The sequence below is a fragment of the Mastigoproctus giganteus genome, chromosome 1, assembly GCF_048544385.1.
Source record: "Mastigoproctus giganteus isolate SK-2022 chromosome 1, ASM4854438v1, whole genome shotgun sequence".
In the NCBI taxonomy this organism is placed as follows: domain Eukaryota; kingdom Metazoa; phylum Arthropoda; class Arachnida; order Uropygi; family Thelyphonidae; genus Mastigoproctus; species Mastigoproctus giganteus.
In genome coordinates, this window is record NC_143575.1 from 266,956,353 (window position 1) to 267,213,497 (window position 257,145).

At 37.4% G+C, this 257,145-nt stretch overlaps 1 protein-coding gene across 3 annotated transcripts; it reads right to left on the reverse strand.

Annotated features, from left to right (window-relative positions):
- Window positions 1-93,907: 93,907 nt before the first annotated feature.
- On the reverse strand, window positions 93,908-236,529 carry LOC150091951 (uncharacterized). 3 transcript variants are annotated; one of them, XR_016547693.1, is made up of 10 exons: window positions 236,431-236,529; window positions 212,528-212,658; window positions 200,478-200,692; window positions 192,897-193,035; window positions 174,080-174,420; window positions 122,310-122,343; window positions 117,315-117,405; window positions 116,847-116,938; window positions 109,825-109,971; window positions 93,908-93,999 (listed from the first exon to the last, which is right to left on the reverse strand). XR_016547693.1 is itself a non-coding variant. In XM_090386261.1 (6 exons), the coding sequence occupies exons 2-6, from the start codon at window positions 212,644-212,646 to the stop codon at window positions 161,238-161,240; spliced, it is 966 nt and encodes a 321-aa protein (XP_090242387.1). In that variant the 5' UTR covers window positions 212,647-212,658; window positions 236,431-236,529; the 3' UTR covers window positions 160,854-161,237. The 3 variants fall into 3 exon arrangements, 1 of the variants encoding a protein (XP_090242387.1); XR_016547692.1 differs by lacking the exon at window positions 116,847-116,938; XM_090386261.1 differs by lacking the exons at window positions 93,908-93,999; window positions 109,825-109,971; window positions 116,847-116,938; window positions 117,315-117,405; window positions 122,310-122,343 and adding an exon at window positions 160,854-161,389.
- Window positions 236,530-257,145: the final 20,616 nt, after the last annotated feature.

The following is a 257,145-nucleotide window of genomic DNA, read 5'->3' on the forward strand; positions in this document are numbered from 1 at the left end:
TCTTACATCTATATCAAGTGTACGTCTTACCATTCGGTGATCACTTCCAACATTTACCTTGTCCAGGACGGTAACATCATTCACAATATATCTTCTGTTAGTGAGGATGAAGTCGATTTCATTAGTTGCTAATCCATTTGGACTCTTCCATGTCCACTTCCATGTTCACCCTTTTCTTGAAAAAAATGTTCATTACCGACAATCCTGGAGATTACACGTCTTTCACCTTTTATTTCTTTCACCATTATACGAATATGTCATTATATACTGTTATCCAAAAAAAAAAATAAATAAATAACAATAATTATTATATTAGGCCATCCGAAAATTCAAATTCATCTCCCGTGCTGTGTGTCTTAATTGCGTTAATTTCGTGTGTTCTATGGTTGATTTGTCTGTTTTGCTGGAAGAAAAACTCCAGTTTCTGGGGTAAAAACCGTGCTATCTACGGCTGAGACCGACTAACTCAGCCACGGAGTGAATAAAGCCCATTAAAGTTCCTCGCGTCAGCGACGGGATTCGAACACGAGCCTTTTCTATCCGCTGTGGGAAGGACGACGACGATACCTCTGTGCTACCCGCGCAGACACTGAACACTGTTATCAAAGGTATTGGGACACAAACAGATTGATTACATCTTAGGTTAAATGCGTGTGGGTGTATGTGTATGTGCACATTTGACTATATTTCGTGTGTTAAGCGCCAAAGAAACTAAGGCTATGAGTCGTCAGTATATTGTGTTTGTAAATTCCCTTTATTCTTCGATCGGTTTGCAGTTTGCTGAACGAAAAACAAGTGATTCCCTGGGTTGCAAGTGTTTCCCAACACTCGTCGAGACCGACTAACTCAGCCTCTTGGAAAAAGCCAATAAAAATCCTCTCGTCGATGATGGAATTCCTTCGCGAGTAGCAAAGTGGATAATAATCACAAAGTGGATAATAATCACTTTGCTACCCTAGAGGATACCATTTGTGTTTTTGGGCGGTTATTTTATAACTGCCTAAAAACACAATTTTTAATATGATGTCGGTTCACTTTTGGATTTAAATACACAGAACTATCTACTAATTCTTGGCTGGCATGTTTCGATGAAATATTTCGCCAGTTCTTAACAGGAAATCTTTAAATGAAGCATGTAAAGTGCGCCTCCATATTCGATTTCAGATATTTACACACTTACACTGTATTTATCATATCTTACGTGTATACACTGAGTGATCACTGAATTATGACCACCGATATGAAAACTGAATGCGATCCGTTGACTACGTGAGGTACAATAGTGAGCAGTTAGTCGACTTACATAGCATGTCAGTGGTTCAGTAGGTAGTAAAATTCCTAGCGTGATGGGTAAAAGGAAGGATTTATCGAACTTTGAAAAAGGACAGATTGTGGGTGCTCGACGAACTGCTCCTCGATTTCCCAAACGGCTGAACTGGTGGGGTGTTCGAGAGCCGCCGTAGTTAAAGTGCACCAGGACTGGCATCAAAATGGTCAAACAACGACCCGACAGCAAAACTGCAAAGGTCAGCGAACGGTTGATGTTAGAGGTGAGCGCCGGGTCCGACGACTCGTACAGGCGCAGCACTGTTGAAGAGTTCACTAAACAATACAACATGACGACTCCTACAGCATTCTCTCCTGACCAAGGTTCATCGGCGTAAAAGACTCGCCTAGTGCAAAGAGCATGCAAGTTGGACGTTAGAAGACTGGAAGAAGGTGTGCTGGTCGAATGAGTCACGTTATTTACTCCACACCGTGGATGGTCGTGTATGGATCTGTCGTCAACAACATGAGGCTCTTCATCCATCATGCATGGTATCAAAAGTGCAGGCCGGTGGAGGAGGTTATATGGTATGGGGCATGTTTCATTGGCAGGACCTTGGACCCCTGGTGCATGTGGAACAACAGGAAAGGCATAACAGGCGTCTGAATACCTGCATTGCTAGCTGCATTACACACAGCTTCGTTGGCCATACCTCCCGAACGCTTCCTACATCTTCTTGAATCAATGCCATGTCGGATAGCTGCTGTACTGAGGGCAAAAGGAGGACCTACGAAGTAGGTGGTCATAATTCAGTAATCACTCAGTATATATTACTTATATGAACTTTATTACTTATTATTATTATCGCATTACATATCTACACTTCAGGCTTTTAAAAATCAGTATATATTTGGACTTGAACATTCATCAATCACAATTTTATTTCAGATGACTCTTTTTTTTAACAATCAGCTCCTCTTTATTGGTTACAACACAATAAACAGCAAAAGCGCCAAATAACTGGAACAAAATGGTCTGTTCAAAAACGAAAATACCTTAATCAGTTCATACTTGAGTCAATTGGATCCGGATTATTATTCTTAATCCTCTAGTAGATCCAGATACCTGTGGAGTTCCACGGGAATTTGAAGTGTTTGGATTACATCAGGAAGTGCCCAATTCTCGTAGAGACACCGTCGGATAAGAAGCCTACAAAGATGTTTTAACTCGCACGGAGCATCCAGTCGCTGTTTCAACAGTGGCAGCCACCCATATGTCATTTCAATGAACTGTCGAGCATTGAGTTGCCATACAATCTGTCCCTGTTGGATCTGCATTGTTAAGTTATAACTGATGACTGTTTCCAAAGATTTGATGGACAGTTGAGGAGCAACGCGAAGAGTAAACTGAGCACATCTGACTATATTTCGTGTGTATTCATACCCTTGGTCGCTATGGTTGTTGAGGGCATGTAAAACCAGCTCTCTCGTGCACTTCAAGAGAAAATTCCAGATGTGAGCCACTTCATCTTCTGCCCACTGTAATGAATTGTTGGTTCTTATTTTTACACCGCAGCGCTGTAGTCTTAATTGCATTTCTGATGGTTGGACAACATGGAAGAGACCACTGGCATTTCTAACGACATCAACAAACCGTTGATCACCCACCATTATCTTGTTGAAGTTAGCCACACGAAGGAAATAAAAAAGAGGAGAGTTCAGATCCGTCGTTTTATCGGGACGATCGTGTCCAGGCCAAGCCCACAGCTCTGTTATCCTTAGTGGATACACTCGCTCTTGGAATATTAGTGACATGCACCTATCGTATTCATTCATTAAAACAAGAACTTCGCCAACCAATTTGAAATCACGAATATTCTTCCAGAAACACACTTTACCTAGGCTATACATGATAGTCCTCATATGTATCTCTCTCTCACCAAAATTATTATTAAAGTCAGAGAGAAGGTTACAGTTATATTCCTCCCTCCACCTGTAATATAAATCCAAAATAGTTCTAATGCTGTGTTTGGCATCCCCACTTTCAGATTCTTGAAGTACTTTAACAGCTGAGAGAATTTCTTCAAATAAATTCAGGGGCTCTAGGATGGAAATAGCAACAGATGACAGGGCATCCATCCTTGCATCCGCAAATAGATACTTTGTTCATCGTTATTTGTTTTTTTTTTTTTTCAAGTTATTCCTTCCATCAGTCCATTATTACGAAAAAAACCAAACCAGCAACAATAATTTTCAGTTAAAGTAAACCCTACAATACTTCGCATAATTGTTAACTGAATTATTTTGCGAAATATTTGTATAATACGTACTGTTGCTCGAAAGATATGGACCAAACAAAAATGCGAGAATTCATTTTTAAACACAAATTAAAATAGAACGAAATATTCATCATGTTGTTGTAGTTGGGTTTCAGGAGTATCACCGACCAAGGCCAAATTTCTCCGTGTAATATTGTCTGAAACTTGCATGTTTTGAGGTCGATTTTCTGTCTTGCTGGAAGAAAAACCCGAGTTTCCGGGAGGAAAAATCATGTTACCCTCTCCAGAAACCGACTAACTCGGCCACGTTGCGAAAAAGGTCCATAAAAATTCCTCACGGAATCAACGTCACTCGAATTCAGGTCATCGGATAATATGCACCAAAAATATGTAATAAAATATAGGAAGACATGCAACAAAACGCCGTTATATGCAAGAACACTTATTTTTACATCTATTACCAGTTCATCATAATTAAGGGAATTGCAATTCCCTTAATTTAGAACTTAGAGTTTAAACGTAACGAAACTGTTTAATGAAAAGTTTTAAAGTAAGGATCATTTTATAACTCGACCATGGAATAAATTTTGTTATAATAAACAACAATATATGTTTCATCCATTGTCATTCATCCATTATAAATCTCTGCATTTTGTTATCCATAATTTTAAAAAGGAGAAAATGAACTTTCACATTGGAAAAAGTGACCGGATTAAATTTAAAAAGGTGAGAACCTTCTCGAAGCCTCTACATGAAATGGAAGTTCATGTTCATTTTCAAGTTAGGGTAATTCCCAAAAGAGATATATCATCTTGTCTAGAAATCGGAGTGTCACAAAAGAGAAGCATAGGAGCAGAAGAACCCTTTTTGCGAGATATAGTAGTAGTAGTGGCATGTGATGCAAGAAAGCAAGTGTATGAGCTTATGCAGCATCAGTTTTGTATATTTATCATTGATAAATATACAAAACAACAGTGGACCCTGTGGGACTCCACTAATAACATTAGTCCACGAAGAGCAGCACCGATTGATTACCACCCTCTGTCTTCTCCCACTTAACCATCCTTTTATCCATTGTAGCAACTTACCTTTAATACCATTCTGCTCCAATTTGTACAATAGTCTTTCATGCGCAACAGTGTCAAAAGCTTTCCTGAAATCCAAATACTGTATATAATATCAAAATTATTTTTTGCATCCAGTTCCTTTGTAACCACATCATAATATCCTATCAAATTTGTCAGGCAAGACTTTCCCTTAAAAAACCCATGCTGTGACTGAATTATTGCTGCAGTCTTGTCTAGATGATCCTGCAATGCATCTTTAACCAGGGACTCCATTATTTTACCCGGAACAGAAGTTAAACTAACTGGTCTGTAATTACTCGTGTCACCCTTCGATCCCCCTTTGTGAATTGGGGATACATTTGCACATCTCCAGTCCGTGGGAACCTCCCCTGAGTCCAAGGATGCTCTCATAATTATGGCTAAGGGTTTGCTTAGTTGCTTTGCCGCCTCCTTTAATATAATTGGATAGATCCCATCCACCCCAGGTGCTTTTCTTATGTTTAACTTCACAATTTCTCCTCCACTTTGCTCTCAGTTATTACAAAATCATTAAGTATCCTGCTACAATTTGATAACCTTCTGCCATTTTCAAACCTTAATATTCCGTACGTGTGAATGTAGATCCAAAATACTCATTCAGTTTGTTTGCTATCTGAGCAGGATCATCAACAGTCGAAACATCGATGTCAGGTGAACCAATCAGATTCATTCCCTTCCTTTTAGAGTTTATATAAATAAAGAAATCCTTGCTGTTTTTCTTAGCATCTTTTGCCAAGGATTTCTGGTAATCTGCCTTCGCCTGCCTAACCTCCTTTGTGACCTAATTACAGACTAGCTTATATCTGCCATAGCCTGCTGAGTCGCTTGATAATTTATATGCAACCCATGCATTTTTCTTCTCTGTTACGAATCTCATTAGTTCATTTGATAACCATTTAGGCCTAAACCTTGAACAATATTTCTTAATAGGTATGAAACTTTTAGTAGCATCCACGATTAATTCCTTGAATGCTTCCCACTTAGAATTTTCTGTTGGTAACATCGTCAGTTGATCCCACTGTACAGAATTTACAAACTGTCCGAGACCACTATAGTTACCTTTACGGAAGCAAAAACCCCTTCCTTTACCCCTGATGGTAATTATATCTTTAAGTAAATCCCACATCAGTACACTGTGATCACTGCCACCTAATGGTTCCTTTATCTGCAAATTCTTAATACAAGAATGATCACTGCTGATAACCAGATCAAGAGTATTACTCTCTCTCTCTCTGGTTGCCTCTCGAACATGCTGCTGCAGAAAACAATCATCCAATAAATCCACAATATCTGACTAGTGTATGAGTGACCAAGCCACAAGTTCCAGTCAATATCTGGGAAGTTAAAATCCCCCATTATAAGACATTCTGACTTACTTGCCCACTCTATTTCTCTGTACAATTGTTCATTGTACTCATTCGAGTCATTAGGTCTATAACACACTCCTACTCTTATTTTTGCTTTCGCAGTGCTTATGTCACACCAAACTGACTCAACAGTGCACTGTTCATCTATATCAAGCGGGTGCACTTCTTTTGATTTTATGTTTTTCTTAATTAACAGCATAACACCTCCTCCCTTACTATCCTATCTATCCTTTCTATACACACTGTACTCCCCAAATTCCAGTTCTGCATTCCTTATATCTGTGTGACACCACGTCTCTGCTATCCCAACAATATCCGCCTTTGATGTCTTGACCAACATTTAAAATTCATCAAATTTATTTACTATACTTCTAGCATTGGTATTTATGCAAGCATACATGCACCTATTCCTAGTTCCGGTAACATATCCCACATACCCACCTATTTCACGATGACTGCCATCCGTCCCTGAAAACCCCAACACCCCTCACTCCAGGTCGCTAATTATTCTAATAGAATTTGTGCAAGAATCACCTTCACCTGTGCCTGCGGCTACTGTTAAACTATTAGTAATTGTATCCCCCAAGCTATCAGTTTTTCCTCCCACGTAACACTGCCTCGATATCATTAGCAAATATTCTTGCACCCTTTCTATTTAAGTGCATCCCATCCCTGTAGAAGCAGTCTCTCCTTAAGACAAGACTGAGTTTTAGAAGGGTTGAAATCAACTAAGTTGTCTTTGCCCCACTGGAGATCGGTATTCAAGGAATTGGTAGCTGATAGTCGAGAAGTTGAAGCTGATTGAGCAGGACAAGGTTTCTCAAAATGGAAAGTGGAATACAATGTGCTATCATCGGCAAAACTATGGATAGGATTTCCAGTCAATGGAAGGTCATTAATATACAAGTGGAAAAGAGTGGGGGGAAAGAACTGAACCTTGGTGGGACACCAGTATTAGTGGAGAAGTTAGAAGACAGAGAGCCATCTACCATCACCCTCAGTGAGCGATCAGAGAGAAAACTGGATAACCAATTACTAAAAACAGCTGGCAGACCAAAAGATGGATGCTAGTTTAGAAGACCTTTATGCCAAACACGATCGAAAGCCTTTGAGATGTCAAGAGCAACTACTTGTGTTTCACCGAACCTTTCCATTGAATTAGTCCATAAATGGGTAACATAAGCCAGAATATCACCAGTAGATCGACACTGACGGAATCCATAACGGCAATCGGTGATCAGACGGAAGGTTTCTAGGTAGTTTTAGAGTTGGTGGTTAATTAATTTCCCCACTACTTTAGAATGAATAGAAGTAATTGCAATGGGACGATAATTGGATGGAAGAATTTGTCACCCTTTCTAGGAACTGGCTGGATATGGGCAAATTTTCAAGCAGAAGGAAAAACACCTTTGGAATAAGAAAGTGAAAAAAAGGCGGCAAAGAATAGGAGTAAGTTCAGGAGCACAGGTTTTGAGAACAAGTGGAGAAATACTATCGGGAGCTAGAGCTTTCTTAGCATCAAGATTCGTCAAAATCCTTCTGACAGCCTTTTGACGGAACACGACAGGAGGCATTGAATGGATTGTGTTGGGAATGCTGGGAGGTGTTTTATTAAGATCATTAATACATGAGTTGGAAGAAAAATGGGATGCTAACAGGTCAGCTTTATCCTTGGCTGAAGTGACAACAGAACCATCTGGTTTGGACAGAGGTGGGAGCAAAGATGGGCAAACGATGCGGCCAATAGCTTTGGCAAGAGATCAGAATGCTCGGCTACCATTAGGGCAAGAAGCAAGTTTTCTACTGTTAGCCTTTTCAAACTCTAGTTTGGACTGATTAATAACTGCTTTACAACTGTTGCGAGCTTTGGTGTAGGCAGAAAATGAAACTGAAGAATTAGAAACAAGCCAATTACGATATGCAACATTCTTCTCTTGAACAGCCTTAGCACATTTATTGGAAAATCAAGGTTTAGATAAAGGACGAGATTTTAAAGTGGAGTGTGCGATAAAGGGTTCCATTCCTGCAAAAATAATTTCACTGACACGATCTGAGCAAACGTTGACATCAGAAGTTTTGAAGCAGTAATCCGACCAAGAACAAGAAGAAAAGAAATTTCGCAGGTCATCCAATTTTGCATTCTTGTAATGCCAAAAAACACGAGGTTGGGAATGGCCATGAGATAAAAGCTCCATTCGAGAAGAGACAATCACCAAGTTATGATCCGAAGTGCCTAAAGGACCTCTCACTTCGACCGTGTACATAGAAGGGTTGTTTGTGAGAAAAAGATCAAGCGAGTTGGCTGTGTGATTAGGATTGTACGGTATTCTTGTAGGTAAATGAACAATCTGTGCAAGGTCATTAGTAATTGCAAAAGCCTCAGCCTCTCGACCAGCTGGGTCGGTGTGACTAGAAAACGGAAGCCAGCTGGAGTTGTGAACATTAAAATTACCAAGGAAAATTACCTCACTGTTAGGAAAGTTGGACTGGAGAAAGTCAAGTTGCAAAGAGGAAGTCAAAGAGCTCCAAGTGATTAGTGGAGTTGGGAGAACGGTAGAGACAACAGATGAATTTGACACAATGAGGTAGAGAGATTTTAAGCCAGAGAAGATCAAAGAGAGGAGATTCCAAATTGCCAAGTCTCTGACAGGGAATATCAGAACGGAAATATGCACAAGTACCACCTTTGAGGCGAAAGGAATCATACAACGAATAATTTGGGCATCTGAGATCGGTTGAATCAACCGATAATTGAGATTTTGTCAGAAAACGTACATGGGGTTTGGCAGATTGCAAGTGGAAATGGACATCGTTGAAATTAGAATTGAGACCACGTGTATTTTTGAAATGAATTAGGAAGTCCTTGGGAGGTTTAGATCTTTTCGCAGATAAGCTTGCTCTATTACTTTGACAGTTCATGGTGCATTCAATAGTAAGAAAAAGTGGGGGAGGGGCATGCTGTATGAAGTAATGAAATTTTTGGATATGGCGGTCACATGGTAAGAATATACCGAGATCCTTGACATAACGTGGCCTCGACAATGCTCCCCGCATACACACTACTCGGACTCCCTCCAGTCACTATCTGGCAGAGTAGAGGTAACAAGATTATACAGTAGCTGATCCGGAAGCCTCCTAGAGAGTTACCAATAGGTTCGGTCCGATGTACTAACTAGCGGCCGGCCTGCGAACACCGTTTTAGAGCTGTACCCTCGAAATGTAAGGGATATTGGATCTCGCCACGGTGTTCATCATAACCTCAAAAGCGTCAGTCATACTGCATGATGGAGGAGATAGGGAAGGGTTGACTGGAACTTAGCTCTAGAGACTAAACATGGGTTCCACCACTTCAAGCCTCCAAAAAGCAAAGTGGTGGTATTGCACCCATTGATGAGAGTCATCTACCACCTAGTACTGCCTGGTAACATAGAGGAGCGGCATTCCTCCATATGGTGTGGGCGCCACACCTCGACCCCTGCTTACGTTGGTTCACACCTGGGTAGTCACCCAGCATGTACTTGTGCATGGAGGTTATACCCAGGATTACTAATAGTCCCGCCATCCTGAAGGTGCAAGCAGAGGATTTGGCTGTCATAGACCGTCCGGACTTTGCCGAATTTGGGTCCACTTGACTTGAGTGTCACCTGAATATCAGTTCTATTAGTGTTTTAGAATGTAGGTGAGAAGGTTCGTCTAATTTCCCACAAACTAATTGCGCAATTTACCATCATAAATAGCATTATGATAATTCTTCTCCAAGATAAATTCATCTGAGATAATTTGATTTATGGAAGATTTTTTCAAAAATTATATGAAAAATGGATTAATTGACTTATTAAAAGGAATATGGCTTCCAAGACGAGACTGAGCAGCAGATTTGATTATTTAGAAGTGTGAACGAATGCTACAACTGCCTATTCTGAAATATAATACAGGGCATTCGGAAAGTTATTATACACCTATTTCAAAAGAAAGCGAGTTTTTATTGTCTGTTATTATTGCCCGTTTGTTATTGCCCAGTTTTACTTACGTAAGTAATCCATTACAATATATGTTGAAATTGTCCTCCACGGACATCCAAACAGCCCTGAACACGTTTAATTTTATTTTCAAAAACCTTTTTTAGTTCTTCTTGTGCCATACCTCTGATGGTTACAGCAATTTGGACCTCGTGAAGAGATCATGGATTTTCTTCGTAAACTTTATTTTTTGTTGCTCCCGATAGATAAAAATCAGATGGATTGAAGTCTGGTGAACGGGGGAACCACAGGTTTTTTCATATTATTCAATCAGCAAAAATTTCTAGTAGGAGTGTTATCGATTGTGCAGCAGTATGGGTAGTGGCAGAATCCTGCTGAAACCATCCATTATTGATTTGATCCTCATTCAATTCGCAGATGAATTGGTAGAGAATATTGGAATAGTTAGAGGTTATTGTTTCATTGAAGAAGATAAGCCCAATGATTCTTCTTCTGGAGATAGCAACCCAAACACCAACCCCCACGTAGAATTGCAAAGTTATGTTGCTTAATATTATTCCTTTATCAATGATTATCATTAATTAGAAATAATGTCAATTATTAAGAATTTAATGTCAGCCATTAATAATTTGATGCTTCTTTGTCAGTTATAATTTCCAAGTGATTAAATAGGGTGTTTATATATTTTCTGCAGTGACCCTGAAAAGGGAAAGAACGATATTGAAACTCGTCTCAGGAACAGCTTAAAGGCCGTTGTCTTTTGCGATGTATTTGACAATAAAATAGTGCCCACAGAATACACGAGTGAGTACGACCTTATCATTTCTTCTCTTTGTCTTGAAGCAGCATGTCCGGATTGGGCAGCTTTCGGAAGAGCTACAGAACATATGGGTTCTTTAGTTCGTCAAGGAGGTGGATTTCTTTTGATGGGAGCTTTGGGAACTACCTGGTGGAAGGTACGTGACTCTAGTTTTCCTTGTCTGAACATGGATAAAGATAACATCGAAAAGTATTTATCAGAAGCTGGATTTGGCAACTTCAACTGGAAGGTTCAACCTGAAAGCGAGAAGAGAAAACATATTTCCGATACGAAATCGATGTTTTTTGTTGCTGCCGAAAAATTATAGAATTGTATTCATATTATAGAAAATCTTTGCTAAATGAATTGCAATCATTATACGATTGTATCACTTAAATCTTAATAATAATAATTTTAAAATAACAATAAAATTGTAATAATAATATATTTATTTCCAAATAAAATTTTACAAAATGCGAACAAAGTCTTGCTGTCGAATTAAAATAATATGATATGCAAGTTTATCAAAGCATTGATAAGAATTGATAATTAATTAGCTGTTTAAAATTAAAAATAGCACTATGTGCAAATTTAACACATCCGTGTTAAATTTATACCTTTCAGATAAGAGAATAAAACCCTCTGGATATGTCTGTAAATACAATAGGTTTATAGAGCAGTAGATCCATGTTTTATAGACCAGAAAAATAAAAAATATAAAAAATTAAAATAAAATAAATATCCTATATATTTCGTTCCTGCAGTAACTATCTTTCACTGGATAAAAGTCAACTGCTTATGGTCCAATCTAAATCTCTTTCCCCATAATTAATTTATGGTCTCTGGTTCTGGAATCAATTATAATTAATAAATCATCCTATAAGAGTTGCATTATGCAGCACTACTATCAATCAAATCTCCGTTTCGGTGCTTGTTGGTACCTCATCGGTAGGAGGTTAGGCATGTTAAGGACATCATCTGACAAACCAGTGATAGTAGTAACTTCTAAGATCAGAGATGTCAAAGGTGTCGGTATTTACTTTTAAAATATGACCTAAAAGGCGCTATATTCCTCTTTTTAGAGAAGAGTTATTCATTATTAGCGCAGTATAAGGCAACTCGTCGATATCGTATTTTAAGGACACAAAACGTATGGTTGTACACGTTAACACTAATGATATTAAGAGTAGATCTGCGCACTTACTTAACAAGTAATGGTGAAGGTTGGAAAAAAGTCGCGAGTTAGGGTTAAATTAGAAAGTGTCTGCACTTCTGCCCAGACACGACAGGAGGGAGTATATGATGACATATATATCAATCAATCAATTCAGTCCTGGAGAGATTGGGCAAAGCTCATGGGGTACAATTTTTCTCAGGGTGGTCTGTGCTTGTTAACAGGACATTTTTGCATATCAGAGACGTGGTGTCCCACAAATATAAGGAATGGAGAATTTTGAATATGGGGAGTACAATGTGTACAGCAAGGACAGACAGGGTAGGAAGGGAGGAGGTGTTATGCTGTTATTAAGAAACACGTAAAATCTAAGGCAGTGCGTCCAGTTGACATGGGTGGCAGTGCAACGTTGAGTCAGTTTGGTATGACATAAGAACTGGGAAAGCAAAAATGAGAGTAGGGGTCTGTTATAGGCCTAAAGACTCTGATGAGTACAAAGAACAAGTAGTACCAGTAAATCAGAATGTCTTATAATGGGAGATTTTAACTTTCCAGATATTGACTGGAGCTTGTGGATTGGTCGCTTGCACATTAGCAAGACTTTTATGGTTTTACTGTATGGCTGTTTTCTACAACAGTATGTTCGAGAGGCAACCAGAGGGAGTAATACTGTTGATCTCATTATCAGCAGTGATTATTCATGCATTAAGAATCTGCAGATAGAGGAACCACTCGGTGGCAATAATAGCAGTGTTTTGATGTGGGATTTACTTAAAGATGTAACTACCACCAGGGTTAAAGGGAAGGAATTTGGCTTTTGTGAAGGTGTCTCAGATAGTTTTTAAATGCTATACAGTGGGACCAACTGATGATGTTACCAAGAGAAAATTCTAAATGGGATGCATTTGAGGAATTAACCATTGAAGCTTTTCATGCCAACTAACAAATACCGTTCAAGGTTTTGGTCTAAGTAGACGTCATATACACTAATGAGACTCGTGGCAGAGAAGCAAAATGAATGGCATACATATAAATTATCAGGTGACACAGAAGCCTATGGCAGATATAAGGTAGTCTGTAATCAAGTCACAAAGAAGGTTAGGCATGCGAAGGCAGATTACGAGAAATCTTTGGCAAAGGATGCAAAGAAAAACAGCAAAGATTTCTTTATATGTAAACTCTAGAAGAAGGGGATGAATCAGATTAGTCCATTTGATCTCGGTGGTTCGACTGTTGATAATGCTGCTCAGGTAACTGACAAACTGCGTGAGTATTTTGCATCTACATTCACACATAAGGAATTCTCTAGGGAAGTTGAAGCCAGAAATTAATCAAACTCTAATAGGAAGCTAAATGATTTTGTAATAACTCAGAGGAAAGTGGAGGAGAATTGTTGAAGATAAACATAAAAAATACACCTGGGGTGGCTGGAATCTATGTAATTATTTTGAGAGGCAGCCAAGAAACTAAGAAAACCATTAGCCATAATTATGAGCGCATCCTTAGATTTAGGTGAGGTCCCAACTTACTGGAGAAGTGCAAAAGTATCCCCAATTCATAAAGTGGGGATCGAAGAGTGACATGAATAATTACAGACCTGTTAGTTTAACTTCTGTTCCAGGGAAAATAATGGAATCACTGGTTAAAGATGCATTGCAGGATCATCTAGACAAGACTGCAGTTATAGTTCAGACAGCGTGGAATTGTTAAGGGGAAACATTGTATGACAATTTGATTGGATACTACGATGTGGTCACAAAGGAACTGGATGCAAAAGTAGGCCTCCTTTTGCATCCAGAAAATGTTCTAAAGGCAGCGCCAGCTTACGAATAAAGTTCTAAAGGTGGCGTTGGGTCAGCACGATCAGCAGACTTAAATCATTTCGAACAGGTTGGGAGGTCCTTGTGCGTCGCATTGCATGCTGATAGCCAACTCCTCAGTCACTTCGTGAGCTAAGGTCTGCGCTGGTGGAAGAGTGGTATTTGTTGCCACAGAATCTTATAGACACCCATCTATCGAAGATAGTCACCGCTGTCAGGCCTGTCTAGTCGTTGGAAGGGATAATATGCCAGACTTATGTCATGTGATCATATTTTTGAGCATCTCGTATTGACTTCTGTAATGTGACTTTTTTGGTAATTCTTATACTGTACAACCCTTATAAATGTCCCTTTATACCTGTCCGAAGTCTCTCTCTCCGTCTCCTCATTTTATCGTTATTCTATGATACACCATCATACTAAATTTTCTCCCGTTTCGTTGCAAGCTGCACGAGTTACACCACGTTTTTACGTATACGCTTAATTTTGTTGAGCAGTGTACATTTCTGAATAATATCGTACGTTACTTTTGAGGTAACTTTCTCAGAGTGAGTAAATAAATTTTAAATACTGAAACATTATGAATGTTTAACTGCAGTTTCTGCTAATGTTTCTAAACCTAGTGTTTTAGAAAATTGGGAAGAAAATTATTACAAAGTGCAATCTTTAATGGTCAGCACCTCCATCCAGAACTGAATGTTATCTCAGGGTCCCGCTAGTTTCGTAATATGTTCGTAAAGTTACTCATAACGTGTCAAGGCTACACATAAAGAGAATTTCAAACCTAAAATGATATTATATATCATTTTAGGACTGAAATTCGTGTTCTTCTAAAAGGACAGTGTTCTTCACTTTGTTCTAAATAAGATGAGATCACCTTTCTTTAACAATTCTAATATTCTTATTTTTCTCTGTCTTTTATTAGTTTTTACCTTCTTCAGATGAACTGAATGTACTTTAAAAGGTTTGTTGTCAGAACATCTATGACATAAATCTTTGTTGTTGAAAGTAAGAGTGGACTTCACATTTGCTAGGCCTTTTTTCATTGGAAATTTATTATACATTATCCCCCCAAGGGTAGAAAAGACCTGCATTTGAGTACAGTCGATGAGGAGAGGAATTTTTATGGGGCTTTTTCACAAAATGGCTGAGTTAGTCGGTCTCAGGTGGGGGTAGCATGTTTTTTCCTCCCAGAGACTCGGGTTTTTCGTCTAGCAAACAGAAAATCGACCACAGAACACACGCAATTCACGGACAGTATACATGAAACAACATGGCCTTAGTCGCTGATGCTCCTAAAATCCTACTACAACAAAATGTAACCAGTATTCACTATCTTGTTAATATTCGTTTGTTGTTCCATTGCAAAATCATGACACAGAAAGTTGACGCTGCTAACGAAACTGGTTATTAATTGTAACCTGTCAGTTTGCTGGGAAATTTCTGTAGCATCATCTGTTGGAAGAAGTTTAAACTACAACATACCACTTTCGTTTATTTTCAAACTCGTCGAACAATTTGCAGAACTTACTTAAGCCTTTCTTGGTAAGAGCATCCCTTGGTTTCTCTCACCAATCTCGTTGCCCTTCTCTGTACTCGTTCCAGCAGCTCTACGAGTACAGAGAAGGGCAACGAGATTGGTGAGGGGAACCAAAGGGCACTCTTACCAAGAAAGGCTTAAGTTCTGCAAATTACTGCATCTAGAGACTAGGCACCTGCGAGGTGATGTGATTGGGCTATTTAAGGCTTTGAATGGTTTGAGCAAATTCAATGTTGATGGGATTCTTCCTGTTGCTCAGATTACGCGCCTTGAGGGGGTATAAATTGAAATAGAGAAAAGACAGTTGCAGAATATATGTGTGGAAATTTGCCTTTAGCCGGTGAATGATTTGATTGGTTCCATCTACGACAGATGGAAGTTTGCTGGAACAAACTTTCATCTGTCTGTGGAAGTTGATAGCTTAAATAAATTCAAGGAATAACTGGATAAAATTTTGGAGTGAATGGGAAGTGTTTTTTTTTTTTTTTTTTTTTTTTTGGCTGAAGCTGTATAAGCTTGCTTTCTTGCATCATATACTACTACTAATGCTCATGCAACTGCGCCAAAAAAATGATGATATTCAGCTCAGGACCCTGGGTGTGCCAAGCCCATACTCACCAGATGTTATCCATGTTTTCCATCTAGTATCCCTCTTCCATTTTCCATTCTGTAACAAGTTCATCCGGCTGTTCTTCTGAATGGATCACTGAATAGTTTTGATTTTAATAGTTTTGATTTTACATCTAAGAGGTGGAATACTTGCACTTCTTCATAGATGGGTACTTCTTTTAGTCTTATCATTCATCTGGAACCTGCCCGGTATGGGTGGCCCTGTTGGCACTACGCTGCCCCCAGTATAGATCTCAGAATCATTAGGATACTCAAACCCGACCAACACGATAAGGTAGAGGAACCAGAGGTGGGGAAGTAATTTTATTTGTTTAATAAAATTGACGAAATACTAAATTAACAATAAAATTTTAAAATGTTGTGTTCTTTAATCACAAAAACACTCATTATTTTCGAAATAGTTTATTAATAGTGCCGAAAAATATAAAAAAGAGAAATATTACAATATAAACACATTAAATTATTATTGTACAAGTAGGGCATAATAAATTAGATGTAACAATGAGCAAACTAGATTTGGTACTTAGGATATTGATCTCACCTTGTGGACGCACTTTGCAACGGGTTACCTTGGTACTGCACTTTGTGAAATATACTGCTATTTATTTAAAGTGTATGTCAATAGAATGTACAGTGATACTCAAAAAATTGCATCACTTGCAAAATTCACCGAATTTGTGAGAAATTTGGCAATATATCATATATGTTTTGTAATAGCACTACCCTATTGCATCATCCATCTCTAGCAAGCTCTCTTAAATGATGTCACGAGCCATGCATGATTGCATCACCCTAGCAGCAATATAAATACAGTGCATATCACGAGCCCAGTATTCTGTGTTATTGCAATGGCTAAGTTTTCACAAAAACACCACGTGAGACAAGTGTTGCTACTGTGTTGAATGCAGAGGGATATTTTATATGAAATAGCAAAAAGGATTCCTGTAACCAGTCAACATTTCGTACATTTATTACTTGAAATTGTGCCCCCTCATGTGCGTAGTCTCAGCAAGTGGAAGAATACATTAACATTCAGCTTACTCAATCCATTCAAGACTTTAAACACCTTAATCGAGGTGTTTAAAGGGGCTCGAGATGCTGCGATTTGCAGAACTGAAGTCTTTCTAGGTAAGAAAGATAAGAAAACCTTTTTGTTCCTTTCGCCAATCTGGTTACCCTTCTTTTCACCCGTTCCCGCAGATCTACATCCTTCCTAAAGTAAGACCTCCAGACCTGTACAGTACTCAAAATGCAGCCTAACCATGGCCTTATACAAGGGGATAATCACCTCCTTATCCCCTCTAGCAAAGTTTCTGTATATATCATTGACAAAACCCCATGAGCTGTCTTAGAAGGTCTGCACTGTTCAGAGAATTTCATGTCTGACTGCACAATTACGCCCAGGTCCTTTTCATTCTCCCTACCCTGAGTGTAATACTACACAGTCGATAAATTACTCTGGGGATACTGCTGCCCATGTGCAGTACCTTGTATTTGTCAATGTTAAACTTCAACTGCCATTTCTCAACCCATCGACCAAATTTTCCTAGATCTGTTGCAGTAGCTCACTCTGATGACTGTCTTAACCCTCTTCCAATCTTTGTATCATCTTCAAATTTAGACATTAAGCCTGATATACCTTCATCAATATCATTGATAAATATTGAAAACAACAACTGATCCAGCACTCAAACCTGGGGAACTCCACTAAGATCATCAGTCCATGAAGAGCTGTGCCTATTGCTAACCATTCTCTGTCTTCTTCCATTTAACCATCTCTTTATCCATAGCAGTAACTGTCCTTAATGCCACATTGCTCCAGTTTGTACACCAGTAGTTTATGTGCAACAGTATCAAAAGCCTTTCTCAAATCCAAGTATATAACGTCAAATTAATTTTTTGCATCCGGTTCCTTGGTCAGTGCATCATAGTAACTTATAGATTGGTTGAATCAAATCCTATCAAATGATTTAGGGATGAATCGATTCGCACACTAACACGGCCTGGGAATAGTCCACACCTCAATCTATTTGAAAATTGCTGAAATAAAATGTTTATTTCGATAATGCAAAAGAAACCAAAAACACTTAGAGAGCTGTTGTTGTTGTAGGGGCATCGGTAACTGAGGACATATTGCTCCTTGTATATTTGCTGTAAAGTGTTCTAGGGTCGATTTTTTGTTTGTTGGATAAAAAACCCGAGGTTCAGGGAGAAAAAACCATGCTACCCTCGCCTGGGACAGACTAACTCAATCATGTTGTGAAAAGGCACATAAAAATTCCTCCCATCATCCACGTGACTCGAACTTAGGTCTTTTCGACCCCATGTGGGGAAGATGGCGATCCTATCAACTGTGCTACCTGCGAGGGTACTTAGAGAGTTCTAGGAGACATTAATCCGTGTTTGGTACCATGAGATTCCCTAGGAATACATTTTTCAGAACCTTATCCAGTCGATGCCACGACGATGTGTAGGTCATCAAAGCAAGGGGTGGGCCAACGAAATATTAGTGTCCATTTTGTTGTGTTTTTTTGGTTATATAGCCCCCTGTCGTCCTAGTATGAGCAAAGTAATGAAAAAAATAAAGTACTTTATTTTTTATTTTGGAAAAAAGTACTTATATCATTGTATATTTACCAATAAGGCATAAAAGTAATTTTTTTCTGGAATTAATGCTTTCATATGATTCAAACTACAAGAATTTACAAATTTACATGAAACGTATGCAATAAATGAACACGAAAGTATTATTTGTCTCCTTGATGTATCTCAAAGCATTCGGAGCATGAGATTTTTACATGACTCAAACATAAAAATTTATAACAAGATCTACAATAAAATCGAGTGCTTTTCCTTTTTTCACAAAAATGACACCTCCTTCTCCTGCCCGGTATGGGCTCTTTTGACACCACTTCGCTACTTGTTCCCGCCGCTTCCTGTCTCTTTTCACGAACTTCGCGAGGAACGTTTAACATCAAGGATCGCATTTTTGCCTCTTCATCCACAAGATCCAGAGCTAATGCCCTCAAGAAATGTCTTCTTAGCATGTTAGTGTTTTCGTTATTGGATAAAAATACAATTTGTGCATTTTTCCCCGCAATATTTAGTAACGAATAAAAAACTGCCACTGGCCACCGTCTGGTGTTCCGACTAACGTTGTATCTGGAGCACAATTCGTTTGCTACTTGAATCCCTCCTTTGGTAGCATCATATAATGACATTATTTCGGGCATTTGTTTTTCACCTGTTGATGCATCGATGTTGTCTTCCTGATGCATACTGGACGCTAAAATTATATTTTTTCCTTTTCCGGATACATAAGACACGATGGTAATTTCTTCTTGAAAAGCAAAAACACTTGAATTTGAGGCTCTACCCTTTGTGGTCACAAACTCCGGTGGAAGTTCTCTTTGGTTTTCGCTGATTGTCCCCACATAAGTAAGGTTGTGGACTTTCCAAAGCTTTCTTATTAGAGGGAAATTCGAGAACCTATTGTCTCCAGTTATGTTCCTGCCTGTGCCAGATATAGGCATAATAAGTCTTTCTACAATGCTGCTCGGATCATTTCTTACAGTATATGGTCCCGTAGGTTGCTGTCCCACATAGATTTCCAAATTTGTCGTGTAGTGGGTTTTCGAGTCAACAAGAGAAAATATTTTTATCCCATATTTATTTCGCTTGCTTAGAATATGCTGTCTAAAAGGGCATTTTCCATGGAATGCCTCCAGCTTTTCACCCACAGTGACATAATCTGATACTGAATAACACATTCTGCAGTTCTGAACAAAATTTTCAAAAACATCTCGTATCGGTGCTAGCATGTCAGCGGTTCTTCTTTCCCTTCTAGTCTCCAAGTCATCAAAACGTATAGTTCTAAGTAAGAAGAGAAAACGACTTTTTGCCATGGTCAACCAGAACTGCTCCACTCCAGTTCTTCTGTCCCATAGTTCATCCGTATTAAGACGACTGCCCTGCAAGCAACCAGCTAAATAAAGAAGTCCAATGAGCGCTTTTATTTCTGTTCTATCAGTGGGGTTGGGTGCTTTGCTTGGTTTATAATGTGCAGAAATTGCTTCTATATATTTGTTTGTATTGTCAACGATAAGGTCCAATATCTGGTCATCAAAGAATAAATTCCAGCAACTTATTGGTGTTTGTGCTTCCTTGGCAAATTCTCTGGTCCCCGGGAAGTGTATTATTATATTTGGCTGCCTTATTTTCCCTGTTTTCTGTGGACGTTCTTTTTCCCAGTAACTGGTACCATCTCTCCCCATAAAACAAAGAACTCTGGGAATTTTTGCTGGACTACAGCCATCGCTTGTATAACTTTCTTGTTGGGCATCCTCATCTTCCACTGGACCAGATATCCGTTTAGGAACGTCTACTTCATCATTTTCGGATGAATCATCAAACTGTTCTTCATTTTCCAGTTCTTCCAACAGATTTACTAATCTGGCTTGTTCATAATTCATTTTTTTTCTAAAAACAAAATAATAATAAGATCAATAATACAATAATAAAAATATATTTATTTATACACTGCCCAACCATTAATGTCCAGACAGCAATCTGTTAATAGCTAGTCACAGCCTACCTAAGCACCATGTGTAAGCAGTCGATTCAGACGTGACATTTCAACGCCACTGAAGATCCCTAGGTCGATGATTGACGATGTGATCTGCATATAATCGAACCAGCCGGACTGTACCGTCCCGACAATGAAATTTGGTGGAGGCAGCATGACAGTCTGATGCTATTTTTCATGGTTTGGCCAGGGACTATTGGTTGTTTTGGACAAAACCGTGAATTCTGAAAAATCCTGGACAATAATTCGTTACGTACATTGTAACAGCACGTCGGGGAAGGTCCATACCTGTATCAGCAGGACAAAGGTCCATGTCATACTGCTTGAGTTGTGACGAACTGGTTTGGGGATATAAGTGTGGCAAAGTTGGATTGGCCAGCCCAGACACCTGACCTCAATCCTATAGTACAGACCCTCTGAGATCGATTGGATTGATGTGTGTGTGTGTGTGTGTGTGTGTGTGTGTGTGTGTGTGTGTGTGTGTGTGTGTGTGTGTGTGTGTGTGTGTGTGTGTGTGTGTGTGTGTGGTAGTGGTAGTAAAGGCATGTGATGCAAGAAAGCAAGCTTATGTAGCATTAACCAAAAAAAAAAAAAAAAAAAATTTCACACATCCATTTCATCTAAACGTTTGTCCAGTTCCTCGTTGAATTTATTTAAGCTATCAACTTCCACAACGATAGATGGAAGTTTGTTCCAGATATAACTACCAGCTGGCTAAAGGCAAATTTTCGCACATATCTATTCTACAACTGTCTTTTGTCAATTTGAATGTAGCTCCCTCAGTTTCGTAACCTGAGCAAGAGGAAGAATCCCATCAGCATTGAGCCTGCTCAAACCATTCAAGGCCTTATGCATCACAATCAGATCAAGCTGCAATTTTCAGAATTTAAGCCTTTCTTGGTAAGAGGACTCCCTTCGTTCCCCTCACCAATCTTGTTGCCCTTCTCTGTACTCGCTCAAGCAACTCTACATCCTTCCTAAATAAGGACTCCAGACCTGTACACAGTCCTCAAGGCGTGACCTGATCATTGCTTGCTTTATACAAAGGGATAACCACCTCCTTTTCCCTACTAGCAAAATTCTTGTATATCATTTACAATAACCTGGTCTGGCAGCCTGTCTGGACTGCTCAGAAACATTCATATCTGACTGCACAATTACTCCCAGGTATTTTTCTTCTACCATCTAAGTGTAGTACCATACGGTTGGTACGTTTCTCTGGGGTTACTTCTGCCTATATGCAGTGTGTATGTGATGGTAAAATAGTGAAGAGAGCAATTTCCAGAGACTAGAGGCTGTCTTATTTCATTGTAAACGCTAAAGTTTTCAGCACGTGTCATTAGTTTTCCTGCAAATAAAGGTCATTTTAGGCAAATGCAGATTTTAATGGTAGGGCTGTGTATATATATACATATATCACTTAAGAGCAATAAAAATTCATATCATTATGATGAAATATAATCATTATAAAAAAATAAAAAAAAAAAAAGAATCCATTTAAACAATAGAACGTACAGTTTTCGAACTTTGATCTCTAAACCTGGAAAAATTGCAATGATTTACTACCTGCGCAATTTAAATGCCTGTTCGAGATTAGTTCCGTTTGTTCTGTCTACCTTCGTAAAATAAAGTCCTCTTTGAGTAATTTTATAAGTGACACAGGTTGTTTATTTAGAGTTACAATTTAGAAACATGCTGGTAGGTGAGGCGCCAGTGTTTAAATTGTTTATTATTATTAGCTATATGGTGCAAGGAAGCCTGAGGCTTATGCTGTACCAGCCAAAAAAAAATTTCCGAGTTACCCTGAGAGAGAGAGAGAGAGAGAGAGAGAGAGAGAGAGAGAGAGAGAGAGAGAGAGAGAGAGAGTGTGTGTCAAAAGTAGAAGGGAATCACCAAGAAAGAGAAGAATGATGATGATATCCAGCTCAGGAGCCTGGGTGTGCCAGACCACTGTAGCCTAGTGGTCAGGCGCGCGGGTGCATAAGTACACGTGCCTTGAGTGACCGGGGTTCAAGCCCTTGTTAACTCCTCTGACTGTTTGGTCGTCCGGGAGTATAAACAGAAAATTTATTTATACTCACTAGATGCGAGTATGCTCTTCCTTGCATCATTTGGCCTAATTAATATTATATCAATGATTTATACAACAGTTATAAAAACAATTGCTTCGAAAGTTAGTCACATGTTTTTATATTCAAATATGTTTAGTTTAGTTTAATTTAATTAAATATTTTTAAAATTTCATGCTTTTTAAATTGTGGACTTCCTTCCTGGAATTCAAAGAGTATCCAGTGATTTGCAAGATTGTCAAGAAAGTAAACAATTATGTAATCAACTGGCAATAGGATAGAGCAGTAACGTACCTAGTGGGTGGGGGTGCAGGGGAAGAATTTGCACCTTAAATGGCGCCTATGGTAGGGTGCGCAATTTCTTGACATGAAAATAGACCATATTACAAACAGACAGTAAAAGCGCCTATTTTGTTACCTTTACTACCCCCTCAATGAAAAACCTGGGTACTACACTGGGGTAAAGTGGCTGTTTTTCCAATGATCCCTATTTAGCATCAGTCTTCTAATATGGCCATCGTAAAAAAAAGTGCTTTATTAACCAACTGGCTCAATTCATTTTAAAATTAGAAATTAAACAATTTTCTGTTCAAAATCTTGGACTGGCGAGTCAGTATTGACAGCATAGCCAAGCTGGAAAATTGATGCGTTATTTTCTTGTTCGTCTTTTATTATCTCTAATTGAAGTTGGAGAATGTGTCGTCATTGATTTCTGGGAAATTCAGCCTCAAGGTGACGCCATAAACGAAAATGCTTGATTATTTAGTCGAAAATTATATAACAGAAATGGTAACTTTTCTTCTTAGTCCATGAGAGGGAATCTTCGACACAACAGGCAAGAAATGCATGTGGAAGTTTTCATATCCAATTTAATACCAACTTATCCTGAAAGAGGCCTCTGAGGTCGGGAAAACTCATGTCTAAAAATATATATAAATTCATACACCGACCATTGAATAAAATTTAAAATGATTACAATCTTATGTGGGGGAAACAAAACGACGGCTCAGGGATCGTCTGGGGGAACATTTAAATGCCATAAGAACCGCTGAATACAACAAGTCTGCTGTGGCCGAACATTTTTGGGAGAAGCAGCATCAAATCTCCCCGGAGGACGCTATTATTTTGGATCGTGCACATGGATACTGGGAGCGTAAATGGCTCGAGGGTTTACGGATTAGTTCATCCAGTAGGAATACCATCAATAGAGATAGAGGTATATGTATTAATCCTATCTTTGAAACAATTATATTAAGGTCGGATGAACGATTTTCTTTGCCACGTTCCCGAGACATTTCCGCTTCCAGTTCTGACCATGTGCCGATTGAACCACGTGGAGAAATACCACGTGTGGAGGTACCGTGAGCCTGCTACTTAAGGAGATGTTGCAGGAAGTCATATCACTGTTGAAGAAGGGAGCTGACGCTCCCGAAAGCTTCAGGTTTTTAGCGCTTTTAATGTTTTATATTTTAGCAAATTTTATTGTAAATGATCTTTTATTACAGTTTTTAGCATTCCGCAATAGTTTATTGTAAATATTTTTGTGTAAAGATTGTAGTCATATTAAATTTTAAATTTTATTCAATGGTCGGTGTATGAATTTATATATATTTTTAGACTTAATACCAACTTCTATAAATCGTATCCATCTTGAAATTGTTAGAAATTTCCAAGCTGATATTTATATACGGAATCAAAAAGTATCAGAGAGGTCTTAAAAGATAAAGTTATTCGATGTTGTCATAGCATTTTACATGATAAACTAAGTGATTATTCCAAAAAATTAAATTGGCAAAAAAAATAATAATAATAAATAAATAAATAAAATAAAATATTGTCACCTTACTGCCAATGTGTAGCAGTGGGAGTCACAAAATAGAATGAGATTTAACTGTTCGTTGAAGATAAAAATCTATCATTTTCTGTACCCTCCTAAATATAGACAAATTTTTACTTGCTATGTTTTTGAATTTTTATCTAGCTTTTTACCAGAGTTACAGTGCGGGTGTACCCAGCAGGTCCAGCCCACCACTTGTGTCTTATTTTCAAATCGTAAAAAATGATGTCAGGAATCTTAGAATTAGGTGTTTATTTGTATTTCAGGTCATTTATAAAACTATCCCACGCGATCTAAGGTGGGAAAGATTTTTAACGGTTTCTAGCGGTCATAGGAACTACTTTTTGAAAGATCAATTTAAAATATTCATTATTTTTCAATAAGCCGACCGGGCTAGCCGAGTAGGTAAAGTACCTGCCCGGCAACCCAAAGGTCGCGGGTTCGATTCCCGCCTCGGGCTTGGATCAAAGTACTGCAAAAACCTTGGGAGGTGCAATATGGCCACAGAAGCCGCTGCGCCAACAACTACCAAAAAAAAAAAAAAATTTTTCAATAATAAACATGGAAAGCAATAATCGATCGAAATAGTAAGTTAGCGACATGCCTGATATTTCAATTTTTAGTTGGTACATATATTATTATTATTAGCCATATGGTGCGAGGAAGCCTGAGGCTTATGCTACACCAGCCAAAAAAAAAAATTTCCGAATTACCCTGAGAGAGAGAGGAATCACCAAGAAAGAGAAGAATGATGATATCCAGCTCAGGACCCTGGGTGTGCCCATACTCACTAGATATGAGCTCCTGGGGAGGGCATGTTTCACCAAACAAATAACTGAGTTCAAGAATCGAATTAGCCGCTATGCAAATACTGCCCCTACAAGTTTCTGATAACAGCAATCACCTGCTTAATAATATGGATGAAATATTTTTTTACAATGCACTGCTGTTACTGCTTGCTTTATATTTTAAAGTTGAGAATGCCACGAAAATATGGGTATCACGTTTCTATGGCTGTAACACAGTGTTGCTGGAATTAACTAAGCTTTAATCAGCATGTAGTAGTAAAATAATCTATATTATTTTGATCATAAGTGGGTATATAGCCAAGTTAACCCGAGTTACACTGAGAGAGAGAGAGAGAGAGAGAGAGAGAGAGAGAGAGAGAGAGAGAGTGTGTGTGTGTCAAAAGTAGAAGGGAATCACCAAGAAAGAGAAGAATGATGATAAAGAACTAAGAGTACATATTCACAAGTCACCCGAAATGCAACCCGCTGTTCAATAAATAAATATATACATTTTATGTTTATATTCCTGGTCCTTGAGGTTGTCACAGACATTCTCTCAGATATGCCAGACAAGCTGTACTTGCTACCTCGGAGTCTAAAACGCTGATGGAACTGATATTCGGGTGACACTCAAGTCAAATGGACCCAATATCGGCGAAGTCAGGAAGGTCTGTGTCAACCAAATCCTCTGCTTGCACCTTCAGGATGGTGGGACTGATAGTAATCCTGGGTATAACCCCCATGCACAGGCATACTGTGGGTGACCACCCAGGTTTGAATCAACGTAAGCAGGGGTCGAGGTGTGGTGCCCACACCACATGGAGAAATGCCGCCCCTCTATGTTACCAGGCAGTACTAGATGACTCTCATCAACCGGTGCAATACCACAACTTTGCTTACTGGGGGCTTGAAGTGGTGGAACCCATGTTTAGTCTCTAGAGCTAAGTTCCGGTCAACCCTAACCTATCTCTCCCATCAATGCAGTATGATTGATGACTTTTGAGGTTATGATGAACACCGTGGCGAGATCCAATATCCCTTACATTTCGAGGGTACAGCTCTAAAACGGTGTCCGCAGACCGGCCGCTAGTTAGTACACTCGACCGAAGCTATTGGTAACTCTTTAGAAGGCTTCCGGATCAGCTAGTGTATAATCTTGCTACCTCTACTCTGCGAGGTAGTCACTGGAGGGAGTCCGAGTAGTGTGTAGCGGGGGGCATTGTCGAGGCCATGTTATGTCAAGGATCTCGGTATATTCTTTCCATGTGTATGCCATATCCAAAAATTTCATTACTTCATACAGCACGTCCCCTCCCCCACTTTTTCTTACTATTGAATACACCATGAATTGTCAAACTAATAGAGTAACCATATCTGCGAAAAGATCTAAACATCCCAAACACTTCCTAGTTCATTTCACAAATATGTGGTCTCAATTCTAATCTCAACGATGTCGATTTCCACTCGCAGTCTGCCAAACCCCATGTACTTTTTCTGACAGAATCTCAGTTATCGGTTGATTCAACTACTGCTCCTCATCTCACTTGCCGAAATTATTCAGAGACTTGGCAATTTGGAATCTCCTCTTTTCGATCTTCACTGGATTAAAATCTCTCTACCTCATTCTGTCAAATTCATCTGTTGTCTCTACCGTTCTTCCAACTCCACTAATCACTTGGAGCTCTCTGACTTCCTCTCTTTGCAACATGGCTTTCTCCGGTCCAACTTTCCTAACAGTGATTTTAATGTTCACAAATCCAGCTGGCTTCCGTTTTCTGTTCACACCGACACAGCTGGTAGAGATGCTGATGCTTTTGCACAGATTGTTCATTTACCTACAAGAATACCGGACAATCCTAAACATACAGCCAACACGCTTGACCCTTTTCCCACAAACAGCCCTTCTAAGTACACAGTCGAAGTGAGTGGTCCTTTAGGCACTTCGGATCATAACTTGGTGATTGTCTCTTCTCCAATGGGGCCTTTATCTCATGGCTGTTCCCAACCTCGTATTGTTTGGCATTACAAGAATGCAAAATGGGATGACCTGCGAGATTTCTTGTTTTCCTTGATCGATTACTGTTTCAAAATTTCTGATGTCAACGTTTGCTCAGATCGGTCAGTGAAATTCTTCTTCTGTTCCCTGGTGGTCTGATGGTCTTTCCTCTCTTAGAAGAGATCTTAGGACTACCAGGAGAAACCTTAATAGAGCTAGAAGGAATAACAGGCCACCAATTGAAGTAAATAGGCTTGCTGACTTGTATAAGGCAGCTCGCAACAGATATTTTAACAGTATTAGAGAGGAGAAGGCCCAGGCTTGGGCTCGTCTCGTGGAAAGAACTATTAAATCAGATCCTTGGGGTTTACCCTATAAAGTCATTGCCTCTAAACTCCACCCACATATTCCTCAGACCTCGATCCATGTTCCAAATTCCACTGAAACTTTAACTTGGTCGGCATCTGTTGATGCCATCTTGGATGAATTGCTTCTCAGGGACATCTCTGTTCCTGAGAGCAATGAACAAACTCTTTTTAGATTACAGCATCTTGTGTTTGAAGGCTCTTCTTCTGAGGATCCCTTCACTAATATAGAAATTGATTCTGCCATTAATACCCTTACTATTGGCAAAAGTCCAGGTCTGGACCTCATGGAGGTTTCTGTGATTAAAAGAATCTGGAAAATCAAACCTATCCTTATTTCTATCCTAATGAATTCTTGCCTTCGGTTTGGTGTTTTCCCTGATCGCTGGAAAATTGCCAACTTAAAAATCCTTCCCAAGAGTCCTGGCAATCCAGTTGCCTCTCCTTCTTCTTATCGTCCAATTTCCCTTCTTCCTTTTCTTGGAAAGTTGTTGGAAAAACTTCTGGTTTCACGTTTCAAGGGTTACTATAACTCAAAAAATCTTTGTTCTTCTTCCCAGTTTGGTTTCACGCAAGGTAAATCAACTACAGATGCAATTAATCTTCTCCTGAGCACTGTTCGAGCATCTCCTTCTAAATACGTTCTCGGTCTCTTTGTAGACTTCAAAGGGGCCTTTGACACCTTATGGTGGCAGAGTGTCCTGGCGAGGTTTCGGGAGGCCGAGGTCTCCTGTCCTATCTACAAACTAATTTCTAGTTATTTCGATAATAGAAGCCTTGTGGTCTCCTCCGGTTTTTGCTCGGTTACGAGGGGTTGTCCTCAGGGATCCGTTCTTGGCCCTGTTTGCTGTAACGTGGTCCTTGATGGATGGCTAAATGCCCCTCATGATGATATTGTCAACATTGCCTACGCCGACGATCTTGCCTTGCTTGTACCTGGGAATTCTCGTCTAGAATTGGAAATTAAAGCAAACCACATCTTGGATGATCTTCACATGTGGTGTTCCCTCCATAAACTCTCCATTTCAGTCCCTAAAACTAAACAGGTTCTTCTGAAAGGCCTACTGAATCGTAATCGTCCCACTGTGGTTAAAATTCTTGACCAGGCTGTTAAATTGGTAAGTGAATATAAATACCTTGGGGTGGTGATTGATGATCGTTTATCTTTCATTCCCCATTGTAAGTACCTTCGGCAGAAAATCCATTCTCTTACCGGCTGGCTGTTGCGTCTTGCCCGTTCCCTCTGGAATCTTAAGTCGTCTTCTCTTGGTCTTTACTACAAGTGTATCTTCATCCCCATCGTCTGCTATGGTGCTGGCGCTTGGGGCTTCAGAATTCTTAATTCACTGGTCCAAAAATACCTTCTGCAGGCGCAGCGGTCCTTCCTTCTCTATACTTGCAGGGCATGTAGAACTGTTTCTACTGATGCCCTGCTTGTTATTAATGGTCGTCTCCCTATCTACCTGGAAATTATATTGCATTTCTTGTCTTACCATAGGAAATCTCTCTCTCCTGCCTCGGTGGGAGATTTTGCTAATAATTATGAGAACTCTACAAATGTTGATCTGGCCAGACTTTCCAATCTTGCTTTGGAAGAGTGGCAACACTCTTGGGATGATTCCTCTCTCGGCAGAATCACATACGCTTTCTTTCCTCGTGTTTTTATTAAAGATAAAAACTTTAACTGGCTTCAACTTGGGTTATTTCCCACTTTCTTAATCACGGGACATGGAATTAATTCTCGTTTATATAGATTTGGACTCGTCCCCTCTCCTCTCTGCTCTTGTGGCTCTGAGGAGACGGTTGAACATATTGTCCTACATTGTAATTTATATGTGGATTTAAGACAACAATTGTCTATCTGTACAAATGTATATAATTTAGATGATTTTTGGCGCCTGGTTGGGTCGGCGGACTCTCTTTCTGCCTTCTCTTCTTTTGCTAATTGTGTCTTCCGGAGAAGAGCGGCTTTATCAAGGAATAACCCTTGATTTCGTTATTTGTTCTTAATATTTATATATATTACTGTATTGATTTTTTTTTTTTTTCGAGAGGAGTTTCTTCCTTGCCTAAATTGTCTTGTGTTTTGGACGCAGAGTTTTTGCGTCTTTTTCTGGAGACTTGTTTCAGGTTTTTGCCTGGCCGAGTGGGAGAGATGGACCTCCCCTCTCCCACTTCGAACTCTGTCCGGGTTGCCTGAAATGATTTTCTGTGTTAAATTGTATGTATTTTGTAAATACTGTAATTATCTTGTTAATATCATGGTGCTTTTGTTTGATTTGTTGTTTGCTCTCAGAATTGAGAGTAACTGATTTTATTGTGTTTTAAATCAGCAGTTAATCTTAAATGTTTATATTGTACATTACTTGTGTAGTTAGCTCATTATTATGTTGAAGAGACAGTTTTTCTCTTCTTGCGTTGTCTGTTTGGCTCTGAGGAGTGGGATGGACCTCTCCCTGCTCCCTCAGATCCAACCTTCAGTTGGCTGTTCTGGTTGAGTGAGATGATTTTCCTCTCTAGCCTGTCTTACTGCTGGCTGCTTTTCTTGCTGCTTGTGTTTTGATTTTATTTTGTTTTCCTGCGGGGCTGATTATTTGTTGTATTTTTCTTTCCTGCCTGATTGCAGCAGCAATCAGTTGGGTTTTTGCTAGTACCATATAGTTCTTAGTCTAGCATTTTTAGTTGTAAATGGGTTTTGGTTCTGAGGGGTGGGATGGACCTCTCCCCGCCCTCTCAGATCCAATTGCTTTGTTGGCAATTGACATCCATTTTTTTTTTTTTTTTTAATGCTTACCTATGCATTATTGTTAATTCTACGTGTCTTGTTATTTGAAACAAGTTTTGTTTTTCGCAGCTTGTGGTAGCAGCTTTGCACTTGCTGGTTATGTACATATGTTTATAGATTAGATTACTTGTGCAGAGACATCTTCTCTGCATATTAATTAATTATTGTTTAATACTTAACTTATTATTTTGATCTGTTATACTTAGATTTAAATTTAGAATTGCTTTTGATTCGGTTAACTAATTTATTTGTACAGTATTTATTGGTTTTGCCTTTGGCATATATTTGCCTTGGGTGAGTTCTGTTTGTCTCTTTGTGTTTTGTATATATGTTTCTACATTTCTTCTGGATGACTATTTCTGTTAATTTCTTGGTTGACTAATTTTCAGCCAAGATTTTAATTACTTTGTAAATATTGTATATTTTACTCTCTGCTTATGCAGTGTAATTTGTTAATATGTTTACTGCTATGTTTCATATCGGTGACATAAGTATTTATTATTTATCTTAATTTATTCTTTTTTTTAAGTGGCTATCTAATAGCCACTTGTACATTACCTATGTTCTTTCCTTGAGACTTTTCTTTTTCCCCTTGTCGGTGCAAGTTGGGCTTCCTTCCCGGCTTGGGGAATCTTTCTTTCAAATGTACAAGCCTTCAGGCTTCAAAATTTTACCTCTTCAAGCTCTCTCGCTTGTTAGATTTTCCAACTAGTGTTTTCCTCTTTCCTGTTTCTTCTTTTCCTGAGAGAGTGTTTTGCTCTCATTTCTTCTTCTACTTTCTTTTCTCCTACTTTATCCTCCCTATTCATTATTTACTATAACCGGGATTCCACTTGTTGGAATCCCACTAAGTGTAATTTAGATAGTTCCTGGAGCGCCTCCACGTGGCTAGGGACGGGAGTCGGGACGTAGGTAGCTTGCTCCCTGCCTCCCGGCTGCTAAGACTCCAGGGCCGGCAAACAACAACCATCACAACACACATATATACTTACACACACACACACACTTGCCGGCTATAAATAACCTACAGATGCTACAATCAATACAAGAATACCTTGTCCCTTGGCCCTTGTAGGAATGGAATCCTATATTCCACACTCCACTTTAAAATCTCGTCCTTTATCTAAACCTTGGTTTTCCAATAAGTGCTAAGGCTGTTCAAGAGAAGAATGTTGCATATCATAATTGGCTTGTTTCTAATTCTTCAGTTTCATTTTCTGCCTACACCAAAGCTCGCAACAGTTGTAAAGCAGTTATTAATCAGTCCAAACTAGAGTTTGAAAAGGCTAACAGTAGAAAACTTGCTTCTTGCCCTAACGGTAGCCGAGCATTCTGATCTCTTGCCAAAGCTATTGGCCGCATCGTTTGCCCATCTCTGCTCCCACCTCAGTCCAAACCAGATGGTTCTGTTGTCACTTCAGCCAAGGATAAAGCTGACCTGCTAGCATCCCATTTTTCTTCCAACTCATGTATTAATGATCTTGGTAAAACACCTCCCACCATTCCCAACACGCTCCATTCAATGCCTCCTGTATTCTTCCTTCAAAAGGATTTTGAGGAATCTTGATGCTAGGAAAGCTCCGGGTCCGGATGGTATTTCTCCACTTGTTTTCAAAACCTGTGCTCCTGAATTTACTCTTGTTTTTGCCCCCTTTTTTCACTTTCTTATTCCAAAAGGTGTTTTTCCTTCTGCTTGGAAATTTGCTCATATCCAGCCAGTTCCTAAAAAGGGTGACAAATCCCTCCCATCCAATTATCTTAAACTACCTAGAAACCTTCCATCTAATCAACGATCACCAGTGTGGATTCCGTCAGTGTCGATCCACTGGTGATATTTTGGGTTTTGTTACCCATTTATGGACAAATTCAATGGAAAAGTTCGGTGAAACCCAAGCAGTTGCTCTTGACATCTCAAAGGCTTTCGATCGTGTCTGGCATAAAGGTCTTCTAAACAAGCTTCCATCTTATGGTTTACCAACTGCTTTTTGTAATTGGTTATCCAGTTTTTTCTCTGATTGCTCACTGAGGATAATGGTAGATGGCTCTCTGTATTCTAACTTCTCCACTAATGCTGGTCCCCCCCCCCAAAGTTCAGTTCTTTCCCTACTCATTTCCTCTTGTATATTAATGACCTTCTTCCATTGACTGGAAATCCTATCCATTGTTTTTGCCAATGATAGCACATTGAATACCACTTTCCATTTTGAGAAACCTTGCCCTGCTCAATCAGCTTCAACTTCTCGAATACAATTTAGTTGATTTCAATCCTTCTAAAACTCAGTCTTGTCTTATATCTCGCAAAAAGGATTCTTCTGCTCCTATACTTAATTTTTGGTGACACTCCGATTTCTAGGCAAGATGATATATCTGTTTTGAGGATTACCCTGGCTTGTACTCTCTCTTGGCACAAGTACATTACAAATATTGCTTCCTCTGCATCTAAAAAACTTGGTTTTCTCTTTCGCTCTCGGCGTTACTTTTCTTCCAAACAGCTGGTCACTCTGTACAAATCGCAAATCCGCCCTACCATGGAATATTGTTCCCACATTTGGGGCGATGCCCCCAAAACCTCTCTCAGGCTTCTAGATTCCATTCAGAAGAGGGCAGTTAGGTTAATTAATGATTCATTTCTAACAGTCTCTCCACTCTCTGTCTCATTGACGTACTGTTTCTGCTGCATGCCTTTTCTACAGATATTTCCATTGGCACTGTTCTTCTGAATTGGCTTCTATAATTCCCGCTCTCTCTTTCAAAACAGTCCGAACACGTGCCGCCGCCAGCCAACATCCATTTACTGTCCAACTTCCAACTCACAGAACCAACTTTTCATCTTCCTCGTTTATTCATTTAACTGTCGTTTTCTGGAACAACCTTCCTTCACACGTATTTCCTGAAATGACAGTCTACAGAAGTTCAAGTCTAAAGTCAACAAATATCTTCTTTCATCTTCTCAACCTCCAACCCAATCACGGTACTAAATACTATAGGTTGTAATACCTCTCGTGTTTGGGGTTTTCATTAAAAAAACCAAAAAAAAAAAAAAAAAACCCACATAAGGTCAAAGGAGTTCACAAAATAGAAAGAATACAAGAACATTCTACGTATTTAATAGTCATGCGGCTTGAATCCTGATAGCTTCTGACAGAGAATAATAGTGAAGCTAACCCACACCTAAAATATCCCCCCCCTTATCTTTTTGTAATGAAATAGCCCACGCAGGTTAATAACAGCTGGATCATGGCCATGTGACATCGCTCTGTATTCTACGTGGAATTTCCAAATCTTATTAGTACCGTATTACGTTTTAATTTTTAATTGGTTTTAACTTCAGTTATATTATAATTAATACGGTTACTCCCCTCCTCCCCTGAAAGAGTGTTTTAATAAATTCGTATATTTTATATCTACTTTCTTGCCTTACTATTTCTTTTATTCTTAGTTTTTTTAATATGTATTCATATTGTGACTAAAGCTATCACCATAAATGTTTTTGTCAAATGCATAAATAATAAATAAAACAAACAGTATTTAACTTACCGTATAAAAAATATTCAGTCGTTTGAATGAAAATCACTGTGGAACATGTTACGAAACATCTAACACACTCAGAAACAATCAGTTAAAAAACAACTGCTTCGAGAGTATATCACGTGTTTTTATATTACTCTACACAAACAACAATATATGCTTTCAAAATAAAGTGAAAAAAAAAAAAAGACTCACTATTTCTAAAGCTAGGCGGAAAGTAAGAAAGAGGTAGAGATAAACACGCGGGAAACATCTCGAAGCAGAACCAGTGAGATCCCACGCGTCTACGAGATAAAAATAACAACAGCTGCAGTGGCGTGGCACCGAAGTGGTTCTCGCACACAGTTATTTATCGCGAACCATAAAAATTCACTTGAGAAAGAAAAAATTAAAGATTTACCTCCTCAACCAACAGTTCAAATCAATAATTCATCCGATCACTAATCTTCAGCATAACATTTCAGGTCCCACATCACCACTGCATTTAAAAAAAAAAGAGGTTTTGGTAATACATTTACACTACTTTTGAAGATGTGTCTGATACTGATACAGGTTCAGTCATATGTCGACTCCGACCTGTGACTGAACCTATGATTCCTCAAGTCGATTCACTCTTACGAAATATATTATCGTATCTAAAATGAAATTTTTAGGTTAAATGAATTTGTGATTACTCCAGTCTATTCCTACCTGTGATTTCTCTGGTCGGTTCATTCTTATTGAAAACTTATTTTATTTAAAGTAAATTTTTTAGCTTTATAATGAACCTGTGATTGCGCTGGTCGACTCAGACCAGTGACTGAATTGTGATCTCTAGTCAATTCCGACCTGTGACTGAACCTGTGATCGCTCTGGTTGAGACGCTGTTGCGAAAACCTGTTATCAGAAGGGAAATTATTATTATTATTATTAGTCATATTCACCCATACTCACCAGATGTAAGCCTCTGGGGTGAATATTTAGATTAAATGTTTGTGTGTAAGTAAATCTCAGTTTCAGATTTCTATACAAGTGAATATAGGTTCCCTAGTCTGAAAGACTTATAAAAGCATTAATAGATATGAATATTTAATAGATATTTAATGAAAGCAAATATAACAACCTCGGTGAATCGCTGTTTCTTATTTTTATACAAAGGCATATCAGGGATGCTTCTTTCCCCATTATGCTCGTATTAAAATCGCAAAGGTGAAAAAATTATTAGATTTAAAAAAATTCGTTTTCTAATTAAAAAAGAAAGACGAAAGGGGGCGTACTATGGCGCAATGATTCACTTATAGTTTTGTTTCGTTATCGCTTATGCTCACATGAATTCTTGCACACTTAAGAAACAGAAACCTTTATCATTTTGGACTGATATAGGTAGTACCAGTGAGTTCGTCTATAGCTTTAATCACAGTTAACAGTCGACCAAAGCAATCACAGGTTAGTTGCTAATATAATTGATTACTCGATCTTCTCGAACAAGGAGCTATTTTTTTTTTCTGTCTTTGATATGCTCTGAGGGCAGAAATAGCACTATATATAGCAATATTTTAAAGACAATTCAATATTTCTATTGATTTTTCAAAATCGAAATATTTTGTAGCGTATATGTAACAACAATAATAGTTGGAATTTTTTAAAGATTTGTTTGGATATATTTGAATGCCTCGTCACATTAATTCTGCACATTTTTTTATAACTTTGCTTGAGACGCAAGGCAACGAAATACATGTATTTTGAAGTTTTATTTAAAGTAAAACGTAAAGAGAAGCAACAAGAGAAAAGAAATCAAAAACATACCAAAGCTGGCCGCACGACATCATATTCAGACAAACTAAACTGCTATCTGTTTATCTGAGTCCTGTCTGTAAATTATTAGAATTTTGCAGGTAGAGAGGAGGTCATTATACCTCTGTATGAGACGACGGCGTGGCCATAATTGGTATATTTTATCCAGGTCTAGAGTCGGAATGTACAGAAAGACATAGAACTTCTAGAGAAGGTGCAAAGAAAGGTAATTGGATTGGTGAAGAGCACTAAGCATTATCCCTAGAAGAAATGGTTTAGAAGTTATGGTCTGGGAGAACTTAGCAATTAGACACGTGGATGGAAGGATTTGACCGAAGTGTATAAACGCCTCTGTCTATGCCTGAGACAGAGGCGTAGCGACCACAGATCACGAATTATCAAAACTTATTAGGCCCTGAAGACCGGGACACCAAAGATGTGTCCCGATAATTTTTTTATAAATATTAAAAAAAAAAAAAAAAAAAAAAAAAAAAACTACGTAAAATAATACTTTTTATAATAATATGAGATAAATTCCACTCCACGAGCCTTGTACAATCTCTCCAGAGTCAAATTGATTGACAAGGCTCTCATGTACTCCCTACTATTGTGCCTTGGCAGAATTGCAGACAGTTTCGAATTTAATCCTAACTCGCTGCTTTTTCTCAGCGTTGCCCTATACTTGTAAAGTAAATCCTCAGATCGCTACTATTAATACCAACATGTACGATATTACTGTTTGTACCCTTAAAAGGTGATAGCTGCTCTACATCTACTTATTTTCCACCTCTTTACAAAATATATCTCCCATTTCCCTGATGATAGTGCCATCCACAATAGCTACTTCCCGTATCAAACAGCTGCTATTCTCAAACAGCTGTTATCAAACAAGTTATCAACAGCTGTCAATCCCAATGGAAAACGCTACTTTACAAAACCAGAAACGCTTCGAGGGCTAAATATCACGGTATGAGTATGTTGAAATAGAATGGAATTTCATGTTTTTAATTTAATTTTAGCAAGCTTTCCAGAATTAGTACTTTGTAAAGTGAGTTTCTAAAGATAGATACTCCATATACATGTGTTAATAATGCTTTAATATTAAAATTAAAGCTCTTCAGTCCAACTAACTAAACAAGATATTATAATTTTTAATCACTGTATATTACGAAAACAAGAAGTACCATATTTCCCAGGTCATAAGATGCATTTTTTTTACTGTAAAATCTTACTTGAAATTCGTCTTCTTATTTTCTTGCATTACCCTTATATCCTTTATTCTTACAGTTTTCCAATGTGTACTAATACACTGTGATTGAAGAGATCGTCCATAAATAATATCTTTTTTCAAATGCATAAATAGTAATCATAAAGGAGAGAAGAAAACACGTAGAATCTAACTTACCGTAGAAAAATATTCAGACGTCTGAATGGAAGTCAATAGAAGGAACACACACGCGGACGCTATGAAACACATCCAACACACCCTGATGCCGGAATAGTTGTGAAAACAATCCCTTCCAGAGTGTATCACGTGTTTTCATATTATTTTACACAAACAGTAAGATATCACTTCAAAAATAACCAAAGATTAAATATTTCTAAAACCAGACAGAGGCTAGAAAGATCTGGCAACGAACACGTCTGAAATATTTCGAAGCAGAACCAGTGAGATCCAGCATATCTACTAGATAAAAATAGCAACAGTAATAAGGGTGGCGTAACACCGAACTGGTTCTCTCTCAGTTACTCTGCGCAAACTGCAAAAATTGCTTGAAGAAAAGCTTGTCGATATTTCGGAAGGTAAAGAGGATTACCGATTTTTATTTTCTACCAACAGTCAACGATCGATCTATATTTTTTCAGTGGTACCTTACAGGTCTTACATCACCACCGAAATATTTTAATACAGTTCTTCTCGAAATGGAGGTCTTGAGATATTTTTTTGTCTTCTATATTCTCTGAGGGCTGATATAATCGTAATTCTTATAATGAAGTATTTGTATGGGTCTTTTTCACAACGTGGCTGAGTTAGTCGGTGTCAGGTGCCTGTAGCATGTTTTTTTTTTTCTCCCGGAAACTCAAGTTTTTCATCCAGCAAACAGAAATTTATGTTTCTGTTATTCCCAAAACACTGCACCGCTGAGTGTGGTATTGGTAAACTCTAAACTCATTGCCCTTGTTGTGCTATGAGTGGTCTGTCGTGCCGTGAGTGGTATTTATAAGTAGCATGCAAGATTTAAATAAATTTAACTCGATCTTCATGTAATATCATATAGGTTTTATCCGCGTACAAGAACGATGTCAACCAGAAAAGGTCCAAAAAAAGATATTTGTTTTAATTGTATAACTCCCGTGTGAATCTATTTAAATACATCATATGGAAATGCCTTGCTTGGTTATTGTAGGGTTTAGGCCATCAGCAACTAAGGCTATATTGCGCTATATATAATATGTTTTGTAAATTGCGTGTGTTCTGTGGTGCATTTTCTGTTTGCTGGACGAAAAAAAAAAAACAACCCCGAGTTCCGAGAGAAAAAAATCATACCACGTTTGAGACTGACTAACTCAGCCACGTTGTGAAAAAAAAACCCATAAAGGTCTTTTGTACATGTATGTTGAAGACCACCAATGCTGTATCACGGACCGTGAGTAATATTTTTTTAATTTCTAAGTGAAATTTCTTAAAAAATTAAAGAAAATGTGAAAAACCTGACCTAAATAGAGTAGCATAGTGACATTTTACGTGATAAGCGTTACTCTGGCAACGGACTGGTTCGTTCCATTAATAGGTAGTGAAAGTTTAGATGTATTAGTTTATTATGGGAGAGAGAGAGAGCTTTTCTATTCAAAAAGCTCTCTCTCTCTCTCTCTCTCTCTCTCTCTCTCTCTCTCTCTCTCTCTCTCTCTCTCTCTGCCTTTGTTTTCGTTTAGCATCAACATCATTTCCTCCTCGCTTTCGTAAGTGTTGTTTAATAAAGATTTACCAAAGATGGTCGTGGAAGATTAACACATTTTCAAAACTTCACTACCTATTAGCGTAATGAACCGGTCTGTTGCCAGAGCAACGCTACTTACGTGAGAATGCTTCTCCTGAGAGAGAAAGACTTACCTTCGAACATTCTTTTAAGTGTTGTTATTCTGCGGGCTAGCAAAACCTTAATGAATTGTTAAAGTTTAAATAAAAACATTCGAATAAATAAAAATAATACAGCAACGTCTAACATTTCTTCATATACTTGGTATCACGTTCGCGATAACAGCTTGTTTAACACCTTGTTTGAATTCCCTTTTATTATTGATATAAAAAAATTAAATATTTAATTAAACAGTATTTTCACTTATATCATGAGGTACACGTTCATGGTAAAAATTACTTTTGTTGATTAAATATAATACAGTCAATTGAAATTATGTTTTTATTTAATTATAAAATTTAATTAACTTCCCGCTTAAAATAATATATCTTCAAAACAACCGCTTTAGTTGCTTTGGCGCTTTAAGGAGCATGAACTGAACTGCGTATACGTAACAAAAAAATAATAAAAAAAAATAAATATATATATATAATAATAATAAATAAATAAATAAACACGTTGATTGTAAAATTTTGGTATAAAAATCCGCGGTTGGAACAGGACCAGGTGGCAGTGATCACAGCGTACTGACGTGGGATTTACTTAAAGATTTAATTACCATCAGGGGTAAAGGAAAGGGTTTTTGCTTCCGTAAAGGCGAGTACAGTGGTCTCCGACAGTTTTTAAATTCTGTACAGTGGAATCAACTGATGATGTTACCAACAGTAAATTCTAAGTGGGAAGCATTCAAGGAATTAATCGTGGATGCTACTAAAAGTTTCATACCTATTAAGAAATATTGTTCAAGGTTTAGGCCTAAATGGTTGTCAAATGAACTAATGAGACTCGTAACAGAGAAGAAAAATGCATGGGATGCATACAAATTAACACGTGACACAGAAGCCTATGATAGCTACAAGTTGATCTGTAGCCAAGTTACAAAGGAGGTTAGGCAGGCGAAGGCAGATTACGAGAAATCCTTGGCAAAAGATGCTAAGAAAAACAGCAAGGATTTCTTTACTTATATAAACTCTAAAAGGAAGGGGTGAATCTGATTGGTCCACTTGACATCGATGGTTCGACTGTTCATGATCCTGCTCAGATAGCAAACAAACTGAATGAGTATTTTGCATCAACATTCACACATGAGGAATTATTAAGGTTTGAAAATGGCAGAAGGTTATCAAATTGTAGCAGGATACTTAATGATTTTGTAATAACTGAGAGCAAAGTGGAAGAGAAACTGTTGAAGTTAAACGTAAGAAAAGCACCTGGGGTGGATGGGATCTATTCAGTTATATTAAAGGAGGCTGCAAAGCAACTAAGCAAACCCTTAGCCATAATTATGAGAGCATCTTTGGACTCAGGGGAGGTTCCCACGGACTGGAAATGTGCAAATGTATCCCCAATTCACAAAGGGGGATCGAAGGGTGACACGAGTAATTACAGACCAGTTAGTTTAACTTCTGTTCCGGGTAAAATAATGGAGTCGCTGGTTAAAGATACATTGCAAGATCATCTAGAAAAGACTGCAGCAATAATTCAGACACAGCATGGGTTTGTTAAGGGAAAGTCTTGTCTGACAAATTTGATAGGATATTATGATGAGGTTACAAAGGAACTGGATGCAAAAAATAATTTTGATATTATATATTTGGATTTCAGGAAAGCTTTTGACACTGTTGCGCGTGGAAGACTATTGTACAAATTGGAGCAGAATGGTATTAAGGGTAAGTTGCTACAATGGATAAAAGGACGGTTAAGTGGGAGAAGACAGAGGGTGGTAATCACTGGGTGCTGCTCTTCTTGGACTAATGTTATTAGTGGAGTCCCACAGGGCTCGGTGTTGGGTCCAGTGTTGTTTTGTATATTTATCAATGATATTAATGAAGGTATATCAGGCTTAGTGTCGAAGTTTGCAGATGATACAAAGGTTGGCAGGGTTGTTAATGACAGTAATGGCAGTGTGCTACTGCAACAGGATCTAGATAATTTGGGCAGATGGGCTAAGAAGTGGCAACTGAAGTTTAACCTTGACAAATGCAAAGTACTGCATATGGGTAGAAGTAACCCCAGAGAAACGTACCAACTGTGTGGTACTACACTTAAGGTGGTAGAAAATGGAAAAGACCTGGGAGTAATTGTGCAGGCAGATATGAAGTTTTCTGAGCAATGCAGATAGGCTACCAAGGCAGGTCATGGGGTTTTGTCAATGATATATAGGAATTTTGCTAGCAGGGTAAAGGAGTGATTATCCCTCTGTATAAGGCAATGGTCAGGCCACGCCTTGAGTACTGCGTACAGGTCTGGAGGCCTCATTTTAGGAAGGATGTAGATTTACTTGAGCGTGTACGGAGAAGGGTAACAAGATTGGTGAGAGGAATGAAGGGATCCTCTTACCAAGAGAGGCTTAAGTTCTGCAAATTGCAGGGGCTGGAGACTAGGCACCTGCGCGGTGATCTGATTGAGGTGTATAAGGCCTTGAATGGGTTGAGCACGCTGAATTCTGATGGGATCCTTCCACTTGTTCAGATTACGAACCTAAGGGGGCATAAATTCAAATTAAGAAAAGACAGATGTAGATTAGATGTGCGGAAATTTGCCTTTAGCCAGCGGGTGGTTAATTGCTGGAACAAACTTCCATCTGTCGTTGTGGAAGTTGATAGGTTGAATAAATTTAAGGAGGAACTGGACAGGTTTTTGGAGGTAATGGTGTTTTTTTTGGCTGATGCTGCATAAGCTCATACATTTGCTTTCTTACATCACATGCTACTACTGCTGCTACACATAAGTTTTAAGCGGTGTGCCTGCAAATCCCATAGCGCCTAAGGAATCCTGATCTAAACACGCCACTATCGGTAAGCTACATTTTGTACTGAATTTCAAACTGTTTTCAGCAACTTATCCCAGGGGCTCACATCTGGTATGTATGGTTTGTTTGTTATTTGGTTTTCAGGAGCATTAGCAACTAAGGCCATATTGCTCCGGGGGATATGCGGTGGTTATTCCCTGACCTTTCCGCATCCTCTGTATTTGGTGGTGACAGGCTTGAACCCCGGTCTAATCAAGAAGCGTGTGCTACGCACTGCTGCTCCTTCCCACCTGGCTACGGAGGCGCCGGTATGTATGGGCTTGGCACACCAGTGTCCTGAGCTGGATATCATCGTCAAAATCTTCTCTTTTTTAGTGATTCCCTTCTACTTCTCTCTCTCAGGGTAACTCAGAATTTTTTTTGGCTGGTGCAGCAAAAGCCTGAGGCTTCCTTGCACCATATGGCTAATAATAATAATAATTTCTTTCCAGTACAACAAAACCGGATAGAAAGTGTTGGTTAGCTTAAACTACTCGTATTTAAATTATGGTGCTGTTTCTAGGAACGGAAATAAATTCCACATGCTTCCCCCCCCCTTTTTTAATATAGATCGGGAGTCCTGCCAACGATGGCACGCTAATCGGCGATTCGCCAATCTACATTAAGTGAAGGTCATTTAGTTCTGAGATGTCCTCCTCAGGGATAATTGATAAACAGCAATGAAAAGGTGGTGTTAATATCTAAATATTGATAAATTATCTTAGCATTGTTATTCCATGCTCATTTTCAGATCTGATATGGTTATGGAACGTCACGTTTATGCGCACAGTGATCCTTCTAAAGCAATGCAGTTATCCAAACTGATATTTCCCATCAAGAAAAACCATGGTGGGTACAAAGTGTCATTTACCCTTTAGTTGGTGTTTAGACGCGTAATTGTCGTGGTTTTTTTGTGCCTAATATAGCGAATTTTCATGAAAAATTATATTTTGGTCCTTTTAAAATGTTCAAATTCATTCCTCCCAACCAGCGAAAAGCAACCAACAGTATTTAGTGCTTCTTGGACAGTTTCATAATATGTGATATATTATGAAAAAAATAATAATAATAAAAAGAAATAATAATTTCCGGATTTCTATTGGTCCGATTTTAATTAAATTTGGAAAAGCTCGACGAAATGTTCTAAAAGAGCCAAATATAAAATTTCACGAAAATCAATCAACTGAAAGTTGAGTTATTACATGTGAACCGACGGACAAAGAAATAATAATTGCCAGATTTGTATTAGTCCGATTTAATGGAATTTGGGACACTCGACGAGTAGCTTCATAAGATCTAAATGTAAAATTTCAGAAAACCTATCGGTTGAGAGTGGAGGTATTATATATGGATGGATGGACAAAGAAATATTAATTGCTGCATTTCAAAGCGTCCAGTTTTAATGAAATTTGGGATAGCCTCACTACTTTTTCTAAACAAGCAAAATTTTGCTTTAATTTACAAAATAACTTTTCATGTTTTTAGAGGTTACTGAGAATAATTCCATTCTTATTTTCAGATAAGCAAGAGAAATCGCATCACATCTTTCAGTAGATCTCAGAACGCATACAAATGGGGGTCCCTTTTAAATGTGGACACTGCAGGATGTCGTTTTCACAGTTATCAACTCTTCAAACACAGAAGAATTCACACTATTAGCAGCACTTTTAAGTGTCAAACTTGTGGTAAGCTATTTTCGCAGTTATCAGATCTTATTCAACACAAAATGATTCACACATGCGAAAAACATTTTCAATTTAAATTGCGTAAGAAGATATTACATTTTCGAAAACTTCAAAACAACAGAAGGACATCTGCCAAAGCTAAAGTATGTACACGTGAACAATGTAGAAAATCATCTGCACGGTTGTCAGATCTTCAAACGCATAAAGGAATTCAAACCAAAATTATGCCATTTGTGGGCATTGTAGAAAATCATTTTCACAACTGTCAAGTCTTCAAACACATAGGAAATTCATACAAAAACGTATATTGACATAAACATTGCTCAATGAACTAATTTATTATTTCAGACGTTCAGTATTTATTCAAGTATTATTTGGTTACAAATAAACATTTCCAAGACAGATTTACTGCTGCAACAACACTTTCATATATGGCTAATATTATCTGAAAGTGTTGTTGCAGCAGTAAATCTGTCTTGGAAATGTTTATTTGTAACCAAATAATACTGAATAAATATTTGATTCTCTTATTAAACAGTGCTGAGTGAGTAATTTTTGGGAAAATGTTAATAAAACATTTTAAGCAGTCTTCCATCCTGAAAGTATGGCACACATGCTATGAATATCCTACAAAAATTCTCGAAAGTGTTTTATTTTATTTTATTTCATTTTTCCATGAAAATTCCGAACACGAAAGGTCGGAACCTAATCCCCAGGGGCTTGTATCTGGTGAGTATGGGCTTGGCATACCCAGGGTCCTGAGCTGAATTTCATCATTCTTCTCTTCTTGGTGATTCCTCTCTCTCTCTCTCTCTCTCTCTCTCTCTCTCTCTCTCTCTCTCTCTCTCTCTCTCTCTCTCTCAGGGTAACTCAGAAAGTTTTTTTGTCTGGAACAGCATAAGCCTCAGGCTTCCTTGTACCATATGGCTAATAATAATAATAATAATAATAAAAAGCAGAAGAAGAAGAAGAAGTAAAACAAACAATCAAGAACTCTCCCAACTGGCAAACTCCAGGAATAGACAACATCCACAACTACTGGCACAAGAAGCTCACTTGCACACACAAGCTGCTTGTGTGTGCAAGTGAGCACACAATGCATGGCTCATGACAATTGCGACAAGCACCTGGCAGAGCAGTTCACCTGAATGATAAGGCATCCAGAGACAATTCTGAAGTTTCTCACTCAAGGAATCACATATCTGAAACCTAAAGACGAAGATACAACAAACCGACGAAATACAGGGCAATCACCTGCCTCCCAACAATGTACAAGATCCTGACCAGCTGCATAACCAGGAAGATATCAGACCACTTGGAGAGCCAGAACATAATAGCTGAACAGCAGAAAGGATGCAAGCGGCTGAGCAAAGGATGCAAGGAGCAATTAATCATAGATGCTGCGGTTATAGAGAAAGCCTATAAGAAGTGCCCCAACATGTATACAGCTTACATCGATTACCGCAAGGCCTTCGACTCCGTGCCTCATACCTGGCTAATAGAGGCGCTGAACATCTATAAAGTCAATCCGATAGTGACAAACTTCCTAGGAGAAACGATGGCTAAATGGAGTACCACCATTAAGGTCGAAAACATCGCAACCAAGCCAATCTCCATCAGGGGAGGAATCTTTCAGAGAAATTCCCTGAGCCCATTATGGTTCTGTCTAGCACTTAACCCGCTATCTACCATGCGCAACAGTAGCAAGTACGGATATAACCTCAAAGAAGAAAGGAAGAACCATTACACCCTCACCCACCTTGATGTACATGGCAAACATCAAGCTCTATGCGGGAACCGAGAAGCAACTGCTCCGGAACACCGAAGAATTCATCAGTGATATTAGGATGGAATTTGGTAGACAAATGCAAGACCCACGGATTGCACCAGGGAAAATTAGACAACCGAAACTACCAGCTGCAGACTGGTAAAGAGATCGAAGCCATGGCAGAGGGAGAGGCCTACAAATACTTGGGGATGCTGCAGGCTCAGCAGTTACAGCACAAGGAAATTAAGGTCTGCCTGACCGAAAAATATCATCAGAGACTCAAAAGCATGCTGAAAGCAAAGCTGAACGGAGGGAACACAGTTTAAGTCATAAACACCTATGCAGTCCCAGTGCTAATATACTCCTTCAAGGTCATAGATTGGACTAACACCGAGCTGGAGGATAACATGAGAAAGACAAGGAAAATGATGACCAAGAGCCGTGGAGAGACTGACAATTTCTCGAAAAGAAGGAGGAAGGTGCCTGATAGACCTCATTGAGCAGCAGAAAACAGCGATTGCTAACCTGAAGGATTACTTCCAGAAACACCCAGCAGCACTCCACCAGGCCATTAGGAAGATAGACAAGCGGTATACCGTACCCAACCTAAGTGAGGAGTCCCCTCCCAACCAGGAGGTACAAACGAAGCTAGAAAAATGGGCAGAGAAGACACTACAATGATCTCTATCAAGCTCACATAGATAAAGTTGCTTCCAATGCATGGCTCACGAGCGGGACGCTCTTCCCTGAGATTGAAGGATTCATGGTCGCCATCCAAGACCAGGTAATCAACACCAGAAACTATAGAAAATACATTGCCAAGGAGCCCGGAGTGTCCGATGCCGTCTGGCCTCAGAAACGATCCAACACATCTATGAATGTACTCAGTCTGGGTACAGACTGAGTACACTCATAGACACGACCAGGTAGCCAGGATAATTATCAGAAGCTAGCAAGAAAATACCATTTGATCGAAGAAAGTGTGCCGTACTACAAGTACGAACCCTGAGATCGTGCCATAATAACAGATAAGACAATCCCGCACAACAAACTGGACATAACCCTTCTGGACAAAAGGAACAGGCTACCTATCTAATTGACATAGCGGTACCCAACACTGGCAACCTGCAGAAAACCGATGGGGAAAAAATCAGGACGTACACGAACCGAAGACAGGAGATCAAAGAGATGTGGTATATATGCAACAAGTAACGACCATCCCGATCATCATGTCAACCACAGGTATGGTGCCAAAAACCCTAAATAACAGCCTTGCAGCAATTGGTCTCCCAGCGAACACTACCTACAAGGAACTCCAGAAAGTCGCAATCCTGAACACCTGTAGAATAGTCAGAGTGTTCCTCGACCAACAGTAACACCAGACATAACAACAACCACCCTGTGTATTTGGTAGCAATACCCGTCACGAGGTGGAACCGCAATTAGGGAGAAATAATATAAGAGCAATAATAATAATATAGTACTTAATACCACCCAGTGTGGATCATTGTAATGAAACAAATCTTTTAACTACTGACGAAACGTATAAATATATATTTATGTTTCATTAAAAAATAAAATACAATACAACCGAAACTTTATAAAGATTCTTATACACCGCTCTGAAAATTTAACAGAACATGAAAAAAACGTGGTGCAGCTTGCGATGGCACTGGAAAAAATTTGGTATGGTGGTGTACTGTAGAATAACGAAGAAATGAGGAGACAGCGAGAGACATCGAACAGATGTAAAGGGACATTTATAAGGGTTGTATAAGAATTACAAAAAGATCATATTACAGAAGTCGATACAAGATGCGCGAAAATATGGTTAATGACACCAGTATGGCGGATGATCCCCTCTAACAGCTAAACAGGTCTGACAGCAGTGAACCATGCTCGATATATACCGATGAGCCAAAACATTATGACCAGCGAGTCGTTATGCAAATCGAAGCAACTGCAGCTGAACGACGGCGCGTGCGCGGGTCGGGACACGATATAAAAAACACCTGATACTGAGCTCCGTTAATCAGTGTTACTCTTGTTCTTCAGATGGGAGAGGCAGCGGACTTAAGCGAGTTTGACAAAGGCCAAATTGTAATGGCCAGACGACTGGGTCAGAGCATTTCTGAAACGGCACGGCTGGTGGGATGCTCACGGTCAGCCGTGGTTAGTACCTACCCAAAGTGGTCCGAGGAGAGAAAACCCACGAACTGCCGGCGAGGTGTTGGGCGACCATGGCTCATCGATGCTCGAGGATCTAAATTATTCTAACTCATCCAGCGTACAATCCCTTCTCGCTCTTAAAGAATATCTCTATGACCAAACAAAAGCATCAACAGCGATTAAAGCAATTTTTTTTTAGGTCCTGGCCACTGAAATCTGAGGAAAGTAGGTGGCAGAACCTGCCAGAGTACTGATTCCTTACTGGTAACACCTGGGCTAGCCTCCTCGTGGCACGGTATGGGCAACGTCGAGTCCCATCAGGAACCCGATGGCCAATAAGCCAGATGAACAGACTACACTATACACGATCCACACACTTTAAATCTCTGGCTTGACAGGGTACTGTCACTCGATACAGAGAACACCGCGGAGATGAGAGAAATCCCAGGAGCTGCTAGACCCTCAACATACCACATACCTAAACATCATACACTGTTTCTCTCTTGAACGGTGCTTTCTTTCCCCTCCTGTGGGGAGAGGGGGCTTAACCCCCTCCCCCACTCCTCGCCTTCCCCAAATTTCTTCCCTCTAGTGGGGCACGAGCCTGCTCCACTGCAATCGCGGGATCATCCTCTCTATTGGCCCCTTATTTCCTTTTCTTCCCTCCAGTCTTCAATCATCCCACCCCTTTACTGTTGACTGTCACAGCGTTTTCAGCCCTACGCGTCGAAATTTAACTACATCAAAATTTCTTGCCCGACCCATTTAGGCATATAGAAAATATTATTTCAGCGTATAGCCCCTCGCAAGCTTCTTCTAAATTATTCTAACAAACGCTAATCACTAATCGCGAGCACCTTTTTTTTTTTTTTAGGTTCTAGCCACTGAAATCCCAGGAAAGCAGGTGGCAGGACCTGCCAGAGTATTATATGGGTAACACCCGGCCGGCCTCCCCGTGGAGAGGTATGGTAACGTCGAGTCCCATTAGGAGCCCGGCAGCTAACAGGACAGATGAACGAAGGGCACAACATGCTATATACCACATGACCCGTATACTTTTAAAACCCTGGCTTGTCCGATACAGTGTACATACGCGGAGATGGGAGAAATCCCAGGAGCCGTTAGACCCAAATATACCTATAAGCTAGAAGAATTACAACTAAGAGCTGATTTATTTGATGATATAATTATGGAACAGCCATTCTCCACAGGAGGAAGTGAGAAACAACAAACTTATGCAGGCAAGGTAAAAGGGTTTCAAAATTACGAAGATGTAGAGGTAAGCAATGGCAGAATACGTAGCCATTGGGTTCAAGCTGTTGAAAATGATATAAAGATAGGGGGGGAAGGAACTCTAAGGAATAGTCAACAGAATAAGGTAATGATAACGACAGGAGAAGGAGCAGAATTGACTTCTAGCCAAGAAGTGAAGGAAATTGTAAATGTTTTCAAACAAGATTTTACAGACATTAAAATTCGCAATTTGCGCACAATTAGGAATAAGAGTGTGATTGTAGAAACTGAAAAAAAGTGAAGATTTGGAGAAAATAATAACATCTGAATCTCTTGTTACTAAAGGGATTAAATATGATAAGCCCAAGTTGAACAATCCTACGATACTGATTTATGACATTGACAAGGATTTCACCAAGGAAGACTTTGTAAAGGATATGTATAATAAAAAATTTAAAGAATATGGTATTGATGAAGTAGAGGTGCAGCAGGGAATAACTTTCCGCTTTAGCACTGGGAATAAGTCAAAGTTGTCTAACTGAGTTGTGGATGTGACACCGAAATTATTAAGCATTTTGAGAAACTGACAGAATGTTTTTGGGATACAATTCCCATAAATTTAGAAGATTTATTATAGTGTTAAAATGTTTTAAATGTTTAGGATAAGGCCATCCTTTAAGCATGTGCACACACAAGACTGTGTCATGTGGTCACTGTGCTGAGGGGGGGTGGCATCTGTTTTCAGATTGTAAACAGAAAGACAAGCCTTTATCTTAATAAGACAAGCATTATCTTATTGTGTGAACTGTAAAAGAAACTTCCTCTGTTCGCGAGCTTTTGACCATTCAGTGAGAGATGTCAGTTGCCCTGAATGCAGGAGGGCGTTGGATTTAGCAAGGGCGAGAGAGGATGATGGATAATTTTAGAATTTTGAATGATGGTAGAGATTTAAATAATGGCAATGATAGTTCGTATTTGAAGGTACTACAGCTGAATGGTCAAAGGTCTCACTATGTCCTAGATCAATTAAAGGTTGTATCCCATGATGAAAACGTTGATATTATATACCTTCAGGAGCCTTACTCTATGCTGATTTCTGGTCAGCATAGAGTAGTTGGATTTCCTGTAGGAAGCTGGGTAGTGCACAACAAAAGTATAAAGCCAAAAAACTGCAATTGTAATTTTAAATAATAGCTTAAATGTTGCTTTTGTGATTGGTTTTAGCACATAGAATGCTACCTGTGTGCACATCGTTACACAGTTTTACCATTTTATGTAGTATCCATTTACTGTTCTCCTTATGAAAACATTAAAGAATCTTTACAGTATTTGGATGCACTAATGTCAATTGTAGGAGTAGACAGTATTCTCATAACTATGGATGCAACTGCAAAGTTAATGTAGGTGGTGAATTATACACCTTTGATAACTTACATGGCCAGTCAAATATTGATGTTACGCTGGCCTCTTATAAGCTATCATACAGATTGTGCCATTGGAAAGTTATTTCTGAATATACTACAAGTGATCATAGATCAATAGTGTTTAAGTTGAAACTAGATTGTGATAAGAGTGCTGTTGATTAATCTTTGTTAGAAAGACTGAGACTTAGTTATAAGTCAATTAATTGGAATAAATTTTTAGATTCTCTTAATACAGACATTAATTCTCAGGACTTTAGAAGTAGCAGTGCATTGATTGCACTGCTACTTCTTAATATGCTGTTAAGAGCATCGAGTTATTCTACTAGGAAGAGAAGAAAGATTCGTAAGGTTGTGTCCTGGTGGAATAAGGATTTAACACGATTGAGAACAGAAATGTTTCCCGCAAGGAGACAATTTCAGAGACATAGGTCTTGGGGCGTGGTAAAATCATTGTATGTTAAGGAGGTTTACAGGAATAAAAGGAGGCAATACCAGAAAGCCATTATTGAAAGTAAATTAGATTCTTGGAGGAACTTGATTCAGGGGGTTGGAAATACTGACCCCTGGGCCTCGTATATAAATTAGTGACTGACAAATTACAATTCAGTTATTTGATGTCCGCGGTGAAACGGGGAATGTGAAACGAAGTATTGGTTGTCGACTGTTCAGTTAATATCTGACCATCTTTTTCCTGAGGATGTTCAGGCTGAAGACAATAAAAAAACTGGCAGAAATAAGGTTGAACAGTAATTATAAAGGTCCTGCAGATCATTTGCTATTTACTGAGTCAGATATGAAACAGGTTTGTCAGTATATCAACATACACAAAACACCTGGTTTGGACTTAATAGAGAATAATGTTATTATTAAGTTTCTAGATGTTTACCCACATTTATTATTAAATATCTTTAATAAATACAGTATTATATTGCTGGTGTTTTTCCAGGATTTTGGAAGGTTGCCTTGGTGAAATTATTGTCAAAGCCGGGCAGAGAGCCTACTGACCCTCGGGGTTATAGGTAAATTTCCTTATTGTCTAACATAGCAAAAATTTATGAAAGATTATTATTATGCAGGTTGACTGACTGGTTATTTCAAAAAGGAGTTCAGCTGCAATTTCAGTATGTTTTTTTTTTAAAAAAGTGTTCTTTTAGCTGAGGATGCTATAAAGGATTTAGTAGATTATGTTAATCAATCATCTAGCAAGTATGTTCTCGTGCTATACATCGATTTCGAGGGCGCCTTCGATACTGTGTGGACTGATAGCATACTTTGTTCCTTAAGACAAGTAGAATGCCCAGATCTTTTGTATAGAGCCATGGCCAGTTATCTCACTGGTAGATAAATAGTTATCAGGTCCCAGCATATGGTTTATTCTAAACTCGTTAGTCGTGGGGGTCCCCAGTACTCTGTCCTGGGCCCCACGTTCTGGAACCTTGTGCTGAATTTATGGTAAAAAAAAAAAAATAATTTATGGTAGCAGAAGACAATATTATTAATTGTCATAAAATTGCATATGCTGATGATCTGGTGGTCTGTGTTCCTGGTAGGTCCAGGCGAGAATTATAAGAGACTGCTTCGCAGGTCATGAACAGTTTATTTGGGTGGTCTGAAGAACATAAACTTAAGATTTCAAATAAGAAAACAGTCATGATGTTGGTTAAAGGAAAACTAGGTATTGAAAGACCTGTAGTAAAATTGGATGATAAACGTATCCCTGTGGTTACTTATACTAAATATTTGGGTTTAGTTATTGATAATTATTTGACTTTTATGTCGCATTTACAATATTTAAGCAAAAAGATTAAAAAATTTTCCTCTTCCATTGTTCGAATTGCAAGAACTTATTGGGGTTTAAGAAAGAGAGCCTTGGTACTTTATTACGAGGCTGTCTTTCTACCCATAGCGTATATGGCGCTAATGTTTGGTACACAAAATTCTTGAATGTAAAATTCAAATAGAAAATAGTATCTATTGTCTATTGATAATAGTAAAATAGTATCTATTGTCTCCATACAGAGATTCAAGTTCTGACGGGCTTCCAGCCTCTTGATTTGTATGTGGCTTATATAGCCTTTTGTTATTATTTAAGAAAGGGTGTTTCTTTAGATTTGATGCGATTAAAAAAGTGATTCTACAATTGAATGTGGTAAGGCTAAAAAGAAATTTATGAACCAGTTGATGGAAATCTGACAGAGAAAATAAGTAAGTGATACAAGAGTGGTTACCAGGCTCTTCATACTAAGGGTATCATTTGCCTTGGATAAAAAGATTAATGTATAGTTTTATCCAGAGATGAAAACTGCTTATTTTTTAACTGGCCATGGTTCCTTTAATTTAAAATTATGTTATTTTGGGTTAGCGGCAGATTCAAACTTCCTCTGTTCGCGTGAAGAGTCTTGGTCTCATGTATTATACGACTGTTTGATTTATGTACAATGCAACTAAAATAGTTAATTCACCAATTGGGTTTAGGCAATGAGCACCTCTACCTTCAAAGCAGAGAAAAGTTTAATGCCTTGCAGAAATTTGCAAAGTCTGTCTTCACAAAGCATAGACAGATGTCTATGCTGGTCACGTCTGCTTTCTGGTGGTAGATGACTTTCATCGACCGGTGAAATACCACCACTTTGCTTATTGGAGGCTTGAAGTGGTGAAACCCATGTTTAGTCTCTAGAGCAAAGTTTCCGGTATCCCCCTCCCCCCATATTTCTCCTTCAACCCATGCACGGTACTAAGTACTATAGGTTTTGATACCTTTCGTGTTTGGGATTTTCATAAAAAAAAAAAAAAAAAGTAAGTCTTACTATACCTTTTCTTAGCTGGCACTCGGATCGAGGTTATTATTATTATTATTATACCTCTTTCCTGAGTGCGGGATTATATTTATTTACTTATTTATTATTATTTTATTTTATTTTTTGCTGGCACTCGGGTTGTTTTTTGTTTTTTTTTTCTGTTTTTTTTTTTTTTGTCGTTGTTGTTGTTCTCTCACCTGAATGCACGATTAAATTATTATTTTTTTTGTTTTATTTATTTATTTATTTATTATTTTATTTTATTTATATATTTTTTTTTATTAGTTGTTGGCGCATCGTCTTCTGTGGCCATATTACACCTCCCAAGGTTTTTGCATTTTTTACTCTGATCTAAGCCCGAGGCGGGATTCGAAGCCGCGACCTTTGGGTTGCCAGGCAGGCAGGCAGGCAGGCACCTTACCCACCTGGCTAGTCCAGTCGGCTAGCAGGATAATGCGCCATGCCAAGATTACCATCCAAAAGAAACTCTCCTTTATCCAAAGACGTATGCTCTTAATGATGAGTCGTACCTGTCGCACTGTCTCGACAGCTGCGCTCCAGGTTTTAAACGGTTGCTTACCTCTAGATCGCCAAATCGCTTATCGAGGTTTTCGCTGTTACCTTAGACATGCCATTCCAGTTGACTTTTTTAGACTTCACTATTAATATCCACTGCGATCCTAAAACAGAAAAAAACTCGTTGCTGGAACCATCTGGTTCAACACTGGCAAGATCGGTGGTCTTCTTCTTCAAAAGGTATGGTCACAAGAAAGTTTTTATTCCATCTGTGTCCCTTGCCTAACAAAAGCCTGTTCTAAAATGGTTCAGTCCGAGTCTCCGCACTCTTTTTCTTCTAACTGGTCATGGTTCCCTTCGTGCTAAACTTGCTATGTTTAACCTGTCTGATTCACCCCTCTGTAACTGTGGCAGCCCAGAAGACTGGAAGCGTGTTCTTTTCACCTGTCCATGTTACTTGGGCCTCCGTCAGCCCCTGTCTACTCTGTGTCAACCATTCTCCCCAGGCAATGAGTCTTCTATCTTGGACTCCAAAGAAAAATTTCATCTTCTGCAAGATTTTGCACATGTAGCCTTTGCCAGACGTGGACAAATTATCAGTAGTGCCTCAATTTCAGGAACTACTCCTATTCAGGCTCTACCTCCAGTCCAGACCAGCACCTCTATCATTGCCATCTCGTGATACCACCACCATCGTCACTACCACCATATTTTTAGCTCAAGTACCATCTTCACCACCATCTTCGACTTTAACAGTTGATTAACAAACGTGTATGACGCCGAGTGACATCACTGTGTCTTCTTGACTTCTATTTACTGCTAACCTCAGGCTGGTTATACATATAGGTTTATATATATATAGTTATATATATAAATATATAAAAACCTATATATTAAATGTATATAGGTTTTTACTAGTCCTTAAATTTACAAATTTTACAGATATTCCCCCCTCCCCCGATCATTATCCCTTTACTTTTTTTTTGAGCATGTCTTTTTATTTAGCTTTAAAAATAAATTGGACTTAGATAAATAAAATAACAAAATAAATGTCTTCACAGGATCTACAATAAAAAAAATAAATAAACATTTTATACTCTTCACGAAAGCAGGGAAAACCAACGTAAAACTATACATTTGTATTCGGACACAAAAAAAAAAATGCCTTTTATACTCATCAAATTACTAAGTGGGTATTATAAATGCAAACTAGTTATATATTTATATTAAAACGCCTTTTTTTTTCTCCGAGATCTATGACTTCTTCGGGATTAATGATTACTTCATGATTATTCTGAGCAAGAGGAAGAATCCCATCAGCATTGAGCATGCTCAAAATATTCGAGGCTTTGTACACCTCAATCAGATCACCTCACAGATGCCTAGTCTCCAGACACTGAAATTGGCAAAACTTTAACCTTTCTTCGTAGGAGCAACCCATTGTTCCATTCACTAATCTTGTTGCCCTTCTCTGTACTCGTTCCAACTGCTGTACATCCTTCTTAAAATGAGGCCTCCAGACCTGTATACAGTACTCAAGGTGTGGTCTGACCATTGCCTTATACAAGAGGATAATCACCACCTTATCCCTGCTAGAAAAATTCCTGTATATCATTGACAAGACACCATGAGCTACTCTTGCAGACAGTCTGCACTGCTCAGAAAACTTCATATCTGCCTGCACAATGGCCCCCAGGTCCTTTTCGTTCTCTACCACTGTCAGTGTAGTACCACACAGTTCATACGTTACTCTGGGGTTGCTGTTTCCTATATGTAGTATTTTACATTTGTCAATGTTAAACTTCATTTGCCACCTCTCAGCCCACCTGCTCAACTTTTCTAGATCCTGTTGCAGCAGCGTACTGTCACTTGTGTCGTTAACAACCCTGCCAACTTTCGTATCGTCTGCAAACTTGTACATTAAGCTTGATATAACATCATCAATATCATTTATAAATACGCCGACCGGGCTAGCCAGGTGGGTAAAGTGCCTGCTGGCAACCCAAAGGTCAGGGGTTCGCATCCCGCCTCGGGCTTGGATCAGAGTAAAGTGAAAAAACTTTGGGAGGTGCATTAACTAACAAACAAACTAAACAACTAACAAAAAAAAAATTTATTTTTTTAATACAGAAAACAACAATGGACCCAACACTGAACCCTGAGGGATTCCACTAATAAAATTAGTCCACGATGAGCAGTGTCCATTGATTACCACTCTCTGTCTTCTCCCATTCAACCATCCCTTTATCCATAGCAGCAATTTGCCTCCAATGCCACACTACTCCAATTTGTTCAGCAGTCTTCCACTTGCAACAGTATCAAAAGCCTTTCTAAGATCCAAATATGTGATATCAAAATTATTGTCTGCATCCAGTTCCTTTGTAACCACATCATAGTATCCAATAAAATTGTTCAGGCAAGACTTTTCCCTTAACAAAAGTATGCTGGGTCTGAGCTATAACTGAAGTCTCAGTGCCGCCATTAATTTTCCTTGAACAGAAGTTAAACTAACAGGTCAATAATTACTTGTGTCGCCCTTTGATCCTCCTTTGTGAATTGAGGTCATATTTGCACATCTTCAGTCCATTGGTACCTCCCCTCAGTCCAAAGAGGCTGTCATAATTATGGCTTAGGGTTTGCTTACTTCCTTTGCTGCCTCCTTTAATATAATTGGATAGATCCCATTCAATCCTTGGTGCCTTTTTTATGTTTATCTTCAACAATTTCTCCTCCACTTTCCTTTGAGTGATTACAAAATCATCTAGCTCACTACCAGAGTTTAACTCACCTGTGGTATTCCCTTCCCTGAATAACTCCTCAGGTGAATGTAGATGAAAAATACTCATTTAGTTTGTTAGCCACCTGAACAGAATCATCAACAGTTGAATCATCAATATCCAGTGGACCAATATGATTAGTTTCTAGAGTTTACATAGATAAAGGACTCTTTGCTGTTTTTTTTTTTTTTTGCATCCTTTGCCAAAGATTTCACATAATCTGCCTTTGCCTGCCTAATATCCTTTGTGACTTGGTTAGAGACCAGCTTATATCTGGTCTTAATTAGGCCTAAATACCAGCTTATTTAGGCCTAAACCGTGAACAATATTTTTTAGTTGATATGTAAAGCCTAGTAGCCTCCAAGATACGTTCTTTGAATGCTTCCCATTTTGAATTTGCTGTTGGTAACATCATCAGTTGGTCCCACTGTATAGAATATAAATACTGTCTCAGACCATCGTAGTCGCCTTTACGAAAGCAATAACCCTTCCCTTTATCCCTTATGGTAGTTACCTCTTTGAGTAAATCCCACTTCAGCACACTGTGATCACTGCCACCTAGTGGTTCCTTTATCTGCAGATTCTTTATGCATGAAGAATCACTACTGATAATCAAATCAAGAGTATTACTCCCTCTAGTTGCCTCCCGAACATGCTGATGTAGAAAACAATCATCCAATAAATCCACAAAAGCCTTTCTAGTGTGTGAGTGACCAACCCACAAATTCCAGTCAATATCTGGGAAATTAAAATCCCCCATTATAAGACTCTCTGATGTACTGGCCCACTTTATTTCCCTGTACAGTTTCTTATTATACTCATCAGAGTCATTAGGCCTATAGCACACTCCTACTCTCAATTTTGATCTCCCAATGCTTATGTCACACCAAACTGACTCTACACTGCACTGTCCAGCGATGTCGACTGGCTTCATTTCCTTGGATTTTATGTGTTTCTTAACTAATAGCATAACCACTCCTCCCTTCCTATCCTGTCTATCCTTTCTGTAGGCCTTGTACTTCCTAAATTCCAGTTCTGCATTCCTTATATCTGTGTGACACCACGTCTCTGATATCCCAACAATATCCGCCTTTGATGCTTTGAGCAATACCTGAAATTCATCAAATTTATTTACCAAACTCCTAGCATTGGTGTACACGCAAGTATACATGCACCTGTTTCTATTCTTAGCTACCCTTACACAACCCATGTATTTACTTGTGCCGCAATGACTCCTAGCAGTCTCTGAAATCCCCTGCATCTTGTTTTCCAGGCTGCTACTCATTCCAATAGAAGCAGTGCAAGAATCACTTTCACCTCTGACAGTGGCTACTGTTAATCTATTAGTCCTTGTATTCTCCCAAGCTAGCAGTTTTCCGACCCACCTAACACTGCCTCGATAGCATCAGCAAATATTCTTGCACCCTTTCTATTTAAGTGTATCCCATCCCTGTAGAAGCTGTCTCTCCTGTTAACAAGTACAGACCAGGCTGAAAACAATTCTACCCCTTACACCTGATAACGTACACCTGATTAACTCGTCTTACCAAATTCAAGCTGGACTGTCAATGACTACCGTCGTTATTGGGATGGAACCTCTGTTCCATGAATGGCAATACTGTTTTGGACATTCCTGATTTAGACTCTTTACAAATTGTGGTATTATGCAGCTCTGCTGACCCAGTGACCAAATGGACAGAAACCCTGAAACCGCCTCCAAGTCAGACTGCAGTGAACATCTGTAATTTTGACTTAATAAAAGGGACAAATCCGCTGTGAGACCCGTGCTAGTGACACAATCTAGTGATAACCACAAACTTGACGACCAGACCTGAAAGCTCCGAACTTGTAGTGACAAGTATACATCGGGCGGGACACATTACGTATAGTCCCAAGTGTGACAGCCTTGCCAGACTCTGAAAAAAAAAAAAAGACAAGATGGGACGGGACCTTCGTCCCAGCTATGACACTCCAAAGCACAGCTCAGCTGCTGCCATTAAGCTTTCTTTGCCACGTTCCCTTACGTGGTTCTTTTTCTCCATCACCCAGGCAGGGGGGGAGGTTATCTCTGGTCGCCTGCCCCCTCGCCGTCCCTCTTTTCCCTCTGGTGGGGCATGGACCTGCTCCACTGATTTTGGAGTCACCTTCTCTGTCTTTTCTTATCTGTCTTCCCCCCCAGCCTTCTTCCCCCTTCTATAACTTATAACCAGCGTCTAAACCATCTCTAAAGTGCCTGAGCCCTACACCCAAAACTTAATAACAATATCAGTCGCAGAATCTGTAATCCTTTTGGCTGACCGCTATCTGTAGCGTTTTTTTTTTTTTTTTTTTTTTTTTTTTTTTTTTTTAGGTCCTAGCCATTGTGAAATCTCGGGAAATTAGGTGGCAGGACCAGCCAGAGTAAATAACTATAATACTGGTGTACCTGGTCTGCCTCCACGGGACAGAGTGTGGACAACATTGGAACCCATTAGGGGCCCAGCGGCTAAATGACCAGAGGAACAACGGTACACGACACTACACATATACAAAACCCATACACTTTTAAACCTCTAGCATTGACAGTGTTCTGTTCCACACCCACAATGTATACTACGCGGAGATGGGAGAAACCCCTGGTGCCGTTTGACACTAAATACACTCTATACAAAAAAACCTACTACTCCCAATTGAAAAATATATGGAAAGAACATAGCAACAATAAACTTATGGAAATTAAGACCCAGCCATCCTTCTGGACCTCCAGCACTAGGAAAGTAAGAAAAGATGAATTGGTTCTACCAAAAGCATTAATTGGACACTCTCATTCTCAGAAGCAAAGGCCTCCACGGTGTACCCACTGCAATAAAGTTCTCACAGTGAAACATATCTTGCTATGTTCCTATTATCAGCAGAAAGGCTATTTGTTGTAATAGGGTTATAGGAGCATCAGCGACTAGGGCATATTGCTCCGTATACTGTCTGTAAATTGCATGTGTTCTGCACTGGTGTGCAAAACTTAAGGACCAACACTATTTCTAAAGGTTACAACCACAAAATCAAACGAAACAGCCTGTGGCAATTTGCATTACTGTGGCCGTTTAGTAGAAAGCTGGTACACATGCAAAAATTTGAATCGTGATGAGAGGGCTCACATAAACAGATAAAAGCAGCAGTTATGGTGAGCACAATTGTTACAGATGTTCGATTGGTTTCATACAGTACTACAGACAACGAAATGGCCAGTAGACAACATCTGGATGACTTTACCCGGTATTGAATAATTGGAAAGTTCGAGGAAGGTCAAAATGCGAGGAGTGTGGCTGCAAAGTTCGGTATCGCCCATAAAATCGGCTCACGTGCGTGGTCGGCCTTCAGAACGACAGGTACAGCTATTCGAAGGACCAGTGGTGGTCGTCCACGAAAAACAACGCCCAATGATGACCACTATGTACTCCTACAGGCCAAGAGGGACCGACATCAGACAACGGGATTCATTGCAAACCAGCTGAACAGGAGCACAGGACGCAGGATATCGCGATTTACTGTAGCCGGTGACTCCACAAAGGTGGACTGTTTGCCAGACAGCCAGTACGCTGTATCCCTTTAACACCTTCCCATCGGAGACACCGTTTAAAGTGGTGCATCGAACACAAGGACTGGACAGCAGCGCAATGGGATAAGGTACTCTTTGCTGATCAGAGCAGGTTCAGTCTCAGCAACGATTCTGGACGTCAGCTAATCTGGCGAGTGGTCGGCACACGGTATCACCCCACAAACATCACTGAAAGGGATCGATATGGCGGTCGAGTTATTCTCGTCTGGTGAGGCGTTATCTTGGATGGATGTACACAACTCCAGATACTGGAAGGCGGTACTGTAACCGGTGCACGCTACTGTACTGGTATCCTTCACCATGTGTGTGTCTGTTCCTAGGTGCCATTGGCCCCGAGTTTGTGTTTATGGATGATAACGCCACACCCTCATCGCACCACTGCAGCTGTTGATATGCTTTTGGAAAGTGAGGACATTGTTCGTATGGACTGACCTGCCCGTTCCGGCCGATCTAAATCCCATCGAACACATATGGGACTCTGGGGAGACGCCTAGCGGCACGTCCACACCCACCAGAAAATGTTCGCCAGCTGAAGATGGCGTTGACAGAGGAATGGACGATGTTATCGCAATAATTTATCAACAACATTGTTCTAAGTAGAGACAGGTGGTGCAAAGCCTGCATCGACATTAGGGGGTGGCCATATCTCCTACTGTGGACCACCTCTTCCCTTTGTTCCATAATTTTCCATCTTTGAAAGTGATGCATCTGAATTATGGCAGCCAGTGGTATGTTGCCATTTTTGAATAAAGTCCCCCTGTACCGTTTTGTTTTGTTGTGTCGGTGTTGTTCCCTTCATAATTTCTGTACCTCATGAGGTTCCTTTGGTATGCTTTTCCCATGTCCAGGCCACTCCTATGAGAAGCTACAGGTGAAAACCTGACTGGGCGTTAAGTTTTGCACACCAGTGTACGATAGACGCTCTCGTGGGTAGCATAGTTGGTAGGATCGCTGTCCTCCCCACACCGAGTGGAAAATACGTGAGTTCGAATCCCGTCGATGACATGAGGAATTTTTATGGGTCTTTTTCACATTGTGGCTGAGTTAGTCGGTCTCAGGTAAGGGTGACATGGGATTTTCTCCCGGAAATTCGGGTTTTTCGCAAACAAAAAATCTACCTGAGAACCCTCGCAACAATGAAGCAAACCTAGATACATTTTTTTTTCCTTACTAAAGAAGATGTCTCTCGTCTGAAACGTACAAACTTGAAACTATTACGTATATTAATAATTTTGACAGAGTAATCTGATCCAACTCTTCATGCCTACCGCGTCACGTTAGCTTTCATTTTGTGTATGTTATGGTTGCTGCCTTGTGAAACAAATGCTTAATGGAACAGATTATTCAACAAAAATTTAAAAGCTTTTTGTCATAGAAATGTATAAAATTTACTAAACGTTTGCAAGTATTTTAATTCTATTTATGTTTCACAGGTATTCAGGTAAGCAGTTTAATGTATATACAGTGTAATATGGGGCAAAGAAACCTCATGTTACGAGAGCTGTAGAACAGTTTCTCAACCTTTTTTTTTTTTTTTTTCATATCTAAAGTTAAAGAACTTATTATTTTTTTAATTTTGTGTTTAATGCGATCCTTGTATTTTATTAACAATTTCGGGACCCATAGATTTAAAAACACATAGAAAAAACAATCGAGCAGCAAAAATATTCCTACATTTCCTTGTAGTGCAAAGCGTTGTTCTGTACGGAGCCATGAGCAAACTGAATTTGTACGGAAAGAAGCTGTGCCTCATTAGTACAATTATGTATGTACAGTTCTAAATCTATCCTTCCATTTCTTCGTTGCAGTTCAAACACATTGTCATAACACTAGTAGAATTCAAAAACTAACGTTAGATGAGCATAATTTGATTGATGGAACAAGTTTCCATCCTTTGTTATGGAAGTGGGTAGTCTGAATAAATTCAAGGAAGAACTAGACAAACTATTGGAGGGGATGGATATGTATATATATATATATATATTTTTTTTTTTTTTTTGATTAATTGATGCTGTATATCTTGCATCATTTGTTACTGTTAATGCTAATAATTTACAACTCCAAGTTCAAAGAATGTAAGACGTTAAGAGGCGATCTTATCTGATTAGCTAAGATGAGATAGTCACAAAAGAACTGGATGCCAAAAATAATTTTGATATTGTATGCTTTGATTTCAGTAAATCTTTTGATACTCATAAACACCTACTATACAAATTGGAGCATTGTGTCATTAGTTACTGCTATGGATAAAAGGATTTTTTTGGAATTATCATTAGTAGAGGCATATAATGCAAGAAAGCAAACTTAAACAGTATCAGCCAAAAAAAAAAAAAAAACCACTTCCCATTTCACCCATTCATTTGCTCCAAAAGTTTGGCCAGTTCTTCGGTGAATCTATTTAAGCTATCAACTTCCACAACGACAGATTACCATTAGCATCAACAGAAGCATATGATGCTTCATTGCATCATAAAAAAAAAAACCTCCCATTTCACCCATTCATTCACTCCAAAAGTTTGTCCACTTCTTCCTTGAATTTATTTAAGCTATCAACTTCCACAATGACAGATGGAAGTTTGTTCCAGCAATCAACTGCCCACTGGCTAAAAGCAAATTTCTGCACATCTAGTCAACAACTATCTTTCCTCAATTTGAGAATATGCTCCATCAGGTTTGTAATCTAAGCAAGAGGAAGAATCCCATCAGCATTGAGTGTGCTCAAACCATTCAAGACCTTATGTACCTCAATCAGATCACCTCACAGGTATTTAGTCTCCAGATGCTGCAATTTGCAGACTTTAGCCTTTCTTTCTAAGTGCACCCCTTTGTCTCCCCCCCTCACCAGTCTCTTTGCCCTTCTGTACTCGTTCCAGAAGCTCTACATCTTTCCTAAAAAATACAGGAAGTGGATTATTATAATAAATTACACACACCTAGGGTCCTGAGCTGGATATCATTATTCTTCTTTCTTGGTGATTCCCTTCTACTTTTGAGGCTCCTCCGTAGCCAGGTGGGAAGGAGCAGCAGTGCGTAGCACACGCTTCTTGATTAGACCGGGGTTCGAGCCCGTCACCACTAAATACGAAGGATGCGGAAAGGTCAGGGAATGACCACCGCATATCCCCGAGCAATATGGCCTTAGTTGCTAATGCTCTTAAAAATCAAAATAACTAACTAACTCTACTTTTGATTCTCTCTCTCACTCACTCACTCAGGGTAACTCAGGGAATTTTTTTTTTTTTTTTTTTTTTGGCTGGTGCAGCATAAGCCTCAGGCTTCCTTGCACCTTGTGGCTAGTATTAATAATAATAATAATAATAAAACAAAATATTTTAATTTTTATAGTTTTGTTACAAGTAATTTTTATGTTAAAATTAATGATTTATGTAATCGTAATATTTTTATTATAATTTTTAGGTAACCTGAGATGACTGCTACACCCACAATTAATGACAAGAAAGGAGAACAGCATACATTAGTATTCATGAGTAGTTATTTTTGTGGTTTTCATTCCAACTGCAGATTGCCGAGTTGTGTGTCCCCAGTATTATGACTGCCACATTTCCCTGTATCCCAAGGTGTCAAGCAGATGTGACCAAGTGTTTTCTAGGGAGATTTATATACACCCCACATCCACTGTTGTGTCCAAAGATTGCTAAGGCAACACTTTACAGATGAACAGGTCATCAACCGTTGTTTCCAGACATCTTGGCCACCCCGATCACCAGACCTCACCCCATGCGACTTCTGGTTGTGGATTTTTTTGAAGAACCAGGTGTATTGGGAAGGATGTCAAACTTTGGCAGATCTGAAGGACAGCATTAGATGTCATGTGCTGGCTATTCTAGTTGACATGTTATGTTCTGCTGTAGAAAATGCTGTTCTTTGAATGGAAACTGTTGACCAAAATGGAGGACACATTGAACGATTGTAGTGCTGTTCAAGTGATTTGTATTTCCACAGCGCCATATAGTGACAAATTTTTTTCCCCAATAAATGGCGAGCACATTCTTTATTATACCTGTTGTCCAAATTTCTCTTCAGTACAGGCCTTAGAACTCGCTCCAGAGCCCTCTACATAAGGATACCTTAATTTTAACAACCCTGTACATTTGCTAGTTAGGTAGTTCTTATAACTTTGAAAGTGTCACTTGCAACATATTGTTCTTTATTTCTTTGATTGTTTGATCATCTGGTGGCACTGCTTTTGTCTCCATGGTGAGTTACTTGGGAGATATTCATTCTTCTAGGGTGAAAAGGAGCAACTGTTTTTCTATATGTATTCATACTCATTAACAGACTATTCTGTTGATAAACTGTTACCCTTTTTAATATAAAGACATCTGTACCCTATAGCTAGTCCCTGGAAATGGTTCACGGTTTGAAGTTTGGTGATCTAGTGGAACCCATGCATTAACATTCAGAGCTGCTTCAAAAATCTGTGATCCCCCCCCCTCCACCATTGCCACATTGTATACATTAAAAAATGCCATTGCAGAACAGGACTTCTTAAGCAGTTCAGAAAATAATTTGCACAAGAGCTGAAAATCCAAAATATTATTCATGTCAAGAGAATACTTGTTAAAGAGGAGAGAGAAAACTGTCAAGTGAAATTATTGATTCTCAGTCCCTTTTATAAGTGTCAGAAGTTTGGCCACTCTCAAACAGTTTGTAGAGAGATAACCATGTGCTGCATGTGGCTCAAAAGAGCACTTCCATAATGAATATAATGTGCAATTTAAATAATGTATACAATACTTCAGTGGAATTATTACCTTGGTCTCCAAACAGACCTCATGATATTAAAGATTTTCAACACGCATACATATTCTTGAGATGTCTGTTTATAAAAAAACAAACCAAATTCCAGAAATAAATGTTTCAATAAAGAACTACAGTATGTACAGACAAAACAAATGAAACTTTTACCAAATAAAATTAAATAAAGAAAAAAGAAATAAATAAAATAAACTGTCAAATGAAATTATCGATTCTCAATCTCATTAGCAGTTATAAGTGCCAGAAGTTTGGCCACTCTCAAACAGCTTGTAGAGGAATAGCCATATGCTACATGTGGTTCAAAAAAGAGAACTTCCATAATGAATATAATGTGCAATCTCTGTTGCTTCAATTGCAAAGGAGATTACCCTACTTTTTCTGGAGATTGTAATCTATGGAAAAAGAGAAAGACATTCAAAAATACAAGACAACCAAATTAGTAGTAGAGGCATTTGATGCAAGAAAGCAAGCTTATGCAGCATCAGCCAAAAAAAAAAAAAAAAAAAACCCACTTCCACTTCACTCCTCTGTTCGTTCAAAATACCTGTACAAATATAAGATTATGTACTAAGCCAACTATGTCATAACAAAAACAACAGAAATTGGATAAAACACCATATCAGTCGTGATTTCACTAGGTGCTGATGCTGTCTATAACCGATAACTCAAAGCCCAAAGCAGTAGAAAAAAATATAGTGTAATAAAAATTTCATGGATGGCAAACATCAACACAACGATTCTTTAACTTTATGCATTTGATGACATGGATACTGGTGGCTAGTCAGATTTTCCCAAAAAAAGGAAATGCTAAAATAAATTAGCATAAACAGACAGTTACCTGGGAGAAATTCAAGCAAGCAAGTTTAGAAAATTATCAGTGACAACAGTTAAATATTAAATAATGCATACTATACTTCAGGGACTCATTAAAGAGGAGTCTCAAAGGTGTGTTGCTCCACAATGGAAATAAATATGGGTTAATTCCAATAGCTCACTCTGTGCATTTGAAAGAAACACATGAGAACTTGAGGAAGCTTTTGAAAAATAATAATATAAATACATTTGTATATTATTGTTAACTCAGTTATTTCTGCTCTGCATATCATGAACAATACAAAGAATTTGATGTAAGCAGACTACACCAACAACAGAATGTTGAGCCATAGTTGCTTTGGACCCTAATGGTTATGGAGTTCATTGAGAGACTTGGTCTACTGTGCTAATGTTCACATCAGTGAACACTTGCAAAGAAGTATTTAGCAAGCATTATGCCTGGTGTGCTGTGCTCCACATTTGACAAACTTTTGAGCTCTGCTAAATAGACTTTTATTACTTAAAATTTATTGCATTTTGAACTTTTTTTTGTTTCAAATTTATAGTGGTTATGTGTTTATCTGATTAAGTAGGTGAAATATTTCCTTACTCAGACAAGGAATTAATGAAAAAAAATAGTCAGAAGAGTCATATAAGCATGATAAATATTAATATTATTTTATGTAATTCTTTAGCTGAATAATTAATATTATAAGTGTTATTACAAAGCCTATAAAATATAAATTTTATAATCTAATATATAACATAATTTTATTATCAGGGTACATCGAAGTGAAGAAGATGACAGTCATCCAGAATAACATATAGGGTGGCCATAATTAAAGTATCCCTATTCAGAGCTCTCTATAGCTCTAAGTAATAAGCGGAATGCCATCAAAATTAGTAAGTAAATTATTCGAGGCACAGGGAGAAGGATCCCGTGAAAAAAAAAAAATTTAGTTCCAAAATCTGTGATAGCGAATAATACGGCGCTGTACAAGAGGAAAGATATGATAAAGTAACCATACATAAATAAGACAAACCTTAATGAAATTACAAATTTTTATTTGTGCTCTTTGCAAAAAAACAGAAAGCAACTGAATTGCACTAGTTTTAAATCCAAACTAAAAAATAAGACACCTAAGAGAGCAGAAAATTTGCATAAATCTGAGTTAATTTAAGGCACAACGCAAACTTACAGAAGTCGCAAGTGTATTCTGTAAGTTTACTGTTAACAATGCGTCTCACCCTGCTTGATCGCTCTTTAATGGATGCATTAACATGTTCTTCCATGTTAATGCAGCAGCCACTTTGCATGAATTTCGACGTTGTAAGAACCTATGTCATGGTCCTTTATCAGCTGCGGCAATTAGAAGGATGATTAACAAATTTGAGGAAACTGGGTCCTTTGTTGTTAAGCCTGGAAGAGGAAGGAAGCTTGTTGCAGTGGCTATCGTCAACCGATCCACTAGTAGCAGTGCACGGGGAATAGCTAAGCGATTGGATATATATTCCACTAGAAAATTCTTCAGAAACTAATCCACTATTATCCATACAAGATCAGTCGCCAGCAGCAGCTGCAAAGAGATGATCCTGAAAAACAAATGGCATTTGCTCTAACATTTTTGGCCAGAATGGAAGTGGATGATGCCTGGCCATGGGACATTCTTTGGGGAGATGAGGCCCATTTTTATCTCAATAGGACTGTCAACACTCAAAACTGCTGAGTATGGGCTTCAGAAGCACTACATGCTATTCATCACATTTCATCACTCTACTGCAAACTCAAATTTCATCACTCTACTGCAAACTCAAATTTCATCACTCTACTGCAGTAAAAGTCAGTTGTTTGTTTCCCATTGCATGGTCACCATGTTCGCCTGACCTTAGGCCGTGTGATCACCTCAAGGCCAATGATTATCAAGGAAGTGCCCCTAGCTTGTCTGTCTTAAAGGCAATGTAACGCAGCATGTGTGGAATATTACTCCAGAGAGGTGGCATTCTGTAGTCGAGCAGACTGTGCATCGAATGCAATTTCTGGTCCAGAACAATGGTAATAACATCAAAAACCAACTCCACCATCAGCAACATCATCGACCATCGGAAGTAAACTGTGAGTGGGTGAGTTTAGAGCTGTGAAACCATTTCCTCTGGCAATTTAATTCAGTTTTTTTGTAAAGAGCACAAATAAAAATTGTCTTAAAAATTTGTCTTAGTTATTTATTTGTTGGTACTTTGTCATGTCTTTCATCTTGTACAATGCCATATCCCCTATCTGCAGATTTCTGAACTAATTTTTTTTTTCACGAGATCCTTCTTACCATGCCTTGAATAGTTTACTTACTAATTTTGTGCCATTCCGCTTATTACTTTAAGCGGAGAGCTCTGAATAGGGATACTTTAATTATGGTCACCCTGTACACTTGACCAGTCAAACATTATAACCACTCCCATGTTTTACAGTCAGCCATTCCTCTCTGTCTGGTGGTACATGTGTTGCAGGTTCGTGGCATGTGGTCCATATGAAGTACTTCGACATAGGAAAGGGGCGTGATCTGACGGACTTCGAAAAAGAGATGATTGTCAGGTACCAAAGGGTAGTAGTATTACAGAAACTGCAGATATTTGGTGCCGTAGTTAAGGTGTTCTAAGAGTGGGTGGATAGTGGACAGCAGCAGTTGCTGGGCATTTGGCAATGACATGCACCATTTCCTATCAATGGTCATAGTCAACACATGTCCCACCTTGTGTGAGCAGATGGAAAAATGGCTGACCATAGCCTTGCACTAAGAGTTGACCAGTGCTGTTTCCAAGACTTATCCAGAAAATTCTCCTTTCTATGAGCTCTCCAGAGTAGGTACCTACTCTGGAGAGCCTTTTCTTGTAGCCACCCACCACTGGTGATGCCTAAAGTTTGCATTCAAATGGCATCATCAGACCACTGATGACTGGAAAAAAGTTAACTTTTCTGATGAACCACATTTTCTGCTATGTCATGTGAATAGAGAATATGGTGACAAAATACAGAGAGGAATTGCACTGATGTCCTGGTACAACAGAAACAAGCAGGTGGTGTCATTGTTTTGGTATGGGGGGATGCTTTCCTGTGAATCACTCGGAGCCCTCATGTCCTTAGACTGCATTCTGAATGCTAAAAAAAATACCAATTTTGGCTGATCAGGTACATCCCTTCATGGTGACTGTCTTTCTGTATAGTGCATGTATGTTCCAGCAGGATAATGCACCCTGCCACATTGCCAGTATTGTTTGAGAGTGGTTTGCCAGACATGAAAGTGACTTCCCCGTGCTACCTTGGTCACCAATGGCCAGCAAGAATGTTTCTCACTTGTCACCTATTTGGAAAAGATCAAGTTCAAATCCTGTCAGTGACATGAGGAACTTGAGGCATTTTCAAGCAGGATTGAGTTAGCCAGTCTTATGGAGTTGTAGGATTCCAGAATTTTTTATCCTACAAACAAACAAACTGGCCTTAGAACCCATACAGCTTGAAAGTTTGTTGTGGGAAAGGCATGCTGTTGGGTCTGTTAGTAATCTTGTGTATGTCTTCCTGTGTGAAAGGTATGCTTTTGGGTCTGTTAGTAATCTTGTATATGTCTCCCTGTGTGAAAAGCATCAGGGTGCTATTATTTAAAAGCCTCCATGGCAAGCAAGAGTATTTCTCACTTGTCACCTGTTTGGAAAGGGTCACTTTCAAATCCTGTCAATGACATGAGGAACTTGAGGCCTTTTCAAGCAGGGTTGAGTTAGTCAGTCACACAGAAGTGTAGGATTCCTTCATACCTTGGTCACCAAAGGCAGGCAAGAATGTTTCTCACTTGTCACCTATTTAGAAAGGATCAAGTTCAAATCCTGTCCGTGACATGAGGAACTTGAGGCATTTTCAAGCAGGGTTGAGTTAGCCAGTCTTATGGAGTTGTAGGATTCCAGAATTTTTCATCCTACAAACAAACTCGCCTTAGAACCCATACAGTTTGAAAATTTGTTGTGTGAAACGCATGCTGTTGGGTCTGTTAGTAATCTTGTGTATGTCTTCCTGTGTGAAAAACATCATTGTGCTATTATTTAAAAGCCTCAATGGCAAGCAAGAGTATTTCTCACTTGTCACCTGTTTGGAAAGGGTCACTTTCAAATCCTGTCAATGACATGAGGAACTTGAGGTCTTTTCAAGCAGGGTTGAGTTAGTCGGTCTCACAGAGGTGTAGGATTCCTGCAAACAAAAGTGACCTTAGAACCTATACAGGGTGTTTCAGTTAAACGTTTCAGAACTTCTAAGAGTGGTAGGGTACATCCTGACAACTCGAAATCATATACCAATGGGCAGAATCGAAAATTCCGAGCTTTAGTGCAGGGAATCTTAATTTCACACAAGAACGCCAAGTTAGTAGGATGGATGATTACACGAACGCAGAGTTAGCCGATATGCATTTGGCGTACGGGGCTGCAAATTGTAGTGGGCCAGCCGCACAGCGTTTGTACGCGGAACGATATCCGACGAGGCGTATTCCCAGTCATAATTTTCTTTGCAAGACTGCACCAGAGGTTAGCTGAGAGAGGTTCATTTGAAAGAGCTGACAGGGACAGGGTAAGAACAGCACGGACTCCAGCCGTTGAACAGAATGTGCTGCAGTATGTACAGGGGAATCCAAGAACGAGTACACGAAGTCTAGCAAACGCAGTCGGGGTTTCCCATTGCAGCGTCTGGAGGATTCTCCGAGAACAAGACATGCATCCGTTTCACGTGCAGCATGTCCAGACACAGCAACCGGAGGATTATGCACCTCGTATTGCTTTCGCACAGTGGTACCTTGGAAAATGTGCTACAAATCCCCTTTTTCCTGCTGAAGTGTTGTTTTCCGATGAGGCATCCTTCACAAGGGAAGGAATTTTCAACACGCATAACTACCATATCTGGGCGGTCGAGAACCCACATGCAATACGACGTCGTGCAGCACAGATTCGATTTTCGGTCAATGTATGGGCCGGTATTATGGGAGATCACCTCATCGGACCTTACCTGTTACCGTGTCGTCTAACCGGACCTATCTACTTGATCTTTCTGCAGCAAGTATTGCTACAACTTTTGAGAGATGAACAGATTTCTGCATCGACGCAACAGACAATGTGCTTCCAACACGATGGAGCCCCTGCCCATTATAGCGGAGATGTTCGTAACTACCTGGATGTCACATTTGGTCAACAGTGGATCGGACGTGGTGGTCCCGTGCGTTGGCCTGCTCGGTCACCCGACCTGTCATGTCTTGATTTTTATTTCTGGGGTCATATGAAATCGCTAGTTTATGACACCCCTGTTGACAATGCTGAGGAGCTGGTTGCAAGAATCGCAGTAGCTGCCGAAGAAATTCGCCTGGAGTATTCCAGAATGTTCGGATGTCCATGCGTCGGAGATGTGAGGCGTGCATTGTAGCCCGTGGAAGAAACTTCGAACACTTACTTTAATCCATGTACCTTTTGCTTCTTTTCATGTGTTATTTAAACGGTTTCTCACTTACGGTCTCTTTTCTTTATGGTGCTTCTGTGTACAACACCACTTCAGGAAAGCATTTCCGACCCCACATTGCTATATGATTTCGAGTTGTCAGGATGTACCCCACCCCTCTTATAAGTTCTGAAACGTTTAACTGAAACACCCTGTATAGTTTACATACATGAAATACTAATACCTCTTACCTTGGTCACTTACAATGGCAAGCAAGAATGTTTCTCACTTGTTACCTATTTGGAAAGTATCAGGTTCAAATCCTGTCAGTGACATGAGAAACTTGAGGTGTTTTCAAGCAGGGTTGAGTTAGCCAGTCTTATGGAGTTCTTGTATATGTCTCCCTGTGTGAAAAGCATCAGGGTGCTATTATTTAAAAGCCTCCATGGCAAGCAAGAGTATTTCTCACTTGTCACCTGTTTGGAAAGGGTCACTTTCAAATCCTATCAATGACATGAGGAACTTGAGGCCTTTTCAAGCAGGGTTGAGTTAGTCAGTCTCACAGAGGTGTAGGATTCCTGCATACCTTGGTCACCAAAGGCAGGCAAGAATGTTTCTCACTTGTCACCTATTTAGAAAGGATCAAGTTCAAATCCTGTCCGTGACATGAGGAACTTGAGGCATTTTCAAGCAGGGTTGAGTTAGCCAGTCTTATGGAGTTGTAGGATTCCAGAATTTTTCATCCTACAAACAAACTCGCCTTAGAACCCATACAGTTTGAAAATTTGTTGTGTGAAACGCATGCTGTTGGGTCTGTTAGTAATCTTGTGTATGTCTTCCTGTGGGAAAAGCATCAGGGTGCTATTATTTAAAAGCCTCCATGGCAAGCAAGAGTATTCTCACTTGTCACCTGTTTGGAAAGGGTCACTTTCAAATCCTGTCAATGACATGAGGAACTTGAGGCCTTTTCAAGCAGGGTTGAGTTAGTCAGTCTCACAGAGGTGTAGGATTCCTGCATACCTTGGTCACCAAAGGCAGGCAAGAATGTTTCTTACTTGTCACCTATTTAGAAAGTATCAAGTTCAAATCCTGTCCGTGACATGAGGAACTTGAGGCATTTTCAAGCATGGTTGAGTTAGCCAGTCTTATGGAGTTGTAGGATTCCAGAATTTTTCATCCTACAAACAAACTCGCCTTAGAACCCATACAGTTTGAAAATTTGTTGTGTGAAACGCATGCTGTTGGGTCTGTTAGTAATCTTGTGTATGTCTTCCTGTGGGAAAAGCATCAGGGTGCTATTATTTAAAAGCCTCAATGGCAAGCAAGAGTATTTCTCACTTGTCACCTGTTTGGAAAGGGTCACTTTCAAATCCTGTCAATGACATGAGGAACTTGAGGTCTTTTCAAGCAGGGTTGAGTTAGTCGGTCTCACGGAGGTGTAGGATTCCTGCAAACAAAAGTGACCTTAGAACCTATATAGTTTACATACATGAAATACTAATACCTCTTACCTTGGTCACTTACAATGGCAAGCAAGAATGTTTCTCACTTGTTACCTATTTGGAAAGTATCAGGTTCAAATCCTGTCAGTGACATGAGAAACTTGAGGTGTTTTCAAGCAGGGTTGAGTTAGCCAGTCTTATGGAGTTGTAGGATTCCAGAATTTTTCATCCTACAAACAAACAAACTGGCCTTAGAACCCATACAGCTTGAAAGTTTGTTGTGTGAAAGGCATGCTGTTGGGTCTGTTAGTAATCTTGTGTATGTCTTCCTGTGTAAAAGGTATGCTTTTGGGTCTGTTAGTAATCTTGTATATGTCTCCCTGTGTGAAAAGCATCAGGGTGCTATTATTTAAAAGCCTCCATGGCAAGCAAGAGTATTTCTCACTTGTCACCTGCTTGGAAAGGGTCACTTTCAAATTCTGTCAATGACATGAGGAACTTGAGGCATTTTCAAGCAGGGTTCATTTAGTCAGTCTCGTGGAGGTGTAGGATTCCTGCAAACAAAAGTGGCCTTAGAACCCATATAGTTTACCTACATGAAATACTAATACCTCTTGGCTTGAGTTGCTGGAGTCATCCAAAATAACATATTCCAACTGTTATGGAATGGATGCTATAATACATATCGACATGGTTTTGTTGTATGAAAGGCATGCTCCTGGACCTGTTAGTAATCTTGTGTATGTCTCCCTATATGAAAAGCATCAGGTTGTTTTACACACACTGGCCAAAAAATACAAACCTTTGTATTAAGACAATCACAGACAGAAGAAATGCATAGAAAACTGTGACTGTTGCCTTATTTAGTATGAAAACTGCAGTAATCTAAAGCCAGACTTTGGAAAAGGTGTTATTGTGGGCGAACAATTAACAGGATCCACGATTCAAGAAACGAAAAACATAACTGGTTTCTCAGAAACATCCATCTCAAAGGTTTATAATGACTGTAAAACAAACGGCTTATAATGACTGGAAAGCAAGCGGTTATTCCACTTCTCAAAGGTGTGAATGTGGCAGAAAGACAATACTTCAAGAGCAAAGCCATCATACTCTAAGGAGGACTGTATGGAAAAATAAATTTGGAATTCAACCAAGCCAGAACTGTCCTATTTTAACCCATACCATGTGCAGGAATTTGAAGAAACTTGGTATTGGCAGTCACCTCCCTATTTGGAAGGCACTTGTTTCAGAGAGAAACAAAAATCCACTTTCACAGTGGTGCCAAGAATGTCATGATTGGACAGTGGAAGAATGTCATGGTCAGATGGATCACAATACACTTTGTTTTGCACTGACTGTAGTCAGAGAGTGTGGCAAAGAACATCATGAAGCAATGGACCCCGCTTGCCTTGTTAAGATGATGTGTCATGGGGTGAGGAATGTTGGTTTTTTTTTTTTTTGTTTTTTTTTGGCACACGCTGGGTCTGTTGATATTGGTGGAAAGTCAAATGTCACCCAGGGAGTACCTAAATTTTGTGTTGTATCTACTGCACCCTGCAATGTTACACTTTTACCCCAAAGGCAATGGCCACATTATGGATAACAGTGCATTATGCCAGAATTGTGCAAGGCTAGTTTGGAGAACATAACATGGATTTCCACCATCTTCCCAATTCAATGGGATTGAGATTATTCACATAATCTTAATCCCATTGAGAATGTGTGGGATATGTTGTAGAGAGCTTTTTTAGCAACAAAGTTCTCTTTCTTCAACTTTGTTGCAGCTGTGTGATATTTTGCTAGAAGAATGGTTAAAATTAAACCAAAGCATGCTGACACACCTTATAGAATCCATGCCATGCTGCTTACTTGCTATTATTTGAATCACAGATGGTTCAATTTGAATCTGAATAATTGTTTATACTTTTTTGCATATTAAAGCCAGAGTGTGTATTTTGGAAACTTAATTGACTACTACCCTGTGCATGTTTTTAATATACCTTACTTTGCATATTGTTTTTGATTCTTTTAATTTGACCTTCTCCCACTATCTGAAATATTTCTGAATTGTTGTTTCTTTGTTCATATAACTACTTTAATTCTGCCCGCTATTCTTATTCTGAAAATTAGATGTGTGTAAGACTTTGTGTCTTACAGCAATCTTACACGCATCTAACTGCATGTGATTATTTGTACTACGTCATCAAAAAAAAAGAACTTAGTGATTTTGAAAGGGCATGATTTTTGGAGTGCATTTGGCAGTTACAAAGGTCACTAAGATAGCTGAACTCGCTAATTTCACTAGGAACACTTTCCAGGGTCATATCTCTGTGGGAACCTAAAGAGAAGACTTCATCTGCAAAAGGCAACAATGGGCAAAACTGCATATTCCTTCCAAAATTGGGATGTTCGAGCACTATTGCATTGTGCAAAGCAAAACCGGAGAACAACAGCTGATCCATTGTGCACAGATTTCAGTACAGGACACAAGAGCCCAGTTGCATCAAAAAAATTACATGAAGACCTCTAGAGCTGGATATTATGGTTGAGTTACACTTCACAAGGCTACTCATCACCTGACAACACACATCATTGTGTCCAGTGATGCACAAGCACTGGAGGAATGTGATATGGTCTGATGAATCCACCTACACTTTTTCTGCGGATAATGGATGAGTGCACCAACTGAAGAAAACTTGCAACTCTGGTTGCTTGTTTCCTACTGTTAAGGGTTCTGGTGCTTCTGTAATGGTATGGGGTGCTCTCTCTCATGGCATGGTTTGGGTGTACTCCTTCTTTTAGAAGGCTAGGTTGATGCCAGTTGCTTTTTAACAGTCCTAAGTAATCATCTTCATCAAAGAGATTCTGGCATAAAGCATTCATTCTGCATGTCCTGTGACTTGCCATTGAATATATATACAGATCTTTCTTCTATACCATCGTAGTAAGGGAAGAGTGAAAATTGGTATGGTTATATGAATTTATCATTCATGTGGTAATCACTTTCTTTCTTATGCATTTGGTTAATAATAGTACTACTACTACTTACTACTAGTACAGGATATAGTTTGTAAATGCTGTTAAACAATTTATGCAACCAGTTTCAGTGCTGGTAAATTCCAAAGTGAAGTACTTCTATATGTGTAACATCTTAACAGTTAAAGTTGGTGTTTTAGCTTAATCTTTGTTAACCTTAAGAGTTTTAGAAAACCAACTCATTCAAATTAACCGCTCCTTTTGCTGACAGACTGGAAAAACGTTAGCAAATCCAAATTATGATAGGTACATTAGTTCCTGAGAAAATTAAAACTGAGCAGCTAAAAAAAAGCAGCATGTGTACCCTGTGTGCATGAAAGATGTTTATTTTGTGTGAAAATATCTATGGCGGCACTAGAATAAAACCGTTTAAATTTTTGAATGGTTTGATCGAAACTTACTTAAGCTACTTAAAAGGTTGATGTTGATCAAAATCTTGAGAAGCAGATTTTATTAAAGTCTGCATTTTTTTGTTCTCTATGTTTTTGAACTCATTCCTTTTTGACACGACAGGCTTCTTTGGTGGCTTTGAAGCTTTTATTCTTGAATAATATTACTACCCACTGCTTACTCTGCTGAATCAAAGTTAGTGACTGAGTTAGCATCGTTATTACCATTTATGGCACTAACGATGCTAACTTTAGGAAGTGAGGTCATTTGGGTAATTTAAAATCTAACAACCTATAATAGGAAGTGTCCTCAATTACATAAGAAAATTTCATTACCAATTGGTTTTACTCCAGTGCCACCATAGATGTTTTGTCATCAAAAGTGGGGGGGTGAAAGCTCTAACATTATAGTAGTTACCTCTGTATTTAGTTGAGGCTGTCAGCTTGGGGAAATTGAAATGAGATGGCTACTTGAGAAGGGAAACAGATTGTTCTTTTTTTCTTTCTTTTTTTTTTTTTTATTTGGTTAGATATTTGTTTTTTTTTTTTTTTTTTGTTTTGTTTTTTGTTAGTGCAGTGAAAGCCCATGGCTTCCTTATGCTTTATGGCTAATAATGTAGATTGGTATTTATTATATTTTATCTGGTTATGGCTCTATACATATTGTTATAATTTTTTGTTTATTACTGAAATTGTATAATCAATTATTAGTAAATTTGTAAGATGTGTAATTGATAAATGAATAAAATGTATTCAAACATAACTGGTGTTTATTTTAATATAAAATAAAATTAGTATACAATACATAGAAAAATATAGCTAACCATGCAATAAATACCAGGCCAAAATCAGTGTTTGATTTTGGCCTGGCACTGGCTGCAACCAACCTTTATATTGCTGAAGGTTGGTTGCAACCAGTTGGTTGTCACCCTTGATAGTTGGTGGGATATATATTATGAGCCAGACTTTGCATTGGTTCTAAAGCTTTTGCTCTCTTCACTTAATTTATCATTAATTTCAATTTCTGGAGATGTGATGCAGAAGCTGAGGAGGCCAGTCTATTCAAAAAGATATTTAAATTGGGCAACAAAAAAAAGTTTTAAAAGGAAAAGCACAAGTAGTTGTTGTTACTGTATCTCAGAACAAGTTCTTAAAAAATAAACATTTTTGATTTTTTAAAAAAATATATTTCATTTGAATTGCTGTAAATTATAAAATAAAAATCATTTCTTTCCTGCAGTCATATTATAGGTTTATATTTGTTGGTGGAAAGTTATATTACCAATAACAAAGTAATATACACTTTCACAATAAATGAACTGTGGAAGTGTATATATTATTTCAAATAAAATGAAAATGACTAAATGCGCTTATTATTATTATTTTTTTTAATGAAATAAGTAAGGACAAGAAATCCAGGTGGAAGTTGCACTACATACACAAAAATTGTAAACTTATGACCATAACTAAATATTCACCCTTTCTTTTTTAGTTATGCCTACAATTCATAAAGTAAGATGTTAAGACTTTCTTGTAGAACATCAGTGTGAATGAATGGCAAGCTTGCATACTAAAATTTTGATGTTAAATCAAAATTCCCGTGAAACACTCTAAATTGACCCAAGAAGCCATCAGCAAGGTTGGATTTACTGAGTTGTAGTTGCCCAGGGTCTCTTGGGGAAGGAATCCAGAACAATGCAAATTACTTTTAGGTTTAGGGCACTGCAACATTTATAAGGCTTTTAAAAATACATGTGCCAGGACTCCAGAGTACCTAAATTCAGTGTTAACCCTATCAGATTGCTAAATAAAATTTTCTCTCACATTGAGCACTCCATATTTGTATAAATCTGCAGCCATTGTCAATTCTGGTTCAGTGCAGACTGGCAGATCGACTAAATTTAGTAGTCAGGGGCTTGAATCCTGGTCTACTCAAAACGTGTGCTATTGCACTCATGACCACTCTGCTATGGAGGCTGCCCATATTTATATACTACCAAACTAAGATAGAAATCACAGAAGGGGGGGACATCCGAGTATACAGGAGATGCTTTCCCCATTGCATTGTGTAGTTAGATTCAGCTATAAAGACATCATCATGTCTCCAAGTATTGTAGAAAATAGATATTGCTTTGTTTATTTTTATGATTTAATAAAAACCGAAAAATGATAAACAAACTAAAACACAATAAATCATTATTTTTCATTTTGTATTTGGATCTTATAGGGATTTTTTGCTAGATAGTGGTGAATGCAGAGTCGTGCCAAGGGTGAGGCAAACAAGGCTCTTGCCTCAGATTAAAAGCTGAAAGGGGTGCCAAAAGAAAGATTAAATAATTTCCAACGTTGCCGTGATTAACAGTAGGGTGCAATTTTTAATTCTTGCCTCAGTTACTAAAATGGCTTGGCACAGCCCTGGGTGAATGGCTGAAGTATGATCATTTTGGAGTTCACAAGTAATGGGATTCCCTACGGTACATGTGGACTCCCTGACTAATTTCATTTACCATATTTCCCCATGTGTAAGACGCACCTTTTTTCGAAAAATTTCGGGTCTAAAAACTGGGTGCGTCTTATACAGTGGTTGTAGATTTTTTTTTACTTGCATTTCCCGCTTTTTTGCGCTTGTTGTCTTTGCGCTCATTGTTTCACACTTGTTATCAGTATATTAGATTACGTTTTGCCACGTTCTGCCCAGAAATGGCTCAGAAAAGATTTTCGTACAGTGCTGAATTCAAGTTAAAAGTGATCCAGTTTGCAAAAGGAATGGAAATCGTGCTGCTGAATGTAAGTTTGGTCCTCCTCCAACTGAGAAAACAATCGGAGACTGGCTACGGGAAGAAGAAACCCTACTGAAAACACCACAGAAGGCCATGAGAGGCAAGTCAGCAAAATGGCCTGATTTAGAGAGGAATTGAAGAGCAAAGGGCAATTGGAATTCCTGTGTCCACAAAGATGGTTCAGCATGAGGCAAGAAGAATTGCTGATGAAAAAGAAGTTACTGATTTCAGAGGAGGACACAATTGGTGTTTCAGGTTCATGAAACGGAATGGACTAAGCATGCATACACGCACCAGACTTGCCCAAAAGATGCCTGAAAGCTATGAGCAGAAGGTCCTTGAATTTCATCGTTTTGTCATTCAATGGCGGAAGACATCAGTTTGAGATGGGACAGATTGCAAATATGGACGAAGTCCATATTCCCAGAACTGTTGATAAGAAGGGGGTGAAAACTATAACTGTGAAGACAAATGGACATGAAAAGAGCCATTATACAGTTGTTCTAGCTTGTTGTGCCGACGGGAACAAGCTGCTTCCTATGCTGATTTTCATACGCAAAAGAAGACATTCCTCGAGGAGTGATTGTCCACGTTCACGACAAGGGTTGGATGGATCAGGATGGGATGAAGATCTGGTTTGAGAAAGTTTGGAGCAGGAGACCGGGTGGGCTCTTACACAAACCTGCCCTATTTGTGCTTGATCAGTTCAGGGCACAGATAACAAAAAACACAGGATTGCTGCAGAGCAAAAAACAAAACTTGCCGTCATACTTGGAGGCTTAACATCCCAGCTCCAACCACTTGATGTCATCATTAACAAACCCTTCAAAGCTGTCATGAGAGACGAATGGTTGTTGTTATTTGGTTTTTAGGAGCATTAGCAACTAAGGCCATGTTGGTCCAGGAATATGCGGTGGTCATTCCCTGACCTTTCCGCATCCTCCGTATTTGGTGGTGACGGTCTCGAACCCCGGTGTAATCAAGAAGCATGTGTTACGCACTGCTGCTCCTTCTCACCTGGCTACGGATGTGCCTGAGATGAATGGAACCAATGGATGAAGTCTTCTGGGGACAATTTGACACCAGCAGGAAGAGTGAAGAAACCAACTATAGGAGAAGTTTGCACCTGGGTGAAAAGATCCTGGGATAATATCAAGATTGAGATTGTTGTCAGGTCATTTAAGAAGTGAGGATTATGGAACTGAGGACGAGGCAATATATGAAGACAGTGATTCGCCATCAGACACAAATGAGGACAAGCTAATGGATGGGAGTTTTGACAGTGATGAATTGTATGAATTTTATGATGAATAAAACTTGAGTTCAATAACTTTATGTAATACATTTTTTTTTTTTTTTTTTTTTTCAAATTTCAGACCCCAAAATTAAGGTGCATCTTATACATGGGGAAATATGGTATTATGGAAATGAACTCTTCCTTTGGTAGGAGTGAGCAGGTGCCTCCTTTGACAGGGAGTTGTGTATTTACACAGCTGGGGACGATTGTTACTTTTTTTTTTTTTTTTTCTTTTTGTAATTTCATTTTATTTTGGACATTTAGGTATCATTGTACTTAGCAGAATCAACTTGCCAATTATAACCCTAATTGTAGCATTAATTTGCTGCTATAATTTTGTGGTATTAATTAGTTTGTTTTTTACAATAGAATAGGTGTATTACATAGATGAATTTTTTGAAACATTTGAATTGCCATGTCCTGCTGTGATCAGAGTCAACTGCATCCACATTATTAAACAGCAAAATGATCCTGTTTTTGGACATTTGTGGCTGAATCTGATGTGCCGTAATCTCCAGCATTTGACAGTCCTGTATGTTCAATCATTGCAGAACAGCATGTTAGGCCTGTTGACAAATTCAAATTATTATTTTAACAGCATTAGAGCTTTTCTCATCTATATCTGCTTTGTCTGCAGATGTATGGATTCTCTGGCCAATTTGCATGTTGTGCATGCTGGGAAGATTGGAATAACTCATGAAGAAAACCGTCTGGCTAACTTCATCCTTGACTGAAAAGGAACAGAAATTCCTCTAGATCGGTGGTTCCCAAACTAGAGAGATCTACAGACCCTTTCAAAAAAAGTTTATGGACCCCTTCAAAAATCAAAAAAGTTTATCGACCCCTATATATATGCATGTGTTTCTCTGTGTATGTATGAATACTGGGTTTTCTGAAAAGAAAATTCAGTTTTATGTTTAAAACAACTTAACTTTATTCTTATTTTTACATAAATATATAATGTTATTTATCATCAATTTGCTATACATAGAACAATTAAATTTTATCAATTCCAGAGGGTCTGATATGTGCACCCCCTGGAACTGGTCTACGGACCCCGCGGGATCCGCTGATCCCAGTTTGGGAAATGCTGCTCTAGATGATGGGAATTGAACCAAGATCTCTCTCTGAACGAGTGCCAGATGGGAACATCATGCACCCTAAGATGCTACACAGGACTGGTCCTGTTTGATCAAATTTCAAATTATTTTGGTAGCACCTGAGCTTATCACCCATATTTCTATTGTGTACATACACTGAGGAAAGGATGTTTACAAGCTGATTTATAGTGTGGTTTAAAAAACCAGAGTTAGTCATTGGGAACCCTATTTCTGTCTGAGATCAGCCAACTAGTCTCGATTGAAGAGGATGTCAGAAATTCCTCCAGTCTTCAATGGGAAATGAACTTGGATCTCCAAACAAGTGGCAGTTATATGTTGTGCGGTCTAAGCTACCATGGAGAATGATCTGATTGGACAGTAATAGAATCTCAGTATACTTATCTGCCACTCCCAATTCATGCAACTGGTGCCAGATTTAGACATAAGGCATGACCTGGGCTGTACTGTTTCCTTTTCAACAACCTCCACAGCCGAGTGGTCAAGAGCAGGAGTGCAATAGCACATGCTCTTTGAGTAGACTGGTTCAATTCCCGACCACTAAATACAGTCAATCTGCAAACCCACACTGCACCAGCATGGCAGATTACAGTCCATCTCCCTCAGTATGACTTATTGAGGCCTCCATCCTGCAGTGGATTGACAATGGCTGCAGATTATTTTTTTTATTCATACACTTATTTAACTTTGACTTTGTCAGTAGTGTTGTTGCCATGTGATTGCTTGGATCTATTCTATTATAATTTTTTGCTGCATAAGGGCCACCATTATTAGCATTAGAATTAGTAGAGACATATAGGCGCCTCCCTAGCCAGGTGGGAAGGAGCAGCAGTGCGTAGCAAATTCTTCTTGATTAGACCGAGGTTCGAGCCCGTCACCACCAAATACGGAGGATGCGGAAAGGTCAGGGAATGACCACTGCATATCCCGGAGCAATATAGCCTTAGTTGCTAATGCTCCCAAAATAAAAATAAAAAGTAGAGGCATATGATGCAAGATAGCAAGCTTATGCAGCATCAGCCAAAAAAAAAACTACTCCCATTTCACCCCTCCATTCATTCCAAATACCTGTCCAGCTCAGCCTTAAATTTATTTAGGGTATCAACTTCCACAACGAAGGATGGAAGTCTGTTCCACCAAACAACTACCCACTGGCTAAAGGCAAACTTCTGCACATCTAACCTACATCTGTCTTTCCTCAATTTGAATTTATGCCCTCTCAGGTGATTATTCTGAGCGAGAGGAAGAATCCCATCAGCATTGAGCATGCTCAAACCATTCAAGGCGTTATACACCTCAATCAAATCACTTCGCATGTGCTTAGTCTCCAGACACTAATTTGCAAAACTTAAGCCTTTCTTCCTAAGAGCAATCCTTTGTTCCCTTCACTAACCTTGTTACCCTTTTCTGTACTCGTTCCAACAGCTCTACATCCTTCTTAAAATGAGGCCTGCAGACCTGTATACAATACCCAAGGTGTAGCCTGACCATTGCCTTATACAAGGGAATAATCATCTCCTTATCCCTGCTAGAAAAATTCCTGTATATCATTGACAAGGCATCATGAGCTACTCTTGGAGACCATCAGCACTGCTCAGAAAACTTCATATCTGCCTACACAATTACCTCCAGGTCCTTTTCGTTCTCTACTACTGTCAGTGTAGTACCACAGAGTTGATACATTACTCTGGGGTTACTGCTTCCCATATGTAGTACTTTAGATTTGTCAATGATAAACTTCATTTGCCACCTCTCAGCCCATCTGCTCAACTTTTCCTGATCCTGTTGCAGCAGTGTACTGTCATTTGTGTTCTTAACAACCCTGACAACTTTCGTATCATCTGCAAACTTGGACATTAAGCTTGATATACCACCATCAGTATCATTTATAAATACAGAAAACAACAATGGACCCAACACTGAACCCTGAGGGATTCCACTGATAACATTAGTCCACGATGAGCAGTGTCCATTGATTATCACTCTCTGTCTTCTCCCACTCAACCATCCCTTTATCCATAGCAGCAATTTGCCTCCAATGCCACACTGCTCCAATTTGTTCAGCAGTCTTCAATGTGCAACAGTATCAGAAGCCTTTCTAAGATCCAAATACAGTATATGATATCAAAGTTATTCCCTGCATCCAGTTCCTTTGTGACCACATCATAGTATCCAATCAAATTGGTCAGGCAAGACTCCCTTAACAAAACCATGCTGTGTCCGAGCTATAACTGAAGTCTTGTCTAGATGATCCTGCAGTGCTTCTTTAACCAGTGCCTCCATTAATTTTCCTGGAACAGAAGTTAAACTAACAGGTCTGTATATACCTGTGTCTCCCTTTGATCCTCCTTTGTGAATTGGGATCACATTTGCACACTCCAGTCTGCGGGTACCTCCCCTGAGTCCAAAGAAGCTGTCATAATTATGGCTAAGGGTTTGCTTACTTCCTTTGATATAATTGGATAGATCTCATCCACCTTAGGTGCCTTTTTTATGTTTATCTTCAACAATTTCTCCTCCACTTTCCTCTCAGTTATTACAAAATCATTTATCTCACTGCCAGAGTTTAACTCACTTCTGGCATTCCCCTCCCTGAATAACTCCTCATGTGTGAATGTAGATGTAAAATACTCATTTAGTTTGTTAGCCACCTGAGCAGGATCATCAACAGTTGAACCATCAATATCCAGTGGACCAATCTGATTTATCTCTTTCGTTCTAGAGTTTACATAGGTAAAGAACTCTTTGCTGTTTTTCTTTGCATCCCTTGCCAAAGATTTCTCATAATCTGCCTAATCTCCTTTGTGACAGACCAGCTTATATCTTCCATTGTCACCCATTAATTTATATGTATCCCATGCATTTTTCTTCTCTGCCATATGTCTCATTAGTTCATCTGACATCCATTTAAGCCTAAACCTTGAACAATATATTTCTTAGGTGGGTAAAGCCTAGTAGCTTCCAAGATGAATTCTTTGAATGCTTCCCATTTTGAATTTGCTGTTGGTAACATCATCAGTTGGTCCCATCGTATAGAATTTAAATACTGTCTCAGACCACCCTAGTTGCCTTTACGAAAGCAAAAACCTTTTCCCCTGATGGTAGTTACCTCTGAGTAAATCCCACTTTAGCATATTGTGATCACTGCCACCTAGTGGTTCCTTTATCTGCAGATACTTAATGCATGAAGAATCACTACTGATAATCAGATCAAGAGTATTGCTCCCTCTAGTTGCCTCCCGAACATGCTGATGTAGAAAACAATCATCCAATAAATCCACAAAAGCCTTGCTAGTGTGTGAGTGACCAACCCACAAATTCCAGTCAATATCTGGGAAGTTAAAATCCCCCATTATAAGACTCTGAGTTACTGGCCCACTCTTTCCCTGTACAGTATCTTATTATCCTCATCAGAGTCATTAGGCCTATAACACACTTCTACTCTCAATTTTGATCTCCCAAATGGATTATTCAAATCCATTGCATTTGCGGGTCAATCGGTGTATCAATTTGACGATGTGGAGATTTGTTTAATGTTCGAAATGCAGTGATTCTCTGACCATTATTGGCCTTGTGATCTCTGAGGAGATGGGACATAATGGTGAGTCTATTTTATTTTTTTCATTTTGTTCGTCATGTGTTGTAGTTTTTGGCTCCCTTCTTAGTGATATTTCACATAATTTGGACTTCTAAGCACTGCTAAATTTGAATTATAAATTTATTTTGTTAATTGGCTTTTTCTAAATTATATTTGAGCACCTTCTGTAATATCCTTTATCTTGATCCCTCCCCCCCTCCTTATTCTGTCACTTTATTATGTATTGGTTTATTTTTATTTTCTTTCTACTGGTTTGTCATGTTTCATTTATTTTTATTTTTCTTTAAATTACGATAAGCAACATGTGGATAATGCATTGCAGCTACTGATGTTTGCTGTACTGATTTGCTTTCTTTTCCTTTTTCTATTTTCTTGCATATTTAAAATTATAATTATATTGAAACAAATATTTTGCAATATTTCATTTATTGTTAATTTATTTTTGTTTATGCAGGCAGTTGCACAAGCCCTGTCCCCTGGGTGTAGGAGTGAACTCAAGGTCACCACTAAATCCGATTGTTTTAGAAAATAAAGGGATGATTAGGGCACTTTGAATTTTAGACTAATTTTAAACAAAATCATAAATGTATAGGATCAGTTTTGACCTCAATTTGATCTTTGTCTGTAATATATCTGTATTTATCATTTTTTTTCCTACTTCACTAATCCCTCCATGTCTTGTAAATACGCTACTCAGAAAAATTAACAGAATACGTAGAAAATGTATAACTCGTGCAGCTTTCAATGAAACAGGACAAGATTTAGTGGTGTATCTAGATCATTGGATATCTTCAGTTTCGAGATATTTCTCCACCACTTGAGCTCTCTGTACAGTAATATTGTGCCTTAAAAGAAAATCTTGGCCAACTACACCCTTAAAAAGTTGCACATGCAAATGCCTTGTGAGGCATTTGCATGAAAATATCAATGACAAATGCTGAGGAAAACTTAGTAAAGAATCTTGTTTGACCAAGACAATGCACCTGCTCACAAGTCTGTTATTGACATGGCTGTACTGCATGAGTGCAGCTTTGAAATCTTGGACTATCCCTTGTATTCATGCAATCTAACACCACCGGACTTTCGCCTGTTTCCTAATTTGGAAAAAATTACCTGGCTGGTGTCCATTTTCCTACCCACAGTAAAGTAATTTGCTGCAGTGAATGAATTCTTTGCAGCTGGTATAAACACATTGCAGCATCAGGGACAAAAGTGTATTCACTCCAAAGGGTATTATGTTGAAAAAGTATCACTTTATCAGGCTCCTCATATAAATCTTTCATTTTTGGGCTAGGAACTTTTCAAACACCCGTTATTTACTCAAATAATTCAAGCAGTATCTTTTATCATTGTTCACTGTTTTACCAAACCCCACGTCATGGCTTCATGTTGCTGGGTAACAACTAAGTGTCAGTTGTACTTTCGAAGTACAGAAACTGATAACTGCCATTAACAATAGTCCCACTTGATTTTTGTCAAAATTAATTTCAAGGAAATCACATGAACTTTTTTTGGTCATCTGTTGCAACAAACTGATTTCTTATTCAGGCCTCCCCAGTTTGTTTGTTTCTTTCCTAGCAGTGAGGATCCCTCCTTCATTTTCACCAATCCTCTTCAGGGCATTGTAAGCTATGGGAAGATCCCCTAACCTACATCTACATTTGCCAGTCAAAAAATTCAGAAAACATTTTTTCTGGCTGCCTGTTTCTTCCAGCAAAATATTGAGAAACTGCGACAGTTGAACGAAGAGGACTTCATTGCCGAATAGCTCCCTCCAGCATATCACGCATTTTCAATGGGAGAGATCATATGAATGTGGGGGCTGGGGTAGGTAGTGGAAATCAGTGTTCTTCGTATTCTTGGAACCATTCTTTTGATTCTGGCACTATACACTGTTGTCCATAAAGTGGCCATCACCTTTGGGATAGAAGTGTAACATTGCAGGGTTTAGTAGATTTGATAGAAAATTTAGGTATTCTCTGGATGAAATTCAACCTATCAACGGGCCCAGTCAGTTGGCAACAAAACATTCCCCAAACCATGATCTGTCTCCAGATGTTGGATTGTCTTAAGCAGGTTCCATCGCTTTGTGAGGTTCTCACCACTCTGCCTACCATCAGTGCAAAACGAAGTGTATCATGGTTCCTCTGATCACATGACTTTCTTCCAAGGTGCCACTGTACAATCACGACGTTCTTGGTACCACTGTAATCTGATTTTTCTCTTTCTCTGAAACAAGTGGCTTCCGAATAGACAGGTGACTGCCAAAACCCAATTTCTTCAATTCTCTGAGTATGGTACTATTTGAAATAGGGCAGTTTTCGGGCTTGGTTGAATTCCCATGGTATTTTTCCATAGTCTTCCTTACGGTACAACAGTTTCGCCCTTGAAGTATTGTTTTTCTGCCACATTTTCGTCTTTGAAATGTGGAAGAACTGCTTGCTTTCCAGTCATTATAAACTTTTGAGATGGATGCTTTAGATCAACCCCAGGGGCTCATATCTGGTGAGTATGGGTTTGGCACACCCAGGGTCCTGAGCTGGATATCATTCTTCTTTCTTGGTGATTTCCTTCTACTTCTGACCCTCTCTCTCACTCAGGGTAATTCAAAAATTTTTCTTGGCTGGTGCAGCATAAGCCTCAGGCTTCCTTGCACCATATGGCTAATAATGATAATAATAAACCAGTTGTCTTCCGTTTCTTAATTGTACTCCTGCTAAACATGCATACACAATTTTTTTCAAAGTTGATATTGTTTCCCATTCTGGCTTCATTCAAATGTAGTTGAACAGCCTGTGCAGTCAACGAGGTAAACATCACATATTTGCATCTTTTCACATTTATTGATTTCTTCTGTCTTAATACAAAGGTTCATATTTTTTGGCCTGTGTGTGTGTGTGTGTAATTGCCAATCTCTGCAATCTACTTTAATCATTCTGGTGTCTTTAGAATATGCTACACCTTTCAAACAATTGTTGGCATGGCGTGCCATAATGCAGTGAGGCACAGGCTTTAGCTCCTCCCACACATTACTTTGACAGGCTGCTATTTATTTATCCAGCGGCAAAGGGAAAAAAATGTTTATTTCTTCCCCTTTCCGCTGTTTTAAAATTGCGAACTTGTTTTCCAATTTTAAAAGAGCAGGACATGGGGGATAAACACACCAACTGAAACAGGTACCGTATACCGAAGAGGTCAATGCTTCCAATCACTGAGGAAAGCAATGGGTAATAGAGACTAATGGCTTGTGAATCACTACTCCTCGCAATGATTCATGGGATAGCATATCATATTGTAATGAAGACTAGCTACTATTCCTTGTAGGAATGACCAGTAAAAAAAAAAAGTAAAGTGCAGCCATTATCAACCCACTGCAGGATGGAAGCCGCCTCAACAATTCATACTGAGGGAAATGGACCATAATCTGCCACGCTGGTCCAGTGCGGGTTGGCAGATCGACCGTATTCAGCAGTCAGGGGCTCGAACCCCGGTCTACTCAAAGAGCGTGTGCTATTGCACTCCCGCTCCTGCCCACTCGGCTACAGAGGCCGGTTGGAATGACCAGTAGCCCTCACCAATCTGCTCACACTTGAAGATTGGTTTTAAATGCGGCCTGCATGCAGTATTACAAGTGAGCCCCTTACTCTGACCTTGTAGAGAGAAATACTGTAATATCCTTTTCCTTAGTTGCAAAGGCCAATGAAATCAGTTACAGGACACCACATGCCTTCCTGGTTACTTGTTTTTCCTGCTTAGCAAACTTCCATTTTTCTTTATTGTAACTCCTAAATCTTTTTTGTCCCAAATCATCTTTAACTCCCAGTCAGGTGTAGTCTGTATCAATCTTTGGTTTTCATTCTCCAAGTCCAATCTTCAAATTACCAGAAACTTTGAGAGCTACCCCTAACCTACATTGTACAGAACTATATCAAAAGCTTTAGTAAATCTAAGTATATTAGATAAGTTGTTTCTTGAATCTATCTTTTTATGACATAATTAGAAAGACTGGTTAAACAAGGCCACTTGATACAGGTAGTCAATTCCCATAAATGTCCATGGTAATATAAAAGCCGCTACTGGTCATCTCGAGATGCTGTTCTAGGGCTGAGTACTGTAGCCCCAGCAGACATTGCCAGAGCACAGTATGGACATTGCTGCAGTACTGTTTGTGGTGGCTATGCAGTGAATGCATTGGCAGTGAGCTACAGCCTGCCATGGCAGTTTGTTTTCCATCTTGTAGTTAGCCAATATTTCTCTCTTACTTCAACTGGCTGGCTGTTCCAGAAATATCACTCCCTTTTTCGAAAATACATTATGTTAATTTTATTCATATTTGCAAAAGATACAATCCAGAGATTAGTAAATATTAATCTGTGATATGACCGTCTGCCAATCTGCCACACAAGGTGCTGCAAGCATGAGTTGCTGAAGTTAGCAATCTGTACTTACTAATCTGTGGGCAAGCCTCCCCTTTATAAAATGTGATCCCTTTGTCACTTCGTTTGTATTATCCTTAATCATAATTTTGTCACTCTTCATGGTTTTCACAAGTTGGGCTCAATAGGTCAACAATTTGCCATCACTTTAGGTCCTCCTTAGTGGTATACCATATGACCAAAAGTATTTTAAAAATGAGTTTTAGTTCAAAATCAAATATAGGGTGATTATATTTAAACTGCATCACTTCATCTGACTCTAGGTGGCATATGAGGTAGAAAAACTGTTATGGTAGAAAGACAAAATTTTGAATGGACACTGTCCAACACGTGTGGAAAGTTCAAATACTGCATGTTACAGACAATGCAGAGGAACCCCATCCTGTATGTATTTCCAAACATACACTTCCCTAAAGGACAGGAATAATGACTAAGTTAGCAGTAACACTCCACTGCCATAATACACTTCCAGTAAACACTCCACTGTCATAATTGACTTCCAGTAATATGCATTGTTTACCTGGCACTTTGATGATGCCTGGTGGTAAGTGACCTCCGCAATTATGGGTATTCAAACTGCCACTTAATTGGAAACGAACATTAGTCCATAAGATTTCCTCTACTACATCAACTTCCATCCTTGTCAGAAACCAGTTGTTATATTGATGTGGATTATTTCATGTTAGTTGTTGCATCCTAAGGATCTTGTACAGGTACCAACAAATGGATCAACGAACACTATGTATAACCGGAATGTTAAGCTGGCATGATACTGCCCTAGTATTAATGGAGGAATGTTGATTTTGTGCTCTGGACTGCTAAGATAAAAGTGCAAAACTTCATTGTAACTGTTTTGTTGCAGCCAACAATTGGGCTGTACAACTTTTTGTAGCAGTGTATGGATTTAGTCTCATAATGTGCAAATTTGTGTCCATGCATGTTACTCCAGAACCACTATCACCAACAAAGCTTGACACAGGTGAAACTTCCAGTAAACTTCATGGTTAAGCCAGTATTCTGAGAGGAAGTGTTTTCCAAGTAATCTCCACACCCAAAGATGTTAGAATGAAACATTGTGTAGTACGATTTGCTATTTCAAGCATTTTTTGCAGCCACTTGTTTTGCATTGGTTATCATAATTTACACACATCTGCCCTATATCACTGGATCCAAGTTGATTCAGCTCTCTATGAATGTTCTATCCCCCCCCAACCTATTCCGTGATGTTTTCCATGGGTGGCATATGAGGACAAACTATCTTTATGGTTCATTGAACCCCAGGGGCTCACATCTGGTGAGCATGGGCTTGGCACACCCAGGGTCCTGAGCTGGATATCATCACTCTTCTCTTTCTTGGTGATTCCTTTCTACTTCTCTCTCTCAGGGTAACTCGGAAATTTTTTTTGGCTGGTGCAGCATAAGCCTCTGGCTTTCTTGCACCATATGACTAATAATAATAATGATATTCTGTGAGACTGACTAGATCTTTATTCATTAAGGCATTGTTTACAATCACTCAACTGATACCTCATTTTATACTAGTTTGTCTTGCACCTTTGATGAAAAAGTTGATTCTGGTGGTGGTGGGGTTCAGATGAGTCACAGTTGTGTACCCAGAAAGGTTGATATGACATCCAACTATCACTTCACGCTGAAAGTCTGCAAGTTCTAATCCATGATGCATAGTAATACTACTGATGCTGCTCGGACACACCCAGAAATTATTTTGGTAAGTATGGCTAATACAATGCGTAGGGAACCTCTGGCATTGTATGCAATATATAGAGATGCATTAGAAATCTACACTATACAATATGACTTTTGGTAATATTGTATAGCGTAGGGTTCTAATACATTTCACTAAACTACAGTTCAAACATATTGTCTTTGTGACGTGATGCTGAGCAACTGCTTTTTTGAAACCTATATACTTATATAGTATCATACATTAGATTACATGTATTAGTATTGGCAAAGAATAGTGAATAACTGATAGATATACCTAGTTAAATTTACAGAGTACACACAGCCAGGGCTGTGCTGAGCCAATTTAATACCTGAAGCAAGAATGAAGAATTGCACCTTACTGTTAATGATGGCAACGTTGGCAATTAAGAGTTCTTTCTTTTGGTGCCCCTTTCAGCTTTTCACGTGAGGAAAGAGCCTCGTTCGCCTCACCCTCGGCACAGCTCTGCACATAGCTAAATTATGTTATATTGTTAAAGAATAGCACAGCATATTAGAGTACAGCACAGTTAAAAATGGTAGTTAAGATATAAGATAATGCTCAGTTAAGCTAGGGATTGCTAGCTCATTCCTATAGCAGGACCTTGAGCCGAAAGTGAAAGTTATGTGCAAACCTAAGTGAAACGATGTACAGGCATACCTCGGTTAACGTTACCTCTGATAACGAAGCCTCGATATAACGAAGTCCGCAATTTCAAGCCCCATTTAACATAAAAAAATATTCCATTTTTGTTTAATCACCTGAAATCTAAACAAACTGAAGAAATTACGGAAACCTTTGGGGCTTGTCGTGATTGGTTCGAGAAATTTAAAAAACGGGCCAGGATTCATAGTGTAAAATTAACAGGAGAAGCTGCAAGTGCAGATGTTGAAGCTGCAAATAAGTTTCCAGAAAAACTAAAGGAAATAATTAAACGTGAAAATTTTCCACCAAATTTGGTGTTCAATTTTGACGAAAGCGGTTTGTTCCGGAAACGGCTACCAACAACAAGCTTCATTTCTATTGAAGAAAAATCAGCTGCTGGGTTCAAAGCAGCCAAAGACCGTTTAACGTTACTCTTTGGATCAAATGCCTCTGGCGATTATAAATTAAAATTGTTATTAGTTTACCATTCAGAAAATCCGAGGGCGTTAAAAGGTAACATAAAAATGAATTTACCTGTAATATGGAAAGCAAATAGAAAAGCGTGGGTTACCAAGGAGTTATTTACTGATTGGTTTGTTAGCCACTTTTGTCCTGGAGTAAAACGGTATTATCAAAAAAACAACTTTGAAGAAAAAGCTCTTTTTTGTTAGACAACAAAAAAGCTCTTTTGTTGTTAGTCCCGAAGCATCCTACTGTTAAGATCAGTAGGATGCTCCGGGACATCCTACTGATCTTAACACGTTGGACACATGCATTCCTGTCAAAGTTGTGTTTCTTCCAGCAAACACAACTTCCCTGATTCAACCATTGGATCAGGGAGTAATAGCATCATTTAAAGCAATTTAACTGAACTAGAGGATAAAGAGGAAATGACAGTTAAAACTTTTTGGAAAAACTACACCATTAAAAACGCAATAGAAAGTATTGATAGTTCTTGGAAAGAAGTCACTGAGAAATGCTTAAATGGAGTTTGGCGCAAAATATGGCCAGAAGTTGTATTAGAAGAAGAAAATAACATCCAAGAATTAGAAATGAAGTTATCCAGATGGCTCAATCAATAGGTTTCGAAAATGTCGATGAGGAGGATGTTAGAAATTTATTGAATGCAGAAGATGATGGTTTTTCAGTGGAAGATTTAGAAAGCCCTGTTAGCAACGAAGACAAAGATAATGAAGGCGAAGTTAAAGAAGTTCCTGCCGAAAAAGTGTTAACAACCAAAGATTTAAAAAGGTGCTTAAATGATATTGAAAACGTTTTAAATTTTTTTAGTGAAAATGATCCTGACTTAGGAAGAAGTGTTATAGTTAAGCGATCAGTGTTAAATGCAATAACTCCGTATAGGCAATTGTTAAATGAAAGAGAAAAAAAGCATAAACAATCAACTTTAACCTCATATTTTAAAATGTGATTTCACTTTGTATGTAAGTTGACTGTTTATTTAATAAAACTTTTCTTTGTTCGAAAAAAAGCTTTTCATTTTCTTTACGTAGGAACGTATCCCTATTCTGGCCATAGTATTTTTACCTCTGAAAATGAAGTTTCGCTTAACGAAGTAATTTCGTAGAACGCATCCTATTCGTTAATCGAGGTATGCCTGTATCATAAATGAAAAAAAAAAAAAAAAAAAAAAAGAAAATATACAATATGTACAAAATGGAAATTAATAACCAAATATGTAAAAAAGTCACTCAATTGTAGGTATGAAATGAAAGTTATTTTGTATATCCCCTTGTGTATAATCCTTTTTAACAATCTAACATAAATTTACCCATGTGTGCTCCATAAACTAGGTGTCTTTCAGTTATTCACTACTCTTTGCCAATACTAATACATATAATCTAACATAAAATACTATATAATTACCTTATGGTCTTAGTGCAATTTCACCCATAATTCCACACAGTAAAATTAATAACTAATGTCACACTATCTATATCTCTCTCTCACATACTAAATATACCACAATATATTTAAAATAGAAGAAATGTTTCCTACACTAATTTCTTTGAGCTACATTAAATAACGAGTTAAACCATAAATTAACTGCAAAAGACCATTAATGTTATAACTTAGGAAATAACATCTAAATAAATCCAAAAGCAAACAGAAGTGGAATAAATTCTTGGTTATGTTTAGTTTAATTTATTCCAATTGTTTGCTTTTTGATTTATTTCCTAATATTGTTTTCTAAGTTATTGTAAGATTAATGGTTTTTGCAGTTAATTTATGCATTAATTCTTTCAAATGTTTTATGGTTTGGTTTGTTATTTAATGGGGTTTTTAGCTCAAACTAATGTAGGAAGCATTTGCTCAATGTTGCATCAGGTATTATAAGTTTACGAGACAAAGGGAATTTCCGTTATCATTTCTTAGTCTAAGACATTGCCTCCCATAATGATTTCTGTGGGGTGCATAGACAACCCGCAGGAGTGAGAAATTCTAAAAAGAACCACTATCTTAAAAATTCGCACCTAGGAATCAACACTGACATTGCATGCAGCAGAAGTAGTACTAGAATAGCACACAATGTCAGTGCTCATGCCTAGGTGTGAATTTTTAAGATAGTGGTTCTTTTTGGAAATTCTCACTCATTTATTATTTCTGAAATTGGATGGTATCATATCTTTTTTATATTACGTTGTGGTCTTAAATGAATTTAAGACAAATTGTTGTGATGAATTAACTACAGACAATGAAAACATCCTTTTCAATGAATACAAATCTTTTACTGGAGCAACTATTTACAACTGTGAAATATTCTTAGCACAACTTATTGTTTTATAGCTCTCTATATTTTTCTTGATAACTGTCCAGAATTCTCCCACTATTAAGAGACCTATAAATGCTATTAGGTTCTGTAGAAGAGTTGGGCTTGGTTTACCTATAAGAAAGACAATTTGTTAGAAGACAAGACTTTTATGTACCTATTTTAGTACAGAGTTATGCTACTGTTTATTTAAGATTAATGGTTAAAAAATATCAGAAATTAAGGGTGTTGGAAACTTGGCAGTATCTTTTTTTTTTTTTTGCAAGGATTACAAGTATTAAACATCAAATAATATGCCAAACTAGAGGTTTTTTTGGGCACAATTATAGAGAAACAAAATAGCATTGATTTAATGTATGTACAGCTTTTTTCATCAAGATGCATGACTATTATGGTGGCAAAAAAAAAAAAACAATTATTATTATTTGCAAGAAATTGAATTTCTACACAGTTGTGGAGAAATTGAATTTCTCCACAACTGGTACTGCGGAGTTTGTGGGAATTTGGCAGAAATCATGGGTTCAGAAACCTCAATATTCTAATGCTGGATTCTGACATTTTTGTTCAGAGGAAAATACAAATAAACTGGGTTGTTTTTTCCAAATTTAATTCTGGTCTCTTGCTAAAGCTATTGGGCACAACTTTTGATCACCTCTACTCCCACCTCAGCTAAAGCAACTTACTTTAATTCTAACTCTTGTATTGACAAGTCTGTAAATCAGGAGTCAACAGATCATAACATCTGTTTCCAATCCTCTACTGTTCAACTCAATCACTACTGGAGTTACTGCATAAAATTAGTCATTTACAGTTAGTGTGATAGCTGCCAAAGCACAGATTTTGTAGTTCCTTCCATATACTATTCAAGAAATCGTGAACTGATCTCGTAGCCCAGCGTTTACCAAACTGTGTTCCGCAAGATGTGAACAAGTGTTCCGTGAAAAATCGTAATCAATAATTTAAAAAATAAAATAAATAAATTTTGCAAATTTGTAGTGTACACCACTTTTGTATCATTTTAACATTTTTTTTTCGGTTATTAATATACTGGCACAGATTAATAATCAAATAGACTGTGGAACACTTTATTTTGGCAGGCTTTTGCATAGAGAAGTATGTATAGAACTAATGGGATCTACGAAAAAGTAGCAATGTAGTGATCTAATATGCCATTCGTATGTGATTTAGCCTGGAATACACAGGTTGTGAAGGAGAGGGGGAAGCGAACCGATATCATAACTAAACTCACTTCCTCGTATAAATTTTTTTTATAATTAACAGTATTTCGAATTATTATTATTAAAATACATGACTATGGATTTGTGGTTGAAAAAAGGAACTTTAAAACGAGAAGCAAAGTACTTTTAGTAGTGCAACTGTGGTCGATGAAAACAAACACAATATTGTCACACGTCAAAGTGAGGATGAACAAACACAGCCCCAAAAATCTGACCTGAAAAACGGGAACCAACTAATAAAAGACCAAAACGAAAGCATGATGACAGTTATTTGAATTTCGGCTTTACATGTGTTGGAAATAAAAATGCTCCTGATGCACAGTGCGTCATATGTAATAAAATATTAGCAAACAGTTCTTTGACTCTAAACTTGTGTTTCATAAGTGATCCGTGAATATGTTGTGAGATGAAAAGTGTTCCATGACTAAAAAAGTTTGGGAAACGCTGTCATAGCCTATGAAAGTATTAAGCAACTACTCAAGCTGGATCATTGATCTGAACTAACAACCCTACATAAAAGTTCTATTAATAAAATTGTAATTTTAAATGCATTTAAAGTGTTTAAATATTAAAATATATTTAAATTTAATAGTCAAGTCTGGGGTAAAGCCTTTTTCTGTACATGGCTATGATGAGAAACTTGGTTTGCTACTTAGTGCATTGATCTCATATTGTAGAAGTGTTTCACAAGTTGCCTTTGTATTGCACTACTCTGAACAAAAGCCACTGCTCCATTGGAGACTTTATTTAAAGTATATGTCACTACTTGTTTTAAATAAAAGTAATACATTGGATTCCGGTTAATCAAGACAGCCGTTTATTTGGGGCAAATCTTAAAAAACAGAACAATCGAGAAAATAGCAAGGGTTTACTTCACTTAATTGGGACATGCCATTTAATCGGGGCAGTAGACCGCAGCACTGGAGATTACCCTACAATTGTCTCCAACCGAACCAAGTGGTACGGTCAGATTTCTGGAGGTCATAACCATAAAACAATAAAAACAATTACCAGTCACCTGTTTATTGGGCTTTTCTGTTAGTGCAATCTATCATAAACGGATAGTAAACTCAATCTTGTTGAATTTGCGATAATACCGACAGCTGGAATTCTGTGGGTTATTATGGTGAAATGTGTTTACACTTCCACGGAATCTTCAATCATATAAAAAATTTATTTTCAGAATCTTCTCTTCATTCCTATTTTTAAAGCTTCGTAGCTTACTCCATTCTCACTTGCGAGTATTGTGTTACTTGCAATTTGTGTGTGCCGTGTTCTTTGTTATTGACTGCTTATCTTTTTACTGTTTTAAATTTTTACCCCCCACCCACAAATGTCAGTGAACAGAAATGTCAACTAGTTAGTCTGTACACATTACAGTACGTATTAATCATTCCGATTATCACGTATCATTTAATTTTTAATTGGTAAGGTAATTGGTTTAATAGAATTAAAATTCAATTCACAAACGTGATCACAATGACCAGCACTTACTACACATTGTATAGTGAACAGTACTTTACTATGGCAAGTCCATCGTAACGTGATTTGATTGTACAGTAAACCAGGGTCAGGGATAAAGGGGGAGTCAGAGGACGAGGGTTTCCTGTGCGGATGTGCCTTTCTGCCGCTACTGGAACAGAGAAGTTTTTTCTGATTTATTTTCTGCTTTATTAGTTTAAATTGACATATTAACTTATTTCTAGAGTAGCTTTATATTCCTATTTACGGTACTTAAAGTTAAAGTAACTTAGATAGAGATTTGTAGGTATTACTTAGTATCGGAAAGGGTATCAAATACACGTGTTTACCTTTCATAAACAGCCGCCATTGTTACGTGAAAATTAATCAGTAAATCTATTAATCTTGTCGAACTTCATTGGCAATTAAATTGTACTTTTAACTATACATATAACCACTTAGGTTACGGAACATAAATAATTAGTAAAAATAAATAATTAATACATAACTTGATACGGAAGTTATATAAAGGGATGTCGTAGATAACACTCGTTACTGAAACGCGATACAGCATATCCGGAATTCGATAGCATTAGCTTGGTATAGTATAGTGCATAATATAATATTGTCAATTAATCAGTAGATCTATTAATCTTGTTAAACTTCATTGTCAATTAAATTGTTCTTTTAACTATATATATATAACGACTTAGAGTACAAACGTAACAAATAATTAATACATACTTGATACGGAAGTTATATAAAGGGAACTCGTAGATAACACTCGATACTGAAAAATAAATATAGCGTTATAACTGTGTTAAGATACAAGTTTAAGGTTTTAATTTTGTTCTGAAATTGTAATTTTACTGACATTTAAACTCAAGCATTTAGGGCATAAGCCTCAAGCTATGAAGGAGTCTAGACTATGTATAAATATAGTGCAAATGCATCAAGAATACATAGCTATATCTGAATAAATCAGATTATTAATAAAACGGCATCGTTTTATTAATAATCTTGTCGCTTATGGCTTATGCTTGAGGCTTATGCCCTAAATGCTTGAGTCTAAATACATGATACACCATCAGGCATCTCTCATATTGTGGAGTTATACTTCATAACTGTTTTGCCATCATTGCATCACTCGGGTACCTACCCACCCACCGAAGAAGGGCCAAATAGCCCTGAAACGGTGCCGTCTGGGTGGTGGTATCCATCTGAGAATAAGTAACATTAGTCTTCTCCTTAGGTGAAGCGTTACTTATTCGAAGTAGTGCAATATCATGGCAACTCGTTGTGAAGGTATTCACAATATGAGATATGACATTTAAATCGAAATCATGACTCTGACCAGAGCAGCAAAGCAAAAGGCTCAAGCTAATGGGAGTGCTGTGACTCAGGGGAGAACTGAGGGGGGCAGTTGCCCTCTGAATCACAGCCTTTTAAGATGCACTGTTTGCTTGATGTTTGCGGAGCAATCGGGTACGAGACATGATACTGCCATGGGGGATGTCTTTGTGTGTGCACGATGCAAGGAGTGCAAGGAAATTAGGCGACAACTCGGCGTTGTTATGGGCCTATATGAGACCTTGAAGGACAGGGTGGATGCCCTAGAAGGAAATAAATTGAGAGGCCCATCAAGCTCTCAGCTGCCCACATCAATGCCAGAGCTTGCACTTGGTCATCTTGCAACACAGAGGCAACCCCCAAGGCAGAATGCGCTGGTCCCACAGGAACTAGTAGTTGTTGATGACTCTATTGTCAGGGAAACGGGGAACATGCTTTGTAAAAAGGATAGGTGGAACAGGACCAGGGTATGTCTGCCAGGGGCAAGGGTTGATGACGTTGTAGAGCAGATATCATCTTTTAAGGGCACAAAAGGTGATATAGTTGTACACGTTGGCACTAATGACATTAAGAGTAGGAGACCAGCGGAATTACTTAACAAGTACAGGTCACTGTTGAAAAAAAGCCGTGAAGTAGGGTTAAATTTGAAAGTGTCTGCAATTCTGCCCAGACACGATAGGAGGGAGTATATGATGAGAGCCTTGTCGATCAATTCGGCCCTGGAAAGATTGTGCAAGGCTCAAGGGGTAGAATTTTTTTCAGCCTGGACTGTACTTGTTAACAGGAGAGATTGCTTCTACAGGGATGGGATACACTTAAATAGAAAGGGTGCAAGAATATTTGCTGATGCTATCGAGGCAGTGTTAGGTGGGTCGGAAAACTGCTAGCTTGGGGGGAGACAAAGACTAATGGATTAACAGTAGCCACTGGCAGAGGTGAAAGAGATTCTTGCACTGCTTCTATTGGAATGAGCAGAAGCCTGAAAAACAAGATGCAGGATATTTCAGAGACTGCTGGAAGTCATTGTGATACAAGTAAACACATGGGTTGTGTCAGGGTAGCTAAGAATAGAAACAAGTGCAGGTATACTTGCGTGTACACCAATGCTAGGAGTTTAGTAAATAAATTTGATGAATTTGAGGTATTGCTCAAAACATCAAAGGCAGATATTGTTGGGATATCAGAGACGTGGTGTCACACAGATATAAGGAATGCAGAACTGGAATTTGGGGAGTACAATGTGTATAGAAAGGATAGCAAGGACAGGAGGGGAGGAGGGGTTATGCTATTAGTTAAAAAACACATAAAATCCAAGGAAGTGAAGCCAGTCGACATTGATGGACAGGGCAGTGTCGAGTCAGTTTGGTGTGACATAAGCATAGGTAAATCAAAATTGAGAGTAGGAGTGTGCTATAGGCCTAATGACTCTGATGAGTATAATAAGATACTGTACAGGGAAATAGAATGGGCCAGTAAATCAGAGAGTCTTATAATGGGGGATTTTAATTTCCCAGATATTGACTGGAATTTGTGGGTTGGTCACTCACACACTAGCAGGGCTTTTGTGGATTTATTGGATGATTGTTTTCTACACCAGCATGTTCGGGAGGCAACTAGAGGGAGTAATACTCTTGATCTGATTATCAGTAGTGATTCTTCATGCATTAGGAATCTGCAGATAAAGGAACCACTGGGTGGCAGTGATCACAGTGTGCTGAAGTGGGATTTACTCAAGGAGGTAACTATCATCAGAGGCAAAGGGAAGGGTTTTTGCTTTCGTAAAGGCGACTATGATGGTCTGAGACAGTATTTAAATTCTATACAGTGGGACCAACTGATAATGTTACCAACAGCAAATTCAAAATGGGAAGCATTCAAGGAACTAATCTTGGAAGCTACCAGGCTTTACATACCAACCAAGAAATATTGTTCAAGGTTCAGGCCTAAATGGTTGTCAGATGAACTAATGAGACATATGGCAGAGAAGAAAAATGCTTGGGATACATACAAATTAATGGGTGACATGGAAGCCTATGATAGATATAAGTTGGTCTGTAACCAAGTCACAAAGGAGATTAGGCAGGCAAAGGCAGATTATGAGAAATCCTTGGCAAAGGACGCAAAGAAAAACAGAAAAGAGTTCTTTACCTATTTAAACTCAAGAAGGAAAGGGATGAGTCAGATTGGTCCACTGGATGTTGATGGTTCAACAGTTGAGGATCCTGCTCAGGTGGCTAACAATCTAAACGAGTATTTTGCATCTACATTCACACATGAGGAATTATTCAGGAAGGGGAATGTCGTAGGTGAAGTAAACATTGGCAGTGAGCTAGATTATTTTCTAATAACTGAGAGGAAAGTGGAGGAGAAATTGCTGAGGATAAACATAAAAAAGGCACCAGGGGTGGATGGGATCTATCCAGTTATATTAAAGGAGGCAGCAAAGGAAGTAAGCAAACCCCTAGCCATAATTATGAGAGCTTCTTTGGACTCAGGGGAGGTACCCATGGACTGGAGATGTGCAAATGTAACCCCAATTCACAAAGGAGGATCAAAGGCTGACACAAGTAATTATAGACCTGTTAGTTTAACTTCGGTTCCAGGAAAATTAATGGAGGCACTGGTTAAAGAAGCACTGCAGGATCATCTGGACAAGAATTCAGTTATAGCTCAGACACAGCATGGTTTTGTTAAGGGCAGGTCTTGTCTGACCAATTTGATTGGATACTATGATGTAGTCACAAAAGAATTGGATGCAGGGAATAACTTTGATATTATATATTTGGATCTTAGAAAGGCTTTTGATACTGTTGCGCATGGAAGACTGCTGCACAAATTGGAGAAGTGTGGCATTGGAGGCAAATTGCTGCTATGGATAAAGGGATGGTTGAGTGGCAGAAGACAGAGGGTGGTAATCAATGGACACTGCTCAACGTGGACTAATGTTATTAGTGGAGTTCCTCAGGGTTCAGTGTTGGGTCCATTGTTGTTTTCTGTATTTATAAATGATATTGATGATGGTGTATCAGGCTTAATGTCCAAGTTTGCAGACGATACCAAGGTTGGCAGGGTTGTTAAGGACACTACTGATACTATGCTGCTGCAACAGGATCTGGAAAGGTTGAGCAGATGGGCTGAGAGGTGGCAAATGAAGTTTAACATTGACAAATGTAAAGTACTACATATGGGAAACAGTAACCCCAGATCAACGTATCAACTCTGTGGTACTACGCTGACAGTGGTAGAGAATGAAAAGGACCTGGGGGTAATTGTGCAGGCAGATATGAACTCTGAGCAGTGCAGACGAGCTGCAAGAGTAGCTCATGGTGTCTTGTCAATGATATACAGGAATTTTTCTAGCAGGGATAAGGATGTGATTATTCCCTTGTATAAGGCATTGGTCAGGCCACAGCTTGAGTACTGTATACAGGTCTGGAGGCCTCATTTCAAGAAGGATGTAGAGCTGCTCGAACGAGTACAGAGAAGGGCAACAAGATTAGTGAATGGAACAAAGGGTTGCTCTTACGAAGAAAGGCTTAAGTTTTGCAAATTACAGAGCCTGGAGACTAGGCATCGGCGAGGTGATCTGATAGAGGTGTATAAGGCTTTGAATGGCTTGAGCATGCTCAATGCTGATGGGATTCTTCCTCTTGCTCAGAATAATCACCTGAGAGGGCATAAATTCAAATTGAGGAAGGACGGATGTCGGATAGATGTGCAGAAATTTGCCTTTAGCCAGCGGGCAGTTGGTTTGTGGAATAGACTCCCATCGCTTGTTTGTTGAAGTTGATAGCCTGAATAAATTTAAGGCTCAGCTGGACAGGTATTTCGAACGAACGGAGGGGTGAAATGGGAGTAGTGGTTTTTTTTTTTTTTTTTTGGCTGATGCTGAATAAGCTTGCTTTCTTGCATCGTATGCCTCTACTAATGCTAATGCTAATATCATCCCCAATTTCAGGGTGGCATTATGTTTTTGTTAGTCCTATTATGTCAGCATTAGATGTCCCAACCAGGAGTTCAAATTCAGCCATTTTATTGACAACACTTATGACTAAATATTCTTCAGTTATGACTAAATATTCTTCTACAGTTTACTACTCTGACACACACCCCTTTAAGTTATTTAGGCTTGTTTCCCAGTCTTTCACATTAGCATTACAAAGAAGGGCAACATGACTGGTGAGGGGAACAAAGGGGCGCTCTTACCAAGAAAGGGTTAAGTTCTGCAAATTGCAAGGTAATCTGACTGAGGTGTATAAGGCCTTGAATGGGTTGAGCAAGCTGAATGCTGATGGGATTTTTCCTCTTGCTCAGATTAAGAACCTGAGGGGGCATAGATTCAAACTGAGGAAAGACAGTTGTAGAATAGATGTGCAGAAATTTGCCTTTAACCACCAGGTAGTTGATAAATAGTCCACTGTATTTTTAATTATCTACACAAAACTTCAGATAATTGGGCCAGCCGCTTAATCGGGCCAAAATACACTAGTCCCAATGTGTCCCAAATAACCGGAATCAACTGTATACTTCTCCACTTGATCAGTGCCTTTTATTTAGAGTAGTGCAATAGCCAGGACACTCATGGTGGAATGCACAATATGAGATTGATGCACTAAGTAGCAAATTTGCTCATACCTATGTACAGAAAGAGACTACAGTCAGTCCTCGTATAGCACGATAGTTGTGTTCCTAGAAACCCTCGTGCAATGCAAAATCATGCAATATAAACAACAGGCCCGAAGGGAAAAATAGGGTTAGGTGCTGCCGGCCACTGAAGATTGAACACCCATTTTTAACCAAAACATTACAAAACACAATAAATAATCGTAATAAGATACTTACGTATTTTATTACGACTATTACGTAATAAAATATTGCTAATGCTTTTGCTTCTATCGTAAGCAAACTTGTTTTTTGTTTGATTTTCTATCCAAACAGATGACAGTCGTTCCATCTCTTTCAATCCTTTGTGTCTTAATCTAAAGAATTTAAATTACACTTTGAGTTGTTCCTGCTATAAAAGTTGTTTTTATTTTCTCTGCATTCTTTGTAATTCTCGGGGTTGCCTCATTTAGGTCTGTAGCAAGTGCAATATCACATGGTCTTTCATTTCGCTCAAAGCGTTTCACAATTTCATATTTTTTCTCTATCGACAGAGGCGGACCGGCCATAAGCCTTAACGGGGAAACCCCGGTGGGCCAGAGGCCGGTGTGATTTTGACCATAAACGCTAGTATGAGGCCATTGCAAAAATTTCCCGGGTAAGAATTTTTGATCCAGTCCGTCTCTGTTTATTGATATTGCTTTTCTTTTTCTCTCTGAATCTGCAGTCTTCACCAGGACGCTTCCTTTTCACACCTTTTAAGTATTTTATACATTTTTAGGGAATAAAGCGTAATTACAAAACGAGGAGGCACGCTTGATACACATAAACAAAGCTGCGCACGTGTAGCAACTGAATAAACAACACCGTAAAGGCAGAGATACACTATTAACTCTTCACATTTTACTAAAGCACATTTCTAGGGGTTACTACCATAAAACTATAAAAACAATTTCCAGTTGCGTTTCTGCTAGTGGAATCTGTTATAAACTGATAGTAAACTCGATCTAATTGCATTTGTGATTATACTGATATTTATTTATTTTTATTAAATGTTTATTGCTCTGCTGAAGAGCCACCCCATGGACAGCAGGAAGCTAGGGGGGGTGATATTTACATACAGAGGTTAAAACAGGGACATGTGTCCGGCGGTTACATGGGGGCACATGTATGCTTAACCCAGAAAGGTACAGAATAGCTGGAATTGTGTTGGTTTTTACGTTCATATGGTGAAATGTGATTCCCCTTCACTGATATAAAACATAAATTCATTTTCAGAATCTTCTCTTCATTCCTATCGTGTTGCATTCAGTTGGGGCGATTCCGCGTTCGACTGCCATTTCTTGTAAACACAAAGGCAAATCGTGCATAAGCGAATTCGGTTCGTGTTATATAAGATATCGTTCCCCTATTTATAAATCGTGTATGATCGAATTCGTATGCCCAAAATGTACAAATAACTCTACTTAATTAAATTTTAAATAAAATTTAAAAATTTTAAGTTTATAATTTACAATAGAGTCTTGGAAGAAATCTTGGGGTGTGTCTGTGGTGAAATAGTAATAGAAAATTTCAAAATCCACAGTTTCCTATAGTAGATAAAAATCTATGAATTTTTATTCATAGATTTTTATGACAACTCAGCGTTGTTATGGGCCTATATGAATGTTTCAAGGACAGCGTGGATGCCCTCGAAAGATCTAAATTGAGAAATTGAGAGGGCCCATCAGGCTCTCAGCTGGCCACATCAACGCCAGAGCTTGCACTTGGTCATCATGCAACGCAGTGGCAACCCCCAAGGCAGAATGCACTGGTCCCACAGGAACTAGTAGTTGTTGGTGACTCTATTGTCAGGGAAACATGCTTTGTAAAAAGGATAGGTGGAACAGGACCAGGGTGTGTCTGCCAGGGGCAAAGGTTGATGACGTTGTAGAGCGGATATCATCTTTTAAGGGCACAAAAGGTGATACAGTTGTACATGTTGGCACTAATGATATTAAGAGTAGGAGACCGGCAGAATTACTTAACAAGTATAGGTCACTGTTGAACAAAAGCCGAGAGGGTTGAATTTGAAAGTGTCTGCAATTCTGCCCAGACACGATAGGAGGGAGTATAGGATGAGAGCCTTCTCGATCAATTCGGCCCTGAAAGATTGTGCAAGGCTCAAGGGGTAGAATTTTTTTCAGCCTGGTCTGTACTTGTTAACAGGAGAGACTGCTTCTACAGGGATGGGATACACTTAAATAGAAAGGGTACAAGAATATTTGCTGATGCTATCGAGGTAGTGTTAGATGGGTCGGAAAACTGATAGCTTGAGGGGGATGCAAGGACTAATAGTTTAACAGTAGCCGTAGGCAGAGGTGAAGGTGATTCTTGCACAACTTCTATTAGAATAAGTAGCGACCTGGAGCGAGGGGTGTTTTGGGGGTTTCAGGGACGGATGGCAGTCATCCTGAAATAGGTGGGTATATGGGATGTGTTAGGGTAACTAGGAATAGGAGCATGTATACCAATGCTAGAAGTATAGTAAATAAATTTGATGAATTTGAAGTGTTGGTGAAGACATCAAAGGTTGATATTGTTGGGATAGCAGAGACGTGGTGTCACACAGATATAAGGAATGCAGAACTAGAATTTGGAGAGTACAATGTGTACAGAAAGGATAGACAGGATAGGAAGAGAGGAGGTGTTATGCTGTTAATTAAGAAAAACATAAAATCAAAAGAAGTGCACCCAGTTGATATAAATGAACAGTGCACTGTTGAGTCAGTTTCGCAGTGACATAAGCACTGCGAAAGCAAAAATAAGAGTAGGAGTGTGTTATAGGCCTAATGACTCGAATGAGTACAATGAACAATTATACAGAGAAACAGAGTGGACCAGTAAATCAGATTGTCTTATAATGGGGGATTTTAACTTCCCAGATATTGACTGGAACTTGTGCGATGGTCACTCACACACTAGGCGATTTTGTGGATTTATTGGATGATTGTTTTCTGCAGCAGCATGTTCGAGAGGCAACCAGAGAGAGTAATACTCTTGATCTGGTTATCAGCAGTGATCATTTGTGTATTAAGAATTTGCAGATAAAGGAACCACTAGGTGGCAGTGATCACATGTACTGATGTGGGATTTACTTAAAGATATAATTATCATCAGGGGTAAAGGAAAGGGTTTTTGCTTCCATAATGGTGAGTAAAGTGGTCTCAGAAAGTTTTTAAATTATACAGTGGGATAAACTGACGATGTTACCAAAAGTAAATTCTAAGTGGGAAGCATTCAAGGAATTAATCGTGGATGCTATTAAAAGTTTCATACCTATTAAGAAATATTGTTCAAGGTTTAGGCCTAAATGGTTATGTAATGAACTAATGAGACTCGTAACAGGGAAGAAAAATGCATGGGATGCATAGAAATTATCAAATTGTAGCAGAAGCCTATGGCAGATATAAGCTAGTCTGTAATCAGGTCACAAAGGAGGTTAGGCAGGCGAAGGCAGATTATGAGAAATCCTTGGCAAAAGATGCTAAGAAAAACAGCAAGGATTTCTTTACTTATATAAACTCCAAAAGGAAGGGGATGAATCTGATTGGTCCACTTGTCGATGGTTCGACTGTTGATGATCCTGCTCAGATAGCAAACAAACTGAATGAGTATTTTGCATCTACTTTCACACATGAGGAATTAGTAAGGTTTGAAAATGGCAGAAGGTTATCAAATTGTAGCAGGATACTTAATGATTTTGTAATAACTGAGAGCAAAGTGGAGGAGAAATTGTTGAAGTTAAACATAAGAAAAGCACCTGTGGTGGATGGGATCTATCCAGTTATATTAAAAGAGGCGGCAAAGCAACTAAGCAAACCCTTAGCCATAATTATGAGAGCATACTTGGACTCAGGGGAGGTCCCCCACAGACTGGAGATGTGCAAATGTATTCCTAATTCACAAAGGGGGATCGAAAGGTGACATGAGTAATTACAGACCCGTTAGTTTAACTTCTGTTCCGGGTAAAATAATGGAGTAGAGTACTGGTTAAAGATGCATTGAAGGATCATCTAGACAAGACTGCAGCAATAATTCAGACACAGCATGGGTTTGTTAAGGGAAAGTTTTGTCTGACAAATTTGATAGGATATTATGTGGTTACAAAGGAACTGGATGCAAAAAATAATTTATATCATATATTTGGATTTCAGGAAAGCTTTTGCCACTGTTGCGCATGGAAGACTATTGAACAAATTGGAGCAGAATGGTATTAAGGGTAAGTTGCTACAATGGATAAAAGGATGGTTTAGTGGGAGAAGACAGAGGGTGGTAATTAATGGGTGCTGCTCTTCGTGGACTAATGTTATTAGTGGAGTCCCACAGGGTTCGGTGTTGGCTCCTCTGTTGTTTTGTATATTTATCAATGATATTGATGAAGGTATATCAGGCTTAATGTCGAAGTTTGCAGATGATACAAAGGTTGGCAGGGTTGTTAATGACAGTGTGCTACTGCAACAGGATCTAGATAATTTGGGCAGATGGACTAAGAAGTGGCAACTGAAATTTAACCTTGACAAATGCAAAGTACTGTATATGGGTAGAAGTAACCCCAGAGAAACGTACCAACTCTGTGGTACTACACTTAAGGTGGTAGAAAATGAAAAAGACCTGGGAGTGATTGTGCAGTCAGATATGAAGTTTTCTGAGCAATGAAGACAGGCTGCCAGGGCAGGTCATGGGGTTTTGTTAATGAAAAATAGGAATTTTGCTAGCAGGCCATAAAGGCAATGGTCAGGCCACGCCTTGAGTACTGCGTACAGGTCTGGAGGCCTCATTTTAGGAAGGATGTAGATTTGCTTGAGCATGTATAGAGAAGGGCAACAAGATTGGTGAGGGGAATGAAGGGATCCTCTTACCAAGAGAGGCTTAGTTCTGCAAATTGCAGTGGCTGGAGACTAGGCACCTGCGTGGTGATCTGATTGAGGTGTATAAGGCCTTGAATGGGTTGAGCACGCTGAATTCTGATGGGATCCTTCCACTTGTTCAGATTACGAACCTAACGGGGCATAAATTCAAATTAAGAAAAGACAGATGTAGAATAGATGCGCGGAAATTTGCCTTTAGCCAGCGGGTGTGGTTAATTTCTGGAACAAACTTCCATCTGTCGTTGTGGAAGTTGACAGGTTGAATAAATTTAAGGAGGAACTGGACAGGCATTTGGAGGGAATGATGTGATTTTTTTTTTTTTTTTGTTTTTGGCTGATGGCGTAAGCTCATACACTTGCTTTCTTACATCACATGCCACTACTACTAATACTACTATTATAGTACTGTTTTACTCAATAACTGGCTTAACTAACTTTGAGTGTTCCACATAATGGTGGGGAACTTAAATAATAACTTAAGTTATTATTTCAATTTAGCATTAGCATTAGTAGAGGCATATGATGCAAGAAAGCAAGCTTATTCAGCATCAGCCAAAAAAAAAAAAAAAAAACACACCACTCCCACTTCACCCCTCCGTTCGCTCGAAATACCTGTCCAGTTGAGCCTTAAATTTGTTTAGGCTATCAACTTCAACAACAAGTGATGGAAGTCGGTTTCACCAACCAACCACCTGCTGGCCAAAGGCAAATTTCCGCACATCTATCCGACATCCGTCCTTCCTCAATTTGAATTTATGCCCTTTGAACTGATTATTCTGAGCAAGATGAAGAATCCCATTGGCATTGAGCATGCTCAAACCATTCAAAGCCTTATACACCTCTATCAGATCACCTCGCCGGTGCCTAGTCTCCAGACTCTGTAATTTGCAAAACTTAAGCCTTTCTTCGTAAGAGCAACCCTTTGTTCCATTCGCTAATCTTGTTGCCCTTCTCTGTACTCGTTCCAACAGCTCTACATCCTTCTTGAAATGAGGCCTCCAGACCTGTATACAGTACTCAAGATGTGGCCTAACCATTGCCTTATACAAGGGAATAATCACCTCCTTATCCCTGCTAGAAAAATTCCTGTATATCATTGACAAGACACCATGAGCTACTCTTGCAGCTCATCTGCACTGCTCAGAGAACTTCATATCTGCCTGCACAATTACCCCCAGGTCCTTTTCATTCTCCACCACTATCAGTGTAGTACCGCAGAGTTGATACGTTGCTCTGGGGTTACTGTTTCCCATATGTAGGTTCTGAATTTGTAGGTTCTAGCCAAAATTTATCATGCTGGTAACTTCAGCCAAGTTTGTAAAGTAATTTAGTATTTTGTGCATGTGAAATTGTTTTTATGCACGACATTGGCTAATTGGCAAAATAAGTACACAGTCTGAACAGGAGACAAGAATCGAAGTTACATTTTTGGAGAACTGTTTATTTAAAGTGTATGTCACTACTCATTTTAAATAAAAGTAATATACTTTTCCACTGGATCAGTGCAATAGCAAGGACACTCATGGTGGAATGCCTCCACAATATGAGACTGATGCACTAAGTACTACAGATTTAAGAGGTAACTTTTTAAATGAGCCTAAAATGGCAAAAACACTACATTCACATACAATTCAACAATATGTAGTAGAACAGAAACAAAATTGAACACAGTGAATTAATGCTCACTAGCCTTAATTTTTTCATTCATTATGAATGAGCAATAAAAAAAAAGAAACTATATGATGCACCATAATCTTTTTTTCTTTTTGCTTTCCAAGTTTAAACTTAACAGATAAAAAGGAAAAATATGTGCTTATTGCATAATGAACTTTGCATTTGCACAATCTGTCTTGATACTGCACTACTCTTAAACAAATACCATTCCTGAAAGGATAACTTATCATTTTTTTAAAAGATGAGACAATGACGGCCTTACTGTGATGAGAGACTTACTGTTCTCTCATCAGTTGGTCTTTATGCAATGCTGAGCTGCATGCATGGGGAATGAAAGGGGGAGATTTCAATAGAGTTGATAAGAAATCCTTGGTTTGGTGACCCCACTGATCTGGATTCATTCATTTTTGTTCAGACAAGAAACAAAAATGAAAATAAACTGCCCTTTTTTTTTTGCTTCCGAGGTCATTATTTCCCCCCCCCCCAAATTAGTGAAACTATTGATCAAAAAATAGAAGCTTTCCACTATCTTTATGACAATCTCTGCAAGTCAATGAGAATGATATCATAAAAAAAAAAATTTTAATTGCAAAAATTTATATTTGATGGATGTCTTACAGCCCTGTCACCTAATAAAGGTGATGGACAGTAGATGATTCAAGAACTGATGGTTTACAATTATGACCATAAGACATTTTACTGACCATTGCAATGAGACACTTGAGTTTCTTGGCTTTCCAAATCTTCCACTCTTTAATCACATCTTAGGATCTGGAATCTTACCTCCCTTCATTGCTTACTTATGAGATTAAACCACTCTTTGGAGAAAGGGTAATATGCCTGCAGAAACCCTGAAAGAAAAAAAATCCTTGCTGCATTGCTATTGTTAAGTCATAACAAATGTTATTTACGACATCATTATAGAGGTCATACACAAAAACAGCTTTCTATCTGCTTTGAACATAAGTATAGTTTTTTGTCAACAGAATTACCATAACCCCTTTCATACCTGTCACCATAACCCCTTTTAAGATTATGGTAACCTTAAAAGGTCACCATAACCCCTTTCTTACCTGCGAATTCAATGTATCCACATAGATATCATAGTTCAAACAGAGAAATATACATCTTGAAATTATCTGAAACATCTGCAGCATCTGGAGTTTAACACAGATTTTTTTTTTTTTTTATGAAAACCCCAAACACGAAGGTATCAAAAACCTATAGTACTTAGTACCGTGCATGGGTTGAAGGAGAAGTATGAGGGAAGTGGGGTGCCGGAAACTTTGCTCTAGAGACTAAACATGGGTTTCACCACTTCAAGCCTCCAATAAGCAAAGTGGTGGTATTTCACCGGTTGATGAAAGTCATCTACCACCTAGAAATGTAGGCCTTTCGCACAGAAGTATGCCGATTACTGTTAGTTCCATTCCAACATGCAGCAGCTGTGCCCAGAAAGGTCTCAATCAACTGGTACAAAATGGTACACCATCACGCTGCAGCTATAATACATTCATAGTTCCTCTAGTGGTCAGCAGAGGTGTTAGGCCCAACCACACTCTTGTATATGACTATACTGATTAGTCTGTTAAAGATATGCAATCTTAAACAATTGGTAGTCATACATGCTAATATCATATGGCAGGTTGTCTTTTAATTTAACAGTAAAATGCAAGCTTTTCTCTGTTCATAACACAATATTTTGGAGATGGGAAGAAGTATACAGCAGACCGACACACAGATATGTGGCAATGGGAAAGCTTTACAATCTTTGCAAATGGGGATAATCTATGTGCAAGGTTTTCCAATAAACGAGCTAAGGCTGTTCAAGAGAAGAATGTTGCTTATCATAACTGTCTTGTTTCCAATTCTTCAGTTTCATTTTCTGCCTACACCAGAGCTCGCAACAATTGTAAAGGTTATTAATCAGTCCAAAAGAGATTCTGAACAGGATAAGAGTATAAAACTTGCTTCTTGCCCTAATGGTAGCCAAGCATTCTGGTCTCTTGCAAAAGCTATTGGCTGCAGCTTTTGTCCATCTCTGTCAAAACCAGATGGTGCTATTGTTACTTCAGCCAAAGATAAAGCTGGCCTGCTAGCATCCCATTTTTCTTCCAACTCATGTATTAATGATCGTGGTAAAACACATCCCAGCATGCCCCATTCAATGCCTCCTGTGGTCTTCCGTCAAAAGGATATCAGAAGGATTTTGATAAATCTCGATGGTAAGAAAGCTCCAGCCCTGATGGTGTTTCTCCACTTGTTCTCAAAACCTGTGCTCCCGAACTTGCTCCTGTTCTTTGCTGCCTTTTTTCGCTTTCTTATTCCAAAGGTGATTTTTCCTTCTGCTTGGAAATTTGCTCATATTCAACCAGTTCCTAAAAAGGGTGACAAATCCCTCCCATCCAATTATCGTTCCATTGCAATTACTTCCACTCTTTCTAAAGTAATGGAGAAATCAATTAACTGCCAACTCTAAACATTCCATCTGATCGTCGATTACCAGTATGGATTTCATCAGTGTCGATCCACTGGTGATATTCTGGCTTATGTTACCCATTTATGGACAAATTCAATGGAAAAGTTTGGTGAAACACAAGCAGTTGCTCTTGACATCTCAAAGGCAATCATGTTTGGTATAAAGGTCTTCTAAACAAGCTCCCATCTTATGGTTTGTCAACTGTTTTTTGTAATTGGTTATCCAGTTTTCTTACTGAGGGTGATAGTAGTTGGCACTCTGTCTTCTAACTTCTCCACTAAGGCTGGTGTCCCCAGACGTTCAGTTCTTTCCCCCACTCTTATCCTCTTGTATATTAATGACCTCCTTCCATTGACCAGAAATCCTATCCACAGTTTTGTTGATGATAGCACATTGCATTCAACCTTCCAGTTTGAGAAACGTTGCCCTGCTCAATCAGCTTCAACTTCTCGAATATCTGCTACCAATTCCTTAAATGCCGATCTCTAAGTAATTCTCCAGTGGGGGGAAAAGGCAACTTAGTTGATTTCAATCCTTCTAAAACTCAGTCCTGTCTTATATATAAGATAGGACTGAGTTTTAGAAGGATTGAAATCATATATAAATATATATTTTTTATGAAAACCCCCCATACACAAGAGGTATTAGAACCTATAGTGCTTAGTACCGTGCTTTTGTTGGAGGTTGAGAAGACAAAAGAAGATATTTGTTGAAATTAGACTTGAACTTCTGTAGATTGTAATTTTCAGGAAATACGTACAAAGGAAGGTTGTTCCAGAAAATGGCAGTTGAATGAATAAACGAGGAAGATGAAAAGTTGGCTGTGAGTTTGAAGTTGGACAGTTAATGGATGTTGGCTAATGGCAGCACAGGTTTGGACTGTTTTGAAAGAGAGAGTGGGAATTATAGAAGCCAATTCAGAAGAACAGTGCCCATGGCGGTATCTGTAGAAAAGGCATGCAGCAGAAACAGTATGTCTATGAGACAGTGAGTGGAGAGACTCTGTGAGAGAGGAGTCATTAATTAACCTAACTGCCCTCTTCTGAATGGAATCTAGAAGATGGTGAGAGGTTTTGGGTGCACCATCCCAGATGTGAGAACAATATTCCATGGTAGGGTGGATTTGCAATTTCTACAGAGTGAACAGCTGATTGGAAGAAAAGTAATGACAAGAGTGAAAGCGAAAACCAAGTTTTTTAGATGCAGATGAAGCAATATTTGTAATGTGCTTTTGCCAAGAGAGATTAGAAGTCAGGGTAATCCCCAAAAGAGATATCATCTTGCCTAGAAATTGAAGTGTCATCAAAGATAAGCATAGGAGCAGAAGAATCCTTTTTGCAAGATATAAGACAAGACAGTTTTAGAAGGATTGAAATCAACCAAGTTGTCTTTGCCCCACTGGAGAATTACCTGGAGATTGGCATTTAAGGAATTGGTAGCAGATATTCAAGAAGTTGAAGCTGATTGAGCAGGGCAAGATTTCTCAAAGTGGAATGTAATGTGCTATCATTGGCAAAACTATGGATAAGTCAATGGAAGAAGGTCATTAACATACAAGAGGAAAAGAGCGGGGGAAAGAACTGAACTTTTGGGGACACCAGCATTAGTGGAGAAGTTAGAATACAGAGAGCCATCTACAATCACCCTCAGTGAGTGATCAGAGAGAAAACTGGATAATCACCAATTACAAAAAACAGTTGGCAAACCATAAGATGGAAGCTTGTTTAGAAGACCTTTATGCCAGACACAATCGAAACCCTTTGAGATGTCAAGAGCAACTGCTTGTGGTTCACCGAACTTTTCCATTGAATGTGCATAAATGGGTAACATAAGCCTGAATATCACCAGTGGATCGACACTGATGGAATCCATACTGGTGATTGTTGATCAGACGGAAGGTTTCTAGGTAGTTTAATAAGAGTTGGCAGTTGAAATCATTTATAACCGTGAAAATTTTGTCCTCATTCATTTTACTTATGCCTCTCAGAATCTTAAACACCTCAATCTAGTCTAAGGTGCCTAGTTTCCAAGCTCTGCAACCCACATATTCTAAGTCTTTCCTCATATGGATGCCCGCTTGCTGATCTCACCAGGCAAGTTACCCATTTATGGACCCTTTCAAGAAGCAATGTCTTTCTTTAGGTGCTCTCTCCATACCTGAACACAGTATTCCAAGTGTGGTCTAACAATAGCCGTGTATAATGGGATTATGACATCCTTATCTTAGTTTCATTTAATCAGTCTCAGGTGAGTGTTAAATGGTTTTATCACCCAGAACTGTGAGTTTTTCGTCCAGCAAAGGCAAATCAACCACAAAACACACACAATTAACAGACACAATTATTGATGTCTCACAGCCTTAATTGCTTTGATGATTAATGCACACATACAAACATATGTGAGGTTACTGCTGTACTGTAAACATTTTATTCCTTGGCAAAATGGTACCTGTCCTCACAGAATAGCTCAAAAAACATGTATATAGGCAGGAACAGAGGTGTGGTATCTGGGGAGCTGCAGTTTTGTGAAAATGAAAAACTTGTTTTCTTGCTTGCTTTGGCTTCTTATTTTCCATGCTTAAAACATACCCCCGCCCCCACCTTTCTTTCTTGTTCTGGCGCATATTTCATTCTAGTTGATAAACCTTTTCCACAATTAACATGCCGTATATTTAAAATAATAAATTTTAACGTTCAGTTATCTCTTGAATTTTCTTTCGTCAAAATCAAATTATGCAGTCATCCCCCTCCCCAACTAAACCAATGGCTGATGTGTTTTTCATAAAAGCGAACAGACAAAATCATGGAGATGAAGTGATCTCTGTGATTTTAAGAATAAAGCCATTATGTGGAAACATGTCATATGGAAATTCCATTTTTGTTTTTGTTTTTTTTTCCCTCTCATTAATTCCTTCAATTTTTTTTATTTTTTATATTTTTTATTATATACGTCTCTACTGAACAACTCTGAACTCTTTTGGAGGAAGCTTTTAAACAAATACACGAAATATACAAAATATACACGAAAATGCAAGTCCATCTGCATTAGTCACTTTTGTGACAAAAAAAATGATAAATAGGTAAATATTATTATTAGTTTATAAAACTAACCAACAAAGGAAATGGTGAAAATGGAGTTAAAAAAAAAAAAAAAATTAAAATAACAGTGTGCAGTGATTATTTGCCTCAAATGTGCTACTCTAATAAGAAAAAAATGACTGAAAGAAGCTAAGTAATAATTCATAGTTTTATTAAAATAACCTTGTGCAAAAAATCATTATCATCCCAATCTGTTATTACCAAGCACAGACACACAAGTCACTATGGTAGTAAATCAGTCTTGGAAAACCATTTGCAACAATCCCTTATTGTTAGTAAAATTATGCTATTATGCACAGTAGAAAAGCAACTTTAGTTCAACTATAATTATTACCATAAAATTACTGCAATACTAGCCTTCTGAATGAAACATACACTTTTCCCAATAAAAAAAAATCATTTAGCTTTTCATTTTTGTGAGAAAAACAAGAAATAGCTTAAAATGGTGCACTTGAAAATTTTATTCTTTATTCTGACACTATCACTGGATAATCATAATACTTTCAGCAACAACTGTTACTAGAGATTACAAAAAAAAAAAAAAAAATTTCCTAATTTCCTCACTTTCAACACTTAGCAACAAAATCAAGCTGAAACCAAAGTTCTATGAAAAATTAACACAGGAGAAAGTGAATGTGCATGCATGGCATACCCTGACACAAATATAGAACTGTAAAGAAGAATGAATTTTTTTACAGCTTTAGTTGAGTGGGCAGGTGCGAGGGTGCATAAGTACACATGACTGGGGATTCAAGTCCATGACTGCTAAATATGCCAGTGCATTCACTAGAGGATTAAAATTAAAAAACATATACCAAAAAACACATACATTAAAAAATACACCAAAAATGATATTTTGGTGTATTTTTTTAAATTTTGTATGTTTGTAACTGAACTCTGTTTTTTCTATTGGTGTTATGATTACCCTGTACAAATCCCAAAAATTATGACACCTTTCTAGAAAAGGGATAGCCAAGATTAGTAACCCTCAGAGAGCAGCACAAGATGGTCTTTGAAGGCTTGAGAGCCACAATACACAGCTGTCTAATTTTTCAATAGTACGAATACATTTACAACAAGTATACAATACATAGTGTGCATCCACATTTCTCCGAGAAATGCAGTTAAGGCATGTCTATTCTAAAACATTCAGAATAGACGTTTCACTATAATTTTAATAAGCAATCTGAGCTGCATTTGTGAAACAGTTGTTTACACCCTAATCCAGTGGTTTTCAACCTTTTTTAAATAACGGCACCCCTAAGTAATATATTTTATTTTGCGGCACCCCTACTCAATTTTCTCAATATATATATATATATATATAATATAAAGAACCATTGGAATAAGTAAATCAATCCAATAATAATACCATCAGGGATCTAAGAAAACGCAAAAAAAAAAATAAAAAATATATTATCGCTTTTTACCGACAATCTAGATGACTTCAACTGGGGCCAACCACCCAGAATGAAGGCAAAAAACGACAAGAAGTTCTCTGTTTCTGTGGTGATCAATATATGCTAAGTAATTTAAATCTAACCAAATATAAGCCAGTATAGGCCGGATGTAAATCGAATATAAATAAATCGAAAGAAGATAATAAAAGGTAAAAAAATTTAGAAATATTAGAATCAAAGGTAAGAAATATAAGTAAAATATAAATATAAGCATATATTAATCATCGTTGACCCGACAGAGAACGTAATTTAATGATTACAATAAGATTACGCAAACACACAGGTGATAACTGACATGTACAAAACTATTATAACAGGTTCTCATAATGGATGTTTGCAACTGCATTGACGCATAAATATTATTTACATTTTAGTTACAGTTATTGTCGTTTTAACTTTCTTTCTTTATTTTTTATCAATAATTATAAATATATATATATATATATATATAATATTAAAAACTATATATGTTATATGATATTTATTACAATAATATAAATATAAAAATTACATTTCATAATACAAATTATATATATACAGTATATAATTTTATTCTTTATATAGAGGTACTAAGTGAACATCAATTATAGGTCACCATAAAATTAAAAAGATACTGTACACCTTTTTATAATGAAATAAACATAAATTAAAAAATAATAATAAGTTTAAGTAACTTAGACCCAAATTACGTGGCATCCCTGGAATGTTGTTGCAGCACCCAGGTTGAAAACCACTGCCCTAGTCCAATTGACAGGTACATAAGGAAGTCTGCCATAGAAAGCTAGCAAGGGATATATAATGATAAGTCAGGATATACGATGTAAGGTTATATAATGATTAGGAAGTGGGAAGAGAGAGAATATTAAGTTTAAGCGTTAGTAAGCACATCACAATATTATACAGTATTCAAATAGCATCGCGACATGTCATTTCTGCTCATATATAAAAAAATCTTTATTTTTATGAAATAATATTAAAATTCGTTGTTAATTATGTATAAAATTCTTAAACTCTGCAAAAATTTTAAAAATTCAGTTCTTATAACCAATCTCACCCAGTCTGCAATCGTTTTTGAAGCCGTGTGTTGCAATTTCACACATTTCAATTAAATTGTACTATACTTTCTTCATTTTCAATGAAAATACAGATTTTCTTACCTGATATACTTCTTTTTTGCATCCATTCACATGCAACTTGTATATGGTGATTAGACTCAACACACTCAAGGTCATATAACAATATTATTTGCTGCAAAATAAACAACCACTTGAAAACAAGCTAAAAGAAATAATCTTATAAACAATTTTTTTTTAAAAAACAAAGGATTAGACAGTTAAAAATAAAATTACACAAAGGACAAAAATTATCTTGTGAAATCACACAACCACAGTGGTGTATTATTTCTCTATACTGACTGTAAGAAAACCATTTTATACAAATAAAAACTAAAATAATAAAACATAAAACCAATCTTATGCAAACACACAGGTGATAACTGACATGTACAAACCTATTATAACAGGTTCTCATAATGGATGATTTATTCCTTCCCACATTAAGTAAGCACAGAATGTGGAAAGGGATAAATTTTTTAAACACTTTTATGGTAAAGGAAAACGCGAAACCCAATGAACTCTTAATACTTCCTAATTCATTTCACAAATATACCTGGTCTCAATTCTAATCTCAACGATGTCCATTTCCACTTGCAATCTGCCAAACCCCATGTACTTTTTTCTGACAGAATCTCAGTTATCGGTTGATTCAACTACTGCTCATCTCAGATGCCCAAATTATTCGCTGTATGATTCCTTTCGCCTCAAAGGTGGTATTTGTGCATACGTCCGTTCTGATATTCCCTGTCAGAGACTTGGCAATTTGGAATCTCCTCTCTTTGATCTTCTCTGGCTTAAAATCTCTCTACTGCACTGTGTCAAATTCATCTGTTGTCTCTGCCGTTCTCCCAACTCCACTAATCACTTGGAGCTCTCTGACTTCCTCTCTTTGCAACTTGACTTTCTCCAGTCCAACTTTCCTAACAGTGAGGTAATTTTCCTTGGTTATTTTAATGTTCACAACTCCAGCTGGCTTCCGTTTTCTAGTCACACCGACCCAGCAGGTCGAGATGCTGAGGCTTTTGCAATTACTAAACCTAGCACAGATTGTTCATTTACCTACAAGAATACCAGACAATCCTAATCATACAGCCAATATGCTTGATCTTTTTCTTACAAACAACACTTCTAAGTACACGGTCGAAGTGAGAGGTCCTTTAGGCACTTCAGATCACAACTTGGTGATTGTCTCTTCTCCAATGGAATCTTTATCTCATGGCTATTCCCAACCTCGTGTTGTTTGGCATTACAAGAATGCAAAATGGGATGACCTGCAAGACTTCTTTTCTTCTTTTCCTTGGTCGGATTACTGTTTCAAAACTTCTGATGTCAACGTTTGCTCAGATCGTGTCAGTGAAATTATTCTTGCAGGAATGGAATCCTTTATCCCACACTCCACTTTAAAATCTCGTCCTTTATCTAAACCATGGTTTTCCAATAAATGTGCTAAGGCTGTTCAAGAGAAGAATGTTGCATATCGTAATTGGCTTGTTTCTAATTCTTCAGTTTCATTTTTTGCCTACACCAAAGCTCGCAACAATTGGAAAGCAGTTATTAATCAGTCCAAACTAGAGTTTGAACAGGCTAAGAGTAGAAAACTTGCTTCTTGCCCTAATGGTAACCGAGCATTCTGGTCTCTTGCCAAAGCTACTGGCCGCAACTTTTGCCCATCTCTGCTCCCACCTCTGTCCAAACCAGATGGTTCTGTTGTCACTTCAGCCAAGGATAAAGCTGACCTGCTAGCATCCCATTTTTCTTCCAGCTCATGTATTAATGATCTTGATAAAACACATCCCACCATTCCCAACAAGCTCCATTCAATGCCTCCTGTGGTCTTCCGTCAAAAGGATATCAGAAGGATTTTGATGAATCTGGATGCTAAGAAAGCACCAAGTCCTGATGGTATTTCTCCACTTGTTCTGAAAACCTATGCTCTTGAACTTACTCCTATTCTTTGCAGCCTTTTCTCAATTTCTTATTCCAAAGGTGTTTTTCCTTCTACTTGGAAATTTGCTCATATCCAGCCAGTTCCTAAAAAGGGTGACAAATCCCTCCCATCCAATTATCGTCCCATTGCAATTACTTCTACTCTTTCTAAAGTAGTGGAGAAATCAATTAACCGCCAACTCTTAAACTACCTAGAAACCTTCCGTCCGATCAACGATCGCCAGTATGGATTCCGTCAGTGTCGCTCCACTGGTGATATTCTGGCTTATGTTACCCATTTATGGACTAATTCAATGGAAAGGTTCGGGGAAACACAAGCAGTTGCTCTTGACATCTCAAAGGCTTTCGATCGTGTCTGGCATAAAGGTCTTCTGAACAAGCTTCCATCTTATGGTTTGCCAACTGTTTTTTGTAATTGGTTGTCCAGTTTTCTCTCTGATCGCTCACTGAGGGTGATGGTAGATGGCTCTCTGTCTTCTAACTTCTCCACTAATGCCGGTGTCCCCCAAGGTTCAGTTCTTTCCCCCACTCTTTTCCTCTTGTATATTAATGACCTTCTTCCATTGACTGGAAATCCTATCCATAGTTTTGCCGATGATAGCATCATTGCATTCCACTTTCCATTTTGAGAAACCTTGTCCTGCTCAATCAGCTTCAACTTCTTGAAAATCTGCTACCAATTCCTTAAATGCCGATCTTCAGGTAATTCTCCAGTGGGGCAAAGACAACTTAGTTGATTTCAACCCATCTAAAACTCAGTCTTGTCTTATATCTCGCAAAACGGATTCTTCTGCTCCTATACTTATCTTTAGTGACACTCCGATTTCTAGGCAAAATGATATATCTCTTTTGGGGATTACCCTGACTTCTAATCTCTATTGGCACAAGCACATTACAAATATTGCTTCCTCTGCATCTAAAAAACTTGGTTTTCTCTTTCTCTCTCGGCGTTACTTTTCTTCCAAACAGCTGCTCACTCTGTATAAATCGTGTGGCCGCTCCCCACTTGGAGCGGCCACAAGAAAATTCCTGCCCGATGTGACCTTCTTACTCTCTAAATCAGTTAAAACCTGGTGCTCCTTAACTATGGAAACTTCCTTTCAGGTAACTGGACATGGCTCTCTCAATCAAAAACTCTATCAGTTTCACTTGCATCACACCGATCTGTTGCAGCTGCGGGAATACAGAAGATTGGAGTCACATGCTCTTTAACTGTGCAATCTATGACGATCTTAGGATGTTTGTTTGTTTGTTATTTGGTTTTTAGGAGCATTAGCAACTAAGGCCATATTGCTCCGGGGATATGCAGTGGTCATTCCCTGACCTTTCCACATCATCCGTATTTGGTGGTGACGGGCTCGAACCCTTGTCTAATCAAGAAGCGTGTGCTATGCACTACTGCTGCTTCCCACCTGGCTAGGGAAATGCCTGATCTTAGGATGAAGCTCCGAACTGATGTTCCAGATCTCTCTCCAGGGCGGGAGGAATTGCTTATGCAGAATAAGAACCATCACTCAGCTCTTCAGAACTTTGCCTCTGAGATGTTTGTTCGCAGAAAGAGAATCAACACCAGATTAGTGAACCAAAACAATCCACCAAATACACCTGTGTAAGTGGGACAATAGTTTGCTTCTCTGTTATCCTGGATGACAAAACATACTTTCAGGGAATGCTCAGAAATTTTTGTGCAATGCTGGGCTGCTCATGAATTAAGCATAATTGCATCAAAATTCGATATATTTTCTTCTATGGTTCATGTATGCAAGAATTGTCATTGCACTAATCCTAAAGGTCACCAGTTCCACATCTGAATTATCCTGGGTACTTATTGAAGATACTTTTCTGTTCTTTTTTTATTTTTGCTAATCAGCACAGTTTTTTGTTTTTTTTTTACCAGTGCCAGTCTCTTTATTATTATTTGATTATTTTTTTACCAGCACCAACCTCTTTTCTTTTTCGTTTTTTATTATTTTTTTAAAATTTTATTATTACTATTTTTTTAATTATTAATATTTATTATTTTCTTTTTTTATCCCAGCTATCACCAATGTGTTTTTTTTGTTGTTGTTTTTTCTTTCTTTTTTTTTTATTAAATTTTATTTTATTTCAACCAGCACCACAGGTTGGGTTCCCCCCCTCCTTTCTTTTCTTCTGGAATGGGCCACAGAGGATCCTGCCCCACCTTTTGGCATCACTAGGTGGGTCAGACTCTCTTTTGAGACATTACATGCTCTACTGGAACTGGCCCACCTTCCCATGGTTGTGGAAGAGTACCCAGAATCATCTGTCCAGGTAACTGATGCTTCTGGGTAGCTAAGCAGCCAGAACATAGCAGAACACACACAAACCTATACCAACACATTTCTGGCCCATTTACAGTTGATTCTACTCTTCAAAGGCATGAGGCGAAGTTGAACAGACATTCTAGGTGCCGCCCTATACATATACACATGTCCACATGTGCCTCCTAAGAAGACAACAAAAACAAACCCTTGTTCCCACTGACATTGGTTCTCTAGATTGCTTCATTTTCTAGTAAAATCAAAAATCATTTTGATGTGGATCCCACAATTTCCATGTATGGCACAAAAATATAAAGACATTACATTACTTTACTATTGTTTTTCTGACCATTCTTTGCTTACTGCATAACACATCTTTTGACAAATAAATTGACATTTATTTATTTATATGATAAGATACTTGGTTTCCACATTTTCACACTAGTGAATAATGATTGCTCGTTTAAGGAATAAATTTATGTTGTGATTAATGCTATGGACACTGAAATAGTTTTATTCCAGTTTTAACACTTTTTTTTATTAAACAGGTTTACAGATTTTGTCTTCCTGTACATTATAATTTCGGTTCATCTCTGATGATATTAAAAGGGCAGGTTCACCCTAATGAATTGTAATGTACAGTAACATTCTGAATCTGAGCAGGTAATAGCAGTTTTTACAAATGAAAGGAAACAAAACAAGGAGAGTTTCTTACATGATCAATGCATTAAGTGATCATACTTAACTGTAAATGCTAGACTAATTTTTCTTGGGAGGGGGGAAGAGAACAATAATAAAAAGAACTTACATTTCTAGATGTTGGAGTCATTCATTTTGAGAACCTAAAATAGAACAGACTTTTCAAACTGGTATCTTTAAAAGCATACAGAATTACAAATTTCTTTTAAATTTTAATTTATTCTATTATTAAAACAAAAAAAAAATCAAATTTTCTGAATAACTGAAAAGCTCATATCTCATGCAAGTTAATTACAAAAAAACATAACTGCCAAAATTTAAGTCAGAAAAAGTAAAATTTAAAACAAAAAATTTGACATGCACTTGGCTAGCGGTATACTATTTTCACATCAACGTAAAATAAATCCGCTTTAACAGACTTCGATTAAACAGATTTTGGAAATAATGGACTGTGGCTACAAAACTGGTGTGTGTCTAATTTGCATATGATTGGTGATACTACTGCCTCAGCCTGATGCTATTTACCAACAGTTAAAATATTTTCACTACCAGGGAGCCAGAATTTTATATACCATCACCTTCAGTTGGCCTACTCAGTATGTCATGCTGCAGTAGGCAGTCATCTGAACCTCTAACAAGGGTATTTGAGGGCTCTACCAACTCTGAATAAGCTTTAGTCAGTTTCCAGAGCCATTATAAAACTTGGTAAAATTTCAAGCTCTTTTATTCTGCACAACTGGTAAATGCAGTACTGCAACATTTTTTAATGTTTTCTATTTTGCAGAATAGCCATTTTTTGTAACAAAAAAGTACATTAAAACAAGGTTTTACCATACTTTTAAGTATTCTAAGAATCAACATTCCCATATGCATTCTTAAAGAATAAATAAAAACTACATTTAAAAATAAAATAGCTATTATTTAAATGTCAGTATTTCTTAGGCAAGCTTTTAACTTGCTTTTTCAGATAGAAGTCCATGCCTTATAAATTTTTTTGCTAAAATATACTCTCTGGTGATTTTTTTTTTTTTTCTCTCTCCACAGAAACTACTTACAACAGTTGTTTATTTCTTTCTCTCCCTCTTTGATGATTTCTTTCAGAATAGTCCTTAAATATATAAAAGATTTTAAAGCAGCAGAAGCAATATTTTCTCCTCTTTCAAAATTTATTCCATCTTCATCTATAAAAGTAGTCAGCACAACACTAATGTTATTATTTATTATTGTACAAATTTAATGATATCACTGCTTAATCTGAACAACAGTTCTTTACTGCTTAACTTTCATTATTTGGCTTCAAATTAAGAACTAGTTTCATGAGTTTTGGCTTTTTATGTAGAGCAAAAGTGATTATGTAAATATAACAAGAAGCGCTTCTACGTCAAACAAAAAAAAAAAAAAAGACCTAGGCAAGTGAAATTCCTTCTTAACTTATAATATAATAACCCATAAAAAGGAAATAAACTGCCACTATCTATTTTTCTGTTACTGAAATTGCATATGAAAGAAATACAAAGAGAGTAAAATTTTCCAGGAAGCTTTCTTATTGATTTCCCTCTTCTGCAGAAATCTCACATTTGCATATCACACTGCAAAACAAAAGATTAATATCAGCAGTAAATTTTAACTTGTGGGGAAAGAGGAGACCAATACTCAGAAATCTGCAAAAATTCCAACATGATAATACTAGTAAACTTAATGCATTATTTCAAGAATGCATATTTTACATTTATGTTTACAATAGAAATGATAAAAACCAAGTAGTTTTCAATTTAATGTCAGATAAAAATTGCACAGACATTTCAAAACACAAATGAATATGCAAAATGCTCCCTAAGCAGATTTTATAAAATTCATGAGAATCATATAAGGCCTCAAAACACTACTGGTTTTGTACCAAATTACAAAATGGATATAAAAGTTATTCCACCACCTATTAACAAATGCCTACCAAAGTACTTACAGAAATTTTAAGAAGCCAAACATTCTATCAAATAACAGCTTTTTTTCCTGTGTTTTATGATAAACATTTTATATCATAAAATAAGAATTCCAATGATGCAAACACAAAGCAAGGAGCCTAGTTAAAATTCACATGAGCAAAAAATATTACTCTGTTGCAAATACAGAATTTAAATCTTGCCTATTAGTATAAGATTTATATTTTGGATTCCTGACAGCAAAATCCCTAAATACATTGTACCAGTAGTCAGTAAGTCATCCCATATACCATTATATCATATTGATTCAATAATTATGTGATTTACTGCACACAATCAAATTAGCAACTCTGGCCTTTTTTTTTTTAAAAAAAAAAAAAAAAAAGAAGAAAAAAGTTGAGTTGAACTGAGGGGTGAAAAAAAAAAAAAAAAAAAAATTTAAGGCAGATGTTACCCTCTAAGTATCCTCTTGTTTTTCCATGACTAGCTAATATTTAGCTATTTTTGAAAATAAAAAGTAACTATAAAGCTGCATGCTTTTAATACCTTTAATATACAGCCTCCAGGTATATATTGCCAAAATATGAAATGTTAAAACTCCACCAAAAGCTTTAAATTCTTCCATTATTTAAAATTTTTGATATAAGCCAGAAAATCAACTATATTAGTATTATCCATTTCAGCCCACTAAATGACTGCTATTGACAGAAGCCTTCTGCACTTTCCCTTTCTCATCTTCTTAATTCTAGTGGGTTTTTACAATATATTCCTAGTTTCACAAGAAACAGTCAAGTCAATAACAGCTAGTACTGCTGAACACAGAATTTAGTTTTTTTTTTTAAATCAATGCACATGAACACCCATGTTTGTGTGCACACATGCAGATAAATAGAGGGTGTAAATGATGAGAATATAAACTTACAGTGAAATTATGCACTGCCTAATGGGGGGCAGAAGAACTTATTCCGCAGCAATATTAATATTTTTTTTTTTTTATATTTTAATAGAAGTTTGAATTCTATATAAAATGATATTTCTTTAAATAAAATTTAAAGCCAATTTGTTATTTAATAAATGTATTAAATTATCTAACATATTCAAATAAGCAATTTTTTTAATTTAAAAACTATAGGAAACTGGTATTTTAAAATTTATGATTGAGAAAAGTAAACTTACATGCTCTGTCAGTATTTACAACTGATTTCATTCGAGACAAAGTTATAAGGCTTCAAAATATCTCTTGCAGTTTTATATCAACGTGATTTAATTTACTGAATTATCATTCTATGTTTCCTGCTCATTCATGTAAGTAATATTACTTAAAAAAAAAACTTACATATTTCCTGGTTTTTGAAAACAGCTCTTGAACTTATCCCAAAGCTATTCAGCAGCGATGGCTTCTTGTATTATATTCTAAAAAAAAACTAAAATCTGAAAACTGTTGCTGACTGGATTAATATTTCTAAATGCTAATTTCCATTTAGCACAGGCCTAGAGTGGGAATTGTAAGAAGTCAGTTTAAATCATGTTTTTAATTTGTAACATATTTTTAAAACTGTTACAAATAATTAAAATGTTACTTATAATAAAATTCCTAATAATATTTTTTCTGTTTATAACAAAACTAAGAGATCCTTTTCAGACAACTAAGGCAATATCTCAATGGTATCTAAACCAGAGTCTGGATTGCTATTAATAAATACTTCACTGAAATAAACTTATGGAATACTAGCAAAAAAAGGAAAAAATTTTGATCTTAAAATATGAATGCAGTTAACATAATTAATAGAACTTGGTAATGGGCTCTGTATATAAAAGACAAGCAATTAATGACTGCAGTTCTAAGGAATGTACACATACACAAAACAGCAATTCAATGAAACATTTATACAACAGATGCCTTCCCTTTGTCTCTCCTTCCTTTATATACAGTTGAAAACAACTGTACACATGCAGCACTGCTAATTATTTTAGTTTCCTTTTAATTAAAAATGTTTTTTAAAAAGGGCAACTGAATAGTTTTTCAGAAAGGGCAAACACTCTGAATAGCAATAGAACATTTAATTTCCACAAATGGAAAATGGGCTTATGAGATCATCATGCCTGTGTCACTTGTGTCCATCTAATAATCCAATCTAAATAAATAGTACTTAAAACCCAGTGATGGCTGCAATGGTACATACCAAATAAAATGATTTTGTTAAAATTTGAGAAGTATGCCTGTCAGAAAAATCAGACCTGCATACGCCTATGTGGGAGTTCATGTAACAAGAGGCATTTATTAAGAATGCCATATGCAGTAAAAATGAACATTGTGGGTTGGAAAAATTACTTCTAGAGGGGATATAGTTGCCCCTCTAGACATAAGTTAAACAGAGTAATAAAGTATCAAGATAACAAAATGGAAGACTCTCATTGGACCAGCTAGTATGATTTTTAAGGATGCATCAGCTAGTTAGTGGATTAACCTGGCAGCAGTCAAGCATATTTCATATACCAAAGTGACTTAAATTTGAAAGTAAAAATATCTGTTAAACTGATAACATCAATATGAAGTTCATTTTGCCTTCATTATAAGTTTGACTTTTGATCTGTATCATTATCTCTTTTGTTAAAGAAGTTCTGACATGCAAAAAAAAAAAAAAAAAAAAAAAAATTAAAAAATAAAATGGTTTTTTTTGGCTTCATGCAGCCAGTTCTTGCATATAATTATCAAGTGCTCTAGAGCAACAGCCTAAAAATAGTGGCATCTGTAGCATCCCATAAAATCTTGGATCTGAAGTAAGTGTAAACACTCAATAGCATCAGAGCTCACTAACATCAATAAGCTTCTCTGCAAATTCCAGTCATTAAGGTGCATGGATGTTTTAATTTTGTTCCTTTGAGGCTTCACTCACTAACAGTTGAAGATAATGCTCAAATGCAGGTTCTTATTTTAAAAAATTAATTAAAAATATATATTTCCAATATAAAAAAATGGATTTTGCACAATTGATTTATAAAAGACTGCAATCAAAAAAGTTAACAAATTTCAATCATTTCTTACCACTGTTTTTAATCTACAAAGTGAGTGATGTTAACCTGGCACTTCAGTTGGAGGGTTAAATTGCATTAAAAAAAAAAAAAAAAAAAATGCCAGGTTACATTTATTCCCAGTTTCAAATATAGGTAAGTTAACAATATTAATATAACATTTTTTTATACTTTTATTATATTATACAGTGGTTCAGGGAGGTTGTGCTATATAAAAATAAGTTATTTGTCTAACCATGATACATAAACATCTCTTCAAAGTAACTACTCTTTTAAGATATGTACTGTTACAATCATCGTGCAGCATTTTTGAGGGCAAATTTTTATCTTAAAAATCTTCATGTAATGTCCACTTTTTTCTAATATGGTTTTCTTGTCGACAAAGTTATGCTACTGTGTAAAATTTGTTTTTAATAAGAAATATCAGTTAATCTTTACAAGCTGGTAACCTTCCAGTTGATCTTTGCAAGGAGGCGTGACATCACTGCATATGAATAGCCCACTATGGTTAATCTTAGGGTGTTTATTCCCCCCCCCAATGCTGTTTTAAAATAGGGAACTCGCTTTCCACTATTAAAACAGTGGTAAGGCGGGGGATAAACACCCTAACCATAGCACGAGCTACGCATATCAATTATTGCTACTCACAACTATCAACAGGAAGTGTACTAGCTTGTAAAGATTAACTGAAATATCATTTCTGCCATTCCATTACAATTTTATAATAAACATTTCAATTCTTTAAGTGTGAATAATGAAGTTTTATTTTTTTAATTTTTAAGAATTACCAAAAACAATATTTTTTGCTAAAATAGTGCTTCCAAGGTGCAACCAATCAGTGTTACTGAGAGGGTGAAAAATCAATCTCCAAAAAAAACAAAAAAAAAAAAAAAAAAAAAACGGCCATCAGTTACAAAATAACATTTATTTTACTTATTATTTTTTTAGTTATGAAATTTTTTTAAACATTTGTTTTCATTCCCATGCAAAACAGAAATATTGGTAATAACAGTGGGAGGGCAGTTTTAGTATTAGTATTAGCCGCATGGTGCAAGAAAGCCTATGGCTTATGCTGCACCAACCAAAAAAAAAACCGAATAAAACAATGATAAAAAAAAAAAAAAAACTAATTATTAATAAAAGAAAAGGAAATTAAACTTATCGTCCTATGCGTTTCCTTCACCTGAAGGTACTATCCAGATGTCCTTTGAATTTCCCCAAACCATCAGCCTCTACTGCCCATGTAGGCAACTTATTCCTGTAATTTATAACTCACTGGCTAAAATAAAACTTCCTGCAGTCCAATCTAAACATCTTTCCCCTTAACTTGAATTTATGTCCCCTAGTTCTAGCATCATTTATAATCTTGAAAATTTCGTTCTCATTCATTTTACTGATGCCTCTCAGAGCCTTAAACACTTCAATCAAATCTTCTCTAAGGTGTCTAGTTTCCAAACTCTGCAACCCACATATTCGAAGTCTTTCTTCATAAGGACGCCCTATTGCTGATCTCACCAGGCGAGTTACCAGTCTTTGCACCCTTTCAAGAAACTCGAAGTCTTTCTTTAGGTGTGGTCTCCATACTTGAACACAGTATTCCAAGTGTGGTCTAACAAAAGCCTTATATAATGGGATTATCACATCCCTATCTCTACTTGCAAAAGTTCGATAGATCATCGATATGACACCATGGGCTTTCCTTGCAACCTGTTTACAATGCTCAGAGAATTTCATGTCTGACTGTAGTAGTAGTAGTAGTGGTGGCATGTGATGCAAGAAAGCAAGTGTATGAGCTTATGCAGCATCAGCCAAAAAAAAAAAAAAAAAAAAACCACACCATTCCCTCCAAATGCCTGTCCAGTTCCTCCTTAAATTTATTTAACCTATCAACTTCCACAACGACAGATATAAGTTTGTTCCAGCAATTAACCACCCGCTGGCTAAAGGCAAATTTCCACACATCTATTCTACATCTGTCTTTTCTTAATTTGCATTTATGCCCCCTTAGGTTCGTAATCTGAACAAGTGGAAGGATCCCATCAGAATTCAGCAGGCTCAAACCCATTGAAGGCCTTATACACCTCAATCAGATCACCACGCAGGTGCCTAGCCTCCAGCCACTGCAATTTTCAGAACTTAAGCCTCTCTTGGTAAGAGGATCCCTTCATTCCCCTCACCAATCTTGTTGCCCTTCTCTGTACATGCTCAAGCAAATCTACATCCTTCCTAAAATGAGGCTTCCAGACCTGTATGCAGTACTCAAGGAGTGGCCTGACCATTACCTTATACAGAGGGACAATCACCTCCTTTCCCTGCTAGCAAAATTCCTATATATCTTGACAAAACTCGATGCCTGCCTGCATTGCTCAGAAAACTTCATATCTGTCTGCTCAATTACTCCCAGGTCTTTTGCATTTTTTACCACCTTAAGTGTAGTACCACCAGTTGGTACGTTTCTCTGGGGTTCCTTCTACCCATATGCAGTACTTTCCATTTGTCAAGGTTAAACTTCAGTTGCCACTTCTTAGCCCATCTGTCCAAATTATCTAGATCCTGTTGCAGTAGCACACTACCATTACTGCCATTAACAACCCTTCCAACCTTTGTATCATCTGCAAACTTTGACCCTAAGCCTGATATACCTTCATCAATATCATTGATAAATATACAAAACAACAGAGGACCCAACACCAAACCCTGTGGGACTCCATTAATAACATTAGTCCACGAAGAGCAGCACCCATTAATTACTACCCTCTGTCTTCTTCCACTCAACCATCCTTTTATCCATTGTAGCAACTTACCCTTAATACCATTTTGCTCCAATTTTTACAATAGTCTTCCATGCACAACAGTGTCAAAAGCTTTCCTGAAATCCAAATATATGATATCAAAATTATTTTTTGCATCCAGTTCCTTTGTAACCACATCATAATATCCTATCAAATTTGTCAGACAAGACTTTCCCTTAACAAACCCACGCTGTGTCTGAATCATTGCTGCAGTCTTGTCTAGATGATCCTGCAATGCATCTTTAACCAGTGACTCCATTATTTTACCCGGAACAGAAGTTAAACTAACTGGTCTGTAATTACTCGTGTCACCCTTTGATCCCCTTTTGTGAATTGGGATACATTTGCATATCTCCAGTCCATGGGGACCTCCCCTGAGTTGTAACACCCAAGTCCCTTTCCTCCAGTACTGGGTTTAGTTGAACTCCACCAAGTGAATAAATTATTTTGGAATTACTGTTTCCCAGGTGTAACACCTTACACTTTGTTGGATTAAAGCATAACTGCCATTTTTCTGACCATTCCTGAAGTCTATCTAGGTCTCTCTGTAGAAGCTCAGCTTGACAGTGATCATTAACTACTCTACCAATTTTAACATCATCTGCAAAGTTAGACACGCCCTCTATCCCTTCATCAATGTTGTTTATGAAAATTAAAAACAACAGTGGTCCTAATACTGATCCTTGGGTAACCCCACTTCTTACATCAACCCAATCTGAGGAATAGTCATTTATCACAACCCTCTGCCTCCTGCCCTGAAGCTATCCTGCTATCCATCTAAGGATTTTCCCAGTGATTCCAACCTGTTCCAGATTATAAAGCAACCACTCATGTGGGACTGAGTCAAAAGCTTTGCTGAAATCTAAATAAACAATGTTGAAATTATTCCCTAAATCCAGCTCTTGAGTGACCCTTTCAAAATAGCCAACCAGATTTGTTAAACATGATTTTCCCTTTACAAAACCATGCTGAGTATCCTTGAGAATTTCAATTCTATCCAAATGATCCTGAATTCCACCTTTGATCATTGCCTCCATGATTTTCCTTACCACTGAAGTCAGACTGACAGGTCAATAATTTCCCACTTCCCTCTTAGAACCACCCTTTTTTCAAAGACCGTGGTGCACATCAAATGATATATTGAAAAAAAAAAATTATAAAAATTTATGTATTTGTTTTTTTATTATGAAGTTTAATAACTCATTTTTTTCTACTTGTAAAAATGGTCATTACAAACCAAGGAATAATATAAAAAAATAAATAAATAAATAAGCCTGAAACAATACCTATCCGGGTATTGTTTTGGGCTATACTTTATTCCCAAGTAAAAAATGCTAAACAGTTACAGCATAACGTAATCCAGCAGTCAGCCCTATGACCCATATGACCCAAGTCACTCAAGTGGTCCATGTTATGGACCACTTGAGTGACTTGTTGCAATGATTTGGCTGACCCACTAATTGCAAAAAAAATTATTTCATTTTTTTTTTTTTTTTGGTAAAAAATTTCAGTTTTATCAAAACATTCTAGAAGATAAAAAAGTCCATCCCCTAGCAACCCCAATTTACTAAAAAAAAAAAAAAAAAAAACTCCATAGGATACTTTTCTGATCAAGGGAAACTTTAAGCATGGGGTTGATGGTTTTTAATAAAAACAGCAGTGAGTATTGATATCTAACACACCAAGGTGCATACATGGAGTGGGGGGGGATATTCCACATATGTATCTTGGTTCAGTGAGAGGCATCAATACTTATGCTGTTTTATTAAGAACCATCAGTCCCCCATTTGTAAAGGACTTAACATGTAGCATTACAAAGTTTTAGTAATCTGAGAGCACTGGATTATGGGCTTTGTACCTTCCATTATGTTTCAATGAAACTAAAATTTGTTACCAACACCTGCGTATGTTTGTTTGTTTGTTTTGGTTTTTAGGAGCATTAGCAACTAAGGCCATATTGCTCTGGGATATGCAGTGGTCATTCCCGGACCTTTCCGCATCCTCCGTATTTGGTGGTGACGGGCTCGAACGCCGGTCTAATCAAGAAGCATGTGCTACGCACTGCTGCTCCTTCCCACCTGGCTACAGAGGTACCTACATGGGTATAACTTTTTATTTAAAATACTTTGAAAGCTCCCACATAATGTCGTTTAGTAATTACATTAGATGCAATTATTTCAATGTCTCCATCATCCCAAGAGAATGCTAGGATCATGGTTTGTGTTTATAAAGATAAACAGATGTATCAAAAACCATGACTGCAAATTTTCATTTATAATTAAGCCAAAACGAATTTCTGAAAACCATTAAATCAGCTAACAAGTCATGAGAGAGAGAGAGAGAGGGAAATTTCACCAGGATCTCCAGAAAATGAAATTAATCATCATCCTAATATTATTTTAAACTATTCTTCTTCTTAGGCATTATTTCCACTAAAATTTTCTTGTTGAAAACTATTTTTTCACTGGATACCCATAGTACTTATCTAACAGCATGAGCACATATTTGCAAACTTATATGGCAGTGATGTCATAGTATTTCTATCACTGGAGACTGTTGTGAAGGAATAACAAAGAGACCACTTCACTGGAGTTCAGAACAATATCATTATTTGTGATCTTAATGTATCAAGAGCCATTCTGTTGATCAAGGTCACAAAGCATAGCAGCCTGTTCTGCCTCTTCACCTAGAAGTACCAAATAACATCACTTTCCTCTGGATATCTGTGGAAGTTACTGAACAGTAAAGAGATAATAAATTTAATGAACAGTAAAGGTTGCGACAGTAAAATTTTTTGCTAACCTTCCATTTTCATATTTTTTTGTTGTTTTTTTTCTTCAAGCAAATCTTCCTATAGCCATATTTATAATATGGAACACACACACACACTTCATTCATAATTTTAACACAAAGTTTTTCTTTCACTGTAAATCAATACATTTTATGCAAAGATTAGGTGGACTTGGAAATAAGTTACTGTACTCAATTTTTCATAAAATTATTTCATTCAAATGAGACCAGCTATGTCCTAATAATAGGGTAAGTCACCCAGGATCTTAAAATATTTTCATTATAGTGAAATTTCTATCAAAATGGCATTTGCTGTAATGGGATTTTACTGAACCGCTAGAAGATTAATCCTTAAGAAGGAAACATCTGCAGGAACTACCTGCACAACCTTTAGCAACCGTGAGCCAAAAAGTATTCTTGAGTGGTACTGTAAGTTACTACTGGCTGAACAGAATAGCTTTATGGTGTGAAAGAGCTTTAAAAAAAAATTGGTTGTACCGATGTTTTTGGAAGATCTTATGAGCACTCAGAAAAAATAACCCCATTATAATTCTTAAAAATTAGTAAGAAATAATGCAAAATTATTCACTTTTTGATGTCAATTTTATTTTTAATCTATTAGGAACACAACTGTGAAAAATACATTTTTATATTAAAAATATATTAAATTTTTTTTTTTTCTTAAATAAAACATTACAGCACTTTAGACATGCATCTTTATATGTTTTTTTTTTTTTATCATCTCCCTTATTGAGCTAGTGAAATGTAAATCTTTCTTTGTATCTTAACTGACAATGAGTGAAATATCAACTGAAAGCCAGCGTGCTTCAACAACTGGGAACCAGCCACTCTTAAATATAACATTTAGAGAGAGAGAGAGAGAGGAGAAAGAGTGTGCTTCAATAATTGTAAGAGACAAATACCACTAATTTTAAATTCTTGCTTTTCAGAACATGCATACAATTACTGAGAACAGGCTTAATCTCAAACCTGAATTTTTCCTGTTTGCATGATGACTTCTGGAATTCTCGATGGAACTATCAAAGAAACCATTTCTGATGAAAGTCATTATTGGAAGTTTCAGATGTGTGGATTATGAAGAAGTGCATGAAACTGCTGAAATCATGCAGGGTCTTTGAAACCCTGCATGCCCAGCTCACAATTTAAAGATCAGAATTCTCCACTAAAGTAAAAGGAAGATCCTCAGTAATATCTGATTTCAGTTTTTAACTAGTGGCATACCAGTTCTCTGTCAATAAATGCTTTTTCTTTGCTTTCATCCTGTACTAGTGGTTTTTCTACCTAGCAACTTCAATTCCATTCTTATGGTTTTTAGTAAACTTAAGTACTACTTCATTAAATTGTATTATTTTCACTTGACATAGTATTTGTTTGTTGAATTTACCCACATTAATATTAAATATCTGCTTGCAAAACAATAGTGAAAATTCTGCATATGTGATTTAAAGTGCATATATAATTTAGGCATAAATAAGTTTCAAAATTTGGCCACTTACATAAGGGATAGGGAATCCATTGATTTGAAAGATAAACTTGCAAAAAGTCAAAACTGCATTGTTTTGAGATTTTGGTAACCTTAGAAAGATTTCAATTCTATAATGCATCACTGAAGGATTTTAATGTATGGCCACAAAGACTAGTTTCCTTACAAGAAGCTTCTTGTTAACTGAAAGCCCCTGCACAGATTTGTTAATTAATGTTAATATTTCCATACACAATAAAATAGATGCCTGCACTGATCAAATAAGACAGTGTTCCCCCACCCCCACCCAGAACCAGTTGTACAATTTAAGCAGAAATAATAAATAATATTCTTGCTTTAAATAATGCAAAGCAGGCTACAGCAAAAATTAAAAAAAAAAACCCTACCCACCTTATCTATCCACTGCTTCCAATAATTATTAGAGAGGATGGATTTTTCTTTTTCTTTCTTTTATTGCTGATGCTATAAACTTGCTTCATTGCATCATTTGTTACTAATAATAATAATACTATCCAGGCTGACACTGAATCAAGTTCTAGTACCTGTAATCAATGAACACAACCCAGATCAACACAGTCTTCTTAGGTATGTTTATTATCAAAATCAAGAATTTTTAACCTTCCACTGCCAATATGGTGTTTGATAAATGCCACTTTTTATTTATTTTTTTTTTAATTTAAAAATAAAATAAATTCCTTCTATACCTTTGCCCATCAATATTCTATAACTGATTATACAGTATTTTCTATTTTGCACTTAACAGACATCAGGTTAGCAAAGGCATCCATCTTTCTCATAGGCACTCATTTCTGCAAGATGCAAGTGAGAGCTGTACAATTTTGATGTTGTTGTTGGGATTTTAGGAGCATTAGCATCTAAGGCCATATTGCTCCGTGGATATGCGGTGATCATTCTCTGACCTTTCCGCATTCTCCATATTTGGTGGTCACGGGCTCGAACGTCCAATTTTGATGTAGAGCTTTGGTTTCACTGAATAAATGCGAACAGATGAAAAAGAAAAGCTGTTCAAGCTGCAACTTCCAGATGCCATGTGAGCATCTGTGTTTCAATTTTGGGGTAAGCAACTTTGAAATTTCTAAAAAAATATGGCAAAAGCATTATTATTATTATTTGTTTCTCTCTTATTTTTGGTTGATATTTTGTAACTGAGTTTAGTAAATCATAAGTAATAGAACAAAGATTCCAATTCAGTAAATAAAAAAAAAATCTAAATTTTTTTATAATTAAAACAAACTGTGATGATTTACAGATGCAATGTGGGCGAATCTGTTCCATTTAGGGTTGCAGGTTTTTACTGCATTAATCTAAATTAATATTATATTGCACCAATCAGGATAAAAACCTGAGCATTATAGGAAATATAGGCGATCTCAAATATACAGGAAAAATAGAAAAAAAAAAGAAAATTACAGTCAGTTTTCCCCTAAGTATAAGCACTGTGTACATAAAATTAATTAAAACATTCAAAGCAACAATTTCTTAATCACTATTTTAAGTGAGTGGAGCAATGAAATTATGAAACTGAAAATTAAGTTTCCATTAGGAGGGTTTAACCCAAACCCGAATCTCTACTCAGATAAATTTTATCAGTTTCATGTGATTTATATGTGGTTACCACTCTCAGAACTTTTGTTCCAATTCTGACAAATCAACCATGACACATCAGATCTGGGATGCATGGTTTGTGAAATCCATCTGGCTTGTGAAATCCTTCTAACTGAACAATTCAATAAAAATTTAAAATTTTAATTCCTGTACCAACATTAAACAATAGCCATTGACTTCATATTAGTATGGTTCATACAAACCTTTCTGAGGCTATAATGTGTTTATCTTTCAGCTTATGGTTTAGCCTTTTCAATAGAGAAATTAGTTCAAAGTTGATTATTTGTGGACTATATTAACAACAGAAGACACTTATTTTTCTGCACTAGAAAACGTTTATCACCATATAATTTGACTTCACCTTGGAGATCTCTATAAGGCCCCAAAGGGGAGTCAAGAAATATGCTGTATATTTAAATCAGATTTTTCACCTTTGTAGCAGTCTATAACAAATCAAATCTTTAAAGATTTGATTTGTTAACAGATTTTTAATTCACAGGGTCCTATTGTGCCTTTTCATTCAATTATACCAGCATTGCAAGTGTAATGTATGTCAATACATTACACATTACAATTTTTATTTGTTTACTGCTATTGCAAAAAAGCAGCAACAAATCAGCAAAGGTGCACTTTTTGTATTTTCACCTTAATCAAATCTGAAAAAACATTATTTTTGTCTATTTTTAAATATATGTTATTATAATATTCTTTAATATTTTTATAACGCAACCTATCTATTATAATATTCTTTAATATTTTCGTAAAAAAAACCTACCATTATAAATATTCTTTAATACTTTTGAAACACAACCTACACCAGAGAAAATTTTTCACGATCAATTCATTTAGCTGTAACCCCAATGTATTTTGTACACCAAAAACAGAAAAACTTAAATATGTATTAGAATTACATTGATGTGAATTTTGGTAATCCTACAGCATGATATGTATTTCCAATTTGCATTTTTATTTCCACAACAAAGGATGGAAGTTGATAACCTAAATAAATTTAAGGCTGAGCTGGACAGGTACTTGGAACGAACGGAGGGGTGAAATGGGAGCATGTTTTTTTTTTTTTTTTGGCTGATGCTACATAAGCTTGCTTTCTTGCATCATATGCCTCTACTAATGCTAATGCTATCTTCCATTTCCAAAGGATTAAGACTTAATGCATTGCTGAAGAGATTTATGAAAGAACTGCGAGTGTAACCCTCTCATATTCCTTATTAGAAATAGGTGTAAAATAGCTTATCAAAAAAACATAAGAGTTATCTTATTACAGAACATCTAAATTTAAATTTAATGCTATTTCTCTTGCCTGTGTTTTAGCTACCGTTGGAAGAAGAATATCCTGCAATACCTGGAAGTACTTCAGAAAATTTGCTACTCTTCTCAACAATGCAAGACTGCATTTTCAGCCATGAAAATATTCAAAACAAAAAAAATCATACAAAAATTGCATGATATGGAAGAAGGTCTTCAAATTTACTTAACTATCTACTGTCAGGCTCAGGGTTCAATTCTAGATTTGGGTCCTGGAGTCATGACACACAGACCCTGTAACCTTTAGGTTTTGAAAAAATTGCAACAGTAAATTCAGCTTTTCCAGAATTAAAAGATTGTATCGTGCCCATCAATAAATCTCCCATTAATGTTGCTTAATATTCATATACTATTCTTGTAATATTAAGTGATTACTTTTTATATCATATTAACTAAAAAGTTAAAGTTTTTTAATCACAGAGATACTATTTACCTTTCAATAAATAAAAAAAAAAAAAAAATGTGCTATGCACTGCTGCTCCTGCCCACCTGGCTATGGAGGCGCCGGAAATGATTCTAGTAGTAGTAGTAGTAGTAGTGGCATGTGATGCAAGAAAGCAAGTGTATGAGCTTATCAGCATCAGCCAAAAAAAAAAAAAAAAAAGCACACCATTCCCTCCAAATGTCTGTCCAGTTCCTCCTTAAATTTATTCAACCTATCAACTTCCACAAGGACAGATGGAAGTTTGTTCCAGCAATTAACCACCCGCTGGCTAAAGGCAAATTTCCGCACATCTATTCTACATCTTCTTTTCTTAATTTGAATTTATGCCCCCTTAGGTTCGTAATCTGAACAAGTGGATGGATCCCATCAGAATTCAGCGTGCTCAACCCATTCAAGGCCTTATACACCTCAATCAGATCACCGTGCACGTGCCTAGTCTCCAGCCACTGCAATTTGCAGAACTTAAGCCTCTCTTAGTAAGAAGATCCCTTCATTCCCCTCACCAATCTTGTTTCCCTTCTCTGTACACGCTCAAGTAAATCTACATCTTTCCTAAAATGAGGCCTCCAGACCTGTACGCAGTACTCAAGGCGTGGCCTGACCATACAGAGGGACAATCACCTCCTTCTCTCTGCTAGCAAAATTCCTATATATCATTGACAAAACCCAATGACCTGCCCTGGCAGCCTGTCTGCATTGCTCAGAAAACTTCATATCTGACTGCACAATTACTCCCAGGTCTTTTTCATTTTCTACCACCTTAAGTGTAGTACCACACAGGTGCATCACATGAAGGCTGGATGAGACAGTGGGAGGAAATTGTTGGAAACCAACAACTTAGTCAATTACAATGATTCCAATATAGATCAAAGTAATTTTATTGAGAAAAGTCCAAAACACAATTTTTTTTATAATTATTTCAAAACATTAGTGTCTGACAATTCATATTTATAGATTACTCGGCATATTTCTATGTTTATACAATTTCATATGATAGTACAAATTCAAAGCAAAGTTGAATTATCGATTATTTGAAAAGGCTTATAAGATGGTTGACATTTTAAAATATTTAAGCTGAAAGAGAGAAATTATTGGGGGTGGGGGATAAGAAGCAACTAGCTAAAGAGGAAAGACAGCATTGGGTGCAGTGTCAATGAATCAAAGCAAGTAAGTGACAAAACTAGACAGTGAAATTTTAGAGAAAACACTAAAACTTACAACGGTATTATATCATCTGTTCTTGAAGTAGGTATTGATGGATAATATGATGAAAAGCAGAGGTTCTCCACCTTTTCCTTTTGTGGCACAGTGTTATTCAGTCTTCATGAAACACATTCTGTCTCTCTAATCATTTTTTAATTTATTTTAAGTAATTAACTGCTAAAAATTTAAAATTCCACATTGTAAAAGAATATAATACACTGGAGACTTGTGCCTAATAAGCATGATACAAGTATTCAATCCTGGCAAGGCTGGATTTATCTGGGAGCAGTAGCACAGTTACTCCTTACAGTAAGGAGTAAAGTTTTTAGCTTTCAGCATTTATGTCTAAATCCTAGACCACACAGCCAAATACAGAGACAAAGGAATTTTCCATAATCTTAAAATTTTGCATGACTTTTTGGCTTGAGCATTTTCATAGCTGAAACCAGAGTCTAGCACAGTTAGAAAAATATCCAAAGTGATTCCATTGCAGAATATGCTTCTTCCAAGATAGTCAAAGCACAGACAGAGATAGAGTGTAAAATTTCATTTTAAACATTGTGAAACAAGACAACTTGATAAGTTCTTTCACTTCCACAGGCTTAATATTTAATGCATTTTTGAAGATATTTGTAGAAGAACCACAGAATGTAAAAACCCACTCATATTCCTTTTGAAGAAATAGGTGGAAAGTAACTGACCAAAGCAGACAAGCTGGACTTTTATCAACACCATGTTCACCTAACTTCCTTTTTTTTTTAAACCACAAACTTTTCAAATACAATTAGATCTCAGGATCAAGAATAATAACATTTCTGCACTAGAGTTTGCACAGTGTCAATGACGATCTAGGTCAACTGCATACTCACACAAAGAATCCTCTCCTTTAGATTCTGCTATCCAGTCATTGAACTTTCTGCAGTGTGGCCACTTTTGCCCCTTTTCTAAATTTGTGTTTTCTTTTTGCAACACCAATATCATAAAGAAAAATAAATTCCAGGAATAAACCCACTACTAGCTCTAGTAAATACAGAAAGAGCCAATATGATCTGCAGAATTAAGTACTTTATATTATATTTGATGTTGATCAGTGAGTTATATCAATCATGGACTATGGGAGTAGGAGACTTACATACATCAGAAAACTTGATAATGGGGCTGAATGTGTTAAATTTTTGCAGCATACCCAGTTTCTTGTGGCATATTAGTTGTGAGACTCATTAGGCCCTTTCTGTCTGCATAGTTTTATTTCATTTTTATGTAAACCATAAGCATGAAAAGTATTAGAAACAATAGTACTTAGTACTGTGCATGGGTTGAAGGTTGAGAAGATGAAAGAAGACACATGTTGACGTTCGACTTGAATTTCTGTAGACTGTAATTTTCGGGAAATACGTATGGATGGAAGTTGAAGGAATAAACAAGGAAGAAGAAAAGTTGGTTCTGTGAGTTTGAAGTTGGACAGTAAAAGGATGTTCGCTGGTTGCGGCACATGTTTGGACTGCTTTGAAAGAGAGAGAGCGGAAATTATAGAAGCCAATTCAGAAGAACAGTGCCCATGGAAGTGTATAGAAAAGGCATCCAGCAGAAACAGAACATCTATGAGAGCTGGGTCATTAATTAACCTAGCTGTCCTCTTCTGAATGGAATCTAGAGGCCTGACAGAGACTTTGGGAGCACCACCCCAGATGAGGGAACAGTATTTGATGGTAGGGCAGATTTGTGATTTTCACAGAGTGAGCAGCTGTTTGGAAGAAAAGTAACACTGAGAGCGAAAGAGAAAACCCAGTTTTTAGATGCAGGGGGAAGCAATATTTGTGATATGTTTATGCCAGGACAGGGAGAGAATAGAAATCAGGGTAATCCTTAAAAGAAATATGTGATCTTGCCTAGAAATCTGAGTGTCATAGGAGCAGAAGAACCCTTTTTTGTGAGATATAAGATAGGACAGGAGATACATGACAGTTTTAGGTGACTGAAATTAATAAAGTTATCTCCACCCAACTGGAGAATTACCTGGAGATTATCATTTAAGGAACTGGTAGTGAATATTCAAGGCAGTTGAAACTGTTTGTGCAGAGCAAGGTTTCTCAAACTGGAAGGTGGAATGCAATGTGCTATCATCAGCAAAACTATGAATAGGATTTCCAGTCAATGGAAGATGGCCATTTATACACAAGAGGAAAAGAGTGGGAGAAAGAGCTGAACCTTGGAGAATACCTGCATTAGTGGAGAAGTTAAAGAAGACAGAGAGCCATCTACTATCACCAATTTTCTGACTGCAGTGAGCAGTCAGAAAATTGAATACCCAATTACAAAAAACAGTTGGAAAAACCATAAAATGGAAGTTTATTTAGAATACCTTTAAAAGCCTTTGAAATGTCAAGGGCAACTGCTTGAGTTTCACCGAACTTTTCCATTAAATTTGTCTGTAGATGGGTAACATAACCTAGTATATCACCAGTGGATCGACACTGGCAGAATCAGTGATTGGATGGAAGGTTTCTAGATAGTTTAGGAGTTAGCAGTTAATAGATTTCTCCATTACTTTGGATATGAAGGATTTGTCACCCTTTTTTTGGTTCTGGCTGGATATATTCAGCTATATTCCATAGCTGTTTTTTTCAGAAAGAAAACAGCTATGGAATAAGAGTGTAAAAATGTGGCACAGAACAGGAGTGACCTCGGGAGCACAGGTTTGGAGAATAAGTGGTTAAATACCATCAGAAACTGGCACTTTCTTGGCATCAAAATTGTTAAAAATCCTTCTGACATCCTTTTGATGGAAGACCACAAGAATGGAATATACTGGGAATGGTAGGAAGTGAACTACCAATATCATTTAGAAGAAAAGTAGAATGCTAGCAGGTCAACTTTATCTTTAGCTGAGGGTGGCAATAGAACCATCCAGTTTTGATAGAGGTGGGAATAGAGTTGGGCAAAAGTTGCAACCAATAGCTTTGGCAAGAGACCAGAATGCACGACTACCATTTGGAAGTCGAACATTCTGGGATCTGAAGTGCCTAGAAGAAGCAAGTTTTCTACTCTTAGCTTGTTCAAAAAAAATCAAGTTTTGACTGATTAATAACTGCTTTACAATTGTTTCAAGCTTTGATTAGGCAGAAAATGAACCTTGAGATTTGGATGCAAGCAAATTGTGATATGCAACATTCTTATCTTGAACAACCTTAGCACATTTATTGGAAAATCAAGGTTTAGATAACAGACATGATTTTAAGGTGGAGTGTGAAATAAAGGATTTCATCCCTACAAGATTAATTTCACAAACACGATCTGACCAAATGTTGACATCAGAATATTTGAAACAGTTATCTGACCAAGGGAAAGAAATCTCACAGATCATCCCATTTTGCATTCTCATAAGGTCAAACAACATATGGTTGAGAATGGCCATGAGAGAAAAGCTCCACCAGAGAAGATATCATCATTAAGTTGTATCTGAGGTGCCTAGTGGACCACCACCTCAACCATGTATTTAGAAGGGTTGTTTTTGAGAAGATATCAAGAGTGTTGGCTGTATGGTTAGGATTGTTGGGTATTCTAGTAGATAATTAAACAATCTGTATGAGGTCTTTACTAACTGATAAAGCTTCACCATCATGACCAGCTGGATCCATGTGACTAGAAAATAGAAGCCAGCTGGAGTTATGAACAATAAATTTAAATCACCAAGGAAAATTACATGACTCTTAGGAAAGTTGGACAGGAGAGAGGAAGTCAAAGAGTTTCAAGTGATTAGTGCATTTGAGCGAACAATAGAGGCAATGGATGAATTTGATAAAATGTGGTAGAGAGGTTTAAGCTAGAGGAGATTCTATATTATTAAGCCTCTGACAGGGAATGTTTGGGAGGTTTAGATATTTTCACAGATGTTTACTCTATTAGTTTGGCTATTCATGATGCTTTCAGTAGTAAGAAAATGTGGGGAAGACATGTTTGAAGTAATGAAAATTTTTGAATTTGGCACACACATGGCAAGAATATACCCAGCTCCTTAACATAATGTGGCCCCTACAATGTCCCCCCATACACACTACTTGGACCCCCCCCTCCATTCGCTATCTGGCAGAATAGAGGCAAGAAGATTACACCAAGCTGACAGAAGCCTCATAGAGAATCACCCATAGGTTCAGTCCAGCGGACTATCTAGTGGCCGACCTGTGAACACCATTTTAGAGATATACCCTCAAAATGTAAGGAAGATTGTATCTCGCCATGATAAAAGATAACTGATAAAAGAAAACGATAAAAGTATAAACTGAAAGTTTTTGGTATAATATGTATAAACAATCAGGGTAATCTTTTCAGGAGAAAAATGAAATAAACTCATTAAAATTAGCAATGCCGCTTGCTTTCAAAGCAAAAGGTATAGGATATTTCTTTTTAAATGAGTTACTATAATTTTCTATATTGTTATGTATTGAAATTTCAAGAGATGCACCAATATGTTTTCAAATACAGTGTAGAAATACCAATACTTTAAAAAGTAAATTTTATCTCATTAAATATCTTAGGTGTTTTTCATGAAAGACTGAATACAGCTTTTACTTTTAAACTTCACAATACATCAATAAGGAAATATTTTCTGAGAACTGCTGATTAAGGCTACATGCATGTACAATTTTTAGAATTTTCATCACACAGGTTCATATCTTTTATCAGTTTGCTTTAAAACCTTACTTCTCCTATTCCATGAATTTCTAACTAAAGTCCACTTATTGTAATTCAACTTAAGGATATTAAAGAATAATAAAAAAAAACAGTATTTAACCACTACTACAAATAAATCTATCACAAATAAATCTATTCTGATAATGAAGACTATCGTTCTGTGCTTTTGCAACAGATAAATTGAAAGATGCTTTTGTAATTTATAAATAATTAAAATTTAATTCAAAATGTAAGTGTCAACTTATTTGATGTTATTTGTTACTCTAGATATTTTTATTTATATAATTCTTGATGTGATCTGTACAGCCAAAAATAAAAACCACACCACAGAGAAAACTAACATTTTGTTAACACTAAGAAGCTTGTGATCGCTGAACAGTGTTAACTGACAACTAAACTTTTCTGGCTGAGATATCACAGGCAAAACCAATGCTGTTTTGCAATCAGCTGTCAGAAAATTATAAATCCTATCCTGCTTTAGGATTTTATTTACATTTTTTTTTTTTTTTTTTTAAATAATTCAGATTTCTACCTATCAGCAGTTGATAGGTAGAAATCTGAATTATACAGAACATAATTATGCCAAAACATGTCCTAAAGATTAGTATGGTCTATCGCATTTCTGTACTTTATACATTCATATTTCAGCAGAGTGCAATCCACTATTTTTATAACAGTGATGTGTTTAAATGCTTATTCAGATGTTGCTAGCTTCACAATACCAGTCCCTGTTGTTTTTTTCACAGATTTCTCTGTTAAGCCTAGTGTCCTGTGCAAACCTTGTCTACATGCAATCTAAAATTTTAACCTGAAGACAAAACATCCTACTGTGCCTCTTTTTAACTGTAAAAGAAAGAAAAGGTGTCTCCCCCCCCCCACTTTGTGACAGGCCAAAGATACCTAAAGCTATCTGACTCTTTATTGGTATTTTTGCAATAAAAATAATAATATAGTAATAGTATTGACCATATAGTGCAAAGAAGTCACAGGCTTTGCTGAACTGGTACAAAAAAAAAAAAAAAAAAAAACAAACAGATAAGAAAATGCAAGTTATATGCTACCCTCCTCATACTTTATACGTTCATATTTCAGCAGAAAGATCAACTATCCAGTTGATCTTTGAATTTATTCAAACTGTCAGCCTCAACTACTTGCAAGGGCAACTTGTTCCAGCAATCAACGACTGGCTAGCTAAAAGAAAACTTCCTACAATCTAATCTAAACTTCAACCCCTGTAATTTGAATTTATGACCCTAGGACCCTAGATCTGGAATTCTTTATAACAGTGAGAGTTCCACATTCATTCATTTTGCTAATCCCTCTCAGAGCTTTATAAACCTCAATCAGGTAACCCCTGGGGTGCCTTGTTGCCAAGATCTGTAGTCCACATAATCAGGGTCTTTCCTCATACAGTCATCCTTTTGCTGATCTCACCATTTGAAATGCCTGTCTTTGGACCTTTCAAGGAGCTCAATGTCTTTTTTCAGATGAGGTCTCCGCACTTGAACACAGTATTCCAAATGTGGGCTTATGACCTCCCTATCTCCACAGAATAACATCTAATAATTCATTGATAGGACACCATGGGCTTTCCTGGCTGCCTGTTTACAATGTTCAGAAGACTTCATATTTGCCCGTATTGTATAAAAGAGACAACTGCTTAAAAAAAAAAAAAAAAAAAAAGAAACCCTTTATGAATATATTTTCCTGAAACAAAAATTTTAAACATAAGAAACACAGAAAAGCAACTAGCATCTAAATGCTGTAATAATTGGAAGAATGGCAGCCACCAGATTAATCTAATGAAGTTATAACGTGTATAATCTCTATTTTATATATCATAATAGCATTTAAGAAGTTATAAGCAAAAAGGTTAATTTACAATGAAGCAATTAAATTAAATATTTGAATAGTGTGGTCCATCATTTCTTCTGATTTCTCCCTTGAAAATCTTTCAAGTTTTAGTTCCCATTTTTTTTTTTTTGTTTTTTTTTTAGTGTATAGATGAAGAAAACTTAATTTTCTTAAGGTTTGGTTTGGTTGTTTGGTTTTTAGGAGCATTAGCAACTAAGGCCATATTGCTCCAAGAATATGCGGTGGTCATTCCCTGACCTTTCCGCATCCTCCGTATTTGGTGGTGACGGGCTCGAACCCCGGTCTAATCAAGAAGCGTGTGCTATGCACTGTTGCTCCTTCCCACCTGGCTACGGAGGCACCAATTTTCTTAAGATCATCTATATGATGCCTCTTCTCCATGTAGTGTAGTGCAATGTAGTGTAAAAGTGTATTTTGCAAACTGAAAGACTAAAATGATACTGCTTGCACTATCTAGTGCCTACATGATTTCTAAAATAATTTTCATTTACGTTCAACATGTTGGTGGATCTACTAGTTTATATAGGAGCCTGTATAAACAAGTTTTTTTTTTTTTTTTTTTTAAATGGAAAAAATAGTAGCAGAAGAAAAAGAAATAGAAGGGATTGTAGGTGAAGGAATATTTTAAACTGAAAAAATATACAGTGACACTTCCACTTCACCCCTCCGGTTGTTCAAAATACCTGTCCAGCTGAGCCTTAAACTTATTTAGGCTATCAACTTCCACGACAAGGGATGGAAGTCTGTTCCACCAACCAACTACCCGCTGGCTAAAGGCAAATTTCTGCACATCCATCCTACATCTGTCTTTCCTCAATTTGAATTTATGCCTTCTCAGGTGATTATTCTGAGCGAGAGGAAGAATCCCATCAGCATTGAGCATGCTCAAACCATTCAAGGCTTTATACACCTCTATTAGATCACCTCGCTGGTGCCTAGTCTCCAGACACTGTAATTTGCAGAACTTAACCCTTTCTTCGTAAGAGCACCCCTTTGTTCCATTCACTAATCTTGTTGCCCTTCTCTGTACTCGTTCCAGCAGCTCTACATCCTTCTTGAAATGAGGCCTCCAGACCTGTATACAGTACTCTAGGTGTGGCCTGACCATTGCCTTATACAAGGGAATAATCACCTCCTTATCCCTGCTAGAAAAATTCCTATATATCATTGACAATGCACCATGAGCTACTCTTGCAGCCCGTCTGCACTGCTCAGAGAACTTCATATCTGCCTGCACAACCATCCCCAGGTCCCTTTCATTCTCTACCACTGTCAGTGTAGTACCAGAGTTGATGCGTTGCTCTGGGGTTGCTGTTTCCCATGTGTAGTACTTTACATTTGTCAATGTTAAACTTCATTTGCCACCTCTCAGCCCATCTGCTCAACCTTTCCAGATCCTGTTGCAGCAGCATAGTGTCAGTAGTGTCCTTGACAACCCTGCCTACCTTTGTATCGTCTGCAAACTTCGACATTAAGCTTGATATACCATCATCAATATCATTTATGAATACAGAAAACAATAATGGACCCAACACTGAGCCCTGAGGGACTCCACTAATAACATTAGTCCACGACGAGCAGTGTCCATTGATTACCACTCTCTGTCTTCTCCCCCTCAGCCACCCCTTTATCCACAGCAGCAATTTGCCTCCAATGTCACACTGCTCCAATTTGTCCAGCAGTCTTCCATGTGCAACAGTATCAAAAGCCTTTCTAAGATCCAAGTATATAATATCAAAGTTATTCCCTGCATCCAGTTCCTTTGTGACTGCATCATAGTATCCAATCAAATTGGTCAGGCAAGACTTCCCCTTAACAAAACCATGCTGTGTCCGAGCTATAACTGAAGTCTTGTCTAAATGATCCTGCAGTACTTCTTTAACTAGTGCCTCCATTAATTTTCCTGGAACAGAAGTTAAACTCACAGGTCTATAATTACTTGTGTCAGCCTTTGATCCTCCTTTGTGAATTTGGGTCACATTTGCACATCTCCAGTCTGTGGGCACCTCCCCTGAGTCCAAGGAAGCTCTCATAATTATGGCTAAGGGTTTGCTTACTTCCTCTGCTGCCTCCTTTAATATAACTGGATAGATCCCATCCACCCCGGGTGCCTTTCTTGTGTTTATCTAATATCTGGTTCTGGTAGCATTCTAGTGAAACTCATTACTCAGGAATTTTACTAGAATGTCAACGAACAAACTTAAGGAAAAGTTTTCCTTAAGCCTTCTGATGTTCTTTTCAGGAAAAAAAAAAAAAATCTAATTTAATTTTTCACTGTTTTGATATTAACTCTATCTTACTTCCTCTGCTGCCTCCTTTAATATAACTGGATAGATCCCATCCACCCCGGGTGCCTTTCTTGTGTTTATCTAATATCTGGTTCTGGTAGCATTCTAGTGAAACTCATTACTCAGGAATTTTACTAGAATGTCAACGAACAAACTTAAGGAAAAGTTTTCCTTAAGCCTTCTGATGTTCTTTTCAGGAAAAAAAAAAAAAAATCTAATTTAATTTTTCACTGTTTTGATATTAACTCTATCTTACTTCCTCTGCTGCCTCCTTTAATATAACTGGATAGATCCCATCCACCCCGGGTGCCTTTCTTGTGTTTATCTAATATCTGGTTCTGGTAGCATTCTAGTGAAACTCATTACTCAGGAATTTTACTAGAATGTCAACGAACAAACTTAAGGAAAAGTTTTCCTTAAGCCTTCTGATGTTCTTTTCAGGAAAAAAAAAAAAAAATCTAATTTAATTTTTCACTGTTTTGATATTAACTCTATCTTGAACTCAATTCTTACAATGAAATTAGAAGTTATTTATTACTTCTTTCATGTCTTGCTCTCTACAGCACTTCACACAATTGACAGTCTTCTCTCTCTCTCTCTATGAAATTTAAAGCCATTTCCTTATTAGCAACATGTTGGGGAGGAGGGGACACTTAAATATTGCTTTTAAACAATTATAAATTTTAAAAAGCTCATGAGAAAATATGCTGAATAAAATATAAATATACAATTTACAATAAATTGTAAGAGTGAATAAAAGGAATGAATTTTCACTTGAGCTACTATATCGGTTTTTTGAATTACATAATCAAGGCTGGAAAACTGCTAGTTTGGGGGTATACACAGCCTAATAGTTTAATGGCAACTGCAGACATCAGAGAAATTTATTCTTGTACTGCTTCTATTAGGACATGCAGCCAAAAAGCAAGGTGTGCAGGATTACAAACAAAGCCTGCTGGGGCCCTCATGGGAAAGCTGTGTTAGGATTACTAAAAGCAAAGGCAGGCAGTGCACATATACATGCTTGCACGCTAATGACAGGAGAAAATACATAAATTTGAAGGATTGGTTAAGTCATCAAATGTGGACATTACTAGGGATATCAGAACATGGTGCCACTCAGACATATGGGATTCAGACCTTGAATGTGATGAGCAATGTGTATAGAATGGACAGGAGGATGGGGAGGAGTTATGCTCTTAGTTAAGAAGCACACAGAATATAACTCACCCAGAGCTTATGTCACACCAAACTCACTCACCATTACACTGGCCATCCACATCCTCCTGTCCAATCTATACACATTGTACTCATCATATTCAAATTCTGCATCCCATACACCTGAGTGGCACCATGTTCTGATACCCCTAGTAATGTCCACATTTGATGACTTAACAAATACTTAAAACTGTATCCAGTTGTGGGTGGCCAGCGTAATGGTGAGTGAGTTAGGTGTGACATAAACTCTGGGAAAACAAAAATGAAAGCAGGGTTATGTCACAGACTAAATAACTATGAGGAGTAAAATGAAAAACTATACAGACAAATAAAGTGGACTAATGAACATCATAATGTCTTATAAGAGGATTTCACCTTTGCAAATATTGACTTGAAATGTGGGCTGGTCACTCACATAATAGCAGAACTTTTCAGTAAAGCTTTTGATGTAGTTCTGCATGAAAGATTACTGTACAAAGTGGAGCAGTATGGCAACAAGTGACTGCTGCAAATAAAGGGTTGGCTGAGTAGCAGAAGACACACAGTGGTTATTAATGGGCATTGCTTTTCTTGAACTAACGTTATTAGCAGAGTCCCCCAAGGTTCACTGCTGGGCCCCTTATAGTTTTCAATATTTATTAATAATATTTACGAAAGTACAGCAGACTCTCGATTTACGTGGATTGGATTAACCAGGATACTTCAAGACTCCAAATAAAAAAAAAAAAAAAAAAAAAAAAATCAACCGGAAATCATAAAATTCAAGTAATAAATAGAATAGGAAATAAACAGATGTTTTGCAAGTCGTAAATAAGCGACAAAAAGCGGCGTCATAAGTCATGATTGGGAGAGGAATGTACCTATTACCTATTTTAAGTGGCAGGTGTGAAGACACCCGCCACTCAAAAAAAAAAAAAAAAAAAAAAAAAGAGAACAAATGTTTAGTAGTTTGTATTTGTGCATTGCATGGATTATTGTTCCACTATACCTGCAAAAAGACAAATTTTGTTTCATTATTTATGTCAGGGATGTCAATTTTTTTTTTTTTTTTTTTGTTTAGAAATCACAAAAATGATGGGTAAAGACAAAAGAGTTGTGCTTTCAATTGAACAAAAACTTGAAATAATTCAAAATTTTGAATACGGGTCATCCATTAAATCTTTAATGAACGATTATAATATTGGTGACCAAACCATATGCGACATCATAAAAAATAAAGGGAAGCTATTAGATTTTGCATCTACATCTGATAGCGTTAAAGGCATGACTATCAAAAAAAAAAAAAACGACGAAATAGTCTACACATGAGGACCTTGACAAGACAATGGAGTTGTGGTTTAGCTAACAAACAGCAGAAGAGCCAAGGCAAAATATTTTATCAACGAATTAAAATTGCAGGATGATTTTACTGGATCTTCTGGGAGGGTTTAAACAGAGGCACGGCATTCATCAGATTGCCATTCAAGGTGAAAAACTAAGTAGTGATGCACCGGCTGCCCAAGAATTCACCAGTGAATTTAGAAAATTTATTGAAACCACAGAACTTGTGCCAGAGCAAATTTACAATGTCGATGAAACAGGATTGTATTGGAAATGTCTAACTATTGACATTTTGAAAAAACCTGACTGTATTGGATGCAATTTACGAAGTTTCAGCAGCATGGAAATCAATAAAAAGCATAACCTTAAAGAGGTCTTGGTGTAAAATTTTAATGGGAAACGATGGATTCCTAGGATTTGAAGAAAACTGTGAAGATCTGGTACCAGAAATGTTACGAAATTTGCAACAAATCAAGGAATGGGGATGTTGATGAGTAATGGCCACGAAGTACTAAATGATGAAGAAATTTTATATCATGTAATGACTACTACACCACCACAAAATAACAATGGTGAAACTGAAGAAGAAGAAGAGTTGATATTGTCACAAAAATTTAACCACAGCGTTGCTTTAACCATGCAGAAGCACTTCTTAACTACCTGGAGCACAGCAAAACAATGGTGTTCTGGAGGAAAAAATGGTTTTAAGAAATATTCGAAGCGCAAATCGTCAAAAAGTTGCAAAAGACAAAAAACAATCTTCTATACTTTAGTATTTTTTTAAGTGAACTGATTTTCGCTTATCTCTCTATGTTTCTTAAAATTAAAATATTATGTTAAAAACAAAACATGTTTAAAGACAAATACTTTTTAAGTTAAAACAAAACTTGTAAAAAATATTGTGACAATATCAACTCTTCTTCTGTACAAAAGCCGACGCAAGCATACATCATTACCTATATGTATGTTTTTATACCTATGTACGCATCGTATATTGGACATGCGAGTAGTGCGTGGTAAGCTTTTTTTTTAATCTATCGCCATATTTATTAGGTATGTTGCTGAACATTTTTCGATATTTTTGGATTAACAGGGAAATCGATTATCTGGGATTTTATTTTTACCATCTATCCTGGAAAATCGAGTCTACTGCATATCAAGTTTTGTGTCTAAAATATGCCAATGATACCAAGGTTGGCACGGTGGTCAATGACCATCAAGATCTAGAGAAATTAGGCGAATGAGCTGAGAAGTGGCAAATCAAGTTTAACATTGATAAATGTAAGATACTACACATAAGTAGCACTGATCCCAGAATAACATACTAATTGGTGGTACCACACTCAAGGAAAACAAAAAAAAATACCCTAGAGGTAATTGTACAATCCAATATGAAATTCTCTGAGAAAAGCAGACTAGGAAAACTCATTGGATTTCTGTCAGTAATATACAGGAAGTTTTCCCTGATGGCAAATGATTTATGATGTTCTGGAAGCCTCATTTTAGGAAAGCTGTATAATTGTTGGAATAGGTGCAGAGAACAGCAAGATTGGTCAGGGACACAAAAGGTTACTCATATCAAGAAAGACTTCTGCTCTGCAAATTGCAGTGCCCAGAAAATAGGTTCAGTTCTGCAAATTGCACAGCACCTGTGAGGAGACCTAATTGAAGAGGTTACATTAGTGGAATGGGTAAACTAAATGCTGATAGCATACATAAGAGGATAAATTTAAATTTAAAACTGCTGGACATAAAACATAATTTTTAAATATTACACTTAGATTTCAGTAAAGCTTTTGATACTGTTCCATATGAAAAGGGAATGGACAGATGAGCCCGGTGGCTGGTCCAAATGACACCACCACCACCACCATATAAATGATATGTAAATCTCCCACTTCAGGTGGGAAAGCGTGTACTGCTTTGTTTGCAATTTTTTCAAGAAAACAGTGCATGACAAAACAGTTGTGTGTTTCCGAATGTGCTTGGTATGCACAAAATGCTTAAATAGCAGCACTGTGTGAATGCATAGTTACCTTATCTTTAATCCAAATTAAGGGGAACGTGTTATCTTGAATTTTCCAAAACAAAAATGTTTGTATTGTTACTTCCTGTGGTAATACTGTATACAAATATTCAAATTTTTCTTCCTTGTGGCTCAATTTTTTTAATTATTCCTTGTACAACTTTCAAACATCCTGGAGTAATGTAAGAAGATGCAAACTGACACACTGCAAGATTGAACCTATATGCTGCTCAAAAAAAAAAAAAAAAAAAAAACACCACAACCTGCTGCAAGCTGTTGGCTTGTAGGGGTAAATTGGCTGCAATAAAACAATTAAAATGAAGTTGTCAACATTCCAGTCTTAGCCATGTGAAATATAAATGGAAATTTATTTATTTATTTACAATTTGTATATCTGTTGCTAATGCATCATTAAAACTCAAACCAAACCAAACCAAAATCTCTGGATTTAAATCCTTCTACTTCTGGCACACCTGTATTGTGGGCAAAAACAACATCAGTGACATCCTATCCCCAAACTTGCTAAATAAGCTTAGTTCCTCATTTTTTTAAGTTATATGATAGGTTACAACCCACTCCACTCCACCTATCTATTCACCAAAGTGCTGAAGCCATTGGAGAACCACTAGTTTAAGTTATTTTGCATGTTTTATAAAATATGAGGTATAAGATTTGGGAAACTGCATTATAATAATATCAAGAAAAATAGATCCTCAGACAAGATGTGCAAGGACATCAACAGTGCTTACAATGAATATAATACCTGAGTTTGATTATCCAAGGTTTTACTCAAAAAGTTCAGTGAATGATCTTATAATTCTTGAATGTGATAGCAGTAGTAGCTAAAAGATTGCAAGCAGAGCTTTACAAAGGCATCTCTTCAGCAAGCACATAAGTTTTACTTGTTACGTGCTAGTCTAATGGAAAGCTGCTTTGAGTAAACTCATATTTTTTGTATGTATTAAAACTGAGAAAATTTTAATAGTGTGAAAACATTACGTTTTGTTGTAAACTTGGAAACTCAGCCACAGAAACATATGAAATGTTGCTTAAAATTTACAAGAGATAATGCTTTGAAAAAAAAAAAAAAAGGTTAAATAGTTTTTAAAGGTGTAATAACGGAAATTTTTTTCCTGAAGATGAAGAAATCAATGGTCACTTGTCATTCCAAAATGATCAAAATATTAATGAAGCCCACACATTGTCATTCATCTGGAGTGACTTGCTTGTTCAAGAAATTACTTAGGATTTGGGCATGAAGTTAGTGCCCAGTTTGTTCCATAGAGATCAAAGACAATATGAAGTCCTTGTTTCATTTGAGTTGTTCAAGTAAGCTATGTCAAATCTTGCATTTTTAACAAAAATGATAAAAACAAGGAGATGTGGATGTATGGACATAACCCAGACCACGAAAACTCTAAGCTCCCAATCCAATGAAAAACGACACTGTTACCAAGGCCAAAATCACATTTGAAGGTCCAGTTGATTGCAATTTTAGACGAGGGGATGATATTGGATTTTGTTCCTTGAGGTGTCAATGTTGATGCAACCTAGTATTAAGAAGTTTTAAAACAGTTGAGGGATGCAGTCAGACACAAACAGCCAAAAAGAAATGGCAAAATGTCATTATTACAAACTGCCACCTGGCAAATTTTCACCAACAAAGACATTCCCGTCAAGCAAATAAGGCATTCCCATTGCCTTATTTGCTTGATTTGGCACTGTTCAACTTTTGGCTATTTCCAAAATTAAAACAGGACATGAAAGGAAAATGACTAGCTGATTTAAGAAATCCAAATAGGATAGGTCACCTGAAAGCATTCACAAAAGATGACTGCCAAAAATGTTTTGGAAGTCATTAGTGTCAGGCACAATGGACATTGTGAATATATTCTTCAATATAACACTGTGTGTTGTATTGAAGAACATTAACAATGTAAACCAATTACCTTGAATAATAACTTTCTGATCAAACCTTATATTATTTCTTTATTTTATCTGAATACCACCAATTCTGCAAACAGACAGTCAGGGACTTCTATTGATATCCTATATAATATGTTAATTTTTCAAGCACAAAAATTGAGTAGTGATGAAAATTTCTTTAAAGGTAATATTTATTACATTTACTTTCATTAAAAATATATACTTCTTATAATTCATTCACATTTTTATAATGGATCAAAAAGCATTTTTTGTGGTATAAATGTTCTTCCAGTCAGAGAATAATTATTTTCTGATTTTTTTTTTAATGAGTTTTTAATTTTTGATATCTGGGCTTGAATTCCATCATCACCCAAAGGAATTTCTACTAAAGGCCATTTCAATCAAGCCTACTTGTGTGGAGAGGTCTAGTTTCCTCCACAAAATATTTTGGAGTTTTTTCAGCCACACACACAATATGTAAAATTATGAAGATAATTTTACATATTGTAAAATTTTACATATTGCACTTACAAAGGCACATCATATAGTGCTCAACTAATTTGGTTAACGTGAACATTCTTGACCATATCCTCTCCTCACCTAGTATAGGAGGAGGAGGCCAATAATTCTACATAAGGAGACCAGAAAAAGCTGATGAAGAAGTAATGCCTTCTGAGAATTCCAGAAGATTAGAAATTATACTTATTCAATACAGGGTTTTTATAAAAATAAATAAAAAAAAAAGTTGCAACCAGTTTAAATAATTTTTTTTTAATACATTAAGCATATAATGCTAAGGTCTAACTAAAAGGTGTACAATTTTACATTTTTTGGAAATGAAAAGCCAAAAGCCTGACACTCATAATAGAGACTCACTACATATGAGAGGCCTGCATAGCTGCATGGTCAGGGGCAGGAGTGCAGTAGCACATGCTCTTTGAGTAGACCAGGGTTCAAGCCCCTGACTGCTAAATAAGGTCGATTTGCCAACCTGCACTGGACAAGCATGACAGATTATGGTCCATTTCCCTCAGCATGAATTGTTGAGAAGACATCCATCCTGCAGTGGGTTGATAATGGCTGCAGTTTACCTTTTTTACCTTTTACATATGAGAATAAGCTCTTGTTCTCTCTCTCCTCATTATAACTAGTTAATTTAATACATTGCACATGCAAGATACATATGCTATTAAAATCTGAATAAATACTCATGAAATAAGTTCAAAAGTAACAGGAGAATTTCTGCTTTGTTGGTAGGCCACTGACAAAGCTAGCAGTAAGACTAACAGAAACACATTCTGATCTTTTTGGTTTTTGCGTATTCATTAGCATTTATTTAGTTTTTAATGTCACTCATATCTTGCAATGCAGAGTATTAAACAATTAGTTTTATTTAACTCAGATGTGAACTTTAGGTGTCACTGGCAATGGCTAGTCATAAGCATGGGTACCTTGACTAGGTGCCTACCCTGTAAGCTCATACGGAGGAGGGCTTGTTGGGTCGTGTTTTGGAAACACTGCTGGTCACCCCACACCCCCCAATTAACATCCATCATCAGCCTTTTTTTTTTTAGACTTTTTACTGTCTATCAGCTTGCACAATGTAGGGCTGTCTACATTGCCCACCACTGGCTACTCTGCTACTCTGTTCACTATACATCCACTCATGGAACATCAGAATTACAGCACTTCACAAACAGCCCACAAGATACTGCCACCCTTCAATAATCTCTTTTTTGAAGTTCATCTCTTCTCCATTCCATACTTCGTATGGAATGAACAACACGAACCTGCAGAATGACCTTTACCAATTCTCTGTGACACATGTGCTGGGAGCAGGGAGGAGCAAGCGACCAATTGCTAAAACATGGGGGGGTGATCATAATGTTTTGGCTGGACAGTGTGCACATCTTTTTGAAAAAAATAATCCACTCAAAAATTTCCTGCTCTTTTAAGACTGGAAATAACGTTATCAACGTTATCGATGATCCCTTGTTTACTAACTACACAACGTGCCACACATTTTGCAGAATGAAGATGCATTTGTTAAATTTCTTGAGGATTTTTCAGAGAGCCAGAAAGTGGAAGTAAGCATCAGCAACCACACAAACACAAAACATGAACATCTCAGCAGCTGAAAATCCTCATGAAACCAAACAAATACCTCTTCATTCTGCAAAAATACATAGTATGGCATGCAATTAGTAATAAAATCATTAGACTAATTTTTCACAATAGCACAATAATCAGTACTCTCTATTTACAACTTCTTTGTGACAAATGTTTTTCTTGTTCTTCAAAAGATTAAAAATACAAATGGATAATTTGAAATGTTGAATCACTCTTTTGAAAGGCATGGGAATGGCTGCTTGTGGTTGTAGGGATTTCTGAAGGACTATGTCTACTGTAGCAATCAGCATGTCATTTAAGAGTTAAGAGAAAAGAAACTGAAGCTCCAGAAATATATTTTGAAGGAAAACACTTACTATATGATTTTATTTATAAATTTTTGTAAGTATTTTTTTTCTTAAGTATCTTTAAAATTTGTTTATAAATTTTAGATACTCAGATATTTGGAGAGCAACAGAAAGTCTGTCAGTGAATCCCCACATACATCCCAATTACAACTGACAGTTTCATAAGAATACTCTAAAATATAACCAAACTGTATATTTCAGTACTGGAAGTATTTGAAAGGAGGATTTTGTACCCCTTAAGTGTCTCAATAAACTGAAGTTTCTAAATAATTTCATGTAGTAATAGCGTTTTTCCTTCAAAATATATTTCTTAAGAACCATATGTAATGAATTATTCTAATTTTGAACTCTCTAATAGAAATTAATGATGCCACTGATTTGGGAAACTTTAAAACTCTGTTATTCATCTAGAGGGTAGAAGGCATTATCTATACTACAAATATTTTAACATTAAAAAATATTCTATAAAACTGTATTTCTTTTGTTTAGATATATGGTATCATATGCTTAATATACCAAGAAATAAAGTAGTTTAAAACTGCTGTCATTTTGTGATAATAATGCAACAAACATCAACCATTCATTTAAATTTGAATTTTCATATAAAATTCAAATATGAGAATGTGGAAAAGAAATCTGCCAATGCCTCTACCAGTTAATCAGTACTGGACAAAACTGAATTTTAATTCAAAGTCAAAGAGACAAAAAGCTAACTGTAATAATAATAATACCACATGACAAATATGCATAATTTAAAAACTTCTTGCTGTAATTTGTACATAAATATATTATGTTGTTAAAGTCTGTTCATTTCCTGTTAACATAAAAACTACTAAACAGAAAGAATAAAATTATTTACACGCTCATAATGAAACCATTTTTTTTTTTTTGCCACATAACTATATTTTAGTGATATTTTCTGTAAAACTGATTTTTAAAATCTGTTATTCAGTGATAAATCCTTTTATTTTTTTTCTATTTTGAGATAGTACCTGAATATATTCAATAATATATCTGTCAGCAGTCCGTTTTGGGTTAATAATGCAACAAACATCAACCACTCATTTAAATTTGAATTCTGATATAAAATCCAATATGAGAATGTGGAAAAGAAACCTACCAATGCCTCTACCAGTTAATCAGTACTGGATAAAACTGAATTTTAATTAAAAGTCAAAGAGACAAAAATCTGACAAATATGCATAATTTAAAAACTTTTTGCTGTAATTTGTACATAAATATATTTAGTTTTAAAGTCTGTTCATTTCCTGTTAACATAAAACCTACTAAACAGAAAGAATAAAATTATTTACGAGTTCATAATGAAACCATTTTTTTTGGCACATATTTTAGTGATATTTTCTGTAAAACTGATTTTTGAAATCTGCTATTCAGTGATAAATCATTTTATTTCTTTTCTATTTTAAGATAGCACCTGAATTAAGTTCATAATATATGTTAGCAGTCCATCATATGCATTGATATTAATGACTTCCAACTTCTATAATTTATTTTCGCTTCCAAACATATATTGAGTGTCAAAAATTGTATAGTATAATTATGTGCTGTTCTCAGAATTATGTAATTTCTAAACTTCATTTTATATTACTCCCCTTTTGTTATAACTATCAGAAAAAGAGGTATCTCCTATATTTTTAAAACCTTTTTTTTATTATTTTTCAGACAGCGTTGATACATCCTTCAGTTTATTTATTCTATATAAACAGGTTACCGTACAGCCAGTTTACATTAAATAATTATACTCCTGTTTCAAAAAACTACAACACTATATATATTAAGGTAAAGTAACTAATAAATGCACAGTATAACAAGCAATATATAGAGCTCTATCACATTTACCACTAAAACACTTACTGCACCTTGCTGCAGAGTGGGAATCATAGCTTTGCAGAGGTAGAGGCTGTTTGGATTATCCTAAACCTTAAATATAACTCCTCAAAATAGTAAGGAATTGTCTCATCTATCCATTAACACTAACAATTTTAGGCAGCTTCTCCCAAAAAAGTATCTGCATCATGTGGAAAATTATTATAGCAGTGCACGAAAAGTAAAAGGAAATAATAACATCTCAGTGTTATTTTAACGAAGAAATCCTTATGACTTTATCTATAATAAGAATATAATGCACAAGCACAAAGTTTCATAACAGTAAAGTCTCACAATGCATTTAAGCCTGAACCTATAATTTCAAGTGACCAGGAAGGTCAATAAGATCCTCTTAGTATTGATACAGAAGAGGTGGAATAAGCTGGATAATGCCATTTTTTGCTATTTCTTCTACCCAAACACTAAATGGAAAATAACATCCCACTGTCTCTAAAAACCCTTTTATTTATTTATTATTTTTTTTTGTTTTTTTAAGCAGACTAGCCTCTAATATGGCATAAGGTTCCAAAACAATAGCCCTCACTGTAACAAGGTTTTATAAGTGGTGCAACTGATCCTTTTGGTATTAGTAGTTACAATACATTATCACACATTATGTGACAATATGACAGTTTCTTTTTTTTTTTGTTTTGTTTTGTTAGCTTTTCTACACAAGACCTATAAGCATTTCTTCAAATTTTTAAATTCAGAAACACTATTCTTCAAAGTAAACTCCCAAAAAGGAAATGCCGATTTGCATAAAAGCTAAGGAGTTAGAAAGAGAGAGAATAAAAGAATATCATATTTAAAAGTCACTCAAACGCATGCACTGTAACCTTGCATTTGACACTCAGCTACAGGCCCTTAAAGAATTAGATTAAAATAAGTATGCTCTGGTACTTTCTCTCCAATATGTTAACACATAAAGAGTTTGTAAATAAAGCACTTTTTAATGTAAAAAACATGCTTTCCTTACAACAAGGTAAAGCAAATATCGGTCACTTAGGAATTTGTGTACAAAAAAAATTTACTTTCTAACATTATATCTAATATAATTTAATTTCAGTTTTATGAATGACACACTTCAGTGGTCATTTTAAAGCAAGAACATGCATTTAATCTTTCCATTTCCAAGAAAATAAGGATATAAAATATTTGATGGCATTTTAAAGTATGTGAAGATAAAAATCAATTTCCCAAAGATACTTGACATATTCGTAAAAATTAATTTATAAATTATCTCATCCTTCATCTGATTAAATTAAGAAAAAAGAAATAAATAAATAAAAAATTAAATGATAGCAAGAGAATATGAAATCATCCCCAGCTGTAATGCAAATTATCATTGACTTGGCAGAAAAAGCGGTGCATAAACATGGTATAAAACCTCATGTTATTTAAAGTAATTTTCCTAAAGAAATGCCTATTATGTTTCAAAAGAATTACATTCCATGAAATTTTACATAAGCATGTTTTTTGAAATATTTGTAATTAGTTTCATTATCTATTCTATTAAATATGATATACAAAAGTTTAATTTTCTCAAGAACTTTGTTTTGGGTATAAAGAGAACTGTGTATATAAGCATATATCAAATGAAATATATAAATGTTTACGTACCGGAAATATTTCAATTTCTATCGTTTACAATTTTATCACTCCCCAGATCTTCACAAACTGGGTTTGCATTAACAATTGTTTGTCTTGATAACTTAAAGACTTAATTTTTCTTTTAATTATTTGGTACTAATATATCCTTTACAGTTTAATAATATCTGCTCATTCCTCAAGCAGTTTCATAAATTTGCTGGAAATTTCAGTAAATATTTGATTTTCTTAGAATGTGCAATTTGGTATTTATATTTATGATTCACTTATACATAACTTCTGGTTTATAAACATCAACTACCAAAAAATTACGTGCTCATATATCTCAAAGTTTAATTTCATGTTTCAAAATTTAATTTCAAACAAAAGGTAGTTATGGTTTTTTTTTTTTGTTTGTTTTCAATTAGAAATTGAATTTCTCTGTATGAAGTAATACTGCCTAGTGATTCATTCACTCAATACTACTAAAAAATGCATTTTCCCCCAATTTTTCATTTAATTATTTTTATTACAGCACATTTGTTCACATACTGAGCTCACCAAGTATAGTTCATTACAAGATTAAAAAAGCAGGTACAGTTAAATGATAGAAATATACAACAAGTGATGTGACACGTACAGATGGCTACTGATGTTTTTTTTTTTCCTTCTTATTATTATTATTTTTTTTTTTTTTATTTTTTTGGGAAATCTATATTGCCTAATTACAGATAAACACTCAGGTGAAGGTGCAAAGCTGTACTCTAAGAAATGTTTAAATCATAAAAAATGTACTGAGACATGCAAAACCACCTTGAAGCACCAGCAAGAACTGTCTTCACGCACAAAATGTCTGTGACACATAAACAACAAACAAAATATCTTAGAAACCAAATTATGGTAACCAAGTTGTCCATATATTATACACAACGTATCTGGTCAAATTACTGCTGAGATCCCCAACTTGTTTCGGTTGTTAAAATTATCTTCACTGAATGTTCTTCTAAAGCACAAATTTATGATTTACTTAAGTAGCCAAGTGATAATAATGATAAAGTGCTTGTGAAAATTGATTCATTAACCATTTAGTAACGGCGTGGAGGTGGAGGTGGTGGTGGAGGAGGGGGTCCATAATTTCCTTGAGGACCACCATAGTTATCGCGTGATTGTCCATAGGAGGACATACCTCCATAGTTGTCATATCCATAACGATCATCATTACCTGGCCTGGTTCCACCTGAAATCAAGGTTATTGTGCAAAAACACTAAGTTAGCCTCACAGCTGAATTTAAAAGAAAATTTATATTTAGATTTAAAAGCCCTTTAAATATTAAAATTTATCAATTAATTAATTTTTTTCTTTAATTCCAAAATTCTTTATTAGCATTTTCTTATTTAATGTTTTTGTTTTATTTAAGGGGGGTCTCTGGCATCAAAATTTGTTTGCAGAAGTAAAATGAAACAATATTTTACTGCTCTCATTTTATAAAACAGAAAACTTAAACCACATTCTAGTGTTTTTTAAAAATTATTAATGTCATAGCAGTACACAGCAGTAAAAGAAATAAAATTTTTAACCCTTGTAATCTTTCCACTTACATGCAATTTCATACTTTCCCTGCACTTAAACATAGATTCATATATATATACTGTATATGTAAAAAACAAAGGAATAAAAATAAAAGATACCCAAACCTGAGACCCCACTTAAAAACTATAAATCAGTACATTTATAACCCTTTAAGGTCTAGCATACCTTAAAATTCATTTTTTTTTAATTGTTAATGACAAAAGGACCCAAAATTATCATTTATCAAAAATTAATCTGCCTTAAAGCCTCACAGATTATAATAAATAATATGAAATCACATAAGCTAGTATAAGAATATCCTATGCTCCCTTTCTCTTTCACTCTAATTTCTCACTTAACTGAAAGTGTTTCATTTTATTCAGTAGCTAAAAAATCTCTTTAGGTATTTAAATATAAATATTAATTTTGGGCGTTTTGTTTCCTAATAAATTTTGTAATTTTCTTCTCTAGTTAATCACATTACGTGCCCCCAACCAGTGGCACTTTCCTTATCATATACCTCTATCATCTTTTTCCATAACTGAAGCAAACATTTGGTAAAATATGAAAGCACATAAGCTAGTATAAGAATATCCTATGCTCTCTTTCTCTTTCACTCTAATTTCTCACTTAACTGAACGTGTTTCATTTTATTCAGTAGTTAAAAAATCTCTTTAGGTATTTAGATATAAATATTAATTTTGAGTGTTCTGTTTCCTAATAAATTTTGTAATTTTCTTTTCTGGTTAATCACATTACGTGCCCCCAACCAGTGCATTTTCCTTATCATATACCTTTATCATCTTTTTCCATAACTGAAGCGAACATTTGGTAAAAAATTACCAATATTGTACATTATGCACTATGCATTACGAAGGATATTTTACAAACAAAGGGAAAAATATAAACTTAATCTCCATGCACTTCAAAATGATGCTAAAATCATCATTTGTAGATGCAAATTTGTGATTTCATAACTTAATTTTATATTGATTTCTCAAATTTCATCCATGTTTTATTTCTAAAATAATAATTTTGAACACCCTGAAAGCAGCAAAGCCTATGTTCTGGCCACTTCTAAAAAATTTAATAAATGGTATATTGTAACCTGGCCAGACCTTAAATGGTTAGTTACTCTCAAAAACACAGTTGTAAATGTGGTAATAAGTATAAAATTCATAACCATAAAGGGATAATTTATAATATCATACAATGTTTAAAAACTGGCAAAGCCTTAAATGGGTACTTTTAATAAGTAAAAGAGATATAAATGTGTTTAATAAGTATAAAATCCATAAAAATAAAATTTTGATTTATAATAAATGCTTTTTTTTAAATCAAATTTTCATTTTATCAATATCTGAATATTTCTTGCATTATGATTAATGACAAAATTAATAAGTAGGTGCTCATTTCATTCTATTCAGACAATCAGGAAATTTAAAATTTGTTATTCAAACTTCTACAACTGAAATTAATATATTTTAAAAACAGTATCTGAATATTTTAAAAGGAAAAATAAAAAAAATTGAGTTTTTCTGTAACTGGTTTTTTTTTGAAAAAAATTTAAAAATATCTCTGGTGCAAGCCTACTGCCAAAAATATATTATCTTGTTTTCTTTAAATTCTTTTAACTTCTCCTTTAAAGTAGTGCATTTTTTATTGCTGTTTTTTTTTTTTTTTTTTTCATTTTGTTTTGAAATTCTTTAATGCCATTAGATTTTTTTTATGAGCATCTTCAGTTATGTTCATACACATTTATCATACACAAATATGACAGAATCTGAAAAATAACCTTAGTCGCTTATTAAAAGGAAGAGTACTATGACTGATAACAAGTAAATGGAGCGAGCAAAACTATCATTAATATCAAAGGCACACATGCATACCAAAATTGTTACAAGAGATTTCAAGAACAACATCCAACAGAGGTTTCAGCTGAAGTGCTATATGAGAGGAGGAGGAGGAAAACAATATAAAATTTTTCCTTATTAACAACCGAATGTCACGATACAGAAAGATTGAAAATAATAATAATAGAACTACCCTGAAGCACCCATAGCAAAATTAATTCTATTCCAATAATTTTTTTAATCACCCACTAGTTTTTCTTATGTAAACCTTCAAAACCATTCTGACTCTCATATCATGAATATCTAAATTGAAAATCTGCCTTAACTTGGCAGTGGTAATACTATCATTCCATAACAAAAACAGTGGTGTGGAACCTAAAAGGTGCCTAACTTTCTTTTTTTTATTTCTGGAAGAGGTTTTGCTTTTTGCTCTCTCTCTCTCTCTCTCTTTTTTTTTTTTTTTTTAATTCTGCTTGAATGTCAATGCATGACTTTTTACTAATGGACTTCAATACTTATTAAATGCAACTTTTTTACATTTAATAAGTTTATTTACACACTTACTGATCTTAAAAATCAGTGAAGGGATAGGATACTGAAGAATAAATTATTTATTTTGGCTTGAAAATTTTCTGTATCAGCCTTTCATTTAACTTATTTCAAATTTTCAGGTATGCATACCTACTGCAACACCTTTATTCTGAATTTAATCACCCCCATTTCTTCATTATTTTTCCATGTATTATACTAGTTCTTGCTGTATTTGCAAATGGCACAGCTTACCAACTCTGTTAACCTATTCTTAATTTAGTTTGCATTTGTAATTTAACTTACATCACACACACACACACACAGTGCAACCTCAATACAAACCATGTTATGACCAAATCAAAATTTATTCATTTATTATTATTTTTTTTATTTTAAAATAAATATATAATAACCAGAAGACATGAACCTATTAAGCTAATATTTCTATTGCAAAAAAATTTCCTTCCACTTTTTTTTTTGGCACCAATAGATTAAATAGGTCAACATTTTAAATGGCAAATGCAAACTTTCTGAAGTTTTAAAAAATTACCTTTCTGTAATACTGCCTTTACTTAAATAAAATTCCTTACAGTGATTTCATACTTTCAAAGAAAACACATTAACAAGAAAGCCAATTAACAGTAAAGAACTATGAGGCAACACGAGCAAGTAATGACTTGGCTACAGTCAAAACCTCAAATATACCCAAGTAATATTAATAAATGTCACATGGTCATAGTCCCATAGGTTTAGTTTTCACAAGCTTTATAAAGGTGTATAGTAACTTCGCTACATCTACCACTTTATTCACAGTAAATAAACTATAGAAAGTTGAAGGGAGATATTCTGTTGTATGCTGCAGTGTACTGTTCACATTTAATACCACACAAATGAATCTCATCTGCCTTCACAATCTCCTTTGATGTCCGAAACTAACAAAGCTTAATGTATCAACATTCAACACTTCAGTTCTTTTCAGAAACACATAATTGAAATTATGCCTCTTTCAACAAACTGAATCATATTTTAATTCTAAGCAAAGCCAAATGGTGTATTTTTTTAAACCTCTTACAAGACTGAGGAACACAACTCTATGGAAAAATAAGCAAGTCAATTTAAAGTTTCAACTTAATTGTGTTTATGAATATAGGTGAATTTCAGAGTGTAGTATAATTAGAGCACATTTTTACTAACTGTAGCCAGCAGCACATTAACAACATGCAAGCTGTTAGCAGTTTTTTGCAAGTATAAATGCAATTCCATAGTTTAAAAAATGATGTCATGCACTATTATTTACAAAAATTAATCCTATAACTGAGACATACCATAACTGGCAAAATTATAACAGCTGGTAGGTGACTCTACTTTCATTGTTCACTTTCATGGGTGTCCCATGCAATTTACAATTCATCATTATATTTTTTATTGCATAAAAAAATTGGCTCTATAACTCAATATACTACAAGAAAAAATACAACAGTTGGATGATTTCCAAACTTTATGTAATTGTTTCCAACTTAGCTTAGACAACATTTCTACTGCATTCCATTTCTTTATTTTGAATAGCTGAATTTGCTAACATGAACATTTGTTTGCATCTTCTCCTCCTGGGAAACATAACACACATTTCTAAAACCAGTGTAGTAGAGCTGAAGGAGAATACATATGGTTTTTGTTTTACTTTTGCCATTTATATTTGACACTAGTGGTTTTTTTTTTAAATGCTTTTTTTGTACTATTCGACTTGGAGGACATGTTTTTTCCTGTATATCCAAAATTGAAATATAACAAGGCATAGTGCACTGAGGTTTGTACTGTATGTATATGAATATATATGCATGTGTACACATGCAAATGCACACATTAGATATGTATCTATCATTACCTATTTTATGAGATAATTCAAATGTAAAACAAACAGTACCTAAATACCAGAAATGGTAAAAAAAAAATTTTTTTAATTAAAAAAAACAGTGGCATAGGGACCTGACAAGTACCTAACTTTCTTTATTATTTCTGGAAAAAGCTCCTGGTTTTTCTGAATTCTGTTTGGAGTATACCAATGCTTGGCCTTTTAATAATAGACTGTAATACTTAATAAATTAATTTTTTACACTTGTTATTTTCAAAAAGGCAAAACGTTATTAATTCTGCTGAAAATAAAAGATTATAAACATAAAATATAAATGAAACTCTTTCAAGAAACAAGTGAAAACACTTTTACACACCACAATATTTAGTTGGATTATTAAGCATTGTGTTATATATCCTATGCAAAATCCTTGTTCACATGCCAATTAGTAAGGACAAGGATAACAAAAATATGATTTTCTCTGAATGCCACTGATATGTCACAAGACTAGTCTTTGTTTGTTTGTTATTTTGATTTTTAAGAGCATTAGCAACTAAGGCCATATTGTTCTGGGAATATGCGGTGGTCATTCCCTGACTTTTTCCACATCCTCCGTATTTGGTGGTGATGGGCTCGAACCCCGGTCTAATCAAGAAGCATGTGCTACACACTGCTGCTCCTTCCCACCTGGCTACGAAGGCGCCGACTAGTCTTTAACCTAGTGCTCAGCATTCTCACAGCTTAATGGGTTCCTCCCTTTATTTATTTAATTCTTTTAATCCATACTTAGTCTTTTTGGAAAAGACTCTTCCATTGTTATTCTATATTTTTCCCTTTATTTTAGTAAGATCTCAGCTAAATTTCTTAATGCATAAAGCACTTTCTCTTTTCAAAATTCTCCCATACTATTGAAAAAGTTTCATTGCTATATGTTTAAGCATACCCCCAATACATCTGCACCAATTCTGATTCTTTTGTATTCCTTTTCGTAATATGTTTGTTAGATGCATTAGGAGCACTGATCAATGGTTGCCAGTATGGATTCCATCAGTGCTGATCCACTGTGATATAGTGGCTCATGCTACCCATCTACGGCCAAATTTAGTAGAAAAGTTTCACGAAACTCAAGCAGTTGCTATTGACGTTTCAAAGGCTTTTGACCGTGTCTGGCATAAAAGTCTAGCTTCCTTCTTACGGTTTGCCAACTGTTTTTTTTATTTATTGGGTATCCAGTTTTTTCTCTGACTCCTCACTGTGGGTGATGGTAGATGGCTCTGTCTTCTAAGTTCCCCACTAATGCTGGTGTTCCACAGGATTCAGTGTTTTCTTCCATTCTTTTCCTCTTGTATATTAATGACCTTCTCCCATTGACTGCAAATCCTATCCATAGTTTTGCAGTTGTTAGTAAAAATCATGAATTATTAATATTTGCTTGGGCACCTAAAATATAATGCACTTAATATTAAAATGTTAACTAACTTGTTGTGCTCCAGAATGCAAGTTTCAAACTATTTTATCCTGTATCACTTATGCACACCTTGCTACATACACATATTTTTGTAAATTACTTCTATTTAGATGTGATTTCAGATTTTTAAACAAATTTTCCATTCTATCAGCTTAAAGTTGAATTTGAGACCATGATTTTTGCAGATTCTTCTAGTTTTTTGCCTATCTATTTTATGTATGGAATAACAACACCTTTTTGTAATCAATATCAGTGTTATTGGCTTTGTTGTTGGGGTATTTTTCTATAGTCCAATTAATTAACTGATTACAGTACCCATTCTTCAAATAACACTTTGATAGTTTGATTTCATCTGTGATTTTTTTTTTTTTTTTTATCATTATCACATATTTTCAGATATCTGTTCATTATAATGTTTTTATGATGCCTAAATTTATTTTTTGAGGTGACTGACCATAGATGTGCAAGTCATGAAATGTCCAGAATCAGCTGGCTTACCATAAACCTGCAATTAAATCACTAAACAGAAAGGCAAGTTTAATTGAAGGATGTTCACGAGCAGCAAGCTGTTATTGACCTGAATTTTAAGCTTGAATTTAATGAACTTTTTATATTTTAATAAAAAATGTAAATATTTAAATAATGCTATGATTTTTATATGCATTATTAAAAAAAAAAAAAAAAATTCTGCTGAAAGTGTAGGGAAAAAAGTTACAGCCACAAAATATAAATTTCATGGGCGAAGGTAAAGAAAGCCTGCACGAGAACGACGAGAAACGTCAGATAACTTACATGGAAAATTAGTTTCCTGATACGGCACTCTAGTGCTGCTCACTCGGTAAACAGACGGTAGGTGTTATCAGTCTGGAGCAAAGTCAAGAACGATATATTGATTGACAGGTAGGCGTGGCAAGCGATGTGCTGATTGGCGCACGAACACAACACACAATAACATCAGTTTAGTATCACTTTAGCAGCACTAATGGTAACTTGTCCTAAATGCACATGCCCTAACCTTTTTTCACCATTACAGTATTTCTTAATAGTGAAAAAAGGTCAGGTTACCTCAACTTGAATCCCATGGGAGCTTGAACCCCTCTCGAAGTGGAGGGGGTAACCTAACCTTTTTTCTTTAGAATTAGTCATATTTAGAAATACATTCATAAAAAAAATATTTTTTTTTTAATGACTGTATTTTTATTTTCTTGTTCAATAATATGCCCTAATGGTGAAAAAAGGTTACCTCCACTTGAATCCCATGGGAGCTTCAACCCCTCCCCAAAATGGAGGGGGTAACCTAACCTTTTTTCTTTAGAATCATGGGTGGACTAGCACATAAATTGTTTATTAACAAAAATATAAATTTTTTATTACTGTACTTTTATTTTTGAAGACACTAGTGTGGATACACATCTATCATAACATCAATCCGTATCTTAAAAGATTCATCGCTACTATTACCTGTTCATCGTTCATTACAAAACTATTATGCACTGTTCTTTACTGGGCGCCTCTGTAGCCAGGTGGGCAGGAGCAGTAGTGCATAGCACGTGCTTCTTGATTAGACTGGGGTTCGAGCCCATGCCCACCAAATACGGAGGATGCGGAAAGGTCAGGGAATGACCACCGCATATCCCCGGAGCAATATAGCCTTAGTTGCTAATGCTCCTAAAAACCAAACAACAACAACAACAACAACAACAACGTTCTTTACTGGTAAATACACATCATAATGCCAACCAATGACTACACAGTAGCTTGTCATCTGTCGCACCCACCACCAATCATTTCATCGTTTGCCATGCCTACCTGTCAATCAATATATCCTTCTCGATTTCTGCTCCAGAAATCGAGAAAAATAACACCTACCGTCTGTTTACTGAGGGAGCAGCACTAGAGGCCAGTGTCGGGAAACTCATTTTCCGCGTAAGTTATCCGACGTTTCTCGTCGTTCTCGTGTAGGCTTTCTTTACCTTAGCCATTTCATGAAATTAATAATCACTTGCATTTTCCAGTGGCAAAAATGGTTACGAGAGCAAAATTTTAAAATTATGCATGTGCATATATTTCTGATTATATATATTACATATGTATGCAGAAAATATTATTAAGGCCTACAGAAAGGAACAGCACTTTCGTGACTTCTCACGTATTTTTCTAATCACTTGTTTTCAGCTAATTATTCGGGAATATCCTAAAATATTCCCCATGAAGACTGACGCTGTGCAAATAAAAACGCTGTTTTTATTTGTTGTAAAATAAGAGTGCCAGCTGGGATGTACTGTGTGCCCGAGAAAACTAAAAGTGGGGGGGGGGAGAAAGAGCCATGTGAATCTGCCTGGTTCTTTCATGCAATTACTTTGTGAAAACCATAAAAGATTTCTTCAAAAACAATTTGAATAAAACTGGGTTCGTGTTTAGGAAGGTAGAGAAAGTTTTGGTCATTAATCTTCAACAAAAAATGCACAAAAGTTTTTTGCATAAGCCACTGACAGGTTAAAGTACCCTGGTTCTGTACGGTAACATCTTATTCCTTTGTGGCATTCCTACTTTCCAGCTAGTGATTTTTCTTACGAAATGTTGATAAACATCATTTGCATGAAAACTTGAGAGGAAACTCGCATAGAAACTTTTTATGCATTCATGTTTAATCACTCTAATGAATTTCTCCAGGTTAGCTATTAAGTTATCCTTACAAGTGGCAAAAATTCACTGGCTATTTCAAAAATTCAAAAATTCGCCCCTCACTGACTATGTTCTTTGCTGGACTAAATTTACTGCCAAACAATGGGCTTTATAGAATCCTTCTCTTTACGGATTTTAATACTGCTAAACATGATGGAGAGCCTCGTTGTTTCTTGGTCTAATGAAATGGTATGTTCTTTTATTGATGTTTTTTTTATCTAACAACACTTTCATGGCTTGAATGATTCTCTTTTTCTCTAACTTTAGTTGGATCTTTCTTACTGTATCTATGTTCTCTTCTATCTAATATGGCTTGTTACTTTAGTAATGCATTCTGATCTATTTAAAATGACAGACAGTAGTATTATGTTTCTCTGCTTTTAATATGTAGAGTTATCATCTTTCAGATGTTTTTTATGCCCACAGTTCTTTGCATTACGTTGGATTTATATGCTAAGTCATGCTCATATTTATTTAAAGCGTGGCATATCTACCAAGGTGTCATGTTTTAACTCTAGCTCCTCTAATAAATATGCCTTTCTCAAAATGACATCAACATTAGAAGAAAGGCGTATTTGTGATCCTTTCTTATAATGCTGATATCTGTGCCTATTAATAATTACATTATTAAAGTAATTATCATGGTGTATAAAGTGTTTGTAATCAATTATTTCTTGATGGATATCATCATGAGAAAAAGATGTCACATAAAGACACGATTAAAAGGCAAACATGAAACTATTAGTCACTTCCATTTTCAAACTTAAAAAATGATTAAGTGTGAAAGATTTGATAGTTTTACACTTTCAAAGATGAATGTGATGAACTACCTAAAGATGAAAAAAAAAATTCACACTAATAAAAAGAAAATTAAAATAAAATAAACGAAACATAACGCTACCCAACATCCAATGGATTTGAAAAAAAATTAACCATACCTTCATTCTATGCGTCAAGAATAGAAATAAGAGTAACTGCATTCATGAGAGGAGCAAGCAGATCAACAAAATACAGCAGATGGGTCAATCTTAGTGACATTGAGAGTCATGATAGGATGACATATTAGTAATCAATCTGTTTGTAACATTGCAGAAAAACTGAAATACCCTACATAAATGGTATCTAATGTAATCAGCAAATGGAAACATCATGGTGTTACTATAGCCACGAAATGTTCAGGAGATTACAGAAATTGACTGAAAGAGACCAATGGGCATCTCATCGAATACAAGATCAGGGAGGCCACAGGAAATGATATTAGCACAAAGAAGATATACATAGAGAGCTCACAGCATTGGATTTGGGGAAGAGCTGTACAGAAACAAAACATCATAGAATGAAATGCACAGACTCAATCTGCCTAGTGCCCAAACCATTAAAATTGCTTCCCGGAACAATGGATGAATCATGTTTTTCAATTTGATGGTCATGTTTGGTTCTGGTAGATGCCTGGATGAATGTGTTATCCTAACTGTGAAGTTGGGTTGATATACTGTTGCTGCCTGTGGTTTTTTCCTCATGGCTTGGGCATGGATCATTCCAGGAACAATGAATGCAATGCAGTACATTCTGCTCTTCCTACACTATGGCAGCAGTATGGGGTGGCCCCCCTTATATATTTCAGCAAGATTGTTGTTATTTTAGTTTTTAGCAGCATTAGCAACTAAGGCCATATTGCTCCGAGATATGCGGTGGTCATTCCCTGACCTTTCCGCATCCTCCGTATTTGGTGGTGACGGACTTGAACCCCGGTCTAATCAAGAAGCGTGTGCTACGCACTGCTGCTCCTTTTCACCTGGCTACGGAGGCGCCTTTCAGCAAGATAATACATGATGTCATGCTGCAGAGTCTGCAGTGACCTGCCTTAATCTTAACTCCATTGAGCATCTCTGGGATAAACTGGAACATCAGCTGCCAAATGCCAGGCTGGGTAAGTTTGAATTGCACTGAAAGTAATCTTCCAGACAAAAAAAAAAAATTCTAGTGGCAAACTTTCCTATGGATAATGAATAAATTTCTTCTAATATACTCAATGCTTCTCTCTGAGGAATGATCTAACAATTTAGTTTAAATTTCGGCATTCTGGATTTTTTTTTTTTTTTTTTTGATAAGTCAATGCATGCCTTCCTCTTTATGCTGAATCACAATTTTCCAATGAAGCTTACTGTTTTCACCATGGTCTAGATAAACTTTAGACACACATTTATGCACAACACCTCCACCTCTAATTTCTACCCAGAGTTGTTTAATATCCTACAGCTTACATCACTAAATATAAACTCAATTCTTTGGCCTTTTAGAAAACAGAATATATACTGAAATTCAAAAACTACAGAATTATACAAGTGGCATTACTGTCAGCCCTTACAACCATGCCCACCTAATACCACAGGAAATACAGGTATAATCCAATACCACAGGGAATATAGGTATAATCCAATACACTACCAACTCAAAAGTGAATTCACACTTTTTTTTTTTCCTCCTTGAGAGGCGTTAGGGGTACTGGTAATCCCATACATAAGTATAGGATTATCAGAGCAATTCAAGAAACCTGGAGGATAAGGCTAACACCCCTCACAATTAGCAACAGAACTGACCCATGTTCTGAAGGAAGAACAAAGGCCAAAATACACCTTCCTGTTATCAAAATTCAGTTTGGAGTCTAGGATACGGTGTGGCATTGAGAATAAAAGTGGGTTGACACATTACTAAATACTGTAGCCCATAAAAGATTTTCTACTTTTGGCAATATAATCTATCGTTACCCTATTTTGTGTAATAATTCAAGCATAAAACGAACAGTATCTGACTAACAGCAATTGTCTGGTCAAAAACATCCATTTATACAAAACTGTAAACATAAATAGTAACAAAAACAGCAGAGTGAAACCTGCCAAGTTCTTTCCACATATAATTCCAATGAAGTACTGATCAATATTTTGGAATGGCACTCAGAGGTACCTCACTACCAGGTTAATAAATATATAACAATTCTAAAACAGTGCTAAAACTCTTCACCTTATGTTTATGCACTACTAATTTATTTGCAAAGCAACATGAATCCAAGAATCACTATCATATGACTTCCAAGAATCACTATCATAATTTATTGCATGAGAATAAAAATCCCCCTCTGCTACCTTCCCTATCTTAGATTCACAATACAAAACTATTCAACTTCATAATTTAAAAAAATGGAAGGAATTACACATCATCAAATTTTTGAAAGCATATAAAATACGGTGCAATTTATAATATGTTTAACTACCAATTCCTGTTATAATGCAAACAATCAACTGTAAGAGAAAACATAAATTTTCTCTCCACTTGAATAAGTTACTTAACAGAATTATGTAAAAATAAGATACACCCATTCCTCTATAATAAGCAAAGATATATATAAAAAAAAAAAAAAACAAGCAGTGCCTTAAGCGTGAAATTTAACATAATGCTGAAGAGAGTTCTGCAAAGAAAATGCCGCAAACGTGAACTGAACAAAATTCTTTCCCAATTACCTGTCATTATTCAGTAATAATTGATTCTCTAAAAAATTGGAATGTTGGATAATGATGATTATAAAAATTAGTTAAAAAAAAAAAAAAAAGTGCTATCTTTGTGCAAATTTCTTTTTAAAAGATAAAAATTTTGTTCACCAATTTGTGTGACTTTTTTAACAGATTGTGGTGAAAATTAATAATGGAACTTCTTTTTGAATATTTGTTGATATATATTATGCTACATTAATTTAATCATCATAATAAAACAACAAAATACATTAAAAATAAAAATTTCTGATTAAATCCATATTTATAAGGAGGAATGATTTTAATGTTACCTTCACAGTTCCATTATTATTCAAATGCATCTAGAGTTGTAATGCTGTGTCTGTAAAAGTAGTTTTTCCAGGGAAGCACACAATACCAAACATCGGAATGGAAAAAAAAAAAAAAAAAATCAAAACTCACCATATCCAGGATCAGGTCCAGGCACTGTACCATATCCCCTGTCATCATTATAACTGCTTGTGTAACCCATTGACGGTCCTGAGCCATATCCACCTCTGTAGTCTCTGTTATCTGGTGGCATTCCTCCGCCTACCTTATTACCATACCCACCTCCATAATTATCTGCAGGAGGATAGCTAGACTGGTAATCTCTCATCCCGCCACCACCATAGCCACCAGCTTCTCTACCACCAGCAGGATAAGAATCGTATCCTCCACCAGCTGGAGGAGGTGGTGGTGGAGGTGCATGGGGTGGGGGATAATCACTACCCCCACCACCCATTCCGTAATTATAATCTGGACTGTAAAAAGAAAAATAACAGTCTCTGGAAAAAATGCTTCCCTTGATGAAAAAGCAAAACTTTATAATCATAAATATTCAATTATTTCAAATACTTAACATTATGACATAAAATAAAAAGGTATAACATTCAGCTTAATTCCTAATTAACTTGAATGAAAGAAAGAAGCATGAATAATCAAAACATTGAAAATTCAAAATTATTTTATTTCTAAAGTATGAAGGACCACTAAGAAAGTTATCTACCCAGATACAATAGGTAGAAGGTAGAATGGTTTTTTTTTTTTTTTTAATGCAATCCTCCTTGACCCCAAATGCACCTTTCCATTTTGTTGATAAAGGAGCTACATTTCTCAAAAAGAATTTCCTTGAGTCTCAGCCATTGAAAAACAGAAAACAGCAGCAATAATTTAATCATCACTGGAAAAACAACTCAAACACAAAGTACTTTTTTAGAGTTTATAAACAAATACTGAATGGTGGGGAGCGGAAGAAACTGCAATTTTTTTGGGCATGTGGTCAATAAGAATCCACTTTGAATCCCAGAAAAATGTCACCACGATCTTACCAGTACACTACAGAGCTTCAAACGTTGTTTTTTTTTGGGTTTGAGACTCTTGCGATATTCCCCTGGTTTCAGTTCACAGTCACTAATCTTGGAAAAAAACTAACTGGATCTTTAAAAATGTTAAATTTTTCTGAAAAACTGGCCAATTATTTTCGACATTTCAATAGACAGACCTCTGACATCCTTAACTAATCATTAGCATTAGCATTAGTTGAGGAATATGATGTAAGAAAGCAAGCTTATAGAGCATCAGCCAAAAAAAAAAAAAAAAAAAAAACCCTTCCCATTTCATCCATCCAGTCACTTCAAATGTTTGTCTAGTTCAGCCTTAAATTTATTTAAGCTATCTAATTATTTAAACTTCCACAACAGATGGAAGTCTGTTCCAGCAATCAACTACCCGCTGGCTAAAAGCAAACTTCCGCACATCTATTCTACAACAGGCTTTCCTCAATTTGAATCAATGCCCCCTCAGATCCTTAATCTGAGCAAGTGGAAGTATCCCATCAGCACTGAGCCTGCTCAAACCATTCAAGGCTTTGTACACCTCAATCAGATCACCTCACAGGTGCCTAGTCTCCAGATTCTGCAGCTTACAGATTAACACTTCGTTCTACATCTTACTTTCAGAGGAAATTGGTGAAATTTTTAGTCGCATCTTCTATCATAAAAACAGACATGATTATACAGAACTACTGCAAAAAACAATAGAGATGTCATCTTTTAATGAATTAACCTTGAAATATATTGCCAGTGAATGTATCAAAGTCAAATGCATATGAGTAGCAGTAACCCCCAGAGAAACGTACCAACTGTGTGGTACTGCACTCAGAGTGGTAGAGAATAAAAAAGACCTGTGGTGAGATATGAAGTTTTTTGGCTGTCACAGCAGGTGGGACCTTGTCGATGATATCCAGGAATTTTGCTAGTAAGGAAAATGAAGTGATTATCACTTTGCATAAGGCAATGGTCAGGCCATGCCTTGAGTATTGCATACAGGTCTGGAGGCCTCATTTTAGGATGTAGAGTTGCTAGAATGAGTACAGAGAAGGGCAACAAGACTGGTGAGGGGAACAAAGGGGTCCTCTTACCAAGAAAGGCTTAAGTCCTGCAAATTGCAACATCTAGAAACTAGGCACCTGGAAGGTGATCTGATTGAGGTGTATAAGGCTTTGAATGGTTTGAGCAGGCTAAATGCCAATGGGATTCTTCCTCTTGCTCAGATAAAGAACCTGAGGAGGGTATGAATTTCAAATTGAGGAAAGACAGTTGTAGAATAGATGTGCAGAAATTTGCCTTTAGCCAGTGGATAGTTGATTGCTGGAACAAACTTCCATCTGTCATTGTGAAAGTTGACAGATTAAATAAATTCAGGGAAGAACTGGGCAAGCTTTTAGAGTGAGTGGATGAGTGAAATGGGATTTTATTTATTTATTTTTTTTTTAATTGGCTGAAGCTTGCTTTCTTGCATCATATGCCTCTACTAATGCTAATACTAATGGACTAGTTCTTGATACTAAGCATAAGATTTTAGGGCATTAAGTTATGAGGGCATAAGCAGTTGCTTACCATCGCAATCAGTTCCTCTTGAAAGATTTGTATCCTTTGGTGAGGAATTTAATGGTTGCACCATGAAGGAGGGTCAAAAGTTCAGGGAGTAACTCTGTATACTGAAATTGAAACTTACTGCAACATTCTTGGTAACTCATCTATATCAAAAATAAAATTCAATTCATCCCGAGACTCCTGGAACAATATCTCCTGGAATCAAAGGACACCTATGCTGCATTTTCCAAATTTGCCCAAGACTTCTTCAGAAGGCGTAGGACTCTCCCACTACCACAGAACCTACCTTATTTAGTCCTTTCACCAATTTTCCTGGATGGCACCTGTTCCAGGATCTATGACACCCCAGGACAAGAGCTATGACCTTCAGCTCCTCTGCCAATGCCACCTGGCGGTCTGAATAGGGTACTCTTACCAGATTCACTTTAACTCCATATCCCTCAGTGGGAAGATACAGTTCTCTGCCCCCCCCACCCCTTCTTTTCCTCTGGTGAGGCATGGGCATGCCCCACTGACTACTGGGGTTGTCTTCTCTATTGGCCCCATACTTCTGTCTTTCCCCCCTCCCACAGTCTTCAATCTCCCCTCCCTCTCTATCTTCACTACTAGCATCAAACACATGTCAAAATTTACCAAGCCCAACACTTCAAGTTTTAATCTTTATATTCCTTTTGGCCAAACCCAATCCTGGTGTGTTTGTTTTTGCTTTTTTTTTTTTTGTAAGTCTTAGCCACTGAAATCTCAGAAAACTAGGTAGCAGGACCTGCCAGAGTAAATATCTAATACTGGTGTACCTGACCTGCCTCCCAGGGGCATAGTGTAGCAAATGGTGGGCCCCACCCGGGGCCCAACAGCTAAAATGTCAAACGAACAACAGTACACAACACAACACTCAACAATATCCATACACATTTAAATCTCTGGCCTCTACAGTGTTCTGTATCACACGCCAACGTATGCTACACAGAGATGGGGGAACCCCTGGTGCCATTAGACCCTAAACACACTATACACTATAAATAGTAATATATGACATTTTATGCATTTTGTCACATTTTAAAATAATGTGATTTTATTCAGAGTAGTGAATTTTCATCAAATTTTGTTAAAAGCAACTTTTGGAGAAAATGATTTGTGTCATTCAAAACCTCTTAATGAAGTTAGTCTTCAAACAACACAGTTTACATATTGCAAAATTTTAAAAAGAGGATTGACTATCCTTGTTCTGGCTGCCCTACAGCTTCAAAAACTAATAATAAATTAATCATTGGTGTTTGTAGTCTAGAAATGATCGATGTTTAATTATCCATAATGTTGCTAAAGAAATACAATTTCTTTAGCAACATTAAAGAAACTGTATTGTATTAGGACATGTCAATCAATTTTAACACAAAATTTGGGAATGTGATGTGTTTCAATGAATTTGTGTCTATCATCTGTAATGATCATCACAGAAAGCAAGGTCTTGCTCAGAACCTTCGTCAATGTGCTGTTGCTACTGCTGCTAGCCCACACATTATTACTCGTGATAAATTGTAGGTGTATTGTTATGACATGGAAACTAAGATTCACTGGAAAACTCCATCTTCTCCAAGTCCCCCACAAAAACAAGACAATTTCAATCAAATGTGCAAGTTGTGCTTATTGTATTTTTTGACTCACACAACATTGTTCATTATTAATTTTTTCTGCATGATCCATCAGTGAAACAGGAATACTACTGAAATGATTTATGGTGATCGAGTGATGCTATTTGAAGAAAATAGAAAAATAGGCTTCGAGGAATTGGCACGTTCATCATGACAGTGTCTCTTCACACTTTGAGTTTTCCATTTGCAAATTTCTTTCAAAACACTCCGTCACTTGGTCTCCCATCTACTATACTCAATAGATTTAGCTCCATGATTTTTTTTGTTTCCCAAACTTTTAAGCCCCCTTGAAAGGTGACATTTTTGCAATGACTGAGGAAATTATTCAGAACATGACACAGGAACTATTACTATCAGAAAAAATGCTTCCATAAGTTGCAGAAGTATTGATATCAGTGCATGTAATGTGAAGAAGATCCATCTAAATAGTCTGTACATTACATCTTTCCCAAATATTAATTCAGTTCCCAAACTTTTTAATTGCATCTCATATACTCTGCTTTCTTCGAGGTCATGTTAATCAGCAAAAAAAGTTTTAGTCAGTTTATTTCTAAAGCAGTTTATGATACTTTATTTTGCACACAAACTGTAAAGACAATCCTTGATAAAATAACAAAAATTCAAGATTATGTGATATTTTTATAGGTCAGGTAGATAACTTTGCTAGCTCCTCATATGTATTATTTTCACTATACGTAGAGAAATAGTAATCAGCCTTAAATTTGTTGAAACATACTGATATTATGAGTATCCTTAAACTTATTCACAAATTAAGTAAGATACTAACCAAATCACTGCTGCAATAAAGGTACTCCTTTCTACTTAAACCACATATCTACTAAATTGGCATGTTCAGAAAACTTTATAGCAATAATTCAGAGAAAATAATTCAGGTAGCAAATGGCATTTTGACTAGCACTCCATCACTTCCTTTGGTTAAATCAGTTAAACATCATATTTGAGGCACATTATGCACAGAGTAAGCAGGGTCAGGTTAACCATTATGCAAAATATGCAAGGCCCGATGAGTGGGGGGATAGCTGGCTGGCTCTAGGCCACAGACTAACACATGCACATATACAGAGAGTAGTAGTAGGTTTAGGAGCATCAGTGACTAGGGGGCATATTGCTCCATATACACTGTCTGTAAACTGCGTGTTCTTTGGTCAATTTTTGTTTGCTGGATGAAAAACTAGAGTTTCCGGGAGAAAACACTATGCTACCCTCACCTGATTAATGAGAGAGAGAGAGAGAGACAGATTAATTGAATTAATGAAATTTGCGTATACTGCTGTAAATGTCAGTCTAAATGCCAAGTTAAAATACATTTTTAACTTTATCTGTCTATCAAATGAAATTTAAATGTTCAGTTTTACTTACAATTTCAGCAAACAAGATGCAGACAGCATTTCTAGAAAGGAACTCCTGTAAAGTGATAAGTTTTTCACAAATCTCAGATTAACTGGTCATTTGAAACTTGTTTCTCTTTTTTTCTGTGTATGTGTTCAATGCCATGATTGTTTCAAGATTTAATGCTACTCGTACTGTTTAAAAGAAGCAGACATAGTGATTTGCCAGAGTGATTACAGGCTAATTAATCACCACAAAAATCGCAATGGGAAGATAACAGAAATGCGTTGATCTTTCACCCTTTTTAGAAACTGGTCAGACGTGAGAAAATTTCCTAATAAGGAAGACCAGTAGAATTGGAAGGAAATGGCTTTAGTGTAGACAGAACAAGAGAATGGATGGATTTTGAAAATAAGTGAACAAATGTCATCAAGACTTTGAGCTTTCATGGAATCTAGATCGTTTAAACAACAATCTAGATTCCAAGAAAGATGCAAATGAATTTCAATTAGTGCCTCGTCTTCTAATATCCTTCCACCAGAATCATGTTAGAAGAAAAGTTCTTCCAACATCCATTATCAACTTCCAACATTCTTCGAACATCAATCAGGTTAGAAAAAAAATTCTTCCAACATCCATCTGGTGGAAAACCATGGGAGGTACTGATTGAAATTCAATGGATATGGTTAGAAGAAATTTACCAAAGTGAGGATATACACATAAGAGTTAGAATAAAAGTCATCAAAACTTTGAGCTTTCATAGAATCTAGATCGTTCAGACCAGTGGTCTCCAAACATTTTTGGCCGTGCACCCTTATTTTACTTAAAAGGACTAGCACACACCCCAGAATAAAAAATTAAATATGTATGTTTAATATATTTTTTTATTTATAAATCATTTATATGGAAGGAATTATATCTAAAATCACATATAATTTTAAAAGATCACAAATAAAAAAATACAAAGCAAAATTAAATTGAAGTTCAAGTACAAAATGATACGAAATCATTAATGTAACAAGTGTAGTATATGTAATGTAATACTATTTGTCATCATCATCATGAACTTGGTCCGGCTTAGGTCTTTTAAGACCTGTTCCGTTGTAGCTCTTGGAGGTGGTCTTGATCTTGCCATCGTTGTCTTGGTCAACCAACATCTCTCTTGCCTGTAGATTTGTAGTTAAAGGCTAATTTTGGGATCTGGTCTGAGTTCATGCTTTCTATGTGGCTGATCCATTTTTCCTGATATCGTTTTATGTCATTTACTATGTTATCTACTTTTAATTTCTCGCGGATATCTAAATTTCTTTGGTGGTCTAGTCTTTTGTTTGTTTTGTTTTAGTTTTTTTAGGAGCATTAGCAACAAAGGCCATATTGCTCCAGGATATGCGGTGGTCATTCCCTAACCTTTCCGCATCCTCGTATTTGGTGGTGACGGGCTCGAACCCCGGTCTAATTAAGAAGCGTGTACTACGCACTGCTGCTCCTTCCCACCTGGCTACGGAGGTGCCCTGGTCTAGTCTTGTAAAGCCTAATAATGGTCTTAAAAATCTCATTTGTGCTGCTTCTAGTTTGTGTGCATATTTCTTATTTATGACCCAAGTCTCACAGCTGTAGAAGAGGGCTGGTTTTGAAGTGATGTTGTCCAGTCGTAATTTTGTTTCAGTTGTCATTTGTTTTCTGAAGTGGCGTTTAATCATTCCATTCATTTTATTATATTTTTGTAGTTTAGTGTGGATGTCTTTCCCTTCATTTGATATTAAATTTCCCAAATAGGTGAAGTCAGATATTTGTTCTATTATTTTATCATCAATAACAATTTTGACTCTTTGTATGTTTTTTCCACATATTCCCACTGATTTTGTTTTTGAGGTGGACATTTTCATCTCGTACTTTTTACCTATTTTATTAAGTTCATTATTATTTGGTTTATAGGAGCATTAGCAACTAAGGCCATATTGCTCCGGGAATATGCGGTGGTCATTCCCTGACCTTTCCGCATCCTCCGTATTTGGTGGTGACGGGCTTGAACCCCAGTCTAATCGAGAAGCGTGTGCTACGCACTGCTGCTCCTTCCCACCTGGCTATGGAGGCGTCTTTATTAAGTTCATTTGCTGCTATTGTATCTTCGGATTTTGCAATTATAATTTGATCATCAGCATATAATATAGTTTGGATTTTATTCCTGTTGTTCAACTATTCCGTTGTTAATTGTTTGTTTTCATTCTTTAAGAATTTTATTGATGTAGATATTAAATAAATTTGGTGATAGTCCACATCCTTGTTTCACTCCTTTATTGGTGTTAATTGGGTCTGATAGTTGGCCATTAGAATATTTTATACAAACTTTTGAGTTTTTATATAGGCTTAGGATCGCTTTCCGGAGTTGGCTTGGGATATATTCTTCACGTAGAATCTGCCAAAGTTTTTCCCGGTTTACATTGTCATATGCTTTTTCATAATCAATAAAGAGCAGAAATGTTGGTATGATAGATTGAATTCTCTTCTTTTCTCCAAAATTTGTTGTAGTGAGAAAATGGCATCTATTGTGCTTCTCCCTTTTTCTGAACCCACATTGTTCTTCTTCTAAGAATTGTTCACTGTATTTATTAAGTTTATTCTTTAGTATATTAGTGTATATACTAAAGGGATAACACTGCTGTATATACTACAGCAGTGTTATGCCTCTGTAGTTGTTAGGGTTATTTCTGGAGTCTTTTTTGTGTAAATTGATTACTATTCCTGTTTCCCAATCTTTGGGTATCTGTTGCTTATGCCATATGATGTTAAATAATTTTAGTAGTGCGTTATTTAGTAAGGTGCCTGCGTATTTAAATAGTTCTACATTCAAATTGTCTATGCCTGGGCTTTTTCAGTTTTTTGATTTTTGTAATATTAACTCTAGTTCTTCCATTGTTAAATTTTTTTCTTCATCTTTGGTTATCACAGATTCATCTTCCAATTCCCTAGTGCCTGGGTCATACCACAGTTTGGAATAGTGTTGCTTCCATTCTGCTTGGGAGATGGAGTTGGTTTTTATTTGATCATTTGTATCTAGTTGTAATTTCTTAAAAATTTTAAAACCTCTTCTCTGTGGGCCCGTGATATCACATTCTAAAGATTCAACAAATTTATCCCAGTCATCTCGTCAGATTCTTCTGGTTAAGTTTCTGACTTCTGCTCAAAGCTTTTCATATTTTATGTGCAGATGTAGGTCTTTAGTTTGTAGGAACAGTTTATAAGTCTTTTTTTTTTTTCTCATTGATTGTTTGTTTCAATTCTTCATTCCAAGTTCTCAGCCAGTTTTTATTTTTTATAGGTTTATATCCAAGACTTTCTTCAGCAGCTCCCAGAATTGATGTTTTCATGTTTGACCAGATTTCCTCAACATTATCACTTTCATCTGGTTTGAGTTTATCTTTCAATCGACTTTCATACAGGAATTTAGTGCTTTCGTCTTCCAACAAATGTATTTTTAATTTCTTAGTAGTTTTTGTTGGTATTTTCTTCTTTTTATTAAGATAATTTCTTTTTATTTTGAAAGTACTTTCTACTAGGTAGTGATCACTGTCAATTTCACTGCCTCTGAATACTCTAGTGTCTCTAATTTTGTCATTTAAATTTTCATTAATGATAATATAATCTATTATAGACTTTGTGTTTCTTGCTTCCCATGTGAATTTATGGATATTCTTGTGTCTGAAAAAAGTTTTGTAATTTTAAGTTTATTAAAAAATGCAGAAGTCTATCTGGCATCTTCCATTATTGTTGACCACGGGTTCACCTTCTGATCCTATACATTTGTCTACTGATTGAGCACCAACCCTTGCATTAAAATCTCCTGCTAGTATGAGATACTCGTTTTTGTTAGTTTGGTCTATGATCCGTTGTAATTCATCATAAAATTTTGTGGTTTCATCAATGTTGCCTTCTACTGGTGCATAGATTTTTAGTCTTAATTTCAATATTCTGGGTGATATCCAAGAGTAGTCTAATATTTCGTTTTCCCATTCTTTCTTTATTATAACAGCAACTCCTGATGATGCCCACATTTCACTTGGTACGCCGGAGTATATCATTATGAAGTTACTTATTTCTTTGGATCCTTTGTTCTTCTTTTTTGTTTTGGTAATGACTGCTATGTCAATATTTCTATTTTCTAGTTCCATGGTCAATTCATCTAATTTATGATTTATTCCCCTAACGTTACAAGTTGCTACTTTAAGTTCCTTAATCGTAGTCCTATATCCATTGCCTAGGTTGTTACCCTTGAGATCCGTCCAGTTTTTTTCCTTGAGCTTATTTCGAGTATTTAGAATGTCCCCTGGATAGGTTACCAGCCTTTCGCGGGGTAAGTCTAGTGGCGGGGCTGCCACCTTATAGCCTCCAGAGAGGCTTCAGGCTACTATTTGTTTTATTCATAAATAATTTACATGGTATACATTATATCTAGAATCGCATATAATTTGAAAAGATCACAATCTAATTAGATGCAATATATAAAACAAAATGAAACTGAAATTAAAGTACATAGTGGTATAAATCAAATCAACAGCACTTTTTAGTGGGAACAATGTGATTGAATTTTTTTCATTACTGCTGTATATCTTGCAATAAAACAAAGCTGCACGTTGAAGTATTAAAAAAAACCATTTATTTATACTTTTTATTTCCAGTTATGTTTAGAAAAACTCAAGTTTTCATAATTAAAAAATATTGATTTATTGTGGATTATTTCGTGCACTCCATGGATCATCTCACACGCCCAACTATGGAGACCACTGGTTTAGACAACAATCTAGATTCCAAGAAAGATGTGAATGAATTTCAACTAGTGCCTTGCATTGTCTTCTAACATCTTTCCACCAGAATCATGTTAGAAGAAAAAGTGAGGACATACACATAAGAGTTAGAAGAAAAGTAGGATGCTAATAAGTTCGCTTTAACTTTAACTGAGGTGAAATAGAACCAACAACAGGTTGTAACAGAGGTGGCAGTACAGATGGACAGGACTTGTGGCCAATAGCTCTAGCAAGAGACCAGAATGCTCAATTACTATTTGGAAAAGAAGCAGGTTTTCTACTCTTAGCCTACTGAAAATCAAGTTGGATTAATTAACTGTTTTACAATTGAAGCAGACTTTAGCACAGGCAGAAAATTATGCCTGATATTTGAATACAAGCCAACTGCGACATGCTATATTCTTATCATGAATGTCCTTAGCACATTTATTGGAAAAATAAGATTGTATATAAGACATAGTTTTTAGGGTCTAATCCAGAATAAAGGATTTCATCCCTATAAGAATAATTTCAGACACAACCTGGGCAAGCATTAAGATCAGAAGATTTAAAAGAGTAATTCAACCAAGAAAAAGAGGATACAGAAATCACATCATCCCATTTCACATTCTTGTAATGTCAAACAACACAAGGCTGAGAATATCCATGAGAGAGAGAGAGAGAGAGAGAGAGAGAGAGAGAGAGAGAGAGAGAGAGAGAGAGAGAGAGAGAGAGGTGCTCCATTAAAAAGGCCATCACCAAGTTGTGATCTGAGTGTCTAGGCCCTAGAGGACCACTAACATTGACTGTATAGTTTGAAGGGTTGTTGGCAAGGAAAAGATCATGAGCGTTGAGTGTGTGGTTAGGATTGTCTACTATTCTGGTAGGTGAATGAGCATGCTATTTAAGGCCATTAGTAATTGCAAAAGCTTTAGCATCTCAACCAGATGAGCCCACATAAATAGAAAAAATGTACCAGCTGGAGCTGTGAACATTAAAATCACCATGGAAAATTACTCAAAAGAAAACAAATTAAGAGTTCTGAGATATTATAGAACAACAGAGGCAAGAGATGAATTTGACAGAATGGGGTAAAAAGATTTTAAACTAGTGGAGATCAAAAAGAGAAGATTCCAAATTAGGAACTCTCTGATAAGGAATATCAGAGGACAAAAGCACAAGTATCATTTGCAACTTTTGAAGTGAAAGGAATCATAGAGTGAGTAATTAAGGCAACTGAGATGAGTAGTAGTTGAATCAACTAATAAATGATGCTCTGTCAAAAAAAGTAAATTGAGCTTGGCAAACTAGGTGGAAAGGGCATCACTGAGATTGGAACTGAGACCGTGTATATTTGTGAAATGAATGAGGAATTTTTTGAGAGGTTTATAACTTTTATGTAAATAAGTTTGTTCTATTAGTTAGACTATTCATGATACAGTCAGTGAATAAAGTAAAAGCAGAGTGGAATAGGTATGAATTAATGAAATTTTTGGATATGATACACACACACAGCAAAAATATACCCAGCTCATTAATATAACATGGAACTGGCAATGCCTCTGGCATACATACTACTCAGACTCCCTCCAGTCACCAGTTGGCAGAGTAGATGCAGCAAGATTATGAACTAGCTGATCTGGACATATCCTAGAGAACTGCTGAGTTTGATTTGATGGCTGACCTGTGAAAATTATTTTACAGCCAGGCCCTTGAAATATAAGGAATAGTAGTAGTCGTGGTAAATGATGCAAAAAAGCAAGCTCATATAGCATCAGCCAAAAAAAAAAAAAAAAAAAAAGCACTACACACTTCTCCCATCCACATCTATCCTGCAACCATCCTTCCTCAATTAAATTTATGCATCCTCATGTGTGTAGTAGATGAATGCCATTCACATTCAGCTTACTCAATCCATTCAAGGTTTTAAGGAATTCTGGTCTCACTACAATGCCCATCATAACCTCAAAAAGCAATCACACTTGTTGTTTGTTATTTGGTTTTTTAGGAGCATTAGCAACTAAGGCCATATTGCTCCGGGATATGCGGTGGTCATTCCCTGATCTTTCCGCATCCTCCGTATTTGGTGGTGACGGTCTCGAACCCCGGTCTAATCAAGAAGCGTGTGTTATGCACTGCTGCTCCTTCCCACCTGGCTATGGAGGCGCCCAGCAATCACAATGCATAGAGCAAACTAAATTCATAAAGAAATGCACACACCATACAATAATGTTAATAAAAAATTTTTTTATTAACATTGTTAATAAGTTAATAATTTTTTTTTTCTTTGCATAATATATTTTTTATGAAATACCTTGTCAAGAGACTATCATTTATATGATGGCCTTGGCTCTACTATACGTTCATTTGCATCTGGTGATAATTACTATAGTTTAGTAGCCAGTTGCTACTAAAACTGAGATGAGTAGAGTGGTTCTCAACACTCGTCAATACTGAAAGATGTAAGGATTAAAGAATGTTTGCCTTCCACAAATAAATTACTCTATTTTGAATCTACCAAAATTGAGTATTTTCAACTTATATCCAATGGTCATTTAAATATACATACTGAAAATTCTCAAATTGGATGACTTGACAAAATCAGATTTCCAAATCATGTGCACAGCATGTGTCTATACATATTCTTAACAACACTATAAAATGTCTTCCTCAGGGTGTTCAGTGTGTGTTATGGGTGTTTATTTGTGCATAAACTGGCTATAGTGCGCCTGTCCATAGAGATGTGTTAGGAAATAGTTCAGAATTGAAAGCATTTCAATTTAATTTTAGAAACTATTCAGAATTGACGATATATTCCAATTTTTTTCAGATAACAGAAAAGTTCATTAATGTTTGCCTGGTCACCAATAATATGCTCTAGTGATATTGGTTCTTGCAGTTTAGTCAGAGAAAGCAGAACTGATGTTCTGTCCTGGTGATATTGAGGGCAGTCAATAAGAATATGCTTGACTGTTAAATGTATTGAGCAATGTGGACACTGAGGAGGATCATCACCTGTGAGTAGATGGAGATGGGTCAGATGAGTATGTCCTATTCTTGCTCGTGCAAGTACCACTTCTTCCCTTCTAGTTGTTTGGATGCTCGAGTGGCAAAACTTCGGTTCTTGTTTCAACTGGAAAAGTTTGTTATTAATCTGGGTGTGCCATAGCTCTTTCCACTGTTAAAGGCAGGCTGCTTTTATGATGATATCATGGTCAGAGGCTGAAATATGGACAGAGGTCAAATCTAATGTGGAAGGATTTTTTGCCGATATATCCTTCAGTTCATTCCCCTTTATCTCTGAATGTGCTGGAATCCAACAAAAGTTCACTAATTGTTCACGTTGTTCAATTTTAAAGAGCAACTTCCTGATTTGGTTTAAAACGGTGATTAGTATAGGAAGGATTTTGCATTGCTCTAATTGAGCTGAGAGAGTCTGTGTAAATTAAATATTTTGAAGATGGGTAAAGATTCAAATTTTCTAGAGATAATTTTATTCCATGTAGTTCTGCAGAAAAGTTGCTATACTCAGGTGGAAGGGAAGCATAAATAATAGCGGAGGGAAACGCTACTGCTCCAACGGCTGATTGAGATTTGGACCCATCATTATATATTGGCAGGAAATCAACATAGCTCTGAATATGACTTCCGTGGAGTTGTTTCAAGTTGAGAGTGGGTAGAAGATTCTTACCCCATTGAAGAAAATAAGTATCAAAGTTCAGTTGAGGTGGGGAAGTCCAAGGTGGATGAAAGTAATTCATTTCTTGTTGCCTACTGTAAAGAGGAACTTTCTATCTCTGTGATATTTCAAAAAGCCGTAGTCCTGCTGGCCTTATTTTATTAGTTTTATTTCTGTAGAGATTAGTTAGTTGAGGATTGAAGAGGTATGGGTGAATAGGATGCAAATGGCAACTTTTTATTTTGGCTGCATACTTCAGTAGTAACATTTTTCTGCAGAGGTGCAAAGGGGGTTTGTGAGCTTCAATATATAGACTGTGAGTTGGAGATGTCCTGAAGGCTCCAAGTGCAATCCATAATGCACTATGTTGTATAGGATCCAGCCAGTGTACTCCTTCGGGCAGAATCGTAGACTAGAACACCATAATCCAAACGTGAGCTAATCAATGCTCTATATAGTCGAAGCAATGAGGTACAATATTCTCCCCAAGACAGGGTGGATAAAGCTCTTAGTATGTTGAGCTTTTTGAGACAGGTATTACATACGAATTTAATATGTTCAAGGAAGTTTAACTTCGTGTCAAGGGTTAATCCCAAAAATCTGATGTTATTCCCAATCAGAATGGTAAAGTCTGATATGTGAAGTTCGGGATCTGTATGTAATTTGCGTTGATTGCAAAAATGTATAGCAACAGTTTTCTGTTGTGAAAGACAATAACCATTGAGCACTGCCCACTTTTGTATTTTATTTAGTGATATCTGCAATTGACATTCAATAGATCTCATGTTCTGAGAATGGCAAGAAAGAGAGATATCGTCAGCATAAAGGTAAGCCTCAAGAGTATTTGGAAGTTCTTTTGTAATGGAGTCAATTCTAAGGGCAAAAAGGGTTGCACTCAGTACAGACCCTTGCAGAACTCCTTCCTGTAAGAAGGTAGTAGAAAGGGAGTTAAAATATCGTACTTGATAAGAACGACTCAATAAAAAGTTCTTAATGAATATAGGCAGGTTGCCTCGTAGACCAAGGGCATGGAGGTTTCTAAGAATTCCATAACGCCGGGTAGTATCAAATTTTTTTTTTTTTGGTAGTTGTTGGCGCATCGGCTTCTGTGGCCATAGTGCACCTCCCAAGGTTTTTGCAGTACTTTGATCCAAGCCCGAGGCGGGATTCGAACCCGCGTCCTTTGGGTTGCCAGGCAGGCAGCTTACCCACCTGGCTAGCCCGGTCGGCGTAGTATCAAATGCGGACTCGGCCTTGATCATGAGATCCAAGGCAGACCTATTTTGGTGAAAACCATGTTGACTATTACTCATTAGATTTTGGTCTTCAATTATCCAAACGAGTTGTCTATGGATCATTTTCTCAAGGATTTTACCGAGGCAACTGGAAAGGGAAATTGGCCGGTAACTCAAAGGACTGGAGGGATCTTTACCGGGTTTCAAAAAGGCCAAAACTGTGGCATAGTGGCAAGGCGTAGGATAGATGTTTTCCAGAAATATTCGATTATAAAATAATAGCAGCAGCTGCAATTGTTTGTCATCAAGGTGCTGTACCATGATGTAATATATTCCATCGGGACCTGCTGCACTGTTGTGTACTGTTCTAATGGCTTGTAGAAGTTCCAAATACTGAAGAGGCTGGTTATATGGTAAGGTTAGAGAGGTGCAAAAGTTTATGGGTCGCTGTTCAGTGATGTTCTTGATTTTCTGGAATTCCAGGGAATAGCTTGATGCTACTGAGGCTTTAGCAAAGGTTTTACCCAAGGCATTTGCTATAGTCAGAGGAGCAGAGAGTTCTTGCCCATTCCAGGAAAGGATTGTAGAAGGGATGTCAGAAACTTTTCAGTAAGCTGTCTAATTTTCTTCCATATTAATTTGCAGTCAGTGTTTCTATTTACAGTGGATGCAAACCAAGTCCAGGAATCCTTCTTGGCCTGTTTTTGAATGAGACGTGCTCTTACCCTTAGTTTCTTATAGTTAATGAGATTAACTGTTGTTGGTGAACGTCAAAATAAATTCCACGCTTTAATTTTTTCCCTCTTTGCTTTCGTCCATTCTTCATTCCACCAGTAGTTAAAATGGCGCTGGGGCATAGGATACATTAATGGAATAGAGTTTTTAGCTGCTGACAACAAGTGGGATGTGATATATTCCGTTACTTCATCAATGGGCTGTAACCATATAATTTCCTCATCCAGGGTGATAGCTGACTGAAATTTGACCCAGTTGGCATGAGAGAATTTCCATTTCCGGCAGGGTTCAGCTAATGGTGGTTGTGCAGTGAGCATATTACAAATAATTGGGAAATGATCGCTACCCATGGGATCATTCATAACAGACCATTCCATAACTGAAAACAGTACCGGGGAGCATACTGAGAGGTCAATTGCAGAAGTTTGTCCAGATGGCAATTGTATGTGCGTAGGTTCACATGTATTAAGAATGGTAAGATTTTGCCTATCCAGAAAGGTTTCAATCAGTCGGCCATGTGTATCTAATTTAGAAGATCCCCATGAAGGGTGGTGACCATTGAAATCCCCCAACAGACAGACAGACAGACAGGGGAAGGTAACTGCAGAAGAAGGTTTTCCAGATCTTGGTAAGAGAAGTTATGATTTGGTGGAAGATAGACTGAAACTAGTGTTATCGCTTGTGTTTTGTTGTTTGTTATTTGGTTTTTAGGAGCATCAGCAACTAAGGCCATATTGCTCCGGGATATGCAGTGGTCATTCCCTGACCTTTCCACATTCTCCGTATTTGGTGGTGACAGGCTCGAACCCCTGTCTAATCAAGAAGTGTGTGCTGCGCACTGCTGCTCCTTCCCACCTAGCTACGGAGGCGCCAGTGTTATCGCAATCTGAGTAATGAAACGTACCGCAACAGCTTCAGTTTCTGTTTGAAGAACAATTTGCTTTGCTGGGATCTGCGAGTTTATCAGGAGGGCCACACCACCATGGGCAGCATTTGATGTATTGCGATCTTTTCGATATATAGAGTAGTTCTTTATGGAGGTGGAAATTTGGGAAGTTAAATTCTTGCAAGCAGAAACCCACTGGAGAGTAGCGATGAATAAGGTCATGGATATCGTCTTCCTGGTTGGATGAGTAATTAGTATCCATGGAGGTGTTTTGGATATTTTTTTTTTAATTGGAACTTTCACTATGTGATGCAGTAGCAATCACTGGTGGGGAAGGAGATGTCACTGGTATTGTAAGAGGAATGTTACATGCCTGTTCTGAGTGCTTAGGGATATTGGACTGTTGCTCAGAGAGGACAGCTCGATCCCAATCGGAGATTGATATGTTTGAGGGGACGGTAACATCAGTTTGGGTGGACACTGTTTGTTGTTTTTGTGTAATACTGGCATAGGAACGTCTGGGCATAGTAGGAGCAATTACTTTCCTGGCTCCTTGAAGGTTACCTTGTTCTCGACCTTATATTTAACAATTTTTTTTCTCAATTTTCCATCTGTCACACATTTTGGAATAGGCAGGATGGTTGCCCTTGCAGTTTGGACAAGTTTCCTCTTTCGCCAAACATTCAGATTGAGTATGATCAGAAGATCCACAGTTGGGACATACTGGATTTCCTCTGAATGTCATCTGAGAGTGCCCACACTTTTGGCACTTGTAACATCTCAAGGGATTGGATACATAGGGACGAACACGGCAAAGTAGATAACCAGCTTTTACTGATGACGTTAGGTTTGGGGGAATTAAACGTAAGGATAATATTCTTCGTAGGTGTAAAGTTATTGTCTTTTCTAATCATTATTCTTTTCGCTGCAATAAAATTTAGATCTTGGAGCTCTTGAGTTATTTCTGACTCCGTCACGTTCAGCAGATCCCAGCTGGATATAACAACTTTAGATGTATTTAGGGTAGCATGAGGAGTTACTTTAACTGGTATCCCAGCAAAATTTGAAATTAGTAAAGAGTTTCTCAGAATGTCTACGGTTTGCCGTTTCTATTCACAGGCTCTTTCTATTGCAGCCTCTTCACAGTCTTAGGAGATCCTGAAATACTCTCCAGGTGTTTCTGGATGAGGAAAGGAGATAATTTACCGAGAGGTTGTTCTGTAAGTGAATGCAAAATTAGAAATGCAGGACACTCTGTTGTTGGAGAATTTGTTTTCAACCTCTTGGGTTTTGATATGTCATAATCATATTCATTTTGTGGCCGAGAGCTCGGCTCTAACGGTGGAAACATATTTTGCTCCTTTTAGCCCTTGGCAATTCAACTTTTCTGCCAAGGTTTCCGGCCCCGCCACGGGGAGGCAGGAGCAGTGCCTGGTGTGACCAAGCGGAAGTTCGTAAGGATTAGTACTTAGGAAAGAAAAATATAAAAGAAAGGTGGATTTCCTTCCCTACTCTCTACAAAAACTTTTTGATAGAAGAGCTTCTATGAAATAAACAATTTTTTGAAAATGCAGGAACTTAAAAAGAACTACTAGTCGCTATATGAAGATTACTTACTGAAATATCGCACAGATAATCGCCTGGTCCCAATTCGCTTGGCATCCGGGGTCTTGGGGTGTTCAGTGAATCTCTAGCAGAACATGGGATATCATCTCAAACCACCCCAATTACCACAGTTATTTATTTATTTTTATTCATTCTTTGCATTCATTATTAATCAGATGTGTACATATTATTCATAAAATTATTAGCTTCATTCTCCTTTTATTTATATTTTTAATGAACTTTGTTCAACTAAAGAAACTTTAACATTCTCTTCAAAATATAAAGGTTTATACTATTCATATTATTACTGACTAATAAAACCATATATTGAATGGTTAATACTCCACTGAAAACAACGAAAGGCAATGAATTTTCATCTTACAAACATAAAATTCAACCAAAAATAATAAGACATATTCTTACTTAGCTCCACCTCCATATCCATCTCCAGAGTAGGATGCATCCCATCGTCCCCGTTTAGGTGGAGGACCACCCCCTCCAGGCTGGTTCATTGCACCTGGTGGTGGTGGTGGCCTTCCATAAGGTCCGTCCTTCACTGCCCCTACAACAGGTCACAAAGTAATATTGTGATGAAATATATACTTTCACTTGGCACTGCTTGATTTTTTATAGATCATAACATGAGGAAATCACATTACCTTTTGTTAGTCATATGTACCTATATTTTTTTATGGTGCATCAAAATAAATTTGTAATGTATAATTTATTTATATATTTTTTGGTAAAATAAATAAATATATATATATATATATATATATAAATTGTAAGTTACACCATAGAATACTGTGCTAGTGAAACCAGTAAGATAATTTTATGTTAGCATTTTAACAGGGTAACATACCACCACTTTGCTTATTGGAGGCTTGAAGTGCCGAAACCCATGTTTAGTCTCTAGAGCAAAATTTCCGGCATCCCCCTCCCCCCATACTTCTCCTTAACTCAAGCACGGTACTAAGTACTATAGGTTCTAATACCTCTCGTGTTTGGGGTTTACATAAAAAAAAAAAAAACATAAGGTTCTCTTACTGATTTCACTAATACAATATTTTATGCCGGTGTTTCCCAACCCTTTTCCAGATAAGGACCACTTTTATAATTAAGGAAAGGTCATGAGCTGCAAAAAATAGTAAACTATGTGTGCAAATATTTTAACTATTTTTAAATACAATGATTATAGTCACTTAACATGTAGTTTATATTAGGCTGTTATACTATTATACTACATCACATATATACTACATCACAGTTAATGTGACTGCTGCCTACTGCAATAAAAGGTATTTTATTGTCAGGTCCTATGAACCACAGGTTTTCAAACTGGGTTTTGTAAGATTCTGAATGCAAGAGAAATAGTTTTGCAGTCTTGTTATTTTTTTCCTGAAAGAGAGGCAGATAACAGGAAAAAAAAAAAAAGACTGGAATAAAAGTTTTTGAGATATATTGACAACAGTTAACACAGATTAAATAATACAGAATGTTTGCAGAACTCTGAGTTTCTGCAAACATTCCATTAATTTATCATTGATTTTTTATTTAATTTATAGGCGTTTATAACTGTTTTTAATTTACTGTTAATTATTACTTTTATTTAAAAGTGATATCTTCTGCAGAGCCCAATTAGGGCTGTGCAGAAGACATTTTGCAAAAGAACTCATCGATCATTTGAAAAGCTCTACTCTATGCTATCAACTTACAATTTGTCTACAATACTACACTCTTGCACTACAGCTGTATGCATGTTGCTTGCACTATCATAAGCATTATCTTCAGATTACACAACTCATTCTTTTTCCCTTTTAACCATTTCTAGTAATAAGTTCTTTCCTTTAGCTAGTAAAATCACTGATACCTATAACACTGATATAATAATCACTGAAAATAAAATATACATAACATTTGGTTAACATTAGCAATGCGTTTCTTGGAAAACTGTACATTTATTGAACATACAATAAAAGCATTAATTGCCTATTAAACACTTGTAACTTGCTGAGATTTGTGAATAAGTTGATTTTTTTTAAATTAAATATGAATAAATACAATTATTATATGCACCTGATAAACTTAATCCTACTTGAATAATTCATTCAAAGAAGGCAGACAAGTTGCATTCTTTTCATCATAAAGAATCTTATTGCAAATGGTGACATCACAAAGGCCTCTGACAACACTGTATCTTTCAACATTGGGATCACAATCCTCTATTGCTCAAATTTTCTGTTCTATCTTCACCACTTCTCTTAGACATTTGAGGTTCAGGCTCTTTAAAGGGGCACTACAGATTATCATCATTATCACTCCTTTCTTCAATTTGCATTTGCACCAGCAACTCAATCAAACCATTGGTCATGAGGTTCCTCTATGAGACCTCAGCAACATATTCACATTTTCATATTCTCATCAACATATACAGGGTCCAGTCACATTATTATGACCACCTACCCAGTATCCAGAATATGCACCTTTCGCAGCATGCATCGCAGCCAGCTGCCGTGGGAAGGACTCAATAAGTCCGCAGAAGGATGCTACGAGTATTTACAAGTACACCCCGGGATTCCTGTAGGTTCCTCGGTGGAGGAGCCATCCATCTGATGTGTGGATCGAGGTGGCCCCATAGATTTTCAATTGGGTTAAGATCTGAAAAATTCAGTGGCCAAGGGGTAGCTTGAAGTCTTCGTTGTGCTCCTCAAACACTCACGGACAATTCTGGTGACATGGCATGGCACATTGTCTTGCTGATAGATACCATCACCCCCAGGAAACACAGTCAACATGTATGAGTGTACCTGATCGGCAACAATCGATAGGTAACCATTTGCATTCAGGGTGCCCTCCAGAGGTATCAGCAGACCCAAGTTATGCCATGAAAACATTCCTCAAACCATAACGCCTGCATTCTGCCAACAATCGTGTCCGGGTGTCTGTTCTCAGAGATTTCACACCTAATATATCACCGCCTATCCACTCGGTGGAGCAGAAATGGTGTGGCAGAAATCGAGTGGCCTTCTCACTGGAGAAGGCCACCCATTGCCAGGGTCCAGTGTTGGTATTGCTGTGCAAACTGACTGTTAGTTGTTTGCGATGAACAGCCGTCAGCATGGGTGCTGTCACCAAGCATCTGCTACGTAGCCCAATGCGCAACAGGGTTCACTGCACTATTATGTTGACCTTTCTGGTGGCCCCATGGTTCATTTGGACTGCCAGTTGAGCAACATATGCATTTTGTATGCAATAAAGATTTCTTCTTCTTCTTCTTCTTCTTCTTCTGCAACAGTAGTGCGCTGATTGGTCCTGACCAACCATTTCAGCCGATGTTGACCTCTGGGGGTCAATGGCATATGGGACTCCACAACTGGCACATCGGATTGTCAAAACTGTACCATTCATCCAGTTTTGATACAATTTCGCCACTGCAGAGCACGTGAGCATTTCACAAAGTCTGCTGTTTCAGAAATAGTAGTAGTAGTAGTAGTAGTAGTAGTGGCATGTGATGCAAGAAAACAAGTGTATGAGCTTATGCAGCATCAGCCAAAAAAAAAAAAAAAAAAAAATCCACACCATTCCCTCCAAATGCCTGTCCAGTTCCTCCTTAAATTTATTTAACCTATCAACTTCCACAACGACAGATGGACATTTGTTCCAGCAATTAACCACCCGCTGGCTAAAGGCAAATTTCCACAGGGCTATTCCACGTCTGTCTTTTCTTAATTTGAATTTATGCCCCCTTAGGTTCGTAATCTGAACAAGTGGAAGGATCCCATCAGAATTCAGCGTGCTCAACCCATTCAAGGCCTTATACACCTCAATCAGATCACTGCACAGGTGCCTAGTCTCCAGCCACTGCAATTTGCAGAACTTAAACCTCTCTTGGTAAGAGGATCCCTTCATTCCCCTCACCAATCTTGTTGCCCTTCTCTGTACACGCTCAAGCAAATCTACATCCTTCCTAAAATGAGGCCTCCAGACCTGTACGCAGTACTCAAGGCGTGGCTTATCCGTTGCCTTATACAGAGGGACAATCACCTCCTTTTCCCTGCTAGCAAAATTCCTATATATCACTGACAAAACCCCATGACCTGCCCTGGCAGACTGTCTGTATTGCTCAGAAAACTTCATATCTAACTGCACAATTACTCCCAGGTCTCTTTCATTTTCTACCACCTTAAGTGTAGTACCACACAGTTGGTACATTTCTCTGGGGTTACTTCTACCCATATGCAGTACTTTGCATTTGTCAAGGTTAAACTTCAGTTGCCACTTCTTAGCCCATCTGCCCAAATTATCTAGATCCTGTTGCAGTAGCACACTGCCATTACTGTCATAAACAACCCTGCCAACCTTTGTTACCATCTGCAAACTTCGAAATGCTGGCACCCCTGGCCTAACTGCCGATGATCATGCCTTTTTCCAGGTCTGATAGGTCGCGTGCTTTGCCCATGACAGAGGCTGTTACAGTGCCCATGGAAGTATCTGTAGAAGAGGCATGCAGCAGAAACAGTGCGTCTATGAGAAAGCGAGTGGAGAGACTGTTAGAGATGTATCATTAATTAACCTAACTGCCCTCTTCTGAATGGAATCAAGAAGCCTGAGAGAAGTTTTGGGGGCACCACCCCAGATGTGGGAACAATATTCCATGGCAGGGCAGATTTGCGATTTATACAGAGTGAGCAGCTGTTTGGAAGAAAAGTAACGCCGAGGGCGAAAGAGAAAACCAAGTTTTTTAGATGCAGAGGAAGCAATATTTGTAATGTGCTTGTGTTCACGGATGCAGAGCATCAAGCCTTATATGTTTGTGGCGTGTGAACTTGACAAGTGCACTGTATGATTTGCTACGTGTGTGTGTGATGTCTACATTGGGGGAATGGTCATAATATTGTGACTAGACTCTGTAAACATATTCATAGCGACTGCTGAAAAAATGTCTAGTCAGCAGGACTTATTAACAGGAGAGAGAGAGTGCTTCTACAGGGATGGGATATACTTAAATAAAAAGGGTGCAAGGATATTTACTGATGCTATAGAGGCAGTGTTAGGTGGGTCAGAAAACTGCTAGTGTTGGTGGGGGATACATAGACTAATAGATAACTGGACTAATAGATAGCCGTAGGCAGAGGTGAAAGTGATTCTTGCACTGCTTCCATTGAAATGAGCAGCAGCCTGGAAAGCAAGGTGCCAGAGATTCCAAGGACTGTTCGGAGCCATTGTGAAACAAGTAAATACATGGGCTATGTTAGGGTAACTGAGGATAAGAACAGGTGCATGTACACCAATGCTAGGAGCATAATAAATAAATTTGATGAATTTGAAGTGCTGGTCAAGACATCAAATGCAGACATTGTTGGGATATCAGACATGTGGTGTTTCAGAAATATAAGAAATGCAGAATCTGAATATGGGGAGTGCAATGCGTCAGACAGGATGGGAAGGGAGGAGAGGTTATGCTATTAGTTAAGAAACACATAAAATCTAATTCAGTTCATCCAGTTGACATGGGTGGCCCAGTGCAATGCTGAATCATTTGGTGTGACATATTGATTGCAACACTAGCAAAACAAAAGTGGGAGGAATGTGTTATAGGCCTAATGACTCTGATGAATACAATGAACAACTGCACAGAGAAATAGAGTAGGCCAGTAAAACAGCATGTCTTATAATGGGAGATTTTAACTTTCCAGATATTGACTGGAACTTGTGGGTTGGTCACTTGCACACTAGCAAGACTTTTGTGGATTTATTGGATGACTGTTTTCTATAGCAGCACGTTCCTCAGCTTGCCTCTTGAACATGCTGCTGTGTTCTACAGCAGCATGTTCAAGAGGCAACCAGAGGAAGTGATACCTTTGATCTGATTATCAGCAGTCATTATTCATGCATTAAGAATCAGCAGATAAAGGAACCACTAGGTGTAAGATGTAACTACCATTAGGAGGGAAAAAATGTAATGATGTAACTACTATTAGGAGTAAAAGGAAGGGTTTTTGTTTCGTAAAGGTTACCACAGTGGTCTTAGACAGTTTTTTCAGTAAATTCTAAATGGGAAGTAATCAAAGCTACTACTACTAGGCTTTTCATACCAACAAAGAAATACTGTTCTAGGCTTGGATCTTAATGAATATCAGGTGAACTATTGAGACATGTGGCAGAGAAGAAAATTGCATGGGATGCATATAAATTATCAGGTGGTACAGAAGCCTATGATAATAGCGATACCAAATGTAATAGTATTTACCATATAGTGCAAGGAAGCCATAGACTTTTGCTGTATTAGCAAAAAGAAAAAACAAAATAAAGCAAGTAGATAAAATACAAATTATGTGCTTCCACATAATTTGTATTTTACAAATTATGTAAAATACAAATTATTAATTAACTCGACTCACACAGGTTCCAGTTGACTTTTGAATTTATTCAAATTGTCAACCTCAACTTAATGCAAGAGCAACTTGTTCCAACAATCAACAACTTACTGGAACAAGTTCTTGGCCTCATGTTTAAAACAAGTGTTGTAGGTTGCCGACACATGCTCTAGAAATAACACAAAATTTTTACAAACTTGTTTACCTGCTTAGATATATAATTAATGAATACAACTTGAAAAATAAGTAAAGAGTCTGCTGGCATGAGAGGCACACATGAAAAGTTCGCAACCATTAACATAGTAATTAAAAGTAGATCAATGTAGTACTTCTCATTAAGAAGCATTACATCTATTTACTTTGCATACTGCATTAACTGTTGTGAACCCATATATATTTTGACCAGTCATACACAGCTGCATTCTATAGCAGAGTCAGAAACTCTTTAAAAATGAGTATGAATGTTAATATTATATTCAAATGAAATGTGAACTATCCAATATGTATCTCCATATTCTGATTGGGGGATATAAAAACAAATGTAGCTCCTTAAGCTCCTGGCTATTAGGCAATGAGAGATAAGTGTATAACTAGACAGTGTACAATAAAGATTATATAACTACATACATACATATACTTTAGTGCTTTAATGTGCAGGATGGCACTAAAAAGAAAACTAGGCTGTCAATTGTCGATAATAAAATTAAAGTCACTCGACTCAGACTAGAGAAAAGGGTGACAAGCACTTTGCCACTGCTGCTGAATCTAAGAATACTTCTAATATACTCAACTTATCTAGCAAATAAGGATGAAAGTAGGAAAACACTTTATCATAAAAACATTGAATCCCTTAGGAGTAAGAAACAAACAAGTGCAGGTTACCAGATACAGACCGATATATATTAAAGTGATTATTTTTCAGTGCCAAGAAAAGAACATTCCTTTAAGTAGGATATTTATACATGAAAAGGTTGAACAATTTTTTAAAGATCTTAATCATGATTTAATGCAGTGATGCATAACAAGTATATTTCCAAAAAATATACAATTTTGTTTTTTTGCACATATCTGAAAAACTGTTTCATTTGATGATTTCATAACTATTAATAGCAATATTGGATTGTGTTATTTGATGCAGAGATGGTTTTTGATAAAGAAGTAAATTTTTTTTTTTTCACCCCAGGATTGGGTAAAAAAAAAAAAAAAAAACACAAACCAGGGGGAAAAAAAAAAATCCAGGATTGTGTAAAAAAAACATAATTGTGTAAATGACATGTTTTCTCCAATTCAAGCAGCAAATTATCATCAGAAGCAAAATTTGTACTACGAATATGGGAAAGAAGGGCATGTAAAGCTTCAAAATCAGCGATCCTAACCACCACACCTCCATGCCCACCTCTATAAAGAAACAGTCATTTTAACAACTTGTTAGTGAGCTTTGTTAAAATTTCGGAGAATGAATACGGTCTAAAACTCAGAATTCAAGTAATTTTAATTTTATATTATATGATAAATCAAACTGAAGCAAACGCCTGGAAAGTTCTACTTATTAACAATTTATGGATACACTTCATCACACAACCTCTTTATTGGTCACATAAACACAAAAATTAAAACTGTTACTAACCTCCTCTGCCCATTGGTCCGCCCCTTGGTCCTCCTCTACCAGGAGGACCACCTCTACCAGGGGGACCACCTCTTGGTGGGCCACCACGACCTGGTGCTCCAGGTCCCCTGCCTGGACCTCGTCCTCTTGGTCCTCCACGAGGTGGTCCATTCTGTCCCATTGGTGGTCCTCCTCCACCACCACCACCTCTAGGACCACCTCTTCCACGTCCACCTCTATAAGGAAAAATAATTATTTAACATACCCTTGGATACCCTTTACATACAGAAATACACAGCTTCTATAGATCTACAATTTCCAACAACCAATCCATAGAGTACTATAGGCTGGTAGTAGAAAGTTACATTTTCATTAATGACACCAGTAAAAACAGAAATACATATATACAGGACAGATGGAGATAGTTGGAGTGTAGGAAACTCTTTCTCTCTAGCCAAGTAGTCAGAATGAAAGTATAGTTATACATGGTTTAATCTACGTGATGCCACAAAATACAGTAAAGGTTTTATATATCACTGTAGTCGTAAATCCTTCTGACTCAATGTAGCTCTCAAAACAATTTAATTATCAAAACTTCCTAAGAACAGCATCCTAAGAATTCTATGTAGAACTGAGATCAGAAAATTGTGCTGGCAATGTTATATGAATAATGGTGATTATTTCTAGTAGCAGCCAGCAGTAGCCTGGTGAGTTGTAAGTATTATCAATCTTTAAGATTGATAAAGCAATACAAAACTATACAAAGCAATAGCAATAACTGGACATGCAATGTAGTAGTAGTGGCATGTGATGCAAGAAAGCAAGTGTATGAGCTTATGCAGCATCAGCCAAAAAAAAAAAAAAAATCACACCATTCCCTCCAAATGCCTGTCCAGTTACTCCTTAAATTTATTTAATCTATCAACTTCCACTACGACAGATGGAAGTTTGTTCCAGCAATTAACCACCCGCTGGCTAAAGGCAAATTTCCGCACATCTATTCTACATCTGCCTTTTCTTAATTTGTATTTATGCCCCCTTAGGTTCGTAATCTGAACAAGTGGAAGGATCCCATCAGAATTCAGCGGGCTCAACCCATTCAAGGCCTTATACACCTCAATCAGATCACCACGCAGGTGCCTAGCCTCCAGCCACCGCAATTTGCAGAACTTAAGCCTCTCTTGGTAAGAGGATCCCTTCATTCCCCTCACCAATCTTGTTGCCCTTCTCTGTACACACTCAAGTAAATCTACATCCTTCCTAAAATGAGGCCTCCAAACCTGTACGCAGTACTCAAGGCGTGGCCTGACCATTGCCTTATACAGAGGGATAATCACCTCCTTTTCCCTGCTAGCAAAATTCCTATATATCATTGACAAAACCACATGACCTGCCCTGGCAGCCGGTCTGCATTGCTCAGAAAACTTCATATCTAACTGCACAATTACTCCCAGGTCTCTTTCATTTTCTACCACCTTAAGTGTAGTACCACACAGTTGGTACGTTTCTCTGGGGTTACTTCTACCCATATGCAGTACTTTGCATTTGTCAAGGTTAAACTTCAGTTGCCTGCCACTTCTTAGCCTATCTGCCCAAATTTTCTAGATCCTGTTGCAGTAGCACACTGCCATTACTGTCATTAACAACCCTGCCAACCTTTGTATCATCTGCAAACTTCAACACTAAGCCTGATATACCTTCATCAATATCACTGATAAATATACAAAACAACAGTGGACCCAATACCGAACCCTGTGGGACTCCACTAATAACATCAGTCCATGAAGAGCAGCACCCATTGATTACCACCCTCTGTCTTCTCCCACTCAACCATCCTTTTATCCATTGTAGCAACTTACCCTTAATACCATTCTGCTCCAATTTGTACAATAGTCTTCCATGCGCAACAGTGTCAAAATCTTTCCTGAAATCCAAATATATGATATCAAAATTATTTTTTGCATCCAGTTCCTTTGTAACCCCATCATAATATCCTATCAAATTTGTCAGACAAGACTTTCCCTTAACAAACCCATGCTGTGTCTGAATTATTGCTGTAGTCTTGTCTAGATGATCCTGCAATGCATCTTTAACCAGTGACTCAATTATTTTACCCGGAACAGAAGTTAAACTAACTGGTCTGTAATTACTTGTGTCACCCTTCGATCCTCCTTTGTGAATTGGGGATACATTTGTACATCTCCAGTCCGTGGGGACCTCCCCTGAGTCCAAGGATGCTCTCATAATTATGGCTAAAAGTTTGCTTAGTTGTTTTGCCACCTCCTTTAATATAACTGAATAGATCCCATCCACCCCATGTGTTGGAGTTCATGAACAAATCAGGACATTACTTACTCACTTCCCCTGCACATATGTAAAAAGGCAATAACATAAACTGAAGCACTGATTACAATGAACTTTTTTCTATGTATTAATATATTTCTGATTGAGACTTCATAAAATTGATAACATTACATTAATGATAACATTATCTGTGATCACAATAAGTGGCATGCATGATTTCATAGATAAAAAAAGCAAAATTTTTTTATGCATTGCATTAACTTTGAACAGTTGTTTAATTAATTGCTATGGTATCTGTCTATTGCAAAGGTCAGAAATCTTTCAGGGGTGGAATCTTTGGCTTGCAATCACGTGAGGTCTTTTGTACCAGTGTTGACTTTTTGAAATAGGGGGATCTACACGTAGGAAATCATTTGCTGTTATTTAGCAAATGTGGGTGTACAAATGGCACATGAACATTTTTGAAATACACTTAAAGCTTTGTTTTGAATTTAAAGTCTGAAAATTGGAACACTGGTAAGCATTCCTTCTGTGAATTTCGTGGCAATGATGTGTTGGAATGATTAAATGAAAAGCACATTTGTTGTAGCTTGGCTGTATCAATGCACCTTATCCTGCTGTTGCAATGTCGAGGTAATTAACTTGCTGCATTTCAATTTGGATTAGGTTGATGTGAATGTGGGAATATTGAAAGAGGGGAACAGGTATCCTGTGTGTTATCAGACACTCAGCCTAAAACACTGATGGATCCAATATCTCTCTATTACAGAAGATTTAGGAGAAGTCCGGTTGGCCTGCCTCCCTAAAATCCACTCATGCACACCTCCTCGATGGTAAGCCCTGTTACGTCACTTAGGTGGCAACGAACGTGTAGAGTGGTTCTCTTCAAGACGCCTGGTCAGCGTGAAGAGGAAAAGACCAAACCCTCCAGCAATGAGAGCACAACAATACAAATGGCCCTCAGTCCCCAGCAGCTTTCACTCTCCCTCTTAGGCAGCGAGAGGATCAGAGTGGAAGCAGAGGGTGCTAAGAATCTCTGGGTACGACCAGGCTGCCATACACGGAAATTGAACTTGGCCTGTTATAACGAACGATCACTCATTGGTGAAGACAGGATATTAGAGCTGGAAAAGGAATTAGAAAATGTGAATTGGAATATCATCGGTTTGGCTGAAACAAGAAGAAGAAATGAATCACTTATAAGTTTATCAAGTGGAAATCTGCTGTACACCAATGGAAACAGTGAAAGGAGTGAAGGTGGAGTTGGGTTTCTGGTCCATAAAGATTTTAAAAACAACATTTTGGAATTCAAAAGTACATCACCAAGGGTGTCAAGACTAATACTCAAGATTTCTAAGAGGTACAAGCTAAAGATTATAATGATTTATGCACCAACATCAAGCCATGATGATGAAGAGGTTGAAGAAATGTACAATGAAATTGAGTCTTCTAGATGAGCAGAAAACCCACTACACTATTATTATGGGGAACTTCAATGCTAAGGTTGGAAAAAGGCAAAACAGCGCAGAAAGAGGAACTATAGGAAATTTTGGAATTGGTGAAAGAAATAAAAGAGGTGAAAGACTTGTGGAATTTGCAGAATCTCAAGGAATGTCAGTAATGAACACTTTTTTCAAGAAAAGGGTGAACAGAAAGTGGACATGGAAGAGTCCAAATGGATTAACAACTAATGAAATCGACTTCATCCTCTCTAACAGAAGATATATTGTGACTGATGTTACCGTCCTGAATAAGGTAAATGTTGGAAGTGATCACAGAATGGTAAGATGTACACTTGATATAGATGTAGGAAAGGAAAGGAAAAAACTGACTCGAGTAAATAATACAAAGGTCTTTGAGATAACAGAAGAGGAGAAAAAGCAGTATGTACTGGAACTTAAGAACAAGTATGAGCTTCTGCAGACTGCTGAGGATCAAGATATCGACGAGGAATATTACAACTTTTTGAAAGTGATAAAGCCCAAGAAACCTATAGGGAAACAGAAATCCAAAGAAGAAAAAATTAGTCAAGAAACACTTGTCATGATGAACCGAAGGCGACAAATGAAGAGCAATGTAAACTGACAAGGAGAAAATTGAGTATACTGAGTTATGCAAAGCCATTAGAAAGAGACTCAGAGAGGACATAAGAAGATTTAACACAAGAAAAGTAGAACAAGCATTAAGGGAAAACAAAAGATTTAAATCAGCAGCCATGAGCAGTAATACAGAAAGACAAATGATACTGAAACTGAAGAATAGCGATGGTGTACTTATAAACAGCAGAGAAGGCATAATTCAAATAGCAGAAGACTACTATAGAGAATTATACAAGGAGCGAGGGAATGATACCAGCAGTGGGGAAGATGGATTGCAAAGTAGCAACACATACGACATACCCGATATTCTTCCTGATGAGGTAGAACATGCATTGAAGAAAATGAAGAATCGGAAAGCCCCGGGGGAAGATGAAGTTACTGTAGAGTTGTTAAAATTGGGAGGAAGAGACATAACACAAAAACTGGCAAGGCTCTTCACAAAGTGCATTAGAAAAGGTGCGATGCCTAAGCAGTGGAATAATGCAATCATAGTTTTGCTGCATAAGAAAGGAGATAAATCAGAAATTGGAAATTATAGACCAATTAGCTTGTTATCCCATATCTACAAGTTGTTCACAAGGGTCATTACTAACAGATTAGAAAGAATACTTGATGAGAATCAACCGAAAGAGCAAGCTGGCTTTAGGACAGGATTCTCAACTATGGATCACCTTCACGTAATATCACAGCTAATGGAGAAAGCAAATGAATATAAAACACCATTATGCCTGGCATTTGTGGATTATGGAAAGGCATTTGACTCCATACAGCATAAGGCAATGTTTCGGACGCTGGAAAGACAAGGCATAGATACTCCATATATTATGATTTTGAAGAAAATATATGAGAGTGTTACATCCTTTATTAGACTAGACAAAGACAGTAGCAAATTTAAAATCGAGAAAGGAGTTCGACAAGGAGACACAATATCTCCGAAGCTGTTTACTGCTGCCCTTGAGGAAGCTTTCAGAAGATTTGACTGGTCGCAGAAAGGAGTCAATGTGAACGGAGAGTACCTAAACCATTTACGATTTTCAGATGACATTGTGGTCATAAGCCACGATCCCAAAGAATTAGAGGAAAATCTTAATCAGTTATGCACAGTTAGTAAGGATTTTGGACTAAAGATGAATATGGCTAAAACAAAAGTAATGATGAACAAGTATGCCACGGAAAGGGAAATAATGATTGAAGGAGCAGTAATTGAAAAGGTGGAGTCATATACTTATCTGGGACAAGTTATTAGCTGTAATAATGATAAATGGCTGGAAGTCAAGAGAAGAATAAATTTTGGATGGATAGCATTCAGGAAATATAGTCACATACTGAAGAGCAATATCCCAGTTTGTCGGAAACGTAAAATAATGAATCAATGTATACTCCCCACCATGACTTATGGAAGTGAAACTTGGGCACTCACTAAAAGAATGGAAGAGAAGCTAAGAACTACACAGCGAAGAATGGAACGAATTATATTGGGAATCAGACTGTTAGATAAGAAGAGAAACACGTGGATTAGGCAGCAAACTCAAGTAAAGGACATTCTTATCAAAACTAAAGAACTAAAATGGTCTTGGGCAGGACACATAGCTCGAAGACATGATGACAGATGGACTAAGAAAATAACAGAATGTTACCCAAGAGGAGCTAGAAGAAAACCTGGAAGACAAAGGCGGAGATGGATAGATGAAATTCATGAGTTTTTGAGTAGTAAATGGATGGCCAGTGCTCAAAACAGAAGGAACTGGAAAGTTGCTGGAGAGGCCTTCATCCTGCAGTGGATTGAAAATGGCTGATGATGATGATGATGTTAGAACAAATACTGAGAAGAGCAATAATGAGCTTAGTGAGGGAAACAAAAGGGTATTCTTACAGGAATTCATCTTCAGTTCTGCAAATTGTGGTATCTGGAAACTAAGCACCTACAAAGGAATCTGAATGAGGTGTTTAAGGATTTTAATGGATTGACAACAAATGAGTGAGACAAATTTAAATTGAGGAAGGAAAATTTGATAAATATGCAAAATGTTGATTTCAGCCAGTGGGTAGTTGAGTGATGGAACAAACTTCCATCTGGAATTGTGGAAGTGGGGACTTTGAATAAATTTAAGGAGGAACTAGAAAAATTATTAGAAGGAGAAGGACATGTGATGTGCTTTTTTTTTTTTTTTTTGGCCGACACTGTTTACTTACTTCCTTATCATTTGTGACTATTAATACTACTCTCCCCATAACATCGTTCTATTCGCACTCTAGAAATTATGATACTTCAATGTATGCCAAAACAACTAATGTGAATTACCATTTCTATATACAGGGGCATGTGGGGAAAATGCTATCTTCTATATCTCTCTGTTAATGAATAGGAAATGGATATAAAAGGATATGATATACCATTTGAATACTGAAACAACAACCTAAGGGAATCATGGTTTTCAATTTATATACATATGCATGTGGTGTAACACAACAGTGTGCATACAAGCTTATAACAAATTTATTTATTTAATTTTTTTTTTTTTTTTTTTTTTATGTAAACCCCAAACATGAGAGGTATTAGAACCTATAGTACTTAGTACCGTGCTTGGGTTGGAGGCTGAGAAGACGAAAGAAGATATTTGTTGAATTAGACCGTAATTTTCAGGAAATACGTATGAAAGAAGGTTGTTCCAGGAAACGGCAGTTGAATGAATAAACGAGGAAGATGAAAAGTTGGTTCTGTGAGTTTGAAGTTGGACAGTAAATGGATGTTGGCTGGTGGCTGCACGGGTTCAGACTGTTTTGAAAGAGAGAGCGAGAATTATAGAAGCCAATTCAGAAGAACAGTGCCCATGGAAATATCTATAGAAGAGGCATACAGCAGAAACTGTACGTCTATGAGACAGCAAGTGGAGAGACTCTGTTAGAGATGAATCATTAATTAACCTAACTGCCCTCTTCTGAATGGAATCAAGAAGCCTGAGAGAGGTTTTGGGAGCACCACTCCAGATGTGGGAACAATATTCCATGGTAGGGCGGATTTGCGATTTGTACAGAGTGAACAGCTGTTCACTGTTTCCAAAAACAACTGTTCACTGTTTTCTCTGCATCCAGTGAACAGCTGTTTGGAAACAGCTGTTCACTGGATGCAGAGAAAGCAATATTTGTAATGTGCTTGTGCCGAGAGAGATTAGAAGTCAGGGTAATCCCCAAAAGAGATATATCATTTTGCCTAAAAATCGGAGTGTCACCAAAGATAAGCATAGGAGCAGAAGAATCCTTATTGCAGGATATAAGACAAGACTGAGTTTTAGAATGATTGAAATCAACTAAGTTGTCTTTGCTCCACTGGAGAATTAACTGAAGATCTGCATTTAAGGAGTTGGTAGCAGCTTTTCGAGAAGTTGAAGCTCATTGAGCAGGGCAAGGTTTCTCAAAATGGAAAGTGGAATGCAATGTGCTATCATTGACAAAACTATAGATAGGATTTCCAGTCAATGGAAGGTCATTAATATATAAGAGGGAAAGAGTGGGGGAAAGAACTGAACCTTGGGGGACACCGGCATTAGTGGAGAAGTTAGAAGACAGAGAGCCATAACTACCATCACCCTCAGTGAGCAATCAGAGAGAAAACTGGATAACCAATTACAAAAAACAGTTGGCAAACCATACGATGAAAGTTTGTTTAGAAGACCTTTATGCCAAACATGATCGAAAGCCTTTGAGATATCAAGAGCAACTACTTGCGTTTCACTGAACCTTTCAATTGAATTAGTCCATAAATGGGTAATATAAGCCAAAATATCACCAGTGGATCGACACTGACAGAATCCATACTGGCAATCGTTGATCAGACGGAAGATTTCTAAGTAGTTTAAGAGTTGGTGGTTAATGGATTTCTCCATTACATTAGAAAAAGTAGAAGTAATTTCAATGGGATGATAACTGGATGGGAGGGATTTGTCACCCTTTTTAGGAACTGGCTGGATATGAGCATTTTTCCAAGCAGAAGGAAAAACACCTTTGGAATAAGAAAGTGAAAAAAGGTGGCAAAGAATAGGAGTAAGTTCAGGGGTACAAATTTTGAGAACAAGTGGAGAAATACCATCGGGACCTGGAGCTTTCTTAGCATCAAGATTCGTGAAAATCCTTCTGATATCCTTTTGACGGTAGACCACAGGAGGCATTGAATGGAGCGTGTTGGGAATGGAGGGAGGTGTTTTACCAAGATCATTAATACATGAGTTGGAAGAAAAATGGGATGCTAGCAGGTCAGCTTTATCCTTGGCTGAAGTGACAACAGAACCATCTGGTTTGGACAGAGATGGGCAAAAGTTGCGGCCAATAGCTTTGGCAAGAGACCAGAATGCTCGGCTACCACTGGGGCAAGAAGCAAGTTTTCTACTCTTAGCCTGTTCAAACTCTAGTTTGGAGTGATTAATAACTGCTTTACAATTGTTGCGAGCTTTAGTGTAGGCAGGAAATAAAGCTGAAGAATTGGAAACAAGCCAATTACGATACGCAACATTTTTCTCTTGAACAGCCTTAGCACATTTATTGGAAAATCAAGGTTTAGATAAAGGACGAGATTTTAAAGAGGAGTGTGGGATAAAGGATTCCATTCCTGCAAGAATAATTTCACTGACACGATCTGAGCAAACGTTGACATCAGAAGTTTTGAAACAGTGATCCGACCAAGGAAAAGAAGAAAAGAAATTTTGCAGGTCATCCCATTTTGCATTCTTGCAATGCCAAACAACACGAGGTTGGGAATAGCCATGAAGTAAAGGCTCCATTGGAGAAGAGACAATCACCAAGTTGTGATCTGAAGTGCCTAAAGGACCTCTCACCTCGACCGTAACCCTCGAATACCTAAATACAGGTGACCCTCGGGTAACACTGTAGTTATATGAGGGTACGTTCTAAAAGCTAACAAAAATATGCTATTTTTTTTATAACTATCGGAAACTTAATTTTTATGGTAGTAATAACTTAATATTTTAACTTTATTATATTTATATATTTATGATAGTAGTAACTTAAATAGTAATAACTGAACAAACATCTTACCTTACAAACTGTGATACTTATATATGAGATAATGTACGTTCAATTAATTTTCTTCCTCTTCACTGTTGCTAAGCACAATCTCTTCTGCAGCATCTACATTTCGTGTACCTTCTGCTCTCTTTAAAAAGTCACGAACTGCACTCTTCGAAGTCACAATTATCGTTTATTTTCCCAAACAAGCATAGGTTCAATAGCACTCAGGGATCTCCCAACAAAATACAGTGAACTCCCGCTTTAAATGATATGTGAAAATTTAAAGAATATTTTCCAGCTAGCAAAATAAAAATAAATTTATACTTGCATACATAGCTTAATTAATATGTACTGTAATATGTACATACTAATTGATATTTCTGTTCACTGACTTTTTTTTTTTGGTTGTAAAATTTAAAATAGTAAAAACGATAAGCAATTAATAACAAAGAATGCGGCACTCATAAATTGCGACAAACACGATATGGAGTAATGAGTTTATGAAAATTTATTTATGTTTTTTATATGATTGAATATTTCATGGAAGGGGGGACACACATTTCACCATAATAATGTGAAAACCCACAGAATTCCAGCTATCAGTACTATAGCAAATGCAACTAGATCGAGTTTACATTTATAATTGATTACACTAATAGAAAAGACCAATAAACCAGAAACTGCACATCTCCAGAAATATGCTTTAGAAAAATATCATGAAGGAAATAACAATTAGTGAGTCAACAGCAGGGATTCACAAAAAGGAATGGAAACAGTGAAAATTAGATCTAACATAATAGCAGAGTTTTTCTAGCTCAAAAATACCATGTTATGCGAGATTTCCAGCAATACTCAAACCGTGTTAGAGTGAAACCTTGTTGTAGAAGTACTGTGTTGTGTGCGGATTGCCGCAATTTATCAATCGTGTTAGAGAGATATCATGTTTTAGTATAGTGTTATATGGGGGTTGCCTGTATTATTGTTTTCTTCAACATGCCATTCTGATTTACCAACAGTGATATATAAGAGCGAGTATTTATCCTCAAATATTCTTGCATAAAAATTGGAAACTTGATTTTCTATCATATCCTTTTCTGATTCGTTAATAGTGAGTTATGGGAAAGAAACATCCCTCCCCCCATCATAAGCTCTTGCTAACCCCAGGGACTCACATCTGTTAAGTCCCTGGGGTTAGCACACCCGGGGTGCTGAGCTGGATGTCATCATTCTTCTGTTTGTTTGTTATTTGGTTTTTAAGAGCATTAGCAACTAAGACCACATTGCTCAGAGATATGCGGTGATCATTCCCTGACCTTTCCGCATCCTCCATATTTGGTGGTCACAGGCTCGAACCCCGGTCTAATCAAGAAGTGTGTGTTACGCACTGCTGCTCCTGCCCACTTCATTCTTTTTTGGTGATTCCCTTTTGATTCTTCTTCTTCTTCTCTCTCTCTCCCCTTCACTCAAGGTAATTCAAAAAAAATTTTTTTTTTTTTTGCAGCATAAGCCTCAGGCTTCCTTATACCATATGCTAATAATAATAATAATAATAATAATAATAATAAAATCAGGTACCTTCATACTTTCAGTAAAATGGTACCAATTTTTATACATGGTTCCTTTGGTCTTTTGCTGAACCATATAAAAATAAATAAATAAATAACAATAATAATAAATAACCTACTTGACTCCATGTAAGTATCTATCCAGATGAGCTTTGAATTTCCCTCACCTGTTAGCCCCAATCATGGAGGCAACTTATTTCAATAATAATTAAACAACTCACTAGCTAAAAGAAACCTTCCTGCATATCCAGTTCTACACCCCCCCCAACTCCTGTAATTTGAATTATGGCCCCTAGTTCTGGAATCATTTCTAACAGTAAAAATTTCACCCTTATTTTACTTTTACTCTCAATAAAATCTCCTCTAAATTGTCTAGTTTCCAAGTTCTGCAGCCCACATATTTAGTCTTTCCTCATATGGGTACTCTTTTGCCGATTTCACCAGGTGCACTGTCTGTCTTTGGACCCTTTCAAGAAGTAAAGGTCTTTTTTTTTTAGTTGGTATATAGTTGGAATAAATGTACATATCTGTACATTTATTCCAACTGTGTGGTCTCATGATTGCCTTATGCAGAGGTGTTACAACCCTCCCATCTATACAAGTAAATATTCAATAAATCATCGATAGGATCTCCTTGCCACCTGTCTAAACTGCTTGGAGAACATCACATCTGACCATAATATAACTCACAAATCTCTTTCTTCCACTACTGTTTTTAGTCAAACTCCACTAAGTAAGTTATTTTGGAGTTACAATACAATAATTTTACAATAATTGATTAATCTAAAACATTTAGAAAAACTACACATAAAAGTGCACAAATAACAGCAAAACAGACACTGATGCATAAAACAAAACTGAAAACACATTGTAGTTAATGTGTTTGGGACAAGCTTTACTTTGCGATAAACAAAGGCAGAGTCACCTAATGGCAGACAAATATGTATTTTAAAAATTATGTTGCAAACTGGAGTGAAATCTGGAAGAAACAAACATTCAAGAAACCATGATAAGATTTCTGGGAATTATCTAGCAAAAGCTGAAAAGTATGAATTATACGGGACAAAAAATTTTTCAGTACCTTCCTGGTGGGCCACCTCTTCCTCTCCCAAAACCTGGGCCTCTACCAGGGCCACGGCCTCTGGGTCCTCCACGGGGTCCTCCTCGTGCTGGTGGTCCTCCTCCTGCTCCTCCTTCCATATTTTATGTAAACTAAAAGAAATCATATGAGAACTTAAGGATTTTTCATTTATTTTTAAAAACTCCCTAAATAAAATTAATTACATATACACATGTGATTTGATCCTTGTAAATAAATACGTCAACAAAAATCTGTAGAACATTACACTTTTTTCTTTTTTTTTTTTTTTTTACAAAAATTCTCCTCATAAGACACCATACTGTTATAAAAATTCAGATTATTTTAATGGCACCAGAACCGCTATTAAAATAATAATCTGACAATTATACAGTGTATAATTTGTCTGGCAGTACTGGGAATTCCCTCAACTTCACGATAGTATCTCTGTGACATATACAATATTCTTTAAAGGCCAAAATGAGAGTAATGTGTGAGAATCTCTGTGACATATACAATATTCTTTAAAGGCCAAAATGAGAGTAATGTGGTCCTGTGCATGTAGATGTAAATTATGTTTTCATCTGGCCTCTTACATAGGGGCCCATGGAACACCACCAACTGAGGGAGCTGGTGGTGTTCCATGGGCCCCTATGTAAGACCATGGACATGTCGATGATAGCGGGGAGCTGGGCCAGGAAATGTAGGGCAGTAAACTCTGGTGAGACCAACCCCCAGAGTCACCCAAATTTTCTGGGGTGGGCAGTGAAAAAAAAAAATAATAAAAAAGATACATAGAAGGAATTCGCAGAGGTGCCCAGGGGAGAAAGGAAGTGAAGGTTATAGGATCAGAGAATCCTGTACACTTGCTACTTGGCACAACATCCAATGCTGGCAGTTCAATGGTAGCAAGCAATCCAATATTTGCATAAAATGTCGGCGAAGAATTCCACACCTTAAGGCATCCCCTACTTGCTGTGCCAATACATTTTCCTTCCTTGGGCTCAGGTATATATTGGCACAAGTAGTGGATGGTAACATCCTGGGTCATCAGAGTAAGACATGGCAACAGTGGCTTGTCCCGTGTTGTCCAAAGACAATTCAACAGAGTCGAGTCTGGTGTTGCTATTCTGGCCGGCTCTTGTCTGGACCCAAGGGAAGAAAGCATCCTGAGTCAGGAAACAGGCAGGCATAGGATCATACACATGCCCAGTGTAAAGTGTCACCTTGAGCCTTACACCACACTTTGTCATCAACTCATGCTACTGGGTTCAAGTCTAGGTCGGTGTGTGTGTGTGTGGGGGGAGGTCAATCAAGTCCAAGAATATTGTAGAAACATCATGAGTTTATAAACATCCAATGCTGGCTGAAGCCTGGTATCAGGTCTCATGTTTGCACCTGCCAAGTAACAGTTTCTAGCTGAAAGCTTCATGACTGTCAACAAACCAGTACAAATCCTATGTCACAATTAACAGGATGATGTCAACAGATTATATTCATTAGTTGAGTCTGTGGCCTGGACGAAGTTTTAGAGACCTCCTACACTAGGGACTCCTGAAGCAGAGAGGTCATGAATCCCACACCATCAGGGGCAGGTGACAGTGATGTCTAGATCTGGCAAGGGGTTTTAGGATGTCATCTATGGTCACTAATCCTACAACCACAACATCGGGTGCAACAGTCACAGGGTAGAAGTCCATCAACAGTGGAGAGTTACCAGCTCCACCAGGTCTTTTTAAGAACTTTTGATTCCTGTTTAATCTAAATTTCTTTTTAAGAAATTTAGATTAGACAGGAATCAAGCAGGCAGGGAGGGCTCACATCTTGGACTTACGTTGTGATGAAACACCTCAAACACCTCATGTGCAAATTCAGTCAATGCCAAAATGCCTCCAGTGTGACAAAGAGGTTTCATAACTTATAGAAAGATGTCTAATAATTTAGACATCTTTCTAATTTAGACAGGCATATAAGATGTGCTCCCATTTCATTAATACCACAGCTGTATGCTGGATTATCACCAAGGCTGGTTAACTTGTCTTTAAAAGATTAGTGTTTGGTAATAAATGTCCAGGGGAAAATTATATAGAAAGAGAATAACAAGACCTGTACCAACACAACAAAGGATATATTAAAGCAACTTAATATTTTCCACTGATTCTTAGCTACTGTATCGAGGCTACGACGTAGCCGAGTGGTCAGGAGAAAGAGGTGCAGTGGCATGCACTATTTTAGTGGACCAGAACTCAAGCCCATGACTACTAAATATGATAAAAGTTTGCATTGACGTTGGGTGAAGGAAACACCAAAATAAAAACCAATAGCGTCAGGTCTGGCCAACCAACCGGCTTGTAAAAATTCAGCTGGGCATATCAACAGGGAGGAACGACAAGTGTTCCATCCATGTCACTGACCCCTAACTGGGACAAAGTGCAGAATTTTTTTATTTTACTTTATTTTTTTTTCATTCTTGGCTACTGGAGTTTGATGGGTTGAAATTTGGTCCATGATATTTGGACTCTTTCCTCAAAGAAGATAGGAATGTAGGAATGTCCTTGAATGTCCTCTGTTTGCTGATCCTGATATCAGGATGGGACTTTTGGTAAAATGCCAGGAGCCTATCACACAACATAACAGCAGAACAGAGCACAAAATTTACACACAAAACACTACACGCACATGACCGGTTATGGTGTAAACCTCACCAAAGGGAGTATAAAAGTGACTAATGGGGGAACCATAGGATCTGCAACAACTACTTAAATACTTAAATTCTTGGCTACTGTATAATTGTGGTAATTTTGCACCTGATTAATTTGTTGTGGTATTTAATTCACTGTGGTATTTTTTTAATATATTTTTTTAAAGAAATAACTGACCTTTCATTGGATTATATATCAACTTCAAACACCTTTTAATTTGCCATTTTAGTTACTTCATAATCATAAGGATCCAATGAAGAATTACCAAAATTATACCATATGATGACACTTCTATATCTTCAAATGGGAATATCAATTCTGTGGAATTGACAGTGGTAGAGAACGAAAAGGACCAGGGGGTAATTGTGCAGGCAGATATGAAGTTTTCTGAGAAGTGCAGACGGTCTGTCTTGTCAATGATATACAGGAATTTTTCTAGCAGGGATAAGGAGGTGATTATCCCCTTGTATAAGGCAATGGTCAGGCCACACCTTGAGTACTGTATACAGGTCTGGAGGCCTCATTTTAAGAAGGATGTAGAGCTGTTGGAACGAGTACAGAGAAGGGCAACAAGATTAGTGAATGGAACAAAGGGTTGCTCTAACGAAGAAAGGCTTAAGTTTTGCAAATTAGTGTCTGGAGACTAGGCACCTGCGAGGTGATCTGATTGAGGTGTATAAAGCCTTGAATGGTTTGAGCATGCTCAATGCTGATGGGATTCTTCCTCATGCTCAGAATAATCACCTGAGAGGGCATAAATTCAAATTGAGGAAAGACAGATGTAGGATAGATGTGCGGAAGTTTGCCTTTAGCCAGTGGGTAGTTGGTTGGTGGAACAGACTTCCATCATTCGTTGTGGAAGTTGATAGCCTAAATAAATTTAAGGCTGAGCTGGACTACGGGTATTTGGAACGAACGGAGGGGTGAAATGGGAGCATGTTTTTTTTTTTTTTTTTTTTGGGTGATGCTGCATAAGCTTGCTTTCTTGCATTATATGCCTCTACTAACGCTAATGCTCTTTCCTGGGTCATCATCATGGTTTATTTCAGAAAAAAAAAAAAAATTAAGGTTGTGAATTGCAAATAGGAAAATAAAACAAAATGCCAGTCTCTGTCAGTTTCCTGAACCCTCATTTACCCAAAGGAGGATAAAGTGGGTCCCTGCATTCAAATGCAGAATTAATGGAACCAGTCAATACCATCAAAACCAAGTTAGTATTAAGTGTCAGCCATAATGGTGTAAGGGAGCGAAGCCCTGATTTTGCTTCATCTAGAGGGAGTGGCTTCTTATATTTTTCACTTCTCACATAGGTGCCAATCCACTAATCTTTGAATTTCCCAACATGTCAGCATCAATTACCTTTGGAGATAACTTATGCCAGTACAGTGGAAACCCTTTTAACCACCTTTGCTTAATTAGCTCACCAGATTAACTGATGCTCCTTCCCTTCCCTTCCCTTCTCAAAATATATTGTCCAATGCCCAAGGCACACTAGTGTTCCATGGACATCAGACAGTATGCTTGTGGCTAGCATTAATAATTTTGCTAGTGTTTGCACCAGTAAAATTATTTGTTACTGCAACTATACTATGTAATTTAATCAAATATTACAATAAATTAATGAAATATGGGTGAGAAACCAGAGTTAATATTTCTATGAAAACTAATTTGGATGCTCTGAAAAGAATTGATAAAGGTGGCTTTAAAAAACAAACTGTTGCATTAGATGCGTGCGGGTAAGGCAACTATAAAAGATTGTAAAAAAAAATCATAAAATATCTAGAAAAATTTTACATTGTTTTCTTCACAAGGGTTATTAAGTTCTTGCTCCACTTTAAGGAAACCAAAATTATAAATAGTAAACAGTGGATCCCCATGAAATGGCCTTGGTCTTCCAAAAAAGATTGATGATGCAGTAAGTATATTAACTTATTTAAACTGTAGAATTATATAGATATGATAAAATCCAACAATCTGTACAGGTCTGGAAAAGAAAAGTTACAGAGTTAACCCACCCCAAAACCATGAACATGTGGATGCATATTTCAACCACCACTGCACCTAGAAGCTAGGAATTTACATGGTGAAGGAAAGTACTAGCAAGAAGTAATTAAGTGGGCTAAGTAAACTAAATAATGTTAACATCTGTACATCTTCAGATGGTACACACAAGGGGACATATATGAAAAAGGATAATTTCAGAATACTAATAATATTTTTGCTATTGCCTGAGCTTTGAAGTGCCCACACAGTAATATACAATATGGTTGTTAAGGCATGTTTGGATTCTGCAATTAATTTATGGTATGGGAGGTTTTCTAGATTGACATTCACTGCTTCTTGAATGCAATAAGCAGCTTTGGATTTTAATCCACTTAAAGAGGGAACCACCCTACTTTTAAATTTTTTTATTCCAATCTGATAGAACAAAAACCAGATATTTTTGTCAAGCAACCTTCACTGGGGGCTGATTAATGCAGTCACAGTGAGAAGAAAGCCCAAAATATTTATAACTGTTCCAATCCAGATCAAAACCAAGAGCTGTTTGTTGCTATTTGTGGGTAAAATTAGCTATAGTAAATAATTAACTAATTATTAAAGCCCACTGTTAATTAACTAATACAGTAATTAATAATGAGGTGTCTCTTAGTCCGGTGGCTCTTACACAAAGTTTGCACATTTTGACTGTAGTGCTTAACATTAATAGAGCAACTTTTATCTATTCATATTTGACCGGGGAAAAAAATAATAATACTAATATATAAATATTCAAAGGTTTACTTGTAAAAATATTCTATTGTGCTATATACCTTAATGAGCTTTGTTTGTGTATATTCATAGGTCTAGCATTCATAACTTAGTTCTTTATGTAAATTCATCTTTATAATTTGTATTATTAAAATGCCATAATGGATCAAGAAAATCTGCATCTGACAAAAAGAAAAAAAAAAAAAAAATCATACTATTATCATCATCAACAAAAGTACTACTTATCCAATTCTTACTTGAATTTTGCCAAATTTTCAGCCTCTACCGTACTTGTAGACCAACATATTTCACCAACATTCCACAACATGTAGCCCAAAGGTTCACAATGTCTAGTCCATTCTGCTTTATCAATATCATTCAACTTGGCCAGCACTCAAGAATACCCATTCTCTATCCCAGTGTTTCTCAAGTGTTTCTAATGTGCCATGGCACATTAGTGTGCCATGAATATGCTTCAAGTGTGACACGGAAAATGCAAATAAAAAATAATAATAATAAATCCAACTTTTATAATTAAAATTAATTGTATTTTTGTTTGTTTTTATGTTAATTTTTTACATATTTTCTTTTAAATTTCATGTATGTTCAAAAAATTTCTTGTAAATAGAGATAACAAAAGCATTTTAAACAAACAATAAGTGTACATTGTATTATTAAATATACCCAGCAGAAATAACTTCTCATTTGTGAATATATGATATAGTTGTAATTGTAGTGTGCCACGAAATTTTAGCATCTTTAAAAGTGTGCTGCAGCAACGAAAAGGTTGAGAAACACTGCTCTATCCCCTGTCCTTCAATGAATCTTTAATCCACTTATGTGTATTCCCTGTTATCCTAACCAGCTCTAATTTATATAATAACCTTTCGTGAGAAACCATATTCAAAAGCATTACTAAAATCCAGATATATACCAGTAATGCCAAAGTTGTTTCATGCATTCAACTTTTATAAGTTTTATAACTTCATTTATTAGGTCATATATGAGGTTTTGAAGGAGTGGTGGAATTACAGATACCAATTCAGAAGAACACTGCACATAGAAGTATCTATAGAAAGTCATACAGCAGTAACTGACCATCTATGAGACAGAGAGTCAACAGACTTTGTGTCGCTCATTAACATAAATGCCATCATTTGAATAGTTAAGCTCAAGAGAGGGTTTGAAGACAGTCCTAGATGATGGAAAAATATACCATACTAGGATGGATTTCAGATTTTTACAAGAGGAGTTCATTTAGAAGAAAAGTAACATTAAGAGCAAAAATGAAATATTTTCTGGTTTTTTTTTTTTTTTGTTTTTTTTTTTAATGCAAATATTAGCATTAGCAGTGGCATATGATGCAAGAAAGAAAGCTTTTACAAACATCAGTAAAAAATAAATAAATCCTTCTCATTTCACTTATCCATTCCCTCCAATAGTTTAGTCTAGATCTTTCTTGAATTTATTTAAGCTATCAACTTCCACAACAACAGATGGAAGTTTGTTCCAGCAATTAACCACTTACTGCCTAAAGGCAAACTTCCGCACATCTATCCTGAAACTGTCCTTCCTCAATCTGAATTTCTGTCACTTCATGTGCATAGTCTGAGCAAGAGAAAGAATCCCACCATCAGCAATGAGCTTGCTCAATCCATTCAAAGCCTTAAACATCTCAATCAGATCACCTTGCAAGTGCTAGCCTCAAGATGCTGCAATTTTCAGACCTGAAGCCTTTCTGGGTAAGACTGTTACACTTTGTTTCCTTCAACAATCTTATTGCCCTTCTCTGTACTTTTTCCAGCAGATCTACATCTATATACTGTATACATATATAGATAAATATTAAACTCAGTGCAATATGCTATCGCAACAGGACCTAGAAAAGTTGGACAGTTGGGCTGAGAAGTAGTAACTGAAGTTTAACATTGACAAATGCAAGGTACTACATATGGGTAGGAGTAACCCCAGAGAAACATAAAAACTGTGTGGTACTACACTCAGGGTGATAGAGACCTGGGGTAATTGTGCAGTCAGATATAAAGTTTTCTGTGCAGTGCAGATAGGCTGCAAGAGTAGCTCATGGTGTCTTGTCAATGATATAAGGGAATTTGTCTAGCAGGGATAAGGAGTTCATTGTCCCCTTGTATAAGGCAATGGTCAGGCCTCACCTTGAATACTGCTTAGAGGTCTGGAGGACTCATTTTAGGAAGGATGTAGAGCTGCTGGAATGAGTACAGAGTAAGCAATGAGATTGGTGAATGGAACAAAGGGTTGATTTACCAAGAAAGGCTTAAGTGCTACAAATTGCAGCACCTGGAGACTAGTCACCTTTGAGATTATTATTACTATTAGCCATATGGCGTAAGGAAGCCTGAGGCTTTTGCTGCACCTGCCAAAAAAAAAAAAATCCTGAATTACCCTGAGATAGAGAGAGAGAGAGGAGGGGTAGAAGGGAATCACCAAGAAAGAGAAGAATGATGATATCCAGCTCAGGACCCTGGGAGTGCCAAGCCCATACCTAGAGGAAGAATCCCATCAGCGTTGAGCTTGTTGAAACCAGATGTGAGCCTCCCCGGGGCTCACATCTGGTTTCAGCAAGCTCAATGCCGATGGGATTCTTCCTCTTGCTCAGATTACTCACCTGAGGGAATATAAATTCAAACTGAGGAAAGACAATTGTAGAATAGACGTGCAGAAATTTGCCTTTAGACAGCGGGTGGTTGATAGTTGGAAGAAACTTCCATCTGTCATAGTGGAGGTCGACAACTTAAATATGTTCAAGGCAGAACTAGACAAGCATTTGGTGTGAATGGATGGGTGAAATGAGAAGTGTTTTTTTTTTCTTTTTATTTGGCTGATGCTATATAAGTTTGCTTTCTTGCATCACATGCCTCTACTAATGCTAAATCGATACAAAAATCAAATAAAGAAAATATTAAAATCAAAAATTAAAAAATGGTTACTATTCTACTGAAAAACAACCATACCAGTAGGATTTGAGATACAGTACTTTCTTTCATGGAATAAAGACTGATAACCATATGAACTGTACAAGCAAAATCAGTATTAGCCACACATGGTGAAGTTGAAGAACCAATTGGGAGGTTGCATAATCACTTCTGTGATAAAGCAAAAAAAAAAAAAAAAAAATCAATAACATAAACCGAATCCAACATTTAACAACATATTCTCTTGTATTCATATACATCTGATTGGTACTTCATAAAAGTGATAACACTACTCATGATTAAGATAAGCAGTGTGCATGGTATTCATGCGAGGTGTAGCAATGAAGTTCCTGGACTGATGCTCTTGCAATCATGTTTGTTTGACAAGTTTGAAAACAAATGAAAGTGTTATGATGTAGTTCAAACTTGCTACAATATATGGTGGTACACAGATTGTCCTGCAGGCTGACAGGTTTTGAGTAACAACCAGTTTCGTTAGTAGTAGTAACGTTCTGTGTCATGATTTTGCAGTGGAGCAACAAACGAATATCAAATTTTGCTACTTGGAAAATCTGCAACTGAAACATATGAAATGTTACAAACTGTTTATGGTGATGATACGTGAAGTTGTATCAGTGTGTTGGAATAATATAAGCGGCTTAAAGATAGACATTAAGATTGTCGTTGATACTCAGAATGATGGTTGACAAGTTGGATATCAATAAGGAGATGATATGTCAAATTCTGCACAAAGATTTTGGGAAAAGGAAGGTCTGTGCAAAATTTATGCCACAGAGCCTCAGAGATGAGCAGAAACAAAGAGGAGCGTCATCATGCGAAGACTTCATCCAGCTTTGTCAAGACAATCCTGATTTCCTCAAACTGGAGATGAGTGAGTGTTGGATGTTTCAGTATGACCTAGAGACGAAGTAACAGAGCATACAGTAAATTTCAAAATCATTGCCAAGGCCCAAAAAGTTTCATATACATCCTGGATCAAGATGATCCAGGATCAACAAGATGATTTTTGACAAACAGGGTGTGATTCACAAGGAATTTGTACGTGAAGGGGAGAGAGTCAATCCTGCATTCTATGTACAGATGCTTCAAAGACTATTGAAGCCCATTTCCCGAGTGAGACCACAATTTTGAGAGAAAGGTAGCTGGTTCTTATTGCAAAATGCCTCCCACCCATTCTGCACTTGTTGTGAAGATATTTAAACGTGGCACTGTACAGATCAATTATCCACCCTACTCAATCGATCTAGCACAAGCAGACTTCCTCCTCTTTCCCAAGGTGAAATAAGCCTGCCTTCAAAGAAAAGAGATCGCACGATGTTGAGGACACACATGGAACCACTAAACTGAACATCATCATCTATCTGGATGCCTTCACTGACTGAGAACTTTACTGCCACAGCTCATATGAAAAAATGAAACACAAATAATTAACAGAATAAAACAAGGAGACTTGCCAAGTTGAACGCTCTTCAGCTTTATAATGGATGAATCAATGAAGCAAATAGAGTAAATAAAGGAATTTGAATAAAAAATAAGAAATTATATATAATTTCTTATTGGAATTGGATAAGAATATGGAAATCTCATCTTCAAAGACAAAAGTGATGGCATTTAAAGGAAGAGATCTGATAAGAAGCAAGATTCTACATTGACAATAATATTATCAAACAAGTTAACACTTACAAATACCTAGGATACCAGCTGTCATGTGAAAAAGAAAAAGATATTGAGCAAAAAATAAAAAATTACATAGGAATTACTAAAACTATAAACCATATTTTCATTATTTCTAATCTGATGCATAAGAAAACAAGGACACGGATATATAACACCATTGCCAGACCTATCCAAACCTATAGCTCTGAGGCATAGACAATGAACAAAGGGGACAGGAGGAGGTTGACCAGTGCAGAAATGTGTTTCATGAGCAGAACTGCAGGCTATACCAGACTTGACAGGAAAAGAAGCCAAGACATCCTGTCAGAACTGCAGACAACCTCAGCTGTTGTTGTTGTTATTTGGTTTTTAGGAGCATTAGCAACTAAGGCCATATTGCTCCGGGGATATGCGGTGGTCATTCCCTGACATTTCTGCATCCTCCATATTTGGTGGTCACCGGCTTGAACCCCGGTCTAATCAAAAAGCGTGTGCTACGCACTGTTGCTCCTGCCCACCTGGCTACGGAGGCACCGCACACACACAACCTCAGTACTGAATTATATAAACTCATATAGAAACAGATGGATACAACATGTAGAGAGAATGGAGAACGGACATTATCCAATAGAGATACTAAACTACAAACTCCAGGGAAGGAGGGACAGAGGCAGACCCCTGCAAAGATGGAGAGAGACCGTAACAGGCCACTAGACCTAATACTGGACAGGAAGAAGATGATATAATCTGCTTGCAAATGATGGAGAACTAATGGAAGAAAATGAACATGATTTGCAAACAATGCTACATAATCTTAACATAGAGTAAAATATAGCAGTATCCACAGGGAAAACAAAGATCCCAATAATGGCAAAAGAACTACTCAGATGTAAATTAGAATTAAAAAGGAAAATGATAGATAAGTAATGAAATTTAACTACCTAGGAATACAGATAAATAGTTTGGGAATAACTCAAGAAGTAGTAGAAGAATAAGCATAAAAGTGGGTAGAGTATCAGGTGGTGGGGGTGAGGGTTAAAATCTATGGAGGTGGATGATCATTAGCATTAGTAGAGGCATTTGATTCAAGAAAGCAAGCTTATGCAGCATCAGCCAAAAAAATTAAAGTAAAATAAATAAATAAAAAATAACCACTTCCACTTCACCCCTCTGTTCGTTCCAAATACCTGTCCAGCTGAGCCTTAAACTTATTTCGGCTATCAACTTCCACGACAAGGGATGGCAGTCTGTTCCACCTACCAAACCACCCGCTGGCTAAAGGCAAATTTCCGCACATCTATCCTACATCTGTCTTTCCTCAATTTGAATTTATGCCCTCTCAGGTGATTATTCTGAGCAAGAGGAAGAATCCCATCAGCATTGAGCATGCTGAAGCCATTCAAGGCTTTGTACACCTCTATCAGATCACCTCGCTACTGCCTAGTCTCCAGACACTGTAATTTGCAAAACTTAAGCCTTTCTTTGTAAGCACACCCCTTTGTTCCATTCACTAATCTTGTTAGTGAATGTACTCGTTCCAGCAGCTCTACATCCTTCTTGAAATGAGGTCTCCAGGCCTGTATACAGTACTCTAGGTGTGGCCTGACCATTGCCTTATACAAGGGGATAATCACCTCCTCATCCCTGCTAGAAAAATTCCTATATATCATTGACAATACACCATGAGCTACTCTTGCAGCCCGTCTGCACTGCTCAGAGAACTTCATATCTGCCTGCACAACCACCCCCAGGTCCCTTTCATTCTCTACCACTGTCAGTGTAGTACCACACAGTTGATACGTTGCTCTGGGGTTGCTGTTTCCCATATGTAGTACTTTACATTTGTCAATGTTAAACTTCATTTGCCACCTCTCAGCCCATCTGTCCAACCTTTCCAGATCCTGTTGCAGCAGCATAGTGTCAGTAGTGTCCTTGACAACCCTGCCAACCTTCGTATCGTCTGCAAACTTGGACATTAAGCTTGATATACCATCATCAATATCATTTATAAATACAGAAAACAATAAAGGACCCAATACTGAACCCTGAGGGACTCCACTAATAACATTAGTCCACGATGAGCAGTGTCCTCTGTCTTCTCCCCCTCAACCACCCCTTTATCCATAGCAGCAATTTGCCTCCAGTGCCACACTGCTCCAATTTGTGCAGCAGTCTTCCATGTGCAACAGTATCAAAAGCCTTTCTATGATCCAAGTATATAATATCAAAGTTATTCCCTGCATCCAGTTCTTTTGTGACTGCATCATAGTATCCAATCAAATTGGTCAGGCAAGACTTCCCCTTAACAAAACCATGCTGTGTCTGAGCTATAACTGAAGTCTTGTCTAGATGATCCTGCAGTGCTTCTTTAACCAATGCCTCCATTAATTTTCTGGGAACAGAAGTTAAACTCACAGGTCTATAATTACTTGTGTCAGCCTTTGATCCTCCTTTGTGAATTGGGGTCACATTTGCACATCTCCAGTCCATGGTTACCTCCTCTGAGTCCAAGGAAGCTCTCATAATTATGGCTAAGGGTTTGCTTACTTCCATTGCTGCCTCCTTTAATATAACTGGATAGATTCCATCCACTCCAGGTGCCTTTCTTGTGTTTATCTTCAACAATTTCTCCTCCACTTTACTCTCAGTTATTACAAGATTCTCTAGCTTACTGCCAGAGTTGAATACACCTCTGGCATTCCCCTCGCTGAATAACTCCTCATGTGTGAATGTCGATGCAAAATATTCATTTAGTTTGTTAGCTACCCGAGCAGGATCATAAACAGTTGACCCATCGATATCAAGTGGACCAATCTGATTCATCCCCTTCCTTCTAGAGTTTACATAAGTAAAGCACTCTTTGCTGTTTTTCTTCGCATCCTTTGCCAAGGATTTCTCGTAATCTGCCTTTGCCTGCCTAACCTCCTTTGTAACTTGGTTACAGATCAACTTGTATCTATCATAGGCTTCTGTGTCACGTGTTAATTTGTATGTATCCCATGCATTTTTCTTCTCTGCCATATGCCTCATTAGTTCATCTGACATCCATTTAGGCCTAAACCTTGAACAATATTTCTTAGTTGGTATGTAAAGCCTAGTAGCTTCCAAGATAAGTTCTTTGAATGCTTCCCATTTTGAATTTGCTGTTGGTAACATCATCAGTTGATCCCACTGTATAGAATTTAAATACTGTCTCAGTCCACCGTAGTCGCCTTTACGAAAGCAATACCCCTTCCCTTTACCCCTAATGGTAGTTACCTCTTTGAGTAAATCCCACTTCAGAACACTGTGATCACTGCCATCTAGTGGTTCATTTATCTGCACATTCTTAATGCATGAAGAATCACTACTGATAATCAAATCTAGAGTATTACTTCCTCTAGTTGCCTCCCGAACATGCTGATGTAGAAAACATATGATTATTATTATTATTATTAATAAATTTAAAAATGAATAAAATAAACTTAATTATCAATTTGGCAAGTGGACAAGGTTCTGTGCATGTGTAGCAGTGTTAACAACTTGAACTGTTTGAGAAAGATTTATTATTAGTATTAGCAAAATGATGCAAGGAAACATTGTAGCAACAGCCAAAAAAAAAAAAAAAAAAAAAAAGGATAATAATAATAATAATAATAAAAACTGAGTGTAATCAGTGTTACTTTCTTTCTTTTCATTATTTCCTTTATCCATTTAATATCATTGCACTTCATGTATGTTTTGGAGTACAGCAAAGAAAAAAAACAAAAACAAACAAACAAACAAAAAAAATGCTAAGAAAGACAATGAGTTGTGTTAATTTAAATATTAGGATAAAAATTGTTTGCATGAGCTATTGGACTAGATTCTGTGCTTATGTAGCAGTACTTATGTGAGAAAAATAATTTGTAATAGGTTTTGCAAAATGATACAAGGGAGCAAACTTATGTAACTGTTGGCAAAAAAAATGTGTTGCGTTTCAAGTATTTGTCAAATTCCTCTTTAAGCAATCAGTTTCCAGCAGTGAATCACCCTTTTCCTGAAGGAAAATTTTTGGACATCTGTAATTTATCTTCTCTCAGTTGAAATGTATGTCCATTTTATAACAATGTGCAGAATAAATCCAGTTTGTGTCACCATGGTATATCTGTTTTTGCTAGAAATTGTGGATGGACATGTTTTAAAGGTGTAATTGGAGTTTTTGTTATGTTTGTACAGAATGTATTGATATTAATATACATTGATATGTATATTATCATTAATATTAAACTATTACTATCAATATACACTAATAGTAATAGTTTGAGGTTAGTGTTTAAAAAGTGACGAATATTCATGTTGTATACTTAAATATTTTAAATTAACTCTTAATTTGAATAATATACCTTATTTACATTTAATATACCATTTTCACTTTGTGCAGAAAATCACCAGAATAAAAAGTTCAGTAATAGGATTTTGTAAGAAATTGTATCTTTTATTTTAGTTTTAATTGTTATTTGGACTGTTTGAATTTAAGAAATTAGCATTAGCATTAGCATTAGTAGAGGCATATGATGCAAGAAAGCAAGCTTATTCAGCATCAGCCAAAATAAAAGAAAAAAAAAAAAAAAAAAACAACCACTACTCCCATTTCACCCCTCAATTCGTTCGAAATACCTGTCCAGCTGAGCCTTAAATTTGTTTAGGCTATCAACTTCAACAACAAGCGATGGAAGTCTATTCCACAAACCAACTGCCCGCTGGCTAAAGGCGAATTTCCGCACATCTATCCGACATCCGTCCTTCCTCAGTTTGAATTTATGCCCTCTCAGGTGATTATTCTGAGCAAGAGGAAGAATTCCATCGGCATTGAGCATGCTCAAGCCATTCAAAACCTTGTACACCTCTATCAGATCACCTCGGCGATGCCTAGTCTCCAGGCTCTGTAATTTGCAAAACTTAAGCCTTTCTTCGTAAGAGCAACCCTTTGTTCCATTCACTAATCTTGTTGCCCTTCTCTGTACTCGTTCCAGCAGCTCTACATCCTTCTTGAAATGAGGCCTCCAGACCTGTATACAGTACTCAAGGTGTGGCCTGACCAATGCCTTATACAAGGGAATAATCACATCCCTGTCCCTGCTAGAAAAATTCCTGTATATCATTGACAAGACACCATGAGCTACTCTTGCAGCTCGTCTGCACTGCTCAGAGAACTTCATATCTGCCTGCACAATTACCCCCAGGTCCTTTTCATTCTCTACCACTGTCAGCGTAGTACCACAGAGTTGATACGTTGATCTGGGGTTACTGTTTCCCATATGTAGTACTTTACATTTGTCAATGTTAAACTTCATTTGCCACCTCTCAGCCCATCTGCTCAACCTTTCCAGATCCTGTTGCAGCAGCATAGTATCAGTAGTGTCCTTAACAACCCTGCCAACCTTTGTATCGTCTGCAAACTTGGACGTTAAGCCTGATACACCATCATCAATATCATTTATAAATACAGAAAACAACAATGGACCCAACACTGAACCCTGAGGAACTCCACTAATAACATTAGTCCACGTTGAGCAGTGTCCATTGATTACCACTCTCTGTCTTCTGCCACTCAACCATCCCTTTATCCATAGCAGCAATTTGCCTCGAATGCCACACTTCTCCAATTTGTGCAGCAGTCTTCCATGCGCAACAGTATCAAAAGCCTTTCTAAGATCCAAATATATAATATCAAAGTTATTCCCTGCATCCAGTTCTTTTGTGACTACATCATAGTATCCAATCAAATTGGTCAGACAAGACCTGCCCTTAACAAACCCATGCTGTGTCTGAGCTATAACTGAATTCTTGTCCAGATGATCCTGCAGTGCTTCTTTAACCAGTGCCTCCATTAATTTTCCTGGAACCGAAGTTAAACTAACAGGTCTATAATTACTTGTGTCAGCCTTTGATCCTCCTTTGTGAATTGGGGTTACATTTGCACATCTCCAGTCCATGGGTACCTCCCCTGAGTCCAAAGAAGCTCTCATAATTATGGCTAGGGGTTTGCTTACTTCCTTTGCTGCGTGGATGAAAGAGGATGAAAATATGTGGATGAAAGAGGTAAGAAAAATTTGGCAGACTGAAACACTTTTCATATGACTAATTTAGGTTATAAATAAATAGTTTTGAGGAATTTTACTGCTATATATTTTTATTATCTAGCAGAATCTGCTTACATGAAGTGAAACTTAGTTTCTGTAAATACTCTTCCTACAGTGAGAATTTTTAGTCTGCTCAAAAACAACATGCATCATGACACTTGCAAACATTTTAGTGTGATCAGCTGCATTGATTTTGTAACTGTAGGTAGTAAAACAAACTACAATCAGCAGCACTTGATAGTTTTGTGGAATTTATTTTTCTGCAAGGTGAGCACTGTTTTAACCATATAGTAATAGAAATAGAAATGATAATTATCAGTTTTACAGTCTATTTTTGAAATGTCAATTACATTTATGGAGTTATTTTAGGGAAATTTGAATAAAAGGATAAACCTCTATGATAATAAAAAAGCTGCTAGAATTTTGTGGAAGCTGTGCATCTTTAATTACAAACCCAGTATTTCTCCATAAAGATAGCTGAAAATTTATGTGGAGGAAATGCAATAGAAACAAGGAAAGCATAATTGTCTGTCATTATAGAGAAGGATCTTAAACATTTAGTTCAAGTTATAAGGATAAAAGATATACTGTGATAGGACGTTTCAGTTATGATTGGAACTGACCATCATCTTATACTGACCAAATTAAAAATGTTAGTGTTGAAAATAAGAGGCATAAGGACAAAGCTCAAAAACTGAGGTTTGTCAGAGACTATTAAAAATATATATTATAAAAGAATTTAAAAAAAAAAAATCTAAGTCCATTTTGGAATATAAAGAAAACTCTAAGAGAGTGCCAACCTATGTTTCAGAAAACATAAAATAAAATTCTGGGAAAATATTGGGAAAGTGTTTTTTAGCATTTAGTTAAATTCTTAGAACAGGTTGGAAACCTTAAGGTGATCTAAAATGATATGGGCAAAACTAAAAGAGAAGAGTATATTAGAAGTATGGAGTAAATATGGAGTCTGTTTCCTTTTCTTTTATTAATTATTTATTTTTTTTAAATTTTCTTATTATTATTTTATTTTTTTTATTTTTTTTTGCTGGTGCAGCATAAGCCATAGGCTTCCTTGCACCATGTGGCCATTGCTAATACTAATACTAATACTAAATAATATAAGGTTGAACAATCCAAACATTAATGTGGATACCAAAGTTAAAATATACAACACTACGGTAAGATCTGCAATAACATATGCAGCTGAGACAAGAGGTGCAACAGCAAAAAAAAAAAAAAAAAAATTACTTTTTCCAAAACTAATTTTGTGCCTTCCATCTTAAATTCAAATAAATACAGCAGCTTTCATGAAAATCACAATGTATAATTTTCATACATAATATGCAAGATATTCACAAATTCTGATTTCAAAATAAAATAAAATTTGCAGTTTTTAATGAAACTTTACACGATTTCATGGCACCTTGGAGTGGAAACTGATAAATTAACCCATATAGAGGTAATTTCATTTTTTTTTTCTGATACAACACGTGATTAATATATATATATATATATATAGTTACGGAAGGACATTATGTGGTTGTTTTCCATGAAGATTAATACACGAAATTAATAATATAGTTTATTAAGCTTATCGCCCAAACAACTATACATTTAAAGTGACATTTCAGGCATCTTACCTATACCCATCACAGACCATGCTGACAGGCTAATGCTTGCCGATACTACAGAAGCTGATATGCATAGTGTGAGTATGCACATCAGATAGTCCCCCCCCAAATATATATTTTGTAGCTAGTGCTACAAATTACATACTGCTAGTATATTCCCCCTCTACCCTCCCAAATATATATTTTGGTGGGCAAGGGGGAATATGCTAGCATACAAAATTGGTTTTATTGAAAAGTTATCTTTAGACTATATGTACAGTTGGACCTCTCTTTAATGAACTTCCATATAACGAATTTTTCTATGTAGCAAACTATTTTGATTTCCCCTTGGTCATTACACTGAAAATAGTTTCTGTATAATGAAGAAAATTTCAATATAACGAACTGATTTCGAGAGACCTGGTATGCATTGTTCGCATCTCTGGCCTTTAGGCAATAGATCTTCTATGTGCTATAGAAAGCACAAATTAAGAGCTAAAATGATTAAGAATTTAAATGATTAAGGTTTTAAAAGCTAAGGGCCATTAATTCCACGAATTAAGAGCTAAAACATTTTACAATTTAGTGGTGCCTGCAAAACCCTGCAGGAGGAACTGGCCAACCACGGTGCAGGATATAAAATATGGAAGATTTTGGGAGAGGCCTTTGCCCAGTAGTGGGTTAGCAATGGCTAAAAAGATGTAAAGCCTATACACTACTGTACTGAGAAGTCGCACTGATATCTATGTGTCCCCAACCATTCGCAAAGATTAAAGCATATTCCCAATGAGGGCACTGGGTGTAATCAACCTGTTTTCTACTCTAAGCATCCTATTAGAGATTTAGGAGAGAGTGATTTTCCTTTAACCGGGAAATTCATCTGTTGTTTCAAAGAAATGAGTCATCCACACTTTCATCTGTCTCTGTTTACATGGTGGGTACAAGTGGTCACTAATTTCAGTTTTGTTTTAGCTGCTTTGCAAGTAACCTTAGTGTCTAAGAGGAAATCCTTGAGTATAGTGTGGAAATAGTGTAGTACAGGGTGTAAAAAAAAAAAAAAAAAACATTGCATTAAAATTTGGTATTCCTGCCAGTAGTGTGGTAATCATTCTGAAAAACTGTTTCGATTTTCAAACTGTTTGAGGAAACACGACCCAGTCGGAAGCATCCAAAATTATGCCTGTGTGAAGATGTAGATGAAGCAGTTTTTAAGTGGATGACGTTGATTCGATGTGACAGAAACAATGATTAATTGATCCCTCTCATTGCTGTTAATTGGCGTTTTAGCAAAACCTGCAAAAACATGGTTTGCTAAAATGCCAATTAACAGCAATGAGAGGGTTGAACTACTCCAAGACATTGAGCAATCTTGGGATGAGTTCCAAGCAAGGTTTGATTTGATCAGTGGAGAAACTGTTCTTGACGAATTTTAGGAGTTGATAATGATGTCATAGTAGCTTAATATCCGAGTGACTCCACAACATTTTGGAGCATACTAGTGACAATATCGACAAATGAGTTGGATGAAAATGAGGGCAGCAAACGGAATGAGGGCGACAGCAATATTAAACCTTCTAACCAAGAAATACTGGCAGCATTTGAAACTTTGCGTTGAGGCCTTCAGTGGAAGGAAAATGAAACAGAAAATATATTTGAGTGTTTAAACAAATGCAAACATTTTTATGAATGGTGTACAGTAGAATCCAGTGTACAACAAAAAAATAACCAAATATTTTACAACATAATTCTTAAAAGTGTATTAATAAATTGTGTGCATCAAGTAAGTAGTCATTTCATAATATGTATGTATTAATAAATTGTTTGAAAAAGTTAAAATATTTATTCATTCCCACTTATTTCTGACTTATTTCCCATCCTTTACTATATTTCTGAATTTACAGAATTTTTCAATGCTGGAAAAGTAATATTTCTGTATAATTAAATTTCTGTTTAATGAATTGTTTAAAGGGAACGATCATTATATAGAGGTCCGACTGTACATGGTAAATTTAGTGGAATTAATCATGTGTTTAAGTTAATTTACCACTTGTCACCAGTATTACACACATGTATTATAAATTATTTAAGTTATTTTAAATTATTTATAAATTGTTCAGTTAACATAGCTATCTACCAAAGTAGTTAAGTTAAATTGGCATCGTTTTGATTATATCACATTGTGAATACCTTCACAATGAGTTGCCATGGTATTGTACTACCTCAAATAGGAAGGTAGTACAACTTCCAGGATAGGAAGGGAGGAGGGGTTATGCTATTAGTTAAGAAACATATAAAATCCAAGGAAGTGAAGCCAGTCGACATCACTGGACAGTGCAATGTCGAGTCAGTTTGGTGTGACATAAGCATTGGGAGATCAAAATTGAGAGTAGGGGTGTGCTATAGGCCTAATGACTCTGATGAGTATAATAAGAAACTGTACAGGGAAATAGAGTGGGCCAGTATATCAGAGACCCTTATAATGGGGGATTTTAATTTCCCAGATATTGAATGGAATTTGTGGGTTGGTCACTCACACACTAGCAAGGCTTTTGTGGATTTATTGGATGATTGTTTTCTTCATCAGCATGTTTGAGAGGCAACTAGAGGGAGTAATACTCTTGATTTGATTATCAGTAGTGATTCTTCATGCATTAAGAATCTGCAGATAAAAGAACCACTAGGTGGCAGTGATCACAGTATGCTGAAGTGGGATTTACTCACAGAGGTAACTACCATCACGGGTAAAGGGAACGGTTATTGCTTTCATAAAGGCAACTACGATGGTCTGAGACTGTATTTAAATTCTATACAGTGGGACCAACTGATGACGTTACCAACAGCAAATTCAAAATGGGAAGCATTCAAAGAACTTATCTTGGAAGCTACTAGGCTTTACATACCAACTAAGAAATATTGTTCAAGGTTTAGGCCTAAATGGATTTCGGATGAACTAATGAGACATATGGCAGAGAAGAAAAATGCATGGGATACATTACACGTGAATACATTACACATTAACACGTGACACAGACGCCTATGATAGATACAAGTTGATCTGTAACAAAGTTACAAAGGACGTTAGGCAGGCGAAGGAAGATTACGAGAAATCTTTGGCAAGGGATGCAAAGAAAAACAGCAAAGAGTTCCTTACTTATGTAAACTCTAGAAGGAAGGGGATGAATCAGATTGGTCCACTTGATATCGATGGGTCAACTGTTGATGATCCTGCTCAGGTAGCTAACAAACTAAATGAACATTTTGCATCGACATTCACATATGAGGAGTTATTCAGCGAGGGGAATGCCAGAGGTGTATTCAACTCTGGCAGTAAGCTAGAGAATCTTGTAATAACTGAGAGTAAAGTGGAGGAGAAACTGTTGAAGATAAACACAAGAAAGGCAACTGGGGTGGATGGGATCTATCCAGTTATATTAAAGGAGGCAGCAAAGGAAGTAAGCAAACCCTTAGCCATAATTATGAGAGCTTCCTTGGACTCAGGGGAGGTACCCATAGACTGGAGATGTGAAAATGTGACCCCAATTCACAAAGGAGGATCAAAGGCTGACACAAGTAATTATAGACCTGTGAGTTTAACTTCTGTCCCAGGAAAATTAATGGAGGCACTGGTTAAAGAAGCACTGCAGGATCATCTAGACAAGACTTCAGTTATAGCTCAGACACAGCACAGTTTTGTTAAGGGGAAATCTTGCCTGACCAATTTGATTGGATACTATGATGCAGTCACAAAAGAACTGGATGCAGGGAATAACTTTGATATTATATACTTGGATCTTAGAAAGGCTTTTGATACTGTTGCACATGGAAGACTGCTGCACAAATTGGAACAGTGTGGCATTGGAGGCAAATTACTGCTATGGTTGAGGGGGAGAAGACAGAGAGTAATCAATGGACACTGCTCATCTTGGACTAATGTTATTAGTAGAGTCCCCCAAGGTTCAGTGTTGGGTCCATTATTGTTTTCTATATTTATAAATAATATTGATGATGGTATATCAACCTTAATGTCCAAGTTTGCAGACGATACAAAGGGTGGCAGAGTTGTTAAGGACACTACTGATGCTATGCTGCTGCAAAAGGATCTGGAAAGGTTGAGCAGATGGGCTGAGAGGTGGCAAATGAAGATTAACATTGACAAATGTAAAGTACTACATATGGGAAACCAACCCCAGAGCAACGTATCAACTCTGTGGTACTACACTGACAGTGGTAGAGAATGAAAAGGACCTGGGGGTAATTGTGCAGGCAGATATGAAGTTCTCTGAGCAGTGCAGACGGGCTGCAAGAGTAGCTCATGGTGTCTTGTCAATGATATACAGAAATTTTTCTAGCAGGGATAAGGAGGTGATTATCCCCTTGTATAAGGCAATGATCAGGCCACACCTTGCGTACTGTATACAGGTCTGGAGGCCTCATTTCAAGAAGGATGTAGAGCTGCTGGAACGAGTACAGAGAAGGGCAACAAGGTTAATGAATGGAACAAAAGGTTGCTCTTACGAAGAAAGGCTTAAGTTTTGCAAATTACAGTGTCTGGAGACTAGGCACTGGCGAGGTGATCTGATAGAGGTGTATGAAGCCTTGAATGGTTTGAGCATGCTGAATGCTGATGGGAATTCTTCCTCTTGCTCAGAATAATCACCTGAGAGGGCATAAATTCAAATTGAGGAAAGACAGATGTAGGATAGATGTGCGGAAAAATTGCCTTTAGCCAGCGGGTAGTTGGTTGGTGGAACAGACTTCCAACCCTTGTTGTGGAAGTTGATAGCCTAAATAAATTTAAGGATCCACTGGACAGGTATTTCCCGAACGGAGGGGTGAAGTGGAAGTTTTTTTTGGCTGATGCTGCATAAGCTTACTTTCTTGCCTCATATGCCAATGCTAACTTAATTAGTTTGGTAGATAGCAACGTTAATTGATGTTTTCGCACTTACCCATATGTTAGACATGTATTATTTATAGTAAACTACAAATCCTTTCGCAGTTCACAGAAAAGAATATAACGGGGTACAATAATCTTAGAAAAAAACGTAACGATACCACTGTTTTGGAGCATACTAAGAATTAATTACTAACAAATCACACAGCAAAGACGGAAGCTACATTAGCAGTAGCGTCCGTCTACTGCTAATGACACCTCACTTACGTTAAGTAAACAATGCAAACTGGGCTGTTGCTAGGCAACGACAAATAATACACGCGGCGCCTGACATAAATAAAATAGATTTGTTTATATTCTGGCACGACCACCAAACTTACAAACTAATCCTGCATCTTTTTTTATCACCTGCTCCGAATGGCGTAAATAACACACAGGTTGTAGTAAGTGGATGTGCAGGTTGTGTACGCTGTCAAAAAACGGTACACTGTTAACTGTTGCGCTTTTAGCCTGACGGCTAGAAAACTGTTAGTGAAATTATAAACTTCAGTGTGTGTGTGCGATGGTCAAATCAAAATACACACAATAAAAACACCCACGCGTGTTCCTTTTATTTACATACACTTGATTGAAGCGAAATAAGCTTGGCATCCATGCATTACATTTAATTGGTTTTAATTCATTTCCTACCAGCAAAGTTCACTGCAAATCATAATTAACCGCGTTTCTGAAGCATTTGCCTACGGAATAAAATGTTTATCAAAGCTGTATTAGATAGAATATTTATAAATCACCTCCAATATCAAGCCAAATTCAGCACCAGTGGCGCCATTGTATGCGCATAATGGCACACAGCGTCACTAGCAAGAGTTACCGTGAAAAGGCATCAAAGAAAGCGATTCGTTTCCGAACTGCTCTCCTTTCAGCTTGGTAAATGAAGTAAGATTATAGTTATTAAAAAAATGATATCACGAAAATCCAAATATTGTGCATTATGGGATACTCTTGTTTTAGAGATATCCGCTTTTTTTTTTTTTTTTTTTTTTTTCGCTTAATTAAATGGTAATTTCAGATTACTGTTATTTCTCATGGCAGTAATGCACATGCCGGCTCAGTCACGATATGGAACAAACGCATTGCATATTCGATACACATTAAAATATAAAAACATAGTAATTAAAACACAGATTAAAAACATTTCAATATTAAAAATTCATTACCTGGTTATAAAGAAACTTTTCCTGTTAAAAACAGTGAAAAGAAAGCAATAATAATAATCACTGTCACAACACAAAATGGCAGAATCTGCGAGAGGAAGACTGACGTCACACTCACGAACGCATGGATCTCAACGTCATAGAACTTAATTTTTAAAAAAATTCTGTTTTTTATTTAACACACACAAAAAAAGCACTTTTTTAAGCTGCCAATTTCGCTTCTGCTGAAATCCCAAATTTGATCCTACCGAATATTTTCAAGCTTATGATAAATTAATAAAGATGCGCAACGAAATCACCAGTTCTGATCATGGTGCCCATTTGGATCTCTGAACCTAGGTTCCCTGATTTGGTATTCTAAGGCGCTTTTTATTCCGCGTCCTCACTAAATTATATCAACGTATTGAAACGCGCTTGCATTGCATCTATTTTTTTGTTTGTTTTTAAATAAATTAAAAGTATTCTATAAATTTGTTATTCCAGCACAAACTTACTCAGAGCGACTTTGATGATGTTAATGAATTTGCCAACAGAAAAGAAAAAGAAAGAATTATCTTAGAAGAAACTTGTATATAAATTAGTTTGTATAATTTTATTGTCTGTGCACATAGCACAATGGTATCGTCATCGTCCTCCCCACACCGGGTGGAAAAGGTTCGGGTTCCAATCTGGTCGATGACGCGAGGAGCTTTAATGGGCTTTTTTCACTCTGTGGCTGAGTTAGCTGGTCTCAGGCGTAGAGAGCAAGATTTTCTTCCACCAGCAAAACTGGCAAATCGATCAGTGAGCAGACGCAATTTACAGACAATACACATGACCATAGGTAAGAAATTACTGCGTGACCCCTGATATAGTTTGGGGTAAAAATTTAGATCTTGGGTACCACTCCATACTTCGACTAAAACTCAGGAAGAGGGGACAGTGATTGGCAGGTGAAACTCACTGTTTTCCTTCACCCCCTGTCCCCCTAGATTGACATGCCTAGGATGTTTATTCCCCCCCCCAATTACCGCTGTTTTAAAATCAGGATAGGAGATAAACACCCTACCTAAGCTAAGCATCCCCTCCTCGACGACAAAAAAAAAAAAAAAACGCATTCACAATAATCACCCAATCACAGAACTTGACCGTACAACCACTTCGCTCTACGACCACGCCCACTGCGCAGAGACAAGTGGTACCCAAATAATAGATTTTAGTTTGATTTTATATAAATTTTATTACTGGAATAAAAAAGTTGAATTCTACTTGAACTGTGCTGCGGAGTTGTGCGAAAGCACCGGTGCCGCTTGTCAAAAAAACACTATGTCACTATGTCTACTTGAACTGGTTTTTCTGGAGCTTATTATCTCATAGGCCTTAGGCTGTTGGTTGGTTGGTTGTTATAGGGTTTTTTTCCACATCAGCAACTTAGACCATATTGCACCATTTCTATTATGTCTAAATTGCGTGTGTTCTGTGGTTGATTTTCTGTTTGCTGCACGAAAAACCCGAGTTTTCTGGAGGAAAAAACCATGCGACACTCACCTGAGATCGACTACCCACGTTTTGAAAAATGTCCATAAAAATTCAGGGGTTCACATCTGGTGAGTATGAGTTTGGCACATCCAGGGTCCTGAGCTGGATATCATCTTTCTTCACTTTCTTGGTGATTCCCTTTTACTTTTTTCTCTCTCTCTTTCTTAGGGTAACTGGGGAATTTTTTTTTTGCCTGGTCAGGCTTCCTTGCACCATATAGCTAATAATAATAATAATAATAATAATTCCTCAAGTCACGACGGGACTCGAACTCAAGTCTTTTCCATTCCACCCGGTGTGGGGCTGGTCGGCGATTCTACCAACTCTGTTAGAATTGGTAGAATATTTCAATGAATTTCCTTTGTCTCCTATGTTTATTACCGTATCTTCCTCCTTATTTCCATGTCTAAATTGCACTGCAAGTATGGTGTTTTAGCTCTACTAATTCTTCAGTCCATTTTCTTCCAATAACTTTGTTTTTGTTGTAATAGGATTTTAGGAACATCAGCAACTAAGGCCATACTGCTCTGTGTATATTGTCTATAAATTGTGTGTTCCGAAGTCGATTTTCTATTTTATAGACGAAAAACTCAGTTTTCGGAAGGAAAACCATGATAAGGTCTGCTGACGAGGCCACTAGTGACGGTCGTGTTCCAAGCCGCTAAGTGGATTTTTCTTATTTATTGATTTGAAATTATTGTTTTTCTAAAACTTTTGATTTAAATTTAGTAGTATAACATTATTTTGTGATTTTTTGATTAATTTGGTGTATTTATTCTTTACTCGGCCTTGTAAAAGTATCGGTAAGGGTTTCCACGTGTTCGTAACTACCGCTACCGTTATTAACTTTCCACCCATTGTGATACCGTACTAGATATACCGTAGGTTATATACCGTACTAGATAGCGTTAGTTGAACTTCGTTAGCAGTTAAATTGTACGTTTCAATAAATACATATAACGACTTAGATTACAAACGTAATATAATTAATAACATAACATAATTAATTAATAAATTAATAGAATCATGACTCAGACCAGAGCAGCAAAGCAAAAGGCTCAAGCTAATGGAAGTGCTGTGGCTCAGAGCAGAACTGAGGGGGGCAGTTGTCCTCTGACTCACAGCCTTATAAAATGCACTGTTTGCTTGATGTTTGCAGACAATCTGGTACGGGACATGATACTGCCAAGGGGGATGTCTTTGTGTGTGCGAGCGATGCAAGGAGTGTATCGATATCAGGCAACAACTCGGCGTTCTTTTGGGCCTATATGAGAGCTTGAAGGACAGGGTTGATGCCCTCGAAGAAACTAAATTGAGGGGCACATCAAGCTCTCAGCTGCCCACATCAACGCCAGAGCTTGCACTTGGGCATCGCGTGACACAGAGACAACCCCCAAGGCAGAATGCGCTGGTCCCGAAGGAACTAGTAGTTGTTGGTGACTCTATTGTCAGGGAAACGGGGAACATGCTTTGTAAAAAAGATAGGTGGAACAGGACCAGGGTATGTCTGCCAGGGGCAAAGGTTGATGACGTTGTAGAGCGAATATCATCTTTTAAGGGCACAAAAGGTGATATAGTTGTACACGTTGGCACTAAAAATATTAAGAGTAGGAGACCGGCAGAATTACTTAACAAGTACAGGTCACTGTTGAACAAAAGCCGAGAATTAGGGTTGAATTTGAAAGTGTCTGCAATTCTGCCCAGACACGATAGGAGGGAGTATATGATGAGAGCCTTGTCGATCAATTCGGCCCTGGAAAGATTGTGCAAGGCTCAAGGGGTAGAATTTTTTTCAGCCTGGACTGTACTTGTTAACAGGAGAGATTGCTTCTACAGGGATGGGATACACATAAATAGAAAGGGTGCAAGAATATTTGCTGATGCTATCGAGGCAGTGTTGGGTGGGTCGGAAAACTGCTAGCTTGGGGGGGAGACAAAGACCAATAGATTGACAGTAGCCACTGGCAGAGGTGAAAGAGATTCTTGCACTGCTTCTATTAGAATGAGCAGAAGCCTGAAAAACAAGATGCATGGTATTTCAGAGACTGCTGGGAGCCATTGTGGTACAAGTAAACACATGGGTTGTGTTAGGGTAGCTAAGAATAGAAACAGGTGCAGGTATACTTGCGTGTACACCAATGCTAGGAGTTTAGTAAATAAATTTGATGAATTTGAGGTATTGCTCAAAACATCGAAGGCAGATATTGTTGGGATATCAGAGACGTGGTGTCACACAGATATAAGGGATGCGGAACTGCAATTTGGGAGTACAACGTCTACAGAAAGGATAGACAGGATAGGAAGGGGGGAGGTGTTATGCTATTAGTTAAGAAACACATAAAAACCAAGGAAGTGAAGCCAGTCGACATCGCTGGACAGTGCAGTGTGGAGTCAGTTTGGTGTGACATAAACATTGGGAGATCAAAATTGAGAGTAGGAGTGTGCTATAGGCCTAATGACTCTGATGAGTATAATAAGGAACTGTACAGGGAAATAGAGTGGGCCAGTAAATCAGAGAGTCTTATAATGGGAGATTTTAATTTCCCAGATATTGACTGGAATTTGGGGGCTGGATACTCACACACTAGCAGGGCTTTTGTGGATTTATTGGATGATTGTTTTCTACATCAGCATGTTCGGGAGGCAACTAGAGGGAGTAATACTCTTGATTTGATTATCAGCAGTGATTCTTCATGCATTAAGAATCTGCAGATAAATGAACCACTAGGTGGCAGTGATCACAGTGTGCTGAAGTGGGATTTACTCAAAGAGGTAACTACCATTAGGGGTAAAGGGAAGGGTTATTGCTTCCGTAAAGGCGACTACGATGGACTGAGACAGTATTTAAATTCTATACAGTGGGACCAACTGATGATGTTACCAACAGCAAATTCAAAATGGGAAGCATTCAAAGAACTTATCTTGGAAGCTACTAGGCTTTACATACCAACTAAGAAATATTGTTCAAGGTTTAGGCCAAAATGGATGTCAGATGAACTAATGAGGCATATGGCAGAGAAGCAAAATGCATGGGATACTTACAAATTAACACATGACACAGAAGCCTATGATAGATACAAGTTGATATGCAACCAAGTTACAAAGGAGGTTAGGCAGGCGAAGGCAGATTACGAGAAATCCTTGGCAAGGGATGCAAAGAAAAACAGCAAAGAGTTCTTTACTTATGTAAACTCTAGAAGGAAAGGGATGAATCAGATTGGTCCACTTGATATTGATGGGTCAAGTGTTGATGATCCTGCTCAGGTGGCTAACAAACTAAATGAATATTTTGCATCGACATTCACACATGAGGAGTTATTCAGCGAGGGGAATGCCAGAGGTGTATTCAACTCTAGCAGTAAGTTACAGAATCTTGAAATAACTAGGAGTAAAGTGGAGGAGAAACTGTTGAAGATAAACACAAGAAAGGCACCCGGGGTGGATGGGATCTATCCAGTTATATTAAAGAAGGCAGCAAAGGAAGTAAGCAAACCCTTAGCCATAATTATGAGAGCTTACTTGGACTCAGGGGAGGTACCCATAGACTGGAAATGTGCAAATGTGACCCCAATTCACAAAGGAGGATCAAAGGCTGACACAAGTAATTATAGACCTGTGAGCTTGACTTCTGTTCCAGGAAAATTAATGGAGGCACTGGTTAAAGACGCACTGCAGGATCATTTAGACAAGACTTCAGTTATAGCTCAGACACAGCATGGTTTTGTTAAGGGGAAGTCTTGCCTGACCAACTTGATTGGATACTATGATGCAGTCACAAAAGAACTGGATGCAGGGAATAACTTTGATATTATATACTTGGATCTTAGAAAGGCTTTTGATACTGTTGCACATGCAAGACTGCTACACAAATTGGAGCAGTGTGACATTGGAGGCAAATTGCTGCTATGGATAAAGGGGTGGTTGAGGGGGAGAAGACAGAGAGTGGTAATCAATGGACACTGCTCATCGTGGACTGATGTTATTAGTGGAGTCCCTCAGTGTTGGGTCCATTATTGTTTTCTGTATTTATAAATGATATTGATGATGGTATATCGGGATTAATGTCCAAGTTTGCAGACGATACAAAGGTTGGCAGGGTTGTCAAGGACACTACTGACACTATGCTTCTGCAACAGGATCTGGAAAGGTTGAGCAGATGGGCTGAGAGGTGGCAAATGAAGTTTAACATTGACAAATGTAAAGTACTACACATGGGAAACAGCAACCCCAGAGCAACGTATCAACTCTATGGTACAACACTGACAGTGTGGTAGAGAATGAAAGGGACTTGGGGGTGGTTGTGCAGGCAGATATGAAGTTCTCTGAGCAGTGCAGACGGGCTGCAAGAGTAGCTCATGGAGTATTGTCAATGATATACAGGAATTTTTCCAGCAGGGATAAGGAGGTGATTATTCCATTGTATAAGGCGATGGTCAGGCCACACCTAGAGTACTGTATACAGGTCTGGAGGCCTCATTTCAAGAAGGATGTAGAGCTGCTGGAACGAGTACAGAGAAGGGCAACAAGATTAGTGAATGGAACAAAGGGGTGCTCTTACGAAGAAAGGCTTAAGTTTTGCAAATTACAGTGTCTGGAGACTAGGCACCAGCGAGGTGATCTGATAGAGGTGTATAAAGCCTTGAATGGTTTAAGCATGCTCAATGCTGATGGGATTCTTCCTCTAGCTGAGAATAATCACCTGAGAGGGCATAAATTCAAATTGAGGAAAGACAGATGTAGGATAGTCGTGCGGAAATTTGCCTTTAGCCAGCGGGTGGTTGGTTGGTGGAACAGACTTCCATCCCTTGTGGTGGAGGTTGATGGCCTAAATAAGTTTAAGGCTCAGCTGGACAGGTATTTTGAACGAACAGAGGGGTGAAGTGGAAGTGGTTTTTTTTTTTTTTTTTTTGGCTAATGCTGCATAAGCTTGCTTTCTTGCATCAAATGCCTCTACTAATGCTAATGCTAATGCTAATACCCTCGCTGAGAGCGACTAACAAAAACATTTATCATATTTTACTCTCTACCTCTATATGTCTCCGCGGGTACCACACTGGCAGCGTCATCATCCTTCTCATTGTCTTTTTATTTGCGGATTAAAAGCCACGTTGTGAAAAAGGCCCACAAAGATTCCTCCTCTTATTGAGGGTACCCAAACTCAGGTCTTTTCCACCCGGTGTGGGGAGGAATGCAATCCTACCAACTGTGCTACCCACATGGGCCCTAATCTTCCATTCATTACGTTTCCTGATTGATCAATCGGTACCATTTCGTTAGTATGCATCATACACCTCAATGTCAACACTAATACTAATTTCAATGAAGAGCAGTGCGGTTTGCAACAGTCAGCTTCAAAAGTTGTAAATTTAATTCAATGTTTATTTTCTAGTAGAATGTACATGTAAATCAGTCTTAGAAATCAGAAATATACTCCCATGACCGTCTTGCCACCAGTGTATTTACAATGCAAAATCCATCCTGTAGAACCGACCTTGATCACATTGGAATCTCCTCTATTTCTAGTGGGTAAAAAGGGGTAATTCCAATGTCCGAGCAGTTTTGTCAAAAGATGGGATTCGATATGGTAGCAGGCCGGGTCACAGGAGTTATGTCACAATGAGAGATTCTGTCAAGCTCAGACTTACTTATAGTAGATAAGCCAGAAGATGTGATCGCAATTTTGAGAAATTTGGCCGAAATAATTATGCCACAAAGTGTGACTGCATTTTTGAGGTATTTAATTGTAGATGACATACCAGAAAATGTGATTCTAGATTTCATTCTGGCGCAATATTGTGACCAGAAGCTATTTCGTAATTGCCTCACTACAAAGGGGAGTTACTTTATATTTTCATACTTTTACTGTACCCTTTAAATTTTCAAAACAGCATGCAACTCCCAAGGCATTTAAATAACCTAATAATTATTAGGTTATGTCTGGAGATATTAAATTTAACTTAATGATTTAAATAAATTTCACCCATCCATCTCTGGATTTAAATTTTTCCTGCTGTCTTGTCTGTGTAAACAAAAACATTTATCATATTTTACTCTCTACCACTATATAAGTCTGCGCGGATACCACACTGTCATCGTCCTTCTCACACAGTGCAGGGGTTCGAATCCCGTCAATAACACCAGGAACTTTTATTGATTTTTTTTTTCACTCAGTGGATGACTTAGTCGGACTCCGGCGTAGACAACCAAGTTTTATCCCAGGGAACTTCAGTTTTTCGTCCAGCCAAACAGGCAAATCGGCCAAAGAACCAACACAATTCACGAACATGATATAGAAAGGGCAGATGAATGTACCGGGTTATAAAATAAGTTTCCCTATTCAGCAGACCCTAGTGTCAAAATGGTTAGAGATAGCGCTATGAAAATCGGTGGGTATGTCATTTAGGGTATGGGGAAGTATAAAGTAAAGTGTAAAGTGTAAAGTGTTCGATGTCTAACGGACCAGGGGTTTCCCCCATCTCTGCGTTGTGTACTCCGTTTGTGTAGCACAGAACTCTGTGAAGGCCAGAGGTTTAAAAAGTGTAATGTGTGTGTGTGTTAGCGTTGTGTAGTGTCATGTTATGTTGTTCTTCTGACCATTTAGCCGTTGGGCCCTAGTGGGACCCTCCGTTGCAGACTTAGCCCCGAGGAGGCAGGTCAGGCACTAGAGGGATCGCTTAAGTACTCTGTCAGGCCCTGCCACCGAATTTCTGAAGATTTCACAGGCAAGGGCCTAAAAACATAAAAAATTTAAAAAAAATAATAATAAATAAATAAATAAAATGCGAGACAAGTTAGAGTAGAAGTAGAGTCTGAAAGAGGGGGATAGGCAGAAATATGGGGATGATAAGGAAGACAACCTCAACTTGGTCAGTGGAGACAAGCCCCACCAGGAGAAAAGAGGAGAGAAGGGAGGGGGAGACGGAAAACCGTCCCCCCTGCCCAAGGGATGGGGATTATAAGTGAACTGGGCAAGAGTGCCCCGTTCAGGTCGCCGATGTCAACAGTCACTGTCAGGTAATGGATCCATTAACCCAGACAAGAAGACAAACTCTTTCGCATTTTCTTCCAATCACTCACCTATTTATTACCTGTGCCTTCTCTTTATCAACAGTATCAGGAACTCAAGTTAGAAATTATAATTCACATACCCACTCTCAAATAATATTTTCTACAAAATTCTTGAAACCTGAAATAGTTATCAACCATCTTTCCACCATTAATTGGAATAATTTATTTTCATTATCCACGGAAGAGGCAATCCAATCCTTAGCTGAGCAGTTGAGACATATGGCCCTGATTGGTGCATCTAAACAAGTCAGAATTAGCGAGAGAATCCAGAGATGGTTACATCCGGACATGAAACCGCCTTTAGACGTAGGCAGAGGGCATATAGAAAATGGATAAGATCCAGAAACAGTACAGACCACGAAACCTTTAAAAGGGAGAGAGCTCACTTCTTGCGCCTCAAGAGAGGAGCACATCAACAGTATATCTTGTCCCAAATTAAGAAGTCCCGGAGAATTTCCTCAAAATACAACACTCACTTTAACATGGAAGGAAAGCTATTTGAAGAGTGGCCACGCAACGCATATCTTTTGTCCATCCAGATGCGACCAAAGAAACCGCAATAATGCTTAGTCTAACTGGGAAAACCCTAAATTCTATGGATCATATAATAGTTACTAAGCAACAGCTCATTGACGTGATAAATGGCCTGCCCAACAAGGCTACAACTGGACCTGATGGCTTTCCGCTGTTTATGGTCATGGTGCGATCTGTGTACATAGTGGATCTCCTTCTTAACATCTTCAGGAAGATTCTAAATACAGGCGCCATACCTGGACTCTGGAAATCTTATTATGTCAAACCAGTCCCTAAAATTGGAAACCACAAGACTGCTAAAGACTTCTGTCCAATTGCCATAGGATGTACTTTATTAAAAGTTTTTAAAAAACTAATACATTCAGTAATTATCGAGCACTGTTTTTCTCACCGATCTTATCTCCACACAGTCCTACACCACAGGTCCACGACCTCAAATCTCGATACTCTCTTCAGAGCACAAAAGGACAGAGCTCAACTGGACATTATTTTTTTTTTTTGTATTAAATCTGCTTATGATACTGTGTCAATCCCTACCCTTTTATACATCCTAAAAGAATATTTCAAGGCATCAAACCAAATAGTCAGCAATCTGGAGTCTTTACTACACCGGAGAGAGCTAATTATAGAAAATGGATCTCACCAAAAAAACTATTTATGCAACGATGGGGGGTGGCTCAGGGTGGGGTGATGTCAACCACCCTCTTTGTTCTTCTTGAACCATTCCTTGCTGCACATCCAAATTTCTGCTCCTTCGTCGATGATTTAAAATTTTTTATTATTTCAAAAGATCCCAAACAGATTCAAGAAATTAATAATCAAACCTCCAATCAAATTCAACAATTAATAGATTATTTACAGCTAGCTGGACTCCAACTAAAAATGCGAAGTCAGCCCACATGACAATTACGAAGAGGAAGTTCAGGAATGACATCCGAGTTGCAGTTAATGGCGAGACGATTCCAAAAGTATCATCGCATACTGACCTAGGGTTAACGTGGGATGAAGATTTAAATTTCAAAGATCGCTTCCTGAAGACAAAGAAGAGGACCTATGCTGCATTCTGGGCTATCTGCAAGGAGCTCATAGGCTGCCACAACATCAATCTACTTTGTCAATACATTGATCGGTGTCTCACTCCTATACCTTTATATGCATCTGAAATCTCTGCCTAACAGATTCTTGGCGATGGAATACTGGATTCTCTGCGTAACAGATTCTTGGCGATGGAATACTGGATTCTGCTGTGGCTGAACCGTTTAGGAGGGAACCCGTTCACTATCTCCAAATCTATTCTTCTAGTCAAACTAGGCATGACCCCCTGGAAGCTCACTGTTCTCAAAAAAAATCTGTCCACACTCTCTAAGCTGCTAACCCGTCAGATTGATGCCCCATCGATAGAGGATATTATATCAATATCCTCTATCGATGGGGTAATAGAAACCACCAGAGCGGGCAACGTCCCCTTAGGATGAAGCTCACTATCCTGGATTCCCTGAAAGGAATGTTTCCCGTGTAACACGATTCAACATTTCAACACCTTCTTCATAGATCCAAATAAGTTTGGAGAAAATAGAAGATACAGAAGCAAAATTATCGATGTAATCTTGACCAAATCACCAGAATTATTATAAAACGCGAGCTTTATTTATATGAGAAATGTAAATCATTTAATGTAAAAATATAAAGCAAAGCAAATTGTAATGACAGAAAAAATATTTAGGACAACCTGTATTTGTAATTGTAATTTTAATTTAATATCAATTTTATTTTAAAGTTACTGCTATTAAGTGAATGTAATTTTCTAAACAATTTCATTATTTTAAATATCAAAAATGTGTATAAAATTGTACGCTGTATTTAAAAATATATATTTGTACACCCTCCTAGCCCAGTGGCTGTTCAGGGGGTAAACCTAAGGTTAATAAACAGATGATAATAATAATAATAATAATAATAAGTACTTTCAGCAGGTTGGCATTTGGTGTTATTTTTTCTCCTCTGGGTGTTTCTTGGGTTTTCCTTGGGTCTTACTAGCCTTATCAATGGCCATTGTCTGGAGAGGTCAGGTCCAGCTTAGTTGCCATTACGAGGACAAAGTCATATTAGGTGTTGATCCCTGTATGTCTCATTGAAAGCATCATTATTTTGTCAGTTCGTCCAAATGGTTTGTCAATTTCTGGTCGGTGTTCCATGGCATGAATTTAAAAGGTCCATATTAGTGTCCATGGACCTTTTAAATTTTAAGTTTCAAGTGCCAGGTTTCAAGTTGGGTGATGTCATTTTTCAGTTGCCTTTCATTAGAAGTATTTACTTTGTTGGTCATTTATGTCAGGTCAGTTGGTCTAGGTAGTTTGTCCATTTCCGTTCAGTTTAGACATATAGTCAATTCCATGGCATTCATCAGTAAGGTCCATGCTAGTGGCCTCTGTGGAAGGCAATTAATGTCCTGCGTCAGGCAAAAAGTTCCTGTGCATACTTAGAAAAAGCCTTGTACTCTTCTGGTGAGTCGAGGAGATGTGATTCCAGATTCCGTGGGAAGTAAGTGATTGTTGTCATTAACCGGCAGCGAAGGTCCTCATAATGGGTACATTATTATTGTTATTTTAGGGTTACTCGTAATTAAATACATTAACCCGTATTTGTGTCTGTAAATTGCGTATGTTCTATGGTTGATTTGCCTGTTTTGCTGGACGAAAAAACCTCAGTTACTGGGGAGAAAAACCTTGCTATCTACGCCTGAGACTAACTCAGCCACGGAGTGAAAAAAGCCCATTAAAGTTCCTCACGTCATCGACGGGATTCGAACCCGGGCCTTTTCCACCCGGTGTGGGGAGGACGGTGACGATACCACTGTGCTACCCGCGCAGACTCATAATGGGTACAAATTACTATATTAAGGTTACCCGTAAATGATTACATTAACCCGTATTCGTGTCTGTAAATTGCGTGTTCTCTGGTGAGGAGGGCGCTACTGTTCATTCCCTGTGTTGCAACGATGTTTAGAGTGTTCCCATAAAATACGGATTCTACTTTGGATTATCAATTCCCTGGACTGTGACGACCATTTCAGTGGATGCAGCATCGCTTTCTCTACCTGCAGCTAAAATTTTATCTTTTATTTGATGTGGGAAGGCCATTTTACAAGCAAGTGAAATATATCGTCGTATCTTCCCTATGGAAACCCACGTGGTCGCCGTAGAGATAGTGTCACTGAGGCAGTGAAACCTGTAAACTGTGAAACTGACTGGGAACGGAGTTCTCCCAGGAAACTTTTAAACTGGTCACCTCACATACAAACAACGTCTTTATTTTAGATCCTAGCAGTTTATTTTACCTTTTACCATGTTTATCGCCAGTCTCCTTTGTTCGCCACCATATTGTTTCACTTAGCGAACCTACGTTTTTCGAGTTGGCATTAAGAAGCTTCCTGCTAATTGGCTATAAATTCTAGCTGTTTTGAACAACTTCAAAAAATAAAAATAATAATAATAATAATAAATAAATGAGTAATAATTATAATACATGGATAAATAATAATAGGTGAATAATAATAAATAGTTGATAATAAATAAAATAGTAATAATAAACAAAAATAAAATTAAAGAAAATATGTCAAAAATCGAATCTCAAACGGGAAACAGTACTCCCGTAGTTGTGCTATTGCGCCCTTCATGCAGAGCACGGCACACCTCAAGCAACCAGGAACTACTTGAAAACACCTGCCCAAACTCAGCTCTGATTAAACAGCTCAACAAACAACCAGCTAAGTTAGGCACTGATGTTTCCTCGCAACGGGATCCAAATAATAGCAATATTATTATTGATGAGGAGGTCGCGGATGTGGACACCAATATGAATAACCCCACCCCTCCAGCTGAGCGAAAACGGCTAAAACCCAAAAAAAAGGTCAAGAAATCCACTAAAACCTGTTCTCCTTCAGCTACTCTCTGGGAGAACCTAGAAGAAGAACTGAACTCCATGCAGTCCTCACTAGATAAGGATTGCTCTCACTTGGAGAAAATTATGATCCTCAGGTCCATGATGGAATGCTGCCTTCGCTTTGAAGGAAGTAGAGTAACCAAGCCAGCTGCCCAAAAAGTTACAGGCTGCTGGGGTACCCTCGAGAAAATGTTACATGACCAAATACTACAGAATGAACAACTAATTGCAATCAATGAACAACTGAGGGAAACAAATTATACTTTGACAAAGGCCCTCAGCAGTCCAGCTTGGACCAGCCATAGCACTCAGAACTCTTTCCTCCCAGATCTGACAGCACAATCAAACCGCCAGACACGACCAGCACTTCTCCCTACACCTATCCCAGAATCAACCTATGCTGCTATGGTACAGCGGCCAAAAATTAATGCCCATCCTCCCAATCACACTGACTGCCACCTTATGGACAGTGAACCGAATATCACAGTTAATAATTATCACCAGACCAAGAACCGGGAACCAAGTGAAATGCCACAGCGCCCCCGGTCCTATTCAGATGCGCTGAGGATCCAACCAATGGCAGATAAGCTATTTGCCCCTCCCAACACCAGACAGAATAGAGAACAAAACCTAGTCATCCTTCGTGCGACCCAAGAGGGTTGCTTTACTTCAAGCGAGGCTGTCAAGGAGGTTGTTACTACCAACTTGAAACCTCAAATGAAAACCATAAAAATTAAAAGCCTCAGAAAAATCCGTAATTCTGGAATCATCATTGAGACTGCTTCCAAAAAAGATGCAGAAAACATTATTCAAATCCCACAGATAAATGAACTGGGTCTTAGCGCTGAGATACCCAAACCAAAAGGCCCATCTATTGTAATCTTCGATGTCGAAAAAGGAATTTCCAAAGATGACCTCCTTGAGGAAATGTATGACAGGAACCTTGCTGATCATATCACTAGACATGAAATTCAAAGTGAACTTAAAGTCAAGTACTCCACCAAATCCAGATCGGGTACTTGTTGCAACTGGGTAGTCGAACTCTCCCCGAAGATATGGCAAATATTATCCCAACAACAACGAATATTTATTGGCTGGAGCTCTTGCCGGTTCAAGGAGCACATACCTACCATCAAGTGCTTTAAATGTCTCCGATTTGGACACACATCCCATGTCTGTGCCCGACAAGACTTCACCTGTGGCCACTGTGCTGAACGCGGACACACCTACAACAATTGTCCAAACAAACATCGAGCCCCTAACTGCGCCAACTGCAAAGCAGCAAAAATGGATCCCAATCACTCCGTCCGGGATGTCAAATGTCCAATCTATTTAAGGGTATTGAGAACCATCCATAACAAAACCGACTATGGCTGTACACCATAATCGCCATTCCACCAACGTCCTCAAAATTCTCCAACTGAATGCCCAAAGAGCCAGAAATGTGGTCGAACAAATTAGAATGAAAATGGATGAAGAAGAAATTGATATCCTTTGCGTTCAAGAGCCCTACACCCACAAGGGACGGGTACAGGGCTACCCTCGCGCTTATAGGATCATTGAGACAACCACAGATACTGCATGGGCAGCCATCATTATTAGGAATACTACAATTACAGTCACAAAGATCGACTCCTTATTCATCCCCTTTGGTGTTTGTGCACACATTATCTGCCAACAAGGCTCTCTGCACGTAGTCTCGTTGTACTGCCGACCACGAACTGATATCGCACCATATATTGAATATCTCCAGTCAGTCATAACCCTCTTACCTTCCAGCAAAATCCTAGTAACGATGGATGCCAATTGTAGATCTCGCTTGTGGCATAGCCGTGTGGATGGCCACATAGTTTCCCAGAATGGACAGCAATTAGAAGATTTCCTTTCATCTTCCCCATTTGAAGTCTTTAACAAACCACATCACCTTTCTACCTTCAGCAATACCCTGTGGGGAAAGCAACATTGACGTTACGCTCGCCACACGGTCCATAGCACAAAAGTTCTCATCATGGATGGTTCATGAGGCCTGGACCACCTCAGACCACAGGGCCATCTCCTTCCATCTATCTAGACAACTTGATAGTACTCCTCCCACCTACCACGATATCATTAGATACTCCACCGAAACAGCTGACTGGAATGCCTTCAAGGACAATATAAAATCAAAGCTACAAATGGATACATCACAACTAAACCATCTTGATCCACAGGAGCACCTCTCCCTCCTAACAAGCACACTCCAACAAGCATGTGAGAGAACTATGAAAAAACGTCAGAAGCACCTAAAAGCTGTCCCTTGTGGTGCAGGGAACTAGAAAACCTAAGGCGGCAAGTCCACACTGCCCGAAAAGCCTTCCAGAGAGCGAGGCACTCCTGGCCTCCTGCTGAGGTCCAGGCTCTACGGGAAGCATATAGAAGATATCGTAACGACTACACAAGCCTCATTCGGCAGAAAAAGAAAGTGTCTTGGCAGAATCTTGTGACAACCACTGGTAACGCAGATCCTTGGGGGGGTCGTTTATCGCATTGTTATGAACAAGCTGCCCGGGGGAGAGATGTTAAATGCAACCCTGACTCCTGATGGCAATCCAACACACACATGGGCTGAATCCATGAATAATATTCTGAATGCCCTACTTCAGACTGATGAGAGTCTCCTCAATGATGAACAAAAGCAAATTAAACAAGACAACCAGGCCTTCTCCAACAATAAAATAGAACCTCCTTTCACCTCTGAGGAAATGAACAAAGCACTTGACAGAACAAAAATGAATAAATACCCTGGTCATGATAATATTGAGGTTAGGTCATCAAGAAAGCATCAACACATCTCCCAAACCACCTATTAGCACTATTCAACAAATGCCTTGCGAAAGGAATTTTCCCTGATTCTTGGAAACAGGCAGTGCTTCGACTCATCCTAAAAGGTCCAGATAAAAATCCTACTCTACCCAAATCTTACCACCCCATTGCTCTTCTCCCGGTCTTGGGAAAGGTAATGGAGCGGCTGCTTCAATGCAGATTATCCACCTACTACCAGACAGCCAACTTAGACTCTCCAAAGCAGTATGGCTTTAAGCCAGGATGCTCCACTGAAGATGCTATGAACAATCTGCTCAACACAGCAAACTCAACCACAGAAAAATATCTACTGGCTATTTCCATTGACTTTGCTGGTGCCTTCGATTCCATCTGGTGGCCCAGCATTGTCAGGAGATTACGTCAAATCAATATTCCACTCAACCTCTATCTCCAGAACTACCTCTTCAACCGCTCAGTCACTGTTCAAACAAATTTTCAGAAAACCTCCCGACCAGTTGTTAGAGGGTGTCCACAGGGCTCGGTTCTTGGGCCCTACTTCTGGAACTTGATACTAGATGAATTTCGTCTTATGGATTTGGGTCCTGTGGACTGCATGGCCTATGCAGATGACCTCATCCTCCTTATCAAAGCTGATTCTAGAACTCAGCTTGAGCAAATTGCCTCCCCTGCCTTAACGATCCTCCAAAATTGGGCAAACAACCACAAGGTTAGTCATCTCTGGGGAAAAAACGAAGACTATCCTCCTCAAAGGATCCTTGGACATAAGAAGACCACCCCAAATTAAAATCTCTGGGCAGACATTGCAACTCAAAACAGAACTAAAATATCTAGGAGTAACCTTCGACTCCCGATTAACATTCTTACCTCATCTTAATTACCTCTCCAATAAAATACGTCGTTATACTGCCATGATCGTAAGAATTAGCAGAGCAGACTAGGGTTTGAAGAGGAGGACTCTCATGCTACTTTATAAAACCATCTTCTTACCAGCTGTGTGCTATGGTGCAGCCATATGGTTCCCTCGTGCCATCATTGCACGTAATAAAGCAAAGCTACATACAATTCAACGCAATATCCTACTCACTGTGACTAGAGCATGCCGCACAGTCAGTAATCCTGCCCTGCAGGTCTTAGCAGGCACTCTTCCTCTGGACCTGGAGGTTATTCGTCGGGGTTTGCATACCACATAACGAGAGGAATTCCCACCACCATTCTGGATATAACACTCGATCTAGCTAACGATCCAAAAAACGAAATGAAACAGATTTACTCTAAGCTCTTCCAGCATTGGCAAAGATCTTGGGAGCAAACAACCAAAGGTGAAACAACTAAAAGATTTCTTCCACAAGTTATGATAACTGCACCAAAACCTCCTCCGTGGTACTCACCAGGCCTTCACGTCTCCTTCTTCCTCACTGGTCATGGATCGTTTCGGGCCAAGCTGCATGCCCTGGGTCTCACCGATTCTCCTCTCTGCACATGCAGTGACAATGAAGACTGGATTCACCTCATGTATAATTGCCCTCTTTATGATTTACCCAGAAGTCTCCTAATCACCAAAACTGGAAATATACCCAGTGGGCAGGAACACCTCTACATAATTGACGAAACCAACTACAAAGCCTTCAATACTTTTGCCCAGACTGTATTTGAAATGCGTCAAATTCACCTACAGCAAACTGTTCAACGCACCCCCATCTTATAATGAACCGAAAACTCAATTCACAGAACATATCCTGAATGGAATCAAAGAAAACACAAACAGAATATTGATCTTTGTCATGACCTAACAGGAATCTCTCGACGTTCACAAAGGTAGCTATCTGACAAACCCACGAACCCAAAAAGGACTTTTCTACAATAGCCACAAGAACTCCAAGCAATCCTTGAGCTTCATGAATCCATGTGCCTCCTCTCATCCCCTAAGAGAAGATTATCCAAGTCCCAGTGTGGGACACTGCTCATTGCCTACAAGTCACTCTTGGATGAAGAAGATTAAATTGCTTGACACTGGGCCCCTTGCCCATTGTGGGACCCACTCACTTGCTGGCACCTCTTCTCTTCAAGGTGTATGACAATATCTGATTTTCCTACTTGTGCAGGAACTCATATAAATACTCCTCTGGGAGTGGGACTGGCATTTGACTTATCAAATGCAGGATCATGCTATTAGGCAATCTGACTTTGTGGGTCACTTGACCTCACAACCTTTTCTCTTCTTCCTGAGGTAGGGTGGGCTCCCCCTGGAGGAGCCCACCCCCTCTTCTGCTTACCTTCTTTCTTCTCCTCAATCTCTCACCCCTTCTCCTATTTCAAAAAAAAAAAAAAATATATTTTTTTTTTATTATTATTTTTTATTTATTTTATATTATTTATTATTTTATTTTTTTTATTTTATTATTATTTTTTATTTTTTTATTATTATTAATTTTTTTATTTTTTATTATTTATTTTATATTATTTATTATTTATTTATTATTTTTTTTTTATTATTTTCTTTTCTTTTTTTTTTTTTTTTTTCGGTCCTCCCTGGGAAGCTCAGGCTAACCCCAGGGTCGGCCAGCCAGAGTTCTCTTTCCACATACCTGGTCCGGCTCCCAGTGCCAGTGACGGTAACTAGCAGTCTGTGGTGTTCCACAGACCCTAAGGCTAAGCGGCCAGATGAACAACATAACCCGCACTAAGCAAACATGAACATACACTAACATATGATATCTGGCCTTGACAGTACTGTACTGTCTTACTTCACAAGAGATTCAAATGCGGAGTTGTGCGAAAGCACCGGTGCCGCTTGTCAAAAAACACTATGTCACTATGTTCTCTGGTCGATTTGCGTTTTGCTGGACGAAAAAACCTCAGTTTCTGAGGGAAAAAACCTTGCTATCTACGCCTGAGACCGACTAACTCAGCCACAGAGTGAAAAAAGCTCACTATGGTACTGCACTCATAATGGGTACAGTCAAACATAATGTGGTGCCAGGTCTCTGCCTCCCCGCATGTGCAGCATGGGTCCTGGATGATCCCCAAGTTGGTTAATTTTGCGCTGAATGATCCGTGGCCGGTAAGTACTGGGTAAGAATTTTTTTTTGTGATTTTGCCTTTTGTTGATGCAGTCCATCAATCCTGCCATGTCTGCTGTAGGTGCCATTGGAGTCTAGTTTTCTCTGCCTTCTGATTCGCTGTTGGGTCTATGGTGAAATTCAAAAAGGGGTTAGGCAATCCCTTGGCAATGTAATAAGCCATGCCGCAGCCAATTATCTCAAGGTCCAGAGGGAGCCCCAACAAGGATCTGAAGGGCGTGTATACTGGCTGTACTACAGGCACGGGTGATGGTGAGTAGTATCGACCGCTGGATTGTGCCCAACATTCTTCAGTTTACTGTAGTTGCAGCTTAACAGAACCAAACAGGAGAAGCGTAAGTTATTGCAGGTAGGAATGTAGTTTTATAATAGTGACAGGGTGCACTTATTGAGTCCCCAATCCTGTCTTGTGATTCTGGTAACCAGTGCAAAATTATTCTTACGTGCTTCAAATGGTGTTGAAATGATAGATTAGGATCCAAGTTGACGCCAAGATATTTTAGCTGGTTAGCAGTTTTATAGTTGTATTAACAACTTTTATCTGTGTTGGCCTCTGCAGGTTGAGAGTTCCCTTAAGTAAAATGGAGGACATCTTGGTGGGTGAGATTTTTAAGTGGGTTTGTGCCCAGTCTTCCCTTCGTTTTGAGCTGGGCCCTGCTGTCTGCAGCGATCGTCAAAATTATGTCATCAGCAAAAGCCTGGGAACTGACATCACCAAGATCCATAGCCAGGAACTCATCTAGAATCATGTTCCACAGGAGCGGCCCCAGAACAGACTCTGGGGGCAGCCCCTGTGAACAAGTCTGGTCAGCTTTTTTGTGTGGTGCTACTACATTTATTTTTTCTCTGCGATAGGTAGGACTTGATTGTTAAGTAGATGTTAACTGTGGTGTGGGCGCATCTCAGCCGGGTCAGGACGCTTGGCCATCAGATGGTGTCAATGGGGAAGCGATTTGTAGAAGAAAAAACATTACTTCAAATTTCCGCCACCAGGGGAGAAATTGGTACTGTAAACATGAGATGGAATGCTTAACTTAGGATTAGATTTTAATATCAGAACTTAAAAATCCACAGATATTGTTCCATGTGCTTTCCTTCACTTGAGATGACATTCTGAAAGGACTGTGTGCAACATAGTTACACACAGCATCTCATTGGGGATGTTGGCTACATGCTGTTTAATGCTTGCTTTCAAAGACGTCTGTATGCCCCCGCAGTAAACTCTGTCTTTCGGGTATCCCCATAGCCAGAAATCACAAGGATTGAAATCTGCTGATCGGGCTGGCCAGAACTGCGGAGTCTCTAGAAATGATCATTTCCGAATGTTCCTGAACTTGTCGATCATTTTGAGAAGTTCCTACACTTGTCGACCAACGTAGGGAGGGGCACCACCTTGCATGAACACTATGGTCTCCAAGCATTGCCCTTCTTGCAGAGCAGGAATAATGCGATCTCTTAATTGCCATTCTTAGTACGGTAAATAGCGCAGTACTGTGCGCTATTTACCTTAACAGGGCTGAGGTGTAGACTCTTCAAAGAAAAATGGTCCGATTATAAGCGCTGCTGTGATTCCACAACATATTGTAATATATGGACTTCTGTAGTGGTCTTTCATGCAGTGCAGATGAACGAGAAGTTCCCCATATTCCGCAGTTTTGTGCATTTACAGCCCCATGAAGAGTGAAATCTGCCTCATCAGATTATAAGATCATTTGAGCCCATATATCATCAAGTTGCATACGAGCCATAAATC

Bases quoted from the DNA above. Each gene is read 5' to 3' on its own strand.
- LOC150091951 (XM_090386261.1), bottom strand. From the start codon at position 212,646: ATGGAAGGAGGAGCAGGAGGAGGACCACCAGCACGAGGAGGACCCCGT. The intron at 174,421-192,896 runs GTAAGAATATGT...TTCTTTTTACAG, and splicing joins GGATATGGAGGTGGAGCTAA to TCCAGATTATAATTACGGAA. The intron at 161,390-174,079 runs GTGAGTTTTGAT...CCTTGATTTCAG, and splicing joins TGGACCTGATCCTGGATATG to GTGGAACCAGGCCAGGTAAT.